At 39.8% G+C, this 204149-nt stretch overlaps 4 protein-coding genes, 1 long non-coding RNA gene and 1 other non-coding gene across 24 annotated transcripts; 2 read left to right on the forward strand and 4 right to left on the reverse strand.

Moving 5' to 3' along the window:
- Positions 1-439: 439 nt before the first annotated feature.
- Positions 440-20510, reverse strand: DHRS9 (dehydrogenase/reductase 9). 6 transcript variants are annotated; one of them, XM_060409803.1, is made up of 8 exons: positions 20370-20510; positions 10554-10627; positions 10250-10302; positions 9647-9752; positions 7002-7373; positions 5538-5796; positions 3487-3650; positions 440-1059 (listed from the first exon to the last, which is right to left on the reverse strand). In XM_060409803.1, exons 2-8 carry the CDS (start codon positions 10570-10572, stop codon positions 836-838), a joined length of 1197 nt encoding a protein of 398 aa, XP_060265786.1. In that variant the 5' UTR covers positions 10573-10627; positions 20370-20510; the 3' UTR covers positions 440-835. The 6 variants fall into 6 exon arrangements, with proteins under 6 accessions (XP_060265786.1, XP_060265787.1, XP_042099699.1 ...); XM_060409804.1 differs by having other exon boundaries at positions 10554-10679; XM_042243765.1 differs by lacking the exon at positions 10250-10302.
- A 21715-nt stretch (positions 20511-42225) lies between these two features.
- ABCB11 (ATP binding cassette subfamily B member 11) lies at positions 42226-146892 on the forward strand. Of its 13 annotated transcripts, XM_060409794.1 has the most exons (29): positions 42226-42324; positions 58296-61764; positions 61866-62134; positions 62250-62424; positions 63108-63159; positions 63939-64177; positions 71282-71369; positions 72614-72747; positions 75617-75788; positions 79485-79609; positions 81783-81957; positions 94321-94434; positions 97877-97987; positions 100578-100703; positions 102429-102632; positions 104569-104739; positions 105223-105424; positions 107284-107359; positions 110580-110682; positions 118231-118395; positions 125529-125633; positions 125721-125882; positions 129210-129413; positions 132464-132705; positions 135835-135991; positions 137111-137308; positions 141543-141749; positions 143475-143621; positions 144444-146892. In XM_060409794.1, exons 4-29 carry the CDS (start codon positions 62369-62371, stop codon positions 144642-144644), a joined length of 3936 nt encoding a protein of 1311 aa, XP_060265777.1. In that variant the 5' UTR covers positions 42226-42324; positions 58296-61764; positions 61866-62134; positions 62250-62368; the 3' UTR covers positions 144645-146892. The 13 variants fall into 13 exon arrangements, with proteins under 13 accessions (XP_060265777.1, XP_027820692.1, XP_042099703.1 ...); XM_027964891.2 differs by lacking the exons at positions 61866-62134; positions 62250-62424 and having other exon boundaries at positions 58296-58410; positions 59863-59884; XM_042243769.1 differs by lacking the exons at positions 61866-62134; positions 62250-62424 and having other exon boundaries at positions 58361-58410; positions 59863-59884.
- On the reverse strand, positions 62645-94202 carry LOC114113171 (uncharacterized). The gene is made up of 5 exons (XR_003588206.3): positions 89219-94202; positions 79439-79578; positions 75731-75831; positions 71260-71405; positions 62645-69553 (listed from the first exon to the last, which is right to left on the reverse strand). It is a non-coding gene; the product is annotated as an uncharacterized LOC114113171 (long non-coding RNA).
- A 15921-nt stretch (positions 146893-162813) lies between the features above and the next one.
- Positions 162814-169446, reverse strand: G6PC2 (glucose-6-phosphatase catalytic subunit 2). Its single transcript, XM_004004624.4, has 5 exons — positions 169229-169446; positions 168546-168655; positions 166498-166609; positions 164420-164535; positions 162814-163325 (listed from the first exon to the last, which is right to left on the reverse strand). Exons 1-5 carry the CDS (start codon positions 169444-169446, stop codon positions 162814-162816), a joined length of 1068 nt encoding a protein of 355 aa, XP_004004673.2.
- A 14203-nt stretch (positions 169447-183649) lies between these two features.
- SPC25 (SPC25 component of NDC80 kinetochore complex) lies at positions 183650-200252 on the forward strand. 2 transcript variants are annotated; one of them, XM_004004625.6, is made up of 7 exons: positions 183650-183764; positions 184764-184916; positions 185016-185081; positions 190682-190828; positions 192299-192403; positions 194267-194365; positions 196274-200252. In XM_004004625.6, the coding sequence occupies exons 1-7, from the start codon at positions 183737-183739 to the stop codon at positions 196396-196398; spliced, it is 723 nt and encodes a 240-aa protein (XP_004004674.1). In that variant the 5' UTR covers positions 183650-183736; the 3' UTR covers positions 196399-200252. The 2 variants fall into 2 exon arrangements, with proteins under 2 accessions (XP_004004674.1, XP_060265790.1); XM_060409807.1 differs by lacking the exons at positions 183650-183764; positions 184764-184916; positions 185016-185081 and adding an exon at positions 185190-188270.
- Positions 193885-193987, reverse strand: LOC114113318 (U6 spliceosomal RNA). Its single transcript, XR_003588377.1, has one exon. It is a non-coding gene; the product is annotated as a U6 spliceosomal RNA (small nuclear RNA).
- Positions 200253-204149: the final 3897 nt, after the last annotated feature.

Raw genomic sequence — 204149 nt, forward strand, 5'->3', positions numbered from 1 at the left:
AGTCTCTGAATTTAGCTCTGTATTTTCATGGGGCTTTAGAGACACCTCACATACTGGATTTCCCAACCATCTCAAGCGTAAGTTGTAAAAGAGTCTATGTCTCGTTACATTTACAAGCCTCAGGATAAACACAGGCTCCACATTTTTCTTCTTTTGGAATGACAAGTTCCTCTGCTGTTACCACCTATCCGCAGATGGTGGTCCTGGAATCTCTCTACCCACACGTTTATACCTGTTTCTCTTTTTCAGTCCTCTTATTCCTTTTCTCATTTTCCTTCCCTCCTCCTTGCACTCTTACCTAGCATTTTTCTGCTGCCCCTTAGCTTCTACCAGTCTCACAATGCCCCATTACCCTTTCTTCTCCTGCCCCCATTGACGCTCACAGAACCGGGTTCCAGTCCTTCAGAATCTTATTCTCAGCAAGATAGTACATCCAATCCCCCTTTAAGAAATTATTTTACTTATCTCTTAACATTTTGATCAGAAACAAATATTTAACATTCAGGAGTCACTCTAAGTGATATGGATTAGAAGCATGGGACAGGCACGGGTGAAAGATCGTTTTGGATGGGAAAGCCTGTCCACTTTCCATACATTATAACCAGCAGGCAAACACTAAATATCGGGCAGGTGCCATCCCTGCCCATCTTCTCAAGAAAAATTTAAGGAGGGACCCTGGGACCTCAAAGGTGATGGTGGCAGCCTGTCTTTTTTACCAAAAGGAGTTTGATCTAAATGAGTCCAGTTTGGATTAGGTAAAGAATGAGATTGAGGAGATGTGTCCTAGAAATCAGCCAATTTCACAGCCTGGGGCAGGTATTTGTCATCAGCTGAGTCATACTGCCTTGGGATTAGCCAGCTCTACTTTCTGTTTCAACAATAAAAAGTCTTGCAAAACTGCTGGCATGTGAGACAGAGGGATCCAGAAAGTTTTGGCATCTTTTCCAGCAGCATAACGGGTTTTAGGGAAGATACTTGTGAGAGCATGGTCCATGCACTCCACCACCTGGGACAGATCCACGTTCACAAAGGATGCGGTGCCTTTCAATTTTTCTAGGCCTGTAAAAAAAAAGAGACAGAAGCACATTTACCCTGTGGAAGAAGGGGAGTAGGGGAGTGTGAAGCTAGGTTGCAAAGGGGAGGACGCAGTGAGGGAATTTATTTTGAATTTGCCATTATAACTGGGTCCGCTTGTGGTGGGTTTTTATCTATTCCTCAGAAAAGGAAGCAGCAGTGATTTCTTTAGATTGTTGGCTCTCAGACTTGAGTGAGCAGCAGAATCTCCTAGAGAGCTTGTTCAAAGCCAGAACCCAGGAAGTTAGTAGTTTGTATAAACATGGTGGTAGTAGTATAAACACAGTACTTCTTACAACAGATTTGATATAGGAAATGTGTGTGCACGTGCTTGCGCATGTACGTGTGCACTAATATAGCTCGTGCCTCTATAATTCAGTGAATGAAGAGAGACTCATCCACTAAAGCCCTGACTCAGGAAGCTAAAGGTATCCTGGTTCTCAGCAAATGAATTGTCTGAGTAATGAGCCAAGATAGCTTTAAAGAGGCAGTGACTGGTGATGGCTTGAAGCATTCCTCCTAAGCTCTTAAAACATATTTTAAATTGTGTATCCTCAAGGGAAAACCTACTGTGTTAAATCTTTTGACTTCAGCTCCCAGTAGCCACAAGCTGTTCCAAGAGCCTGACTGAGGTTAGCTCAGAAGTCTTAAGTCTATTTTAAACTCCTACGATTCCAGTCTGGGAAACGAAGCAAAGTGAGTTTAAATTTGTGGTCTGCTTTGGATCTATGAGTCTCGCTGATCTCAAAGTCTTGGCTTGGAGAACTCTAATAAGAGCAACCAGGACAAAATCGGGCTCTAAGCCTTTCGTAATTCTGAGAAAGGACCCCTGACCCAGAGGCCAAGTCAAAAAAATTTGAGATAGAAGTTGATGATATATTCTCAGGCATCTAGAAAATATCAATTTCAACATCAAACAGGGAAAGCTCTTTTCAATGAGGGATTTTGTTCTCGAACTTAGAGGCTTCGGAGTCGGTGAGTGAGCAACAGCATTTAGTGGCAGTGGTCGTAACCTGATATGTAGTGACGTGTCAGCACTTCGAGGTTTGTCAAACCAGACGTTCTAGTTGACATATATGTACCTGTATGCATGTGTCTATGTGTGTGAGTGTGTGTGTGTGCAGTGGGGTAGTTGCAAAAGTCAGTCATTCTCCCCCAGTAGATGTGACTAGGCTTGGCTCCACCTTGAATACTCCTGGTCTCGAACCTTGCCACAGCTGGCTGTCTTACCTAAGCCCGCCAAAGAAGAGGCAGGATCACAGCTGGGGTTAGGGTGACACCAGGCCAGGTGGAGCTCCTGGCTCAAAGCAGGAGCTTAGTAAGTGTTTGAGGACTAGTGAGTAAATGTTAATAGGGCCGGGAAGACTGATATGGAGGCAAGAGCCCCGATACAGGAAGTTCCAGCAGTTCCTCAAAGCCTCATTCCCATTACAGTGCATGGCACAGAATAGATGGCCAAGTCAGGCCATCTGGGTTCAAATCCAGCTCTTCCACTTACTAGCTGTGCTACTTTGGGCAAGTTACATCCCTGTGCCTCTGCTTCTGTAAAATCCAGAGGGTTTGTTTGGGTGTTTTAAATGAAAGAGTTTGTGTAAAGTGCTTAGAATGGTGACAAGTATACAGTGAATGTTTACTATGTGTTAGTCATTGTTATCTAACCTTTATGATTATTCCTCCAGCCTTGACTCAGTCTGACTTACCTTATTTCTTCTTCCATCTCCACTGCCATGCATTCCTGCTGCGGAACGCTTCCACCCAAATATTAATAATTTCTTCCTGTTTAGGTCATGTTCAAACCTGACCTTTCCTATAAAGGTTTCTTAGCCAGAAATGCTTTGATCCTGTGCTGAATTTCTCGAGCAGTTAGAGACTGTACTATCTAGCACTCCTTTTAGGCTGTTGGGTTGTGTCTCAGAAATAAAGGATTGAGTTTCTTGCATGTTGTAAATCTCAGTGTTCAGAGTCATCTGGTTACTTTCTGTTGTCACCTGGATTGTAAGTTAGTCAGAGTCTGAGTCTTTGAATGAGTGGTAGGTGATCACCAAAAAGAGGTGGTTTGTGTAGATGTAATGACCATGGGCTCCAGTCCAGGCATTGCTCTGAGGAGCTGTATAAACTTGGGTAGGGCATTTCCCCTTTCCAAGCCTCTGCTTGCTGCTATAGTTCTTTTGAGGAATAAATGATACAATTCATAAGTATTTAGTATAGAACTTACCACTTAGTAAATGCTCAGTAAGTGTTTATAAACACGAGCAAGAGATGACACTAATTAATAGGGACTCCTGATCTATATTTGAGATCTCTACTGGTGTATCACCATGATAACCTTATTTTTTCCTTTCTGTTCGAGTCTCTTTCAAGCTGTCTAGGACAATGAACCCCATAGGACCCTGGGTCCACCCCAAAGCTCACTTTTCTTGATGTAGCTTTCTCCATATTGTTGTTTGATGTCTGGAGACAGATGCTTCCAAATGGCAAGTTTTTTTTCAGCAGCCTTTTCTGGATCTGACAAATTGGTTTTGAACAATCCTGGTTCAATGCAAGCGACATGCACACCAAAAGCTTTCATGTCCCTCCTGTGAAAAGAGCCAGTTGAAGACATTTAATTCAGGCTTATTTGAATAATGTTTGCTTATAAATATTTTCATGGAATCACAGAATGGTGTGCCCAGGAAAGAGCATCGTATTCTACCATCTCAGTTTGCAGATGAGGAACTGAACTATGGGATGGATCATCTTCCACATTCCAGACTGGCTACTATGCAGTATACATGTGGGACACATCTGAATAGCACAGCAAAGTCTTTGAAAGTGAACAAACATTGGGAACAAACCACAGAAGTTTGGTTGGAAGTTGTGACCTGAACACAAGCTGGTCAATTATCTGCTGAAAACAACAATAACAACAGAAACCTATCAACATTCTCCCCAGAATTTAATAAGACTCATAGTTTCATGCTGTACCAAGTGTGTTTAGCAAGGCTGAAGTAACACAGATGTTGGAATTATCAAAGTCTTTAACGTGCTTGTTACAGACATGCTCCAAGAGAGAGACACTCCTGAAGTAAATGGGAATTTAGAAAGCTTCAGAAAAGAGAGAAAAGATAAAGAAGAACCAAGTGAAAATTTTACACTTGAAAAATGCATTAACCAAAATAAAATATTTACTGGCTAGACTCATTAGTAAAATGAAGAAGATGAAGGAAAGTCAATGAATTTGAAGATAGATCACTAGAAATTTCCTAATTTGAACAGCAGAGAGAACAGTGATTGACACAGTGAACAGAACCATAGGACAAAATCAAAAGGTCCAGTATTTGTGTTAGAATCCCAGAAGGAAGAGAAAGAGTGGATTGTAGATAAAAAATGTTTGGAGAAACAATGGCTGAAACCTCCTCAGATATGTGAAAAGGCATAAAGCTACAGATTGGAGAAGCCCAGTGAACCTCAGACATCATAAACCCAAAGAGTGAACCTCAGACATCATAAACCGAAAGAAACTAATGCCTGGGGCACTGAATTGAAGGATTTATTAAATTGGTTCTTTAATGGTTTTATGCTCTGGAGTTCTCTGGTGACCCATAGCAAAAAGAGGTAGTCAGTGCTTTCTTGTGGTAGCAAAATCTTCACATTAGATTAGCAAGCTTGTGTGTGTGTGTGTGTGTGTGTGTGTGTGTGTGTGTGTGTGTGTGTGTGTGTGTGAGTCACTCAGTCTTGTCCGACTCTTTGCCACCCCACGGACTATAGCTCGCCAGGCTCCTCTGTCTATGGGATTCTCCAGGCAAGAATAATAGAGTGGGTTGCCGTTCCCTTCTCCAGGGTAGCAAGCTTCTAAGTTTTATTTGGAAATAGAAGCATCAGAGGAAAGCTGTCTTTCTTGTCCTTAGGGTAGCGGTGGGACGGTTACCATTCTCTCAGCTATAGTGTGTGAAATTTGAGTCCAGAACTTGCAACAAGCAGGAAAAAATGTCGCATCACTAAGTCATTACTTTATCAGATAATTTTCTACTGAGGGTTTTAAATAAGATATCACTGTTGTGTCTGCATCTGACAGTAATACCAACAGAGAGACCTGATTTAGTTCCTCTCTGTGATTCCCTAACTATTAAACAAGCTAATCTGTTGAATACAAATTTGCCACCACTATTCACATATGCATTAATGCAAAAAGGAGAAAAGACTTTAAAAGATTTAGGTTCAAATCCTATTCTACCACTTGACAGCTGGGTGACCTTGGGGGAGTTATCTCATCTTTCTTAGCTTCAGTGGTATCATTTATATTTTATTTCTCACTTTTTAAATTTTTTTCCCTTATTTTTTGCTTCAAACCCTTGTGTCAAGGGCTGACTTTCAGTATCATAAATTGGGAATAGTTTAAAGCACTAAATAGAGTGTCTGGTTGATAAATGTTCAGTGGGGTGGTGAGTGGTTATTATTTGCTAAGATGCCCATGTTTGCTTTACCTTAAGCTGTCATTGAAGCCTTCTACTGCATATTTAGATGGAGAATAGCCCCCTCCACCAAATGCAAGCCGACCCCCAATGCTGGAGACATTGACAATTCTCCCTCGAGCCTTTTTGACCAAGGGAAGCATGTTTAACGTGACACTGATGAGTCCAAACAGGTTCACTTCAACAGGTTCTCTGTAGTCCTCGACCGTCAGCCAGTCGTTGGGTGCCAGCACACCAAGAATGCCAGCGTTGTTGATCAGACCCCAGAGACCTAGAACAGAGCGGAAGGGAAGGAGGTGTGGCACAAGGTGACATTTATATAGGCATCCTTGATGGAAATACAGCTCTGCCTTATCTGATGGTGCCATTTCCTCCTTCCGTCACATTCCTTCCTGCTTTGAATACTTGCAGTTTGGGGAAGTGATAGTACAGTGGGTGGGAGGTTAAACTGAAACGGCTGAAGTTTTGTTACTGGAAACCAACCTCACAATTTTTCTGTTTCTGCTTAGAATGGCAAACACTATCTGAGTGAGACTTTTTCATCTCAGATGTGAGGAGATTGCTCTATTTTTCCTATCATGCTGGATGGCATAGCCAGAGAAAACTTATGAACTGTTTTTATAGACAAAGAACAACATCGATCTATTTCACATTTATTTTTTTGGTAAAAATCCAGTCATTCACCTGTCTTATTTTATGATGGGAAACATTTAACATTGTTCAAAGTGTTTGGCATTCAAGCATTAAAATATTATTTGGAGCCTTATCAAACCACTGCTTTTGAGGTTCAGAGTCTCAACTATATGATGAAGATGTGATAAAGAAAAATCATATCTGTTTGTTTTTTCCTTTGTGGATTCAAATATCTTCATCCATGAGAGTATTTCAAACTTCATTCAAGGAAATAAAACAAAAAGTCTTCCAGTTCAGAATGCTCCTATCTTTGCAGAATCTAATGCAGAATGAGGTCCGATGACTCCCTATTCTACCACGACTGCCTAAGACGCATTTGCTCAGGTTGCCAGACTATTTTCTTCCTTTCCCAGGGACATTGTGTGAGCTCTGGAACCATTTTGCAGTCGGAAGATGGTCCTGGATATCCAGATGGCAATTCAAGGGTTGCCCTCAGGATCTACTGTAGCTTTTGGCCCCAAGTTTGCTATGTAAGTGGCTAGAGTAGCACTTCACAGAAAAAGACCAGTTAGCACAATCATCTCAGTTCTAAATTCACCCATGTGAACATTTGAGAAGATAACATGGGCTGTGTCTCTTATGCATGTAGAGACTGTGCAATGTAGAAATATTCAGGGCTAGCCTAAACTTTCTCCCATCTTCTCCAGTACACAACTGGTATTTAGCAGACATTTTTTGGGGGGGGGGCGGGGAAAGACCATTTAAAATCAGACTATTTACTTTCATTTAGCTTTGCTTACTTCTCAACACCCCCTCCATTCCCCTCATTTTCACATCACTCACCTTTCTCCCCAACTTGGTTTTTCACCCACTGGGCAGCCCTCTTGACATTTTCCGGGTCAGTTACATCCAGAAGCACGGTATGAAGCCTCTCTGAAGTTTCTGCCTTTAAAGCTGTTGATCCTGATTCCGTCAGACAGGCAGCAATTACATGAAATCCTTTCTTATCAAAAGTTCTGGCTGCCAAGTTTCCAAAGCCAGTATCACATCCAGTGATGAAAATGTACTTATCAGTGATATTTGTGATCTTTAGCTGTCTTTTATAATTCCACAGAAAACCACAAAGGATCAGAAGGGCTAAGAGCCAAAAGAGCATTTTTTTCCTGGTGTATGACAAGGACACTTCTTTCTTGAACAATAAAAGAAGATGGCGTCCTGAGTGTTCAAAATTAGAAAGAAAATTCAAATTAGAACCATTAGGGCATAATAACCCAGAGTGATGAACTTGAGATATCTTAATGCATTTGGATGGATACATAGATGGTTAAAAATGCAATAACTCTTGTTTGGTTGGGAAGATGGCCATTTAAGTGTTAAACTACACCTGTCATATGTGCGTGTGTGTGCTCAGTTGTGTCTGACTCTTTGTGACCCGCATGGACTGTTTTTCTCTGGGCTCCTCTGTCCATGGGATTCTTCAGGCAAAAACACTGGAGTGGGTTGCCATTTCTTCCTCTAAAGGATCTTTCCGACTTAGGCATCAAACCTGTGTCTCCTGCATTGCAGGCAGATTCTTTACCACTAAGCCACAAGGGTTTCCCAAGTGGCAGAGAAAGTAACTGGCAAAATTGACATGGGTCATTGGGTTGATTTTACTTTTTTTTCTCTCTCTATATATGCAAATATTTCATTGCTTAATAAGGAATATGAACATAAACACAGGTAGAATGATACACACACACTCATGCACACAGACACACAACTCTATTTCTGTTATTTTACAAGGAATAGATTGTTTCAGATAAAAATAGTTCAATATATCTTCACTTATCGTGGAAAATTTGGACTCTGCTTTCATCTTTTTTTCCTGCTGAAAGATCTATAGCTAAAGAAGGAAAAAATGGGTAATAAAAACAAGTCAGAGGTAAAAGGAAGGTTTGTGCAAACTAGTTGGTTCTTGTGGTATAGCTGTGACTATTTCTAAAGCAGTCAGGTTTTTAGACTATTGTGACTTAAAAATTTGGTATAGTTTTTCCAAATCTCCCCTCTGTAGGAATTATTGATTTGTTGCAAGTCGATGTCTATGTAGCAAGATTTCCCCTTTTCAAATAAATAAATACATTTAAAATATATAATTTTGAGGGGTGGAGTGGTGTAACCGACTCTTGCAAAATGTCATATTTAGACATTTTAAGGAAATTTCATGTTTATGCATTCAATTAGTATAGCATTTTGCTCAAGCCTAGGTCTTGATAAAAAATTGTTGAATAACTAAAAGTTGACTATATTCACCAAATGGATTCTGTAACCTTTGTGGTAATCCAAACTCCCAAGGGAATTATGTGAAAAATGCAGATATTCATGGGGTTTAATGTGCCCTAGAGCTGAGAGTCAGAGAAGGCAATGGCACCCCACTCCAGTACTCTTGCCTGGAAAATCCCATGGATGGAGGAGCCTGGTGGGCTGTAGTCCATGGGGTTGTAAAGAGTCAGACACGACTGAACGACTTCACTTTCACTTTTCACTTTCATGCACTGGAGAAGGAAATGGCAACCCGCTCCAGTGTTCTTGCCTAGAGAATCCCAGGGATGGAGGAGCCTGGTGGCTGCTGTCTATGGGATCACACAGAGTCGGACACGACTGAAGTAACTTAGCAGCAGCAGCAGCAGCAGAGCTGTGAGTGGAAACTCTGTGTTGTAGGGTTTTGCTGCTGGCAAGCAGGCCTGAGGGAGCAATAGTGAAACAATGGCTTACTTCCATAAAGCGTTCTGCCTTTCACTTTTGCATATAGGTCTCACTAGATCCTCTTCGTAGCCTTTTCAGTTAGAAAGGGCTCATTACTTGCCTCATTTTATAGGATAATTAATATGCCAGTTAATAAATGTAAAAGGAAAATTGGAATTAGCAAATCATCATGTGGCAGCTGACAAAGTAACAGCTGTCCCAGGCAATTCTAAACTAGTGGGCGGAATTCCGATGAGAAACAGTAACTACAGAATCTCAAAGAATCTCTGCATAAGGCTCGTACTAAGCAAAAAGAGAGCAATAGTAATCTCACAGTGGAGAAATCTGACGGATACCACTTGAACCAAGTGATAAAAGTGAACGCTACAGAGACGACAAAATGCAGAGGAGTAGCTGGACATGGAGTACTTCTCTCTCCATGGATGCATCAGGGATGTATCTTCAGATCCAAGGATCTCACAGAGTGCCAGCTGAGAGCTGGCAGGAGTGCCTGACCACCGGAAAGGCATATGGATCCACATAAAACTCAGTAAGAGGAAGGAAGGAAGGAAGGAAGGAAGGAAGGGAAAATTAGGAGAGTGAGTAGGACTGGATCTGCACTCAGGGGGTGAAGGAGCTAAAGCAGGGGTGAGATTCCCACACCAGAGCAATAGTTTGGGACAGAGAGGAGGCATTTGAGGCTGTTGGAGAGTGAATCAATTGATCTGTGACATTCTGAATGGAGCAGAGAACCACAGCCCTACCTGTCCAGGACACAGGTCCCTCTGTACGCGCAGTCGCTGGGAGCTGGACCGTTGGGATTAGAGAGCAATTCCGAAGTGAGGACTGCTGGTGACTGCAGGAGATGGCCTGAAGGGATGTGAGGGAGGCGATCTCGGTGGGAGTGCCCTTGAAGGAGAGCTGGGCAGCCACGGAGGCAGGGCCCTACTGCTGAAGCATGTGCAGGGGGTGGAGCCACCACTGTAGCCTCTCTCTCTCCCCACAGGCCAGAGCCAGCAGCTGACCAGTAGAGCAAGACCCCAGAGATGGTGGTCCTTGGGGGGCCTGATGCACCAAACAACAGAGAAAGATCAAAGCCAGGAGGGCCCTTTGAGCACCTGCTTCACCAAGCAACAAAGAAGGACCAGCTAGGGAAGTCCTTTGAATGCCAGCTTCCAGAGGCTAGAAAAAGACTCTATGTCTGTGCTAAATTGCTTCAGTTATGTCCCACTCTGTGCGACCCTGTGAACTGCACCCTGCCAAACTCCTCTGTCCATGGGATTCTCCAAGCAAAAATATTGGAATGGGTTGCCATGCCTCCTCCTGGGGGCTCTTCCCAGCCCAAGGATCAAACCCATGTCTCTTACGTCTCCTGCATTAGCAGATGGGTTCTTTATCACTAGCACCACCTGGGAAGCCCCTGAAAAAGAGTCAAATAGCACTTTATCTCCTATGCCCATGGCCACCAGCTTCCCTACACTTTTGGCCCCGCCAGGTTCCCCACACTCTGAACGGCCATGCCACCTCCATGCCCAGTCCTCGCTGGTGCAGAGCTGCCAGAGGCTAGAAGGCAAAAGCCTCACTAGTGCCGTGCCTCCTGCTCCTGTGGCCGCCGCCTCCCCTGCATGTGCGGTGCTGCCAGGGTCCCCACAATTCAAGCAGCTGCGATACCTCCACTCTTGGTCCTCATTGGGGCAGGCCCAAGTCCTCCAGGGCAGCCTCAGGAGTGGACTCCCATGGATAACCTGCATGCAGTGGTGAGGATAAAACCCCAATTGAGCTCCAGGGGCAGAGTGGCTAAGGAAGAGGATTGAAAATCTCTCCACCAGCTGTACAAGCTGCAGATTAAATCCACACAACCAACTAGGTAGACTCTGTGCCTATGGAATATACAAAAGGACAAGAAGAGAAAGAAAAAAAGAAAAAAACACATAAAAGAAAAAAACCCTAGCTCTGGCAACTGTGGACATTGGAGGCAAGTACACATAGGAGTAGAGGCTATGTCCAAAGAACAGTGCAGTGTAGGAGGGCTTCCTAGGAGGTGGAGGTGGAGCTACTGCTCTCTATATACATTTTTTTTCTTTTTTTTCCCCTTTCCCCTCTTTTCCCCTCTCTCCCCCCTTCCCCCGTTTATATCCTTTTAATCTTTTCCCCCTTTTTTCTTTTTCATATATTTCTCATTTTCTTCCTTTTTTCATTCTCTTTTTTCTCTCTTCCTTTTGTAAATGTGTGAGTTTCTTTGAGTGCTCTTGGCAATTGAGTGTTGTTTTCACCATTAGTCTTGAGGTTTTGTCTTCTGTGCTGTGATCCCTGTGAAGTCTTGCTGCTACAGTAAGGGAAGGAACCAACAGCAGACTATTGGAGGCAGAAAAATGGGTAAGTGATCTGGAAGACAGAATGGTGGAAAGAATTGAAGCAGAGCAGAATAAAGAAAAATGGGGAAAGACAGAATGGTGGAAAGAACTGAAGTAGAGCAGAATAAAGAAAAAAAAAGGAAGAAATGAGGACGGTCTCAGAGACCTCTGGAACAACATTAAGCACAATAACATATGAATTATAAGGATCCCAGAAGAAGGCGGGGAACAAAGGCATGAGAAAATATTTGAGGAGGTAATAGTCAAAAATATCCTTAACTTGGGGAAGGAAATAACCATCCAAATCCAGGAAGCCCAGAGTCCAATACAGGATAAACCCAAGGAGAAATACACCAAGACACATATTAATCAAACTAATGAAAATTAAACACAAAGAACAAATATGAAAAGCAGCAAGGGAAAAGCAGCAAATAATACACAAGGGGATTCTCATAAGGCTAACAGCTAATCTTTCAACAGAAACTCTGGCCAGAAGGGAGTGACAAGGTATACTTAAAGAGATGAAAGAAACAAAATTACAACAAAGATTACTCTATCTAGTAAGGATCTCATTCAGATTCAAAGGAGAATTCAAAAGCTTTACGGATAAGCCAAAAAAAAAAAAAAAAAAGATAAGAGAATTCAGCATCACCAAACCAGCTCCACAACAAATGCTAAAGAAACTTCTCTAAGTTGGAAACACAAGAGGAAGAAAAGACCTACAAAAACAAACCCAAAAGAATAAAGTAAATAGTAATAGGATCATTAGTTAATTAGTGTTAGTCGCTCAGTCGTGTCCAACTCTTTGTGACCCCATGAACTGTAGCCCACTAGACTCCTCTGTCCATGGAATTCCTCAAGCAAGAATATTGGAGTGGATAGCCATTTTCTTCTCCAGGGGCTCTTCCTGACCCAGAGATTGAATCTAGGTCTCCTGCATTGCAGGCAGATTCTTTACTGTCTGAGCCACCAGGGAAGCCCCATACATATCATATATATCAATAATTATGTTAAACGTAAATTGACTAAATGCTCCAATTAAAAGACACAATGGATACAAAAACAAGACCCTTATATATGCTGTCTACAAGAGACCCACCTCAGACCTAGGGACACACAGACTCAAAGTGAGGAGCTGGAAAAAGATATTCCATGCAAATAGAAATCAAAAGAAAGCAGGATAACCATAGTCTTATCGGATAAATAGACTTTAAAATAAAGACTGTTATAAGAGACAAGGAAGGACACTACATGATGATCCAGGAATCAATCCAAGAAGAAGATATAAAAATTGTAAATTATATGCATCTAATATAGGAGCACCTCAATACTAAGGCAAATGCTAATAACTATTAAAGGGCAAATTGACAGTAACACAATAATAGTGCAGGTCTTTAATACTCCATTAATACCAACAGACAGATCTACCAGACAGAAAATTAATAAGAAAACACAAGCCTTAAATGATACATTATATCAGTTGGACCTAACCGATATTTATAGGACTTTTTATGCAAAAACAGCAGCTTTCACTTTTTCTCAAGCGCACATGGAACTTTCTCCAAGATAGAGCACATTTTGGGTCACAAATCAAGCCTAGGTAAATTTTAAAAAATTGAAATCATTTCAATCATCTTTTCCAACCACAACACTATAAGACTAGATATCAGCTACAGGGGAAAAAAACTACCAAGAACACAAACACATGGAGGCTAAACAATACACTTCTGAATAACCAACGTATTACTGAAGAAGTCAAAAAAGAAATCCAGGTATACTTAGAAACAAATGACAATGAAAACAACAACTCAAAACCGACAGGAGGCACTAGAAGTAGAGCTAAGTGGAAAGCTTATACCAATACAGACCTCCCTTAAGAATCAAGAAAAACATTGAATAAGCAACCTAACTTTACACCTAAAGCAACTAGAAAAAGAACAAAAAACCCTAAAGTTTGTATAAGGGAAGAAATCATAAAGATCAGAGCTGAAATAAATGAAGGAGACAATAGCAACTTTTGATCCTGTACCGGAAAATCATTTTTTCTTTTGTCAAAAAGAACATTTTTAGGTTGACAAGTGAAATTTGAGTAAGCTCTGTAGATCTGATAAACAATAAGTATTACATCAATATCAAATTCTCAGTTTTGATCACTTCTATGATTATGTAGAAAATGTCCTACTTTTTAGGAAATACACATGGAAATATTTAAGGATTAAGTAGCACCATGTCTCCAACTTACTCTTAAATGGTTTAGGAAATAATAAAAATATGTATATAAACAAACATTAAGAATATGTACATTCTCTAAAGAGAGAATAAGAATGTAAGTGTGGTACAATGTCAATATCTGGGGATTCTGAGTTGTGCTATTCTTTCAACTTTTCCATAAATTTGAAATTAATTCAAACCAAAAGGTTCAAAATTAGGCAAAGGAAAATGATTTTTTTTTTTTTTAATGAGAAAAGTATTCATTTGACTGCTTTGAGTTCCATGCACAGGATAGGTGAGAAGTTTCATATCCAGAACTTCAGAGTCTAGTGACCTTGGACACCAAGATTTCTGCCTTCTTCTCTTTGCGAAGTTCACCTTCATAACCACTGGAGGAAAGCAAAAACTCAGACCAAATCAGTCAGACTCCCTCTCCCTCCTCATCTTATCCGTCTCCCCCCTCAACTTCCTCCTTCCCTAGCCAAACCAATTTTTCCCGGGTGACAAGCAAACAGAGAGGAGGTTTCAGTTGTTAGGGATGGGCTTACATTAAAATGTGTTGTCCTCATTAGTTACTCCTTTGGGCTGAGGGTTATTTCAGATGCTGGTGTCCCAGCCTGCAGCCTGAATCCAAGGACTGCCAGGCTTGACCTAGAGCTTTGCAAAGTCTGCCCTTTCCCCAAAGATTACCATGCAAAAATACTGCTTCTTCTTCAGTCCCTAAGGCTCACACACCTCTAGGTCATTGGACCAAGTCAGCCACAAACCAACACATACCTTTGTCCTCTAATTTTAGCCAAGATGCCACCTTTGAGTAATAACCCTCGGTCAGTCAGAGTTGCTGAGAACATGACCTGTACACAGAAGCTGATTGATGGTTGATTGGTTCACTGACCACTGGGAAGTAAATGAGTAACAGCAACTCACAGGGCCGCATCAGCCTTATTCTGCCAGCTGTGGTCACCTCCATATGGGTCCGTGGTGCCAGCAATTCAGTCAGGGCATTGACTTTGGTTGCTTGGGTTGTTGGCATCTCTGTGTGTTTTCCAATTTATCTCACAGCATTTATTGGAAATTGTATTTCCAATTTATCTCCCTGCTTAGTAGGCGTACAAATCTCTCAGCAAGAAGTGCCTAGGTCTGCAGGGTCCCTCTAGCACCCAGGGACTGTAAGCTTATTGACTCATCAAGGCCAAGAACAGAGTAAGAGAAAGCAGATCTTCAGCCCCTATAGCTCAATGCATGAGGTGGGGTGCAGTTCTGAGCGTATGTCCTCTGAACAGGTCATGGAGTGTTTTCTTCAGCCAAAATCAACACTAGCCAATTTGCCAGTAAAAATTTAGAAAGCAAGGACCAAGGTCACACACACACACACATACACAAGAGACATTAAATCAGGGTTTAGGTGCTGAAGCCTTGGAATCAGGCAGATCAAGTTTCAGGTTCAGTTCCTCTACCATCAGAGGGCCTTTAGGTGAATTGTTATATTACTTTCATTTCCATTTTCTATCTGTAAAATAGAGATAACTTCTACCTTGAAGAGTGTTGTTATTTAGTCGCTAAGTCTTATCCAACTCCTCATGACTGTATGAACTATAGCCCGCCAGGCTCTTCTGTCCATGGGATTCTCCAGGCAAGAATACTGAAGTGGGTTGCCATTTCTTCCTCCAAGGGATCTTCCAGACCTAGGAATTGGACTCATGTCTCCTGCCTATTCTGCACTGGCAGATAGATTCTTTACCACTGAGCCACCAGGGAAGCCCACCTTGAAGAGTACCTGGTGAAATGAAATGATGGGCACACAGGAAGAGCCTTGTCATGTGGCAGGATTGGCTGCTGTATGCATAGCTCAAGTCTTAGCATGGGGTTCTCAGCCTCAGTGTTTTTGCAGTTTTGGTCAGATAATTCTTTACCATGGGGGGGTCTCTCCTGCGTATTACAGGATGTTTAGCACCACCCTGGCCTCTGACACTTAGATGCCAGTAGTCTTCTTACCCAGTTGTGACAACCAAAAATGTCTCCAGACATTGCCAGATGTTCCCCTAGGAATAAAATTCCTCCCAGTAGAGAACTGCTGGTCTAGTGTTTCCTTGTCTTGGAGGTCCAGAACGGTACAGTATTCAGAACTGCTGGAAACTGCTGAAAACCCAGACTGGAAATTCAGTCTTTGTTTCCTTAGTAGTGACATATTGATGAAAGTTTATATTTTTTATGGTCTTACCAGAAAATTTTTATTATTTATAAATACTGGATGGCATCATCAGCTCAATGGACATGAGTCTGAGCAAACTCCTGGAGATAGTGAAGGACAGGGAAGCCTGGAGTGCCACAGTCCATCTGGTCGTGAAGAGACAGACATGACTTAGCGATTGAACAACAATAAATTCATAGCCTGCTGCAGTAAGCATTAATATCTATGATTTTAAAAAGTTTCCTAGGAACCTTGCTGGTGGTCTAGTGGTTAAGAATCTGCCTTTAAATGCAGGACACTCAGGTTCAATCGCTATTTGGGGAACCAAGATACCACATGCTGTGTGGAGCAACTAAGCCCATGGGCTGCAACTACTGAGCTTGTGTACTTGAGTCCCCTCAATACAACTGGAGAGTTTGTGCATCGCACCACAGGGATCTCACATGCTGCAACTAAGAGCCGAGGCAGCCAAATAAATAAAATAAATGAATATACATATTTTGAAAATTGCCTTTTTGTCATCAGGAGGATAGGAGGCAGTGAGCAAAGCCAAATCTATGTATGTTACCATTTGTGAATTTAGAAATTACTAAATGAGCACTCACAGAATTTATGAGGTCTAAATTCCAGCTGAGCCTTTTGAGTTTGGACCACTATGAACTCCTCTGGGGTGCCCTTCAGATGAGTACCACTGACTACAGAATTCAAAGAATGCTCTGAGAAAGCCATGGTCCTTGGGATTCCCAGTTGACCAAGCCAGGTAGGAATGATAGTTACTCTGTGATCTATTGAGTGGCTCAGCTGGTAAAGAATCTGCCTGCAGTGTGGGAGACCTGGGTTCGATCCCTGGATTGGGAAGATCCCCTGGAGAAGGGAAAGGCTACCTACTCCCGCATTTGGCCTGGAGAATTCCATGGACTGTATAGTCCATGGGGTTGCAAAGAGTTGGACACGACTGAGTGAATTTCACTTCACTTCACCACAGTCTAGGCCCTCTGCTAAGATCTAGAAATATTTATCTCATTCAAACCTTACAGTAAAATTATCTCTGTTTTATGGATGAGGAAACAAATTCAGAAATGCATGTTAATGGGCTCAAGATAGAATTGTGTTGTTTCAGGCCACTCAGTCCCAACATCCATCCTTTAATTGTCTGCTCCACCGTTACGGGGATTCCCACTCAACTCTGGGAGTCTGGACTGTGTGTACACTTCTCTATACCACCATGCCTAATGATACTTGATACTAAGTAAATACATGTAGAAGGAAAGAAGAAAGAAAGAGAAGAAAGTTTCACTTGAGCACCAGGCGTCTAGTGATAACTGGATTGGTTTTTGAGCCCTTTGAATCATCAGGGCATCCTCTTCTCCTTCTCCTGCGTGTCATCAGATAGTCACACTTCCCATTTAGATAACTTTGAACATTACTGAAAAAAGTTCCTATAAAATTTATCTCATTAAATTATCAAAATACTTCTGCGAACTAAGTAGGGTTAGTGTCAGACATAAGATCATTTGCCAGAGAGTGGCTAGAACTAAAAATTTCATCTCTGAGCTCCTAAACTGTGTTAAAAAAAAAAAAAAAGACAGAGAGAGAAAGAAAAGTGGAACTAGAAAGAGATGAACACATTATTAATCAATAGGAAAAATTAAAATATATTATCAAAATTCTCCATGACGCCACAAAGACTCAAAAAAGGAGAACTAGGTTTCTCTTTGATCTGTATTTGAAGGGCTGAAGAGTAACCGCTTGTTTGCAGCTATTGGAAAATATTACAACTCAATTGCTGTCCTTGTCCACTTCTGCTTCTTTTAATTTTCTCTTCCTGGGTTTCTCTTCTTGGTTAAAATATCTAAAATAAGATCCTTTGATTTCACTTCTCTTATTCATCTTCCTCCACCCTTTAAAAATAAATGAGAGATTCTTAAAAAAAATAAGATAAAAAATAATGTCTCCATGTTTCAGAGTCATTATGAGGTATACTTTATATAAGAGAGGTAGAGTTCTATGTAGTTACTTCCTCCCAAACAGTTGGTTTTATTGCCACAAACCTTCACAAAGAGAAAGCAATACTGAATCTAGTCAATCACACTGTCTGTTAGGGTATTTATTGAATCTTTATTTTTATTTTTTTCAATTTGATGCAAGTGTGACCTGAGGTGAATTAACAATTAAGCTTTTTAAATCAAAATACATCAAATAGAGAACATTTGCCAAAAAGCTTTCTAAATATTTTCCTTCTGAGTTTCTCTTGCACCAGCTTTCTTAAGGTTGACAGCAGTCTCATTGGACATGTATGTCCCTTGTCCATTTAAATCTTGTAAACCTGGGACTTCTCTGGTAGTCCAGTGGTTAGGAGTCTACCTTGCAATGCAGGAGACGTGGGTTCAATTCCTGGTCATGGAACTAAGATCCCACATACTGCAGAGCGATTAAGCCCACATTGTGCAACAATTGAGCCCGTACACCACAACCAGTCAATAGGAAAATGAAAATATGTTATCAAAATTCTCCACCACTCCACAAAGATGCAAAGGAAATAAGAAAAGAACTAGTTTTCTCTTTTATCTGCATACAAAGTCCAAACACCACAATGAAAGACCCTGCATGATGCTATCAAAATCCCACAAATTGAAACTGACTTGACACAGCCACATAAATAAATAAATATTATAAACCTGGTTAACTGACACCAGACTCATTTTTATTTTTATCTGTTCATTGAACCAAGAAATTCTGTCACTATTTAACCTAACTGGCCATTCTGAGATTTTTGTGACACATTTCTTTAAGAAAAATGACATTTGTGCCTAATGATACAAACTAAGCATATGACTAATGAATGATATTTTTTGTGAAGAAAGTCTTCATGTTGGTCACCCAGAAATCTAAAAAAATTTTAAATGGAGCCAAGGGATCTCACCTAAAATAGTCTTACATGAGCATCAGATTAAAATAATAATAATGATTATGGTGTCCCAATGAGATCGTTGAGGTGATATTCATCCTTGTAAGTTCCCTCAGACAGTGTAATGAAGAAGCTCCTTCGTTAGTTACATTCCCCTTGAATCCTGCTTCTTGCAGGAGGGAGGTGACCCTCAGGACCCAGTGTGCCTTGTGTAATGGGACACTGAAGTGTGTGTGGGGGGGGGGAGTGCCTCTTTTGCAGGCTCTTTCCTGGAGGTGTGCCAGCCCCCTCTTTTGTAGGGAAGACCTGATGAGTTTATGTTTTGCATTTTTAGTTCTAAGGAAAAAACCTATCTCCGATTTTCTTTTGATTTCTCTCAAAACTTTAAAATTATAATTCATCAAATCATCTGCAATAATACTTAATATTCTCAGTCTTTTCTAGGTTTATTATTTTGCCAGTACGCTTTCTGATATTATTGGCAGGTTAAGAATTATTGCTAAAGCCATGGTTACCTTATTTATGTTGCTGAGTAAGCACTGCTAACTAGAAGACATGATATATTAAATGTTATTATAGCTTACAGTTATGCAAAGCTTCAAAGAAGCTTGCAATACAGAGAGAATGTTATGCAGAGTTGCAGAAAGTGTGTTCAAATCTTCAGTATATTTCTTTTCATCTCAGTTATCTTTGAGCAGTTTTTAATGGCAACGCCTTGAGAAAGTGACATTCAATTTAAGAGTTTTAAATCCAGTTCCCATTATTTTCCATTTGATATATGAAATAATAAATTTTCCTTGAATTCAGATATTGAACTTTGTTCTAAATATTGGGGACACTTTTCAAATATCACAAATAAAGCAAAGATGATACAACATTTAATTCTCATTTTATGCAGCGTCTAGCCAAGGATATTTTTAGGGCATCTACTAAGCTAAATAAAGCACAGTCCTTATCCTGGAACTAAGAGTATAGCAGGTCATTTCAGAACTCTTTGTTCAAACTTAAATTGAATTTTAATTTAAAAATGTGTTTTTAAAAAAACTTTTCCCTCAACTGTTAAAAATCAATCCATTGAGAAAGACCACACCACCGCTTGGATCATAAAGCCTTTAACAAGGATTGCCCTTGAAGCGACTAAACTGACTTCCTCCCTCTGTTCTTTGTATGTTGGAAGTTTCAGGTAAAATTTCAACCCCTGAATAGTAAAACAGAGTGAATATCTGAAGCAGACTTATTGTCATCCCAGTGTCCAGGAATCAAATGTGCATTGAGGAATATCCCTGCTTTCTCCTGGACTAAACAGCATCTTTCTCACTCAGCTTAGTGTGTGTGTGTATATTTGCCTAAATTGCCCTCTGAAAGTGTTGGTAAAGCAGGTAGACAAACAGATCTGACCTGCAGTTGGTAGCAAATCTGTTGTTCCAACCAGGAACTCAGCTGAGATTCCCACTCTTTTTAGAGCTCATCCCCACTCCAGTTTCCAATTAATTATAACATTCATAGATGGTGTCAAATAGGTACAGAAAGATGAACTAGAGGGAGATCTAATTGTAACTCTAGGGTGACAAAGAACATTCAAAGAGAAACCTGGGGAAGGAAGTTCAAGGCAGGGTTTCCGGTGGCATTGAGCTTTTTTCTGTGATGAGATGAACCCAGTGGCCATCACAGCCTTCTAACATATCATTAAAAAAAAATAGCAACTGCTGACCACAGCATGAAAGACAACTTGATTTATTATGTAAGAGTGAGGAAAATCAAGACAGTTTGAAGACTGACATGAGAAATGAAGGAGTGAGTGACAGAACTCCATCAACGGTTACCTTATTTAAGATGAACTGGGACACAGAAGCTGTTGTGACCTTGCTGGGCTGCTTGTAATCTGCCTGATCTGGCCGCTGTGCTGGGGGAAGGAAGGATTGTGTCACCCTGACCTCGCAGATCCTCTTAAGGTAGAGATGCCTGGGCTTCCGTCAAGCTCAAAGTACTTAAGTGTGTGAGGAGTCCGCAGGTTCCCTCCTCGCTCTGTGAGTCACTGTGACTCGAGCTGATGACTAAATTTGTCTCTTCAGATGGAGGAAGCCAAGAAGCTCTGGGTCATGTGTTTCCAAAGGAATCTGCAGTATCTTTAGCAAATAAAATATAGTAGCTTTTAGAAGGGACTTAAAAATGATCAGTGACACCTTTTTCACTGTGAGTACTGAAACAATTAACATGGAGACATTTTGTAAATTGCCTGATACATTGTTTCAATTATTTAACTTTTGAGTTATGATGATTGTTCATGATCTCTAGTTATTTTTTTCATCCTGTTAATAGTGCCCCTTCCTTTCTAAGAGACTAGGTAGGGGAATCAGTCCCTGATGGTTCTTTTTACCACCTAAAAAAACAGCCTGATAAGCAAGAAGATCAAAACTAGTGTAATGAGAGAGTGGACTTATAAGCCTTAATTTGTATCTTAAGGTACGACAAGGAGATACTGACCCTGGTGGCTCAGATGGTAAAACGTCTGCCTACAATGAGGGAGGCCTGGGTTCAATCCCTGGGTCGGGAAGATCCCCTGGAGAAGGAAATGGCAACCCACTCCAGTATTCTTGCCTAGAAAATCCCATGGATGGAGGAGCCTGGCCATGGGGTAGCAAAGAGTCAGACACGACTGAATAATTTCACTTTCACTTTCAAGGAGATACTGAGACCACTGGGAATGGGAAAGGATGCCCCTTCTTTCCCAGCATTGGTCTATTTTAGGAACGATCACAACTGACCTGGCATATCCTGAAATGCAGTGGGAAGTGCTGAGGCTGCAGGTGCTAATATGTACCACCATCTCCTCTCCCCTGCCCCCGAAGCTGACCACCCATATCTTAGGCACACAGGCTGGTACAAACGCCTCTGATTGTTTAGTTTCCGTCCCTTTACATACTACTTTATTGCTACATGTGTCAGATTCCCCAAGCTTCTGTGTTCCTTCTTTGAAAAGGGCAGTTTCTTGTGATTGGGCTGGGTGGATGAATGAACTTACTTGTCTAGGTTGAGTCTAGATAACTGCTATCAGTCTTCAGATTACACAGGGACCTTTTTTCTCCAAATGAACAAAACATTAAGACTGAAATTTACTTAGGTAAAGGTTTGCCATCACTTCATGGCAAATAGACGGGGAAACAATGGAAACAGTGAGAGACTATATTGGGGGACTCCAAAATAACTGTAGATGGTGACTGCAGCCATCTTGGCTTGCTCCTTGGAAGAAAAGATATGACCAACCTAGACAGGATATTAAAAGCAGAGACATGACTTTGCCAACAAAGGTCAGTCTAGTCAAAGCTATGGTTTTTCCAATAGTCACGTATGGATGTGAGAGTTGGACTCATAAAGAAAGCTGAGCACCAAAGAACTGATGGTTTTGAACTGTGGTGTTGGAGAAGACTCTTGAGAATCCCTTGGAGTGCAAGGAGATCCAACCAATCAATCTTAAAGGAAATCAGTCCTGAATATTCATTGGAAGACTTATGCTGAAGCTGAAACTCCAGTTCATTGGCCACCTGATGTGAAGAACTGACTCACTGGAAAAGACCCTGATGCTGGGAGTAAGATTGAAAGCAGGAGGAGAGGGGGATGACAGAGGATGAGATGGCTGGATGGCATCACTGACGCAATGGACATGAGTTTGAGTAAGCTCTGGGAGTTGGTGATGGACAGGGAAGCCTGGCGTGCTTCAGTCCATGGGGTCTCAAAGAGTTGGATACAACTGAGTGGCTGAACTGAACTGAAAGATTTAGAGTGTCCAAAATGTCCAAATATAGTTCTTCCCCTTTGACATTCCATAAGTCAGAGTAGGCCTTAAATTGGAAACTTTTTTGAGAGATAGTACATTGGCTTACATCCACATGAAGAAAGATACAACCAATTAACATTTGACCCTTGATGCAAGCAAGTTACTGTTACTGAGAGGTGGAGACAGCCATAGGCACCTGGGTGGTAATGACGTAGAGACTCAAGAAGGACCAAGAAAACACTACTGGTAGGTTTTACTGGCTCAGTCATCTTGTTTAGTGCAGCCCCATTTTAAAAACTTTCCAAATAGACTTTTAAAACAATCAGATGTTTTGACTGATTTGCATGTAATGAAGCAGAATTCTGGACATGTGTCTGGATTCCTCAATTCCAGTGGACCCAATTTAGGAGTTCAGCTTCTGTAGCATTGGCACCAGGGTTGGAACACTTGCTTCCTCTGTCAAATGATCCTATTTAGGTGTTCAGTTAAAGGGATCATTTATTAGCAGTGTGTTATCTGGACCAGCAACATATCTGCATCAAGTTCACTTAAGTGCTAAACTTTCTTTCATTCTCATTCCTTAATAAGGCTATGAGGGTGTTTCTTTCGTTCAGAACTCTCCTTATGTTAGATTTCTGGTCGTCAAAGGTGATATAAAAAATCCGGAGCCAAGTTGCCATTCTATTTTCTTTCCAATTTCCTTTTAAAAAAGGAAGATTGCACTGTGAACTTCATTCAAGCGTAAATGTCAATGTTGATAATTGGGATATAATTATATGGGGGTAAAGCTAGATACTGCCATAGAAAAAACACTAAACATATGACTCTCCTTTTTCTTCTAAATGTGTATGTCCTCCGTATTTCCCTCTGATTTCTGCCCAAGGATGCCTTCTCTACTCTTTTCCAGACACCAAAACACAAGGAGACTATCCAGACCTGAGGCTGTCTCAAGTGATATCCATCAGGCTCATTGTCCCTGCACTGTGCTGGGGTGTCTAAGCCACAGGTAATCCTGAAATGGGAATCAAATGGAGAAAATGACTAATCCCAGTGCTGTGGGCTATAGCAGAACAAATTCCTAGAGTATGGCTGGCGTCACTCTTGTAAGAGCTGTCAGAGGGGCAAGGCTGTTCGTGGAGTTTGCGTGTTGACCAACTTCTTCCTGAATAATAATATAGTCTTCTCTCCAAGGTCATTCTAGCAGAGTGTGTTTCTCTGAATAACTATGAATTGAATTTATGGCTTCCTAGTTTAAAAAGTATGCTTTGAAATTTCTACCTCCTCCCTTTGTCAACAGATTTGTAGTTTCACTGTATAGGTTCCCCTTACTATACCAACAATGCTTCTGACACAGCTTTCAAAAAAGGCTGTAGTGGTTCACCTGTCCACCAGCAAGGGATGAACTCCCAGCAAGGGAATTAATGCCGAGGAGCTTAATTCCAAATGCTGTTCATAAAGCATAGCTAGGCTTGGTCAAAACCAGGAACTCTGTTTTTCATCTGGCATTTCCTGACTGTCCCAACAATAAGATGAAGCTGGGGTAATCATTTGTTTCCCTACACTGTCGGATCCTTAGGTATAATAATAATAAGGGACAGAGTCATGGGTACATTTGGTAGATTCTTTGAAAAAAGATTCTTATTTGCAGAACACATCATTTCGACTGAAACAAGAGGTCTTTGTTTGAAACGTGGGGTGAGGAGTATTATATTGGTGAGTTTTGTCCTTCAAGAGCAAGAGAAGATGGGCGAGAATGGAGGGAAAGGAACAGAAGAACTGGGGATTCCCAGCAACACAGAGACTTGAGGGAAATAGCATAGAGGTTTAGTAAGAAAAATGTGGCTCTCACAGACGGTAGGAAGTGGTTACTCCTTTTGGTATGACCAACACATGTAGAGCATTACATTGTTTTTATTCCCTGGCTTAAGAATGATCCTCTTACTAAGTTTACTGGTTTCTTCCTATCCAAGACAACTTCCTTTTCCCAGAATCTTAACTGAGATGATAAAGAATCAAATGAAATCAAGAGCAGATGCTTCATAAATCCTATTGTGTAATATGCAAGTACCATCCAGTAGGAAAGAACTCACTAGGAACCAGGAAATGGAGAAGAGGTAAAGACAGCCTTCAGCAGTTAGAGATAACTGGACTCGAACCCTGTTTTAAGGTCTTCTGGAATGTTTGTTCTGTGCCAGCCTGTGTTAGGCTCATGAGGTGCAAGGATGACTGAGTAGGGCCTTTCCTATTGAGGAATCACTCATCATTCATTGGTTAATTGTGGATTAAGGAAGCTCATAGAGCTTCTTCTTCTTCTTGAATGCCCCTTGCTGGCTCCCAACATGTGACCCTCATCTGTGACTATTTTTCATTCCTTGAGACTGTTTTAGATTGTCAGAGAAAGGGTGAGTTCATCCCTTGCTGGTGGACATGTGAACTACTACAGCCTTTTTTGAAAGCTGTCTGGAAACATTTATTAAAGTAAAAAATATGAATTCTTTTTGAGCCAGCAGTCCCAGTCCTGGGAATCCATTCTATAAAAACAAAGCCAGTATGAACTTATGAACAAGATGTGGCAACAAGATCCAGGAACAAAGTGGTGGCCACTAAGAGTGGGATGGCTAAGTAAACTGGGGTAGATATGTAAATGGAATATTATTTTGAAGCCGTGAAATATAACAGATTATGGCTCTGCCATTTGGCGCAGAAGGTTTCCCTTGACCTCCTTTTTGTAAGGCAGACAGGAATCTCTATATGCATGTACATAAAGATATTTAAGTGAACAGGGAGAAAATATGGAGGGATATGCCCTGGGTGGTTACTATTGGTCACTTGTAGATGGGTGGTGTAGGTGAATCAACAATGGGATAAAGCAAGAGAGAAAGGAAAAGATTTTGTTGTTGTTGTTGTGTTGAATGACTTGTGGGAATTCTCTGGGACTGAACCCAGGCCCTTCGCAGTGAAAGCTCAGTGTCCTGACCACTGGACCTCCAGGGAAAGATATTTTTAAAAGACTGGACTGAGAATGATTTGACTCAACACAGTGCTAACTAAGATAAAGTCCTGTCATACTGTTAGGGGAAGCACATGGACTGAAGCCGCCCACCCTGGCCAGGCCCTTTCGTAACCATTTACATGAGTTGCTTTATGACAGGAGATCCTGGTAAGGGAATACAGAACTAATAAGCCACCACCAACCGGAAGAGTTCGGGAAAGGTCGAAAGGAGACACCGCGTGTCTGTCCACTTCCCAGAATCCCTCTCGCTAGCATCCGTTTTGGCTGAGCCATGCGTGCACCACCAGGAAAGACTCTGAAGTAGAATGATTGGCCAAAGACCACCCAGAAACTAATCCCATCACCATAAAACCCGAGACTGCGAGCCATGTGGCGGAGCAGTTCTCCTGGGTTCCCTCACCCTACTGCTCTCCACCCGGGTGCCCTTTCCCAATAAAGTCTCTTGTTTTGTCAGCACGTGTCTCCTCAGACAATTCTTTTCCGAGTGTTAGACAAGGGCCCACTCCTGGGGCCCTGAAGGGAGGCCTCCCCCTTCCTACAACAATATGTCTACTCCCCCCCGCAAAACCAAACATCAAAACCAAAAAAAAAAAAAAAACACACAAAAACCCTGATTCTTATAGAGCCTTTACATCCAATTACCAATTTATAGGCAATATAGAGAAAAGAGGAAACAGTCAAACTATATCCGGGGGGCTATAATCAATAAACCAATGATGGACTCCTAAGGGCAAACAACTTGATTTATTCAATAAAAATAAATCACACATGAAACAATGGAGAAGGAATCTACTGATGAAAGGAGATTTAAAAGATATAACCATCTGTAGTATGCAGGCCTTATTTGTATCCTGAAGGAACACAGTTTAAAACAACAATAAATCCATTTATGGCAATTTTTATGGACCAGTTGGAAATTTAAATAATGGATAGTTGATTATGGTAAATAGTTTTTATTAATTTTGCAGATATGGTATGGTATTAGAGTTATCAATAAAGGAGCCCATATCATTTATGTTAATTACTGAATTTTAATGGATGAAATAATATGATATCTGGGAGTTGTTTCAAAATACCATGGAAGGAGTGAATGAGGGTGTGGCCGGGCCAGTAGTTGTAAGTTGATGGTGGAGTGAGTGATGGGCACGTGGGCCTTCAGGACACTACTTTGTCTACTTTTATGTATGTTTGAAATATCCCTTTATAAAAAGTTGAAAACATGATATAACCACGTTTTGTTATTTATATAGAGTTTTTTGGCAAATTTTTAAATTAAGAAAATTAAAAAGCAAGACTTACTTTGAGATATATAACATATCTCTTTTATCAGTGTTTCCATGAATTAAAGTTCAAAACTGAAATAAAGCATTGCAGAAAACAGGACCATACTGAGATTAGCTTCTGGTCTTATAACCTGTGCCTGAGATGAATATCTTGTTAAGAACAGACTGCCCACCTATTGGAAAGCATAGTTTAGTTGTAGGCTTTTTACATTCTAAATGTGATTTCAAATTTTCTCTGCTCCTTTGTCATAATGTTAAAAAGTAAGATACCTCATTACTATTTTACAAAATGCATCAAAAGCTTTCCCTATAATGGAATTGAGCCTGTATTTGCTAGCCAACAGCACCCAATGTCAATTCAAATGTTTTTGATATTAATCAAGGAAATCAATCTGGCCTCATGTATTTCTTATCCAAAATGCTTTCCCAGCTGTTATGGGAAATACAAATATTAATAATATGGAACACAAACTTGACCATCAACAAGTTTGCGATGTCTGGAACAATCATTGTTTTTAAACATAAATATCTTTATCATCTAGATGCATTTGGATTCATTTAGTTTGCAATATATATTGACACCATTACATTGACTGAAATCTGTGAAATGTTTGCTAGCCTTTCTGCTTTTCTGAATATAATGTTCATGTCCCGCTTGAATGCAATGAAGTAAACCTGGCATTTTGATGGTTGCTTATTTTAAAATGTGAATTATTAGCTTGAAAGCAAACTGCTGATAAACTAACTGGAATTCAAAGCATCACGTGATGGGAATGGCAATATTGTTAATGAAGCCGACCTGCTTATGCAGAGCCTGTAGTGATTAGGACTAATGTGTTTAGGACTCTGGGCTTCCTCTGCAGTGGGCATGGTTTTGATCCCTGGTTGTGGACCTAAGAGCCCATATGCCTTGACAGGGCCAAAAAAAAAAAAAAAAAAAAGTGAAAGCTTATAGTCTTTAAATCTTTTCTGAGCACTGATGCTGCTCTGGGCATGTGCTCGGCTTTCTAGGTTCCCTGGTACCCTTAGGAGTTTTCCAAAGCCTTTATTCCCCAGAATCTCACTACACAGCCTTTTTTTCCTTTTATCATGTTTATTGCTTCCCTCAACTGTTGATTTTCATCCCAGGTGGCAGCAGCTTGTTCCTTTGGCTGCCAGTACTTTTGAGGAACATCCTTTACCCTGAGGGCATTGCAAGACAGGTGAAACAAAGGCAAGCTCCTTGTGGTGGTTCTTCAGGGAACTCACAGACACATCAAAACAAGTGTGAATCCTTGGGAACAAGGTTTTTTCTACTCTCTCCAATATCATGCATTCATACTTGGAATTCAAATTGCCATCTTGAAGAATACCATGTGTGAGGGGGTAAAGCTAAGTTAAAATGTTACAGATTCTCTTATCATGTTTTAGTGGCCTTCTTCTGCTTAAATGTTTAGTGGGTTACTGTAAAGCTTTGCTTATCTTCCAGTGTTCCAATAAGGTTGATCCTTACAGGACCCTTACTCTCTACTCCTCTGACCCCCGACTAAATGAGTAAATGTTTAAAAATGAAAATTAGATCCCATTATTCCTTTACTGGGCCAGAACTCATGAATGTGGTTTTCAAGGTCCTGCACGATCAACCTTCCCCTACCCATCCAGCCACAGGCCACACCACTCTCTCCCTTTCTTAGGCCAGCCTCTCCAAAGCCTCAGTCTAAGTTAAATCCCTCTTCTCAAAAACTTCTTGAACATTTTCTTAATAGACTTTATGAAATTTGTCATCATTTCCATGGTTACTTGTATAATTATTTATTTATTATTGGTTCTCCTTTGGATTATAAATTTCATGAGACTGTTGCAGGAAGGCAGACCCCTTCCAGGGCCCGAAACTGGGCTCTTGTCTAACACTCAGAAATGAATTGTCCGAGGAGACACATGTGCTGACAAAGCAAGAGATTTTATTGGGAAAGGGCACCCGGGTGGAGAGCAGTAGGGTAAGGGGAACCCAGGAGAACAGCTGTGCCGTGTAGCTCGCAGTCTCGAGTTTTATGGTGATGGGGTTAGTTTCTGGGTGGTCTTTGGCCAATCATTCTAATTCAGTCTTTCCTGGTGGCACACACATCGCTTAGCCATGATGGATGCTAGCGAGAGGGATTCTGGGAAGTGTACGGACACGCGATGTTTCCTTTCGACCTTTCCCGAACTCTTCCGGTTGGTGGTGGCTTATTAGTTCCGTATTCCTTATCAGGATCTCCTGTCATAAAACAACTCATGCAAATGGTTACTATGGTGCCTGGCCAGGGTGGGCGGTTTCAATCAGTGTGCTTCCCCTGACAAGACTATGTCTATTTTGCTGGTCATCTCTATCCATAATGCCTATCATGATACTGAGCTAATAGTCAATGATAAATGAATATTTGTTGAGTTAATAAATGAAAGAAAAAGCAGACTTGGGATCAGAAGCAGTCCATTGTGATTTTTCCCAGGGGGCAACAGCATTAAGTGTTTCCTGGGCACCTGTCTACACGCTAGCAATGGGAGCAAACTCTCCTTTTCCCCTGTTCTTTGCCCCCTTATATGTGTCAGGAGTATGATCCAGTTTGTTCAAGGACTGCTCTGGGATGGAGGAACTGAATGCCAAGATGAGCCAGGGGCAAGAGCAGAATTTTTATGTTCAAGATGAACTAGGAATTACCAATGAAGGAGGAGAGAAGCTAAACCCATTAGATTAAAAAAAAAGATTTCTATTATTAAAGTATTTACAGTTGAAGTTGATTTACAATGTTGGGTTAATCACAGCAAAGTGATTCAGTTCTATTTATACACACACACATATATATGTATATGTAGGTATATATATATGTGTGTGTGTGTGTGTATGTATGTATGTATATATATATATTCTTTTACAGATTCTTTCCCCTTATAGGCTATTACAAAATAGTATAGTTCCCTATGCTATATAGTAGGTCCTTGTTGGCCACCTTACACACTGCTATACTCAGTAGTGTGTGTGTTAATCTCAAACTCCTAATTTATCCTTTCCCCCATCTTTCCTCTTTGAAGTTCAAAAGGCCATTAGTTTATGAAGACATATTTCTCATCAATGTTATGATGATATAAATAAAACAAAAATGAGGGCAAAAGACATTGGAGTTATGGTAAAATCTAACAGCTGTGTCAAAAAACACATCTGCAGGCCCTTCCAAGGGGAAATTTAAAAATGTGAATCCAGTGGAGTGTGAAGAAAAGAGGAAGCAGGTTCTCACTGTTGGGAGTTAAAAGTAGTTAAGGGGCTTAAAGATTTGAAGGTGAAAATTGAGAGGCAACATTGGAAATTATGAAGAAAGATATATACTTTAAGATTGCTGTGAATTTTAGCCTGATTATAAAAGTTAAATATGAATGTTATGAAACTTAGGATATTGTAGGAGAAACAAATGGAGTTTCATGCTTGGAAAGGGTGTAGGTGTTTTTAATCATTGTTTAGTTGTTGTTAGTTGCTAAGTCACATCTGACTCTTTGCTTCCCCATGGGCTGTAGCCCACCAGGCTCCTCCACGGGATTTCCTGGCAAGAATACTGGAGTGGGTTGCCATTTCTATACATTATCTTTTTATTGAAATACCAGTCCGATCACACATGACCCAAGAATATTCAAATAATAAACCAAATATAATCAGATGTTAAAGATCAGTCCTTAAACATTGTAGCCAATCGTGCCAGGCTTACCTGTGATTTCACTTATATAAAGCCATGGCCATACCTCACTAGCCACTGCACTATTTGGCACAGTCTTCTTAACTGTGAGCTATTTGCAGCGACCAGTTTGAGCACTGCTGATGATTTTTTTCAGGTTCGAAGTAGTTGTAGAAGTCTCAGCAGAGGTTGGAGAAGCCAGCTTCATCGTAAGGTCTGAGGCCAAGATGTGGCTAACCCAGGCTTTGAGTAAGTCATAGCACCATTTATTAGCACTAGAGCCTTCTCAGTGAGATTATGGACAAACTGTCACCTTTAACAGTTGACTGAATTAGGTATAGGTAGTTTACAAGGCTGATAGGAATAAGGGGATCCAGGAAGCAGGAGTGTGGAGGAGAGCAGAGCTTAATGTTTTGCCAGTGTATCTGAGCTGGCAGTGACACGTCAGGAATAGGGCTGAGGGAGGAGAGGGAAGTCAGTAATCATTTAGGTGGGGGCTCACTCAGAGAGGCCATGAGACGTTGTTGGAATGAAGATTTGAGGTGAATCATTGCAGAGTCACTTAGTTGGGCTGTCTCTTCCTCTTTTTTTTCCTTCTTATTTTCTTGTGCCATTTTCTGAATTCCCTCTGATCAAATCTTCAGAATGTATAAAATGGTATACCTGTGTCTATGTGTATTTGCCTATATCTCCTTGAGAAATAATAATGCAATTTAATTTCTGGAGCTCTCTAGGAATGTAAGAGGATCTGTTAGCTTGTGTCCAGCTGGATGTGAAAGAATATCCTGGTAGTAGTGGCTTAAATAATAAGAGCAATGATGTCACAGTACATGAAATCTGGAGGTATTTGGTTCCAGGGTTGGTTCAGTGGTTCAATTATGTCATCAAAGCCCAGACTCTTTATCTCTCCACCCTGTTGTCCCAGCATGTGACTCTTCATTTTTTTAAAAGTATGTCATGTATCTCATGATCACCAGATATAATTTCTTAAGTTCTGACTTAGAGGCAAAAGCTCCAACTTAGAATATGATAGATACATTGTGAGATTTGTTTCTGCTTGGTATACATGTGTGTAGGCACACACACATACATTCATTTATACCAAAAATAAAGACTTAAAGAGCAGTCCATGGAGGGGTGGTGGTGGAAACAACTAGTGACTGTCCTTAGAATATGCCCGTAAGGAACATGTGAAATCTTGAAATGAATTCCTGAGAATGCAAGCAATCACCCTTCCACGCCCAATAAAGAAGTATGTGCACGCTCAGTCACATCTGACTCTTTGCAAGCCCATGGACTATAGCCTGCCAGGCTCCTCTGTCCATGGGATTTCCCAGGCAAGAATACTGGAGTGGGTTGCCACTTCCTTCTCCAGGGGACCTTCCCAATCCAGGGATCGAACCCACGTCTCCTGCACCTGCAGGCGGAATCTTTACAACTGAGCCACGTGGGGATCCCGATAAAGAAGTTCATGCTCAATCATTTCAGTTGTGTCCATCTCATTGTGACCCCAGGTACTGTAGCCCACAAGGCTCTTCTGTCCATGGGATTCTCCTAGCAAGAATACTGGAGTGGGATGCCATTTCCCAGTCCAGGGGACAAAGAAATGAGGACGTGGCACACCAGCAAGTATGGGGTGGGCTGTGGTTTAAAGAGAAGGACACCTGACTACAGCCCAGGATAGAAGAGGGCTCTGGGAGCCCAGGATGGGCTCTGACATACGGTCTGCTGAAACCCTTGGGCTGGATGAGAAGACAGTCCCTACAGTGATGGCAGCTGACTCGACTTCTCCGTCAGAGTTGGCTACAAGTTGAACTTGGCTGCAAGTCTTCTATTTGGCCACATCTCAGTTTGAGGTTTGATGATCATGACCAGGGGCCCCTAGTTAATCACTCTTCATCATTTCTGTTTAAAATTGTGACATTCATAGTTCCAGAGAATAGCAAGGAGAGATAAGAAAGACTTCCTCAGCGATCAATGCAAAGAAATAGAGGAAAACAACAGAATGGGAAGGACTAGAGATCTCTTCAAGAAAATTAGAGATACCAAGGGAACATTTCATGCAAAGATGGGCTCGATAAAGAACAGAAATGGTATGGACCTAACAGAAGCAGAAGATATTAAGAAGAGGTGGCAAGAATACACAGAAGAACTGTACAAAAAAGATCTTCATGACCAAGATAATAATGATGGTGTGATCACTCACCTAGAGCCAGACATCTTGGAATGTGAAGTCAAGTGGGCCTTAGAAAGCATCACTATGAACAAAGCTAGTGGAGGTGATGGAATTCCAGTTGAGCTCTTTCAAATCCTGAAAGATGATGCTATGAAAGTGCTGCACTCAATATGCCAGCAAATTTGGAAAACTCAGCAGTGGCCACAGGACTGGAAAAGGTCAGTTTTCATTCCAGTTCCAAAGAAAGGCAATGACAAAGAATGCTCAAACTACCACACAATTGCACTCATCTCACATGCTAGTAAAGTAATGCTCAAAATTCTCCAAGCCAGGCTTCAGCAATACATGAACCGTGAACTTCCTGATGTTCAAGCTGGTTTTAGAAAAGGCAGAGGAACCAGAGATCAAATTGCCAACATCTGCTGGATCATGGAAAAAGCAAGAGAGTTCCAGAAAAACATCTATTTCTGCTTTATTGACTATGCCAAAGCCTTTGACTGTGTGGATCACAATAGACTGTTGAAAATTCTGAAAGAGATGGGAATACAGACCACCTGACCTGCCTCTTGAGAAATCTGTATGCAGGTCAGGAAGCAACAGTTAGAACTGGACATGGAACAACAGACTGGTTCCAAATAGGAAAAGGTGTACATCAAGGCTGTATATTGTCATCCTGCTTATTTAACTTATATGCAGAGTACATCATATATGCAGAGTACATACTTATATGCAGAGAAACACTGGGCTGGAAGAAGCACAAGCTGGAATCGAGATTGCCGGGAGAAACCTCAATAACCTCAGATATGCAGATGACACCACCCTTATGGCAGAAAGTGAAAAGTGAAAGTGAAAGTGAAGTCATGTCTGACTCTTTGTGACCCCATGGACTGTAACCTATCAGGCTCCTCCATCCATGGGATTCTCCAGGCAAGAATACTGGAGTGGGTTGCCATTTCCTTCTCCAGGCGATCTTTCCCAAGCCAGGGATTGAACCTGGGTCTCCCACCTTGCAGGTAGATGCTTTAACCTCTGAGCCACCAGGGAAGCCCATGGCAGAAAGTGAAGAGGAACTAAAAAGCCTCTTGATGAAAGTGAAAGAGGAGACTGAAAAAGTTGGCCTAAAGCTCAACATTCAGAAAACTAACATCATGACACCTGGTCCCATCACTTCATGGCAAATAGATGGGGAAACAGGAAACAGTGGCTGACTTTATTTTTGGGGGCTCCAAAATCACTGCAGATGGTGATTGCAGCCTTGAAATTAAAAGACGCCTTCTCCTTGGAAGGAAAGTTATGACCAACCTAGACAGCATATTCAAAAGCAGAGACGTTACTTTGCCAACAAAGGTCTATCTAGTCAAGGCTATGGTGTTTCCAGTGGTCACGTATGGTTGTGAGAGTTGGACTATGAAGAAAGCTGAGTGCCAAAGAATTGATGCTTTTGAACTGTGGTGTTGGAGAAGACTCTTGAGAGTCCCTTGGACTGCAAAGAGGTCCAACCAGTCCATCCTAAAGGAGATCAGTCCTGGGAGTTCTTTGGAAGGACTGATGCTGAAGCTGTAACTCCAATACTTTGGCCACCTGATGGGAAGAGGTGACTCACTGGAAAAGACTCTGATGCTGTGAGGGATTGGGGGCAGGAGGAGAAGGGAACGACAGAGGATGAGATGGCTGGATAGCATCACTGACTCGATGGACATGAGTTTGAGTGAACTTCGGGAGTTGGTGGTGGACAGGGAGGCCTGACGTGCTGTGATTCATGGGGTCGCAAAGAGTCAGACACGACTGAGTGACTGAACTAAACTGAACTGAACTGAACATGTGCCTGGACAAGTGTCATCGAGAAGCCATGAATTGGTGAATCAGGTCTAGATAGCTCATCGTTTTAGAGAAGTGTTTCAAAGCTAAGTTTCCTGTTGTCATAAGGCGTTGCCTAGAGTCAGTAAGAATGGAACTGGGGAGCCTTCAACAGTAATTTACAACATAGCAATAAAAATAATGTTCCTGCCTTCACTCTTTCACTGGTAAGAATGCTAGTTTACAACAACCACCTGGATTGAAAAGCTTATATAGAGAACTGTATCTTGGTCATATGAGACTATTGGATTGCTGTCCAAAGGTATGACTGACTGATTTGGTAAGACTGGTTCCTTGTTGCCAAGTTATGCTACCTGAAGAATGAATTTCCTTGCTTTAAGCTAGGAAGTAGTATATAACCACTCACACCTTATTTATAACCACTTGGCATAGATTACTATGAACTATGACTGATGATTACCCACTGCCCATACCTTACCAACCCCACCCCCTTAGATCCCAGCAAAGGAATGGTTTTCAGGACTGATAGATCACTTTAAGAAGAGAACTGTCCCACGTAAAGTCAAGACAGGAAAAGCCAATTCACCCAAGCTTCAGGCAGTCTTGCCCCTCTCCAGTGAGAAAGGCATTCATTTAACAGTTCAAGTGACTACTCAGCACCAAAGGCACAGCCACTTGTTTAAGATTTTTGTTCTGTAGCAGAAGTCTTTCTGATTTCTTTCTTCTTTATTTTTAAAAAACCCTCTGTTTTCATTTATTTAATGATTATTGAGATTGACCTGCTTGTTTAATGCCTGGTTTTTAAAAATTTTTGGCCACATCTCTTGGCATGTGAGATACTAGTTCCCTAACCAGGGATCAAACTTGTACCTCCTTGGATTGTAAGGCAGAATCTTGACCACTAGACTGCCAGAGAAGTCCCTTTTTCTTTTTTATTAATTTTAGCTATTCTTCTCTCTTTTCAAATTACTGATTTTCCCTTGCAATTTTTATAACTATGTGTACAATGATGAGCCTTTGGGGAAAGGCAAGAACTACCATACTCAAAAGCATGAAAAAGATGTGCTCATGAATGAAGTCTATATTATTTTCTGCCAGCTTTCTTCATTAGAAAGGGAAACAAAAATAGAAATTCTGACCAAGTACTGAGTACTGAAAAGGATAAATATCTGTGGAGTTCAATGAATTTCTTTCAGATAATTGTAAGTTACAACTTGCTTAGACTATGATTAAACAGTCTTACTTGGTATTGTTGATCCTATAGGGGGAGCATAAAACATCCAGAAATATGTTGAGGTCACTCAGCTCACTGCTTTTGGTTCCCATGATCATCTTAAAGGAAGCATGATTTGAAGGCCATCCTGAAGGGTGGTATGTGTCAAGTGTTTTACTCTAGATGACCAAACAGGTAGGGCCTGAAGGAGTTCCAGGAGCCAAGGCCAGATGTGACAGATGGCTGGGACAGGCTGTCCACGGAGCCAAAGGGGATGCCAAGCATTGTTCAGATTAGAGCCAGCTTGTGGGAGAAGTGGGCCCAGGTGAGAGTTCTGGACGGGGTTGGAGCTACCTACAGGTTTAAGACCATTAGGCCATACCACTGAGTAACAGCTTCGGACACCACCACACTGGGCTAGTCTACGTAAGGATAAACCAAGACTGTGATGCAGACAAAGACCTAGAATCCACAGAACACTTGCCTGTGATGTCCAGATGAAGGCCCCCATTTTTCTGCAGAGGCTAGAGTCTCTAGGGCAGAGAAGTAAAGACTGAACTGCAACTACTATCTGGAGAGCACCCAGAGTTTCTAGATATATTTTCAAAACATCATTCTTAGTGTACATTTTATTAAACATCCTTTTAGAGATTGCCTCTTGCCATATAGTTTATTCTTTTAATATAATAACTTGCATATTACAAATAGGAAGTTTTCTCTTATTGTATACAATTCAGAAGATACAGAAAAGCACAAGGCAGAATCTAAAACTCACCCATGTTCACATTTTTATAGCTTACAGATAATCACTTTTTATATTTTCTTGTATTTTCTTCAGGTCACTTTTATATGTCTATAAATATAGTAATTTGGATAGACACAAATTTTACCTCACTGCCTGCCTGGGGGTGAGTCATAGGATAAAAGAAGTGGAAGAGGAAAAATGGATGGGTTACTGGTTCACAGTGTTATGCTTTCATGCTGATCTCCAATCATCCCCACACAGCCATGGATATCTTGACTTCTTGGGAAGGGCTTCTACTTCATGACTATCAATACCATATCTGGGTATCAATCATGGGAACCCTTGACTAGACAAAATAGGATTGAGAAACTTCATTAAAAATTTTTCAAACATATTTTTCACGGCACAGCTGGTTGTAGGATGTGATTAAGGAGGGTGCCTAATTGGTGGCTTGGGGGATGTTGGTGTATACATCCACATGCCAGCCGGATAGATTAACATCTCAGGCTCTACACTAAAATTTCCTAATCTTAAAGTGTAATCTCTAGGAGTCAGATAAACTTGGTGGTACCCATGCTGGAGGAGAAACTGCTCTGCCCCTAGATCCAAAACACTTTCTTTTCAAAGTCCAGCATATTTGCTCAGGATCTATGGCACAGGGAAGTTCAGACAGGCTTTGTCATCTTATGAAGGTGGTATTACCACTCCCATTCTACAGATGAAGGAACTGAGGTTAATAGAGATTAAATAATGTGCCCAAAGTCACTCGGCTAGTGTGTAAACTCAAATCATTGTGTTCTAAAGCCTATGTCTTGAGATTGGTTAGCTTTTAACCAAATCTCCTGTGCCCACAGCTAGACCTCGTCTCCCAGTCTCTCTGGCAGGTAGGTATGGCCATGTGACAGAAAGCCCTGGCCAATGAAATGTGGTGGAAGTGAAGGCTGCCTCTTCCAGGCTTGTCCATGGCAACTGCCCACACATAATGTTCCATATTTTCTCTTCCCTTTGTGTGATGGCTGGATGCCAATGTACAAGGAGACCTTGGAATCCACATGTGGAGGATGGCGGTGCCTTGTCAGCTTGGGGCCCTGAATGACTTGTGGAGCAGAGCACCTTCCCCTGCCACCAATTTTCCTTTACTCGAAACCTATTGGACTTCATATAAGTCCACGTATCATTAGCAGCTGTCATTCAGTTCAGTTCAGTTCAGTTCAGTTGTTCAGTCGTGTCTGACTCTTTGTGACCCCATGAACTGCAGCACTCCAGGCCTCCCTGTCCATCACCATCTCCCAGAGTCCACCCAAACCCAAGTCCATTGAGTCGGTGATGCCATCCAGCCATCTCATCCTCTGTTGTCCCCTTCTCCTGCCTTCAATCTTTCCCAGCATCAGGGTCTTTTCAAATGAGTCAGCTTTTCATATCAGGGGGCCAAATTTTCGGAGTTTCAGCTTCAGCATCAGTCCTTCCAATGAACACCCAGGACTGGTTTCCTTTAGGATGGACTGGTTGGATTTCCTTGCAGTCCAAGGGACTCTCAAGAGTCTTATCTGACACCATAGTTCAAAAGCATCAGTTCTTCGGTGCTCAGCTTTCTTTATAGCCCAATTCTCACATCCATACATGACTACTGGAAAAACCATAGCCTTGACTAGATGGACTTTTGTTGACAAAGTAATGTCTCTGCTTTTTAACCTGTCTAGGTTGGTCATAACTGATTCAGGTTGTCTTTTTGCAGTTTATATTGGTTTTCAGGGTGGTAATGACCAAGCAAAAGAGTGCGTCATTTGTGTACATGTGCAAGCTCCCCTCGACTGAAAGTCAGTCTTACCTTGGCTGTAACTCAGCCTTTCAGCACTGAAAACCCTTCTTTACCTGTCTTTCCCTGCTTAAACTAGATATCACTGTTTGCCAAGAAAACACCATTTTCTAATCTCTTCTCTCAGTAGACATCTGGTCCTTCTTAATGCTGCCTGCATGTGTTCTAAGACCTTGAAGAAGTGAAAGTGTTAGTCACTCAATTGTGTTTGACTCTTTGCAACCTCATGGGACTGTAGCCCACCGGGCTCCTCTGTCCGTGGGGATTCTACAGGCAGGAATACTGGAGTGGGTTGCCAGGCCCTCCTCCAGGGGATCTTTCTGACCCAGGAATTGAATTCAGGTCTCCCTTGCTCACTCTCTATTTCTGACCTGGTCCTTCCCCTACTTTGAGGCATAACTCATATTTCCCCTCTTCCAACACTCTTTTTCTGATGATTCCTGTCCTGACTGAGATGTCACATTTTAAATACTTGAGAGATGCACTGAACGTTTGACCTTTAATGCTGTTTAATTTATATGCCTTAATTGCTTTTTGTGTGAAACCTAATCTTCCTTTTAAGATTTAAACATTCTCAGGGACAACTTAATGTTGCCCCTGGACAACCAAGTTAATGTTTACAAGTTGGAAATCAGCAGAACACCCAACATGGTGTCGTGTAAAAAAATTTTTTTAAATTATTTATTTATTTATTTTTGGCTGTGCTGAGTCTTCACTGCTGCGCGCCAACCTTCTCTAGTTGCGGAGCCTGGGGCCTGCCCTTTAGTTGTGGTGGCTTCTCTTGTTGTGGAGCATGGGCTCTAGGCACTCAAGCTTCCATATTTGCTGCCTGTGGGCCCAGTCATTGTGGCTCGTGGGCTCCAGAGCCCAGGCTCAGTAGTTGTGGTATACTGGCTTCATTGCCCTGCAGCGTGTGGGATCCTCCCGGACCAGGGATTAAACTGGTGTCTTGCATTGCAAGGCAGATTCTTAACCACTGGACCACCAGGGAATCCCAATAATTTGTTTTTGAATGGTGTAAGGAAGGAAGGTAATGCAGCTTCTTTTATTTCTTCCATAGTGAGTGCCCATAATGATCTGCAACACGAGTTTTTAAACAATCGTTGGCCAAATTCTTCCTTGAGGCAGTTTGAGGCATGATTTTGAAATGTCCAAGTTGGTCTACTGTGACTTCTGAGGCTCTACAATAGGGGTTATCAAGCTTCAGTATGCCAGGGGCCACCCCCAGAATTTCTGACTCAGTAGGCCTGGGTAGAGCCCAGATTTTCTGTTTCTAATGGATGCTGCTGCTGCTGCTGCTGGTCTAGTCCTCGCAGCTTGAGAAGCTCTGCTGTACTTCCAGCACACTGATGCTGTCTATGACTGCTTCCCCTGCTCGCTCTGCTCCACATGCTCCCCTGCTCCAGGGCTTTTGCGTTTACTGTTTTCCCAGACACTCCTGCACTTTCTTCCTTATCTCAGGTCATTCCTTACATGTCATCTTTCCATTCACCTGATTTCAAATGACAACACTCTCTGCCCCCTCTCCCACCTGCCACACACACACACACACACACACACACACACACACACACACACACATGCACACACACATGCACACATGCTCACACATACACACTCCTTATCAAATCCCTTTCCAGATGTTTTCCTCCATTGAATTTATCACAACCTGACATGTATGTTTTCTTTGTTTACTGTCTACCTCCTGTCCACACCAGACCATAAGATTCCTGAGGACAAGGATTCTCATTCATTCCTGTGTCTCAGAGGAATGAACAGTGTTTGGCATATAGTAAGCACTCAAACAGTAGTTGATGTTTTAACTGGAGGACAGCAGGGACTATAACCCTACTGTCTTCAGACCATGAACCGTAAAGAAAACACATCTACTGCTGAAACAAAACAGGAATGATTAACATGGCGTTCACTCGGCCCGGGCTGACTTAGTCGAGGGGCTAGAGCTGAAGGAGAAAAGGAAGACACCATTAGCCCTCCCAGAGGCCCTGGACAGGTCACTGTCCTGTCCTTACTTCTCATCTATAGGATGAGGGGGTTGGATGAGGTGTCTGCAATCTTGTTTCCTGCTCTAAAACTCCAGGCTTTCTCTTCCTCCAGGTCTACATGCCCCACAAAGGGAAGTTTAGGACAGAGGGATCAGTGAGAAGCTTGCTCAGTTTTCTCCTGAGCATTTTCATCCTTTGGCTTCTGTCAACAATTTCACCAAAACAAAGTTAGCAAAATTCTGCTGAGAATCTTCTCCCAATCAAAAGTATGATCCCACAGCAGTGCTGCCTTTTTGGTTTTATGTCAAGTTCTTTCTCCTGTGTCCTAGCAGAGACATTACTTTCTTGACTAAGGTCCGTCTAGTCAAGGCTATGGTTTTCCAGTAGTCATGTATGGATGTGAGAGTTGGACTGTGAAGAAGGCTGAGTGCCGAAGAATTGATGCTTTTGAACTGTGATGTTGGAGAAGACTCTTGAGAGTCCCTTGGACTGCAAAGAGATCCAACCAGTCCATTCTGAAGGAGATCAGCCCTGGGATTTCTTTGGAAGGAATGATGCTATAGCTGAAACTCCAGTACTTCGGCCACCTCATGTGAAGAGTTGACTCATTGGAAAAGACTCTGATGCTGGGAGGGATTGGGGGCAGGAGGAGAAGGGGACGACAGAGGATGAGATGGCTGGATGGCATCACTGACTCGATGGACGTAAGTCTGAGTGAACTCCGGGAGTTGGTGATGGACAGGGAGGCCTGGCGTGCTGCGATTCATGGGGTCGCAAAGAGTCAGACACGACTGAGTGATTGAACTGAACTGAATTGATGCCACACCCAACATTATTCTAGCTTCATTGCCTCAGAAGTCAACCCACTCCTGGGATTCTCAAACCAGTTCAGATAGGGGAACATCAAGAAATCTTTCTCATCTTTGCTGACCTTGATATATTGAGATTTTAACACCTAAATATAATAATCCACAGAATTTGGGGCTAAATCACAAACTGTCTTATATATAAAACCCAGTAGAGACAAACAGTAGTGGAAGCTGAATTATAAAACAAGCCTTATGGCAGAAAAATTTGTAATGTAAAAATTTTGATATTATCATTTATGTTGATCTTACTTTCTGCAGATTGAGAAGCACTGGTTGGCCCACAGAATTTCAGAGTATGGGGTGGAAGAGGGTTAGCTTAGAAGGGTGAGGAGCATAGGTTCTGAAGCCACTGGTTATAAGAACTTGTGTGGATTATTCATCTCTCTGAGTTTTAGTTTCCTCCACTATGAAATGGGGATGCCGATGACAGCACCTAACTCCTATGGTTGTGGAGAAGTCCAAATAAGGTGGTACTCTTCAACTCTTAAACTGAGCCAGGTACTCAGTAAGGGGATGACTAACGTTGGCTCTTACTATTCATTGCTGAGGGTCATAGTGAGACATGTTTAGGAAAGGGTTTGCTCAGGAGAGGGGGAGAGAAGAAATGAGAGCCTTTGAGAAGATGGAGGGACCAACAAGAAGGGAGAGGAACAGATATGGGTGGCCCCACAAAGCTGTTGGAGAAGCTACATGTATTGATTTGACTTGGCTTTCCATTCGTTTAAAACTTCAAAAAAGAAAGCCTTACACAGGGCTTCATTTGGCAGGTAGAGCCTGAGGTTATTGACTGTTCAGACCAGGGTGCAAGGGTCATCTGAGCACTCAGAGTTTTGAGCAAAAGTCTGTTTCAGGTGTTCTTTGAGATTATCTGTTTCCACGAAACTCTGGGCTTGGGGGACAGTAATATCAGCCTGCACGAGGATTTTCCAAGGGTGATCTTTCAAATTGAAGAGGAAAAGTTTGAAGGTATTTTTCTTTTCTGCCTTGTTACATTTTTAAGTAACTTTTAAAAAATAATGATCTCGAAGAGAAGACTTGGACACAGCCAGAATCAGTGCTCTCCCCGGGCACTCCAGCTCCCTTCCTTTGAAGCCAAGTCAACACAGTCCAAAGCCCGTTGACACTGTCAGAGAGCTTCCCAAGAACATTGTGTTTGTGGTTATTATTTTGAATGCATTCAACTTTTCCTCAGGTGTCACTGAACTCTGCTCAGTCTGGCCTTCGGGGCATTGACCCTTAAGCAAATAGATAGTGTTCTCAAAAAAGCTTGAATTCTGTTCAGGGCTTTAAATGAGGAAAACTGGAGCTGAAACAGGTTGGAAAACCTTTTGGTTCTCTACAGTGGAGTCCATTGTTTCTTCTGGTTTCTTCAAGTTCATGTTCCCAGGTAAGTGACTTATACTGTCTAGAGGATTTGAAGATTATGTCTGCAAGTCCATTTCCTTTAAGTCTCACTTTGTGGGGTGTTGTGTTTCTGACTCATAAAGGCTGGCATCTTGTTATACAAGAACAATGCTACAAGGCTTGGATAGGAACTTGCAGAATACATTAATAATTTCATAATATCTATGATATATATGATACAGATGGCTATTGTTTTCTATCTCATTTATAGTACTGCTTATAGTAATGCTTTTTATGCATCAATTCTCTTGAGAATGTGTGTGTGTGTGTGTGTGTGTGTGTGTGTGTGTGGTGTGTTGGGGAGTGGTGTATGGGAGTATGTGATGGGTGAACAGATAATAATCTGCCAGATAATCTGCCCAAAGTATAAATGCTAGCAAACTTTTTAAACTTGGCTTTATGAAAATGCAGTTGTGTTTTTCACTGACCACCACAAAATCTTGCCCCAGAAAGCTGCTGCTGCTTTAATATAGAACTATACCAACTCCATTCTCCTAGTCTTCAGTAATTTAGATACTGAGCTCTGGATTCATGGCTAGAAGCGGAAAAGTTGGATTCTAGAATCTAATTTCCATTTTTCAGTTTCCCTAGCCAGTAGAAATCACAGGTTGCTGATGATTTGAACACGTTGATCAAATATCATTTACTTTAAGACTGAGTATGAAGTGAGGCATTTCTAAACATTTTGATGGGGGAAGAGCCTTCTAGACATTTTGGGGACAAATTATAACGATTGTCCTTAGAACTCTTAATATTGGAAACTGATAGTGGTTATTATTAAACTTTTGAAGTATTGACTTATTTACAGGCTTATGCTTAACAGAAGTTCTTGCTGTGGGCATCCACCCTCATCCCTACCCCCCAAACTCCAGACTTATACTCTGCCCTGTAACACTCCGGTAGTTATCTGTTTCAAGCTTCCATCTCCCTGCCTAGGGGATTACACTCCCCTCCCCACCCCACCCCACTCAGTTATAAGCCCTTGAATAATTAGTTATCCTACTGCAAAGAGTGACAGTGACCGATATTTGCCGATGAATGCTGGAAGTGGATTGGAAGCAATTTAGGAAGAAAACATTGCCCACTTTGTGGTTTTAGAAGACCTTGAAATTGCTAGAAAATGCCAAGTCCCATTTAGGTAACCAAGCATTAGGGTTATGTTGCTTTATGAAGGTGAAAGAACTATGCATGTAGAGTGCTGGGAGGAACTTTGGTGTTAAATCCTATTTCCCTCAAGAGCAGTTCATTAGTTCTCTATCTGAACTGTGACTCTGTGAAGCAGGGCTACCCATGTGCACCTCAAGAATCACTGTGTATTTATTTCCCTTCTCCATGGGCTGTAGCCTCCAGGGCTGAAGGGCCTCAGTCTCATTATCCCTGGACTGTGTCTTTATTGACGCACATGGTCAACCCACAACTTTTTTATCTGCAAGACAGTATTTTTCTATTTTTCTTGCTTTTCAGTATAAATCAATATTTCTTTCCTCCTCTGATGATCCTTGGGGAAAGAAATCATTGGCTGGGTTTGATAATAACAAAGGGTGCCCTTCCTACATCACGACGTGTCAGCAGTGAAAGACATTCCAAGGGCTCTTTTAAAAAATTAGAATTTGTGGTTTCAAAAGTGTCTTGAAAATTCACCAGGAGCAGGAGCAGGAGCAGCTCTGGTCTCTGAGCAGCTCAGGGCAGGGGAGATTCTGGTTCTAGTGGCCTTGAATGGTCTTACAGAAGGGAGGACTTTATAAGAGAAAAGCCAAGGCCCATGTTCACGGTGGGATATGGGGTGAAGGAGGCCACGTCTCACATCTCCTCACTCCCTACCACCCCATGCCTCAGCTCTCCAGTGGCTGCAAGCGTGTTTAGATCTTCCTAACCACTGAAGCCTAAATGTGGAAAAACCTTTGCTTTTTCCTCCTGAGCTCAGTCTAGGCAAGATCAACATGTTTCAAAAATAGTATTCTGAAGAAAATGAACGCAGAACAAATCTCCTTGAAGAAAATTCAAAGCCAAGAATAGTGGCAGAGTTGAGAGGCCATGTCCTAAATTGACAAGAGCCGGGCCCCGTTGGCTTGGCTGTCCCACCACACAGCCTATTTCCTTTGGCCACCTCAGGCCGGGTTGCCCTGGAGAGAGGTGACCCGTGTATGCTCTTGGCCTGGTAAATGAGGGGACATCACTGCTGGCTCTGGGGGATTTCTATCCTTCCCAACCTGCTCTCTTACTCTAAGAGTATGGACTTATCAGAGTATTATGGGTTTTTTTGAAAGTATAAATATGATTATATGCTTTCTTTGCCTAAAAGTCCTTATTAAATGTCTAAGTCCTCAGCATTATTAAGGAGTTTGATGTCCTGAGGAATGAGGCAGCCACATTCTCCAGAGCTGTTCCATCCACCATCCTTCAGACTCACTGGACACCCTTGGGTCCTTGTGTATTGTCACTCAAGTCCGGACCTTTGCATGAGCCTGGAACTCCTCATCTCCTGTTTCCTTGGCTAACTTGCCTCATCTTAAAAGCACTGGCTGCAGAGCCTTCCGCAACTCTCCAGGTGGGGACAGGGCCCTGCTTGAGGGTCTTGGAGATGCCTGTACTTCTCCTTTACTCCATGTCATCAGGTTTATTTCTTACATGTCATCTGTCTTCCCTGCACAACGTGAGCTCCATGAGGACAGGTAGGTTGGAGGGCCTGTGCTCCGTTAGATTTTTAGGTTGGTTAAATCAGGTTCTCAAAGGTTTCTCCCCAGGCTTCAGGCTGTTGTGAACTGACCTAATAATGCAGGCGTCTGCAAATATATTTGTGAAGGGCTAGACAGTGAATATTTTAGGCGTCGGTGGGAAGGTGGGAATCATCTCTGTCACAGTAGCTCTGACCTGCCATTGTAGCCCCAAAGCAGCCAAGGACAAAGGAAAAACAAATGGTCATGACTGAGTTCCAGTAAAACTGTATGCATAGAAATAGGCAGTGGGTTGAAGGCCTCTATTACTGTCATATCCTTCAGCCTGGAAGGATTCCAGCTCCCAGGAGAACTATTTTTACCTTGACATTTCTTTTCCCTCCCTCCCTCCTTCCTTCCTTGCTCCTTCCCTTTCTTTCTCCCCTTCTCTCTTGCCTTCTTCTCTCCTCCCTCTCCCCTTCTTTCTTTCCCATTTTTCCTACACTGTCAATAGCCAGTTGCTAGTGTTGACCCAGTCTTTGGTGAAGGTCAGCCCACTCATCTGTTGCTCCAGACTGGTGTCTTGAAGTCACACCAGCAGCCTCGTTGGGCACTTGGGATCTTTGATTAGCTCCTGGCACGGCCTGTGGAACCTTGGATCTCCTCCAGTTTTGACAGCCTCAACCCCTGGGCCCACTGCTTCCTTAGCCCTCTCTCTGAGGTCTGTCAATGTCCCAGGTTCGCTCGGGTGACCCATCCAGGTGCTGCTGTCTGCTTACTCTCTCTCCTCCCTGGCAGTGGTCTTCCAGAATGTTGTTGCTAAAGTTCTAAGGTAGAAAAATCCTTGATATGTCTACCAAAGGGTTTCCCTTATGGCTCGGGCAGTAGAGAATCCTCCTGCAAGGCAGGAGATCTGGGTTTGATCCCTGGGTTGGGAAGATTCCTTGGAGAAAGGAATGGAAGCCCACTCCAGCACCTTTCCTGGAGAATCCCATGAGCATAGAAGCCAGGCAAGCTATAGTCCATGGGATTGCAAAGAGTCAGACTTGACTGAGCAACTAACAATATGTCTACCAATAAAGATCAGGAGACTGTTCTCTAATGTGGATTTCTGTGTTGATAAGATTACACAGTTTATCAAAGAAAAAGAAACTTCAACCCTGAATAGTTCAACAGAAGCACATTGTAGTATATGAGTCATAGACCACTTGCCATTTGGCAGAGGGGGAAATTTGTGTTGGCATGAGCAATTCAGAACTGTTGGAGGATTCCATGATTAGGTGGCCAAAATCTGCTGACCAGTGCTTAGAAATCTTGCTTTCCCACTTTGAGCATCTAGATTCTCTTAAGTTTATCAGAAGACCATATTTTTTTCTGGAAGACATTAAAAACTGAGTCTGTTTTCAAATAGATTTTTCAGAGATGAGGATAATTTACTACATAAGAAGGTGGAGTAAGGGACCTCCCTGGTGGCCCAGTGGTTAAAACTTTGCCTTCTGGTGCAAGGGGTACTGGTTTGATCCTGTCAGGGAGCTAAGATTCCTCCATATCTTGTGGCCAAAAACCCAAAATTTAAGTAAAAGAAGCTGTATTGTAACAAATTCAATAAAGACTTTAAAAATGGCCCACATCAAAAGAAAAAAAATCTTAAAAAAAAAAAAGGTAGTGTGAAAAGGAAATAGGTTGATACCTTTTAACTCTGAGTTCTTTGGTGTGGGTTAAAGTTCAATTTTGCTATTACAAACTAAGAAACTCTCATTAAAGCTTCCTGCAATGTATGATACCCAAGTACCTTCCCCACACTTCAGGAAGCTCAAGAATCAATTGTTAGCTTAGACGCTATAGATAATAGCTGAGACAGTACAATTAGATTACTTGATATCAGCTTGCACTCTTAAATCATAAATCTTAAATCAGGTGAGGAGGAGGCATAGTCTCATTACCCTGTATAAAAAATGTTTGTCACTGAAATCTAGGTTCCTGCTCTTTTCAGGGTTTAGGAGACTGGCAGAGATGTTCTCCAGCATCAGCTAAATGAGTTTCCCAGAATCTAATCTAATAAAAAGGGAATTAATCAGTGGGGAAAAAACATGGTCTAATGATACATCAGAGTACACTTACAATGATATGAGGCCATTCATCTAATATCTAATTTTTGAAACATTGTTCCTTTTTTTCCTGGAAAATACCAGGGGCAAAGCCTTCATTTATTCTTTCTAGTCATTTTGATATCTCCTTGCACTTTCCCAAAAGTAGTGTTAGAAAACTGCCACTGTCTTTGTGGATGCACGCAAGTAATTAATATTTTCAACACAGTGACCTTTAAAAGCCATCATGGCTATTTCAGAGCCGGCTGCAGAGAAGGCAACTAGCTCTCATTTCTGACTGAGCAACTGAGGCTTGTCTTGTAGCACTGGAGAGTGTGTGTCTTTTAAAATACAGGTCCTTAGAGTGGACTACCAAAGTTCAGAGTGATGCACTGAACTCTGAGAAAGAAAACAAACAGAACAGCTCTAGATATTTGGTAGCTGGCCTGGAACTCAGAGCTAAACTGTATTATTCCCTTATTAGAAATAAATGATCTCTGTACATAATGTATACCAGAAGGCTTTTAAAGGTTAACTATATATGTCATACAAGCAAGTTGTACCTTCTTCCTTTTTTCCTCTGTGCTACACAGTATTCTCATTAGCCATCTCTTCCACACAAGTAGTGTATACACGTCAATCTCAATGTCCCCACTCATCCTTTGGTATGCCCATCCCATGTGCTCCACTTCTGCTTTGCAAGCAGGTTCATCTGTACTATTTCTCTAGATTCCACATATATATATTAATATACAATATTTGTTTTTCTCTTTCTGACTTATTTCCCTCTGTATGGCAATTCCACCCACATCTCTGAAAATGGCACACCTTGTTCCTTTTTATGGCTGAATAATATTCCATCATATATATGTGCCATATCTTTATCTGTTCTTTTGTTGAGGTGGAGTTAGTGTTTAATGGGGATAGAGTTTCTGGAGATGGATGATGGTGAGAGTTGCACAAAACTATAAATGTACTTACTGCCTCTGAACTGTACAGTTAATTATGGTTAAAATAGTATGTTTTATATTATGTGACTTTTTACCACACACACACAAAACATTAAAAAACAAAAGCATCAGGACCGAAAAAAGAAATAATTTCATAGAATACTCACTGTATTACTCAATGTGCTCTAAAGTAACAGAAACAGTAGGATTATATACAGAAAGCGATTTACTGTGTGGGATTGAGTCACATGACTGCAGAGGCTGAGGAGTTCTTGATCTGCCGTCTGCAAGATGCAGGCCTAGGGAAGTCAAGGGTATAGTTCCAGTTCAGATCTAAAGGTCTAAGAGCCAAGGGAGCTGTTGGCATAAGTCTCAGCTGGAATCTGAAGGCCCAAGAACCAGGAGAGTGAATATTGGAGCGCAGAAAAAGTCGGATGTTCCAGCTAAAGCAAATGGGAAAATTCACCCTTCCTCAGCCTGAAAAGAATTAAGGCTGGCATATATTTGTTGGCATATACCATTATGTCAATTTAAGGCATATATATAATGACATGTTAATTTGACACATTCATATTTATTACAATATGATTACCACTATACTTTTAGCCAGTAACTTTATCATATCACATAATTATTATTATTTGTTTTGTGGTGAGAACATTTAAAATCTAGGCCCCTAGCAACTTTGAAGTATACAGCAGAGTATTGTTGACTGCCACCACTGTGCTGTACATTAAATCTCCAGATTGTAAAATGGAGATCACAAAAATCACTATATTCAGAAGGAAGTAAAAGGCAAGCAGACCTCATATGAACCAGAATGTATAGAATATCTGGGGAAATAGAGAGGGAGAGGGAGAGACTAGGTTGGTTTATTAGCTTCTGCTTAGTAGATGATCTGAGGAGGGCAGGTGGGGCTGGGGTGGGGGAACTTGGTTGCCAAGCCTGAAGGGCAAAGGGAGCTTTCTCTGCCTTCTCCTTTTGGAACAGCTGATGTACAGACTTGGTTTCCTGTCATTTTCATACCTATCCTGCAAGGTGAATTTTACCACCATCACCATCATTGCCTGACTTAAAAGGTGGAGAAGTCAGGGCCCAGAGAAAGGTTAAAAGCATATCCAACAACACAGAGTGAAGCTGTAGGCAGTAACAGAATCTGAGAAACTCCAGAGTTCACAGGCAAGACACTACACCAATGGCCTCTAAACACTGCCAAATATTTGCACACCATTGGAAAGAAATCTTTCTAAATGAAGCCAGGAAAAACATTGGAGACTGAATTTTTTCATAAAAATCTTATTTTAAAATTAGGAAATGAAATATTATAACCATTGTTAAAGTTTTATTATTGTCCCCTTATCAAAGAGTTTCTTAGCCTCTTGAAAAAGTTTTTGGTCAAAATTTCAAAAATGGTGTGACCAGCAAACATTGCAGACTGAATGTATTATTGCTATAGTAAAGAAATTTTGTTGTTAGATAAAAGAATTTTGAATTAGGTATTTTTTTTAGTATTTGTTTTACTGACCTGATAAACTACATAATTAATGTTTTCTCACTCTACTTCTTAATATTGAGTTTATTTAAAAAAATTTTTTTTAATAAATCATGTTGAAAGGTACTCTTATCTTCATAGTACTTTTGATATGATGTGATGAGAAGGATACTTTACCTCCGTGGTCTTCCTTTCCAAAACATACAACTCTTGTCTAATCATGAGAAAAACAGCAGATAAATCCCAATTTAAGGAACATTCTACAAAACAATTCCTCAGTACGTCTCAAAACTGTCAAGATCATCAAAAGCAAGAGAGTTGTAAGAAATTGTCATGGCTAAGAGAAGCTTACAGAGATTTCACAATTTAATGTAATGTGTTTATAGCTTCCCAATGCTTTGTACTATTGGATATTTAATCTTTGCCAGTATTTCAGTGAGCGTTTTTAGTATTTGTCATCGATCTGTATCCAAATTTATTCATTGGATTACAATATAATGATTTTTTTCTAATTTTATGAGCTTTTAAATTTCAGGAAATTAATTCTGATTAAATATCTTTTTCATCTATCAAAATGATCAAAAATGTTTACATTAGATAATCATTGCATTCCTGGTATCAGCATTTCTCACTATATTTTTTTATAAACTACTAAATTATACTAAATATATTTAGTATTTTTAAATCTATTTTTAAAGTAATTATAGTTCTGTTTTTTTCCTTATAACATTTTTTCTTGTTTTGACGTCAAGGTTACACTTGTGTTACAAAATGAATTAGGTAGCAGTTTCCCTGGTCCATGCTGAACTTGCCATATTCTGCATCTAGTGGCTACATTTACAAAGGAGCACTGAACCTACCCACAGTATTTGACAGTATTTGGCTGTCATTGGTCAGCTTCACTGACCCAAGAATGTCACCAGTGGGTTGTGCCTTTCTACTGGTTTTTAGTTTTACTCACTTAAAAAAAAATCAATAAAATAAACAAGCAAATGCAGATAAGAAGAAAGAACAAAAAATGGCTGTCCACCTATCAACCAGTGAAACCCATAGTTCGTGGTTTGGGATTATTATTTCCTAATAATTAAACTCTTTCATGGGATTATCAACTAACTAAAAAGCCTGCTTTTGTCTGAGATTGTTAGTCAAGGAAATTTCTTGAACCGAATTGTTCTTCTGTTTGGCTACACTGATTAAAGATGAGAAAATAAATAATAGTTGCAATCATTCTTTTTAAAAAAAATATATTTATTTTTAATTGGAGGATAATTGCTTTACAGTATGGTGTTGGTTTCTGCCGTATATCAACATGAATCAGCCATAGGTATACATATGTCCCCTCCCTCTTGAAGTTCCCTCCCATCTCCACCTGATCCCAGCCCTCTAGGTTTTTACAGAGTACTGGTTTGAGCTCCCTGAGTCATACAGCAAATTCACACTGGCTATTTATTTACATATGGCAGTGTATATGCTTCCGTGCTACTCTTTCCATTTGTCCCACCCCCTCCTTCCCCACTGCTATGTCCACAGCTGTTCTCTATGTCTGTGTCTCCACTGCTGCCCTTCAAAGATGTTCATCAGGACCATCTTTCTAGATTTCGTATACATGCATTAATACATGATATTTGTTTTTCTCTTTCTGACTCACTTCACTCTGTATAATAGACTCTAGGTTTATCTTTTTAGAAATGACTCAAATGCATTCCTTTTTATGGATGAGTAATATTTCATTGTATATATGTACTACAGCTTCTTTATCCCATTCATCTGCTGATGGACATCTAGCTTGCTTCCTTGTTCTAGCTATTGTAAATAGTGTTGCAATGAATATTGGGATACATGTGTCTTTTTCAGTTGTGGTTTTCTCAGGGTATATTTTTCAGGGTACTGGTCTTCCAGTGGTGGGACTGTTGGGTCATATGGTAGTTTTATTCCTAGTTTTTTAAAGGAATCTTCATACTGTTCTCCATAGTAGCTGTATCAGTTTACATTCCCTTCAACAGTGCAAGAGAGTTCCCTTTTTTCCACACTCCAGCATTTATTGTTTATAGATTTTTGGATGATGGCCATTCTGACTGGTATGAGGTGATATCTCATTACAGTTTTGATTTGCATTTCTCTAATAATGAGTAATGGTGAGCATCTTTCCATATGTTTATTAGCCATCTGTATGTCTTCTTCAATGAAATGTATGTTTAGGTCTTCTGCCCCTTTTTTGATTGAGTTGTTTGTTTTTCTGATATTGAGTTGCATGAGCTGCTTGTATATTTTGGAAATTAATCCTTTATCAGTTGTTTCATTTGCTATTATTTTCTCCCATTCTGAGGGTTGTCTTTTCCCCTTGTTTATAGTTTCTTTTACTGTACAAAGTTTTAAAGTTTAATTAGGTCCCATTTGTTTATTTTTGTTTTTATTTCCATTACTCTGGAAAGTGGTTCATAGAGGATCTTGCTATGATATATGGCATAGACTGTTTTCCTCTAAGAGTTTCTGGCCTTACATTTAGGTCTTTAATCCATTTTGAGTTTAGTTTTGTGTCTGGTGTTAGGAAGTGTCAATTTCATTCTTTAACATGTAGCTGTCCAGTTTTCCCAGAAGCACTTATTGAAGAGAACATCTTTTCTCCATTGCGTATTCTTACCTACTTTGTCAAAGATAAGGTGCCCATAGATGCATGGGTTTATCTCTGGGCTATCTTATTCCATTGCTCTATATTTCTGCTTTTGTGAAAGTACCATACTGTTTTAATGACTGTAGCTTTGTAGTATAGTCTGAATCAGGCAGGTTGATTCCTCCAGTTTCATTCTTCTTTCTCAAGATTGCTTCAGCTATTCAGGATCTTTTGTATTTCCATACAAATTGTGAAATTTCTTGTTCTGGTTCTGTGAAAAATGCCATTGGTAATTTGACAGGGATTGCACTGAATCTGTAGATTGCTTCCAGTAGTATAGTCATTTTCACAATACTGATTCTTCCAACACAGGAACATGGACTGTTTCTCCATCTGTTTATGTTGTCTTTGACTTCTTTCATCAGTGTCTTATAGTTTTCTGTATACAGTTTTTTGTCTCCTTAGGTAGGTTTATTCCTAGGTATTTTATTCTTTTTGTTTCAAGAGTAAATGAGATTGATTTCTTAATTTCTCTTTCTGATTTTTCATTGTTAGTGTATAGGAATGCAAGTGATTTCTGTATATTGATTTTGTATCCTGCAACTTTACTAAATTGTCTAATTAGCTCTAGTAATTTTCTGATAGTATTTTAAGGGTTTCTATGTATAGTATCATGTCTTCTGCAAACAGTGAGAGTTTTACTTCTTCTTTTCCAATCTGGATTCCTTTTATTTCCTTATAATCTTTCTCTAATTGCCCTGGCTAGGTCTTCAAAAACTATGTTGAATAATAGTGGTGAGAGAGGATACCCTTGTCTTATTCCTGATCTTAGAAGAAATGCTTTCAGTTTTTCACCATTGAGAATAATGTTTGCACTGGGTTATCATATACAGCCTTTGTTATGTTGAGGTAGGTTTCTTCTATGCCCATTTTTGGATGAGTTTTTATTATAAATGGGTGCTGAATTTATTCAAAAGCTTTTTCTGCATCTATTGAGATTATCATGATTATCATATAGTTTTTATCTTTCAGTTTGTTAATACAGTGTATCACAAAGATTGATTTGTGTATATTGAAGAAGCCTTGTATCCCTGGAATAAACCCAACTTGATAATGGTGTATGACCTTTTTAATATGTTGTTGAATTCTGTTTGCTAGAATTTGTTTGAGGATTTTTGCATATATGTTCATCAGTGATATTGGCCTATAATTTTATTTTTTGTGTGATGTCTTTATCTGGTTTTGGTATCAGGGTAATAGTGGCCTTGTAGAATGAGTTTGGAAGTGTTCTTTCCTCTGCAATTTTTCAGAAGCGTTTGAGAAGGATAGGCATTAGCTCGTCTCTAAATGTCTAAGGAATTCACTTGTGGAGCCAGTTGGCCCTGTGCTTTTGTTTTTTGAGGGATTTTTTGACCACAGTTTCGATTTCAGTGTTTGTGGTTGGCTTATTCATAGTTTCTATTTCTTCCTCGCTCAGTTTTGGAAGGTTGAACTTTTCTAAGAATCTGTCCATTTCTTCCAGGTTGTCCATTGTATTGGCATATAAAGTTGCTCATAATAGTCTCTTACGATCCTTTGTATGTCTGCATTGTCAATCGTAACTTCTCCTTTTTCATCTCTAATTTTGTTGATTTGATTCTTCTCCCCTTTTTCCTAGTTGAGTCTGGCTAATAGTTTGTCAATTTTGTTTATCTTCTCAAAGAACCAACTTTTAGTTTTATTAGTCTTTACTATTGTTTCATTTATTTCTACTCTGATCTTTATGATTTATTTCCTTCTATTAACCTTGAGGGTTTTTGTTCTTTTCCAGTTGTTTTAGGTGTAAAATTAGGTTGTCTACTTGATGTTTTTCTTGTTTCTTAGGTAGGATTGTATTGTTATAAGCTCGCCTCTTAGAACAGCTTTTGCTGCATCCCATAGGTTTTGAGTCATCATGTTTTCACTGCATTTGTTTCTAGGAATTTTTTAATTTCCTTTTAAATTTCTTCAGTAACCTGTTCATTATGTAGAAATGTATTGTTTAATCTCCATGTGTTTGTGCTTTTTTACAGTTTTTTTTCCCCTGTAATTGATATCTAGTTTCATAGCATTGTGGTCATAAAAGATGTTTGATACAATTTCAATTTTTTTAAAATTTACTAAGGCTTGATTTATGACTCAAGATGTGGTCTATGCTTGAGAATATTCCATGTACACTTGAGAAGAAAGTGTATTGTTCTGCTTTTAGATGAAATGTCCTGAAGATATCAATTAGGTTCCATCTGGTCTAATGTGTCACTTAACACTGTGTTTCCTTATTAATTTTCTGTTTTGATGATCTCTCCGTTGGTGCAAGTGGAATGTCAAGTGCCCTACTACTATTGTGTTACTGTCAATTTCCCCTTTTATGTCTGTTAGTGTTTGCTTTATGTACAATTGTTGTGTCTTCTTCTTGGATTGATCCCTTGATCATTATGTAGTGACCTCCATTATTTCTTTTAATTTTCTTTATTTTGAGGTCTATTTTGTCTGATATGAAAATTGCTCCTCTGGCTTCTCTTTGATTTCCATTCGCATGGAATATCTTTTTCCATCCTCTCACTTTCATTCTGTGTGTGCCTCTAGGTCTGAAGTGGGTCTCTTGTAGACAGCATATATGTGGGTCTTGTTTTTGTATCCATTTAGCCTATCTGTGTGTTTTGGTTGGAGCAGTAATCCCTTTGCATTTAAAGTAATTATTGATATATACTTTCTTATTGGCATTCTTCAAAATTGTTTTTGTAGGTCTTTTCCTTCTCTTGTGGTTCCTGCCTATAGGTCTCTTTAACGTTGTAAACTGGTTTAGAGGGGCTATATTCTCTCATCTTTTGTTTGTCTGTAAAACTTTTGATTTTTCCATCAACTTTGAATGAGAGCCTTGTCAGGTAGAGTAATCTTGGTTGTATATTTTCCCCTTTTAGTACTTTACATACATCCTGCCATTTCCTCTGGTCTTCAGAGTGTCTGCTGAAAGATCAACTGTTAATCTTATGGGGTTCCTTTGGTATGTTACTTGCTGCTTTTCCCTTGCTGTCTTTAATATTCTTTCTCTGTGTTTAATCTTTGTTAGCTTGATTAGTATGTGTCTTGGCATGTTTCTCCTTGGATTTATCCTCTATGGGACTCTGTGCTTCTTGGATCGATTGACTATTGCTTTTCCCATGTTAGGGAAGTTTTCAACTATAACCTTTTCAGAAATTTTCTCAGACCCTTTGTTTTTCTTGTCTTCTTCTAGGACTCCTATAATTCAAACGTTAGTACCTTTAATATTATCCCAGAGGTCTCTGAGACTGTCCTCAATTCTTCTCATTCTCCTCTTATCTATTCTTCAGTTATTTCCACTATTCTATCTTCTAGCTCATTTATCTGTTTTTCTGCCTCAGTTATTCTGCTATTGATTTCTTCTAGAATATTTTTAATTTCAGTATTTGTGTTGTTTGTCTCTGTTTATTCTTAATTTCTTCTAGGTCTTTGTTAAATGTGTTAATTGATCCTTGCATTTTCTCCATTCTATTTTTGAGGTTTTGGGTCATCTTTACTATCATTATTTTGAATTCTTTTTCATGTAGTTTGCATATTTCCTCTTCGTTTATTTGGTCTTGTGAATTTTCACCTTGTTCCTTCATTTGTATAATATTCCTCTGCCTTTTCATTTTTTTCTAACTTACTTTGTCTGAGGTCTTCTTTTCCCAGGCTTTAGGGTCATATACCTTCTTCCTTTTGGACTCCCCTCAGTGGGTGAGGTTGGTCCAGTGGTTTGTGTAGGCTTTGTGTTGGGAGGGACTTGTGTCTGCATTCTGGTAGGAGGAGGTGAGTTTTTTTTTCCTTTGACGGACAGGATTGTGTGAGGTGGTAGGTTTTGGGGTGTCTGTGGCAAGCTTCTCCACTAGTGATTGGTTTTGTATTTTTGTCTTACTTGTTGGCGGGGTGAGGTGTTTTGCACTGGGTGCTGCTGGCAGTTGGGTGATTCCAGGTCCTAGATACAGGTGGAGATCTTCATGGGAGTTCTCAATAATCAATACTCCCTGGCGTCAGTAGGTGTCTGGCAGTCCACTGTCCTGGATTCAGAACTTCCACTCCAAAGGCTCAGGCCAAATCTTTGCCTGGGGAACTGACACTCCACAAGTCATTTGTTATGGCATTAAAGGGGATTAAAACAAAAACACAAAAATAGCAAAACAAAACAAAATAAGAAACAAAAGAGGAGCCCCAGACAAATGGTAAATACAAAATCAAGCAAATAATAACAAAAACAAAGGAACACACATACACACACACACACAAAACCCTAAATAGTCCAAAGACAAGAAAGTACAAGAGAGTGGCTTGGCAGGCAAAGGAAACCAAAAATGATACCAACCTATTAAAAACAGAACTAACTAAAACACAAATTGGTAAACAAGACCAAAGCAGAGTGTCAACTGGAGAATAAGCAAAGAAAACAAACCAAACTAACAAACACGATGAAATAAACAAAGAAAAGGAAGAAAAGAAATAAAAGATTTATATATATTAAAGAATAACTACAGCAGGAAAAGAACAGTAAGAAAACAAACAAACAAAACTTAAAAAAGACAAAAGCCCCACAGAATCACAAAAAAACAATGAAGAGGTAGAATTATATAAAGGAAATCAAAAGTGTGATTAAAAAAAAGTTCTCAAAAACTTAGAGTTAATAGTAATAATAAAATCAGCAACCATAGCAACAAAGAAAAAAAGAAGAAGATAAACTAGGATCAACTGCAGAACAAATTAAAATGTATGAATAATAATTGTTTTTCTTGGATCTCAGCTGCCACTGTCCTTTCCTTCACTGTGAGTCACCATCCACCTCTGCCTCCCCAGGATGCCCTCCAATACCGGGCTGATGTCTGGACCTGCTGTGGGAACAGCTCAGACTAATCTGGCCCTATTCCTGCGTGTTCTTGCCTGCAGTGTCCACAGCTACCAGAGCTAGTGTGTTTTCTTTTGTGATAGCTCTCATTGTCCTTTTATATATTCCATAGACACAGTCTTCCTAATTGATCATATGGATTTAATCTGCACCTTGTACAGCTGGTGGGAAGGTTTTTGACCCTCTTCCTTAGCCAAATTGCCCTTGGAGTTCAGTTGTGGTTTTATCCCCACCTCTACATGTGGGTCATCCACAGGAGTTTGCTCCTGAGGCTGCCCTGGCAGACTTAGGTCTGCCTTAGTGAGGACCGGGAGTGGAGGTGGCACAGTTGCTTGGATCACGGGGACTGTGGTGGTGCCAAGTGTGCAGAGATACTGGTGGCCTCAGGCGCAGGAGCTATGGCACTATCACAGTCTTGTTCTAGCCTCTGGCAGCTGGCATTCAAAAGGCCTCTCAGGCTGGTTCTTCTCTGTTGCTTGGTGCAGCAGCCACTCAAAGGTCTCCACTGGCTAGAGTCCTTCTCTATTGCTCTGTGCATCAGACACTCAAAGGGTACCCTCTCTGGAGTCTTTCTCTATTGGTCAGTTGCCAGCACTAGCATGTGTGGGGAGAGAAGCTACAGAGATGGCTCCTCCCCCTGCATATGACTCAGCAGTATTGCTTTGCTTCAGTGGCTACTCAGCATTGCTCCAAAGGCATTCTCCACCATGATCTCCTCCCTCATGTCCCGTTGGGCTGTCTCCCAGCAGTCAACAGCAGCCCTCACCCTGGGATTGCTCTCCAGTCCCTATGCTCCAGCTCCCAGCCACTGGGTATTTCAGGAGACTTGGGTCCCTGACCAGGGTACATACGGCCGCAGCAAGGATTGTCTGGTTCTCACTCCATTCAGACAGTCACAGATCAGCTGCTTCACTCTCCAACAGCCTCAAGTACTTTCCCTGTGTCTCAAACGATTGCTTCAGTCTGGGGATCAGACCCCTGCTTCAGTTCCCCTCACCCCAGGTGCAGGTCCAGTCCTGCTCATTCTCCTCTCTTCCCCTTCCTTCCTTTGTCCTACTGAGTTTGGGATCTATATATTCCTTGCCAGTGGTCAGGGACTCCTGTCTGCTCTCAGCCGGTGTTCTGCGAGATCTTCTGCATCTGAAGGTGTATTCCTGATGTGTCCATGGAGAGAGATGTACTGCACATCTGGCTACTCCTTCACCATCTTGTCTTCCTCTGCAGTCACTCTTTTGTTTTATTTTCTAGGGTTTTTAAATTTTTTTTTTGCTGTGAACTGCAATTGTTATGTCTGACTCAGTAATTCTTCGCAGTGTGAAGAAATTTGGAGAGGACAATCATGGTTTTGAGTCAGACAGCTCATGTAAGTGGCCTTTTTATCTTATTGTCTCTTGTACAAAAAAAGGTGAAAACAAAAGTGGAACAAACTAGTGAAGATAGTCAAGGAGCAGAGAAAATTCAGCAACAATAAGTAGAACTATTACCTCATATTCTTCTTACACAACCTGGGTATTTCTCCCAAGAATCCATGTAATATAACTGCTGAGAGTGCTAGGTAAGAATGCATAAATCTTGGGAGAGTGAAACATCTCACTATAAATATTTTTTTCCATGGATAGACTGAGGTTGTTTTAGCACTGGCTCAGATGGTAAAGAATCTGCCTGAAATGCAGGAGAGCTGGGTTTGATCCCTGGGTCAAGAAGATCCCCTGGAGAAGGGCATGGCTACCCACTTCAGTATTCTTGCTTGGAGAATTCCATGGACAGAGGAGCCTGTTGGGCTACAGTCCATGGAGTCGCAAAAAGTCAGACATGACTGAGCGACTAACACTTTCAATGCTTTTATTATTATTACCTTTATTTCTATATTGCTATAATTGATTATAGTAATATGCATTTAGTGAGCATTGCTCTTTGAGAGGACTGGTACAAAGACACTGCTGGCCAGAGTGGGGTAAAGTGGATGGGGATCCGTAGCACAAGTACCTAGAGTGTGGTAAGGGCAGATGATTTCCAAAGTCTCCTATGATTTTACATTTTATAGAAAAGGAAACTGAGACTTAGATACATTGTCTTAAGCTTGACAAAGATTGCGTGACTATTGATTAAAGGAGCCGTAAGCCTAACCCAGTTCTGACTCCCAAATATGAGAGGTTAATCTTTATCTACCCTATAATGCCTCTTTACTCTGTATGAAATGAAATGAAAATGCCAGGGGAACCAGGATGTGCTGTCCCATGATGATGGCTGACATTAAAATCCTGGGTTCCTTTCACTATGGCTTCCCTATGCCCATGACCCTGAACCCCCGCTTTCATCTCTTCCCTTCCATCTGCTCTGACCTATGCTGGGGAAAGTAATATGTGGCTCAATTCAATGGCTTCTACTGGCACGGGGGTGTCAATGACATCTTATTGTCTGTATTTTATGGTCTGTATTTTAAGTAGATAAATTCTGATGTTTCTAAAAAACCAAACAATAAATAAGTATTCATTTTATTTGGTAGTTCAAATAAAAAAAATCAGATTTTTCTGTAACTAATGTACAAATATTGGTCTTTAGTTAGCATTCAGAAGATAAAAAGATTTCATTTTCTGGAGAAAATGTAGTCAAGGCAGCAGTCCTATATGTGAAACAGTGTTTTCTTCTACAATACGGAGGAAGAAAGAGAAAGGTGAAAAAGCAAATAATTATTTTGTGTTGTTCCATGAATAAAATAATCATAGAAATGTTTTTCCAGAGCAAAATTGTTAATGATTATGTTTCATTTTGTCATTACGATTAACTGCTTTATGTATTGTTTTTATCCTGACAGATAACAATGATAAAAAATCAAAGTAAGTGACTGCTTCAACAATGCAACACATTTTCAAAATAATTCCCCTAATATTCACATAAAAGGCACAAAGCAGAAGCAATATTTTCATATACATTGCACTGCCTACAAAATGGTATATATAATCCATTCCTTTTCTATTTAAAACAATCCTATAACTTGATTTCAAAAATCTTTGGCAATATTCCTTCTGGATTAGGTTCAAATATCCCCTATATGTCCAGGAACCCCACAGAATTTCTGACTTAAACAAGCAGAGGAAAAGTTGGACATGTAAGGTTTCATGGTTGCAGAGGAGGTTCTTTTTACAGAAGAAAAATCCCAATTCTTCCCAAAAGCAAATAGTAGAAACCTAAAATGTAGTGACTAGATATTTCTCTTTAAGAGTTGAAATTCTCTTATAAACCAAAAATCAGTTTACCCTAATTTGCCATGAGGACAGGATTAATGGATTCTGATTTAGAAGATAAGGAGGTGCCAGCTACGTTTCTGAAATGGAGGTGGTGGAAAGGTAAAGGCTGAAGATGTGTAAAACATTTTAAGTGTTAATACTGCATGACAGAGAGAGCTGGTGGTTGCAGCAACACTAGCTTTTCACTTGGAATGGTAGGATCAGTTGAGGACAGAAGAACCACTCTTGTCTCATTGGGTGGGAAACAGATAGAAAAGGGCATGGGTGCAGAGAAATGGAGGATGCAGATAAATGAGCTGCAGTGAGAGGATGAGCAGGAAGGTTGAGTGAGTACTCTGGTTTTTAGAGAAAATGAACCTATGTCTGCATAGATGTGGTAATGGGGAGTGAGAAGATCACAGTGAAAGTTTGATAAAGCCACTGAGGGGAATGGGAACAATCTGTAGAGGAATGAAATATAGTGCCTTGGGTTGAGTTGAGGTTGGAGACCATTTTCATTCATTCATTTCGCAAATATTAATTGAGGACTTGCTGAGAATCATCTGCCTGGTAAAGCATCTGCCTGCAATCCAGGAGACCTGGGTTCAATCCCTGTGTTGGGAAGATTCCCTGGAGAAGGAAATGGCAACCCACTACAGTACTCTTGCCTGGAGAATTCCATGAACAGAGGAGCCTGGTGGACTACAGTCCATGGGGTTGCAAAGAGTTGGACACGACTGAGCAACTAACACACATACACACATGCTGGGTATCAGGCACTGGTTTAGACGCTGAGGATACAGAAAAGAAAAAAAAATAGGCAGACATCTCTGTCTTGAGGAACTTAACATGCCTTTGAAGAGTTCTCTCCTTTAGTGAGGGAGACATAATAAACACCATAAATAAATAAAATATATAGCATGGTAGATAATGATAGTTTATCATCCCCTTTCTAAGAAAAAACAATAAACATGGAAATGGAGATTTGAAATGATGTGGGGGGAAAGTTGAAATTTTAAAGACTTTGACCATGGAAGGCCCCCTTGAAAAGGCAGCTTTTGAGAGAAGGTATGAAGGAGGTGAGGGAGTTCTCCATTTTATTATCCAAAGAAAGAACACTTTGGTGAGAGGAAATAGCAAGTGCAAACACCCAGAGGTGGGAACTGATTTGGTACGGATGAAAGTCAGCAGAGAGGCCAGGCGGCTTGGGTGGAGTGAAGCAGGAGGAAACAGGTAAGAGAGTCAACTGGCCAGATCACAGAGGGCTTTGGACGTATCAGCAAGGGTTTGTGATTCCACCCTGAGCTGGAAGGGAAGCTTAGGGCAGCTGAGCGCTAAGCACAGCAGGTGTCGGTATCTGTTTAGGTGGTGGAGAGGTTGTCTCCTGTGGGCCTAACAGCCTGGCTTCAGGAGGAGAAGGAGGAATAGTGGACTGAACGCAGAGATGGAGTTTCCAAAGATGAATCTGCAAAAAAGGATTGAGGATGATGGTGAGAGCATGGTCCAAATGGCTGGCAATGGGACCTGGAATGCCTGGAGAAGGAGAATCTTCTTTTTTTTTTTTAATTTACTTTCTCTTTGGTTGTGGCAGGTCTTTGCTGCTTCACTCTAGCTTTCTCTAGTTGCAGAGAGCATGGCTTCTCTCCATCTGGGCGTCTCGTTGCAGTGGTTTCCCTTGTTGCAGAGCAAAAGCTCCAGGTGCATGGCCTCAGTAATTGCTGCTTGTGGACTCTCAAGCACTGGCTCAGTGGTTGTGATGCATGGGCCTAGTTGCTCCAAGGCATGCGGAATCTTCCCAGACAGAGATTGAACCCCTGGCCCCTGCATTGACAGGCAGATGCTTATCCAGTGTATCACCAGGCAAGTCCAAGGAAGGAAAATCTTGATGGTATTTAGTGATTGTAAGTAAATGGAGGGTTTAGAGAACTGGGCTTCTCTGGTGGCTCAGATGATAAAGAATCTGTCTGCAATGCAGGAGACCCAGGTTTGATCCCTGGGTTGAAAAGATCCTCTGGAGGAAGAAATGGCAGCCCATTCCAGTATTCTTGCTGTGGGAAATTCCAGAGATAGAGGAGCCTGGTGGGAGAGTTGGACATGACTGAGCAACTAACACACAAAGAACTGTGGGTCTCAACTGAGATGACAAACTGGTATGGAAGGAGGAAGGAAGTGAGAAAACAAGATGCGTGGGTATTCCCAAAGAGCCAATGGGGTAGAGTGGTTCCTGGTGGAAATAAGACCTAAGGTGTATTAGTGAATAGATAACTTGGGTGAATTAGACCTATTTGGCATTAGAAAGTTCGAGAATGGGTTAAGGACAATTTTCTGAGCAATAAATTGAATAAGAAATAGTAAGTAAATACGGTTTTAAGGGAAGTATGGGAGTTTTTGAATTTTTCATATCAGCACTATTTGATGTAGTTGCAAGCTTTTTAAGAGCTAGAAGCAATAAATTAGATAATCCAACCACCTAAATTTACTCACAAGGAAATGAAGGTAGATATAAACTAAGGGTCAACACTGAGGTTCCACAGTTATTTGTTACTACAGCTGGGGGTGCAGAGTACTTTTTGCTTTCTCTCAAAGCGAGAAAAAACCTCTCTGAAAAACCCTCAGTGAATCTCTACCGAACAAGAGACACAGCTATACTGAAATTGCTAGAAGAGGTAAATCTGAAAGTAATAGTTTTTAAGATACCAGTTTTGGAAAGAATTTCACAGCCAGTGGGGACTTTCATTCTTACTAAAGAATGACTCATGAAATCACAATTTAGGGAGAATTTCTCATTGCTTTGGAAAGGATGGTCTGTAAATCCTCGTGTTTTTCTCCTCAGGTTACAAGATGAGAAGAAAGGTGGTAGCAGTCAAGTTGGCTTCTTTCGATTGGTAATAAAACTATGCTGATTAATGGCATAGATTTTGCAACTGTGAGTTGTTCAGATCATGGAGAAAATGTTAATTTTTTAGTCATATTGGCAGGTGCTTAACTATAGTGACCACTTTTTTCAGTCATAAACTTTGTCTATGTGACAACATGTGGATTAGTAATTAGAAATATATTGCTGATTAAACACACACATTCTATCTGGTAGATCAGAAAAGTGTGCTAGAAGATAATCTCTAAGTCCCTAATGATCATTTTAGTAAGGAAAATTGTCACAGTAACCATGCTAAGCATATTTATTCTTGTGATGCCTTTAGAAGTTCCATAGTGTAGGTATTTTCTTCAAATTTGCAAAATGGAGACATTTCTGAGCACAAGCAGATGCTCTTCATTGTCAATATCGGTTCTGGGAGCCGATTTCTACTATTGCTGAATAAGCCATATGGAGCATCTACATGGCAATAGCATCAGTGTCAGTGATTGTTCCCCTCTAAGTTGGGGATGAAAAGCTAAGAACTAAAGTCAGCTCTTGACATAAAGAGAATAAATTAGAGGCTAGGAAGGAAAGAACATGAGTTAACAACGAAAGAGTTTAATGACTTGGATAATTGATGCACTGTTATTTCAGTGTTAGTGAGAACTCTACATTTCAATTAAAACGATTCCCTTAAGACTTGGTGTTGAACACTATTTACCAGACTCTAGTAACTAAAATTAAATAGTCCTCCTACCTCTCCTGCTTTTCACCCATAGATGATCTCTGAATTCTTTGTTTTTCAAGTTTCGATTTTCTTCAAAGACTGACATTTGCCTGATGTGTATGGGGAGTTTATGTGCCCTTCTCCATGGAGCAGCCTATCCAGGTGTGCTACTCATTTTTGGCACAATGACAGATGTTTTTATTGAGTATGACATGGAATTACAAGAACTCAGTACCCCCGGAAAAGCATGTGTGAATAACACCATAGTGTGGACCAACGACTCCCTCAACCACAACACGACAAATGGGACACGCTGCGGGTAGGCTGCTGTTTGTTTTTACTTTTTTGTTTGCTCATATCTTAGCTTGTAATTCAAAATTTGTAAAGAGAACCTTACAGGAAGGATCTGGAGTGGTATCTAACATGGAGTGAACAGAAACAAATTTACACATATTTCTATAAATTACTCTGCCCTGAAGTTCTTATTCCACTGGGTTTTAAAATTCCAACAACAGCAACAAAATACAGAATTGAAAATTACTCATTAAATACGTACCCAAATGTCACACTTTGTAGACTGTAGGCTTGAGAATGACACTATCAATACTTAATATCATTGGAAGGTGACCCATAAATTTTACTTGAGTGCTTGTCATTTCTCATATCTGAGACTCGCTTTTCCCTTCCTTCCTCTTTCTTCCCCCCTTCCCTCTTTCCTTCCATCCTCTCTTCTCTTTTGTCCCCCAGCTTCTGTGGCTGTGGCTGAGGACCCACTTGACCACCAGTCTTCTCTCTACAATGGGAATTTCATCATTCCTGTGCTCTCGGACTTGGAGTAGGGGTCACTGGCCTCAACTAGCAGTTGAGTTGCTGTGAAAGAGTGACATGGTGCTAGGAACAGAAGATAGCCATGCAGAATTAGCCAGAGCTCACTGTGCTCCTGTTCTGTCTGTGATAAGCCTGACCACGTAATCAGTGAGTCTGCAGTATACACAGGGTTGACTCACTGTCATAGGACTTTGCAGCCTGCCTCATGCTGCCTCAGGGCCAGAACAAGATCATTTTCACATATAAACTCACTCAGGTTCAAGAATCAAGAGCAGGGCATATCCTGGCTAGAGAGACACTTGGAATGGCTCCCTCAAGTGATTCTCCACCATTTAAAATTTTTTCTATAGGCTTGATTCCAGATTATGACAAATCCTTCTAAATTACTGATGTTCTTCCATAATATTTGTTGTTAGCATCTTTCATTCATCTACCCATTCAACCAAAATTTTTGGAACACCAGTTATATACCAGGAAAATGTGTAAGCATAAAGGCTACACATTTATCTTATGAGTAGTGGTATCTTATGAGTAATGGTCCTTATCTTTATGGAGCTCATGTCTCATTGGTGAGACCATCATGAAATCAATGATCATGAAGATAAGTATGTAGTTATAAACTGGTTAGCACTTGACAGAAAAGTACAGGACAACATACAATGCACAGAATTATCCTTAAAAAATAAGCCTACTCATAAGGAATAAATTTCCAACATATAAATGTATATATTTCTCTTCTAAATTTGGAAGTAATATAACAATTTGTATAAAAGAGAGACTGTCTTCAATGACAGTCTTTAAAATATTTTTATGTGTGCTATGTGGCTTGCAAGATCTTAGTTCCCCAACCAGGGATTGAACCTGAGTCCTCTGCAGTATAACTGCAGAGTCCTAACCACTGGACACCCAGGGGATTCACAATGACAGTCTTTTATTTTCTTTCATTTATGTTGGAGAACAGAAGACTTGAACTGATATTTACAGAGTGATATGACTACAAAATGTTAACTAATCACTTCCCCCTTTGGAAAAAAAAATCCATTCAGACTTACATATGTAAAAAGACCCCAGTTGTTAATAACATCAGTCCATCCTAAAGGAAATCGACCCTGAATATTCACTGGAAGGGCTGATGTTGAAGCTGAAGCTCCAAAACTTTGGCCATCCTATGAGAAGAGTTGACTCATTGGAAAAGACCCTGATACTGGGAAATATTGAGGGCAGGAAGAGAAAAGGGTGATGAAGGATGAGACAGTTGGATGGCATCATCAACTCAATAGACATGAGTTTGAGCAAGCTCTGGGAGATAGTGAAGGAGAGGGAAGCCTGACATGCTGCAGTCCATGGGGTCGCAAAGAGTCAGACACGACTGAGTGACTGGAAAACAATAAATTAATAACACTCGTGAAAATAAACTCAACAGAAAGATCCTGAAAGTATATCCTATAATGCCTTCAAAATTGGAAATAAATGTTAGAGGGACCAGCATTTGAGACATATTCACGATAACAAGTGCTCATAAATATTTATTAGATAAACTGAAGAATGAATGAAGGAGAGGAGGAGCTACCCCACAGCCGAGGTCAGGGGCGGCCGAGAGGAGCAAGGAGCGGTGGCTGGAGCCCAGTGGATTCCACGGACAGAGGAGCCTGGTGGGCTGCAGTCCATGGGGTCACAAACAGCCGGACATGACTGAGTGACTAACACTTAACATGTGTGAGGGGTCCAGTTTCTTCACACTCACACCAACACTCGTTATTATCTATATCTTGATTGTAGCTCCATGCATGCACATGTGCTCACTTGTGTCTGACTCTTTGCCACCCTATGGACCGAGATTTCCAGGCAAGGATACTGCAGTGGGTCACCATCTCCTCCTCCAGGGGATCTTCCTGACCTAGGGATTGAATCTGAATCTCCTGTACCTCCTCGCATTGGCAAGTGGATTCTTTACCACTGAGCCACGTGGGAAGCCCTGACTGTAGCTCCAGCAGGCTGAAAATGGTCCCCAAAAATATCTACGATATTCCTGTGAATGTTACCCTGTATGGGAAGAAGAGTCTATGCAGATATAACTAACTAAAATATCTTGGGGAGATTATACTGGATTATCCAGGTGAGCCCTTACTGCAATCACGAGTAGTTTTACTCGTGATGGTTACTAAAGAGACGGTTACTAAAAAGAGGCAGAAGGAGATCTGACTTTAGAGAGAAAAAGAGACAAAGGTGCCTATAAGGGACTGGAGTGAGGTCCCAAGCTCAGGAAGGCCTGTAGCTACCTGAAGCTGGAAGAGGAAGAAACAGATTCTCCTCTAGAGCCTTTGCAGAATGTGCACCCCCACCAGCACCTTGACTTCAATCCTGTGAAGCTGATCTCAGACTTCTGGTCTCCAGAAATGTGAGAAAGATGGAGATATGTGTAGATATCAAAGAACGACATAAGGAATCTTTGAATGAAGAAAATATTCTGCTCTTCATTGTATCCAAGTCAACATCCTGGTTGTGATAATGTCCAATAGTTTTGCAAGATGTTACCACTGGGGGAAACCTAGATAAAGGGCATGCAGAATCTCTCTGCAATATAGCTCACAATGGCATTAGCCATTCTGGCAATGTGCTAGCGTAGTGTGAGGGTATTCTATAAAGCATCTTCACCTAGTAATAAATCATTTGTCCATAGGTCAATGTCCCACGCATTGAGGAATATGGACCCTTGATATTTTGGAAGTAGGATATGGATGCATTTCTACCAGTTGGGTTGCCACTGATATTCACTCTAATGCAATGGTCCGCAACATTCTTGGCACCAGGGACTGATTTTGTGGAAGACATTTTTTTCCCATGGATAAGATGTGGGGAGGAAGGTTTCAAGATGATTCAAGTGCATTGCATTTATTATACACTTTGTTTCTAACCTAATGCTGCCACTGAGCTAATGGGAGGTACCCATTGCGGCCCAGAGGCTGGGGACCTGCTCTAAGGTGTCAATGCTACTGAGTCCACAGTGCATAAGAACCCCTATGAACCCCTACAGTTCATAAAAACCCTAGTGAGAGGAGAGCTTCTGGTGAGTCAATATATCTTGTCATAAAGACCTCCTAGGTATCATCAATGAGAAACCTAAGGCTTTAGGACATCTGAAACCTTGGTATACATTGCTGTTGTTCAGTCGTGTCTGATTTTTTGTGACCCCATGGACTACAGTGCACCAGGCTTCCCTATCTTTCACTATTTCCTGGAGTTTGCTCAAACTCATATCATTGAGTGATTCAATTTTGTTTATCTTATTTTTCATAAAAAGCAAGGCAAGAATCCTCATATCATCTATTTTACCTTTTCCCTCTAATTGATATTTTTCTCCCCTCTTCTCTCTTTGACAAATGTGTCAGAGCAATCTTAATTCACTCAAGTAGGCATATGTCAGTTTTGCTGTTAAAAAGAAAGACACTCAAATCACCTATAAACTTTATAGAATACTTTCTAGGATTTTATAATCACAATAGTTTTCCACCATGCAGATGATAAAGAGTCTGATGTGCAGTCAAAGGATCCAAGTCAATCTCCTGTTTTCCTTCCAACAGTTTTTCTGATAGGCTTGCCCTATTGTCCCAGAAATATTCCCAAATAGTCTTTAAAACTCTAATGATTCTTCCCAGGATAAATAAAACTGAGTTAATGATTCATCTCTGGGGTGCCTCGTGAGTGAGAAGAACCACAAACCACACATGTTCCTATCCACACCCCCCAACAGTGATGCAATTTTCCTGAACTTTGCTCCAGTAAATCCCACAGCTGAGTCAATGGGTCCTTCGTCCATGACTGGCAGCTGCATTTTTCATGACAGGCACTCTCTCACCTCTGCTTACATAGTCTATAGAATAAATGCATTCCAAGGAACCTAAGTAAAACTTTTTGACAAATGCTCATAGTTTTCTGTTTCGGGGACACACAAATTTATTTCACAAACAGAAAACCAAGAGCATGCACTCATTTATACATTAGAAATCTTTACTCATCAGTTCAGTTTAGTCGCTTGGTTGTGTCCGACTCTTTGCGACCCCATGAACTGCAGCACGCCAGGCCTCCCTGTCCATAATCAACACCTGGAGTCCACCCAAACCCATGTCCATTGAGTCAGTGATGCCATCCAACCATCTTATCCTCCGTCATCCCCTTCTCCTCCTGCCCTCAATCTTTCCCAGTGTCAGGGTCTTTTCAAATGAGTCAGCTTTTCACATCAGGTGACCAAAATATTGGAGTTTCAGCTTCAACATCAGTACTTCCAGTGAACACCCAGGACTGATCTCCTTTAGGATGGACTGGTTGGATCTCCTTGCAGTCCAAGGGAGTCTTCTCCAACACCACAGTTCAAAAGCATCAATTCTTTGGCACTCAGCTTTCTTCACAGTCCAATTCTCACATCCATATGTGACCACTAGAAAAACCATAGCCTTGACTAGACGGACCTTTGTTGACAAAGTGATGTCTCTGCTTTTTAATATGTTGTCTGGGTTGGTCATAACTTTCCTTCCCAAGAGTAAGTGTCTTTTAATTTCATGACTGTAAGCACCACCTGCAGTGATTTTGGAGCCCGAAAAAATAAAGTCTGACACTGTTCCTACTGTTTCCCCGTCTATTTCCCATGAAGTGATGGGACCAGATGCCGTGACCTTCGTTTTCTGAATGTTGAGCTTTAAGCCAATGTTTCCACTCTCCTCTTTCACTCTCATCAAGAGGCCCTTTAGTTCCTCTTCACTTTCTGTCATAAGGGTGACGTCATCTGCATATCTGAGGTGATTGATATTTCTCCCGGCAATCTTGATTCCAGCTTGTGCTTCCTTCAGCCCAGTGTTTCTCATGATGTACTCTGCATATAAGTTAAATAAGCAGGGTGACAATATATATAATACTCATAATACTACCGTATACACTCTATCTTTGTAGGAATTTAGGTTTTGAAAAGGCCTCTGATTGTGGATACTTGTATATAAGTTTATGATTTTCTAGATCTTGTTCACTCTAGGGGTCCCCTTAAATCATCAAGAAAAACTAGGAATGTGGTAAACACAGACATATTAGCTGGTTTGGAAACTGTCAGAAGGGTAGCCTAAGGCAGTTGTTTCCTTCCTCTTTAGTATTTTTCAAGTGAAAGAAAAATCTAGAAACCATTTAGTACCTACTATGTGTAACATATTGTATCAGGCTTTGGCAGTGAAAGCAAGCAGTGTTTGCTCTCAAGTCACTCATAGTTTACTAGCAAGAGAAACATGAATATACTCGAAATAAATATATTCAATAAAAATATTGAATAACAGTGCAAAATGGCAATAAAAACTGCCATGGAATAATACTTTGTTCTGAATTAAATAAATTATAATTAAATACTTGGTCTGAACTCAGTAGAGGGAAAGAACAATTCAAACTTGAGTCACAAAAGGAAGGCTGATAGAAGCAGAAAGCTGGTAGAATGAGAACATCTAGGCTAAAGATGCTACTTTCTGATTCTCTAAAGAAATGGATATCTAGCTTGTCTCTGTGGCTCAGATGTAACATCAACCAAAGTGTTAATTTTCCAGTGATAAAACTTATTTCCCAAAAGCAATTTCAGAATCATTTTTTTCTTCCCTTCCTGCCCCTGCCAATTCCAAACCCTGTTTCACAATGTGATAGCTTTGATGGGAAAATGCTGTATAGTTTCCTTGCTTCCTCACAAGTTCTTTGACTTCAACCTTAGAGATTGTCCTAGAGAGCAAAGTTTTCTGGGCTGTGGTCAGCAGAAAGACTTGGTGAAGAAATTGTTTTTCTCTCTCTATGGGATGACAGGGGCTTCCCTTGTGGCTCAGCAGTAAAGAATCTGCCTGCCAACGCAGGAGACATGGGTTCAATCCCTTGGTTAGGAAGATCCCTTGGAGAAGGAAATGGCAACCCATTCCAGTATTCCTGCCTGGAAAATTTCATGGTCAAAAGAGCCTGGTGGGCTACAGTCCATGGGGTCACAAAGAGTAGGACACAACAACTAAACAACAATAAACAATGGGAAGGATGACACACACATCTCTCCCACTGTTACTCTGAGAGGAAGGAGTTGAAAAGTTGTTACCTAGAGTAAGTAACGTAAGTTGTTACTTAGAGTAGGTAACATAAGCCTCCTGATTCACAGCACACCTCTCTCTACCAGTGCCTTTGCAGACACTGGTCTGGCTTTTTGAAATCTTTCTCCAGCTGTGACTGTGCTTTCAGTAGTAATGACCACGAGTGAAATGGGCCTCAGTGGACAGAGCTCTAGGCTGCCATCTAGGGTCCGCTGTCTTCCCTCAACTGCCTATTAATTACTACACAACGCTCACATCTCTACCTGTAAACACGAAGGAGGTAGGCATGTTTGCTACGATGGGTACCGTGAGGTCTGTTTGGGGATTTGGATCGATTGTAATTCTATACAGATAAAATGCTTTATCCATTTTATTTACAATATGTATGTAACATACAATGTGTATATTTTAAATATATAATATGTGTATTTTAAAATCCTCTGTTTGCACAAAGGTAATCTTTGGTACCTGTGAGTCTTACCAGTTTTCCCCCTCTTTTGAAGGTTTCTGGACATTGAATCCGAAATGGTCAACTTTGCCAGTTACTATGCTGGCGTCGCTGTCGGAGTGCTCGTCACAGGATATTTTCAAGTTAGTGACACTTGCATTTTATTTGTAGATCAACATCTGGGTTCAAAGACATGACAATGAAATGCAAAATGTGTTCTTTAAAGTTATCCAGAAGCCCCAAGGACTACAGTTTTATTTCAGGGGGATGAAGAGGATGGAAAGAATTTTTCCTCTCAGGTGGGGAGGAGGATATGGGCACTTGCATAGCAGGGTAGGGAATAGACATTCTGCTTCAGTGTGTTGTCCTCCCCTGCCCTCCCTGCTTCAGTCTCTCTTCTAAACTCAGAAATAGCGGTAGATGTTTTCATACAAGGAGACTGCGTCCCTGTGGAAAGCGGATGTGGGGAATTGGAGGAAAGCAAGCTTGACTTTCTTTTTTCTCTTGAATTCCAACCCAAATTCTGTAAACTGAACCCATATTCTAGATTTCAGTTATGGGAGGGCTTGGTGTTATTTAACTCTTACTAAGGAAGAAAAACATTTTATCTTTTGCCTTCTCATGTAGAGAAAATAATAAATTCCGCCTACTCTCCATTCACTTATGAATTCTAGGAAGTTAGTTTTAGCTATAAAGAGAAATGACTTAATCCTCATCCATCCCCACCATCCTGGCACTAAAGCTTTAATGACAGGCTTCTTTTGCTTGGGAGGGAAACTGTAGGCAAGATTCCCTGCTTATGTCATAATTTTTGTCTTACTTATTTCTGAAAATCATTGTCTAAGAGCTTGAAAGCTGCAGGCATTCTTGTTAAGTCATTTCAGGCATGTCTGACTCATTGTGACCCTTTGGGCCATAGCCCATCAGGCTCCTCTGACCCTGGGATTCTCCAGGCAAGAGTACCAGAGTGGATTGCCATGCCCTCCTCCAGGGCTGAAAACTCTGCATGCATGCTTATTGGCAGGCCTCTCAGGAGAAAACTTTACTTGGAAGTGGCATCAAAAGTAGTGATTTAGGAGCAAAAATTTACTTTCGGTGTGATGAGCCTTCTACACATGAGGAGAGTGACAGTTAATAAGGTTAACTCTGGAAGTGGTCAAGCTGGATTCAAACCCAAGTCTCTGGCTTCCCTGTTCACAGGGTTCCACCTGTCTCCACTCTCAGCTGCGGATGTCAGAGCTCACACCTTAGTTCTGAACAAGAGGCATGTTGTGAATTACTTACCTCTTTTTTTCAGCTATTCTAGTGAAAGTATTTTCTAATGAAAAGAGAAGGAATTAATGCCTGTTCTTATCACAATGCTAAACATTCCTTGCTCCATTTCCAGATATGCTTTTGGGTAATTGCTGCAGCTCGTCAGATACAGAAAATGAGAAAATTTTACTTTAGGAGCATAATGAGGATGGAAATTGGATGGTTTGACTGCAATTCAGTGGGAGAGCTGAATACAAGATTTTCTGAGTAAGTGGCTGGTAGGATTTTTTTTCTTTTTCTTTTTTTGGCATGCACCACAGGGCATGTGAGCTCCAGTTCCCTGACCAGGGATTGAACCTATGCACCGTGCAGTGGAAGCATGGAGTCTTAACCACTGGACTGCCAGGTAAATCCCTGGAGGATGTTTTAATGGGCGTGTGATTTTTCTCTAATGGAACTTTTGTTTCTAAATTAATGACAATTGCAGAAACATTTTCAGTTCTTTTTGCTGCATTTTGTCTCTTAAGTTGGGCTTTTATAGGAAGCATGACTTTTTCATAAGTAATGGTTTATCAAATTATTATGTATTATAGAAGACAGTTTAAAAGAAGTAGGGTTATTTGGCCTTGAAAGGAGAAACTGAGGGAGTCACAATCTATGTCCCCATAAGGAAAACAATACAATCAGAATGAATTATTAATATCTTGCTTTGTCTGTTGATGTAATTTCTGCACATAAAACCAAAAGCCAAAAATTCAAAATAGTTTGAGACAGATTTAAACTGAAAACTGGATTTAAATCCAGTTTATTTCTAAATACTTTGTTGTAGTTTAGTCACTAAGTCATGTCCGACTCGGTGTAACCCCCATGGACTGCAGCCTGCCAGGCTCCTCTTTCCATGGGATTTCCTAGGTAAAGTACTGGAGTGGGTTACCAAGCCCTTCTCCAGAGGATTCCCTGATCCAAGGATTGAACCTGTATCTCCTGTATTGGCAGGCGAGTTCTTTACCACTAAGTCACCCACAAAGCCCTACCTAAATATTAGTTTGAATCATTAATAGCATCCCCCCCAACCCCATGTAATTTTTGAATGAGCCAAGCCCTGATTAATGAGAACTGTTGAAACTTATTGAAATTTGAGGTCCCATGAAAGACATTTAGCAGTGTAGTGACAATAAAAGAGGACTGAATATTGGGATCCCTAGTCTCCAGCACTGATTCTGCCTTTACTTATTTTGACTTTGAATAGATACTTATCCTTGTTAGAATACAATTGTCTAATCTCTATGTAATATCTTAGATCCTTTTGCTATAAAGTCCTGACCCTTGTTTGCTCCATCTGGACCTGAGATTATGGAAGGTTTGTAGGAATATGAATTTAATGTAATTATTGTCAACCAATACTCTGGAGCACTTACCCTGTGCAAGGCATTAAGGTATACCACAGAACTCCTGATCTCAAGGAACTTACACAGCAAATTATCAGAGCTAATATATATTGATTGCTTACAATATGCTAGGCACTGTTCTACATACTTGACATATATTAACTAATCCTCATTGCTACCTATCGAGGTAGGTTCTGTTATTATCCCTATTTTATAGATGAGGAAACTGAGACACAGAAAGATTAAGTAACTTGCCTGAGAAGAGCTGTGTTTAAATTCAGAGTCTGGCTCCAGAGTCAGGACTGTTAACCACTCTCCTATACTACCTATAAGCAGGAAGCAATAATTACATGCACATACACGAAAACATGTATATGGATTAATTGGAGGCTTCCCTGATGGCTCATCAGGTAAAGAATCTGCCTGCAATGCAGGAGATGCAGGAGACACAGGTTAAATCCCTGGGTCAGGAAGATCCCTTGCAGGAGTAATTGGCAACCCACTCTAGTATTTCTTGCCTGAAAAACCCCATGGACAGAGGAACCTGGTGGGCAATAGTTCAGTGGGTTGCAAAGAGTCAGATATGACTAAATCACTAAGCACACACACACAGAGATTAATCACATTGCTATGGAAACACCAGGAAGAAGATAATACTTCTCCCTGGAGGATTATATAAATTTTTATGAAATAGGTGGTATGTGAATAGAACTTTGAGACTGAAAAGATTTAGCATATATAAAGAAAAGAAGGGTTCTTCATGTCAGACCGGCATGTTAGCTTTCAGCTCAGTTCAGTTCAGTCACTCAGTGATGTCCAACTCTTTGCATCCCCATGGACTGCAACACGCCAGGCTTCCCTGTCCATCACCAACTCCCAGAGCTTGTTCAAACTCATGTCCATTGAGTTGGTGATGCCATCCAACCACCTCATCCTCTGTCATCCCCTTCTCCTCCTGCCTTCAATCTCTCCCAGTATCAGGGTCTTTTCTAACGAGTCAGTTCTTTGCGTCAGGTGCCCAAAATATTGGAGTTTCAGCTTTAGCATCAGTCCTTTCAGTGAATATTCAGGACTGATTTCCTTTAGGATTGATTGGTTGGATCTCCTCACACTCCAAGGGACTCTCAAGAGTCTTCTCCAACACCACAGTTCAAAATCATCAATTCTTTGGCGCTCAGCTTTCTTTAAGACTCCAACTCTCACATCCATACATGACTACTGGAAAAACTATAGCTTTGTTGGCAAAGCAATGTCTCTGCTTTTTAATATGCTCTCTAGCTTGGTCATAACTTTTCTTCCAAGGAGCAAGCGTCTTTTAATTTCATGGCAGCAGTCACCCATCTGCAGTGATTTTGGAGCTCAAAAAAATAAAGTCTGACACTGTTTCCATTGTTTCCCCATCTATTTGCCATGAAGTGATAGGACTGGGTGCCATGATCTTAGTTTTTTGAATGTTGAGAAAGAAAAAGAGACAAATAAGATGGTTTCCAAAAGCCTTTGCCTATGTTGAATAAACATCAGTTGGTAAAATTGGATTAAAGGCAAACTCCCTTGGCTATGAGGGGAGAGGCTTAATGACCTCCCACACTACAGCAAATTTTCCAAGACATGAGAAGCTATGAAGTTTGCCAAGGGCAATGGGATACAGAAATGGGAGCATTTAGGAAAAAAAAAGGTTAAACTTTCTGGGCAAGATATTTGAATTGACCAAATTCAGTTTTAGTGATCACAGCCTCTTTTGTTTCTAGTGATGTTAACAAGGTCAATGATGCCATTGCTGACCAAATGGGTATTTTCATTCAGCGCATGACCACGAGCATCTTTGGGTTCCTGATGGGATTTTACCAGGGTTGGAAACTGACCTTGGTTATTATCTCTGTCAGCCCTCTCATTGGGATTGGAGCAGCCATCATTGGTCTGGTAAGAATGTCTTCTCACTTCTCTCCATGGGAAGACTTTTGCACTGAGAAACAGCCAAAAATGTGAAACTTGTTTCCCTTCTCTTGAGTGTGTTTACTTAACATCATTATCACTACATTGATTTATTTTGTTTGATTATTACTCAATATCAAATAGCATTCCATTATTAAAGGTGACTGTTTTAATAACATATATTATTATATTAGTAATATTAAAAATGTGCTTAGTCACTCAGTCATGTCCGACTCTTTGTGACCCCATGGACTGAAGTCTGCCAGGCTCCTCTGTCCATGTGGATTCTCCAGGCAAGAATACTGGAGTAGGTTGCCACGTTCTCCTCCAACAATGACTGTATTAACTGGACATTTACTATTTTGCCAGGCATTATTAGGAGCTTCATGGACATGATCTATAATTTTGCAACAATCTTATAAAGTATTAATGCCATTTTAAATATAAGAAACGGAGGCTCAGAGAGGTAAAGGGACTTTTACAGAACTGCACAGCCAGCAAGAGACAGAACAGAAGTCGAATTCAAGGAAGCCTGATTCCAAATCCCCACCCACTGTCTAGTGTACATACGGCTTCCGTGGTCTCCCAGGTTTAGATGCTTCCCTCAGAAAGACCCAGCAAATACACCTGGATCAGTACCAAGCACATACAAGAGATTCCTGCAATCACACTGTGTTCTCCATCCCATGTGATCAGTTTCAGAGAGGTATCTGACCCATTCAGAGAAGTATCCCAGTCAGTTTCCATTCCCCAGGTATGCAAGTCAGGAAAAAGTGTAGGAGTAGGAACTTGGGGTCATCCCCCCAAAAAACACTCCCAAAGATTGATAAATTATTTCATTTTACTTTCAGAGCAGTCATATGAGATAACACATCATGGGATCTGGTACGCTAATAATTTGCTGTAAATGAGAATAGAGTTTAAGTGAAAAACTGCTCACATATTCACATCACTGAGCAACAAGTACCAATCTCCATGACTATATTTTCTAGCAAAATATTCTCTACTCTCCACTGGCTATATTACTCAAACACATCCCAGGTAATACATAGTGACAATAGCAAAGTGCTCACTCTACTTAAGTAGGTCACCACCTGGCTCTATCACTTGGCTCGAGAAAAATATGTTTACCCTGTCAAATGTCAGTTTTCTCCTTGTTAAAATAAAGTTAATAACCCCCAAAGTCATTGTGATGACTCAAGGCATTATCCATGTTATGCACTTAGCACAGCAGCAAGCACAGAATTAATTGCTAAAGAGATATTAGCTTTTATTTTTTTCTCAATCTACTGAACCATGCAAGCTTTACAACAGTTTTTCCTATCAAATGCTTTCCAGTGGCACTCCGGGAAAGCCTCAACTTTTTCAGCAGGTTGTTGGGGACTCTGCAAACATTTGATTCAGCATTTTTCCCCTCTAAATATATTTAATTCCTTACTTCAAACCCACCATAGATTAATAATCACCCTTAAATGGCTCATGTGTCACATTTTAACATGTTGGAGACCAATAACATGGCCTGGCTTACTTGGTCTCAAATAGGCTCAAAGCACAGTTTCTCTTGTCATCTCAGTGTCTATATTTCAACTTCTTGTGATGTGTCACCAATTTGGAATGTTGTAGTTCTGCACTGGTTTCTTCTTGGATTCAGGTCTGTGCATGTTTGTGCAAAATGATGTGAGCAATTTTACAAAGCTCAATTCAAAAGCAGAACAGAAAAAGGGGGAGGGGCAATATATGACATAGTAGAAATGATTGTGCATCTTGTATGCCTTTTCTGACTTTTATATTTACTGTAGGAAACATGATATTGCCAATATATATCTTTTAAGCTCCTATATCAGTTTAGCTGGGGTATTAAGAGATTCTTTAATGTGATTCCCTGGTGGGTCAGATGGTAAAGAATCTACGTGCAATGCAGGAGACAAGGATTTGATCCCTGGGTTGGGAAGACCTCCTGTAGAAGGGAATGGCCACCCACTCTAGTATTTTTGCCTGGAGAATTCCATGGACAGAGGAGCCTGGCAGGCTACAGCCCATGGGGTCGCAAAGAGTTGGACACAACTGAGTGACTAACATTTTCACTTTTCATTTTACAATAAAAACTGATAACATTTGCAACTACTTAATTTTCTCATTACCTATCAGCTTCTCTGGTGGCTCAGTGTTAAAGAATCCACCTACCAATGCAGGAGACACGGCTTCAATACCTGTGTTGGGAAAATTCCCTGGAGAAGGAAATGGAAACCCAATCCATTTTTCTTGCCTGGAAAATCCCATGGCAGGCTACAGTCCATGGGGTCTCAAAAGAGATGGACACAACTTAGCGACTTAACAACAACAACATGCCACCTCTATATATTTCAGGAGTACATTAGAAGAGGATTGTGGTAAAAACCGCAATGGCATCCATACTAACCAAATTCAAATTTTAGTGTTGACAAAACGATTCTCACTTTATTGTTGCCTTTTCAATCTTGTGAAATAAATACACTGGAATAAAATACTACTTGTATGCTAAAATTCTAAGATTTTGTTTGATAAGAGTTTTGCTGCTAAAAGTTTGAAAAAACTTGGAATATAAACTCCCTTAGTCTGGGTACTATGTATATTTTTTAGATTTCTGAGTCAGTTAATCTTTCACAACATTTGCTTTCTCCCCTTCCTGTTTCTTAACCTGTGTCAGGGAATTCTTTTGGTGGTTGATTCTAAATAGGACTCAATTCAAGTCCAATTTTAGAAGAAGTAACTTGTGTAATATCAAGTGCAATGTCTTTTTCTTTCCTTTTGTGAAAAGCAAACCTAGTTAGTTGATCCCCTACAGTAGAGTCAAAGTGGTATAATATTCATCTGAAGTTTTCTCCTTTGGAATTGCCTCTGCATATCATATCATGTGTCTGGCTGCTCAGAACCTCTTTCTTATTCTACATTCTAACCAATATGATGCCTGCATGGGCCTTGGTCTTTGTATATGGTATTTGTAAACTATAACATGGCCTTTGGCCAATAGTAATGAAATGTGACAATTTGACTTGAAAACATCATTAATATGGTGACCAGAGCGCTGTGGTCCCACAAAATGCTCTATCTGGGACTTAATCTGTGAGAGGTTTTTTGATGCTGACTTTTAATGGAATTATTTTGATATGGCAACAAACATCCACGAATGAAGCTTGGTGGTGGCAGTGGTTTAGTTGCCAAGCCTTATCTGACTCTTTTGTGATGCGGTGGACTGTAGTCTTCCAGGCTTCTCTGTTTCTGGGATTTCCCAGGCAAGAATATGGGGGTGGGTTGCCATTTCCTTCTCCAGAGGATCTTCCCAATACAGGGACTGAACCCGAGTCTCCTACATTCCAAGTGGTCTCTGGCATTGCTGGCGGTCTCTGGCATTGCTGGCGGTCTGCACTGCTGGCGGTCTGCACTGCTGGTGGTCTCTGGCATTGCAGGCAGAGTCTTTACCGACTAAGCCACCAGGGGAACCCAGATGATGCTTGGCTCAAACTTGGACCAAACTTGGCTCAAACTTGGACCAAATTCTTTCTTTGGTAAACACTGTTCAAGCGGGAATCTAGTTTTGTCTTAAGCCATACCACGTGTTTACTCTGCTAAATGAACCACTGAGTGACAAGGTGACTTACCTAATTATCTGGTCTTCACATTTTGTTTTCTTCTTTTGGATTTCAGAGTGTGTCCAGATTTACCGACTATGAATTAAGGGCCTATGCCAAAGCTGGCTCAGTTGCTGATGAAGTTATATCATCTATTCGAACAGTGGCTGCTTTTGGTGGTGAGAGAAAAGAGGTTGAAAGGTTAGTTAATTGAGGGACTTCCTTGGTGAGTCAGTGGTTAAAACTCTGAGCTTCCAATGCTGGGGCTGTGCATTCTATCTATCCCTGGTCAGGGAACTGAGATCCCACATGACTTGCAGCAAAGCCAAAAAATAAAATAAAAGGGGAGTAAGAAATGAAAGAAAAAAAAACTTAGTTAATTGAAATGTCTGACACTTCCTTGGAGTTTGTTGATCTGCACACTACCCTGAATCTTCCCCCATTTGGTATAAAGTGGCAGATTCACCTTGCTCTGGTACCCGGAGGGAACTTCTGTTCAAGAAATAGCTAAGCAAAATAATGAGATTGGTGAAAACACATACAAAAGACTCCAAACCTTTAGCTTCGTGTTTTTGAAGATAATGTAGTTGGTGGTTTTTAAAAAGCCATTCTAGTTTGGATACTTACATCAAACTCTGATGATGTGTGTGTACACACCCCCCACATACTTCATGCCAGTTTAAACCACTGTCTTCTGCCATTAAGGAAAAGCTTACAAGATTTAAAATGCAATTCTGCACATTTTTATTGAATAGCATTTTATTCAATGTGTTTTCTTAGCTACTGTATGCTCATTTGAAGTCCAAGATTTCCATTCAAACAAACAAAATTTGACATTGATATATTGTAGACCATCATTCTAGGCAATAACTGTTAATGAATATCAAAACCTAAATGGCCAAAACAACACAATTGTTAAAACTTTGATTTTGTTTATTTTTCCATTTTTTTAGTATTTATTGAGTGTTTTTCAGGTTCTAGGTACTGATTCTATAAAACAGCCACCAACTTAATTAAACTCATTTCATATGTTGTAGATCTGTCATGATCACATTCTCAGTTGCTACCAAATTCACCAAATGAAAAATAAAATAGGATTTACAATATCTAATTATCCTCTTTTCTTTTTTCTCTTTTGCTTCTTCTGGTTGTAGAAAAATAAGTTTACCTTATTTGTCATAAAAAATTTCAATAGCCCATTTCCTCCACTATGAGAGATATTATCTTTCATACCATGTGACTTAATAAAAGAATTCAAACTCAAATAGTGTTGCAGTGAAAAGTAAAGAAAAGGAATGAGTTTTTTTTTCTTTTTTTTTTTTCCTGAGGACAAGAAGATAAAGAGAACAGTGAGAAGACCTGAACAATCCTACTTTTTTTTACTTTAACTGTTCCTACTCTGCTTATCTATAACTAAGTTTGCTTTTCTGCCCCCTTACTCTGCAAGAGTTACATATCACACCTATTATCCTTTGCTTACATTTGCAACAGCCTCTTCCCCTTGTGGTGCAAAGGTTAAAGCGTCTGCATGCAATGTGGGAGACCTGGGTTCAATCCCTGGCTCGGGAAGATCCCCTGGAGAAGGAAATGGCAACCCACTCCAGTATTCTTGCCTGGAGAATCCCATGGACAGAGGAGCTTGGTGGGCTACAGTCCACGGGTTGCAAAGAGTCGGACACGACTGAGAGACTTCACTTTCACTTTCACTTTCACTTCCCCTTGTAGCCCTTCTTTCTACATATCAGGAAGAAGGCCACAGAGCCATGGAACTGCCAAACTCAATTACTGGGTTATTGATGCTAGCATATGTTTTTGAACAAGATCCTAACACCTTTGTTTCTCATCACTGGCTCCTGACTGCAAGCCCTCATCTTATGTAAGCCCCTAGACTCCTCGTGGAGTGGGTCACAGTTCTTGAGGCATGAGCCTACTGTGTTTCTCTCTCTGCCGGCTGAGAATTAAAGGCAGCTTTCTATTTCCTCCAAACTCTGTCTCTGTATTTTCTTATTCCATTCCAATCAGCAGATGAAGTGACAATTTTGGCCAGCAACAACAGTACTGGACCTCTCATGTCCAAATATTTTTGTTGAAGGTTTTTTTCTCCTGGGGGCAAAACTTGCCCCATCCTACTCATCCAAGAAGTCATCAACTATGAGACTTTCTTAGGCAACATCTATCGATACATTGTCAATGCCAGCTTGAAACAAATTTCAAGAAACTACACAGATGTGATTGTTGTCTTCTTTTCCTACAGCTGCTCTGTGTTTGGAGTGATTTTATTTTCATTGATTAAAACCACTGCATTAGGCCTGTTTTAAACATTTTAACTTAAGCTGCTGTTGCTAAAATAGACTCAAATGTTTTCTCTTCACAGGTATGAGAAAAATCTTGTGTTTGCCCAGCGCTGGGGAATTAGGAAAGGGATAGTGATGGGATTCTTTACTGGATTCATGTGGTGTCTCATCTTCTTGTGCTACGCGCTGGCCTTCTGGTATGGCTCCAAACTTGTCCTGGATGACGAAGAATATACACCAGGAGTTCTTGTCCAGGTACTTCCATCTTGATGACCTAGACAGAACATTTCCTGCCTGTATCTAGGAAAAGTCCACAGAGAAGGCATTTTGTTTATTCCATTAGTGCCTAAGAGAGGACAGCCTCAGTGATCTGATGGAGTCCATCTGCAGATACAAGCAATACTTATGACTTTTATAGTAAAGGGATGTTGAGCATTTGAGTTGATAAGATTCACAATTCTTGCCTAGAGAATCCCAGGGATGGGGGAGCCTGGTGGGCTGCCGTCTCTGGGGTCACATAGAGTCAGACACGACTGAAGCGACTTAAAAGCAGCAGCAGGGAAAGTTGAATAGAAATTTTATTTGCAAATAGAAATGATTATTAGAGGCCAGGCTATAATCATTCTAAGCCACTGGCTTTATTTCATTAAGAACCTGATAATACACTAAGAATGACTTTTTAAAAATATATTCATGTATTGTCTAGCTGCACTGGGTCTTGGCTGTGGCACAGGGGATCTTTAGTTGTGGTACGTGGACTCTTAGTTGCAACAGGTGGGATCCAGTTCCCTAACCAGGGGATGAACCCAGGCCGCCTGCATTGGGAGCTTGGAGGCTTAGCCAGTGGACCACCGTGGAAGTGCCATTAAGAATGACTTCATAGAGGGGGAGGGAAAGATGGTGGAGGAATAGGACGGGAAGATCACTTTCTCCCTCACAAATTCCTCAAAAGACCATTTCAACGCCGAGCAAACTCCACAAAACAACTTCTGTAGGCTGGCAGAGGACATCAGGCAACCAGAAAAGCAGAACATTGTCTTCAAAAACAGATTTTAAATCTTTGCTCTTAGGTTTTTGTTGTCAATTTTGTACATTTAAAAACCCAAACTTCACTACCCAAGTTTACCTGAGAGCGAGATTACTGGCTTGACCACTCTCTCCTCCTCTGGACTCTCCTTTTTCTCCACCAGGTGGCCTCTGTCTCTTTTCTCCCCATCTCTTCTCTATCCAACTCTGTGAATCTCTGTGTGTTCCAGACGGTGGAGAACACCTAAGGAACTGGTTACTGGCAGGATTTGTCTCTCTCCTACTCATTCCTCTCTCTTATCCTCCTGGTCACCTCTGTCTACTTCCTCCCTCTCCTCTTCCCCGTATAACTCTGTAAATACCTCTGAGCAGTCCAGACTATAGAGCGCACATAAGGAAGTGACTACTGGCTAGCTTGCTCTCTCCTCTCTTGATCTCACCGCATCTCATTCCAGTTACCTCTAACTACCCCCTCCATCTTCTCTTCTCCTTTTAACTCAGTGAACCTCTCTGAGTGTCCCTCAATGTGGAGAAACTTTTCATCTTTAACCTAGATGTTTTATCATCGGTGCTGTATAGATGGAGAAGTCTAGAGGCTACTGTAAAAATAAAACTGAAAACCAGAAGCAGGAAGCTTAAATCCAAAGCCTGAAAACATTAGAGAACTCTTGAATTCAGGGAACATTAAGCAATAGGAGCTCATCAAATGCCTTCATACCTACACCGAAACCAAGCTCCACCCAAGGGCCAACAAGTTCCAAAACAAGACATACCACACAAATTCTCCAGCAACACAGGAACACTCCCCTGAGCTTCAATATACAGGCAGCTCAAAATTATCCCCAAACTTTTGATGTCTCATAACCCATTACTGGTCACTCCACTGCACTCCAGAGAGAAGAAACCCAGCTCCACCCACCAAAACTCCAACACAAGCCTCCCTAACCAGGAAACCTTGACAAGCCACTGATAGAACCCCACCGAAAGTGAGGAAGCTCCATAATAAAGAGAACTCCACAAATTACCAGAATATAAAAAGGCCACCCCAAACGCAGCAATATAACCAAGATGAAGAGACAGAGGAATACTCAGCAGGTAAAGGAACAGGAGAGTTGCCCACCAAACCAAACAAAAGAGGAAGAAGTAGGGAATCTACCTGAGAAGGAATTCCGAATATTGATAGTGAAAATGATCCAAAATCTTGAAATCAAAATGGAAATACAGATAAATAGCCTAGAGACAAGGATTGAGAAGATGCAAGAAAGGTTTAACAAGGACCTAGAAGAAATAAAAAAGAGTCAAAATATAATGAATAACACAATAAATGAGATCAGAAACACTCTGGAGGCAACAAATAGTAGAATAACGGAGGCAGAAGATAGGATTAGTGAAATAGAAGATAGAATGGTAGAAATAAATGAATCAGAGAGGAAACAAGAAAAATGAATTAAAAGAAACGAGGACAATCTCAGAGACCTCCAGGACAATATGAAACGCTCCAACATTCGAATTATAGGAGTCCCAGAAGAAGAAGACAGAAAGAAAGATCATGAGAAAATCCTTGAGGAGATAATAGTTGAAAACTTCCCTAAAATGGGGAAGGAAATAATCACTCAAGTCCAAGAAACACAGAGAGTTCCAAATAGGATAAACCCAAGGCGAAACACCCCAAGACACATATTAATCAAATTAACAAAGATCAAACACAAAGAACAAATATTAAAAGCAGCAAGGGAAAAACAACAAATAACACACAGGGGATTCCCATAAGGATAACAGCTGATCTTTCAATAGAAACTCTTCAGGCCAGGAGGGAATGGCAAGACATACTTAAAGTGATGAAAGACAATAACCTACAGCCCAGATTACTGTACCCAGCAAGGATCTCATTCAAATACGAAGGAAAAATAAAAAGCTTTACAGACAAGCAAAAGCTGAGAGAATTCAGCACCACCAAACCAGCTCTCCAACAAATTCTAAAGGATATCCTCTAGACAGGAAACACGAAAGGGTGTATAAACCCAAACCCAAAACAATAAAGTAAATGCTAACGGGATCATACTTATCAATAATTACCTTAAACGTAAATGGGTTGAACACCCCAACCAAAAGACAAAGACTGGGCCGAATGGATACAAAAACAAGACCCCTCTATATGCTGCTTACAAGAGACCCACCTCAAAACAAGGGACACATACAGACTGAAAGTGAAGGGCTGGAAAAAGATATACCGCTCAAATAAAGACCAAAAGAAAGCAGGAGTGGCAATACTCATATCCGATAAAATAGACTTTAAAACAAAGGCTGTGAAAAGAGACAAAGAAGGCCACTACATAATGATCAAAGGAACAATCCAAGAAGAAGATATAACAATTATAAATATATATGCACCAAATATAGGAGCACCGCAATATGTAAGACAAATGCTAACAAGTATGAAAGGGGAAATCAACAATAACACAATAATAGTGGGAGACTTTAATACCCCACTCACACCTATGGACAGATCAACTAAACAGAAAATTAACAAAGAAACGCAAACTTTAAATGATACATTAGATCAGTTAGACCTAATTGATATCTATAGGACATTTCACCCCAAAACAATGAATTTCACCTTTTTCTCAAGTGCTCATGGAACCTTCTCCAGGATAGATCACATCCTGGGCCATAAATCTAAACTTGAAAAATTCAAAAAAATCGAAATCATTCCAAGCATCTTTTCTGACCATAATGCATTAAGATTAGATCTCAATTACAGGAGAAAAACTATTAAAAATTCCAACATATGGAGGATGAACAACACACTTCTGAATAACCAACAAATCACAGAAGAAATAAAAAAGAAATCAAAATATGCATAGAAACTAATGAAAATGAAAACACAACAACCCAAAACCTGTGGGACACTATAAAAGCAGTGCTAAGAGGAAAGTTCATAGCAATACAGGCATACCTCAAGAAACAAGAAAAAGTCAAATAAATAACCTAACTCTACAACTAAAGCAACTAGAAAAGGAAGAGTTGGAGAACCCCAGAGTTAGTAGAAGGAAAGAAATCTTAAAAATTAGGGCAGAAATAAATGCAAAAGAAACAAAAGAGACCATAGCAAAAATCAACAAAGCCAAAAGCTGGTTCTTTGAAAGGATAAATAAAATTGACAAACCATTAGCCAGACTCATCAAGAAGCAAAGAGAGAAAAATCAAATCAATAAAATTAGAAATGAAAATGGAGAGATCACAACAGACAACACAGAAATACAAAGGATCATAAGAGACTACTATCAGCAGTTGTATGCCAATAAAATGGACAACGTGGAAGAAATGGACAAATTCTTAGAAAAGTATAATTTTCCAAAACTGAACCAGGAAGAATTAGAAAATCTTAACAGACCCATCACAAGCACGGAAATTGAAACTGTAATCAGAAATCTTCCAGCAAACAAAAGCCCAGGTCCAGACGGCTTCACAGCTGAATTCTACCAAAAATTTCGAGAAGAGCTAACACCTATCCTCCTCAAACTCTTCCAGAAAATTGCAGAGGAAGGTAAACTTCCAAACTCATTCTATGAGGCCACCATCACCCTAATACCAAAACCTGACAAAGATGTCACAAAAAAGAAAACTACAGGCCAATATCACTGATGAACATAGATGCAAAAATCCTCAACAAAATTCTAGCAATCAGAATCCAACAACACATTAAAAAGATCATACACCATGACCAAGTGGGCTTTATCCCAGGGATGCGAGGATTCTTCAATATCCGCAAATCAATCAATGTAATTCACCACATTAACAAACTGAAAAATAAAAACCATATGATTATCTCAATAGATGCAGAGAAGGTCTTTGACAAAATTCAACATCTATTTATGATAAAAACTCTCCAGAAAGCAGGAATAGAAGGAACATACCTCAACATAATAAAAGCTATCTATGACAAACCCACAGCAAACATTATCCTCAATGGTGAAAAATTGAAAGCATTTCCCCTAAAGTCAGGAACAAGACAAGGGTGTCCACTTTCACCGCTACTATTCAACATAGTTCTGGAAGTTTTGGCCACAGCAATCAGAGCAGAAAAAGAAATAAAAGGAATCCAAATTGGAAAAGAAGAAGTAAAACTCTCACTGTTTGCAGATGACATGATCCTCTACATGGAAAACCCTAAAGACTCCACCAGAAAATTACTAGAGCTCATCAATGAATATAGTAAAGTTGCAGGATATAAAATCAACATACAGAAATCCCTTGCATTCCTATACACGAATAATGAGAAAGTAGAAAAAGAAATTAAGGAAACAATTCCATTCACCATTGCAACGAAAAGAATAAAATACTTAGGAATATATCTACCTAAAGAAACTAAAGACCTATATATAGAAAACTATAAAACACTGATGAAAGAAATCAAAGAGGACACTAATAGATGGAGAAATATACCATGCTCATGGATCGGAAGAATCAATATAGTGAAAATGAGTATACTACCCAAAGCAATTTACAAATTCAATGCAATCCCTATCAAGCTACCAGCCACATTTTTCACAGAACTAGAACAAATAATTTCAAGATTTGTATGGAAATACAAAAAACCTCAAATAGCCAAAGCAATCTTGAGAAAGAAGAATGGAACTGGAGGAATTAACTTGCCTGACTTCAGGCTCTACTACAAAGCCACAGTCATCAAGACAGTATGGTACTGGCACAAAGACAGACATATAGATCAATGGAACAAAATAGAAAGCCCAGAGATAAATCCACACACATATGGACACCTTATCTTTGACAAAGGAGGCAAGAATATACAATGGAGTAAAGACAATCTCTTTAACAAGTGGTGCTGGGAAAACGGGTCAACCACTTGTAAAAGAATGAAACTAGATCACTTCCTAACACCGCACACAAAAATAAACTCAAAATGGATTAAAGATCTAAATGTAAGATCAGAAACTATAAAACTCCTAGAGGAGAACATAGGCAAAACACTCTCAGACATAAATCACAGCAGGATCCTCTATGATCCACCTCCCAGAATTCTGGAAATAAAAGCAAAAATAAACAAATGGGATCTAATTAAAATTAAAAGCTTCTGCACAACAAAAGAAAATATAAGCAAGGTGAAAAGACAGCCTTCTGAATGGGAGAAAATAATAGCAAATGAAGCAACTGACAAACAGCTAATCTCAAAAATATACAAGCAACTTATCCAGCTCAATTCCAGAAAAATAAACGACCCAATCAAAAAATGGGCCAAAGAACTAAATAGACATTTCTCCAAAGAAGACATACGGATGGCTAACAAACACATGAAAAGATGCTCAACATCACTCATTATTAGAGAAATGCAAATCAAAACCACAATGAGGTACCACTTCACACCAGTCAGAATGGCTGCGATCCAAAAATCTGCAAGCAATAAATGCTGGAGAGGGTATGGAGAAAAGGGAACCCTCCTACACTGTTGGTGGGAATGCAAACTAGTACAGCCACTATGGAGAACAGTGTGGAGATTCCTTAAAAAATTGCAAATAGAACTACCTTATGACCCAGCAATCCCACTGCTGGGAAAACACACCGAGGAAACCAGAATTGAAAGAGACACATGTACCCCAATGTTCATCACAGCACTGTTTATAATAGCCAGGACATGGAAACAACCTAGATGTCCATCAGCAGATGAATGGATAAGAAAGCTGTGGTACATATACACAGTGGAGTATTACTCAGCCATAAAAAAGAATTCATTTGAATCAGTTCTGATGAGATGGATGAAACTGGAGCCAATTATACAGGGTGAAGTAAGCCAGAAAGAAAAACACCAATACAGTATACTAACACATATATATGGAATTTAGGAAGATGGCAATGACGACCCTGTATTCAAGACCGGGAAAGAGACACAGATGTGTATAATGGACTTTCGGACTCAGAGGGAGAGGGAGAGGGTGGGATGATTTGGGAGAATGGCATTCTAACATGTATACTATCATGTAAGAATTGAATCGCCAGTCTATGTCTGACGTAGGATGCAGCATGCTTGGGGCTGGTGCATGGGGACGACCCAGAGAGATGTTATGGGGAGGGAGGTGGGAGGGGGGTTCATGTTTGGGAACGCATGTAAGAATTAAAGATTAAAAATATATATATAAAAGTAAATATCAAAAAAAAAAGAAAAGAAAAAGAATGACTTCATAAATTTTAGTTTTCCTTTTAAAGATAAACAGTTGGTGTCACTTGAACTTTGTTTTAAAAAATTAAATATGATGAATCCTGTTTAAAATGTTTTGTAAACCTGAAAGGGATAGCATAGATGGAAAGTGTTACTATTATTATAATTTAAGCACTTACTTAATAACTTTAATACAGCTTTGCACATTTGAAAAGCCAGTGAAACTACTGCAGGTCTAAAATCTGACTGTAAAGTCTTTTTCTTTATTAACCTAATGACTCTTAAGAACTTCCAACTTTACCAAACCAGAAATACCTGTAGTTGACTTCAGTCTCAGCAGCTTGTATCTTCTCATTCTGCAGAAAGGCATTCATTGAGAAAAGACATTCTTCTTATGATTCCTTGACTTTGAGTAGAGGAGAGAAGTGTTCACAAATAACAGTTTCAGAGGGAATAATGAGAAAATGGTAAATTGAAAAGATACAATTCTGGTTGGAACCGTTGGATTAAAAAAAAAAGAATCCTTGGTGAATCTCTCTAGAAATGACCCAATTTTATGGTTTTGTTAAAAGATAAATTCAGGCATATTAAAACTTTTAGGAGTTTATTTGAGCAAAAAGTAAGTCCAGTTGGGCATATCAAACTAGGAGTAGCTAGAGAGGTTCTATTAATAGAAGTTAGGGAAAAGACTTAAACAGAGAAGAGAAGAGGCGGAAGCAAAGCCAGGAAATTATTTGGCTGGCTGTAGCTTATGTAATTGCCTTATTTTGTTGTTGTTTTAGTTGCTAAGCTATGTCCTACTCTTTGTGACCCCACGGACTGCAGCGTACCAGGTGGCTAGATAGCATCACCAGCTCAATGGACATTAATTTTACCTAACTCCGGGAGGTAGTTGCCTTATTTTGGAAAGCCTCTTTGGCTGTTTGTGATTTAGCTTTGTAGTTAGGTTTTGATTTCTTAGCCTTGAGGCATTCAAGGTTAGGTTTTGGTGGCTTACATAATCTGCTAAGGCATTAAGGCTACCTCAGTCTAATGGCAACCTTGTTTAAATCATTTAACAAGTTTTCACCTTCAAGTTTCCTGCCCAGATTATAGGCTACTGTATACCTTCTATAAAGAATTCCTTCTGTCAACTGATACTTCTTGAGGACTTACTATGTGCAGACATGATATGTAATATGTCTCTAACTTTCAATCATCAATTACTAACCTCACCTCTTACTCCTTATAAGCCACCATTTATATCTTAAGAAATTTTTCTCTGGGAAGAGGAGAGACATTCTTTACCAATATAACTGTTGGTAAGCACTCCCTTTCTGGTTCTTCCTCTTTCTTTCTCTTGCGTGTGCATGCGCTTTACTGGCCATGCTCTGAGCTGTGAACTATTAAGGCTGAGTTTGCATGAGCTGAGTGTTTTTAATCCACTAAACTAATTAACAATTAGGTTAATCTAACACATTTTGTGATGCACAAAATCATTATTGGCTGCATGGTAATTGGGCCTAAATGGTAAGTAGTTCACATAAATGGCTGTAATTAGTATCACTTGTACATGGACAAAAACTACACTCTGTGATCTATTAACAAAAAAGATAAAAGGGAACTAAATGGTGCTGAAGTCTGCTCTTTCATGCCCCTTTTAAGTTTCAGGACTCGGTAATGAAAAAGTAACAGCAGTAATAGAGAGGAGCATTCTTTAGTGTATACAAGGTGTCAAGCACTGAGTAAAGTATTTAATATAATTACCATGTGTAATAGTCACAACTTAATTCTGTAACTGATGCCATTATGCCACCACTTAAAAATGAGATGGAGCCACGAGGTGAGAATTATATGCCAAGTAGCAGAGGGTGGGATTTGAGCCCAGATTTCTGTGATTCTGGGACCCAACCCATTAAGCACTGTTTTCCTGTTCCTAAATCTCTTTCAAAGGGCCACAGATTTCATTTTATTTATTTAATTGAAGTACAGTTGATTTACCATGTTGTGTTAGTTTCAGGTGTATAGGAAAGTGATTCAGTTATACATATATATATATATTCTTTTTCAGATTCTTTTCCGCTATAGGTTATTATAAGATATTGAATACATTGATAGTTCCCTGTGTAGGTCCTTGTTGTTTATCATTCCATATATCATAGTTTGCATCTGCTAGTCCCAACTCCCAATTCATCCCTCCCCTACTCCCCTCTCCTTTGGTAACCACAAGTTTGCTTTCTGTGCACAGATCCCCTCTCCAGCATAGCACACCCACAGGTACACTGTTTCTCAGAGGCTTCTTTCGCCCACCTTCTTCCCACACTGATGTTTACAGGGCTCAAGAGTGTAATATTTGGAATGAGAGATGATGCTGTCCCAGGAGATGTGCTAGCTCCTGCAATGGTATTAGTGCTTGCAATGCAGGAGACCCAGACCAGATCCCTGGGCTGGGAGGATCCCCTGGAGAAGGGAGTGGCAACCCGCTCCAGTATTCTCATCTGGAGAATTCCATGGACAGAGGAGCCTGGTGGTGGGCGGAGGGGGCGGGGGGTAAGAGTCAGACACAACTGAGCAACTAACACTTTTTCTTTCTGTCTGTCTCACTCACTCTTCACCTAAGAACCCTAAGAGAGATATTCATTTCAGGTAATGCTTGCAAAAACCAGGCTGATCAAGGGTTTAACTTCAAACTTCAGTTTAGGCCACTAGTGAATTGGTCTAGACCAAGGGTCAGCAAACAATGGTCCACAAATCAAATCGAGACTGTGGCCTGTTTTCGTAAATGACATTTTATTGGAACATAGGCACCGTCACTTTTTTCCTACTGTCTATGATTGCTTTTGTCCTACATAGTGGAGGAATTAAGTTGAATAACTGCTTCAGCCCATATGGCCTGAAAAGCCTAAAATCTTTACTAACAGGTCCTTTATGGAAAATGTTTACCAACTCTTGAACTAGGACATGTGGACAATTAAACCAAGAACAAGTACTGTTCTGTCTGCTCATCTTATCACTTCCTATGTGGAATCTCACTTCTTTCATCACCGTCATCACTATTATTTCCATAGCTGTCTTTAATCATCTCTACACACATTATCATTTAATCCCTGTAAAAACTCCTTGATGTATATGCAGTCACTTCCCCCATGTTATCAATAATGAAATCAGGGCTTGAGAGATTAAGTAATCTGCCCATGGGAGGAATACCTGCCATAATTAAGGGAAAGGACAGATGGACAGATGGAGAACAGATGAAGAGAGAATGTTTGTCTCCATGCATAGCCTAGGGGATTCAGGAAGAAGTCAAGAAGCTGGCCCACAGCATCATGATGTATAGAATAGAGAGGATATTGGAGAGGGAGGAGATGGCTGACAGGCTCTGAGAAGCCCCATTGCCTGGCCATAAGGGAAAAAGAGAATGGGGAAGAATTTTGGGGCATTTTGTTCTGATGTGGTATAATCCATGGAAAGAATCCAGCTATGGAACTACCACAGATTAGGATCACTTTATTACCTGAAAAAGACTACATTCAAGCAGGAGTCAACCTTTATTTTAGCTCAGGAAATAACTCCAATCCTCAATAGATGGCGACCGAGGAAACAGCCTCCATGTGAGTCACGCGACAAACCATCATTCTTTGGTTGAAAGGGTAGAGAGAAAGAATCCTGTGCTCATCCTAGAGGCCAGCATGAGGAATTGGCTCTTCCTTTACAAACAGCACTGATGAAAACAGTGCTGTTGGCTAGGAACAACTGATCGTGATCAGGTAGCCTTCCCCTAACTTAGAGAGATGGCCAGGTTTATGAGTCAAAGGACGTCTTCCCCAGCTCTACGCAGGAAGCTGGCTACTCCACTCGTGTGCAGTAGCAGCAGATGAGCCTGAGAGCTGGACAAAACGTGAATGGAAAAAGTGAAAGTCACTCAGTCATGTCTGACTTTTGTGACCCCATGGACTGTATAGTCCATGGAATTCTCCAGGCCAGAATACTAGAGTTGGTAGCCTTTCCCTTCTCCAGGGAATCTTTCCAACCCAGGAATTGAACTGGGGTCTCCTGCATTGCAGGCAGATTCCTAACCAACTGAACTATCAGGGAAGCCCTTTATTCAAATAGTGCTCTACCACTTAATATACATTGAGACATTAAGAAAGTTAGGCAGCCTCTGTACACCTCTGTCTTCTTTATTATTTTAAGGATTAAATGAAATATTACAAGTAAAGCACTTAGAAACATACCTTATTATTATTGATATTATTACTGGTGGTAGCGGTATAACTGTGCATGCGTGAGTGCTAAGTAGCTTCAGTCATGTCCAACCCTTTGCGACCCTATGGACTGCAGTCTGCCAGGATCCTGTGTCCATGGAATTCTCCAGGCAAGAATACTAGAGTCCTCCTCCATGGGATCTTCCCAACCTAGGGATCAAACCCTCGTCTCTTACGTCTACCTGCATTGGCGGGTGGGTTTTTTACCACTAGCATCACCTAGGAAACCAGGTATAGCAGTAGTTATCCTAAAAATTAGTTCACTAGTAGCAGGAATATAGCAGTAGCAGGAAGCACACATTGCACGTAACAAACACTAGGATATTCAAGCTAATAATAGTGTCTCTATTGTTTCAGCAACCCTTTCATCAGAAAACCATTGTAAGACTATTTATATAATGAGTCAAATTCTTGTGTCATGACTCTAACCCACTCAGTGTCTATATGCTGCCTTACTTACACCTCTTCTGACCTAAAAGCATGTTATTCTTTGTAGAATAGTGATGTTCAATAAAAAATAATGTATTCTTTTAAATCATAACAGTAGAAAAATTGGCTATACTTTATAGTACAAAAGATATCCCAAGTGTTTCCAAAGAGTTATTTAGCTTCAGACTCCCACAGAAGGAACTTCCCTGGTGGTGCAATGAGTAGGAATCCACCTGCCAATGTAGGGGACATTGGTTTGCTCCCTGGTCCAGAAAGATTCCGCATGTTGAGGAGCAGCTAAGCCCATGCACCACAACTACCAGCCCACGCTCTAGAGCCCGGGAGCTGCAACTACTGAGCCCTCACAGCTAAAGCCTCTGCGCCACAAGAGAAGCTGCTGCAACAAGAAGCCTGCATGTCAAATTAAGAGACACATCTAGAGAAAGCCTGCATGCAGCAATGAAGACCAAGTGCAACAAAAAATAAATTAATTAAAATAAATACATTTTTAAAAAAGCTATGTTGTGAGCTGTCCTATGGAGAGGACCAAGTGTTAAGGTCTACATGTCTCTGACCAACAAAGACCTAAGGTGGTCTGTTCACAGCCATAAAAATTAAAAAAAAAAAAAAAACTCCCATGAAAGAATATTTCTGAGAAAATTTTGACTTTACATGGATAGCCCAAATGACAATGAACACTATTTACAAACTGATGAAAACTATGTTTCTTTCTTTTTATTTCAGATTTTCCTCAGTGTCATAGTAGGAGCTTTAAATCTTGGCAATGCCTCTTCCTGTTTGGAAGCCTTTGCAGCTGGGCGTGCTGCAGCCGCCAGCATCTTTGAGACAATAGACCGGGTATGTAAAAGCCAAAAGTAGAGGCCTGCCGGGGTGCAGCCCCAGTGGATCCAAGGAATTCGAAGGGGAGATGGTGTCAGTGAGGAGAGATTTATTTATTTAGAAATATAAGGAGAGATTAGGAAAGAATAGTGTAGTAGGAAAATTAGTGGAGAAAAGAGGCTGAATAACTTGGTTTACATGGGAAACCAATAAAACTCCGAGACAAGGAGTTTGCAACATCTACGTAGGCTACCAGCGCCCACTTGAATAGTGGAGGGTGCCCTGCCTTGGGCTCCCTCTCGCGTGGGTCTTAGAAGCCAGGGCAAATAAGTAGACACAGTGAGCCTCCACGCTCCAGATGGGAATTCAGCCAGAAAAGGGAGAAAAGAACGACATGGGGGAGCCAAGCATCGGTGCCAGACCCACAACTTTATTTTCAAAAGCAGCTTATATACCCCAAGTTGTACATAAAGAAATAATGGAATATGCAGAGTTATGCAGGGGCAGCAGTCCTGACCCTTATTGAGACCAGGCTTTCTTTTTGCATACCTTCACATATACAAAAGGTCTTAGGTGGTTTTACATCATCTTCTGACCAGGGGGCCTGTTAACATTTTTATGGCTCTTTTCCTAGATAAATGTCTATCAACCAGAAAACTCTTTTTCCCTTGAAGTGTTTTTTCTTTAATCTGCATCACCCCCAAAGTCCTAAATAAAGTTATATTCCTGTAGAACAAAGGTGCAGTGGGTTATAACAAAGAAAGTACTTAACTCAAAGATCTAATGTTGCTAATACCAGGGCTACTACCTGTTTTTTCTACATGCCAACTATATCAACAAATGAAAATTTGGCAGCAAGTATTGGCTCAACAAATGAAACCCTTAATCAGCCCTATTCTAATGATTTTGACTCCTCGGAAGCCCCTACATTCCTAGGATGTTTTAAGCTTTCTGTGCCTCTCGTGGTCAGGAGGCTGCAAACAATCACGTGCGCAGCTGTTAAGAGTCTGGCAGGCAGGCTAGAAAGCCATCAGAGGGGTTTTTGGATTGAAACACTCTTATTATGCCCAGGAGACTTATTATCTAAAAGCTCTAAATTAACTTTTTCCAGAAAAAGGTGGTGCGGGGACAGCCCCCTGTTAATGTCAGAAGAGTAGGTGGAAAGCATAACACAGTAAAGCGGGCAGACTCTGGTTTAGGGGCAGATGCATGAGCAGATCCAGCGAGGCTCCCTTAAGGCCCAACTCGCCTTTGCCTGTCGGGCCCCTTAACCTCATGACCTTTGCCACAGGCAGGACTCCTCGTGCTGGCTCCCGGCAGAGGCCATTAGCAAGTTGAGGGTGGGGAGAGAAATGAACTCATGAGGAATTTATCCTCAGTGTTAAAAAATATGAGGAACTATCACAATGCCCTTAATTTAGCAATACTTAATAAGTCCTATCATGAGCCAGACCGCAGTATGAGATGGGAGTGCAAGAGTGAAATACAGCAAATAAGGCCCCTCCTCTCATATCATATGGGAAATAGGCATTGGCATATCCAAAGATAGGACAATATTAGACAGTGATAAGTACAATGGTGCCTCAGATGGTAAAGAATCCGCCTGCAATTTGGGAGACCTGGTTCAATCCTGGGTTGGGAAGATCCTCTGTAGGAGGGCATGGCAACCCACGCCAGTATTCTTGCCTGGAGAATTCCATGGATAGAAGAGCCTGGCGGGCAACAGTCCATGTGGTTGCAAAGAGTTGGATGCAACTGAGCGACTAAGAAGCAGCAGCAAGACAGTAAGGGAAATAAAACAGGTCACTGCGATAGCAGTTGGGGTAGGGGAAGGAGACTTTATATTGAGTGACAGTGACACCAGTTATGAACTGAGAACCAAAGCAGGTGAGTGAGCCATGCAAAAAAGTACTTGGGAGAGGAGTGATGCCTGGGAGGTAAGAGCAGGGAGCGTATTCATGGGAGAGATCTCCAGGTTGGAAAAGGGCTTGGTGAGTGCAAGGAACTAAAACAAAGTCAGTGTAACTGAACAGAGTGAGCAAGAAAGAAGATGGAGAGATGGGAAGCAGCCAGATCGTACAGGACTTTAAGACCCAGTTCATAACATTGGATTAACTTCTAAATGTGACAGAAAGTCTACAGGCTTTGACCCTGGTAGCCTAGCTAAGATTTCCCTGATTAATCTATTGGAGCACACTGGACGTCAAGATAGAAAGATCAAAATCCAAGAACATCTTCTCTGAGAAGACGCTCAGGACTGAGCCAGAAGCCCTGGAAATCCAGACGTGCATTGTGGGTCCCTACATTGTCAGTGCTGGTGAGATTAGAATCTGCTGGAGGAAACTATCCATCACTTTATCTGTCGTATATTTTGGGGTTTCATTTATTGGGCTATAGAAAGATAGTTGAAAACCTTGTAGAGCAATCCAAATGCTACCTCATTCTTGGCTTTGTTGTATGCTCAAATAAGAGGTGTCTAAAAGTCCCTTGAAACTATTACAAAAAATTAAGGCATTTAAAAATTATTAGTTTACTAGAGAATAAAGAAGGAGAAATAGATGACACTGTAGTTCCAGAAAGAGATAGGATGATGAGTTTCTCTCACGAGGGTAAGAGAAGAAAGAAGTTGACCCTGAGTGTTCTGGTAGCAGGAGATAACCCTCACTCTGGCCTGATTATCCACCATGGTTAAGGTCTGAATTAGGCTCACTACTAGCATGGAGGTGAAAGTCAGCATGTCAGTTAAAAGTTGGTGGCATTTGGGGACACCGCTTGAGAACAGTCAGTGTCAGTCATCATCTACAATAGTCAAATGTAGGGTGCTACTGGGTCTTGACCACTTGAGACTCCTCTACTTCCTCAGTGAACAAATGTGTATCATCTGTCAAGTTAGGTAATGGTGACAATCACATAAAAGAAAAAACATTAAAACTCCTGTAGACTGTCTTTTGGGGTATCTCAATATTATAATACTCCATAATAATATCAATATATTATAAACCAATATATTAATAACAGATTAATACCATATATTATATTGTGATATTTTCACTATATAAAATATATCATAGTAATATAAAGTAAATACTAATTAAATTAAGTTAATGTGATAATGTTTTATACCAATTATATGATCATTGGCAGTTTTAATTATAATTAATTATACATTATTTATGTAAATTTGGTTATATATAAATCTACATAATATACATAATATATAATATATTTTAATACAGTTATATACAATAGTAATTACACAGTAAACATCTCAACATTAATTTCCCAATAAGTGTTAGTGAATATTATTACTATTATTAATACAATTTAATGTAGGAGCAGCTTATCTTTGGCAATGTTTAGCCTGATTACTGTTCTGTGTTATGAATAAATTCAAACTGAGATGGACAGTAAATGCATGTTATACATGCTATTGCTATATCCCTTTTACATTCCACTTCAGAAACCCCTCATTGACTGTATGTCAGAAGATGGTTACAAGCTGGATCGAATTAAGGGTGAAATTGAATTCCATAATGTGACCTTCCACTATCCTTCCAGACCAGAGGTGAAGGTACGTGCCAATCTTTTTCCAGTTTTCTTCTTTGATGATTCATTTCCAGAGCCACAAATTATTTGTTTTTCTGAAGCATGACTCATTTTCCAGGAAAAAGGCACAGAGGCATGTTTCTCTGGAAGTGTCCTCAGGTCTTGTTCCTTAGGCCACTAACCACATTCCTTGTGCTGATAATAATATACAAATCTCTTTGGTAGGAACAGTTTGGTAGCACAGTCAGGTTAAGTCAACTGAGTGACACTCTGTTGAAATGAGTGGCAGGTCCTGTCACTGTGAGAGCAAGCTAAACAAACTGCAAGGCAATCAGAACAATCCAGGACAGCTGTGCCAAGTATCTCTTTAGAGGCTGCAGAAGGTAGAACCCTGCATGGGTGGGATATGAAGTGGCAAAGGAAAGCTGCTCTCTGAAATTTTTTACTTCCTATCCATGTTTACAAGGATCATTAGATCAGTCCTTAGAGGAAAGGTAATTTTGTAATCTTATAATCACTGTCTTATACTATGCAATTGTTCTGGGCACAAGGTGACGAAAATTTACACTGTTCCCACACCTACTGAGCAAGTGTCTTTAAAGGCAATTTACCCTACAGGAAACTTAGAATCTACTTCTCTAAAAGAACTGGCTTTGGAAGGAAAGGAGACTTATTCCTCATTTTTAACAGAGTATCTTTAGCTACCCTTTCTTTTCATTTATTTACTTTTAATTGAAAAATAATTGATGCAAAATATTGTGCTTTCAGCTGTACTACATAGCAATTAGATATTTGCATACATTATGAAATGATCACTGTGGTAAGTCTAGCTATCATCTGCCCCTATCCAGAATCATTACAATATTATTGACCATATTCCTTATACTGTATATTATGCCCACGTGCCTTATTTATTTTATAACTTCAGGCTTCTACCTCCTTAACCCCCTCACATATTTCCCCCTCTGGCAATCACTCATTTGTTCTCTGTATCTCTGAGTCTGTTTTCATTTTGTTTTGCTCGTTTGCTTATTTTATTTTTTAGATTCTACATATAAGTGAGATCATACAGTATTTGTCCTTCTCTGTCTGATATTTCACTTAGCATAATACTTTTTAGATTCATCCATGTTGTCACAAAAACCAATATTTAATTTTTTATGTATGAGTAAACTCCTTTGTGTATATGTGAGTATACATATGCATATATATACATGTATATATATTCATCAATAGATAAATGAGTATAGAAGATGTATATATATATATATATATATATATATACACCACATTTTATTTACTCATTCATCCATTGATCTATTTAGATTGCTTCCATATCTTGGCTATTGTAAATAATACTGCAAGGAACACTGGTATGCATGTATCTTTTCAAATTAATGTTTCTGGTTTTTTTTCTGATAAATACACAGAAGTGAAATTTCGGGATCATTTGGCAGTTCCATTTTTAATATTTTGAGGAAACTTTGACTGTTTTCCATAGTTAGCTACCCTTCCTTAATATTTCTATTATCCCCACAGAGGTCATGGAAATGCAACTTAATTTTAATACTACATAGTTGTAACATAAGTAAATTTATATATATACACATAGAAATAAATATACATCATACATACATACTTCAGTTCAGTTCGGTTCAGTCGCTCAGTCGTGTCCGACTCTTTGCGACCCCATGAATCGCAGCACGCCAGGCCTCCCTGTCCATCACCAACTCCTGGAGTTCACTCAGACTCACGTCCATCGAGTCCGTGATGCCATCCAGCCATCTCATCCTCTGTCGTCCCCTTCTCCTCCTGCCCCCAATCCCTCCCAGCATCAGAGTCTTTTCCAATGAGTCAACTCTTCGCATGAGGTGGCCAAAGTACTGGAGCTTCAGCTTTAGCATCATTCCTTCTAAAGAACACCCAGGGCTGGTCTCCTTCAGAGTGGACTGGTGGGATCTCCTTACTTATATATGTATATAAGATAGGTACATGTATATTCTGATATTTCTGAAGTATATTCTTGATTATAACACACATACACATATAAACGTTAAATGTAAAAGTGCCTAGTGAAATATAAATAACAAGGTAGTACTTACTCAGTAAATATTTTTGAATAAATGGCTAAAAACTAACTTTATAATAATATCTGTTCAGAGACAGCTGTTCAACAAATACCAGTTGAACTGAAATACATTTATTTGATTTCTGTTTTATCTTCTATTCTCAATGCCAGTAGTCTTTAACAAAGACTTTAACAAAGTCTTCTACTGCTAAGTGACTTTCTCTCCTAAGCTAATTGGGACAGTCTCCTTGAGGTAACCTGGCATGTCAGCAATGTTTTAAATTGGATTTTGGGACATAGTTTTCGAAGTTGGCCTGGCTTATTTACTTCAACAGTGTTACCACACGTCATTTTATTTGTTGGCTATGGCTATTGGTAGTGTGCTAAATGCTAAAACCACATCCTAGCACTGTTTACTAATTTTTCTGGTTATTAGTGAAAATCAATGGCTGTTGCTATGAGGGCATAAGTAAACACATACACAGGGTCCTAACAAAGTGTTCTGACTTGTAGCCTAATTGATGATGATCTTTTCTTTTCTCTGCAGATTTTAAATAAACTTAACACAGTCATTAAATCAGGGGAAGTGACAGCTGTGGTAGGATCCAGTGGAGCTGGGAAAAGCACAGCACTGCAGCTCATTCAGCGATTCTATGATCCCACTGAAGGCATGGTGTGTATCTTCCAGCAACTTCTTAATACACGGGGATGTGTGCATGGATGCTCAGTCGTGTCCAACTCCTTGCAATCTCATGGACTAGCCAGGCTCCTCTGCCCATGGAATTTCCGAGGCAAGAATATTGGAGTGGGGTGCCATTTCCTACTCCAGAGGATCTTTCTGACCCAGGGATGGAACCTGTGTCTTCTGCCTCTCCTGCATTGGCAGACAGATTCTCTATCAGTGAGCCTGGGGATAGGAGATTGAAAATGGTGATATATTGGTCAAATACAAACACCTAGCAAACACTGACAGCACTTTGACATCTGCATAGTTCAGTTAATGATTTGTTTGGTTTGGTTTTTTGGCTGTAACCTGCGGTATGTGGGATCTTCCCAGGGATCAAAGTCTGACTTAATGATTTTTTTTTTTTTTTTTACTAAACCAAATGGACGATTTCTCTCCATTGTAGTTGTGTTTGATGAATAATCAGTTCATCTGCTCAGTGATGTAACTGAATGTACAAATACACTCAAAATGGTATTGCTGCCTTTTCAGTGAGGGAAAATTTCCATTTCTTTCTTTGTATTATAACAAAATTGTTATTATTCCCTAAAGTTCTCCAAACACTAAGTATAAGAAAGCTTACATGGCTGGAATTAACAGAGAACAGCTCTTGATTGTTACTCTGAGATGTTAGGTCTAAAAATAGTGACATTATTTTTGCAAACTACTTAGTCTCTTTCTCCTTGTGTTTGTCTGACTGTAAATATAGACTGAAATTTAAAAAATATTAATAATTGCTATTTATCACATATTATATGTCAAATACTTTATAGAGATCATTACTTATTTTCACAGCAACTTCCAAAGATAAATATTCCCATTTTACAAATGAGGAAGCAACTCTCAGAGAAATTGAGAGTTGCCCCAGATTTGAACCCAGATCTGTTGGATGTCAAAGACTATGCTCTTTTCACTCTGCCTCGTAATCATTCTTGTTAATATCTCCTTGATGCCTTGAGATAGAATCATTTGTATATTAAATGACTTCTTCCATGCAATGAGCTCTATATAATGCAGGTACTGTCAGAGTGACATGTCAAATGTGATGAGGTTTTCTTCTTTCACAGACACTTTACTCTCTGATTGGGTATTCTTTGCTACACACCACTATAATTATACTCTGAATATATAGATATCATGTTTTCTATATAAAATGTTTATATTTTTGCTGATAGTAATGTTTATTTACTTATCCCATTTATAGTTTCAATTGCATTTGAACACCTGAGTGTCATTTGATGAATCAGGCCAGAAAGTAAGATTTTGTTCTAAAACATACACATATATGCAAGATAGAGACCACTGGTCATTTTCTTTGTATCTTTTGAAGTTCATTTTGGCTTCAAATCAAAAGATAGAAATATTTAAAATATGATGAATAACTGACTGTACTCTTCATTGAGAAATTAAAACTTTTTTCTATTCTTGGGCCAATCGAGTTAAACCGAGTAACCTTTATATCAATTGTGTTTCTACAATGAATTGTCCTACAGCTATACTTGATTTCAGCTTATATTGTCATCCTTATATTAACAAATACATTATAAGAGGAATTGTTTTACACAGTCTTGTGGGTCTCGTTTTTTCTCCTCATAGATCAAGTACCGCACAGTAGTAGTATTCAGAATGTTGAAGGATTCCAAGAGAAGTGATGTTGTGAGTTTTGTTCTCTAGGTGACCTTGGATGGCCACGACATTCGCTCTCTTAACATCCAGTGGCTCAGAGCTCAGATTGGGATAGTGGAGCAAGAGCCTGTTCTGTTTTCCACCACCATTGCAGAGAATATTCGCTATGGCAGAAAAGATGCAACAATGGAAGATATAGTCCGAGCAGCCAAGGAAGCCAATGCCTACAACTTCATCATGGACCTGCCACAGGTACCCCAGCCTCTCATTCCAGACGGAGACCCAGAATTCATAGAGGGAAAAAATTACATAGTAATACGCATTGCTTTTCATTCGCATTCTAAATTATCAATGTCACGGTTTCATTTTGTGCCTGGAAATGTACTTTGAATTCCCCTCTTTGTCTGAAAATATGTTGTGGTTAATACATTAAAATCTACCAAACGGCAGCACCTTCTTTTAGAAGCTGGCTTTAACATAGAAACAGTTTCCTTATTCCACCTATTTAAACATTTGTCTAAGCAGATGATAAATTTGTCGTGTGGTAGTAACTTTCACAATGCTCTTTTGATGTCTGCAACTGGTACTGTTCTCAAATTTTCTGGTGTTTGGGCTGCTAATACTGTGTCTTCAGTGCTGTGTCTCACATACTCAAAATTTCCTCATTTATCTTCATTTTATATGACAGCAATGACAAAAAACCAACTCAGTATTGTACTTGTATGGATTTCTTGGCCAATGGTCTGCTAAATCAAAGAAGAATTATTATTACTATTTAACACATATATAGTGCTCACTACCGGAGAAGGCAATGGCAACCCACTCCAGTACTCTTGCCTGGAAAATCCCATGGAAGGAGGAGCCTGGTGGGCTACAGTCCATGGGGGCACAAAGAGTCGGACACAGCTGAGCGATTTCACTTTCACTTTTTGCTTTCATGTACTGGAGGAGGAAATGGCAACCCACTCCAGTGTTCTTGCCTGGAGAATCCCAGGGACGGAGGAGCCTGGTGGGCTGCCGTCTACGGGGTCGCACAGAGTCGGACACGACTGAAGTGGCTTAGCAGCAGCAGCAGTGCTTACTACATATCAGGCACTTTTCTAAGCACTTCACATCTATTAGTTCATTTAACTCTCCTAATCATCCTGTCAGGCAGCTATATTATTATCTCCACCTACAGATGGAGAATTGAGGTTCCAAGAGGTCAAATCACTTGCTCAAGGCAAGGTTCTCATCCAAGGTGGTCCTGGTTCCACAGTCTGTGCTCTAGAATATGTCCTTCTCAGCCTTCCAAAATGCTTGCATGAATAGGATTGCAGCTGTGTATATGACATAGTCTAGTGGTTAAACAATATAAAGCTTCAGAATCAGACTGCCTCCGGACAAATCCCACCTTCTGCACTTTTAAGATTTATGAACTTGGACAAGTTACTTTACCCCCTCAGACTACAGCATTACTTTATCCATCCGTTAAGGAGCATAGCAGTACCTGCCTCATGGCATATCAGTCAGGACTAAATGAGATGATATGTGTAAAGAGTTCAGATCCACGCTTTCTACATGGTAAATTCTCAACTCATGTTGCTAATATAAGTGAGATAAGAGACTGACTGACCACATCGCCCCCTTGTGAGATTCCAGTGTAATACTGGGCATGCAAGATAGTAACTCTTCGCTGTTCATGGTAGTGATTATAAAGCTACTTTGATCTTTCATTCATAATATATAGACAACTTTAGTGTTGTGTTTTTCTGTGTTGTCTGGCTAGAAGAAAGAGACAAGGAATTGACATATGCTTTAATCCTCTAAGATGGATTTTCAGGATGCTGATTAACTTTTATTGTGGTGGAAACATTTTACTTGAAGTTGAGCTAAAAAGAAACACTTCTATCATCCAGAATAAAAGAATAAATCAATATCTTTATTTTACATGCAAATATTGATTAGATAATAACCTGTTTCAGGGAAGGGTTTTTTTTTTTTTTTTTAAAGTGAAAGATGGATGTGTGAAAACTCCTGCTTGAGGAGGAAGCTAGAAAGGACCTTTGTAATGAATGGATCACTGTCAGGATCCATCAAATTCTTGCTCTTCATCATTGATGTTGCTTTGTAATGAATGGGTCACTGTCAGGATCCATCAAATTCTTGCTCTTCATCACTGATGCTGTTGATGTTGCTTTCTTCCTAGCAATTTGACACTCTTGTTGGAGAAGGAGGAGGCCAGATGAGTGGCGGGCAGAAACAAAGAATAGCCATCGCTAGAGCCCTTGTTCGAAACCCAAAGATCCTGCTTTTGGACATGGCCACCTCGGCTCTGGACAATGAGAGTGAAGCCATGGTACAAGAGGCACTGAGTAAGGTTTGTTGAGAGTCTAAGTTCCTTTCATAAGTCCGTGTGGAAATTCTTATGTTGTAGGAAAGGCCTCTGTGAAGAGAGGAGAAAGAGAGACAGAGAGAGACAGTGAGAGAAGGACTACATGGGCCATTGTATCTTTTTGGAAAATATTGGCTCACCACAATGTTCCTCAGAGTTGAACAGAAGACATATGATTTGCTTCTAAAGGTGGCGCATGTAAAATTTGTTACGTCTAACTCACAATATGTGATTTTAAAAATTTACATTTTGGGTGTAAGATGTCAATTAATAGCAGCACCTGGAGCAACGCGTGATGTGCTTATTAGCCACAAGAAAGTACGCTGATATTTTCTAACGTCTGTTTAGCCTATTTAAGAATCTTCTTAGGGATCGAGCCTCTGCCTTACTTGTGGATTCTGAGACAGTCCAAATGGCACTGTCAGCTTTGTCTTACAGTCTGACTCAGTGCACTGTATATTCTCACAGGTTCAGCATGGGCACACAATCATTTCTGTCGCTCATCGCCTATCTACAATCAGAACTGCAGACGTCATTATCGGTTTTGAACATGGTACAGCAGTGGAAAGAGGCACCCATGAAGAACTGTTGGAAAGGAAAGGCGTTTACTTCACTCTAATAACTCTGCAAAGTCAAGGAGACCAAGCCTTTAATGAAAAAGACATAAAAGGCAAGTGCCCTTTCAGTTATGCTTATACATTATGTTAAATAATTAGCATATATGATGTTTTTGGATTTCTATGCATTTTAATATATAGTGTCTTAGTTGTTCTCCTCAAAGCCCTGGGGGACATTACATAGATGATAAAGGAAAGAACAGACACTCAGGAGGTTTAGTTATTGATAAGTCATAGTGCTAAAACCCAGGTCTCCTGCAGAAGAAACTTCAATTCCATCCCCTTTTTCCCCCTCACACTTTGCAAGTAAGAGAGTCTTCCTAGAATGTCCTGCACTCAGCATGAGCTCTCTTCTTATTGGTTGAGTGAATTAAACAATGACTAAAAAGTTTTATGCATATTTTCATTAGTGTAGGTAGATGCTTCAGGTCCTAATGTACTTGCTCCTTTTCAATCTGAATTTTCTTTTTTTTTTTTTGGCCACATCATGTGACATGTAGGATCCAATTCTCTGACAAAGGATCAAACCCATGCCCCCTGCAGTGGAAGCATGGAGTCTTAACCTCTGGATTTGGTGGCTTACCTAAACCTATGTTAAGCATCTATCACAAACTTTCTCTCCCATATCAAATCTGGATTTGTTAACACTATTGTGTAAAATGACTGTATACATTGAACACGTGATTTATTCTGAAAAGATTTTTTTTTTTAATTTGGTTCATCTACTTTTTTTTTTTTTTTTGCCACCTCTAGTGGAAATAGATGGGGAAACAGTGGAAACAGTGTCAGACTTTATTTTGGGGGGCTCCAAAATCACCACAGATGGTGACTGCAGCCATGAAATTAAAAGACGCTTACTCCTTGGAAGAAAAGTTATGACCAACCTGGATAGCATATTCAAAAGCAGAGACATTACTTTGCCCACTAAGGTCCATCTAGTCAAGGCTATGGTTTTCCTGTGGTCATGTATGGATGTGATAGTTGGACTGTGAAGAAGGCTGAGCGTCGAAGAGTTGATGCTTTTGAAGTGTGGTGTTGGAGGAGACTCTTGAGAGTCCCTTGGACTGCAAGGAGATCCAAGCAGTCCATTCTGAAGGAGATCAACCCTGGGATTTCTTTGGAGGGAATGATGCTAAAGCTGAAACTCCAGTACTTTGGCCACCTCATGCGAAGAGTTGACTCACTGGAAAAGACTTTGATATTGGGAGGGATTGGGGGCAGAAGGAGAAAGGGATGACCGAGGATGAGATGGCTGGATGGCATCGCGGACTCAATGGACATGAGTCTGAGTGAACTCCGGGAGATGATGATGAGCAGGGAGGCCTGGCATGCTGCGATTCATGGGGTCGCAAAGAGTCGGACATGACTGAGCGACTGAACTGAACTGAACTGAGTGGATTTCTCAGACTTCCTTGGTGGCTCAGACAGCAAAGAACCTGCCTGCAATGCAAGAGGCCTGGGTTTGATCCCTAGGTTGGGAAGATCTCCTGAAGAAGGGAATGGCAACCCACTCCAGTATTCTTGCTGGAGAATTCCATGGCTACAGTCCATGGTGTCAAAAAGAGCTGGACACAACTGAGCAACTAATGCTCTCACTTTTTCTTTTCAGTAGGTTTCTCACAAGATTTTTCTGTCATTCATATCAGCTATAGCTATAGGTATCTATTTCTGTGGTGATAACACATAGGCTGCCATATAATTCAAAAGATTCAATCTTGCTGAGTATTTTTAATTTTTTTATTGTTAGAATGTGCTGGACAAATGTTAGCTTTTAGTTATTGCAATCAAGTTAACAGGGTGTTTGAGATCAGACATAGTAACGATATGCTATGCAAATATAGTAAATAATCTTATTTTGCTTTGATTCTGCTTATTGTATACACTAAGGGATCACTCGTGTTGTATTGAATAGGAAAAGATGAAACCGAAGATGCCTTACTTGAGAGAAAACAGACCTTTAGCAGAGGGAGCTACCAGGCTAGCTTAAGGTAAGCTCAGGCAACGGGGCAGATTTTAAAGTTTTCAGATGCTTTCAGGAACCCTCTGCAGCTAAGATCTTCTGGCAATATCTCAGGTACACTTGAAAAGCCCTTACACACAGCCCCAGGTCCTGTGTAATATGAGCATGCAAATGAATCATAGGTCGCCATACTGACATTTCTGTCTCCAACCCATAGAGGTTTTCAAATTTTGGCTTCTCATTTTATTGAGGGTAGGGGGTCATGATAAAGACACTCTGTAGTTAAAATGTTGTTTATTGAGCTTAGAAAGGGGATTTTTAAAAATCTGTGTTTAGACTTGTCTCCCAGAGTTAACTGTGGTATGAAGCACTGTCTTAAATGGAAGTCAAATTCATGCCTTTAGCTCCATTCTTTAACCTACTGAGCTGCAATTGAATTACAAATATTTCTGTTCCCAGAGTTCCCCATTCAAGGTCAAATCGTTCTTTAACTAGATGAAATATGAGATGTGTCATCTAACACTTAAAGCATATTTTCCTAAACATGAACTTTTTTTTCTGGGTCAATCTGTGGGTATTGACTTCCAAAGAATATTTTTGGAGCATGCTGTAGCAAGACTGTAAATTTAATCTTTCATTCTGGTTTAAAAGTTAAAAAAAAAAATAGTTCCATTAATGTTAAAGGTCTGTATATTAAGAAAAATTCTGCCCAGGGGTATTTGCATGTATTTATGAAAATGTTACTCAAGATCTTTTTTCCTTAAGTTCAGAGACTATTTGTAGGCAGTAGATTGACATTTCTCTTCCTTGTCCCTTATCATTTCTAGGATATTTGATTCAAGGCTGTGCTCTAAACAAAGGCTCAATTTATGACTTGCTCATTCAAGATAGCTAATTGTTTATTGAAAAATGGTTAAACAGGCTTAAAATATAATATTCTAGAAACAACTCCAAGTAGTTCAAACACAGATTTGTTTACTTTTAATATTCAAAGACTAGTTAACTGGGTTTTATGCTTAGGGGTTTTATTTTTCCTTTTAAGAACAGGTCTATTCAGAAAATTTCAAGAAATGCTAGTTTCATTGAATTTTTTCAGATAATAAACAATAGTTCAAATGTAAAAGCTATAAAAATTGCCAAAATTGTTGGGTAATTTTTAAGGACATCTAGCATGAATTATTTCACCATTTTTTTTTCTGATTGGAAGGAAAAAATTATAAAGGTCATCAGAATCACAGTTTGAAGATATCAACTAACTTCTTAAACCCAGAAAATGGCTAGGCATCTCTTTTGATCACTAAGTTAAAGGTTGCAAAGAGGAATGTATCTCATGGTGAGGTCAAAAGAAAATAAATAATTTCTTAATTTTTCAGATGAACAGAATTTTTCCCATTCTAAGTAGTTTACTTAACAGTTTGCTATTAGGCCCAGATAACTGTTTTAATATAAACATTTCTTATTTGGCTATTAGTTCTTACAAATTCTACATTTTGGTGACTAGGGAGAGAAGCCGAGAAATACAACCTGTACACAGAAAGTAGCTATTAACCTCCTCCAGGGAAAGACTTATAGGTCTGAGTAAGAAAGTCTGTTAAAAATATCTTATTGTGTATGCTGACAGATTTTTTTTTTTAAGAAGACTAGTTGAAATGTTAATTTGTATCTTATTTTCTCGGTCTGATGCCTAAGTCTCTCTTTGGTAATATATTTTAGATTCAAGAACAATTTCCATGGATGAGAATAATTTCCTAAATAATAATGTTGAGAGAGTGAGAACATATATTCCCAAATTAGCTGTTTTAGTTTCCCATGAGAAGTGGTACACAGCTTCTGAGGAAGGGAGGGGCAGCCGTTGCAGGTTCTGCAAAAGGGGAGTGACAGAATTCTAATGCTGGTGTTTATGGTAGACCAGAGCGGGCAGGTCGGGCCCCTGCCTCGCACCCTTACTGTTCATGGTCTCCTTGGGGCAGCTTATGCTAGACAGGTAGAATGCTGGATGAATGGGCAACAGGGAACGAGAGAAAGAGAGATTTAAGAAACATAAGATTAAAGTAGTAGAAGGGATAAGGATTGATGTCTTCCCTGCTCAGAACTGGGAGGTAGTCAACTATATTTTGATGCCCTCTTCTTCTCCACATACTGCTTGTCTGCCAATGCTCTGAGTTTATTTTTTAGGCCCGAAACCTTCAGTCTCAGCCCTCTCTTGCACTCAGCTCTCTCTAGCTGACACACAGCTATCCCTCACACCTTTAGGAGTTGAGCTCTTGACCTCAGTTACCTAACTTAAAGAAATGACTCTATTGCTGCAGAGTTTCAGGCCAAATGGGATGGGCTTGGGTGTCCCAGAAGCCAGTTTGGTAGCAGGAAGTCCAAGTGGGGTGTGGTTTCATGCCTGATCACAATGAGAGTTTGAGCAAGAGCAAGAGGGAGGACTTGACGGAAATGCACCTGTTGAACCCGGTGACTAAGAGGATCAAGATGCCATCAAATGAACGTGGGAATAAGTGAGGGTCATGAAGTTGATGCACGGCTGTCTTCTCAGGGATAGTTGAGCATCTGTAATAGGCAGGTGCCACCTTGGTGTTTTAGTCTAGCTTAATCTGAATACCAGAGAAGGCAATGGCAAGCCATTCCAGTACTCTTGCCTAGAAAATCTCATGGACGGAGGAGCCTGGTAGGCTGCAGTCCATGGGGTCGCTACTAGTCGGACACAACTGAGCGACTTCACTTTCACTTTTCACTTTCACGCATTAGAGAAGGAAATGGCAACCCACTCCAGTGTTCTTGCCTGGAGAATCCCAGGGACGAGGGAGCCTGGTGGGCTGGCGTCTATGGCGTCGCACAGAGTCGGACACGACTGAAGTGACTTGGCAGCAGCAGAATATGCTAAAGCAAACATCAGGGAGAGAGAGAAAGAGATCAAAACTCATCCTCCAGTCCTAAGGGAGGTAATAGTGATGGGCCATTGCCATTGCAGCAATAGCAGAACCGTGTGGGTTTGGGATAGATTTGAGTCTTGGATGCCTTTTTTTTTTGGTGGACTAGTGAAACAGCTTTGTCCCTTCTCTTCCTCCCTCTGTGTGTGTACTCTGAATCAGGGTTTAGCTTGGTGCCGTAGCAACCCGACTGATAGTTCTGTCAAACCCACTCAGGAAGCTCCTGCATCTGACACAGGTGATGTAAACTTGGAACCAATTGAGTCCTGTTCCAACAAGCCACAGACTAATTCATTTTCTTTTTACTTACAGAGCTTCCATCCGACAACGGTCCAAGTCTCAGCTTTCTTACCTGGGACATGAATCGTCATTAGCACTTGTAGATCATAAGTCTACGCATGAACAAGACAGAAAGGTCAGACACCAATGGCTCATGGGGGGATGGAAGAAGTCTCTCCTAGGGACTATCGTATGCCCTTTAAGCTTAGAATCTGAGTTTTCAAGGCCTCTATTTAGCAATGTTTCACTGCTGCTACTGCTGCTGCTAAGTCGCTTCAGTCATGTCCGACTCTGTGCGACCCCATAGACGGCAGCCCACCAGGTTCCACCGTCCCTGGGATTCTCCAGACAAGAACACTGGAGTGTGTTGCCATTTCCTTCTCCAATGCATGAAAGTGGAAAGTGAAAGTGAAATTGCTCAGTCACGACCCCATGGACTGCAGCCCACCAGGCTCCTCCGTCCATGGGATTTCCCAGGCAAGAGTACTAGAGACTAGAGTGGGGTGCCATTGCCTTCTCCTATGTTTCACTAAGTCAAACTAAATGGGAGGCCCCATTAAGACCTGAATGAAGCTCTAAATTTTATATCATGTTTTACATAATATTTTAAGAGAAGCATAAATAATAAAACATTTTTAAGAATACATGGTAACTAAGATGAAGTATTAAAAGTTCACTGATAATTCTTATGTGAGCCATTCTAATAAACATAATCACATGTACTTAGCAGACTATTTGATTATGCAGGAATCCCTTTCAATTTCTTAAGACTATCTGAAAACTTTCCTTTGTAAAACTTTAAATCTCCTTCTTAAATAATTATAATAATTATAAAGTATTTGATGCAAGTTACTGCAAATTTTAAATTAATGGGGACTGATTAGGTTTTACAGACATTTGTTTACTTAATACAATTTTATAATAATTGTTTTAGGATACATTTTAAATTAACACTATTAATTTTAACACTATTCAAAGCAACATAAAAATGAAATAGATAGGAGAAGAATCAACACATATAATGGCGCCCCACTCCAGTGTTCTTGCCTAGAAAACCCCATGGGCGAAGGAGCCTGGTGGGCTGCCATCTCTGGGGTCGCACAGAGTCAGACACAACTGAAGCAACTTAGCAGCAGCAGCAGCAGCAGCAATATTCAACTTTGTTCATCAGGATGTCCACTGCTGCAGTGGACACAGTCTAACCTTCATATAAGGTGATCATCCCTCCTACTCAGAGACTTTCTTAGTCACTGAACTTTATTCTTCAGCCCTGATCCTCTCATTTTCAATCCCCCATTACTCTTCATTTCAGTCTTTTCATGGCAATTTTCTTATTGAGGCTTATTTCAGATCATGTTGTCTTATCCCATTACTAAATTACAAGCTTCTTAAAGTTAGTAACTGTTATTTGTGTTTGTATCAACTTGGGCATCTTGCTTTGCCTGGAAACTCCTTTATGTGGTTACCATTAGCCTACCAGGCTCCTCGGTCTATGGGATTTTCCAGGCAAGGGTAAGGAGTGGGTTGCCATTTCTTTCTCCAGGGGATCTTCCCGACCCAGGGGTTGAACCCGGCTGTCCCACATTGTAGGCAGACGTTTTACTGTCTGAGCTACCAGGGAAGTTCTGGTTACCATGAGACCTAGTAAACATTTCTGTTTATTTGCCACATATAAACCTAGAACCAACTGAGTGCTGTCCCAACCTTCTCATAATCTACAGACTCTTTCATCTTTCTGTTTAGTTACAGAGCTGCACATGGTAGGACATCAAGCGATTTTTAAAACTAGGATGAAAAATTAACTTTTTATAGTAAAATAAAGTCCAAACCACAAGATTTATCAAAGAAAATGAGTCAGAGAATATTTTAATTACAAGCACATCCATTATGCATGATGTAATTTCAAATTATCTTTAAAACATTTCAGTATGAGAATCCTTTTGGGGAGTAATTATGAACGCTGATTCATGATGCCCAATTTGGAACAAAGTACTACATACGATTTTATGGCTATGATGGAAGGATTATTAAGGCTCTCTTTTGCTTTTAAGATATTAATAATAAATAGCATTCTTAATTATCTAATGTTGTTATTGTTGTCATTGTTCAGTCGCTAAGTGGTGTTTGCCTCTGAATAGTCGTTCAGTCACTAATTGGTATTCGACTCTGAATAGACAGTGTTCTCAGTATCTGATACAGCTGGTTTAAATAAACTTCATAGAGGAACACTTTGTCTCAGGTACAGCAGGGTGGATCCAAGGAGAGAAAATGTTTAGCAAGCGTGGTTGCTTACTGCATCTTGCCATTAAGGACTCAGCACCTCTTCTCATTCTAGAAATAGTTTTTTCATTTATATCTGTGGTACTGCCACCCATAAGTATAAGAGGCATTATACAAGGAGTTTAATAAGCTTCAAGGAAGAAAGAACCAAACACTACACTGACATTTCAAACATAACAGCACCAATTGTATTCAATTTTTTTGCATTTTTATTTTTTCCCCTAGTTTCTGGGAAAATATTTGACAACAAATACAAGAGAATTAGGAAGGAAAAGAAAATCCAATTTTATTATTGTTGAAGCTGGCAGATGGCTCAGCACTGTTGCAGAGAACAATCAGATTTCCTGAAGATCTGACGATCAGGTTCCCAGACTTCTGATGCAGGGAAAACTCAGAAGGGAGTTATTTAAATAAAAGGAAATCTAAATCAAATACAGAGAGTAGTTCCAGAGAAAATGAAACTACTCCCTAAGTATTCTACTCATCAGCATTGCCAATTAGAATATAATAAATAACTCAATTAAATGGAAACCAAGAATCTGCCTGCAATGAAGGAGACCCAGGTTCAGTTCCTGGGTGGGGGAACAATCTCTTGGGGAATGGAATGGCAACCCACTCCAATACTCTGCCTAGAAAATCCATGGACAGAAGAGCCTGGTGGGCTACAGTCCATGGGGCAGCAAAGAGTTGGTTGTGATGGAACATCTGAGCAGAGAGAGTGTGATTTTAAAAGGATGACACTTTGATTTCTTTCTTTAGTTAAGGGAAGAAAAGGGAAAAAGTGACAGAATACTGCTCATTTGTATGAAAATTATCTTAGAACTTTTCTGACTTAAAAATTAAATATTTTTAAAAAGGAAACAGCAGAATCAGCATTGATAGAATTTAATATAAGGACTTCCTATTCAGAGTAAATTTTAAAGTATGTTAGATATTTAGGTTATTTTAATCCCAAGTAAATTTTAAAGTATTTTGATAGTTAACTGAATTCTTTAAGATCAAACACTGGTAAAAAAATTTTTTTTCATATTTTGATGAAGAAGCTCTAACCTGACTGTTGTTTGGGAGTTGTTCTATTTTGTGTGGCAAGGCAAAAAGGTTTACTTATATAAAGGCGTTATCTCCACCTTGTGGTCTCTTTGGGTTTTGACTCTGAAAACTTGAGATGGTTTCAAAAGTCTGTGCTTCCAAAGTATAAGTGGGGTGTCTGACCAAACATTTCATAGTTAGCTGGTGACAGAGCCAAGACTATAGCCTGTTTTCTCTTGGCCTCCAAGCTATACTCTTGGCTTTCATAAATCACATCACAGTTATAATGCTAATAAAATTGAGATTAGGATTAGGGGAAAACTGCAGGCTAAAGCTTCCAGTCTCTGATATCTAGGCACCTCTTTCAGAGGAACTAAAAGATAGAATATGTATGAGATTGTGTCAAGGTCAAATATTAAAAACCCATCACTTCATCACAGCTAACTTATAGTAGGGTTTAGGCATTGGTTAGGAGCTAGGACAGGGTTACCCAGGTGGCTCAGTGGTAAAGAATCCACCTGCCAATGCAAGAGATGTGAGTTCAATCCCTAGGTTGGGAAGATCCCCAGGAGAAGTAAATGACAACCCACTCAAAAAATCTGGAAAATCTCATGGGCAGAGGAGCCTGGAGGCAAGGCCCATTGGGTTGCAAAGAGGCGGACACGACTGAGTGACTGAGGACGCACACACGTAGGAGATAGGACAGGAGATCTATAAAAACGACTGCTAGCATTTGATCATTTGGAAAGTCCCTGTTTCTTGGTCATAGTTACCATTTCCTATCATCATATCTTAAAGTTGTCATCAAGGCAGGAGACCGCCTATGGGTTGGCATGAAGAAATCGATGTAACAAAATATAGAAATCTGGACATGAGATTTAAGCAGGAAGTTATATTTTTACCTGAGCTACACAGGATATGGATGGGAGGAAGCTGAGAAAAGCCCTTTGTTAAGCATTGAACCATCTACCTTGTAAGTAAGTGATCAGTATTTTTTAAAATAAATGTGGGGTTTTTTTGCATTTATATGCCATGAGCATAAAAGCTTCATTCATTCTTTCATCCAATGAACACTGATTGCACACCTAACAAGTGCCAGATATTATCTTAGGGATGCAAAGATGAGCAAGAGCACTGCCCTTCTTCCTTCACTGGAGCCGCTGGCAGGATACTTCTTACGTGTGATAAATAAGTGAGCACTGTGCAACTTATCATTGACACAATAGAGGAAGGAACTGCAGTGAGGAAGCGGATATAAACTTTTATAATTTTGTCTGTCTGTGAGTTACTGGTTTGCTGTGAATTCATTACATCTATGTATATATACTTATCTATGTGTATATATATACACACATATATATATTTTGGGGCTTCCCTGATAGTTCATCTGGTAAAGAATCCGCCTGCAATGCAGGAGACCCCAGTTTGATTCTTGGGTTGGGAAGATCTGCTGGAGAAGGGATAGGCTACCCACGTCAGTATTCTTGGGTTTCCCTTGTGGCTCAGCTGGTAAAGAATCCGCCTGTAATGCAGGAGACCTGGGTTTGATCCCTGGGTTGGGAAGATCCCCTGGAGAAGAGAATAGCTACCCACTCTAGTATTCTGGCCTGGAGAATTCCATTGACTGTGTAGTCCATGGGGCTGCAAGGAGTCAGACACCACTGAGTGACTTTCACTTTAATACGTATCTTTAGCCTTTTAGCTTTTTTCAGATGAGTTAATTTGTCTTTAGCTTTGCAAAATCCCAGAGGAAAAAACCCTTCTGTATATAATGACTTCCGTTTTCTTTTGTTCTTATACTACTTTTAGTTCAGTTGCTCAGTCGTGTTCAACTCTTTGCAAGCCCATGGACTGCAGCACACCAGGCCTCCCTGTCCATCACCAACTGCCAGAGTTTACTCAGACTCATGTCCATTGAGTCAGTGATGCTATCCAACCATCTCATCCTCTGTCACCCCCTTCTCCTCCTGCCTTCAATCTTTCCCAGCATCAGGGTCTTTTCAAATGAGTCAGCTCTTCACATCAGGTGGCCAAAGTATTGGAGTTTCAGCTTCAACATCAGTCTTTCCAATGAATATTCAGAGTTGATTTCCTTTAGGATTGGCTGGTTTATTCTCCTTACTGTCCAAGGGACTTTCAAGAGTCTTCTCCAACACCACAGTTCAAAAGCATCGATTTTTCTGTGTTTAGCCTTCTTTACGGCCCAACTCTCACATCCATACAGGGCAAAGGCTAACAGAGTTTTGCCAAGAGAATGCACTGGTCACAGCAAACACCCTCTTCCAAGAAGCTATCAAGTTAGCCTGACGCAATTTTATGGATGCTGGAGAGTACGTAAGAGCTGTGTCAGAGATAAAAGACTTTACTCAGAGCGTGAGCGGGAGCCAGTGCACAGCATTTCCGCTGACTCCCCAGCCTACCCTGACTTCTCAGCTGATGAAAGAGAAGTAGGTGACACCAGCAAAGGAGGGGGAAGAGGAATCCTAGGCTTGAGAAACCTGGTGTTTTTATAATGGACGATAAGCCCTTGTCTTAGGATGGAAGCACGATCCCCCTCCTCCAAGGCTATTTGCTATACCAACATTCTTGAGAAATTCTTGAGAAAACAGCCTCAACAAAGGTGGTCAGTGCATCTTTTCACCAGATGTGCAGAAACACGAGAGAGCCATAGAGAATTTTGTCTATTTCTTTCCTTCTGAGGAGGAGAAGGCAACTGAGCCCCACAGAGCCAAAGTGCTCAGTGATATATTCCACTAGTGGCCACGCTGGACTCATCCAAGAACCACATTCTTTCCACATGCCCGTTTCCCCCATGCTTTCGCAGGCACCTTTCTTCCTCTCTGCATTGATTTCCTAGAGTTGAGTAAGACATCAGAGATGAAATTATTGAAGGATTTGCTGCATGAGTGAGTAGCAACTACTGAGGACAGACCAAGAGAGAACCTGAAATGGAGGCATTGACAGATCCATCACCAAGCAAGCTCTCCCTCCATCCTATTTGGCTTGCAACTAGAATATGGACACCAGGCTTTTATTTCAATTGAACTGGTAATGAAATCTTTGACTTTGGAAGCAAAAGGATAGTATCTGAAGTTCCTTACTGTTGTCTATTCCTGACGGTCAGCTCCTTAAGGGGTAAATAACTGTGTGTTAATGAAATAGAACACTAACAGTTCTGTAGTCAATTTGCTGTAGACATTTTTAGTATATTTTAATAGAAAAAAAATTTTTTTAATCAACACAGATCTATATAAGCCACCTAAAATCTTTTCTCAAACAAAGCAAACAATAAATTTAGCAAATTATTGAAGAATGGGCCTAACGACCAAGTACTGAAGAATATCATTAGCAAGGAAAACTGATGGTAAAGATGATGAAGTTCTGAATATAATTTTTGCCTTCAAGAGGCTAAAAATTAGCTAGCTCTGACGCTTTAGTGGCAATTAAAGAAATTGGAATGGGGAAATTTTAAAATAATTTGTATTCCTTGTAAAGAACATGCACAATTTAGAAATCCAAATTGATTACCATTTACTTCTGGGCACTAATTAAAGAAAACCTTCACAGAAATACACAACTGATAACCATTGTCCCCAGTTAATACATTTTAAAAATTATTTTGCATTGTTTAGATACACTGGCCTGCCTTAGGGCTTGAGGCAGTCACTAAACTTTGACATTTATGAAGGACATATCTTGAAAATTTCACAAATCCTAGAATATGTAAATACCACTCACTATAGCACAAAGGGTTGCAAAGAGTCAGACACAACGGAAGCGACATAGCGCTCACGTACTCACTATAGCACAAGAATGTTTTTAAATTGGGAGTTATTTTTCTTATAGATCCAGCTTATTTACTACTCCCCAAGTGTTAATATCTATGCTATTGTGAAACGAGAACTACCAGCTCACCTTCAGATGAGCAGACATCTAAAATCAATCCCATCCAAGGCATAGCACGTTGTTGCTGTTTAGTCCCTAAATCATGTCTGACTCTTCTGTGACCCCATGGACTATAGCAGCTCACAAGGCTCCTCTGTCCATGGGACCAGCCTAGCAAGAATACTGGAGCGGGTTGCCATTTCCTACTCCAGGGGTTCTTCTCGACCCAGGGGTTGAACCTGTGTCTCCTGCACTGGCAGGCGGATTCTTTACCACTGAGCTACCAGGGAACCCCAAGTCATAGCATGGTGGCAAGCAGTTCAGAGCCATCTCTTACAAAATATCCTATCACCGTGTCCTATAGGTCTTCGAGGTCACTCATAACCAATCAAACCATGACTCAACTCTATGAATGCCAAAGGGACCACTGTATAATAAAAGAGTATATGCAAACATTTAAATGATTAATGTAACTTCCTCTCCCCTCAAGGACAAGAACATTCCTGTGGAAGAAGAAATTGAACCAGCCCCAGTGAGGAGGATTCTGAAACTCAATGCTCGAGAATGGCCCTACATGCTGGTGGGGTCTGTGGGTGCAGCTGTCAATGGGACAGTCACACCCATGTATGCCTTTTTATTCAGCCAGATTCTTGGGGTAAGCAAGCAGCTGGACAGGCTTTATTCTCCTTCTACCTTTTGTCTATCAGTGGATGCTGTCACTTTTGATAGGTTGGTTCTTTGTTGTAATGTATTTAACTTTTTTAAAGTTTTTTTTTTTGTTGTTGTTGTTCTTTTAGTTCTTTCTCCCCTCCTCTCATCTCTAAAGAATTAAAAATGTCTCCAGTCTCCATCAAACAGGAGGTGAGAAGACAAAGGGGAGACTCTCATTTGAACTGGCAGTACACTCTGATAGTCATTGTGTCTGTTAAAAAAAAAAAAGAAAAAAAGACTATGGCTGCAAACTTAGCGTCAAAAGAGGGCAGTTTACCCATATGCAAACCAAATAAGAATGCAAAGCAAGTTCATTGAATGATATAAAAGGATTTGGGAGCCATTTCGATCTTGCTGATCAGCTGAGGTACAAAGCTTGATTTGTAATAGCAAGTGTTTCTGCACGTCACATAGCACTCTGCTCTTCTGCTCATTGCACCATTGAAATGGGCAGTTGGGGAAGAAAACAGGAAAAGGAAGAGAGAAGTGAAATAAGGCATGTACAAAGAATAAACTTATTTCAGTTTTTCATCTCCTAAGAGTTTTGATATTCTCCATCTGATATTATTGCTGTAAAATAATAATAATAATATTGATGATAAGTAAAACATTAATTATGCACTATCTAAGGAATTTATATATAATAGTTCACTAAACTTTCCTAATAACCAGCTATGGTAGGTATTCTTATTGTTCCTATTTGACAAAGGAGCAAACTAAAGAACTTAGAGGAGTAAGTGATGGATCTGGGATTCAAATCCAGGCAATGTGACTGCAGAGCTGAGTTCCAATAAAATCTTATCGTTGAGAAGTTAGTTCTCGAAATGTTGTCATATTTTCTCAGTTGAAATTCACGCACACACACGAATCCTATGAGATCAACAAGGAGGAAAACCTAGACTCCTAGAGAACTTATGAACTTGTTCAAGGTCACACAGGGTCACAGAAGGTGGTGGGACCAGCCCTATAACCAGCTTTTCCGAAGCCTAGCCTAAAGGATGTGTAAGAGTCCCAAGTTTCAGTTTCCCCCTCTACTTTTCTTTCACTTTTATGGTCTGTCTGGCAGAGATCCTGACCAGAAAATTGTCCCAGCAGGCATGAGTTATATAGAAAGACCGGTAGAGTCCACAAATCAAACCAAATCAATCCTAAAGGGAGCGCCCCAGCCCTTGCTTCAGTTTTCACACTGCCCCCTTGTGGTAAGTGCGGAAATCACCATAAAGGTAGGAAATGGAAAACACAGAGATCAGCTCTGGTAAATAAAATTTCTGGTTATGCTGAAAACATCTTGATAACTAATTTATATTCCTTAATATGTAGGAAGTACAGTACCCTAAATATAATAGCAATGTCCTTTTATTCACTTAACAGATACTTGTTGATTATCTCCCCTGGCCTAGGGACTGGCATGTTAGTGAGGGTGCCTTCCCTAATGGAGTTTCCAGTCTATGAGGAAGACAGACGTTAAACTGAAAAATCCACTCACATTCACAAAATAGTTACTGATCACTCACTGTTTCCCAGACAATGTTGCTGGTGTTAAGAGTACAGTGAAGAACAAGAAAACCAGAGGCCTCTCTGCTCTCAGAAAGCCAACAGTCTACTAGAGAGAGGCTCCGGAAATGCATTCACTCAGCAGTGATGTAGACGCAGAGCGTGTAGGGGATGGCGTTGAATCTGTTAAGACCCAAGGCCCTAGATGTTTGCTTTTAAATTAAAGCCAGGATTCAGCTCCTTCGCTTTTCATCTCTTTTTCTCATGAATGCAGAGTAAGGAATGTGCTCACTCAACTTCAAGCCCTGTGTATGAGTGGCTCTGCAAAGAGTCCTGGATTGCCCACCAGGAGGCTCCTTTACTGCCCTGGAGTCACACCAGGCTACTTCTTTCATGCTATCTCAGTTTCCTTAACCATAAAAGGAAGGATTGACAAGGAGGCTCTGTAAGATACCCTCCAGCTCCTGTGGGCTGAGTAGCCAAGTCAGAAAAAAATTTGATGATTCAAATGATAACACCTGCCCTCCAAGAGCACCCACTTGGTAACTGCTGGTGAGACTATTCTCTGTGACTCTTCAGGTCACAACCAGAAAATCCTAGCCTAAGCAATTGAGGTTTTTACCTAAGGACCAAAGGATCGGAGTAGCAGGATGAAATCCAAAATCTGTTCATCACTGATGTTCTCACAGGGTTAAGTTTGCTAGGAGAATAAAGCTTTATTCTTTTTCTTCTTTGATAAACAAGGTTGTTTTTGTCTCTTAGCATAATTATCAGATTCATCAGTGGGTTCATGATGTTTCATCTCATAGGGTATAATCATGAGTCAGATAATAGTCTGGTTTTAATTGTGCTATTGTCATTCTGACATATCTAAAGGGCACGATATTCGCATTTGGTATTGAGACCATAGTTTGTAACAAGGGCACAGCAAAAAAGTTTGGCATTAGGAGCCTGGTTGCTAATGAAGGTTCTAGTGAAGCCTCAATGTACACGTAAGGCTTACTTTCTCTGGTTCACTTTCACTGGGTCTGTTTGGCTTGGAACAGTCGTTTGGATGTAGCATGCTGGGGAAAGGGATTCCCAAATGGCGCTAATGGTAAAGAATCTCCCTGCCAATGTAGGAGATGTAAGAGATGGGAGTTTGATCCCTGGGTTGGGAAGAACCCCTGGGAGGGCATGGCAACCCACTCCAGTATTCTTGCCTAGAGAATACAGAGGAGCCTGGCAGGCTGCATAGGGTCACAGAGGGTCAGACACGACTGAAGCAACTTAGCGCACAGCACACACCCATGCTGGGGAAAAGCTTGAATGTTGGAGTCAGCCAGCCTTGGATTTGCTGCATTCTCTGTCCTGTACTGTTTGTGTGTGTTTAGGCAAGTGGCTTCTTCTTGATGAGTCTTCGTTTCCTTATCTGTAATATGGGACAAGAAAAGCTACCTCACTGGGTTGTTTTAAGAATCTCAATTTTAAGGAAATCCTCATTTAAATTAAAGTAGATTAAGTAATACATTTGTATCTAGTAAACAGCAAGAATCTAATGAAATTTCATTTTCTCCCTAAACTCACTTTTACAAGATGGTGTAGATGTGTGTGCAAACTATAGCCGGTCTAAAAACAGAGAAACCTATGGATGGGCATCCCTTGGGGGTGCATTTCAGGAAGAATGTACAAAGGACTCACGCAGTAGAGTTTAGGGGTTACAGATAGATGATGCGCAATCTTGAATTTAATATTAGCCAAACATTCTTTTTTTTAATACTGAGAAGATGGGTATTACCCAGAACCAACAGAGTTGTGCCCAGAAAAAAAAAAAAAAACCAACATTGCACTAGAATCTGGAAAACAGGCATTTCCTTCAGAGTGCCTTGAAGAATTATGAATGGACGTTCGTAACATTGTACAGGAGGTGGTGATCAAGATTATCCCCAATATAAAGAAATGCAAAAAGACAAAGTGGCTATCTGAGCAGACCTTACAAATAGCTGAAAAAAGAAGAGAAGTGAAAGGCAAAGGAGAAAAAGAAAGATATACCCATCTGAATGCAGAGTTCCAAAGAATAGCAAGGAGAAATAAGAACGTCTTCTTCAGTGATCAATGCAAAGAAATAGAGGAAAACAATAGAATGGGAAAGACTAGAGATCTCTTCAAGAAAATTAGAGATACCAAGGGAATATTTCATGTAAAGATGGGCACAATAAAGGAAAGAAATGGTATGGACCTAACAGAAGCACAAGATATTAAGTAGAAGTGGCAAGAATACACAGAAGAGCTATACAAAAAAGAGCATCATGACCGAGATAACCATGATGGTGTGATCACTCACCAAGAGTCAGACATACTAGAAAGCGAAGTCAAGTGGGTCTTAGGAATCATCACAAAGCTAGTGGAGGTGATGAAATTCCAGTTGAGCTATTTCAAATCTTAAAAGATGATGCTGTGAAAGTGCTGCACTCAATATGCCAACAAATTTGGGAAACTCAGCAGTGGCCACAGGACTGGAAAAGGTCAGTTTTCATTCCAATCCCAAAGAAAGGCAATGCCAAAGAATGTTCAAACTGCCACATAAAGGTACTCATCTCACATGCTAGCAAAGTAATGCTCAAAATTCTCCAAGCCAGGCCACAAACAGTATGTGAACCATGAACTTCCAGATGGTCAAGCTGGATTTAGAAAAGGTAGAGAAACCAGAGATCAAATTGCCAACATCTGCTGGATCATCGGAAAAGCAAGAGAGTTCCAGAAAAACATCTATTTCTGCTTTATTGACTATGCCAAAGCCTTTGTGTGGATCACAACAAACTGGAAAATTCTGAAAGAGATGGGAATGCCAGACCACCTGACCTGCCTCCTGAGAAATCTGTATGCAGGTCAACAAGCAACAGTTAGAACCAGATATGGAACAACAGACTGGTTCCAAATTGGGAAAGGAGTATGTCAAGGCTGTATATTGTCATCCTGCTTATTTAACTTATATGCAGAGTACATCATGAGAAACGCTGGGCTGGAAGAAGCACAAGCTGGAATCAAGACTGCAAGAAGTATCAATACCTCAGATATGCAGATGAGACACCCTTATGGCAGACAGTGAAGAAGAACTAAAGAGCCTCTTGATGAAAGTGAAAGAGGAGAGGGAAAAGCTGGTTTAAAACTCAACATTCAAAAATCTAAAAGCATGGCATCCGGTCCCATCACTTCATGGCAAATAGATGGGGAAACAATGGAAACAGTGAGAGACTATTTTGGGGGGCTCCAAAATCACTGCAGATGGTGACTGCAGCCATGAAATTAAGACACTTGCTCCTTGGAAGTAAAGTTATGACCAACCTACACAGCATATTAAAAAGCAGAGACATTACTTTGCCAACAAAGGTCCCTCTAGTCAAGGCTATGCTTTTTCCAGTGGTCATGTATGGATGTGAGAGTTGGACTATAAAGAAGCCTGAGCACTGAAGAATTGATGCTTTTGAACTATGGTGCTGGAGAAGACTCTTGAGAGTCTCTTGGACAACAAAGAGATTCAACCAGTCCATCCTAAAGGAGATCAGTCCTAAATATTCACTGGAGGGACTGATGCCGAAGCTGAAAACTCCAATACTTCGAGGCTGACCCATTTGAAAAGATCCTGATGCTGGGAAAGATTGAAGGTGGGAGGAGAAGGGGATGACAGAGGATGAGATGGTTGGATGGCATCACTGACTCGATTGACATGAGTTTGAATGAGCTCCGGGAGTTGGTGATGGACTGGGAAGTCTGGCGTGCTGCAGTCCATGGGGTTGCAAAAAGTTGAATACAACTGAGCGACTGAACAGAACAGAACAGAGCGATAATCACCAGCTAAACAAACCTGGCGGAGAAAGCAAAGGCACCCCACTCCAGTATTCTTGCCTGGAAAATCCCATGGACGGAGGAGCCTGGTAGGCTGCAGTCCATGGGGTTGCTGTGACTCGGACACGACTGAGCGACTTCACTTTCACTTTTCACTTTCATGCATTGGAGAAGGAAATGGCAACCCACTCCAGTGTTCTTGCCTAGAGAATCCCAGGGACAGAGGAGCCTGGTAGGCTGCCGTCTATGGGGTCGCACAGAGTTGGACACAACTGAAGCGACTTAGCAGCAGCAGCAGTAGCAAACAAACCTGGACAGAGGACTTGAGCTTGTGGGCTTTAGTGTCCCATCTGTAAAATAAAATGGTTAATCTGTAGTGCTATAGTCCATGATTATAATAAAGAACCATAGGGAAGAATGAGAATTATGGCATCACAGTTTGGGGTTTGGGGGGATTTGTATAATGTTTTTTAAAACCAAACTGAAATATAAGTTCTTTTATTTATAAACTGTAAAATAAATTTACATGAGTTATTCCATGCTGGGATGAATGACTGTGGCATCTTGTGAACCCACTTCATTCATTAAGAATGAATATATCTTTTATTACTAAGAGCTATAAAGGCCCCAGAAACTCTGTCCTGGAAACAATACATCTCATTAATTTAGAACACCTCCTCCCATTTCGAAATTTGTGATGATTTCAATGGGTTACTTCTGCCTCACAAAAAAGGGCTTGTTAATGGAGAAGTAAACATTGCTTTCAGGAGATTTATTTGGCATACAGCAGGCACTCGAATATTTATTGAATAAATGGTTTGCTTTGAGCAACTGCTTGCTGGCATTGTTCTAGTTATTCAAACTAATGCAGAGCAATCAATAAAGATTTATTGTGCAGTTCTCTAATGAATAGTCTTTCTGAACTCTCACAGCTCCCTCATGTAGTCTGAATCAGGAAGGTTTTGTTGTACTGAAAACCTATTGTAAGGCGATGTTATTAAGAGTATGCAGCTGTTCTTCACATTTTCTTGTTGCAACAGCTTGGGCTATTGTTAGTTACTTGAACATGTGCCTCTAAGTTCAGAATATACCTATGAATATAGTTTGCCTCTTATTATAGACTGGAAAAAAACCCACTCATAATTTCCTCAGTATTTTTTTGAGGGGGATGTTTTCAACTTCGGATGATTTAGAGGCAGCAACTTTAGCCTCTGATGGATGAAAGCTTTTCTGTCCTACCCAATCCCAGTCAATGCCTTGATAGCTAGTTGCTTTGGTGTGGGTGCATGCCAGCTGCTTTTTTAATGATGCTATTATTTGTATGTATATATATATATATATATATAAATACTATAAAACTAATACTAGGAGAGAATATTCTTAGATTCTGAAGTAACTTCGCCACTTCTTTCCTTTCTTCTTTTCTTTTTCCCTTACCTTATTATGTAAAGAATTTGAAGCATTCATCATATTTTTCATCTGTATCAAAGAAAAGTCAATAAAACTGCCTACAGCAGGCAAAGAAGCAAGGTAAAAATTCTTTAAATCACAACTAGTGGTTTCCACTCACCAGCCTTCCTTCTCCACAGATAAAGTACACATATTCAGAGTTAACTTTGGTTTAATACTAGTATGTTTATAGTGAACTTGTTTTTAACCTAATGCCTAAGAGAAATTTCTTTTAAACATATTTGAATTTGTTTCTTTTGCTGTTGTTTGTAATAATAAAGTGACCTCCTTGCTTACTGTCTTGCAAAGACTTTCTCGATTCCTGATAAAGAAGAACAAAGATCGCAGATCCATGGTGTGTGCCTGCTCTTTGTGGCAATAGGCTGTCTCTCTCTTTGCACTCAGTTTTTGCAGGTAAGGAATTTTATTTTTCAGCAAGCAATTTAGCTATTTTCTGCCATTGCAAGTTAAAATATCACTAAAGATTACTTTATGTTTTAGGGATATGCTTTTGCCAAATCCGGGGAACTTCTGACAAAAAGGCTACGTAAATTGGGTTTCAGAGCAATGTTAGGGCAAGATATCGGCTGGTTCGATGACCTCAGAAATAGCCCCGGAGCCCTGACAACAAGGCTTGCTACAGATGCTTCCCAAGTTCAAGGGGTAAGCCACGGGGGAAACCAGGGATGTCGCAACTGGAGGAGACTTTCTTTCCTTTGTGTATTCTGATAATTACATACGTTGTAATTGTTGTTCAGTCACTCAGTCAAGTCTGAACTGTTTGCCACCCCATGGACAGCAGCACACCAGGCTTCCCTGTCCTTCACCATCTCCCAGACCTTGCTCAAACTCATGTCCATTGAGTTGGTGATGCCATTCAACCTTCTCATCCTCTGTCATCCCCTTCTCCTCCCACCTTCAATCTTTCCCAGCATCAGGGTCTTTTCTAATGACTCAGCTGTTTGCATCACATGGCTGAAGTATTGGAGTTTCAGCTTCAGTATCAGTCCTTCCAGTGAATATTCAGGACTGATTCCCCTTAGGATTGACTGGTTGGATCTCCTTGCAGTCCAAGGGACTCTCAAGAGTCTTCTCCAACACCACAGCTCAAAAGCATCAATTCTTCAGTGCTTAGCCTTCTATATGGTCCAACTCTCACATCCATATATGACTACTTGAAAAACCATTGCTTTGACTATACGAACCTTTGCTGGCAAAGTAATGTCTCTGTTTTTTTTAATACACTGTCAAGATTTGTCATAGCTTTTCTTCCAAGGAGCGAGCATTTCATGGCTGTAGTCACCATCTACAGTGATTTTGGAGCCCAAGAAAATAAAGTCTGTCACTGTTTCCATCATTTCCCCATCTATTTGCCAAGAAGTGATGGGACTGAATGCTATGATTTTAGTTTTTCGAATGTTGAGTTTTAAGCCAGCTTTTCCCCTCTCTTTCACTTTCAAGAGGTTCTTTTAGAATTACGTAGGTATTTCATATGAAATGGGAACTCGTGGGACTAGGGTACCCCAAAGCCACATTTTCTCTCATTTCCAAAGCTGACAAACAGCAGCGAAAGCAAACTGTCTCCTCAGCAGTGCCGAGAATCAGTGTTATAGCGTGAATCGAAATCTGTCAGGGTTTAGGATTTCCTGCAAGTTTAGTAACTAAGAACTTTTCCAAGTCTCCTTTCTCAGATTATTTTTAGGCCCAGAGGCTCGGATTCCATGGGACTTAATAGCGCCCCCCCAGAGGGCGTATAGGTACAAGCCTTCTTCCACAGGTACTTGAGGTTATAAATTAGTTTTAGGAAAAGAGAAGTTGTTCTGAGCAGCTCAGGAAATCAAGGGAAAGATGGAAATGATCGCTATCTAGAATCTTGACACATTCCAAAGCCTGTGTATCTGAATAATGGAGACTCAGCTGTGGTTTCTTAACCCCAGAACCTGTTGCCTTGTTCAGGAGACGTACCCACATGTACAAGGTGAGGCTACACCTTTATAAAATCAAGCATTTGGATTAAAGTGATGAGAGCTCACCTTGCCTCCCAACACTTCTACTCGCTTTCCATTATAAAAAGGCAAAGAGGAAAAAAGTAAGGGTTTGCCTGTGAGGCTCTTTCTGGAAGGAAAAACTTGCTGGATTGCCGGTGCCTTACTGTATGTATATCTCAACTCCTACCAGTTCAACCAACAATATGGACAATGGCATGGAGATTTTCAAAGGAATATAGAATCCTTTTACTGAGAGGAAAGTCCCTGTGAATTTTTCGTGTTGATCCTTCTAGGCTTTTTCTCTGGGACTTCCCTGGTGGCTCAGACAATAAAGAATCTGTCTGGAATGCAAGAAACCCAGGTTTGATCCCTGGGTCAGGAAGATTCCCTGGAGAAGGGAATGGCTACCCACTGCAGTATCCTTGCTTGGAAAATTCCATAGACAGAGGAGACTGGCAGGCTACAGGCCATGGGATTGCAAACAGCTGAACATGACTAAGCGACTAACACATGTTTACATAGGTTTTTTCTGTGGAAATGTGTTTCTCACATTCTTTGGGTTACAGTCTGTGTATTATTTTGTTATCTTTCTTTTTTTCTGTCAAGCAACCTAACATGAGCATATTTTTGCCCTTATATATTCTTCTACGGGAGAAGGAAATGGCAACCCACTCCAGTGTTCTTGCCTGGAGAATCCCAGGGACGGGGGAGCCTGGTGGGCTGCTTTCTATGGGGTCGCACAGAGTCGGACACGACTGAAGTGACTTAGCAGCAGTAGCATTCTTCTATGATGAATTTTTAATGACTATATAATTATTTTTATATATCACAATTTCTTAAAGAATTTCCCATTTAAGTCTCCTCCTTGTAAGTAATTTATATCATTTTACATCAGGCTTGGCATATTCTTGATTATTTTTTTAGTTCTTAAAATATAATAATTGGATCAAAATGTATAATCATTTTGAAAGGTTTTAATATGCATTATTTAGCTGCTTAAAGAGTTTATACCAATTTTACTCCTACCATCTGAGTTTTCTGGTATCTAGTTCACCTTATTCTTGACCTTAGACTAAATAAATAAGCCATAAGCTCATTTCTACTATTTTTGCAACCTTCAATCTTCAAGGAGTTTTATAGGTTATTCATTATCACTAGAATTAATCTCTCACTGACTGCTCTAGCTCTGATACCCATGAAATGAGATTAGTCAATAGATGAGCTCCCAAGAAGCTGTGAATAAGATGTAATACTTTAATTAAGCCGGCGTTCAAATGCTCTACGGGGGTCTCATTATGTAGAAGATTCTCCCTTTTTTAAACACAGAACTACTACTATATGACCAGTGATTTCATTCCTAAGTATATATACTGAAAGAATTGAAAGCAGGGACACAGACAAATACTTGTACACCCATGTTCATATCACCATTATTCATTATGGTCGAAAGCTGAAAGCAACTCAAGTGTTTATCAACAGCAATGAATAAACAAAATATGGTATATACTCACTATGGAATATTGTTCAACTTTAAAATAAATAAAATTCTGATACCTGCTCTAACATGGATGAACCTTGAAAATATTATGCTTAGTAAAATCAGCTAGACATAGAGGGATAAATGTTGATGGTTTCGCTTGTATGTGGTACCTAGAATAGACAAAGTCACAGAGACAGAAAATAGGATAGAGGTTAACAGGAGCTGGAGAGAGGGAGGAAGGGGTGTTAATATTGATTGGGTATAGAGTTTTTGTTAGGGATAATGAAAAAGCTTTGGGAATAAATATGGTGATGGTTACATGACATTGTGAAGGTATTTAATACCACTGGTTTATACTTTTAGGAATGGCTAAAATGATAAACGTTATGTTTTATATATATTATATATTACAATTTTATCATAATAATTTAAACAATCTATCTTTTGCTATAAAACAACCTTCTCATAATGTTTAATCAGAGACTGCATATCTGAGGTTGTTTGATTGCTTTTGGTTTGCAGGCTACCGGCTCTCAGATCGGGATGATGGTCAATGCCTTCACTAACATCGCTGTGGCTATGATCATTGCCTTCTTCTTTAGCTGGAAGCTAAGCCTGGTTATAGTGTGCTTCTTCCCTTTCTTGGCTTTATCGGGAGCCATACAGACCAGAATGTTGATGGGATTTGCCACTCATGACAAGGAGTCCCTGGAAGTAGCGGGACAGGTAATCTCCTACACCCACTGTTCAGACTGCTTATGGCTGCGTGGCTATCAAACTGCTAAGGAATAGTACAAATAGGCCTAAGGAAGCTGTTAGCCTGCAATCAATCATGGTTAGAAACTTCCCATTAGCCTTTATCATATATGCCTCTGAGGCTATGAGATTGAGCAGATGTGGAGAAATAGTGGGGCAAACACAGAGGTTACATGCTCAGTTTACTCCCATACAGTTATCTTTTCCCACATCCCAATTTGGCATAGTATCCTCCTTTGCAGGAGTGGATGGTTACCTTTATTGTCTGTTCTTCTTTTTTTTTTTTTCGCTTAATGGTTTCTCCAGGTAATACTACCAACATAGAAAGGAATTACCATCTTTTTGGCACATACTTTTAACTTTCTCACTTCAGTGTCTGCTAGACTCGTGGCAAATATCTTTCCCAAAGAGAACCATGAGATACATACAGCTTAGATCCTGAATACACTTAGGCTGCAGCTATGCACTTTTAAGACTGTTCTAATTAAATCTGGTTATCAGAGGTAAGTGAAGAGACGATGGCATAGACATTTATCAGGGACAAGAAATCATCCATACACACATAAATACACCCTCCCCTTTTAATAAATTTACTATCAACTAAGGTTTGTCTCTTTGAAGAGGAAAAGTTAACATAGCCCAAGTAGGCAGAAGCCAAAAGAATTTTGTATGCCAGTGATAGAAGGTAGCCCACTTTTGTACCTTTTTTGGGATAGGACCCTAATTCAGAAATAGTCATTATTTACCCTAGAGTTTTCATTCCAATTCTAAAGAAAGGCAATGCCAAAGAATGTTCAAACTAACGCACAATTGCACTCATCTCACGTGCTAGTAAAGTAATGCTCAAAATTCTCCAAGCCAGGCTTCAGCAATACATGAACCATGAACTTCCTGATGTTCAAGCTGGTTTTAGAAAAGGCAGAGGAAACACAGATCAAATTGCCAACATCTACTGGATCATTGAAAAAGCAAGAGAGTTCCAGAAAAACAGCTATTTCTGCTTCATTGACTATGCCAAAGTCTTTGACTGTGTGGATCACATTAAACTGTGGAAAATTCTGAGAGAGATGGGAATACAGACCACCTGACCTGCCTCTTGAGAAACCTATATGCAGGTCAGGAAACAACAGTTAGAATTGGACATGGAACAACAGACTGGTTCCAAAGAGGAAAAGGAGTACGTCAAGGCTGTATATTGTCACCCTGCTTATTTAACTTATATGCAGAGTACATCATGAGAAACGCTGGGCTGGAAGAAGTACAAGCTGGAATCAAGATTGCCGGGAGAAATCTCAATCACCTCAGATATGCAGATGACACCACCCTTATGGCAGAAAGTGAAGAGGAACTAAAAGCCTCTTGAAGAAAGTGAAAGAGGAGAGCGAAAAAGTTGGCTTAAAGCTCAACATTCAGAAAACGAAGATCATGGCATCTGGTCCCATCACTTCATGGGAAATAGATGGGGAAACAGTGGAAACAGTGTCAGACTTTATTTTTTGGGGCTCCAAAATCACTGCAGATGGTGACTGCAGCCATGAAATTAAAAGATGCTTACTCCTTAGAAAGAAAGTTATGACCAACCTAGATAGCATATTCAAAAGCAGAGACATTACTTTGCCAACAAAGGTCCATGTAGTCAAGGCTATGGTTTTTCCAGTGGTCATGTATGGATGTGAGAGTTGGACTGTGAAGAAAGCTGAGCATCAAAGAATTGATGCTTTTGAACTGTGGTGTTGGAGAAGACTCTTGAGAGTCCCTTGGACTGCAAGGAGATCCACCCAGTCCATTCTGAAGGAGATCAGCCCTGGGTGTTCATTGGAAGGAATGATGCTAAAGCTGAAACTCCAGTACTTTGGCCACCTCATGCAAGGAGTTGACTCATTGGACAAGACTCTGATGCTGGGAGGGATTGGGGGCAGGAGGAAAAGGGGATGACAGAGGATGAGATGGCTGGATGGCATCACCGACTCGATGGACATGAGTTTGAGTGAACTCTAGGAGATGGTGATGGACAGGGAGGCCTGGTGTGCTGTGATTCCTGGGGTCGCAAAGAGTCAGACACGACTGAGCAACTGAACTGAACTGAGGGACTGAAACAAATACAAATTCGTAGTATAGACTAAAAAATAAGCTTTATACTTAACTTTTCTTACATAATATTTTGTCAGGATAATTTTAAGAAATAAAATCTAATATTTTAAATTTATATTATGTAAACAATCTTCTGTCTCAGACACATCTAAAGAAACCATTTTGGACATTTCAAATGAATTCATAAAGAGAGCCTTCAGTACCATTTTTCTCCCTCTCCTCTCTTCCTCAACAATTGGAGGCAATGAAGCCATGTTCACTTCAGTTCATTTCAGTCCCTCAGTCATGTCTGACTCTTTGTGACCCTGTGAACCACAGCCCGCCAGGCCTCCCTGTCCATCACCAACTGCTGGAGTCTACCCAAACCCATGTCCACTGAGTTGGTGATGCCATCCAACCACCCTATCCTCTGTCGTCCCCTTCTCCTCCTGCGCTCAATCTGTCCCAGCATCAGGGTCTTTTCAAATGAGTCAGCTCTTCGCATCAAGTGGCCAAAGTACTGGAGTTTCAGCTTCAGCATCAGTCCTTCCAATGAACACCCAGGACTGATCTGCTTTAGGATGGAGTGGTTGGATCTCCTTGCAGTCCAAGGGACTCTCAAGAGTCTTCTCCAACACCACAGTTCAAAAGCATCAGTTCTTCGGCACTCAGCTTTCTTCACAGTCCAACTGGCACATTCATACGTGACTACTGAAAAAACCATAGCCTTGACTAGACGGACCTTTGTTAGTAGTGAGTAGAACTTGAACTGATAGGATGTCTCAGGGTCTAGTCAAGTTGATTTCCAGCAACTTCTTTGTGTTCCCAGAAGATGTGATGTGTATTACCTTCTGCCATTTGCACTGGATCTAATCCATGTAACCACTGAAAATGTCATGAAAGTAGTTACCTCTGCTCTTTTATTTCTAAAGCTCTTTTTCCTTCTTCAGATTACAAATGAAGCCCTCAGTAATATCCGTACTGTGGCTGGGATTGGAAAGGAGAAGCAGTTTATAGAAGCGTTTGAGGCAGAACTGGAGAAGCCATACAAGACAGCCCTCCGAAAAGCGAATATTTACGGACTCTGCTTTGGTTTTTCCCAGTGCATCGTGTTTGTTGCTAATTCTGCTTCCTACAGATATGGAGGTTACTTAATTCCCAATGAAGGGCTCCATTTCAGCTATGTGTTCAGGTGAGGAATGTCTGGCTAAAATCATAAAAGATCAACATTCAAGGGAGGAATAGTCTGGTCCGATTTGTTAGTGGCTGCCATTTAAACCATCCCAAACTTGGTGTCTTAAACAGCTGAGATTTATTATTTCTTAAAGATTCTGTGGGTTTTCAGGGTGGTAATAGTTCTGGACTGTGCTGATTCAGTTAGGCTCCTGAGCGGCCTTCTGTCTCCATGTGGCCTGTTAGCAGCCTGTTTTCTTCGCTTTGTGCTCTTGGAAGACAGAAGATTGCCAGCCCCAGTGTGCACGTGCTTGCCAAGTCTGTGCATGCATCACATTTTCTAACATCTCTTTAGCCAAAGAAAGTTCTATATGACAAAGCCCAGATTCAAAGGAAAGAGGAATGTAACCTATCTTTTGATGACAGGGTTGGATAAATGTTTCTCCTTTCTGCCCATGCTGCTATCACACGGCTCTGACACTGGGTGGACGTCCTACAGTTCAGTTTATACTGACACTGTTTACCTGGAGGTAGCATGGGATCCTCTCGCAGGTTAAGGACTTGGTGCTACAGGACTGCCTCTCCCTCATTCCTCCATACCAACGCAAGCCTAGGTCACCACCTGTGCTTCTCACCGACCAGCTAGAGACCCAGGGTTCCCATGACATCCTCTTCAGCTTTGATTTATATGCTAGAGTGTTTCATAGAACTCAGAGGAACACTTTACTTCCTAGATTACCAGTTCACTGGGCTTCCCAGGTGGTGTAGTCATAAAGAATCTGCCTGCCAATGCAGGAAGATGCAAAAGATGTGGGTTCAATACCTAGGTGGGAAGACCCCCTGGAGTAGGAAATGGCATGCAACTCCAGTATTTTTGTCTGGAAAATTCCACGGACAGAGGAGCCTGGCAGGCTCACAGGGCCACAAAGAGTCCGACATGACTGAACACACACAGCACACAGCTCAGAAACAGCCAGATGGAAGAGACCCAGAGGGTGTGCTGTGTGGGAAGGGCTTGGAGCTTTCATACTCTCTCCAGGAACGCCACTCTCCCAAGATCTCCACATCTTCTCCAAACCAGAGGCTCTATGAACTCTGTCTTTGGAGTTTTTTATGGAGGCTCCATCTTGTTAGACCTGATTAGTTAAATCATTGACCATCAGTCAAAGTCAATATCCAGCCTGTTCCCTTCCCTGAGGTCTGAGAAGGGACTGAAGTTCCATCTCTCTGATCACATGGTTGACTCTCCTGACAACCAGGCCCCATCCTTAGGTTGTGTGTGTGTGCTTAGTCACTCAGTCGTGTCTGACTTTGGGACCCCATGGGCTGTATCCTGTCACGTGCCTCTGTCCATGGAATTTTCCTGGAAAGAATACTGGAATATACTGCCATTTCCTCCTCCGGGGGATTTTCCCGACCCAGGGATCGAACCTGAATCTCTTGTCCACGTTTTTTGCATCTCCTGCATTGGCAGGTGGATTCTTTTCCCCAGTGCCACCTGGGAAGCCCATCCTTAGGTTATCCAGAGTTTTTAGAAAAGCCAGTTCCTTAACATAACAAAAGACGCATTGATCCTCTCAAAATTGGGGAAATTCCACAGGTTTAGGAGCTCAAAGCCAGAAACTGACAGAAGACCAAATATATATTTCTTACTAGAAGTCCCAATATCAGAGGAGTTAAAAGTCATATTGCAAAGGGATGTATATAGAGTAATAAGATTAATTAAGCATTTTCACAGTCTACCATATGGGTTAATGCTGAGAAAGCCTAGAAGCCTAAAATAAGATGGTTCATAGATCTACTTTATTTGAACTCTACTTCTTGCTAAGAAGGCAAGTCTCCAGCTAACTCTTCCTAGGTAGAGAGAGCAAAGACCCAGTCAGGGGAATCATGTTCCTTTCTTATAGCTGGGGTCTGCTCTTCTAAGAAGATTAGCTTTGAGTCCAGTTTCTCACATTTCCAGAGCCTGAGGGTGTCAGGGTACCAAGGAACTGGGTGTACATGCATATGAGTGTGATGTGATGGGGTGGGGGACCTCAGAAGAACGAGGGGGAGATGGTCTGAGAAAACCCTGGAGGACATTAGGAAAATCAGCCCTAGTAAAAGTCTGCTCTCAAGTCATGAACCAGTTCTGTCTTCTTGCCTTCTATCTTCTCCTAGAAATAAAAGAAAAATTTTCTCCTGCCTCACTACACCCCCCACCCACCAGAAAGTATCTTTTCTAAATTTTTGTGTATTTAGAGCTACTAACCCCAAATTGGAAATCACAAACTGTTGACTTATTTAGTTTAGATAAGATTTTTGAAGAATTATTTGCCAACATGTAAAAATCAGAGACTATAGAAAACTCCCGATTTCTGCCTTCGCTTTAAAAACTGAAAGATGTCCTCCTATCACTTCCTGTTTTATTCCAGGTGCTTATCATTGCTTTAAGCTTTGAACTGAGATCCTAGAGATGTTTGGGTTTGCAGATCTGCCCTAAAACCGTTTCTGCTTATAAACTGAGCAGTAAAACATACAAAGAGTTGGACCCAACTGAGCGACTAAGCAACTAAGCACAAGCACACACAATGTGCATAAGCTGGGATGAGCAGAAGGATTCAGGCAATCACATCTTTTTCATGCTGTCTGAAGAATGAATTACATGCTTGCTTGGCACAGAATTGATGCTTATATCACCAATCATTTTCTTTCACACACTGATCAAAGATTCATAGAATGTTAACATTGTATTGGATTGACCAAAATGTTCATTTTAGTTTTTCCATAACAACTTTGAAAAAGTTCCAATGAACTTTTTCATTGCCCCTAATAAAAAAGTCCAAGGCAATCTGGTGATCTTTCAACTACTCTTTTTTTGCCCCAAGAAGTCTTTTTCTCAAACAACTTTTTTTTTTAAAGGCTGCTCTACTTGAAGCTGGGTTTGGAGGTTTGAACTCCCTTGTGCAATCCTCCCCTCACCCTTTCTTGTTAGAACACAACTTAAACACCATTCATCTTCCCATCTTCCCATTCCCAGATAAGTCTAAAGAGACCTGTTCAAGGCTGCTTAGTCCTTTCCAAGGCTAGACCCCCCAAACTCTGGCCTCTTAGGCCACCACACCAACCACACTGCCCCCTTTCTAGCTGGGTGTCTGTCTGATTGCAGGGTGATCTCTTCAGTTGTACTGAGTGCGACAGCTCTTGGGAGAGCCTCCTCTTACACACCAAGTTATGCCAAAGCTAAAATCTCAGCTGCACGCTTTTTCCAACTGCTGGACCGACGACCCGCAATCAATGTGTATAGCAGTGCAGGTGAAAGATGGGTAAGTATTGGAGGTGGGGTAAGGAGTGCAGTGTGTGTCTGCTGGACAGCATTGGGGCTGCTTATTTAAGACCACTTAGCTTTGAAATTGTGTAGTAGATGGGTGGATTCATATGCACTCAGAATGAGCAGATAGTAGATTTATCAATGTAAAGGAATGAAGTACATTAGCATTAAAATTATTCATAAAGCTGGCATTTGAATAAGGCAATTCTATCCAGTGAATACTTGTTTTATAATACATAGTCACTATAAAACACACTTAGTTCCAGAATGAATGAAGCTATAAGTCTTCGAGACTTGCACAATCACTGTGATTTTACTGATGTTCTGCTATGGAATGTAGAAAAACCAGTTTCTCCTGTCCTGTAATACTGACTTATTTCATGTTTATTTCAGTTCCACATACCTTCATGTGGACGCTCAGAAAATCAATTTGATCTCAATGAAATATCACTTTTTCTGATTAATAGTTCCTACAGGTGTCTTTTTAGGTCTTCCTTGCTTGATTTTTAATATCCCAGTATGTTCAAGAGAGCAAAACAACCTAAACTCTAGTAAAGTTAACTAAATTCAGAAATCTTAAAATTGGTCAAATGCCCCATTTCTCCTTTAGTTCAGTAAAAGGCAAGTCTCTGTGTGGTTTATTAAATGTCTATCCCTTTCTAGAGTTCGCATGTCAGATAGTACAACTAAAGGTTTTCACCTTTGCAATTCAGAGTTCAAGTAACTTTCTGTGGAGGTCATTTCAAGTGTAAAGTTACTATTTTAAATATTTGGGGAAACAAAACTGTAGGAGTTTGCATAGTTACTGGCTTCTGTGATGTAATCATCTCTTTTCTTCTCTTCCATGCAAAATGACTGACAAGGAAGTCCCCTTAGGTTATAATGGGAATATTTGATCTCTTGATCAAATATCTTTAAACTCAATGCCCCACCCTCTTCTACATCTGTTAAAATAGGGAATAGAATGCTGTTTCATTAAGCTGCTGTCCTTATACTTTGCATTTTGGCAGCTTGTTGTTAAAGGTATCTTAAGCAAGGATTTAAAACTCAGGTGCATTCTCAACAGTCTAGATACTAGCAGGAGAATATATAATTCTAATCTTTCCATCCACAGGACAACTTCCGGGGACAGATTGACTTTGTTGACTGTAAATTTACATATCCTTCCCGCCCTGATGTACAAGTTCTGAATGGTCTTTCAGTGTCTGTTGGTCCAGGGAAAACCCTGGCATTTGTTGGGAGCAGCGGATGTGGTAAAAGCACCAGCGTTCAGCTGTTGGAACGTTTCTATGATCCTGACCAAGGGAAGGTGGTAAGCAATGCAAATGCCTTTGAGAATTTAGCTTTCTGCAGAGGATCTCCAACTTCTTAAAGGGGGTCTTCAAGGTTGTGCCTTACCAGACTCATTCTGAAGCGCTTGCCTCGGGCAGTATTCTCCAGTTCCAGTCATTTGCTGCTTGACCTGATTCTACCTCACAATTTCTAATGTTAGATTCATTCTTCCCAGTTCCAGATGGTCTCCTGACCAGATAGGCAAAGAAAACTGCAAAGCTGGAGATGAATGTATTTAATAGAAGCATTCACTTACCTGTAAATGGGGCAGAAAGTGCAGACTAATCAAGAAACTAATGACTGGGAACAGAAAAAGTGGGGGATGATGAGAAACACAATGATAAATGAGCAAGAAAGGGAATTTAATATGAAAAATCGGAGACAATCCTGGTTCAGGAAGCTAAAGTCTAAATAATGCAAGGGTCTCAAGTTGGTAGTCATGTGCCTTAAATCTTTGGTAAAGATATTTGAAAAATTGGTGGCTTGCTTTGTTGCTTATTTTCTACAGAATTTCTTTCTCTTCTTTTCTGTTTCCTTTCTATCTTTCCAAATAATATATGCAGAGGAGTACAAAGTAAAATAAGAAATATTTGTAAAAACAAAGCAAAACAAAACAAAACCAACCTTTTATTCCACCATTTCCACCCCACCCCCCTTTTTCTGCTCAAAGGCAACTATTTTTAATCACTTGATGTTTTTAGATCTCCCAACAATTACCTCAGTGTCCCTAAATAATATGCTCCTGTTGCTGTTTCTTGATTCAACAAATTTAGACCCTCTGTTGATTTATTTGCAAGAGATAGAAATTTAGCTTCCCTTTCTCCTCTCCCCTCCTTTGACCCACCTCCTCCCAATATGGTTATACTACTTTTAAAAGCTCTTCTTTTTGGAAATTTAATTAATACAGTTTTGTTTCTTTCCCATCACCTGCAGGTAACATTTCTTGAATCCTCATTTTCTAAGATGAGATGAGCAATTCTACCTCTATTTTCACTTTTTCCTCCCCCTCCCTTTTTTTTTTTTTTTTTTTTTGCCTCTCAATCCCTAATAGCTACACTTTTATTTTATCAAGAATATAGAATGCTTGCATTTTGTTTATACTATTTACAGCTTTTCCTCTAGGCTGATTCTAAAAGTTGAAAATCTATTAACTTTTCTTATGGCTATGGAAATATTGTTCATCTCACAGTTAAGGAGTGAGGTACATTAGCATCACAGTTTCTTTTCTTGCTTTCCTGAAAGACTTTCTTTCTTTCTTTCTTGTATTCTCTGCCTTTATAAAATCTTTAGGTTCTTCCCATGTTCTACATCGATACTTATTCTGAGGAGCCTGCTTCTTTCCTTTATTTCTGCCACAACCTGGACTAATTGCATCCTATATCTGTTCAGCAATTGTCAGTCTATGAGTTTCCCACAGTATCTTTTGGATTAGGTCCATTATTTCCTAGTTCATGTATTTTCCTCTTTCTTTGGTTTCCCCTCTTACTTTGTTGGAGTGCATCTGTAAGTAGTTTTCTAAGAAATGATTCAGAGGTGTGAGTCTGATTGAATCCACATATTTTGAAAAAGGACTTTCTGATACCCCTGAATAATGTAATTGTCATTACCATGAGGATAGATAACATGATGAGGAGAAATGCTGAGGGAAATTTGAAAGAGGTAACTAAAGTTTCCTTTGCATAGAGCAAAACAGGGAAACAAGCAAACTGATAGTGGTAAAATCCAGGAAATTATGAAAATAATGAGTAAGAGTTGATTATCTGAAGATTATAGTCACTTCTTTTATTAATTTTAGGTATAGGGATTTTATTTGTTTGAAATTATTTGAAAAAAAAAAAAAAGAAATTATTTGGTGATTGATGACTCTAGGAAGTCCATGGCACTGGGGGTCTGATCTCTGCAAAGGAGAGGATCCAGTTTAGCCAAATGTCAGATCTTTCATGACTGTCACCTGGGTAGACTGTGAACTAACTACATGACAGGCAGGAATTCGAATCCTTCATGTTCAACTTCTTTAACATTAACTTGCATATTAAGCATATTTCTCTGAATGTACTCAGCAAATGTTCTGGTCACAGATAGAAAGCAATGCCCATGAAAAAATATCAATATGTTTCCTTGCATTTCATAGACACAATATATTTTATTACATCATTGTAAAACTTTCTTACAGACATTTTTCATTTAGAAAAATACCACCTTTAATGCAATTTTTAAAAATTCTCTTTGCTCTTAAGGAAGCTAACAAATGCAGGCATTCAACGTTTTTAGCATTTAATTGGGTGCCTATGTCAGATTTGTTGGAGAAGGAAATGGCAACCCACTCCAGTGTTCTTGCCTGGAGAATCCCAGGGACGGGGGAGCCTGGTGGGCTGCCATTTATGAGGTCGCACAGAGTCGGACACTACTGAAGTGACTTAGCAGCATGTCAGACTTTATTTTTTGGAGCTCCAAAATCACTGCAGATGGTGACTGCAGCCATGAAATTAAAAGACGCTTACTCCTTGGAAGGAAAGTTATAACCAACCTAGATAGCATATTGAAAAGCAGAGACATTACTTTGCCAACAAAGGTCTGTCTAGTCAAGGCTATGGTTTTTCCAGTGGTCATGTATTGATGTGAGAGTTGGACTGTGAAGAAAGCTGAGCGCTGAAGAATTGATGCTTTTGAACTGTGGTGTTGGAGAAGATTCTTGAGAGTTCCTTGGACTGCAAGGAGATCCAACAAGTCCATTCTAAGGGAGGTCAGCCCTGGGTGTTCTTTGGAAGGAGTGATGCTAAAGCTGAAACTCCAGTACTTTGGCCACCTCATGCAAAGAGTTGACTCATTGGAAAGGACTCTGATGCTAGGAGGGATTGGGGGCAGGAGGAGAAGGGGACGACAGAGGATGAGATGGCTGGATGGCATCACCGACTCGATGGACGTGAGTTTGCCTGAACTCTGGGAGTTGGTGATGGACAGGGAGGCCTGGCGTGCTGCGATTCATGGGGTTGCAATGAATCAGACACGACTGAGCAACTGAACTGAACTGAACTGATGACGTGCCCAGATTAGTTCCTGTGGGAAATTCTAAGGAACATGAACCATGTCTTCTGTCTTCTGGGAGCTTACTCTCAGAATACTCTCATATAGACAACAATCAGCAAACAGTTCCAGTACTTAATTAAGTATTAGTGCTTTGCAGTGTGTAAGTACTATGGAAAATGCATAAAGGAAGAGGAGCAAGGGCTAATTGTTGGGGAATGCCATATACTTTTTCTAGTAGTGTTTGTGTTTTATGCTGCCAACATATCATCTAAAATATAGTATATCTATACTACTTAACATAATCTTTTTCTGAAATCATGGGGCTAAATACTTTATAGTAGTATGTTAGACATACTATCCTTTTGCTGTCCTAGGTCTTTTAAGTGAAAGAGCACAAATGGTAGATATTTGAATTCCTGTGCTCAACTGCCTAAATAAATCGTGTTGTTGTTCAGTCACTAGGTTGTGTCCTACTCTTTGCAACCGCATGAACTGCAGCTCACCAGGCCTCCCTGCCCCTCATTATCTCCTGGAGTTTGCCCAGGTTTATGTCCATTGAGTCCATGATGCTATTCAATCATAAAAATAGATCATGAGTTCCTAGAAAATAGAGATTTTTTTTTTTCTATATTATACCAAAGACTGCCTAGCATGGTGCCTTTGTGGCAGGTTATTCTGTATATATCTGTTGGTTGACCAAGTGAATACATATACTTCTTTCTTACTGGGATTCATTATCTTCAATCATTCAGAGGTTAGTATCATTGAAATCAATGGGTTTGATTCTTATATTGTCCAATAGCTTTACATAGGAAACCTCATTTCATAACCCATGGAGTCTCAAAATTGAGCCATTATGTGTACTTGGAGAAGATGTACTACACCAGAAGATAAGGGAAGTTTCTGTTTTCTGAACTAGATAATGTGCCTTTCTTGTTTGATACCACCTTTAGAGCTAGAGTTTGGGAAACGAACAAACAAAACCATGTCTGATCACAACTTTGACACCGCTTCTGGCAGACACCACCTCCAGAGGTCAAAGGCAACATAATTTATTTCCAAGAATCCTGAGCTTGTTGTCTCTTAAGCAAAGCACGCATCTTGCATAACACTAACTCTAGGACATGAACTTTCCTCACTGCTGGAATTCTAAAATTCAGGGCCCTGGTTGTCGTTTCTGTTGGCAGATGATAGATGGGCATGACAGCAAAAACGTAAACATCCAGTTCCTCCGCTCAAACATTGGAATCGTTTCCCAGGAACCAGTGTTGTTTGCCTGTAGCATAATGGACAACATCAAGTATGGAGACAACACCAAAGAAATCCCTATGGAAAAGGTTATAGAAGCTGCAAAGCAGGCTCAGCTGCATGACTTTGTAATGTCCCTCCCAGAGGTAGGTGCACAGTCAGAGTCATTCCTGATGGGAGACGGAGAGAGAGCAGTAGAACAACCAGAAAGTCATTATGACTGTAGCTCAAGGAGAAGGTCAAAGGCAACACAGCTTATTCCCCAGTGCCCTGGGATGGTCTCAGCCTTTTAAGCAAAATAAATGTCCTTCATCAACATAATCTTTAGGGCTTTATAAAATTTTTTTGGATGTGGACCATTTTTAAAGTCTTTACTGAATTTGTTACAATATTGCTTCTGTTGTTTGTGTTCTGGCTTTTTTACCTTGACCGAACCCACAATCCCTGTATTGCAAAATGAAGTCTTAACCACTGAATTGCCAGGAAAGTCCCTAATCGTTAGTTTTGAACAGTATTATATTATCCAATGCAAGGTATGTTATAGAACTTGTTGTGCAAAAAGCAATGCCACATTGAGCATCAGCTTGCCTGTGTGTGCTTAGTCACTCGGTTGTGTCCAGCTCTTTGTGACTCCATGGACTGTAGACTTCCAGGCTCTGTTCATGGGATTCCTCAGGCAAGAATACTGGAGTGAGTGGCTGTTCCCTTCTCCAGGGGATCTTTCTGACCCAGGGATTGAACCCAGATCTCCTGCATTGCAGACAGATTCTTTACAGTCTGAACCACTAGGGAAGCCCTGAGTATCAGCTTAGCATAATGGAAAAAAAAAAAAAAATCCTGAGATTTGGAGCAGACGTTGATTTGAGTCCAAGTGAGGTCACTTTCTAGTGTAAAGTTACTTCTGTAACTTTGGGACAACTACTTTTCTTTTGAGACTACAAAAAGATAAAAGATAACTTAGAATGAAAGAGTATACAAAATAGCCACAAAAAAAGAAAGCTGCTTCTGTTATTACTGTCATTGTCATTCCATTACTTGGCAGCAACTATTATACATGTAGAGTAAGCTGCACTTGGTTTGGAGTAAGTCTCACTTTCCCAGAGCCAAGCCTGAATGCAGTGTAACATTGACCCTAAATTTTTCCATCCACCAATGGTCTTTCTTGGTGTTCAATCACAAAGAAAATGAAAACATGGAAACTGAAAAATTTTCAAAAAAGAAACTGAAAAATAGGTAATAAGGAGGAAATTATTTCTGTGAACATTAAATGATAATCTGGCTAGAGTAGTTAGTACCATACCTGTTGCACAGAAAATACTCTGTGAATGTAACTTATTTTACACAAGCCTTCATCAAGGGATTCTCTTCCATAATTTCATAAAAATGACAAATATGTGAACTAGTTATTAATATCTAAATTTTCAGATGAGTTTTCAGCTCACAGAAATTTAAATAATTTGTTCATGATCACAGAAGGCTTGCATTCCAGAACAATGCCACCTCAACAAGGAAATGGATGAGAAGATCTCCCAAAGGTCCTGACATTCTAGGACCACTGTGTCTTGGAAAGATCTTCCAGACAGGAGATTGGAAATCAGGGAATCTTACATCAGGGAGGATCTCATACTAAGGAGAAAGAGATTAAAAAATAAATACAGAGAAAAGGATACAAAGTCCCCTTGTTTTCCAGCATGAAAGGTCACAAATGCCATATTTTTTTTTAGATCCTAGATGGATTTGAAGTCCTTTATAGAAATGATTCACAATTTCATAAAACAACAAATTGTTTAAATCCTGAGGAGTCATTGATGGGGGCTCCATAAAGCACAGGAGCATGTTTCTGGTTCTGAAATTTACCATATGTTTTCCAGAAATATGAAACTAATGTTGGGTCCCAGGGGTCTCAACTGTCTCGAGGAGAGAAACAACGCATTGCTATTGCTCGGGCTATTGTACGGGATCCGAAAATCTTGCTGCTAGATGAAGCTACTTCTGCCTTAGACACAGAAAGTGAAAAGGTAGGTATTGATTTTCTAAGCCTTAGACCATCGTAAATGAGTCTCTTGCTGTAATATTTGTCCTTATAAAATGGTAGTATTATTAATTTTCTGATTCACAGTAGAAATGGCTACTCCTTTGCAGAACCAAGAGACAATAGTTTAGAGAAGGGATTTAAAATAGGATTGCTTCAAATAAAAAAATTTTTTAACTTTAAGAATTGTTTTTAAAATTGTTTAGGTTAAGGTGACATTTTTTTCAAGGGCAAATGATTAGCTATCTTAAGTAAAATAAAATAATCCTGGCCATCTGTTAGGCATTTCATATTTTACAGTTCTAAAGTTCTGTGGCAGAGAAGATGGGAAGCATACAAAACGAAGAGGTGGTTTCTGACATGCATTTTGCATAAAAGTAAATGCAATTGGGCAAAACACAATCATGAAATTTACCATTTATAATTAACTCCTTAAAAATTAGGATTCTGTTTTGGAGACAGCTAAATTGTCCTCAATGAAGAATGGTAGGGAATGACCACCTAACGGCTACCTTACATTGTTTTCCTGGTTTTATTTTATTAATATTGAACTAGACCATGGAGTAATGTAAAATTACTTCATGGTCTCAGTTTGGTTCATTACAGGTTCAGTGAAATCTTTCAGCCTGTGGACTGCCATTTAAATCATTGATGCATTGCATTCAGCAAGTATTTTTTTAGACCTCTCTCTCATATCAAGCCCTGAATATAGTGATGTTACTCAGGTGGCATGAAGCAGAACTCAGGCAATAGCAGACTAGGGAACAAACATATGTCTTTGCACCAACTTTCCACCTTCTCTTTGTAGACAGTGCAAGTGGCCCTGGACAAAGCCCGAGAAGGTCGAACCTGCATTGTCATTGCCCATCGTTTGTCCACCATCCGGAACTCAGATATCATTGCCGTCATGTCACAGGGGACAGTGATTGAAAAGGGGACCCATGAAGAACTGATGGCTCAGAAAGGGGCCTATTACAAACTTGTTACCACAGGCGCCCCCATCAGTTGACCTGACTTGTGAGATTCATGCACAGATGGTACACCAACTACAGGAGTGCCACGGACTGTTTTTTGTTTTTTGTTTTTTCTTTAAGCAGAAATAATGATATTTTACTTTTACAGACATACATTGGACCTGAGCTAGTTGACCTTCAATAATAATTTAGTTTTAAATGTCTGTATATAGAAAATGAAAGAAACCAGGGTCATCGGCAGTAAGAATCCAGTGTTAAGCAGCCATCATCCAGTGCTTTCTCCAGCCCCAGTTATTCCATGGGAATTAGCGAGACATCGTGATGTGGAGGAAATAAGACTTGCAATTCGCCAGGGGCAGAGAACCATCCCTTGCATTTTGAACACTTGAGGTACACAGAGCCTGGTCTAGACTAGACGCTTGACAAATATCTACTGAGCTGGACCAAGGTCATATGGAGAAGAACAGAAGGACTGAAGACTGGCTGTTTTTTGATTGAAGTTTTCTTGCATGTGAAAGCAGATTCATCCATCTCTAAGGATGAGGAGAGAAAGGAGGACTTATACTTCGGACACTCTCAGACTGAAAGCGGCAGAAAAAGACAGGTATTAAAAAGGGTTTACCAGTCAGGAATGTTGATTTACAGATTCAAGGTGTAGTACGTGGCTGGTGAAGTCCTCATTCACTGGACTAGGTTCTGCCACGTGGCTGGAGCAGGGGGCTCTCTCCTAGGTCTTGTACTCCTCTTCACCCCTGTTCACATTGGTTGCTGTCCTTTGTTTCCCCAAGGCCCAGCATGAAGTGAAAATAGTGGACTTTACCTTGTGTAAGTGTTTTCTTCCCATGGCCAACAAATGAAATTCTGCCTACAAAGGAAGCCTGAGCTATTATATCGAGGTATATTATTTATGTCTCGGGTCTAGTGTTTCCATAACCACGCAGGTGGTTTAGCAGGCTAACTAGTTACAACAGAAGAACGGATGGTTGTGAAGTCAGAAAGGGAGAGGGTAGAGGGCAGCATTCTACTTATGACAAACGGCAGTGTTAAGTTGCAGAATAAAGATGCCTTCAAGAAGGAATTAAGCTTTGTAGGAAGCAAGTGCTTATCCTGTAATACTGAAGAAGAAAGACCAACATCCATTTGTTTTAAGTTTTTGTTTCAGAAGAAGAACATAAGCTATGTGCTAGGAGGCTGCCAGTTTCCTGGAATAGACTGGATGATTAAACTATTTTTAAATAAGATACTTCGAAGTTTTTGATGAGAGGGAAGAACTTGACTGGAGAGGGTTTGATATGATTTGGGAAAACATTTGAATTACAACTTCAAAAATACAGAAGTAAATAAAGTTGCAAGTTTATTTTATAATGTCAGGGACTGCCAACGTCTTCATTTTTGTCTTATATCCTGTACCACTCGTGAAGATTTGGTTTCTACAATTTTGCATTATTGTGTCTCAGGTGATGGAAAGACTTGCTTAATCTGTTGTGACTGACATTATCTCAAGTCTTTCTGTAATTTCTAACGTTTTCAGGATGGGTTCTGTTGTGTTCAAACTCTTTCCATAACCCCAGTTAATAAAACTTTATGGAAGAAAAAAATACAAGGATTGGAAGATAAAGTTGGGAAAATTTTTCTGAGGGTAGGACAAAAAGACCTGAAAAGTAGAAAAAGACTTAGAGGAACAATTCAGGAGATGCAATAATTAGCTAACAGCAGTTCTGGAAAGAAAATTCAGAGAAAACTGAGGGGAAACATGATTAAATAGTCCAAGAATATGTCCTATAGTTGAAGGATATGAATTTCCAACTTGAAAGAGTTCACAGATTGTCAAATATAATAAATAAAGATCTTACCTGGGCACACCATTATGCAGTTTTGGAAAACGGAGGCAAAGGAGAAGATACTAAAAGCTTCCAAGAGGAGGGGAATGTATAATAAAGAAGCATAATGACATAGGACCTCTTGGCTGTGGCACTGAAAGTCAGAAGACCTAAAGATGTGCCCTCAGAATTCTGAGGGAAAAATTATTTCTGTTCTGGAATTTTACTCCCAGCAAACTATTCTCAAGAATGAGAGATGCCTAAAGAAATTCTGCTGTGTAAGAGTTTCAAAATTGTATGGAAGCAGGTGCCTATAAACCAGAAATGTTACTATTTGAGGAAAAAAATAGAAGAATTGACCTCCAACTTTTTGTCTAGAAACACTTTTTCGTGTAGTTACTCTAGGTCTATTCTATCTGTGCTCTTGGGAAATTATTTCAATAAAAAGACACTTTGAACTTAATGATGCAGTCATGCATACAATTTTTGGCAACTGTACACTCATTTAAAACTGTAAATCCAGTAATATTTTGATGTTATGTCCTTAAAGAGGAAAATACATAGGATCATAATTAGATATAGTTCACTACACATTTTTTTAATGCATTAAAGGTAAGTTTCCTATCCTAAGAAAATATCAGAATTTTCTCATCAGTCTGTTTTAGGATCCCACATTATATTTCCAACTAATGAGTTGAATTTATTAATATGTCTTATGCATGTAGAATCTCTCTGCAATCAGATCAATAAGGATATTAGTGGGGATAAAAAATTGCAAATTTGGCCGCTCTTTCCAAACATATTTTGAGATAAATTTACATATGCATGTGTACCATTATAAAAGAAGCATTATGTCCATTTGTATTGCTTAAATTTCCAGGTCAAGTGAACAGTCTCACCTGCCTATAAGAGATGGCAGGTGAAATTAACTGAAATCCAATTCCAATTTCTTTCACACTGTGTTCAGTTAAATACCCAATTAATTTAAATGGATAGACTGTAAATAAAGCAATGCACATGATTATCATCTAATTAGCACTGGCCAGCATTATAATGTGCTCATTAGTGAGTTGTATGGGATCCTAAGGCTCATAATGAGTAATCAGGGTACACGTGACTGGCATGTAGCTGTCTGAATGCAGCTACTAAACTCAATAAACCATCACTAAGACAGAATGCACGGTAGGAAACGGAAGAATACAGAGCCAGACAGTGAGTTGACAATTTCTTTCTTCCTATAATAATACAAGGATAGCTCCTACTCTCAGAGACAAAGAGATAAATGTGAGGGCAACAGAGCAGCTGGGAATAGAAAGGGAACTGTTCACTCAAGGTGACCCAAAATGAGTATCTGTAATAATTAAGAATGATTATAGACAAGAAAGAAAATTGTGCTATCTTATTGGTTAAGAGTATATATTTCTTTTCTTCTTATAAAACTTATTTATTTTTTAACTGAAGGATAATTGCTTTGTGTAATTTTGTTGATTTCTGCCAGACATCAACATGAATCAGGCATAGGTATGAGAGTATATATTTCTGATAGACCAAGTATGGAATCAAAGTAACAGATGAACAATGTTTTCATAAAATTCCTTAGAAGTTGAAAATTCAGTGGATCATTTAAATATACCCTGTAGTAACATTCACAAAGCATTTCATAATTTAGAAGCCACTTTGCCGTCACAATTTTTGTTATTGTGAAACCATTTCGTAGTTTGCAGAGGAGGAAGGCAGCTCTAAGTTGCATTCATTGTTATATACATAAGGAGTTAAGTTGACACCCAATCCTACACCCTCTCCCCTTGCATGCTTCTGTTTCAGAGGTCGGAAAGTAAAATACTTACCTTCCCAGACTCTTGCAGCTAGAGGAGGTCATGTGACTACTGTGGTCAATGAAATACAGGCACAAGTCTCTGTGGAGGCTTTCCCTTCTGGAATAAAGCCTGGGTTGAAGAAAACACATTTGCTTTCCCCCTTTCTTCTTTCCTGGATGCACAGTGACCATGCTGTGGCCACTTGGACAGAAGCCATCCACTGCGGATGGCAGAGCAGGAAGACAGACTGAGCCTGATTCTTGGACACCGTTGAGCAGCTATTGCAGCCTGGACTGCCTACCCCCAGCCATCCTGTTAAACACATACCAAACACCTTTCACTTGTTTAAGCACTGAAGTGGTTTGTTACAGTTGTAATTGTTGTTAATTATAGATTAACACACTCAGTAGATAAAGATTTTTATTAATAAAAAATGTTGAAACATAAAGATAATAAAGCAATGTTGAAATATTGATGTATTCACAGATGACCTCAAAATATGACCTTTAAATCCAGAGGTATTCCACAAACATTAAGTGAAAGAAAGAATTAATATGTCTTTTTGCAAATGTCACTGCTATGAGAAGGAAATGTCACTGGATGGATGTCCTTTGCAGCTCATTCTAGTTGTTTTCTAGAAACATTTCACGTACCCTGCTTCATTATGCTTTAAGCAAAGGAGACATTTACTTAAACACTTGGTGCTTTGTGACTATGCTTTCTCATCCTCTCACATTATTAATATAAAATTGGTGCCAGACTGGGAATGGCCTGGCTTCCACGGGTTATAGACAGACTTGAAAAGAAAGTGATTCAAGAAGAGGATGAATTTGAAACAGAATGGACTAGAATAGATGGGGAATCAAGTCACCAGCTAATTTGCAGCTGGAGACAGTCTCAACCCAATTCTTCCAAGCCCACAGGCTGGAGATAATCCAGGCTATCCAGAGCCTGGACCAAAGGGATATATTGAACTCAACCTTGTATCTCTATCACCAAAAGGAATTTAATAAGTGTTTCTCAGGTGTTTGGGGAGGGTGAAGTTAGAGAGGAAAAAAAGAAAAAAAGACAGAAGGGGCCCTGTTTGAGCCTGAGAAGATTTTTGGAGCTATGGGGAACTGAACCTCTAATTTAATTTAGCGTGGTCATCCTCAAAACTCTTGGCATCATATAATTTGATGTTAGAGTTGTGTTGTAGTCAAGAAGTACATTTCAACAGCCATAAGAATCATAAAGTAAACATTATCGTTATGTCTTTATTCTGTGCTTAGTCGCTCAGTCATCTGACTCTTAGCTGCTCAGTCATCAGTCTCAGCCTATGGACTGGAGCCCACCAGGATCCTTTGTCTGTGGGGACTCTCTGGGCAAGAATACTGGGGTAAGTTGCCATGCCCTCCTCCAGGGGATCTTCCCAACCCAGGGTTCGAACCCAGGCCTCCTCTATTGCAGGTGGATTCTTTACCATCTGAGCCACCAGGGAATCCCAAGAATACTGGAGTGGGTAGCCTATCCCTTCTTCAGGGAAACTTTCTGACCCAGGAATCAAACCAGGGTCTCCTGCATTACAGGTGGATTTTTCACCAGCTGAGTTACCAGGGAAGCCCCTTATGTCTTTGAGAGATCCATAATTAGTTCACAACAAACTTACTAAAATGCTATTTCAAAGTTCTAATCACTTCCCTCATATAGCAGGGTTGGTTAAGTACCTCCAAGCCTTCTTCACACAAAGGAAACTTTTGTCCTTCCCCTTCTTCTCAGTCAGCCTGTTACCGTACATATCCCATTAGTATTTCTTCCAGCAAGAAGAATATCCTCTTTAGGATGTTAAGGAAAGGGAAATGGACTGGTGATTTAGTTACAGAATCTCTTTTGTAAGACAGGGGCTTTCTTTTTTTTTTTTTTTTTGTTAATTAACTATTTTTTTATTGAAGGATAATTGCTTTGCAGAATTTTTTTGTTTTCTGTCAAACCTCAAGATGAATCAGCCATAGGTGTACATATATCCCCTCCCTTTTGCCCTCCCTCCCATCTCTCTCCCCATCCTACCCCACTAGGTTGATACAGAGAGACAGGGGCTTTCCTGGTGGTTCAGATGGTAACAAATCTGCCTACAATGAAAGAGACCCAGGTTTGATCCCTGAGTTGGGAAGATCCCCTGGAGAAGGGAATGGCAACCCATTCCAGTATTCATGCCTGGAGAATTCCATGGACAGAGGAGCCTGGTGGGTTACAGTCCATGGGGTCACAGAGAGTCAGACAGGACTGAGAGACTAATACTTTCTTCCTTATGTAAGATAAGCAAGTAGGAAGTCTGTGAATATTTTCATGTGACTATTTTTGGCCTCAAACATCAGTTACATTATTTCATATCTCCATGAATCAAGGCGAATTGGAAGTGATCAAACAGGAGATGGCAAGAGTGAACATCAATATTCTAGGAATCAGCAAACTAAAATGGACTGGAATGGGTGAATTTAACTCAGATGACCATTATATCTACTACTGCGGGCACGAATCCCTTAGAAGAAATGGAGTCGCCATCATGGTCAACAAAAGAGTCCGAAATGCAGGACTTGGATGCAATCTCAAAAATGACAGAATGATCTCTGTTCGTCTCCAAGGCAAACCATTCAATATCACAGTAATCCAAGTCTATGCCCCAACCAGTAACACTGAAGAAGCTGAAGTTGAATGATTCTATGAACACCTACAAGACCTTTTAGAACTAACACCCAAAAAAGATGTCCTTTTCATTATAGGGGACTGGAATGCAAAAGTAGGAAGTCAAGAAACACCCGGAGTAACAGGCAAATTTGGCCTTGGAATATGGAATGAAGCAGGGAAAAGACTAATAGAATTTTGCCAAGAGAACGCACTGGTCATAGCAAACACCCTCTTCCAACAACACAAAAGAAGACTCTACACATGGACATCACCAGATGGTCAACACCGAAATCAGATTGATAACATTCTTTGCAGCCAAAGATGGAAAAGCTCTATACAGTCAGCAAAAACAAGACTGGGAGCTAACTGTGGCTTAGATCATGAACTCCTTATTGCCAAATTCAGACTCAAATTGAAGAAAGTAGGGAAAACCACTAGACCATTCAGGTATGACCTAAATCAAATCCCTTATGATTATACAGTGGAAGTGAGAAATAGATTTAAGGGCCTAGATCTGATAGACAGAGTGCCTGATGAACTATGGACTGAGGTTAGTGACACTGTACAGGAGACAGGGATCAAGACCATCTTCATAGAAAAGAAATGCAAAAAAACCAAAATGGCTGTCTGGGGAGGCCTTACAAATAGCTGTGAAAAGAAGAGAAGTGAAAAGCAAAGGAGAAAAAGAAAGATATAAGCATCTGAATGTAGAGTTCCAAAGAATAGCAAGGAGAGATAAGAAAGCCTTCCTCAGCGATCAGTGCAAAGAAATAGAGGAAAACAACAGAATGGGAAAAACTAGAGATCTCTTCAAGAAAATTAGAGATACCAAGGGAACATTTCATGCAAAGATGGGCTCAATAAAGGACAGAAATGGTATGGACCTAACAGAAGCAGAAGATACTAAGAAGAGGTGGCAAGAATACACAGAAGAACTGTACAAAAAGATCTTCATGACCAAGATAATCATGATGGTGTGATTACTCACCTAGAGCCAGACATCCTGGAATGTGAAGTCAAGTGGGCCTTAGAAAGCATCACTACGAACAAAGCTAGCCGAGATGATGGAATTCAAGTGGAGCTATTTCAAATCCTGAAAGATGATGCTGTGAAAGTGCTGCACTCAATATGCCAGCAAATCTGGAAAACTCAGCAGTGGCCACAGGACTAGAAAAGGTCAGCTTTCATTCCAATCCCAAAGAAAGGCAATGCCAAAGAATGCTCAAACTACCTCACAATTGCACTCATCTCAGACACTAGTAAAGTAATGCTCAATATTCTCCAAGCCAGGCTTCAGCAATACGTGAACTGTGAAATTCCAGATGTTCAAGATGGTTTTAGAAAAGGCTGAGGAACCAGAGATCAAATTGCCAACATCCACTGGATCATGGAAAAAGCAAGAGAGTTGCAGAAAAACATCTATTTCTGCTTTATTGACTATGCCAAAGCCTTTGACTGTGTGGATCACAATGCTGCTGCTGTTGCTAAGTCGCTTCAGTCGTGTCTGACTCTGCGACCCCATAGACGGCAGCCCGCCAGGCTCCCCTGTCCCTGGGATTCTCCAGGCAAGAACACTGGAGTGGGTTGCCATTTCCTTCTCCAATGCATGAAAGTAAAAAGTGAAAGTGAAGTCGCTCAGTCGTGTCTGGCTCTTCGCAACCCCATGGACTGCAGCCCACCAGGCTCCTCTGTCCATGGGATTTTCCAGGCAAGAGTACTGGAGTGGGGTGCCATCGCCTTCTCCGTGGATCACAATAAACTGTGGACAATTCTGAAAGAGATGGGAATACCAGACCACCTAACCTGCATCTTGAGAAACCTATATGCAGGTCAGGAAACAACAGTTAGAACTGGACATGGAACAACAGACTGGTTCCAAATAGCAAAAGGAGTATGTCAAGGCTGTATATTGTCACCCTGTTTATTTAACTTATATGCAGAGTACATCATGAGAAACGCTGGGCTGGAAGAAGCACAAGCTGGAATCAAGATTGCTGGGAGAAATATCAATAACCTCAGATATGCAGATGACACCACCCTTATGGCAGAAAGTGAAGAGGAACTTAAAAGCCTCTTGATGTAAGTGAAAGGGGAGAGCGAAAAAGTTGGCTTAAAGCTCAACATTCAGAAAATGAAGATCATGGCATCTGGTCCCATCACTTCATGGGAAATAGATGGGAAACAGTGAAAACAGTGTCAGACTTTATCTTTTGGGGCTCCAAAATCACTGCAGATGGTGACTGCAGCCATGAAATTAAAAGACGCTTACTCCTTGGAAGGAAAGTTATGACCAACCTAGATAGTATATTCAAAAGCAGAGACATCACTTTGCCAACAAAGGTCCGTTTAGTGAAGGCTATGGTTTTTCCTGTGGTCATGTATGGATGTGAGAGTTGGACTGTGAAGAAGGCTGAGCACCAAAGAATTGATGCTTTTGAACTGTGATGTTGGAGAAGACTCTTGAGAGTCCCTTGGACTGCAAGGAAATCCAGCCAGTCCATTCTGAAGGAGGTCAGCCCTGGGATTTCTTTGGAAGGAATGATGCTAAAGCTGAAACTCCAGTACTTTGGCCACCTCATGCGAAGAGTTGACTCATTGGAAAAGACTCTGATGCTGGGAGGGATTGGGGGCAGGAGGAGAAGGGGATGACAGAGGATGAGATGGCTGGATGGCATCACTGACTCGATGGACATGAGTTTGAGTGAACTCCGGGAGTTGGTGATGGACAGGGAGGCCTGGCGTGCTGCAATTCCTTTGGGTTGTAAAGAGTCGGACGTGGCTGAGCGACTGAACTGAACTGATGCATCTCTTTTCATAGTGATACAATTCAGATTCTAATCGGAATAGGATGTTTTAAAGAACCAAATGTATTATATAAATCTAAACCTCTTTATTAAAGTATATTACAAAATGGAGCACACTTTAGAATTTACAGCCTTGTTCATTGCAAGTAAGTAAAACTTAATGTGAGGGCTTCCCATGTGGCTCAGTGGTAAAGAATCTGCCTGTAACTCAGGAGATGCAGGTAATCCTTGTATTGGGAAGATGTCCTAGAGCAGGAAATGGCAACCTACTCCAGTACCCTTGCCTGGAAAATTCCAAGGACAGAGGAGCCTGGTGGACTACCATGGGGCCAGAAAAAGTCTGATACGACTGAGCGATAACACACACAGCATTTAATGTAATTGTCTCTTCTTCCAGTTTTATGGAATGAGATCCTTAGAGTTGCAGCATTTCAGAGCTAGAAGGAACCTTTCATCCTAAGTCCATTTTAAGTCCCTCATTTGAGAAACTGGCCAACTGAATCCACCAACATTAAAAGGACTCCCAGCATCCCAGGAGTTAAACACAGAGACATGTTAGAACCTATCAAAGGACTTGATCCAGGGTACTTGCTGCCAAGCTTCACAAAGTCTTTCGTACATCTATCTGTCTGTGAATCTGCTAACACCTGCCCCCTTGAGTTCTGACACCTTTGGGGATCTATACAGGGACATGTGGTACCACTTTTTGATTGGCCAGCATGAGCAGGGCATCAACACCTCAATGCTAAAAAAGTTAGACTCACAAAAATTTCATAAACTCAGGAATATTTACTTCCCCCTTGTTAAGTCAATGCAATCTTTAAATATAAAGACAGCAAGGCCTCTATGATTTCTTTCACTCAAAAAAATTATAAAAAGGCAGAGTTCGGAATGACTCTGAAGAAAAAGATCTCAAGGATCAGATGCTTTCAATGCACAGTTGTTGAGCTTGAGGGCAATGGTGGTGTCTGAGAAAGGCAGTGACGGGTGAATGCAATGTGTGCCTTTAGAAAACCTCTTCCATCAATGGCAGGGTATGTGAGGCGACTTCACAGTCTGGCCTGTACTGCTCCTAAGATACAGACTGAATCCAAGAATTCAAGTCCTTGATCAGAAGTTGGGGTGTAATTGGCCTACTTGATCTGAAAGGCAGGGGGGAGCTGGAGGAGAAAGGAAGCTCTTCATCTTAACCAGCTTTGGGTTTCTTTCCCGGACACACACGAGCCTGCTCCTCCTAAAGAGTGCCCAGACTGTCCCAGGGCAGAGGTTGCTGTTCCCACGTGTGCCAGCACTGGAGATGGGCAGAGGTGGGTGGTACTGATCGCTCCTGGGGGCAGCCCTTGGTCTGTGCCACAAACACCAGTAGGCAGAACACAGCTGCTACCCTTCTCTCCTTACCCTCCCTGGTCCCCAGTAGCTTCTTTAGAACACAGTGGTCTTCAGGGGAAGTATCACAGGTTTTGAGCTGAAGACAAATTCAGAAATCTTGTGGCAAAATATTCAAAAAAAGATTTGAAGAATTTAAAAATTCAAACAGAAAATAATTAATTGGTCTTACATTAACCTTTATAACCTCAATCTTTGAGTTTCTTTCCTCTTTGAGTGCAGTCACTTCTGTGCTGCCAAAAGAAACAAGATGTGATTTCTTCCAGGTCATCACTGTGATCACCATCAAAGAATCGCAAAGATAGTAATTAGTACTCCACACCAAATCAGCCTCAGATTTGACATAAATTGCATTTGTCCTCTGCAGAGCTAAAAGGAAGCACTTATATTTCTTAGAGTTTTCTAATGAGTTGCTGTCATTTGGCAGAAGTTTCTGAAATATTGCTTCTTATAGACCTGGCTTCTCATTAGCATTTTTTAAAAGAAAAAACAAAATGAAGATTAAAAAAAAAGAAGTACCACTGCTTTACCTTCAGTATGGAATCAGCCTCAGAAAGCATTAAAGGTAAGGGGAAGGAAAATTAGGAACACTACCTTAGTTTCTTGGAAACTTTGAGGTCCATTTTTCCAGGAGGCTGCAATTTCCAGAGAGGCTTGGACAGTCAGTCAATGAGGGCCAAATCGTCAGGTGCAACTAGACATTGGCGATTCTTTTGAAACAGTTTCTGAATATCCTCGGAAGAACTGGTATACAGAGTATAGGTATGATAGACCCAGCCAAGCAGGAAAACTTGGACAGGAAGTCATTCATCCATAGGAATATTAGATAAAGCTCCACTCAGCTTTGTGACCCTTCAAGGGTTTCTGGGGCACAGAGGGAGGAAAAACCCAGACTCTCTGGTCTGAGGCAACAGGGCTAGGAGTCCTGGGAGACCAAGGTGGTTCCAGTCCATAGGACAGAGTAAGACAAGAGAGCTCCACAGAGAGACTTTCAGATCTGCAGAGGATTTTCCTCAAAATCACAGCAATTTACTATTAGCTTTTTAAAATTTCCTTTCAAATGTGTAAACATCACAATGGGATTTACTTATCACCATGCATGTTTTGTGGGCTTCACGGGTGGCACTGGTGGTAAAGAACCTGCTTGACAATGCAGGAGACTTAAGAGACGTGGGTTTGACCCCTGGGTTGGGAAGATGCCCTGGAGAAGGGCATGGCAACCCACTCCAGTATCTTGCCTTAAGAATCCCCATAGACAGAGGAGCCTGGTGGGCTACAATCCATGAGGTCACAAAGAGTCAGACATGACTGAAGCAATTTAGCATGCATACACATGCATGTTTTATACCTTGTTGACAGTAGCTATTTTTCTTTTTTTTCATCTGAAAAGTAACATCCGTGAGCTAATCAAATCTCCAGACTGGAACAAACATACTTTGTCCATGTTCCACCAGCAAATTTTTCTACATGAAACAAAGCAGTTAATATCAATTCACACTGTCTCACAGGAATGTGGTACAGGTGACAATACAAAAAACTATTTTTGACTTCACAGGAGAATTCTATCAAATATTTAGAGAAGAGCTAATGCCTATCCTTCAAAACTCTCAAAAAATTGCAAAGGAAGGAACACTTCCAAACTCATTCTATGAGGCTACCATCACCCTGGTACCAAAACCAGACAAACACAACACAAAAAAAGAACACCAATATCACTGATGAACATAGATGCAAAAATCCTCAACAAAATTTTAGCAAACAGAATTCAGCAACATATCAAAAAGCTCATACACCATGATCAAGTTGGGTTTATTCCTAGAATGCAAGGATTCTTCAATAAATGCAAATCAATCAATGTGATACACCATATTAACAAACTGAAAGATAAAAATCATATGATAATCCCAATAGATGCAGAAAAAGCCTCTGACAAAATTCAGCACCCATTTATAACTAAAACTCTTTCAAAAATGGGCATAGAAGGAACTTACCTCAACATAGTAAAGGCCATATATGATAAGCATACAGCAAACATTATTCTCAATGGCAAAAAACTGAAAGCATTCCCCCTGACATCAGGAACAAGACAAGTGTGTCCACTTTCACCACTAATATTCAGCATAGTTTTGGAAGTCCTAGATACAGCAATCAGAGAAGAAAAAGAAATGAAAGGAATCCAAATTGGAAAAGAAGAAGTAAAGCTCTCACTGTTTGCAGATGACATAACACTGTACATAGAAAATCCTAAAGATAGTATCAGAAAATTATTAGAGCTAATCAGTGAATTTAGCAAAGTTGCAGGATACACAATCAATACATAGAAATCACTTGCATTTCTATACACTAACAATGAAAAATCAGAAAGAAAAGTTAAGGAATGAATCCCATTCACCATTGCAACAAAAAAAATTAAATATCTAGGAATAAACTTACCTAAGGAGACAAAAGAACTGTACACAGAAAATTATAAGACACTAATGAAAGAAATCAAAGATGACATAAACAGATGGAGAGATATTCCATGTTCCTGGGTAGGAAGAATCAATATTTGAAAATGACTATACTACCAAATGCAATCTACAGATTCATTGCGATCCCTGTCAAATTACCAATGGCATCTTTCACAGAACTAGAACAAAAAAATTTCACAATTCATATGGAAACACAAAAGACCCCGAATAGCCAAAGTAGTCCTGAGAAAGAAGAATGGAGCTAGAGGAATCAACCTCCCTGATTTCAGATTATACTACAAAGCTACAGTCATCAAGACAGTATGGTACTGGCACAAAAACAGAAATATAGACAAATGGAACAAGATAGAAAGCCCAGAAATAAACCCATGCACCTATGGGTACCTTATTTTTGACAAAGGAGGCAAGGAACATACAATGGGGCAAAGACAGCCTCTTCAATAAATGGTGCTGGGAAAATTGGACAGCTACATGTAAAAGAATGAAATTAGAACACTTCCCAACACCATACACAAAGATAAACTCAGAATGGATTAAAGACCTAAATGTAAGACCAGAAACTACAAAACTCTTAGAGGAAAACATAGGCAGAACTCTCAATGACATAAATCAAAGCAAGATCCCCTATGAGCTACCTCTTAGAGCAACAGAAATAAAAACAAAAGTAAATAAGTGGGACCTGATTAAACTTAAAAGCGTTTTCACAGCAAAGGAAACTATAAGCAAGGTGAAAAGACAACCCTCGGACTGGGAGAAAATAATAGCAAATGAAACAACTGACAAAGGATTAATTTCCAAAATACACAAGCAGTTCATACAACTCAATGCCAGGAAAACAAACAACCCATCAAAAAATGGGGAAAAGACCTGAACAGACATTTCTCCAAAGAAGACATACAGATGGCTAACAAACACATGAAAAGATACTCAACCTCACTCATTATTAGAGAAAGGCAAATCAAAACCAAAATGAGATATCACCTCACACCAGTCAGAATAGCCATCATCAAAATGTCTACAAACAATAAATGCTGGAGAGGATGTGGAGAAAAGGGAACACTCTTGCACTGTTGGTGGGAATGTAAATTGATACAGCCACTATGGAAGATGGTATGGAGATTCCTTAAAAAACTAGGAATAAAACCACCATATGACCCAGCAATCCCATTCCTATGAGTATACCCTGAGGAAACCAAAATTGAAAAGGACACATGTATCCCATTGTTCATTGCAGCACTATTTACAATAGCTAGAACATGGAAGCAACCTAGATGTCCATCGACAGATGAATGGATAAAGAAATTGTGATACATATATACACAATGGAATATTACTAGGCCAAAAAAAGGAATGCCTTTGAGTCAGTTCTGATGAGGTGGATGAACCTAGAACCTATTATACAGAATGAAGTGAGTGAGAAAGAGAAAGGTAAATATCATATTCTAACACATATATATGGAATCTAGAAGAATGGTGCTGAAGAACTTATTTCTAGGGCAGCAATGGAGAAACAGACATAGAGAATAGACTTATGGACATGGGGAGAGGGGAGGAAAGGGTAAGATGTATGGAATGAGTAACATGGAAACTTACATTACCACATATAAAATAGATAGCCAATGGGAATTTGCTGTTTGGCTCAGGAAACTCAAACAGGGGCCTTCTATCAACCTAGAGGAATGGGTTGGGGAGGGAGATGGGAGGGAGGTTCAAAAGGGAGAGGATATATTTATATCTATGGCTGATTCATGCTGAGGTTTGACAGAGAACAACAAAATTCTGTAAAGCAACTATCCTTCAATTAAAAAATAAAAAGAGAAAACAAATCTTTTTTTTTCAGGGAAAAGCATTGTGTGATTTGATCTGTGCTATCCAATTCAGTAGCTACAGATGCACACAACTATTTAACTTTAACTAAAAATAAATAAAATTTAAAAATGCAATTCCTCAGTTGTGTTAGCTGCATTTCAAGAAAGTAATGAAATGCATTTTAATAGCCATACATGGCTAGTGGCTACAACATTGGACAGCACAGGCACAGAACATTTCCATTGTATAAAGTTCAATTGAAGTGTTGGAATATGGAATATACAGACTTCATATCCTTAAGAAATGAATAACTTCTTAAAAAACAAGTCTTTTGACTTTCTCTTATACCAAGGTGTTTTTTTTTTTTTTTTGTATGCACCAAATTTATTTACAAGGTGTGAATAAATATAAAGCATTGAGAGATACAACTTTGAGCTTCAAGGGCATCTTATAAGAATTTTAAAAATCATCCTTCTGTTATACTGAAATAGGCATAGAGAATGTACCAACTTAACACTATGAGGCAGATATCCTTTCAATGGGTTGTCAAAGGAAAGAGATTCGACACTCTTCTTGGTAGCTAGTTTCAGCAATAATAAATTAATTTGCATTCCTTTCAAATGTATGCTTGATTAGACAGTTTCTCAAGTCCCCTGTCTAGATTTCTCATCTTGAAAACTCATATTGACACTTTTCTTCTGAATATGTAGCTATGTAGACATTTTGAATATATGGTTAAGTTACAGTAAGTCAAATGAGCTCAATTTCCCTTACTTTTGGCAAATAATTTGGAACCAGTAGAGTCTTTTCCATCAGGATTAAAGGCAGGCATTTTCTCCAAGGCAGTGAAAAGCTCTTCCTCTAGCTGTCTAAGCAGTTTCAATTTGCAAAAGCAGCTCGCCACCATATGAATCCCTCCAGGAGACTTCAACTAGAGCAAAGAGGGGAATTTTATCACATGGGGACTTTAGGACTTTATGGCAGATGGGGTTTGAGTTGTTGGGGATTAATTATAGAAAATGAGCCCATACCTCATCCTATTCCCCTTCTGAGGATCATGCATCACCCCACAGACAGGACTTGCAATGTGGTAACTGAAGAGAACATCTCTGTGAGAATCAAGAAGGGATTTATGGTGGAGTCAAACATTGTAGCAGAATCCCACTGGGTAGCAGCATCCCACTTTCCTCAGGCCTTGGTGACGGCAGGCTGATGCTGTGTCGGGATGGGTGATTCTTCAAAACAAACATTACTATTTCGAGTGAAACTTTGATAAAGGGCTCTCAGACAGGAGTGAGATCTCTGACATGTGCAGAGGTGTATGTAATGAGGCATGTATGCTTAGGCACTTCAGTCGTGTCTGACTCTGTGCTACCCATGAACTGCAGTCTGCCAGGCTCCTCTGCCCATGAGATTCTCCAGGCAAGAATATTGGAGTCGGTTCCCAATTCCTTCTCCAGGGAATCTTACTGACCCAGGGATTGAACCTGTGCTTCATGAAGGATTAAAGGATTGGTGTGACTTTCTACTGACCAAGAGTGGGGAGAGGTGGCAGGGATTGAACTAATGAACAAGGGGCAACATCTTCAGTATTATATTGCTCTCTTTCACCCAAAGCCCCCATTGACTTGAGAAAAATTTCATTCTTAACATAATCATTCATCATCCTTACCTTCTTGCTTAGGAATCACTCAACCTCCGAAACCAAGTTCAGTTACCTTTTTAAACAAAAGCTATCACAAATTGTGTTTTGTAAAAGTAACAGCTTATACTTAGTACACTTGGAAAGGGACGAATAATTACTTTGATTTTGAGAGGTTTTGTTAGCCTCAACTAATATTTTGTCAAATAGCACTTGCTAGAACTGGTGTTTTCATACATATTTATGGATTATTTAATATAATATCTAAAATAATTCATATATTGGTATTCTTCAGAAGAGTTACATAAAGCATTGTGGCAGATCACAGGTCACTACAATATGTAGCAAAATCTGATTCAGAATGTACTTGATTGAAATGAAATAGTTATCAACTTAAAGTTTAGAATTACTAGGTCCAATGAAGGGGAAAGAAATTTACTGAAAAACTCTTAGTATGTTAGCACTCCACCAATAATAACTTTCTAAAGTAAAGCTGTATATTTTCATCACAGATCAGTATATGCAGAACTCAACTAATAAATATAAGCATTTCACAATTTTCCTGGGTTAGAGCATGACCTACAGGAGGGCACTCAATTTCCCTGGTTTTGAAAGATTAGCTCCTAAAAATAACATATAAGGAGGACATAATGAAGAGATAAACCTTTGGGGTGGAGTAAATAATGTTCTAAGCAGAGAGTCTTCAGAAGAGTTTATTAAAATGTTGGAAAACACTACCATAAAACAGAGGCCAAGAGTTAAGAAGAGATTCAAGTCCAGAAAGTAACCCAGCCTATTTTCTTCCCTGTGGATATGTAACCATAACTAGAGCTACTGCTGGCCCCATCCGTACTCAGCATACCTGATATAGTCAAACAGGATATGATATTTTAAGGTCATTTCTGGAAAAGTTACCGACTTACATGGCAAACATCATAGAACCTATGTAAAAGCATTCATTCCTATAGATTTTTACCTCCTGAAGAAACAAAATACAGTGTCATGTAAATATGTGTCAGAAGATTGGGTTCTAATGTTCTGATGGTGGTGGGATAACAGTGAGTTTTTTCACCTGAATAAACCTCCATTTCCTTATCTAATCACTGAGGGGATCAGATCTGACTGCCATTAAAATGCCCACAGGAGCCAGAAGCAACCTGACTTTAAGATGATGAAGTTTTCTGATGCTGGTGGTTCTCTGAGGTACTGAAAACAGCGACAGCATGCAGAGTGCCTGTCTCCTTCTGGTGACAGTCAGCTACAGTGGATTGTCTCCAGGTGGGAATGCAGGCCCTCTGTGACCACACAGTCAGATTACTCAGGAAAATACAGAAATTCAAACTTTTATGTCAAATATCCTGGTTTTAAAATATTGGCAGCTAATCTAAAATTAGGGCTTCTCTGGGGGCTCAGGGGTAAAGAATCTGCCTGCAATGCAGGAGTTCCAGGGTTCAAACCCTAGGTGGGGAAGATCCCCTGGAGAAGGGAATGGCTACCTACTCCAGTATTCTTGCCTAAAGAATTCCATGGACAGAGGAGCCTAGCAGGCTACCATCCCTGGAGGTCACAAAAAGTCAAACAGGAATGGTTGACTAACATACACTCTAAAAGACGGGGGGACACAGGTAACTCTGAAGGCCAAACTAAACATATATGTGAATGGACTGGGTCTTGTGGCTGCGATTTGTGACCCCTAACTGGAAGCCTCCAGTTTCTCTCTGCCCTGTTGGTCCTCTGTGAAGATGGGGTAGCCTCATCCTGGGGCCACAGGCGTTAGCCCTCCATACAATTCTAATTAAGCTTTTTTGCACTTGGTTTCATTAACATATGAATACAGTAGGGAATCAGGGCAACCACAGTCAGTGGGATGGACGCACTTTTACAGAAAGACAGCACGTAAAACAAATACTCGGTGTCAGTGGGGATCTTGATGAAATGGTAGAGCTGCAGGGTGGTCAACGAGGCCAGGGTACAGAGCAGCCGGAAGCTGAGCCTGTAGCCGTTTTCTCCTCGACAGCTCCTGAGGAACATCTCCGAGTTAATTGCAAAGCCCAAGCCAAAGAGGACTCCGAGGTTTCTCACAAGTCCGGCAAAAGGTGTGGTGTCAATGTGGATCCAGTCGGGGTTGGCGCACCACTTCTTGGCTATGGGCACAGACCACAGCAGGTCAATGTCAAGAAGTCTGAGAAGTAGGTAAAAGCCAAGTGCAAACAGGAAGAGGAACAGGTTGGTCTTCAGGTATGTGCTCAGGCTGGCTGTTTGGATACCTGGAGTGTATTCAAAGACCTCCGCTACCAGGACGCCTGGGGATTGGAAAGCAACGCTGAACAGAACTGTGTGCCTTTGAGACTCTCAGGAATCATTCCTCTCTGCATTAAAGAATTTAGCCACAGTTTTCAATGATAAAGGGCTATAGAAACCTAGGTTCCATCCATTTTCCAAAGCCTGTTTTTTAAGGCAGTAACTGAAATCTCACTTTTCCCATGGTCTTTTACCCATCCACATTAGCACAGGGGGGATCTTTCAGGAGTCCAGGGCACTGAGTGACAACCCACTTTATAGGCAGAGCACTGATCTGCCGCCGCTGCTGCTAAGTCCCTTCAGTTGTGTCCAACTCTGTGCGACCCAGAGACGGCAGCCCACCAGGTTCCACCGTCCCTGGGATTCTCCAGGCAAGAACACTGGAGTGGGTTGCCATTTCCTTCTCCAATGCATGAAAGTGAAAAGTGAAAGTGAAGTTGCTCAGTCATGTCCGACTCCTAGCGACCCCATGGACTGCAGCCTACCAGGCTCCTCCGCCCATGGGATTTTCCAGGCAAGAGTACTGGAGTGGGTTGCCATTGCCTTCTCTGAAGAACTGATCTAGGTGCTTGCAATTAATATTTCAGTTGCCACAGCCAGTTCATGTAGACAGCCTTTGAAAGATATGTGGAGTTGAAAGGCAGAAACTCGATCATTGAGAATGCTGGTAGAAATACAAAGCAGCTGCTGAATGAAGTCCACAGTTAGGTAATAATCACTGCAGGTGTTTCCAAGAGAGTAACATGGTGTGCAGGTTGGAAGGCCATTATTAAGTCTCCCAAACCAAGACACAAGCAAACTGTCCTTCGTGGTGGTTCAGGAGTTGGACTCAGCACTAGTCACACTTTAGAGAAGCCCAACCGTGTCACCAAGAGGTTATGCACTTATACTTTTGAGTGAGAATGTGCCATTGCCTGTATGGAGAATTTGAGAGATAGGAAGAACCACTTAAGCTCCTAGGGCAGCATTAAGTATCAGTGGCTTGATAGAATTACCTGAGTTTGGGGAAATCAATTAGCAGGGAGAATCTGACAACATAAAACAAAGGACACTAAAGCTTTCAATGATACAATAAAAGATAAGTGATCATATTTACCACCAATTACTCCAAGAATAACTTGATGAGGAAAATGTGTTGCTATGAATACTCTGGAGATGCAGACACTGATTTGAATCAACCAAAAAAGACTCCAAAGAAATGACCAAGTCAGTCTACGATGGAAAAATAGAGAAAAGCATAAAAAGCAAAGGAATCATATCACTCATAAAAATGGGTGAGGGGTTGACACCAGATGATCCTTCATAGAGGAATCTTCTAGCTGTGATGTAATATAATTCTAGAGGGTCTTTCAATTTTTTTTTGCACTCCATAGGATTTCAAATGTTTTAACAGATGTTTCTATATTTATCGATGCATTAAACTGAACCAGTGCTAGGCTATATTGTGAAACTTTAATAAATGCTGCAAAAAGAAACCAACTTGGCATCCTGATAATTATTCTAATGAAGGGAAATTCAAGTTTGAGGGAATTATTAATATCTACAGTGATCTAGAATAAATTATATATATTTTTACTCCCTGTCATATGTGCTTCCTCTTTCCTCTCTCAATGTCTCTCTGCTTGAAGAAAACTCACAGAAGAGGCAGCTGCCAATCTGATGAAAAGCACACAGGCATTCCATCAAGGGCAAGTTTTCATTGGGTTTAATTTCAAGACTCTCAAGCTCTCAAGAGTCCTGGTTCTTTGGTTTTTGACACGTAGAAAATAAGAAACAGAAAGTGACCTATGGGTTATATATGTTGAATTAGAAGCAGTAGTATGCAGAAAACTTATAAAAATATTTAAGTCCAAGAAATCTTCATCATTTTAATAAAAAATATTAGCAATGAGTTCTAGGAATCCTTGATGGTTCTGAATGATTTGTCCCTGATAACTGGACTAAATTTTGGATATTGAAAAGTTAAGGAATAGAGAGAAACAAGACTTTCAAAGGGAAAGTAAGCAGGGATTATGCACATGGAAGAAGGATCAACAAGGATGTGGTAATATTTAGGCAAGGTGTGGGCACTCAGTACATTTTGATGGATCAACGAAATGAGGCAGTTATAAGAATCAAAGAAGAAGCGAGAATTTCTTTTTAGAAGAAAGAAATAATTTTCCAGGTTTGAGAACTGGAGGAGAAAATGAACTACAGAGAAAAGGTAGGGCTTATCTAGATTCTTACTTTGAAAAATTGTTTATGGATAGAAAATGCTAATTTTTAAAAATTACATGTTTTTACCATTGTTGTTTTGGATTGGATAATGAATACCTTAAGGCATACAGGTCACAGTCTCATTAGGATAAACTTTAAAGATGCCCAAATTCCTTTGGTTATTTGTTTTGTATATTACCCAATATTACTCTAAAAAGTGGAATATGAGATGGACCTTGGAAATTCTTTATTATAGAGAACTTCCATGTAATGGTGTATTTTATAGTATCTTTTATGCAATTACCTGGAGAATTTTATCTCAGACTGCCTAATGATTTATGATTAAAGTGATGCTCAAAATTATTTTAATGATAGTTAAAGTATATCAGGGAAGAAAAGAAGGAAAAAGTATAAAAATTTTAAATAATTTAAAGGTCTAAGCCTTTCAGAATGTTATGAATCTACTAACATTAAATCTACTAACATTAGAATTTAAGTTTGCTTCTGGATGTTTTTAATTAAAAGATTGCATAATATTTAAAGCTAGACTGTAAGTTATTTATGTCAAAATCATTAGTTATTCAAAGAAGAAAGCATAATTATACTAAAGTAACCAATGCATTAGAGGGGAATGAGGCTTCTCAAAAATTGCAAAAATACTTCCTTATATAATTTTAGATGACTTATTTATGAACTACTGAAGTGAGTATAGTATTATGGGAACCCCAAAGGCACACTTAAAAAGTCATTAATCAATTAAACATTTCCAACCCTGTAATGTGGTAATCATTGTGAGCTAATTAGGGTATTATCTTAAAGCAGAATATTAATCTTCTATTCATTTTGCTATATTGGCTATGATAGAATTGAATAAGCACATTTCAATAACTAAAAATGCACTAAACTGAATTTTTAAAAAGACTTTCTGTGTTTAAAACTGTCATGTTCCAGTGCCACAGAGATTGGAGCAAAGCTGACCTGTGCAGAGTGATGAAAGACCTATCCATCTGACTGACGGTGTGGCTCAGGGCTGCTGTCACCATGACATACCAGATACATGACGAACCCATCGCATGGCCAGATGGGCTTCCTGCAACAAGAAAGTGGCAGTCCATTGGAAAGGTGGTTAATAGAGTACAACCATCAGAAGTGGACAATAGAATAGCATACTAGCCATGAATTTTACAAATAGCTCAGAAAAAAGCCATAGGACATACTCTATACGTAATGTTTAGTAATGGGTAGAAACAAAGAAAATTGAATCAAAATTGAGTCACATACTATTTCAAAAAATGTCCCCAGGTTATTCAAGTTTGTTGAAGTCCAGAAATCAAAATGTTCAAGTCTAATTAGGAACTCAGGCTGTTGCATCAAAAAATCTGCCACATCCTTAGTCATTCTTCATATGCAATTGTTTTTAACTGATGACAAAATTGAAGTACTCGGATTGAATCTTGAATCAGCTTATTTTCCTTGGGCTGAAAAGTCAAACATCTTAAAGCTATCACTGCTGTGTCTGATTTCCCAACTAACTGCTATGTACTAGCTACCCCTATGCCCATCTTGTGACTGGTTGCTGCGCTAGGAGTCTTTGTCATTAAAAGGAAAAGGGAAGCTACAAAGTGGCATCAATCCTGCCAGAATAAATCTGCAGACAGGAAGCCTTTCTACTCCCAGAATGTCTTTCCCATGTCGCTAGATCTTTTTTTTAAAAAAAATCACTTTGTTTTGATGTACTCCTTGAGTTTTTACCAAGTGGAGATTCACTGAGCTTAAACATCAGTCTCTTTGAAAAACACCAAGTTAAATAAAGACAGATCTATGATTTATGGATCTCTTTCTTTCAGATCGATTTCTTAAACAGAAATTGTCAGGGCTTTTTGTATGTTTCATGTGTTGGAAACTTCAAGGAGTGAATGTAAGATGTAGTATTTTTTTTCTTCTCTTCCAGAAAATGTCTCATAAGACAGAGCGTGTGCTGGGAAGTTCTGGGATAAACCAAAGTAGTATTTCAATTGTCCCAAATACTACCATCCATCCATCCATCTTGCATTGTTTTCACAAAGATAAAATACATACTGTCCCTGACATGATGGAATGCACAGTCTATTGGAGGAGTCAGATATTAAATAACTAATAGTATAGTACTATATAGTACTGTTATATAATATTTTAACAGATGGATGCCTACTTTTTTGGTAGCCAAAAAAAAAAAAAAAATCCAAAAACTTATTAGGAACTTACACATTCGCTGTATTCAAGGTTAGTCTCAGGATGTCAAGTGCCAAGAATTTTATGCTATGTAACAAACTGTGTGGAGGTACAATATAACACAATCTTACAAATTAAAACAATATGCAATTTACCTTTTATATATATATTTAAAATTTTTATAATCTTAAACTCAATTATCATAGTAAAGATTTTATACTCATACAAAATCTTACTTATGAGAGAGTGGACCAAGAAGTCTACTTATACACTGTATACACAAGAGAAAAAGCAAAGTGGGAAGAAATAACCCTACGATTAGAGAGAATTTCGGCAGGCAATAGTAATACCAGGAAGTCCTTACCTTTCTTACAGAAACCCTGTCTATTGTCTCATTTATGTGATTCTCAGAAGATCTATAATAACTTTGAAAGGTGCACAGCAGCAGATAAATCAGCATTTCCAATATTTTAATATAGTTTTTAAAAAATGTGTTCTAGTTAATTGTCTTTTGTTTGTTTCTATATCAAACCATGACCTTCTTCCAAAAAAAAAAAAATGTCAGGAATAAAATCATTTGGGGAATATTTTCTTAACTTATCCTTTTACAAAATTTTAAAAAATGAAATTTTCTTACTCATAAATAAGTTTTACCCTTTTCACTAGCAATTTTTGTTTATGAACTTTTAGCATCCTCACCCATGCTGTTTTCTTTAAAACCCTCTATGATATTGTACAGTCATTAGGTGATAATCATGTACAATGGCTATCTGTTGGAATATCTTTAGAAACCTGAGGCTGCTTTAATAGCTTACCTGGACCTGTTTCACATGTAGTGGGGAACTGTTCAAGGCATGGACTTGAATGATTTGGGTAAATCTGAGTTTCTTGGACCCACCAGTAAGGCCGATGACCAAATAATATCCTGTATTTAAAGAAATATAAATATGCATGTATGTTTAAACACACAGTTGTTACTTAATTGGAGACTAGCTATTCTCTCCTATAAAAATGACTCAAGCAGACTGTTGATGAGGAAAGCTCATTATTGAGAGACTTTGAAAGAATTTAAGTTCTGCTCTGTCTCTCATTATAGAGGATGAGTCACACGGAGTTTTGGCATCCTAGTTTCCAATAAAAACAGGGACTTTTTCCCCTGCAAGGGAAGTCTTTTGGTGCTTTGGATACTTAGACTGAAAATATCAAAGTGGTCCTTGGAATTATTAATCTTTTCATTATGGTGCAATTTGTTTAACTCACTTCTTGGTTTATCATACCATATTTGTTATAGGCTTTTGGAATTTACTTCTAAGTCAGATAAAGTATAGACTCCTATGCTTTTTTGTAAGTTCTGTTTACGAATAGGTGTTTCAAGTTAACCGGTATGTTTGAAAGATTTTCCAAGTAAAATTATACACATCTGAAATGTGATCATTAAGCCAAAGCTACAAATTTAAGAAGAAGCTTTATGAAGAATGAAACAAAACAGAAGGCTTACCATTTAAAAATAAGATTGAACCAATCCCCAATGACTGCTACCCATATCATCTTAGTTCCAACTGTCTGATTAAGTTGAAACCAAAGTGGAAAATAAATGGCAAAGATATTCCGGGGATCTCCAACACTGGACATAAAATTTAGAAAACTGTAGTAAGCTCGGTAGTCCTTCTGCAAATGCTGAATAGCGAGCACTCCATTCCTATGAAGGAAATCCATCTTGAAAGAGAGGCAGTTCTAAACACAGAGTGAGTGGAGCTGAAGTGCTCTGAGTTCTACCATTTTTATACGTTACTCTCTCGGCGTGTCCAGCCATTACTGTGACATGTGATACTGACCATCTGTGGAGAGGGCATGTCTATCCTCTGCTGAAAAGTTCATCTGCTTTATGATTTTAATTGATGCTAAAAGAGGTGAAGTACATGCTGATCTGTGGCAAGTCGAGGGGAAATTTGGGTAGAGACACAATGCATTTCTTATGCAGTCTGTCTTTTGTGTGAACAGTTGGATCATGTTTGCTCGAAATTTTTGTACGGTTCATTTCCTTCAAGGGCAGAGACATTAGCAATTTCTGTGCTTCACTAGAAGACTATGTAAATAATTACTGCATGTCAAATAGCCCTTAAAGCAATGCATTTTAATTTAAAATAGACTGTGGCTCTTTGACTATTTTATTGGGTCTTTCAGGAAAACAGATGAGTAAATATCTAGGCATGAAAAATTTATATGATATGACAGTATTTTCTGATTGCAGATGTTAGAAATATTTTGGTATTTCCTTATCAGCAAAGAGAATAATATGAGAGATGTGGAACAGAGAAGAAAATACATGGAGTATATGAAATCTGGAAGGAAATGTGTTATTTTTCGACTGTGAGGCCAGAAAGCAGATATGGAGATTACTGAGTAGTAGGTCTACTAGATGGTAGAACTGTTAGGAATGAGGCATATTTTTATTGGCTAGCAAAAACAATTGAGAGCATGGCAGAGCTGCTCATGTGAGAGAGCCCAAGAAAATAAAGTCAATCACTGTTTCCATTGTTTTCCCATCTATTTGCCATGAAGTGATGGGACTGCATGCCATGATGTTAGTTTTTTGAATGTTGAGTTTTAATCCAGCTTTTTCACTCCCCTCTTTTACCTTCATGAAGAGGCTCTTTAGTTCCTCTTCACTTTCTGCCATAAGGATGGTGTCATCTACATATCTGAAAAGTGAAAGTGAAAGTTGCTCAGTTGTGTCCGACTCTTTACGACCCCATGGACTATATAGTCTATGGAATTCTCCAGGCCAGAATACTGGAGTGAGTAGCCTTTCCCTTCTCCAGGGGATCTTCCCAACCCAGGGATTGAACCCAGGTCTCCTGCATTGCAGGCGAATTCTTTACCAACTGAGCTATCAGGGAAGCCCTGCATATCTGAGGTAATTGATATCTCTCCTGGCAATCTTGATTCCAGCTTGTGCTTCATCCAGCTCAGCGTTTCACATGCTGTACTCCACCCCACTCCAGTACTCTTGCCTGGAAAATCCCATGGATGGAGGAGCCTGGTAGGCTGCAGTCCATGGGGTAGCTAAGAGTCGGACACAACTCAGCATGTGACAGTGACTTCACTGTCACTTTTCACTTTCATGCATTGGAGAAGGAAACGGCAACCCACTCCAGTGTTCTTGCCTGGAGAATCCTAGGGACGGGGGAGCCTGGTGGGCTGCCATCTATGGGGTCGCACAGAGTCAGACATGACTGAAGTAAATTAGTAGCAGCAACTCTGCATAAAAGTTAAGTAAGCACTCAATATGCCAGCAAATTTAGAAAACTTAGCCGTGGCCACGGGACTGACCCCATCATTTAATGGCATCATTTAATGGGGATCCAGTGTCTATAGGTACCTCCCCAGGCTCTTTGCTTCTCTTGGAGGAAATATTTGACTGACCAGTCTTTTGGGGTGCTTCTTAAAAAATGCTATGCCTTTCCCAGATATATTAAATTTCTGGTTATGGAAGTTAGGCATTAGCATTTAAAAAATACTTTCCAAATGATTGCAATGTGCAGTTAAGGTTGAAATCATTGATATAAAGCAATTCATACATAGCTTGTTCTCCTTTTGGCCTTAAACCCCTCCCTCTGTCAAAAGTCTACCTAAAAGAAGCTTTACTGACATTTATATGTCAACTATTGGGCTTAATTGGATTTCCCATTACATTCGATTTTTGCACTAAGTGATGCATCTTGTTGTCAAGTCTTTGGAGACTCTATCTCTAGAATGAAAGAAAACCCTTATCTCCAGAAGAGGTAAAGCAGTGGAGGTAATTGAAGTGCACTTCTCATAAAATAGGGCATAGTGATGGCAACTTTGCTCACTGAGTTTTCTGTGCTTCTCTCCCAAAAAGAGCTTAAAATACTGCCTGGCTTCTATGGGTCTGACAGTCACTAAGTAGGACTGCAAATGGCATCAGATCATTTTTCAGAAAGTGTCTTTAAATGTCTTCCAGGAAATGAGTATTAATCTCTGTCCATGGTGAGAACCTCACAGTCTCCTATATTATTTTTACTGCGGTGGGAGGAGAGCCAGGAAGTAGTCAGCCAGCACTGGCTCTCCCCAGGTTTTGCTCTCCCCCTGGGCAGACTACAGACTATGAATTATATTCACTCTCATTCTCCTACTACTGTGCTAATCTGATCTGAGGGATGTTTGGGATAAAATTAATTGTGCTGAAAACTCAGTTGTGCTTTAGAATGTCTTGCATTTATGGTCTGCCAGTTATTTACCTTTAAAAATACTCCATCTTGGGACTTTGCTGGTGGTCCAGACCCTAAGACTCTGTGCTCCTGATGCAGGGGGACTGGGTTCAATCTCTGGTCAGTGAACTAGATCCCACATGCTGCAACTAAGACCTGGCGCAGCCAAATTAATAAAATAAAAGATAAAAAAAACACTCCGCCTTATTATCCAATTTTAACTTCACTGAGGTCTTCATTTTCAGGATGGGGAAATGAACAAGTAACTGCCCAGGTCACTTTTTTAGTATGGGAGGCTGCTTGGAAATGAAATTTTGTTTCCAGAGCAATGATTTTTCTTAATCTAAGCCTTGTCTTGGCTGCTTAAGGCCAATATTGATGAGATTAACAGCTTGTTTCAAATGTTTTTAACCACTCAGACCTCCAGTTTCCCTGTATCGTGATTGGTTGACACTGAATCACATCTGGTCAGCTGCTTGATCACTAAGAGGACTTCACAGATACAGTCGCCACTTGGAATTGTTGGATGGCTCATCCCATCATTTGACAACAGGGACACAGTTGTTGTGGGTACTCAGTGGCTACTGTTAACTTCCAGTTGCTGACATCTTCCTTGGAGGAAATATAAAGTGGGACAAAGATGGGTCCCTCCAGAGCTTATGGGGAGCTCTGATGCTCATCTGCTGCTGATGGCCCTGGGACCCAGCATATGTTTTCTTCTCTGAGAATAATCACGTATGGAAATAAATTGTGCTGTGCTAAGTTGCTTCAGTCGTGTCTGACTCTTTGTGACCCTATGGATCACAGCCTGCCAGGCTCCACTGTCCATGGGACTCTCCAGGCAAGAATACTGGAGTGGGTTGCCATTTCCATCTCCAGGGGATCTTTCTGACCCAGGAATCAAACCTGTATCTTTTATGTCTCCTGCATTGCCAGGCAGGTTCTTTAAGACTGCTAAGTCACTTCAGTCATGTCTGACTCTGTGCGACCCCATAGACGGCAGCCCGCCAGGCTCCCCCATCCCTGGGATTCTCCAGGCAAGAATACTGGAGTGGGTTGCCATTTCCTTCTCCAATGCATGAAAGTGAAGTCGCTCAGTCGTGTCCAATTCTTAGCGACCCCATGGACCACAGCCTACCAGCCTCCTCCGTCCATGGGATTTTCCAGGCAAGAGTACTGGAGTGGGATGCCATTGCCTTCTCTGTCTTTAAGACTAGCACCACCAAATAAATTAAATTTACTCAGATGAGAGCAAACGGAGCTTATTTATTCTGCTTGCTATAGCAAGGGCCAGCCACCATCTCATGCATCTGACAAAAACACAAAAGTGGACAGAGGATTGGAAACACTTTATTAAAAAAAAGGAAGGAAGGCCTCAGGGTTGCTCTGATAAAGGGTGGTTGGTGGCATGTGTAATCTGGAGATGAGCTTCTAGAAGCAAAGTATCTTAGGTGATCAGTTTGGGAAACCATTTGGTTTTCTCTGGTTGGTCCTGAGTTGAAGGTAGGGGCAAAAAAACTGGCAGTCATTGACCAAGTTCTGAGCACTATGGGCATTTTGCTTCAGATGTTGTGGATCAGAGTTCTGTTGTTATATTTGGTCTGGCCATTTTCCATTTGTATACTCTGTCTTTCACAAGACAAATTGAATAAACATATGTCAGAAGCAATTTATGCAGCATCCCACCAAGAAATAAGGGACTCCCTGTGATTCTGAGTCTATAATTCTTATTTATTAATATTTATATATTTGGCTGCGCTGGGTCTCAGTTGCGGTAATTGGGATCTTCTATCTTTGTCGCAGTTTGGAGGATCATTAGTTGTGATATGTGAAATTCTTAGTTGCAAACTTAGTTGCATCCTGTGGGATCTAGTTCCTTGACCAATGATGGAACCTGGGCCCCCTGCATTGAGAGTGCAAAGTTCTAGCCACTGGACCACCAGGGAAGTCCCTATAATTCTTACTATTAATTGAGTTAAAATGAGGATATGTACTTGCTTGCCAAGGACAAATCAATTTATTCCGGTATATCATGACTCTGTGAGGCATCGGCCTTGACTAATCAGAGTCTGTATTCTTGGCCTTTTTGTTTTTGCATAATCAGGTTCTATAATTTCCATAATCTCTTTAATGAACCATGAAAAAAGACATTGCTTTATTCTTTTTCTAAGATGTGTTTGAGCCATATATTTTATCATATTCTTTCTTCAGAAACTTGCTTAAATTATAATGTGAATGATATCAAATACATTTTGTCTTACAATTAAAAATTTAACTTCTTACTCATTCAGTACTTCAGAGTCTGTGGACTGTGAGGAAGTTGGTTCCACATTAGCTTTTCATCTTAGGTGGATACTTTAGAAAGACTGTCTCCTGAGGACTCTCTGCTTCTGTAGACTGTGGGATAATTAACCACAGCAAAACACCTTGATTTCTTTCGCCTTTTAACAGGAACTGCTAAATCTGTTTCTTTCCCATAGTTTATCATTTTTCATCTTTTCCTATTTTAGCTTATATATACGTTCTTGGCGTTGACTTCTCCAACCAGCTCCCTCATTCCTGTAATAGTGCTTTCTCTCCGACACTTTTTTCTTTTAGGGATTTTATTCCTCTGCTAGGGCTAATATATGCAGTATCAGACTGGGTGGTTTAGATAACAGAAATTGGAGTCCACAAGTCCAAGATAAAGGTGTCGCAGGGTTGGTTTCTTCAGTGGCCTCCATCCTTGGCTTGCAGGCGGCATCTTCTCTTTGCGTCCTCACATGGTCTTCCTGCTGTGAAACTGTATCCTAATCTCTTTTTATAAGGACATGAGTCACATTGCATTAATGCCCAACTCTAATGTCCTCATTTTGACTTAGCTACCACTTTAAAGACCCTAATTCCAAAACAGTCACATTTGCTAGTACAGTGGTTTAGGACTTCAACATATGACTTCAGAGAGGCGGGGATGTGGGATGCAATTCAGCCCATTAACAGAGAAATGACTACAATTTGTGATTGTATATTCATCTTGAGCGTCTGTGTTTAATCTCTGTCTCCAGCACCTGCACCACAGTACAAGTTCCATAAAATAAGGGATCATGTTTTCTGTGTGTATGAACCACCAGTACAGTCCCTAGCACAAACCCATGCAGAATCTGATTTTCAATGATGCTGGAGAAGCTTGCATGGGTCCCTGACATGGCAGTTTATTACTGAGTGATGATGCGAGTTTCAACATTCAGAAAATGAAGATCATGGCATCTGGTCCCATCACTTCATGGCAAATAGATGGGGAAACAGTGGAAACAGTGTCAGACTTTATTTTTTGGGCCTCCAGAATCACTGCAGATGGTGATTGCAGCCATGAAATTAAAAGACGCTTACTCCTTGGAAGAAAAGTTATGACCAACCTAGATAGCATATTCAAAAGCAGAGACATTACTTTGCTGACTAAGGTCTGTCTAGTCAAGGCTATGGTTTTTCCTGTGGTCATGTATGGATGTGAGAGCTGGACTGTGAAGAAAGCTGAGCGCCGAAGAATTGATGCTTTTGAACTGTGGTGTTGGAGAAGACTCTTGAGAGTCCCTTGGACTGCAAGGAGATCCAACCAGTCCATTCTGAAGGAGATCAGCCCTGGGATTGCTTTGGAAGAAATGATGCTAAAGCTGAAACTCCAGTACTTTGGCCATCTCATGAGAAGAGTTGACTCACTGGAAAAGACTCTGATGCTGGGAGGGATTGGGGGCAGGAGGAGAAGGGGACGACCGAGGATGAGATGGCTGGATGGCATCACTGACTCGATGGACGTGAGTCTGAGTGAACTCCGCGAGATGGTGATAGACAGGGAGGCCTGGCGTACTGCGATTCATGGGGTCGCAAAGAGTCGGACAGACTGAGCGACTGAACTGAACTGATGCGAGTTGTATAATACCCATTTTTAATTCCTTTTCTCAAAGAGAGGCTCCAATATTATAGGAGTTTTAAAGCCCACAAAATCTGGAACTAACCCTAGGTCTATTATTGTTATTTAGTAAATATTTCTTGGGGCTTCTCAGGTGATTCAGTGGTAAAGAACCTGCCTGCCAATTCAGGAGATGAAGGAGACGAAGATTTGATCCCTGAATCAGGAAGATTCCTTAGAGGAGGAAAGGGCAACCCACCTCAGTATTCTTTCCTGGAAAATCCCATGGACAGAGGAAACTAGTCGGCTACAGTCCATAGGGTTGCAAAGAGTCAGACACAACTGAGTGGCTGAGCATGCATGCAAACATTTCTTAAATGAATAGATTATTGAACAAAACTTGATGTGAGTGCTAACTTATAAAGAGGCAGTTAATCTAAACTCAAATACATTTTCTTACAGAGATGACATTATAAAGTGGCCAGAACAAGAAAGCTTCTTTAAGGTAAAGAAAATTACAGATAATGTTCATCTAAGAAAAAAGTAATATATGTATGCATCTGTTTATGCTTAAAGATAATAGGAAAATAAGCAGTTTAAAATGTTTTAAGGTTATATATAAAGAAATGAAGGGAATACATGTAGGGAGTGGGAAACAGTTGATTTCTTTAAATATTCTTATTTTTTAGATTTGAAATTATGTAAATAGCTTACATAATTATAAAATTTAATTGAATTTTAAAACCAGTTCTTGCAAAAAAATTTTAAATGGGACAAATGATTAAAAGGAAAACAATGCTTACTTGACCCATTGTACCTGTAAAGTATTTCCTTCCAGCTCTACAGCACTTATATGTGTTCATGGTTTTGTTCCTATGGGAAATCTCTTTTCAAGCATTTCCTTAGTCCTCCTCAGTTTGCCATCTGCCACCAGTTGCTTGAGGGTGGAGATGCTCCCCAGAACTTACCCTGTGTGGGTCATAGCGGGAGAGAGATGCAGGAAGTTGGTTCTTTTCAATACTAATGATCTTCAAATGTATCTTTTCCCACCAATAACAAGAGCCTTCTTGATAAACTGGGTCATTTCAAAGTCAAAGATGGTAGAGTTCAAGGCTTCTCCCAAATTGATTCACCAAATAAGATTTACATTATTTGTTTGTTTACTTATTTTTGGCTGAGTTAGGTCTTCATTGCTGCGTGGACTTTTCTCTAGTTGCCGCAATCTGGGGCTCCTCTTCATCGTGGTACAAGAGCTTCTCACTGCAGTTGCTTCTCTTGTTGCAGAGCATGGGCTCCAAGGCTTCAGTAGTTACAGCTCCAGGACTCTAGAGCACAGGCTCAGTAGTTGTGGCCCACAGGCTTAGTTGCTCCACGGCATCTGGGATCCCAGATTGGGAATTGAACCTGTGTCTCTTGCATTGGCAGGCAAATATTTTACCACTGAGCCATCAGTGAAGCCCAGTAAAGCCATTTCTAAGACAATTCACAGGAATCCCATCCTGTGGCTGTCCATGGTGCTTATGCCCAGGATCCCTTCATTTCCTCCATCTCTCCAGAGTTATCATCAATCTTTCAGTCTCCTCACCACAATTTGTCCCAATAACATTTTTCCTCTTAATGTCTAGATTAAAAACATTTCTTTTTGTTGGGAGCAGAGATAAATTACAAGTTTGGAATTAACATACACACAATACTGTATATAAAAAAATAGATAGACAACAAGGATAAACAAACTGTATAGTACAGGGAACTAAATTCAATAGTTTGTAATCACTTATGGCAGAAAGTGAAGAGGAACTAAAAAGCCTCTTGATGAAAGTGAAAAAGGAGAGTGAAAAAGTTGGCTTAAAGCTCAACATTCAGAAAACGAAGATCATGGCATCTGGTCCCATCACTTCATGGGAAATAGATGGGGAAACAGTGGAAACAGTGTCAGACTTTATTTTGGGGGGCTCCAAAATCACTGCAGATGGTGTTTGCAGCCATGAAATTAAAAGACGCTTACTCCTTGGAAGAAAAGTTATGACCAACCTAGATAGCATATTCAAAAGCAGAGACATTACTTTGCCGACTAAGGTCCGTCTAGTTAAGACTATGGTTTTTCCAGTAGTCATGTATGGATGTGAGAGTTGGACTGTGAAGAAGGCTGAGCGCCAAAGGATTGATGCGTTTGAACTGTGGTATTGGAGAAGACTCTTGAGAGTCCCTTGGACTGCAAGGAGATCCAACCAGTCCATTCTGAAGGAGATCAGCCCTGGGATTGCTTTGGAAGGAATGATGTTAAAGCTGAAACTCCAATACTTTGGCCACCTCTTGCGAAGAATTGACTCACTGGAAAAGACTCTGATGCTGGGAGGGACTGGGGGCAGGAGGAGAAGGGGATGACAGAGGATGAGATGGCTGGATGGCATCACTGACTTGATGGACGTGAGTCTGAGTGAACTCCGGGAGATGGTGATGGACAGGGAGGCCTGGCGTGCTGCGATTCAAGGGTTGCAAAGGGTTGGACACGACTGAGCGACTGAACTGAACTGATAATGAAAAAGAATTTGAAGAAGAATGTATTACTTTCCTGTACACTTGAAACAAACACAACGTTGTCAATTAACTATACGCCAATAAAAAAGATCTTTTAATCTGATAGCCAGTCTCAAAATCTTGTACTGTTGCCTTATTTTTAGTTAATTCCAATCATTGAAAGATTCCAGTTCTATCCAAAACTTTCTTATTCTGACTCATTTAGATTTTCTTAAGATTTGGATTTGCAATAAATCCCACCTATTTTACTTAGATTACAATTTGTAGGCAGAGACTAGAATTTCTGCAATATGCTTTGCCATGCCAAATATGATATAACCACAAGATACATTCTTACAACATAAACCATTCATCTATGAGTTGTAGCACTCACTGTAATACAGCATCATTCAGAGATACGACTTAGTTTGTGCCACTGATGTAGTGGCAATAAGCAAAAATTTATTTTGGAGGCACTGACCTTTAACGTCTCTGTGTATGGTCATTATCTTTTTACCACAAGCTTATCTGCCTTCTCAAAAATAAATTGTGTTTGAGATCTGTCCAGTGTCACCTTGCAATGTGAAATGGATTTATTTCAGACTGAGTTTATACCCTAGTGATTTTCAGAAAATAATTACCTCCACTCTGGCTAACATCCCAGGAATATTGGCATTCCATAATGACACTATTATCAGTGACCCAGCTACAGATGTTCCAGGTACACCCTCCACGAATCTCATTATGCATTCTTTTCTAGAAATGATCATGACCTATACATCTACAATCTGTTTCCTTGGATCACCAAAGGACCCAATGGAGTTGTCCACTGGGCAATACTATTCTTGTTCTCCAAAGTAGTTAAGATACTTTATAGCTGGATTCATATCTTATAGATGGCCTAAAGAGTTTCTACTATGTGTACTCTCAAACTTTGTGGTTTAGTCATTAAGTCGTGTCCGACTCTTATGACCCCATGGACTGTAATCCACCAGGCTCCTCTGTCCATGGAATTTTCCAGGCAAGAATACTGGAGTGGGTTGCCATTTCCTTCTCCAGGGGAAGACAACTTTAGCGTGCATCAGAATAACCTGGAGGGTTTACTAAAGCACTGATCACTGGGACCCACATCCAAAATTTTCAATTCAGTAGGAATGGAGGTCAGTCTGAAAACTGACATTTCCAACAAATTTCTAGATGAGGGTGTTGTTGTTGCATGAAGAACATCACTTTGAGAACACTAGTGTTCATGCATGAAGAATCCCAGGGACAGGGGGAGCCTGGCGGGCTGCTGTCACTGGGGTCGCAGAGAGTTGGACACAACTGAAGCGACTTAGCAGTGGTATATGACACGATTCTTACATGTACTGTTCAGGACAGGGATAACTCACACCTCAAGGAGTTTATAGTCTCATCGGGAAAATATTTATGTAAATAAATATCATAAATAAATAACATACTGCCCTTAGGGGCTAACAGATGAGTAAACCAACAAGAAGAAAAGCAGATTTAACTTTCCATTTATGAGATTAGGGAAGTGTATGTGGAGGAGGTAGCAAGTGACTGAGCCTGGATCAATGGGTGGAATTTAGAAATGTAGTTCTATGATGAAATGGAGAAATATATTCCATTTGAAATATATTGCATTTTTAAACTGTAGGACAAAATCTCCATTTTTATATTTATGAGACAATTCAAAGTCTGAAACTTTAAAAAATTTTCAGTTGTCTCAAAAATGTCAAATTGTGTTTCTAAAACAGATTTTATTGCAATGATGTTAATCAATTAATGGTAATGTTTTTAATGTGCTAATGCTGTCGTGGTTATGTCAAAACGAGTTCTTATCTTTTAGAAAAGCATACTGAGATTTTTGTGGGTGAAATGACATGTTGTTTGGGAGAGTGGATGGGTCTGGACAGAGCAGAGTTGACCAATGGTTGGTGGTAGCTGGGGCCCTGTGACAGGTATGTGAGAGATTCATTGTATTATTTTCTTAATTTTTGTGTATATTATTAATTATTTATAGTAATTTTCCACCCAAAACAGAAACTATATGAGTAAAATTAAAGAAGTACAGGGCTCATTGTTTATTTCTATTAAAATAGAAAGTAAACAATTGAACAATAAGGGTAAAATGGTAACTTGAGACCATTTCATTCAATGATTTGACTTGAATGCCACTAAGGAGTATGGACTATATTTTTAAGATAATGAAGGAACACTGAGAGTGTTTTGAACAGGGAAATAGTATGCACTCTGAGAATATTATTGTGGCAATGGTAGGCAAAACAGATCAGGAGGGCAAGAGTCTGAAGGTAAGAACCATGCAGTAAGGGTCTGAATAGAGATCTAGAGAATAGAAGAAAGGGAAGGTGAGGGTGGTGGTGTATGGGTGAGTCTGTAGGCGTTGGCGGGCTTCATAGGTGGTGCTGGTGGTAAAGAACCCACCTGCCAGTGCAAGAGACTTAAGAGACACAGGTTCGATCCCTGGGTCTGGAAGATCCCCTGGAGGAGGGCATGGCAATCGACTCCAGTATTCTTGCCAGGAGAATCCCATAGACAGAGCAGCCTGGAGGGCTACAGTCCATAGGGTTGCTAAGAGTTGGAAAGGACTGAAGCACCTTAGCACACAAGCATGTGGGTGTTGGCAACCAGTTAACCATAAAGGAATCACGGAAGCTCCCAAGATTCTGAACTTGAGGACTGGGAAAACACCAGTGCCGTTAGAAGAAAGGGGATATTTACCAAGAAAATGATAAAGTTTGTTTTTGAAATATTACTAGTGAGGGATTTTTGTGATCTGACCGGGAGATAGATAGAAATATGTGATTGAAGTACAGAAAAGTAGGCAAGACAAGATGAATCTGAGAGACATCTGTGTGAGATGAGATTGCCCTGGAAAATAAGTTGGAGGGAAAAGTGAGTCATGGACTTTAGGAAGCATCTAAATGTCGGGATTAGAGAGGAGGATAGGAACCAGGGAAGGGACCAGTAGAGTGGTAGAAGGTGTAGAACTTCACATTCATGTAGGTATTTTTTAGTATCAACTATTCTGCCCAACAACAATTAGACCAAAATTTAATTATGAGAAATTAAAACTGAATATTCTTTGTACACCTATGTTCATAGCAGCATTATTCAAAATAACCAAAAGGTGCAAACAACTCAAATAATCATCAATGGATGAATGGAGAAACAAAATGTATATGCATATGTATTAGGCAGGGTGCTACTGAGAAACAGTACCGAGAGGATGTGTATACATATATAATAAGGAATTTGCTTCTGTGAGGATTTTCTGGGTGTTTCTGCCTACTTCTGCCTAGAAGTCAACCTAGCAAAAACAGTCCATTAAAGAGGAAAAAAAAATAAGTCAGCTATAAGATATTCATCCTACTGGAAGAGATGTAGTTGTAGCCTGTGTCAGTCTTGAATATCTCAAAGCCTTGCTGATGAGCTTTTTCCAATTTGCTCATGGATCAGTCATGTGTGTCTAGATTCCATCAGAGAAATGGTCCAAGCATTATTCCAAGCTGAAGAAATAATTTATTATCTTGAATTAGTAATGGTCTAAAGAAATTGCTGAAACTCTTTCCTGATTATTGTTAAAAATTTAGTTTCCATTGTGCTGAGATTAAAATTGTACTTGTGAAACATTGCTAAAGTATTAAATGGATAATACTAATTAATTCAACTTGGATTGAGGTGGAAGGGACACATTCTGTATTTATCTGGACATAGCAGAATGTATGTTTCCTTAAAATCAAAATTGTATGAGTAGTGTGATTGTCTTATTTTGGGAGCTATATGCATTGCCTTAGCTAAAGGTAGTATTGAATTGCAATAATTTCTCTCTTTCTTTGCTACTGTAGATTTTGTTCTATTTAAAGTCTTATTTATATGCGTTTAATAGGATAGTGTATTGAATAGGAAGTGGGTAGTATATAAACCATAATAACAAGAAACCATTTTATGTTATAAGGACCTAGTCCAAGGTATTCTCATTTACTTTCTTTTGAGTCTTCACATAGGGTATATGAAGAAGATATTATTATTATTATTACCCTCACTTTATAGATAAGGAAACTGAGATTAAAGAGACCAAGTAACTTGCCCATCATCACACTTAGCAAATTGGTGGAGTTCATCATCACATTTAGCAAATTCAAACCCAGGAAGTCTTATTGCAGAGTTGAAACGCTACCCAATCTGTAATTAATTGAAGAAATAAATTGACTGCAAGACATTAGTTGCTTTGTTAATATCATCAACAATATTCTCTCAAACTCAACATATTAAAATTATAACTCATGATGCTTCTTCCTTCCCACAACACCTCTCCCTGACCACACCAGGTCTGCTGAAAAGACAGCTTCAGTTCTGCCATCAGCAGCATCATTGTCTCAAACCTTGAATTACCTCTGCCTTACTACTCTCCTTTTCACATTAATCTACAATACAGCCAATCAGAGACAACAGGTAGCAAGAATCCTGGATATTAAAAGTTTTTATGTATTATTTTTCACTGAAGTATAGTTGAAAATATTGTAAATCAAAACTACATTAGTTTCAGGTATACAACAGTAATGCTTCAATATTTTTAGAGATTATATTCCAGTTAAAGATATCATAAAATATTGGCTATATTCTCTATGCTATATAAAATATTCTTGTAGTTTATTCATCATTTACATAGTAGTTTGTATTTCTTAATCCCCTACCCTTATCTTGCCCCTCCCTTTCACTATTAAAAATTTTGTGTTGCTAAGTTTCTACTGGGGCAGGGACTACCAGTATTAGTTACTGCCTTTTCATGTCTCTGTTTTAATTCACAGAGTTAAAACGAGAGTCAAGAAATTTTGGATTTTGTTATTATTATTAGCCAATAAACAGTAATATTTCAGCCACTAGACAGATTAAGCAATGGTATTTTATAAGCTTTATTAATTTTATTTAAACTACCTATAGTATAAAGGCTATATACTTGGCAACAGAATACAATTAAAGTTCAATATTTATATTTTGTGCGGAATCCTTTATCTGAAAAGGATGAATGGCCAGTCAGGCGAGACCTCCAGGAACTGTTAGTACTTTCCTGAAATAAAGCTGACGAGGTCAGCTGTTCTCAAAAGAGAACTACCAATCCCAGAATGCCACTTTCTCTATCTTTCTCGCGAGAATCCCAGAGGGCTAGATCAACCAATCCCTTCATGAAAGAGCCTACGCTATAAGCCAATAAGAAGGCGTATGTGAGCCCAAAGGCGGGAGGCGGAAGGCGCACTAGGTTTGAAATAGGAAAGTTGGCTCGGCTGCGGCAGCGGGGTTTGGAGTTCGGCTGTTGGTTGAAATCGATTCAGGTCTTGTGGGGCTGATGGCTGGGCTCAGGCCTGCCGGAGAAGGTGAGAATTGAGCTGGGCTCGAAACCCGCCTGTCGTGGTAGGGAAAAGTGGGTTTGGAGGCGGAATGCGTATTTGGGGGGCGGAGCATGAAATGTACCTCTTGTTGCTGTTTAGGGAGCAGAATGGGCAGCCACAAGGCAGAGGGGTTTGGGGTTTCACCGAAGACAAGTCTGCGAATTTTCTGGGGAGATTTTCTGTCATTGGGAAGGTTGTAGCGTTACAGAAAACTGATAGGACCTGGAATCTTACAGAACATCCTTTCACAGGAGAGGAACTGAGGCCGGGAAAGTCGAGGTTACTTGTACAGGTCCTGGACTAAACCCACTAAACTCTCCTCCAGTTTCCATTTTACTGCCACCTTTCTTGATCTGGAGGTGGAGGAGGAAGGAGTGTAGATATGTGGGATCTTATCCCATGATAGGGGCTGCGCCTTCTGGGACCTGGCAATCCAGGCCGGAATCAAAAGGGTCAGAGTTGGAAGGAGGCTTAGCAGTCCCCAACTTTACTTGTGAGAAAACGGAGGCAGAGTCATATTTCCCAGGGTCAGAGTGAGTGTGGTGTGGGGATAACACTCATTACTACTAATGAATTCCTAGGGAGTGATGGTGTTCTGATTTCCTGCTGCACCTATACCATAGTTAAGTTTCGGTGGCTCGATCTGCCTTGGGATATTTAGAGTTAAAAGTAAGTTGCTATGAGAGTAGGGGTTTAAGGGATACACATTACCCTATCAACATGGATTTACTGTATAGCACGGTAAATTGAAATCTTGTAATAAACTATAATGGAATCGAGTGGAAAAATAGAATATAGATGTATATATGACTGAATCACTTTGTTGTACACCTAAAACTAACACAGTATTGTAAATCAACTATACTTCAGTGTATTAAAGTAAGTTGCTAACCATTTTCTAGCAAATTTCAAACTGCCAAAATATGTGGCTGATATGGTTTCAGTAACTTAAAAAGTACAATGTGTGTCCTGTTTGTTTTGTAGCCTTGTCTTACAAAATGGTAGATGATGAACTGGCATTATTTGATAAAAGCATAAATGAATTTTGGAATAAATTCAAAAGCACTGTCAATGACACCTCCTGTCAGATGGTGGGACTAAGAGAAGCCTACAAGGACTCCATTAAAGCATTTGCAGGTACCTACATTTAACTCATAACATGCTGTTATTCTTTGTTGTTCTTGTTTGTTTGTTAATTTCAACTGAATTGAAACTTCAACTCCTTTTCTCTTTCAGAAAAGCTGTCTGTGAAATTAAAGGAAGAAGAACGGATGGTTGAAATGTTTCTGGAGTATCAAAATCGTATGTGACAAACTGTAGAAATAGATCATAGAGAGTTTTTTTAGATTAAACATCTTCATAAAATCCCTCATACAAGTAAAACAGTGTGTTTATATATATCAGTTCAGTTCAATCGTTCAGTTGTGTCCCACTCTTTGCAGCCCCTTGGATTGCAGCATGCCAAGCTTCCCTGTCCATCGGCAACTCCCAGAGCTTGCTCAAACTCATGTCCATCGAGTCAGTGATGCCATCCAACCATCTCATCCTCTGTCATCCCCTTCTCGTCCTGCCTTCAGTATTTCCCGGCATCAGGGTCTTTTCCAGTGAGTCAGTTCTTTGCATCAGGTGGCCAAAGTATTGGAGCGTCAGCTTGAGCATCAGTCCTTCCAATGAATATTCAGGACTGATTTCCTTTAGGATGGACTGGTTGGATCGCCTTACAGTCCAAGGGACTCTCAAGAATCTTCTCCAATACCACAGTTCAAAAGCATCAATTCTTTGGCGCTCAGCTTTCTTTATGGTCCAACTCTGATATATGTATGTATGTATATATGTATGTATATATATGTATATGTATATATAGCTTCCCTGGGGGCTTAGTGGTAAAGAATTTGCCTACCAATGCAGGAGTAACAAGAGAAGTGGGTTCAATCCCTGGGTTGGGAAGATCCCCTGGAGGAGGAAATGGCAACCCACTCCAGTATTCTTGCCTGGAAAATTTCAGAGGAGCCTGGTAGGCTACAGTCCATGGGGTCACAAAGAGCTGGACTGAGCACACATGCACACAATTCAGCTTAATAAATAGAACATCCCATGTTATACCTTCCTCTTCTCTCACTTTCTAGAACTAATCTATCAGTATTTTACTTTAGTATTGAGGTTTTGAAAGTTATATATGTGGCAGCATTTCGTATTAATATGTATTCTGTCCCTTTTTCACTTAGCATTTGCTCGTGAGAGTAATCTTCACTGATGTATAAATGCCCATATTTTTAAAAAATGAGTTTCACAGACTAGAATACAAAATCAGTACCTGTTCATCACACTGATGTATATTTTTTTTAAATGAGTTTCACAACTTTGAAAAACTGGAGTTCTCTCAGCCCTTTGGGTGTAGGTTTAAGATCTGACAGTTTTTCTCTGTATATTTTTATCGTTCCTGCCTTTCTTTTCTACCACTCTGCAGATTGTCCAGAGTGGATTAGCAGCTTTTACTGAATTCTCACACACAGACCACAGGCTTGTAGCCACAGGCCAAAATCCACTGGAGATACTAAATTTTGCCAAACCATGTTTTGAACACTGTCAAATCAGAGTATCTTTACACGGGACACATGTACTTAATGTGTTACAGTCCCTGGTTGTTTCTTCTGCTTTGCTTTGCCTTGACCACTTACTTATCTGACCCCTGAAGGCATGTGATTTTGGAACTCCTGGGAGGCTGTTACAGAAGACTTCTACCCAGGTCCACTTTCTTAGCTGCCCTGAAGCTTCCATGCCCTTTTACTGCTTCTCATTCCTTCTATAATCAGCAGCAGGAAGGAAAATCACACAGTCCTTCAAATGTTAGAATAAAAACATTCCTATACATGGTATTTATGTACCACTTACTAGCTTAAAATTTTTCACACCATCATTAGATAGCCTAATCCTGTGGGGTAAATAAATGGGACAGCCATTATTATACTTGTTTTTTGTTGTTCATTTGCTCAGTCGTGTCTGACTCTGCAACCGCATGAATTGCAGTATGCTAGGCTTCCCTGTCCTTCCCCATCTTCCGGGGCTTGCTCAAACTTATGTCCATTGAGTCGGTGACGCCATCCAACCGTCTCATCCTCTGTCATCCCCTTCTCCTCCTGCCTTCAACCTTTCCCAACATCAGGGTCTTTTCTAATGAGTCGGCACTTTGCATCAGGTGGCCAAAATACTTCCTTTACCACTGAGGAAAAGACCCACAGTTGTGATTGAATCAAGGTCCTTGGGTAACAGCTGAGAAGCCAGATGGCAACTGAGAACTTTTGACATTTAAATCTGCATCTCTTTTGCAGTAAAATTCTACTTAATTATCCTTAAAAAGTAGCATTTTTCTTTCTGGTAATTCTGATTAGATGTTTATTTTAAAATTATGTCTTATATAATCTGATCATGTCCACAAAGTCTTAGAAAATACAGAAAAGTGTGTAATTGGTATGTTATTGCTTTATTTGCATATCTGTGATTACTGGGTTTAAATTATCTTTTGTATTTGTTAACCATCTTCGTTTTGTGTTTCCTCTGTTCATTCCTTTGTCCTTTTCTTTCGAATTTATATTTGTGTCTTCTTTAGATTAAGAATAGTAACCTTTGTTGGGAGAGGATAGTTTAATGGTTAAAAGCATGACCTTTGAAGTTAAGACCTAAGTTTGGATCCAGGTCTTACTGTTCATTGCATTCTAGCAGGTAAAGCTGTGAGCAAGTTATTGAACTGCTGAGACTTCTTTTTCTTCCTCTTTGTTTTAATTGAAGTTACGGTTAGTTTACAGGGTGTTAGTTGCAGGTATACAGCAAAGTGATTCAGTTATATATACATATTTATTGTTTTTCAGATTTTTTTCCCTTACAGGTTATTACAAAATATTGAGTAGAGTTCCCTGTGCTATACAGTAGGTCCTTGTTGATTATCTATTTTATATATATTAGTTTTTTCTTTTAAAAAAGAGTAAGATGTCCATCATAATTGTATTATTGTGAAGTGAGTAAATTTATATAAATATAAGAGCAAGTATTTAGCTTAGAGTTTTTATACTTATTTGATTGAAATATGTTTGTCTGCCTGCCTGCCTTTCTCTTCAATTTCCTTTTGCCTTCAAGTAAAAAGATCTTTCCCCATGTGGTTAATTTTATATTCACAGATACTGCCTTTTAGGTTTTATAAAGTTTCATTTTACATTTAAATATTTAATTTAAATGTGGATTTTATTTTGGATTTCAGCACTGTTTGGGGAACAGTTTACCTTTTGATTTATGATATTTATCATATTAATTTTGTAAATATGCCCATATTTGTTTGCAAACTTTTGTTTGTTTCCCTGGTGGCTCAGACGGTAAAGCGTCTGTCTACAATGCGGGAGACCTGCGTTCAATCCCTGGGTCGGGAAGATCCCCTGGAGAAGGAAATGGCAGCCCACTCCACTATTCTTGCCTGGAGAATCCCATGGACAGAGGAGCCTGGTAGGCTACAGTCCCTGGGGTCGTAAAGAGTCGGACACAACTGAGCAACTTCGCTTACTTCACAGCACCACTATTGTGTTAATACTGTCACAGTCACAGTTGTTAAATCTGATAGGGCAAGTCCCTTTTCTTATTGTTTTTCTCACCATATTTCCTAGCTGTTCTCACCTGTGTAATTACTTTTGTTGGATCTTCCCTTTCTATTCCCTCCAAATTCCACAGGGGCTTTATTAAACACAGAAATGGGTTTGGGAAACATTTATATCTTTATATTATTTAGAAGCTTAAAATGTCTCTCCATATAACTGGGTCAAATGTATGCCTGAGACCAGTTTTGCATTTTTTTTTCCTTACAAAGCATACATATATCTTGACCTAGATTATTCCTGAATGTCTTGATTTCCCCCTTCCTTCTTCGGTTCAGTCAGTTGAGTTCACTCAGTCTCGTCCAAATCTTGGTGACCCCATGGACTGCAGCACGCCAGGCCTCCCTGTCTATCACCAGCTCCCAGAGTTTACTGAAACTCATGTCCATCGAGTCGGTGATGCCATCGAACCATCTCATCCTCTGTTGTTCCCTTTCTCCTCCTACCTTCAATCTTTCCCAGCATCAGGGTCTTTTCCAGTGAGTTAGTTCTTCACATCAGGTGGCCAAAGTATTGAAATGTAAGCTTGAGCATCAGTCCCTCCAATGAATATTAAGAACTGATTTCCTTTAGGATTGACTGGTTTGATCTCCTTGCAGTCCAAGGGACTCTCAAGAGTCTTTTCTAACAACACAGTTCAAAAGCATCAATTCTTTGGCACTCAGCTTTCTTTATAGTCCAACTCTCACATCCCGATTTGGAACCAGTCTGTTGTTCCATGTGCAGTTCTAACTGTTGCTTCCTGACCTTCATACAGATTTCTCAGGAGGCAGGTCAGGTGGTCTGGTATTCCCATCTCTAAGAATTTTCCACAGTTTGTTGTGATCCACACAGTCAGAAGCTTGGGCATAGTCAATAAAGCAGAAATAGATGTTTTTCTGGAATTCTCGCTTTTTCTATGATCCAGCGGATGTTGGCGATTTGATCTCTGGTTTCTCTGCCTTTTCTAAATCCAGCTTGACCATCTGAAGTTCATGGTTCACATACTGTTGAAGCCTGGCTTGGAGAATTTTGAGCATTACTTTACTAGCATGTGAGATGAGTGCAATTGTGCGGAAGTTTGAGCATTCTTTGGCATTGCCTTTCTTTGGTATTAGAATGAAAACAGACCTTTTCCAGTCCTGTGGCCACTGCTGAGTCTTCCAAATTTGCTGGCATATTGAGTGTAGCGTTTTAACAGCATCATCTTTCAGGATTTGAAATAGTTCAGTTCAGTTCAGTCACTCAGTCGTGTCCTACTCTTTGTGACCCCACGAATCGCAGCACGCCAGGCCTCCCTTGTCCATCACCAACTCCCAGAGTTCACTCAGACTCACGTCCATCGAGTCCATGATGCCATCCAGCCATCTCATCCTCTGTCATCCCCTTCTCCTCCTGCCCCCAATCCCTCCCAGCATCTGAGTCTTTTCCAATGAGTCAACTCTTCTCATGAGGTGGCTAGAGTACTGGAGTTTCAGCTTTAGCATCATTCCTTCCAAAGAAATCCCAGGGTTGATCTTCAGAATGGACTGGTTGGATCTCCTTGCAGTCCAATGGACTCTCAAGAGTCTTCTCCAACACCAGAGTTCAAAAGCATCAATTCTTCGGCGCTCAGCTATCTAGGTTGGTCATAACTTTTCTTCCAAGGAGTAAGCATCTTTTAATTTCATGGCTGTCAACTGGAATTCCATCACCTCCACTAGCTTTGTTCATAGTTATATTCCCTAAGGCCCACTTGACTTCACATTCCAGTATGTCTGGCTCTAGGTAAGTGATCACACCATCGTGGTTATCTGGGTCATGAAGATCTTTTTAATATAGTTCTTCTGTGTATTCTTCCTTCTTCACTGCCTCCTTACCGTCCTCTCTTCCTCTCTCCTTCTATCATTTTGGTATATTTCAGAATATACCAGATATCTAGCATTAAAATTAGGTATTTCTTCAAAGCATCTGAAAAACCATCTTTAGCATTTGTCCATCTTTGGTGGTGTTTTCTTTATGTACTTATTTGATGGGGAGAGCTGCAAAGGTCATGATCTTCTGATTTTGTATTTCTTGGTTTAATTTAGCATTCTCATTTAAAAATGCATTTTTTGTCTCCTCATTTTTGTTTTCAAAGACAAATAGGAAAGGATAAGGATTCTTGTTCTTTTACGGTTTTTTAATTAGGAAATGTTTATCAATTAAAACATTAATTTTGTGAAAGTCAATATTTTGCTCTTTTTATAGATACATGCTGATGAGCAAAGCATATAGATTCTAGCTAATACTTTGTGCTTCTTGCAGAAATCTGCAGACAGAATAAGCTCATTCAAGAGAAAAAAGAGAATTTATTAAAGTTGATTGCTGAAGTAAAAGACAAAAACCAGGAAGTGGAGGCACTGACTGCAAATATCCAGGATCTTAAGGAAGAATATGCTAGGAAGAAGGAAAGTAAGTTTCCAGTTGTACAGGTATTTAAAACAATCTAAATTTCAAAGTAGTGATGGCTCGCAGTTATGTACATGTTGCCTTCTCCCCAGTTCATTGCCAGAAGTAGCTAACGTACTTTAAGGCCATAGCCAGTCCCTCACCTCTCTCCGCAAGGTGTCTATGAAATTTGCGAAGTAGATTTTATTTTCTTTCTTTTGCTTAAAGAGCCTTTTTTGTTTTTTTTTTTTGTCTTTTAAAAAACCTATTTAGTTTTAATTAAAGGAAATTGCTTTACAGTATTGTGGTGGTTTCTGCCAAACGTCAACATGAATCAGCCATAGGTATACCAGCGTCCCTCCCTAATGAGCCTCCCTCCCACCTCCCCCCATTCCACCCCTCTAGGTTGTTACAGAGCCCCAGTTTGAGTTCCCTGAGTCATACAGCAATTCCAGTTGGCTGTCTGTTTTTCAAATGGTAATGTATGTTTCCATGTTACTCTCTCCGTATATCCCACCCTGTCCTTCCTAACCCTCATGTCCATAAATCTGTTCTCTATGTCTGTTTCTCCATTGCTTCCTGTAATTTCTCAGTACCATCTTTCCAGATTCCATATATATACATTAGCGAAGACTGATCCTTTTGATTTCCAACAGAACCAGAGAACAATGAAATTGAGTTTCATTATTGTGGGAGTTTAATTAAGCAGAGTGGGAGACAGTTTCACTAAATAAGATTTGCCTGGGAGAAACCATCGTGTAATTTATGCAACAGATTGATTGATCATGCATCCTCTGCCAGGAACTATTAAGCGTGTTCTTCATGCTGTAAAGCCTCTTTGTCTAAGACTTTTATGTTTTTTTTTTTTTAAAAAGCTGCTTCTTTTATATAGAAGACTTGTTTGCCCATAAATGAAATAATCAATTGTAAAATCTCTTGAATATAGCAAAGTTTGTTTCGTGAATGCTCTTTCTTATAGAGTTTGTGTACGAATCGACATTATTTTTTTCAACTCTTAAGTATTACTTAGGGAATATTGCATTAACTTCTGAAGAAAAGTTCTAAACTAGCATGAAATAACGCTGACTTCCTATTTAAAATAATAGAGTATTTTTCCAGTGAAGCAACTGATACATTTTTGGCTAACTAAAAAAAGCGAAATAGTGTACAAGAAGTCTTTATGTTTCTCTGCTAAGCTTACAAGTCCTTGGCCTATTTATTCATGCTGCTTTATAATAAAATAGAACAAAACTTATTACTCTTAATACTGGTATGTATTTTTTCATGCAGTTTTTCCTTCCAGCTTGAATGAACAAAAGCCCCTTTTGCTACTTGGTGGAGATAGAAAGTGTAATAAATGTAAATGTAAGCTGATTTATTTGCCTGGTATCATTTTTATGGTTGTTTTTAAGTTTTTTAAAATTAGTTAAAAGAATATTAACTGAATATTATTTAAAATATTCTATACTCATTGTATGTGGTTTTTAATCATAGCTATTTCCACTGCTAACAAAGCTAATGAAGAGAGGTTGAAAAGGCTACAGAAATCTGCAGACTTATATAAAGATCGACTTGGACTAGAAATTCGAAAAATTTATGGTTAGTATATTAATGTAAGTAAAACATAGGATATTTTAAAAGTCTGTCTTAAGTAGAAAAGAATCTGTAAAATATTTTCAGCTAAGATAATGACCACATTGTTAATTTTTTAAACAGTAAGAAAAAAATTACCAAACTTTTATCACCCTAATGTAATTACTCCTGCCTTGGTTATTTATCATCCAGCATTTTAGTAAATGTATTTTAGGCATAGTTGCCAGCATGAAAAAAAATTTTTTTGTTCCTTGTTCTTACTAGTGTTGTATGATTAGTATTTCTCTAATTGCTATAGCCTTCATAATGGTAATTTTAACATAGTGATATAATAATTCATTCCATAAGTGTAGCTTAATTTATTCAGTCTTTTATCTATTGTTTAACCCGTATATTACTCTTAGTTTAACACTTGGATTTTACATTTTTCAGTTTTAGAAATACTATAGTGGACATACATAGACTTCTCCATTTGGGGGGCACAATTTTCATGAAATTCCCAGAGGTGAATTACTGAGTTAAAGCATAGGAATATTTCTGCCGCTGTTACATATCTATGTGTCCATTTATAGAAATATTTATGGTGTTGGGAGTCCCCAAGATTACATTCCATTTTGGTGATTTCACTAGAAAGATTTACAAGGCTCAGGGTGGCTCAGATTTATGTCAGTGAAAGAATACAAAACAAAATCAGCCCAAAGAAAAAAGTCGCATGGGGCAAAATCTAGAGGAAGCAAGTTTTCAAGAGCATTAAGCCAGTGGAGTCACACAGGATGTGATTAATCCCGTCAGCGTCGAATTGTGACAGGACACATGACGTGTTGTCTACCAGGGAACCTCATTAGAGACTCTGGAAGCTTGGCCTCGTTTTGCTTGGACTTCACCGCAGGAATTACTTGCATTGCTGATTTTGCTGTATCCTTTCACTGTAATCATAGGTCTGAGTACAACCAGTGGTGAGCGCCAGGAATCCTCCTAGTGGATTTTCAGACCTCTGGTGGTCTTGGGGATCTCTGATCTCCCAGACAAGGACCAGTCTTGCAAGCAGACCTTTTCTGGGGACAGAAGTCTCAGGCCTGCTAGGCCAACTCTTTTATGCAATCTGTGTATAATGTAAAGAGTACCCATTTCATTGTTGTTTGTGCCAGAATTGTAGTTTCTTTTTAAAGATTTTTGGTTTATTTTATTATCTGGCAGTTGATTCGATAATAGAAACTTTAAAAAATATATTTCTTTGATTATTAATGAAAATGTGACCATTTTCCCCATTTATTTACCAATTATACTTCTTTCTGAAATTAGACCCTCTATTCATAAATCTGTTTGCCTTAGTTTTGGTGTTTTTCCTATCTGTCAGAATGAGTCTTTAATGCAAAATATTAACCTTTGCTTAGAGGAGAACATAAAGACCAGCTCTGAAACTTTTTAAAAAATTTTACTTAGTTTCAATTGGGGGACAACTGCTTTACAATATTGTGTTGGTTTCTAAAAATATGGAACGCTTCATAAATTTGCATGATATCCTTTCACAGCGGTGATGCTAATCTTCTCTGTAACATTCCAATTTTAGTGTATGTGCTACTGAAGCAAGCGTAGCTCTGAACTTTTGATCCATTGGTCTTTATCTTCACTGTTATCCTGAGGTGCTTTTTTGTGTTTTGTTTAGTTTTGTCTCAAAACCACTTTTAAAGCTTTTAAATTATTTTTAGATTTAAAGTAGAAGTTTCTCATAGTCCCCAAAGTCAGGAAATACTGTTTTATAGCAGTGTAGATATTAATCAGAGGTGGAGGGAAGAAAGCTCATCTCAATGGAGAGCTTTGGCACAATAAAATAATTCTCATACTAAATAATTTAATCCCTTTTTTCAGGTGATAAATTACAGTTTATATTCACTGATATTGACCCTAAGCATCCTGATCGCCCATTTATGTTTTCCCTGTGCCTAAATGAAGCAAGGGACTATGAAGGTATGTACCCCTATCTCTTAACTGGTATTTAAGATTGGCATCCCAGAATGTTATTTGACTTAGAACATAAAGTAACGTGAAGGCAAGTAATATTCCCACAAGCTGTTGCTTTCTTTTCCAGTCTTGCTTCTTGTGATATTGTCTTCTAAAGGCAATGACTATAGTTTTGATTTATAGATAGTATCCAGTCCATGGGGTCACGAAGAGTCAGACACGACTAAGCAATTTCACTTTCACTTTTCACTTTCATGCATTGGAGAAAGAAATGGCAACCCACTCTAGTGTTCTTGCCTGGAGAATCCCAGGGATGGGGAAGCCTGGTGGGCTGCTGTCTATGGGGTCACACAGAGTGGGGACACGACTGAAGTGACTTAGCAGCAGCAGAAACCTTAATAAGTAACTTCTCTTCTGGATGGCACAGCGCCACAATGGCTGAAAGAGTTAAAAGACCAACAATCACTGCATTTCATATGCAAATATGGATTATCCTCTTAGAGAACTTAAAGCTAAAGCTGTAAAGGATATGACTGCCTAAATGTGAATATTGTATGTGATCTAAGTAGATGATTTTCAATTTGAATGTGACAATTTAATTTCCAAAAAATAAATTTTAAGATATTCCTATCCTGAAAATCCCAAATGTTGAGAATTTTGCTTCATTGCTGCTTCTACAGTGGACCAGAAAGGTCTTTAATGTGTGGGAAGTTATATGTTTGGCAATATTGTGAACAAAAAGAATGGAAATTTATTTATCTCTTTTTATTATTCTAATGTTAAGGATTCTAAAGTAATCTTTAACTTACTGGAATTCAGAAAAATGGTTCTTAGCTCTTTATATCTGTGTCCGCAAAGCATTTGTATTAATAGCAGATGGACACTCAGGAAAATGGCTGAGTCAGCTCCCTGATGTGACTTAGTGACTCGAGTTTATATTTTAGGAATATAGTTCAAGTACAAATTTTTTTTTTCTCTCTCTCTAGGTAAATATCTTTTAATCTGATGGCTGCTAACTTTTAAAAAGCAAATCCCAAGACCTCTTACCTAGCTTCTCAGTTTTCTCTAAATTGGATAGCCTCTCTTGTTATATAGTGTTATAGTTTCTGATAATGTATTAAAATACAGTGTACAGTATAAATTTGGAACCAGGTGCTCTTTGCTATTCTTTCTCTGCTTTGGTCATGGGCCTTGTTTCCCAAGCAGTCTCTGCCAAAGAACTGGAAATCTGACAGCCTTCAATTTTTTCTCCTTGGACAAAGGACAAGACTGGTGATAGAGAAAGGTGAATCATTCCTTTCCTTTGACCACCTTCACAGGAGACTTGCTCCTAGTATGTACCAGCTGGTGCAACTGCATGTGAGGGCCATATTGTTATTTGTGACTCTGAGTCCCATTTGGCCATGTAAATACAACTTTGGGAATAGCATTTTCTAATGATCCCCATTTCAGTTGTAAAGCAGCAGATGTTTCTTTCCATAGTCGTCAGTTATTAAGGGTTGGCATTGAAAGTTGTTCTTTTTTTGATTGAGTGGTTAGAAATTAGATTTGAGGCCCAATTTTGCACAGAAAACTGACAACAGTTTAAAAAAAATACTGTTAAAATAGTTGAAATAGTTAAAATGTATGGGAAAGATGATAGGAAATGGCCTTCTGTTCTGTATCTCTGAGCTCTTCAATCCTTGATTACCATCTATTTAAAACAAGATTGTAGTATTTAATATTTGAATATTTAGAGATTAAACAAAGGAAAGGTCCAAAAAATAGTTAGGATGTGAAAATCAAGTTTGTGTGTCATTCTGTGCTGAAAGCATTTCAGGAAAATGGAATTGAAATGGCTTGAATCATATGAGAGCATCGAAGTTACAAATACTTCTCTTCTAAAAATATTGTCTTCTTTTTTTTTCCTCCTAGTGTCAGATAGTGCTCCTCATCTTGAGTGCCTCGCAGAATTTCAAGAAAAAGTAAGGCAGACCAACAATTTTTCGGCTTTTCTTGCCAACGTTCGGAAAGCTTTTACTGCCCTGGTTTATAATTGATATATAAATGGTGTGTAAAAACCATTATCCCTTTGTTGTTTCTCTTTTTTAAAAAACTGTCATTATTCGATGTTTGTCTATAATCTTTATTTTTGTAACATTTCTGTGTGCTGATTTTTGTCAATTATTTTAATTGAAATCTTGGGAAAGAAGGTTTAAGTCAAGCTATAAGAAGTCATGGATCAGTAATGATAAAAAATGAAGGGAGTGAGTCCAACCTGTGGTTTGCAACTTCTAAAATGTACTTCACAGAGTAAATGCTATCATCCTCATGTCTTAAAGGAAGGAATGTTTTTATCCTACACCAAGAGGAATCTACAGTTAAAGGACAAACCTTTGTATCAGAAGAAAGTTGGCAGTGTTCTAAAATATCTAGAAAAGGATCTAATTTTGAAAGTCCAAATGTAGAAAATTCATAAGCAGTTTCCGTTTTGTAATATTTAGACTGGTTAGTTGTGGTCTAGACATATATTTGACATCTTTGGAGTCTATTCAATACAGACTAGAACTCAATCAGTGTTCTTCTAGGATTTCATTTTTGTCACTATTCTTTCCTTTTAAATTTGGTTTTGTTTAGGTCTGCTGGCTTTAGTGGAAGACACATAGTACTGTCTCAGGATATCTTGGGCACGCCTAAAAGCCGTGGAGCAGTGGCCTCCATGCTTCTAGCTACATCTGGCTTCCCCTTGTTGTCTGGTGGGCGGAGGTCACCATCCCTCAGCTGCCTCTCATGTCTAGGACTTGGCTCAGGGTTCTGCTCACAATTGTATAGCAGTGGAATTTATCTAAGAATGCTGTGGACTAGTGGGAATGTTATTACTCAGCCATTCCCAGTGTGCAGAGCAGCTTTTAGGTACCACCGATTGATACTATCTCTGCAGAGATGCAAGGCTGATAAACTGTCCTGGAGATTTGGAGTGTGTGGTACAAATTATCATCTTATCCTGTCTAAGCATGAGCTTGGCTAAAGAAGTATTTTAACAGGCAGTTCAGTGAGCAGACTATCCAGTTTTCCTAGGCAAACCTTCATATTTGGCTTTATTTTGTAATATACCTACATTTAAATGAATATAGAAAGCCATATCAAAACCCAGCTTTGGTTTTTATGGACCTGGCTTGGTTTGGAGTTTAAATTATTTAAGCAGGATCCATTTCTTAGCTGTTTCTCCTGGGTTAAGATTCCATGTGGTGAACCCCAGCAATTTCAAGCTCATCTCAATCTCTGAACCAATCACTGGTGATCAGAAGAGTAAAGTATATACACTGGATTAGGTTAGATCCTCTGGAAACCCAGGTCTGGAGGTGGATTAAGCACGATGACTGAGCTAAGAGTAGGGATGTTATTCTTTAAATGGAAATAGACACTAAATGTTTAACATAAAAAAGATAGCAGGTGACTATTATAGTGAGTACATATTTACTGAATTCCCTGCTTGAAATATAACAAGGAACAAAAAATTTAAGAAGATATTTTCATTCATTAAAACTAGAGAAAAACCACATATCCTACCACAAATTCTGGATATAATGTTTTGAACCATAGAGTGAAAAGGCACCAGGCATTGATTCTGAAAGATCTTTTTCACCTGCAACTTAGAGAAATGAAGATTGGGAATGAGAGACTTAATGGGGAGCTCTCCGCTTAGATCCATTTCTCCTCAAGGACCACCATTCTTCACTTCTAACTGGGGGTCCGTCTGGTCAAAGCTATGGTTTTTCCAGTAGTCATGTCCAGATGTGAGAGTTGGATCATGAAGAAGATTGAGCGCCAAAGAATTGATGATTTCAAACTCTGGTGCTCGAAAAGACTTGAGAGTCCCTTGGACTGCAAGGAGATCAAACCAGTCCATCCTAAAGGAAAGCAACCCTGAATATTCATTGGAAGGACTGATGCTGAAGCTGAAGCTCCAACACTTAGGCTGCCTGATGTGAAGAGCCAACTCACTGGAAAAGACCTTGTTGCTGGGAAAGATTGAGGACAGGAGAAGGGGGTGACAGGATGAGATGGTTGGATGGCATCATTCACTCAATGCACATAAGTTTGAGCAAACTCCAGGAGATAATGAAGAACAGGGAACCTGGTGTGTTACAGTCCACAGAGTTGCAAAGAGTGGGACACAACTGAACAATAATGACAAGCTTAAATTTTAAAGTTTGATACATTATGAAAATTGTGCTTTGAATGGGTAAGAATACATATGAAAGGGAAACCAAGCTAGTCCATTAAACTTCCTCTATCCGTTTTATTTAGGATGGTATGTTGTAAAAACAAAATAATAGTTTTCAGCATTTAAAACCTTCCTGATACAGAAATAAAGCATAAGATATAAGATACAAAGTGCAATTTCTTGAATGGGAAAGAAATATGCCTAAGTAATAAAACTAATTGAAATGGAATCTCAGTGGGGTACACTAACCTATTCCATATTTTGTAATAAAATGGAACAAGAACTCTAAAATTAAACTCAATCACTAGTTAAGTTGAAAAAACAGAATCAGCACAAAATCTGCTAAAATGTAAGTTTTGATTTCCCATCTAATGAGGATTAGAAAATGTTGCTTCTCCTCCAGTTCAGAGGATTCTGATACAGAGACAATTAGTTATACTTTAATTTGTGTACCGGGACAGTGAATTGCCTGTTTAGCTATAAAGCTAGCATAGTATCTTTCCAGGTGGCTCAGTGGTAAAGAATCCGCCTGCTAACGCAGAAGAAGGAGACATGGGTTCTGTCCCTGGGTTGGGAAGATCCCCTGGAGGAGGAAATACGACCCACTCAGGTATTCTTGCCTGGAAAATTTCACGGACAGGAGAGCTTGGTGGGCTACAGTCCATGGGATGGCACAAAGTTGGACACAAACAACTGAGCATGCAAAATAGCATAGTAGCTAACATACAGTAGAAACTTAGTAAGTATTTGTCAATGTGGAGCACATTTCCAGACTCAGTAGAAAATTATTTAATGGGAAATTTAAATTACACCTTTGAAAAGGAGCTGACTTGTTCGGTAATACTTACAGGCATGTTGCTGAGATGTCCAGCAATTTTTAACAGGTAAAAACAGCTGTATAGGTAGTTCTTGAAAAAATGGCAAGCTATTCGAGAACAAGACTCTGAATAAGACAAGAGCTTCATCTATGTAGAAAAAGAGTCTTGTCAAAAGTAAGTAAAATGGAGAATATGCAAGCTATTTCAAATCAGCTCCTTTCATAGTATTGTTAAACATGTTGTGTGAAGTATGAACACTGTATGATGGGATGTGTGAAGAATGTTTGGAGTTTATAGACACGTTACTCTCCTTATCAACTAGGCAAGCTGGAGGTAGCTGCTAGGCTAAAGTGCAACAAATGGAAAAACTTCAAGGAAGAAATTATTTCACTCAGCTGCATAGATTTTTACAAAAATTCAGAAAGAGGCAATATTTAAGGTTCAAATAAATGTGATCTAAATAATGGTAAATCTTGAATAAATGCTCTGTGTGTGAAAAATTCTGCTTTCCAGCATCAACATGGTAACATGAAAAGATCTGAGAATTAAGATGTGGCACAGTTGTTGCTCTGTTATCAAAACTGATACATGATCTTGGACAAATCAGCTAATCTTTTTGAGCTTAACCAAAGCTGCAACCGACTGCACTATGTGTAATTTCCCAAACTTGCCTTTTTTTGTTGCTGAGCAGGCCAAGGAAGTTTTCTTCTATTTTCAGTTAATTAAAAGTAATTATCATAAACATTTGTTGCATTTTATTGTGTTTTTCTGTATCTGTATGGATTTTCATCTTGTAGCTGTTAATATGGTGATTTATATTAATAGGTTTTAAAAAAAAGTTGAATTAAACTTGCCTTCCTGGGATAAATCTTGGTCATGGCGTGCAATCTGTTTAGTTTTGTTTTTAATAATGCTAGATTCAGTTTTGTGAAATTTGCTTTAAATTTTTACTTCTATAACCATGAATTAGATTGGCTTATAATTTTCCTTTGTGTATTAACATCATCTGATGTTGGTATCATGGTTATCCTAGGTCCCAGACCCTTGAAAATAGTTGAGATGTGTTCCTTTCTTGTCTGTTTCTGAAAATGTTTGATTAAGGGCTTATGGCTTTCAAACACACATATAAAACTCTCTTGAGCCTGTGTTTTCTTTGTAGGAAGATGCTTTTAGAAAAATGTATGTTAACTTTTTAATAGTTATTGAATTACTTAATTATTCTGTTTCTTCCTGAGAAATACATACTTTTTTGAGAAATTTATCTCTTGCAGACTTTTTTTTGCAAATTAATTGGTGTGAAGTTGTTAATAACATATAATTATATGTATATCAAAAAATTGGTTTTTGATATCTACTGCACCTGTAGTGTATCTCCTTTTTTCTTAGAAATAATGCTGCTTTATTTATGCCTTTCTTGTGCTTCCCTGGTGGCTCAGATGGTAAAAAAATCTGCCAGCAATGCAGGAGACCTGGGTTCAATCCCTGGGTTGGGAAGATCCCCTGGAGAAGGGAGCAGCCACCCGCTCCAGTGTTCTTGCCTGGAGAATTCCATGGTATTCAGGAACCTGGCAAGCTACAGTCCAAGGGGTTGCAAGAGTCAGACCTGACTCAGCGACCAACACTTTCACTTTCATGACTTTCTTAATTTTGCCAGAGGTTTGCTCTGTTGATTAACCCTTTCAAAGAACCAACGAATAGCTTTATTCATTGGTTTATTCACAGCTTTATTCAACCTCTTGTCTTATATGTCATTAATTTCTGATCTTTCTTTTCATTTATTTGCTTTAGGTGGTTTCTGATGTTTTTATAAATTCCTAATTAGGATGCTTAATTAATTAATTTTATCCTTTTTCCTGTGGAAATTTTTTTAAGTTGCTTTCCTGAAACTATAGGTTTTAGTACGTGGTAACTTTCTTATTTTTTATTTCTAACAGTTAAAATTTTCCATTAGGATCTATTCTTTGGCCATGTGTTATTTAGAAGTGTGTGTGTCTGCACATGTGTGCTTGTATGTGTACAGGGACACATAACATATGTGTTCTCCGAACACACAGGGTTTTTTCACTTATTCTTTTCTTAATGATCTCTTACATTGTCATCACACAATTTCTAGAGCATTACTTTGTGGCCTCGTATGTAATCGGTTTTTAAAAATAATAATTTTATTTATTTTTGGCCATGCTAGTCCTCGTTGCTGCATGGCCTTTCCCCTAGTTGTGAGCAGGGGCTGCTCTCTAGTTGTGTGTGGGGGCTTCCCATTGTGGTGGCTTCTCTTGTTATGGAGCACAGATTCCAGAGCTCTCAGGCCTCAGTAGTCAAGGCATGTGGGCTCAGTAGTGTGGTTCCCAGGCTCAATAGTTGTGGCCCACGGGCTTAGTCGCCCCATGGCATGTGAGATCTTCCCAGATCAAGGATCAAACCTGTGTCTCCTGCACTGGCAGGCGGATTCTTTACTGCTGAGCCACTATGGAAACCCTGGAATCACTCTTATACATGTGTACTTTCCAGAGGTTACATTTTATCTGCCCATAGCATTCAGCTCAGACTTCCCTTGTGGCTCAGCTGGTAAAGAATCTGCCTGCAATGTGGGAGACTTGGGTTTGATCCCTGGGTTGGGAAGATCCCTTGGAGAAGGGAAAGGCTACCCACTCCAGTATTCTGGCCTGGAGATTTCCATGGACTGTATATCCACAGGGTCGCAAAGAGTTGGATACGAATGAGTGACTAACACATACACGCACACACACACACACACACACACACATTTATCACAGTGTATTGGTCTGTTTCTATTTCAGAAGACAGACTGAGGGCTCTGAGGAAAAGAATTTACTGTCTTTCTAGTATTGAAGCAACAGATCGGAAAATAGTGATTCCTCTTTACCTTTCAAAATCCCTTCTCTTGATCCCCTGCCCTCAAGCCCATCTTTCCAGAGTTAGACATTCTTCCTACTCATGTCGCCACAGACAATGGGATGTATCGCTGTGTTGATTCTCTTTCCAAATTTGGCTGATTGCCCCTGAGGCCATAAAGACTCTAGGGGAGGAGGGACCTTTTCTTGGAAGCTGGAACAAAGTTATATTATGTTCAAATTACTAATCAGTTAAAATCTTATAATACTGTACAATAAAATTTACTTTAACCCAAATTGAATATTATTTTACTTTCTGATGAATCAGATAATACTCTATGAATATTAATTATTATGAGTAATTGAAATGCAGAAAAGTGAAATTAATCTTTCTGGTTGACATGACAGGATAATGGATAGTCAGAATTTATTGTACCAGAAAGAAGATTAAAATAGAGTAATGTCTTTGATATTTTTAGTGAAAATCTGACTCAGACCTCTACTGCCTATATTTCAGGTTGCTAATGTTGCTAGAAAATTCCTGACATAAGAAAATTGCCTAGTGGAGTATAATTATGAAAGCCCAATTAAGAGTTTAAAAGTCTTAATATTAAAAAAATTATTTTATTCTCTGTGGAAGATTTGGGAACATCATTAATATTCCCAATATGCACTTAATTTTTACCTAAATCTAAGTAGTACCATCCCTACCTGTCCTGCTAGAAAATTCTTGCCTTTCTAAGATGATATCCAAGTCTATTATACCCCCAAAATATTTGTATTTTTATCTAGTTTAATACTATAGTGTTTCTTTGAAGTTTAAAAATTACATATCGCAGATGCAAAAAAAGAATTTGCAGCAACATTTTAAACCAGGAAAACCATTTATGTCTTTACAAAGTAAAACTGCTTTAGGAAGAAAGAGGGGCCCCTTTGAAAATTACTTCTAAAGAGTTTCAGGGTCCAATCATCATTATCATCAATTTACACAAATGATCGCGTGTAGGCTACAGTCAATTGCTACACAATTTCTTTTATCCATCAAGGCTTAATGGAAAGAAGATGAAAAGGAAATAGAAATTCAAAATCTCTGTTCATGGTCTTAATGGCCTATTATTCAGCCAACTTTCAACATGCGGAAAGCCTTCGTTAATACGCCATTAAGGGTGACTTTAAAACTTCTGATCTGTTCTTCTGGGCTGTAAGTTATATCTCACATAACAAGTTTTACTTGAGCTCCTTCCGGTCTGATATGTGTATCTATAAATATCTTTGTTATATCCTGCTTTAGGAGTGTAATGGGTCCTGCTTTAGGAGTGTAATGGGGCAGAGTATAAAAAATATATGTACCTTATTTAAAATATATTTGAAAATTTCCTTTTTCACAGTATAAAACTTGACAAGTTAAATAAAAAAAGAAGTAGGGGGCAGGAGAGTAATAGAATGGATTTTAATCATTCCTTTAATGTGAGACTATTTGGCACAAAAGTAAATCTGATTAGACGTTCTCGCAATATCTTGACCTTCCGTTCAATGGAGTGTGTGATCTCCAGAGTGACGTAGGCCGGTTTCTGAGATGCTGCTGTATCACGCCTCTCCATTCTAAAATGTTCCCCTTGGGAAAAGTTTGAGCTCCTGCTCTCTCGTTCTCCATCTTTTCCCATTGTAGGGCATTTGCGGAAGCAGCAGAAATCTCTCTAAATTTTCCATTTTGACAGAAAATTCTGGTTTTTAGAACTTATCATTCAAACTGGAGACTCATTAGCATTTAAGTGTCTGTCACTACAAAGTTGCTTAGGATATTCCTTGCATCACGGCCTGGAAGGAAATTACAGAATTCCTAGTTTCTGAATTGGTGTATGAAGTTTCCAGCTGGGCAGGGAGGCATGAAATTTCAGGCACTGTCTCCTTCT

This window comes from Ovis aries, chromosome 2, assembly GCF_016772045.2.
Source record: "Ovis aries strain OAR_USU_Benz2616 breed Rambouillet chromosome 2, ARS-UI_Ramb_v3.0, whole genome shotgun sequence".
Taxonomy (NCBI): domain Eukaryota; kingdom Metazoa; phylum Chordata; class Mammalia; order Artiodactyla; family Bovidae; genus Ovis; species Ovis aries.

Excerpts from the sequence above, each read along its gene's own strand:
- DHRS9 (XM_060409803.1), bottom strand. Across the intron at positions 7,374-9,646 it reads GGGACCTGTGTCCTGGACAG|GACGCCATCTTCTTTTATTG; the intron begins GTAGGGCTGTGG and ends TTGAACACTCAG. Across the intron at positions 5,797-7,001 it reads AAACCAAGTTGGGGAGAAAG|GTCTCTGGGGTCTGATCAAC; the intron begins GTGAGTGATGTG and ends GCTCTGTTCTAG.
- ABCB11 (XM_027964891.2), top strand. The coding sequence starts at position 58,335 with ATGTCTGACTCAGTAATTCTTCGCAGTGTGAAGAAATTTGGAGAGGAC. Across the intron at positions 71,370-72,613 it reads TCGTCACAGGATATTTTCAA|ATATGCTTTTGGGTAATTGC; the intron begins GTTAGTGACACT and ends CTCCATTTCCAG. Across the intron at positions 81,958-94,320 it reads CACCAGGAGTTCTTGTCCAG|ATTTTCCTCAGTGTCATAGT; the intron begins GTACTTCCATCT and ends TTTTTATTTCAG.
- G6PC2 (XM_004004624.4), bottom strand. The coding sequence starts at position 169,446 with ATGGATTTCCTTCATAGGAATGGAGTGCTCGCTATTCAGCATTTGCAG. Across the intron at positions 168,656-169,228 it reads TTCAATCTTATTTTTAAATG|GATATTATTTGGTCATCGGC; the intron begins GTAAGCCTTCTG and ends CTTTAAATACAG. Across the intron at positions 163,326-164,419 it reads TATTCTTGGAGTAATTGGTG|GCGTCCTGGTAGCGGAGGTC; the intron begins GTAAATATGATC and ends TCCAATCCCCAG.
- SPC25 (XM_004004625.6), top strand. The coding sequence starts at position 183,737 with ATGGCTGGGCTCAGGCCTGCCGGAGAAG. Across the intron at positions 183,765-184,763 it reads GCTCAGGCCTGCCGGAGAAG|CCTTGTCTTACAAAATGGTA; the intron begins GTGAGAATTGAG and ends TTTGTTTTGTAG. Across the intron at positions 184,917-185,015 it reads CTCCATTAAAGCATTTGCAG|AAAAGCTGTCTGTGAAATTA; the intron begins GTACCTACATTT and ends TTTCTCTTTCAG.